Source organism: Xenopus laevis, chromosome 3S (genome assembly GCF_017654675.1).
Source record: "Xenopus laevis strain J_2021 chromosome 3S, Xenopus_laevis_v10.1, whole genome shotgun sequence".
Lineage (NCBI taxonomy): Eukaryota > Metazoa > Chordata > Amphibia > Anura > Pipidae > Xenopus > Xenopus laevis.
In genome coordinates, this window is record NC_054376.1 from 117,416,188 (window position 1) to 117,704,545 (window position 288,358).

Sequence of the window (288,358 nt, forward strand, 5' to 3'; positions counted from 1 at the left end):
CAAGTGTAGGACAGGAATTAGAGATAAGCAGAAATTAGAAATGCATTAGTGGAGGTTTCAAAGCAAGAGAAGGAAAGGATTCGAGGGCATATCAAAAACTGGCAATGCTTTTAGATAAGAAAGGAAGTGGAGATGATATGGGCGAGCGAATACTAGGCTGACCCCTGATTTGAATTGCCAGGGACACTTTGTAGTGGTTCTTTTATCTTTCCCAACAACAGATTTACCTATAGATGAGACTAGGGACATTGTAGAAGGCTGTAACAGCGCCAGCATGGTCACAACTTTCCTTGATAGAAGGTTAACAACTTTCTTTGCTTCACTGAGCCAGGTATGGTCAGTGTAATCTCTCGTTTATTGGTAGAATTGCTATCAAGTTACTCTTTTAGGACGAGGGCACACGAGGATCATTTGTGTCACGATAATACATCAGACTCGAAAGATGGTTGTTTCTTATATTTTACCATTACTTGCCCACATGTACACAGGAGTCTGGGTTATCCTATACACATCCCAATACTGCCATACTCTATTTGTGAAATTTCCCTGGATTTATGATTATATTTTATTTATATTGATCTGATTATGCAATGTTTTAAAATAATATTTCACCATTCACATCAAGCCCTAGCCAAGAGATGCTTACAATAATATCAGAATCTGGGGTGCATAAGTCTTTCATGATAATGTTGACTGTTGGCCAAATATGGTTGAATACAACTCCCAGCAATTCTCCAATATATTTTGAAGGGTTAAAGCATGACGTAAGCTATAGGGACAATTAGTATTATAGACAATTCTTATAGTCATAATATTCAGTAAAACTTTTCATCAACTGTACAGGGCCAGCATTCCACAAGCAAGATAAATGACCCTTCAATGAGAATTCTGCTTGCTCTGTGTTGTGCACCTGACTTTCTGTTATTCCTTCCTTTCTCCTTGACTTAACCCTCACCCCTTCAGGGGCAAACTCACTCACACATCCCACCACTTCGCCAGGTGCGAATAAGGATTGGCTGCAAAAGTCCTTAGTGTTTTTTGAACTTCAATGCATTTTCAGCACACAGGATATGATGTAAGTAAGATTGAGGATGATCTAGCTGCTTCATAGTATTTCACCTGGTCTGAGGTGGTGAAGGCCACTCTGGAGAAAGAGGTGATGTTCAGTAAAATCCGCATTTTAGTGAATTTGCAGAGTAATGTCTGTTTGCCAGAACGAAATGTCGTCTGGCGATAGAGTGTGAATGACCTCTAGCGACGGTCCTATTCGCTAGCGAATTGGCACCTGCGCCTGTTTGTGAATTGGTGATGTCCCTGCGGGTGACAACGTTGGGGAAAAGTCGATAACATTAGCCACTTCGCTCTTTAGTAAATCTGCCCTGGTCTTTCTGATTACTCTTCTTTTCTCTCTTTGCATTTGCCATTCTCTCCTTTCCATCTGTTCAAGTTCTTCTTTTCTTCTTTTTTCTTCCTTAGACATTGTCATAATGTTGACCCCTTGTTCATATGCCATTCTCACCTAGCTCCACTCACCATCTTCAATGCTACCATGCATGGAAATAAACCCAATACAGGTATGGGACCTGTTATCCAGAATGCTCGGGACCTGGGGCTTTCCGGATAATGGATCTTTCCGTAATTTGGGTCTTCATGCCTTAAATCTATTAGAAATTAATTTAAAGATTAAATAAACCCAATAGGCTGGTTTTGCTTCCAATAAGGATTAATTGTATCTTAATTGGGATCAAGTACAAGCTACTGTTTTATTATTACAGAGAAAAATTTTGATTATTTGGATAAAATGGAGTCTATGGGAGACAGCCATTCCGTAATTCAGAGATTTCTGGATATTGGGTTTCCGGATAAGGGATCCTATACCTGTACTTAAATCCCAAACTTAAATAAACCCAATACTTAGGGGCCGATTCACCAAGGGTCGAATATCGAGGGTTAATTAACCCTCGATATTCGAATGGGAATTAAAATTCTTCGACTTCGAATATCAAAGGATTTTAGCGCAAATAGTTCGATCGAACGATCTAAGGAATAATCCTTCGATCGAACGATTAAATCCTTTGAATCGAACGATTCGAAGGATTTTAATCCAACGATCGAAGGATTATCCTTCGACCAAAAAAACTTAGGAAAGCCTATGGGGACCTTCCCCATAGGCTAACATTGACTTCGGTAACTTTTAGATGGCGAACTAGGGGGTCGAAGATTTTTCTTAAAGATACAGTACTTTGACTATCCAATGGTCGAATAGTCGAACGATTTTTAGTTAGAATCCTTTGATTCCAAGTCGTAGTCCTAGTCGAAGGTCGAAGTAGCCCAAAAAACACTTCGAAATTCAGTTTTTTTACTTCGAATCCTTCACTCGAAGTTAGTGAATCGGCCCCTTAAATCCCAAACTTAAGTAAAACCAATAAAATTGTTTTGCTTCCAAAAAGGATTCCACATATATTAGTAATGATCAAGTAAAAGATACTATTTGCAAATATTGAAAAGGAAAAAGAAATAGATATAAAAATGTTAATTATTTGATTAAAATGTAGTCTGCGGGAGATGGCCTTCCCGTAATTCAGAGCTTCCTGCATTACAGATTACCAGATAACGGATCCTATAACTGTAGTAGTTGTTCATTGTTAATTAGGGGCAATTAGGCACTGGCTGTCTATACTAAATGTCTGTCCTCTTTATAAGCCTTTGTTCACTGGGTCCTGACCACCTCTTGTTTTTTATATCAGTATGTAGTTTTTTTCAGACAGCGCTCTGGAGTCTGCTGGAGCTTCACGGATACAATGGAATAATGTTAACAATAACAACTTCAGTGAGTTTAGTTCAAAGTCATAATGCATTGTGGGATTCATTTGGGGGTAATGCTTTCTATTCCATTTCTGCAGCTACATGTGTTATCTTTCATACATTTATCTCCTTCAGTAGAAAATATGCCTGTGTATTCTAAAGGCAGGGAATGACAACAGATCCATTGTAGGGAAGCAGAGAAAAGCAATTAGCATTCTGTGTACCAGGCTTTACTCTCTGCTAATGGATTCCTCACGCTCAGCATTTCCTCTGGTTTTCTGTAAAGCAATGTATCCCCCACCCTCTTTCCTTCCCCTGCAAAGTATTTAGGCAGATTTAAGTGGGGATATTAATGGCACTTCCCTATTTTGCCCTTTTATTTTCTTTGTACTTGACTTGTAGCAAATGTTGCCCTGACTACTGATATCCAGAATGCTTGTGAAACCAGGTTTTTCCATAGCATTAAATCTACTGAAAAACACTTAAAGGAGCTCTCCACAAAAACATAGCTTAAGCTTTTTGAAAAGTAAACATAATTTCAAGCAACTTTGCAATATACATCAATAAAAAAATTTGCAGACTTTTCATGATTTTTAACGGTTTCTGACAGTTCCCTAAGCCTAGCCCCCTGCTCTCCTGCTGATCTGTCTGACTACTTTGCTGAGCTGGCTGACTACTGTTACTTTGTATCAACAGCCGTCTGTCCTCAGCCTGCATCCTCCAAACCCCACAATTCCCTGCACATGTGTTTGAATAAGGAAAGGAACATCACAGTGCAATGCATTGTGGGTTATGTAGTTCCTGCATGCTGTCTGTAAGATGTGGAGTAGTTGTTACCATTTGTAACATCAGTGTTTAGTCCCTCCTTCCCTGCAAAGATTTCAAATGATGCAGAAAGAGAAGAACTGTTAAACAGCTGGATTTCAGCATAGAAAATTTAATTTATTCATACTTTTTTAACTGTGATGGATATATTAGTAGTGATGGGTGAATTTTCGCGAAATGGCATCTCGTTTTTGACAATTTTCGGCGGCGAATATACGCCGGAGTCCAAAAAACGGACGCTGGCGGAAAATCGAGCAAATTCGCTGCAAATTCGCACCTGCCGAATAAATTCGCCCATCACAATATAATAGGGGTTTCTGTGTTATGTGGGCCTCTTCATAAAATTTTGGTTTGGAAGCCGGAGTTCCCCTTTAAACATTAAAAATGTTTTTTCCATTAACCGGATTTTATTCTTGGCTATTTCTCACCATTTAAAATGTGTTGTGTTACTCCAGAGGATCAGCAGATCAGGCAAGAGTAAAGGTGGCCATACACGGGCAGATAAAGCTGCCGATATCGGTCGTTTGGACCGATTTGACAGCTTATCTGCCTGTGTATGGGGGCTTCCGACGGGTCATCCCGATCGATATCTGGCCACGATATCGATCGGGAAGGTTGGATTTTTACCCGACCGACCCGTCGGAGCCGCTTGGCGCATCGTATTTCGATCGTTCGGCCATACGGCCGAACGCTCGAATTACCCCCGATGAAGCCACGCAGTTTAGTGGCATATCGGGGAAAGATCCGCTCGTTTGGCGATGTCGCCAAACGAGCGGATCTTTAAGTCTATGGCCACCTTAAGGTATTCTTATAGAAGCAATACACTGGAGACAATGACATTGCTGAATCATTCTGGATAATGGGTTCTTGGATAAGAAACACCTAACATGTGTTACATCCCTCAGTTGATGAATTTTCTATTCATCTTGGGGGGTGGGGTGCAACTGAAGGAGTACCAACCATTGTTGAGGTGCTGGATTCCAATATGCATTTCTGTGCACCCCCAAAACATTACACTGGAGAATAGTGGGTTTCCATGTATGAACATGAATCCATTTGCATGTTGTATCCAGTCACCCAGAAACTCAATTACCTTATTACAAGCTAGCGCAGAGTGCTTTTGATATTCTTTTTCAAGAATCCAATTAAAACTATTCTATAAAACCATCATGACGAAGAATTGTTATCATTGTGTTATAAAGAGTATGGCTGGGCACAGAAAGTGCTGCCATGCGGCAAACTGAATTTTTACAGTTTTTTAACTTTCATCTACATTGAGTTCCCCTACAATTTTTATTGTTTGCTCTGTGCACTGCCATGTTTCTTGCTCGGTTCCTGGTTAATCGAAATGGGCCTCATTTATAAACACTGGGCAAATCTGCACCTGGGCAGTAACACATAGCAAACAGTGATTAGATGTGTTCATTCTTAAGGGCTCTTACTGACGAGTGTTTTTACCTGCACTCCCCTGCGTTCCGTTTTTCTGCGTTCAGCCGCAGGGGAGCGCAGGAATAGACGCATTACATTTTTTCCAATGGGGCTGTATTCACACAGGCGTGCATAGGCGCCTATTGGAAAAAATGTAATGCGTCTATTCCTGCGCTCCCCTGCGGCTGAACGCAGAAAAATGGAAAGCAGGGGAGCGCAGGTAAAAACGCTCGTCAGTAAGAGCCCTTATTCAGCTGCAGGTAGAACAATGAAAGCAAACGTTTGATTGGTTGACATAGGTTACTGCTTATTTCCCCAGTGTTTAGGGCAGAAACACACGCTGCTAATTCAGGAGATTAGTCGCCCAGTGACAAATCGCTTCTTCTTCGGGCAACTAATCCCGAACTGTCCTTCCACACTTGGAACGCTTCGTTTTACGAAGTCGCCCAAAGTTGCCTCACCCGCCGGTGATTTACAATCTAGCCGATGGGAAGACAATTCAGGGATATTAGTCGCCCGAAGAAGAAGCGTTTCAACGCTGGCGACTGATCTCCCAAAATAGCAGCGCGTGTCTCTGCCCCCACCTGTCGGCAGAAAGCTATGCTTATGACCAATTCCCATACCTACCTGAGGCAATGAATTAGTTACTGTTTTTGGTCTGTATTTGTTACAAAGTTTGGGATCTCCCCAGAGAGACTTGTGATTCTGAGGCTGAATGTTTCTAATACATATAATTTATTTTCATTATGCGCAGCCAGTTCTGTGCACAGAATGTCTCGTTATCCAAAGAGCAGAAGTTCCCAAACTGTGGGTGTGCCTCCCAGCTGGTGGGTGCTCAGCAGTGTTTGGGTGTGCCTAATTAGAGTAAGATGTGTAGGGAAAGCTTATGTACTGTTGTGGACACTCCTTGGGACACTTATGGGATTGATTTGCAGTGCAGTTACCCAAAGCAGTCAATCAGATCTTTGCTTTTCTTTTCAATTATAGGCCAGTAAGCTTGACATCTGTGGTGGGCAAATTATTTTGAATACTAGGGATGTAGCGAACGTCGGAAAAAAAGTTCGCGAACATATTCGCGAACTTGCGCAAAAACGCGAGCGGTTCGCGAACGGTTCGCGAACCCCATAGACTTCAATGGGAAGGCGAACTTTAACATCTAGAAAAGACATTTCTGGCCAGAAAAATGATTTTAAAGTTGTTTAAAGGGTGCAACGACCTGGACAGTGGCATGCCAGAGGGGGATCAAGGGCAAAAATGTATCTGAAAAATCTGCCTGTGTGTGCTTGGAAGAGATAGTGTAGGGGGAGAGCTGTTAGTGATTTCAGGGACAGATGATAGTAAGTTTGCTGGCTAGTAATCTGCTTGATACTGCTCTGTATTGGAGGGACAGAAGTCTGCAGGGATTTGAGGGACATTTTAGCTTAGGTAGCTTTGCTGGCTAGTAATCTACTGTTCTCTTTAAACAACTGCCATACGTTGACCTTGTAGGCATTGTTTGCCCAGTTTTTTTGGACGCAGCCACTGAAGCACAGTTGCCAGAAAAAATATGCCATATAAATGCTGAAAATAGTCATTTTTCGCCATACGTTGACCTTGTAGACATTGTTTGCCCAGTTTTTTTGGAAGCAGCCACTGAAGCACAGTTGCCAGAAAAATTATGCCATATAAATGCTGAAAATATAAATTTTTTTGGTTGCAGCCACTGAAGCACAGAGGCCAGAAAAATTATGCCATATAAATGCAGAAAATATGCATTTTTTTGGTCGCAGCCACTGAAGCACAGTTGACAGAAAAATTATGCCATATAAATGCTGAAAATATAAACTTTTTTGGTTGCAGCCACTGAAGCACAGAGGCCAGAAAAATTATGCCATATAAATGCAGAAAATATGCATTTTTTTGGTCGCAGCCACTGAAGCACAGTTGCCAGAAAAAATATGCCATATAAATGCTGAAAATAGTCATTTTTTGCCATATACGTTGAGTCAACGTATGGCAAAAAATGACTATTTTCAGCATTTATATGGCATATTTTTTCTGGCCTCTGTGCTTCAGTGGCTGCGGCCAAAAAAACTGGGCAAACAATGCCTACAAGGTCAACGTCGTTGACCTTGTAGGCATTGTTTGCCCAGTTTTTTTTGGCCGCAGCCACTGAAGCACAGAGGCCAGAAAAAATATGCCATATAAATGCTGAAAATAGTCATTTTTTTGGTCGCAGCCACTGAAGCACAGTTGCCAGAAAAATTATGCCATATAAATGCTGAAAATATAAATTTTTTTGGTTGCAGCCACTGAAGCACAGAGGCCAGAAAAATTATGCCATATAAATGCAGAAAATATGCATTTTTTTGGTTGCAGCCACTGAAGCACAGAGGCCAGAAAAATTATGCCATATAAATGCAGAAAATATGCATTTTTTTGGATGCAGCCACTGAAGCACAGTTGCCAGAAAAAATATGCCATATAAATGCTGAAAATAGTCATTTTTTGCCATACGTTGACCTTGTAGACATTGTTTGCCCAGTTTTTTTGGTTGCAGCCACTGAAGCACAGAGGCCAGAAAAAATTAAACCAGTAGGGTTTGCACCCTAGTTTGTAACGGTGGCGGAGGGAGGAGGAGGACGCTAAAGGACAGCTGTGTGTGGAGTCATGAGGCTTGAAGAGAAGGACAGCTGCATAGAAGTCAGAACAAGTCTTCCGGCGTGCAGTAACCCTCCGAGATCCACCCCTCATTCATTTTAATAAAGGTCAGGTAATCGACACTTTTGTGACCTAGGCGAGTTCTCTTCTCAGTTACAATCCCTCCTGCTGCACTGAAGGTCCTTTCTGAGAGCACACTTGAGGCTGGGCAAGACAAGAGGTTCATGGCAAATTGTGACAGCTCTGGCCACAGATCAAGCCTGCGCACCCAGTAGTCCAGGGGTTCATCGCTCCTCAGAGTGTCGATATCTGCAGTTAATGCCAGGTAGTCCGCTACCTGCCGGTCGAGGCGTTCTTTGAGGGTGGATCCAGAAGGGTTGTGGCGCTGCCTTGGACAGAAAAACATTTGCATGTCTGACGTTACAGACTGGCCAAAGGGCTTTGTCCTTGCAGGTGTGCTCGTGGCAGGATTACTGGCACCTCTGCCCCTGGAATGTTGATGAGTTCCTGAAGTGACATCACCCTTAAAAGCATTGTACAACATGTTTTGCAGGCTGGTTTGTAAATGCCGCATCTTTTCGGACTTGTGGTATGTTGGTAACATTTCTGACACTTTATGCTTGTACCGAGGGTCTAGTAGCGTTGCGACCCAGTACAGGTCCTTCTCCTTAAGCCTCTTGATACGGGGGTCCTTCAACAGGCATGACAGCATGAAAGACCCCATTCTCACAAGGTTGGATGCAGAGCTATCCATCTCCGCTTCCTCATTATCAAGGACTGCATCATCCACGGTCTCCTCCCCCAGCCACGTACAAGACCAGGGGTCCCCAAAAGGTCACCACTAGCCCCCTGGGAAGCCTGCTCCTGTTGGTCCTCCTCCTCCTCCTCCACAAAGCCACCTTCCTCCTCTGACTCCACTTCTGGCACCTCTCCCTGCGTTGCAGCAGGTGCCTGGGTTCGTTCTGGTGATTCCGACCAGAAATCGTGCGCTTCCAGCTCCTCGTCACGCTGGTCTACAGCCTCATCTGTCACTCGTCGCACGGCACGCTCCAGGAAGAAAGCGAAGGGTATTAGGTCGCTGATGGTGCCTTCGGTGCGACTGACCATATTTGTCACCTCTTCAAAAGGTCGCATGACCCTGCAGGCATCGCGCATAAGCACCCAGTAACGGGGGAAAAAAATCCCCAGCTGTGCAGATCCAGTCCTACCACCCAGTTCAAAAAGGTACTCGTTGACGGCCCTTTGTTGTTGCAGCAGACGTTCCAACATAAGGAGCGTTGAATTCCAGCGAGTCTGGCTGTCAGAAATCAAACGCCTGACTGGCATGTTGTAGCGCTGCTGAATGTCAGCAAGGCGTGCCATGGCTGTGTAGGAACGTCTGAAATGGGCCGACACCTTTCTGGACTGGGTGAGAACGTCCTGGAATCCTGGGTACTTGGAGACAAAACGTTGGACTATTAAATTTAACACATGTGCCATGCAGGGCACATGTGTTAAATTGCCTAGTCTCAACGCTGCCAACAGATTGCTTCCATTGTCACACACCACTTTTCCGATCTGCAGTTGGTGTGGGGTCAGCCACCGATCGGCCTGTGACTGCAGAGATGACAGGAGTACAGATCCGGTATGGTTTTTGCTTTCCAGGCACGTCATCCCCAAGACAGCGTGACAACGGCGTACCTGGCACGTCGAATAGCCTAGGGGGAGCTGGGGGTGCACAGGTGTGGAGGAGGAGAAGGAGGACCCAGCAGCAGAGTAAGAAGAAGAAGAAGACGAGGTAGAGAGCGATGGAGGAGTAGAGGTGGTGGCAGAACCGCGTGCAATCCGTGGCGGTGACACCAACTCCACTGTTGTTGTTGAGCTACCCATTCCCTGCTTCCCAGCCATTACCAAGTTCACCCAGTGGGCAGTGTAGGTGACATACCTGCCCTGACCATGCTTGGAGGACCATGCGTCAGTAGTCATATGGACCTTTGGCCCAACACTAAGTGACAGAGATGCGGTAACTTGGCTCTGCACATGTTGGTACAGGTGTGGTATTCCCTTTTTAGAAAAAAAATTGCGGCTGGGTACCTTCCACTGCGGTGTCCCAATTGCTACAAATTTGCGGAAGGCCTCAGAGTCCACCAGCTGGTATGGTAAAAGCTGGCGGGCTAAGAGTGCAGACAAGCCAGCTGTCAGACGCCGGGCAAGGGGGTGACAGTCAGACATTGGCTTCTTACGCTCAAACATGGCCTTCACAGAAACTTGGCTGGTGGCAGATGACTGGGAATGGGAACAGGTGGTCAAGGTGGAAGGCGGAGTGGAGGGTGGTTCAGACGGGTCAAGGAGAGCAGAGGTAGAGCAGTAAGATGCTGGACCAGAAGGAGTGTGGCTTTTAGTTTGCCTGTTGCCTTTGAGGTGTTGCTCCCAAAGTGCTTTGTGCTTGCCGCTCATGTGCCTTCGCATAGAAGTTGTACCTATGTGGCTGTTGGGCTTACCAAGGCTCAGTTTCTGACTGCACTCATTGCAAATTACAATGCTTTTGTCAGAGGCACACACATTAAAAAAATCCCACACTGCTGACTTTTTGGAAGTGTGCGATCTGGCGGTAACAGTAGAAGTTGGCGGAGTTGGCGGTATTGGCGGCAATGGCGGGTGCGTTGGCCGGCTGAACACAGGTGCCGATACATGTTGTTGCCCTGCTGATCCCTGCGGGCTGTCCTCCCTGCTTCTTCTAAGTCTTATTCTCCTACTGCCTCTCTGACTCTCCGTCTCTCCATCTGAACTACCCTCCTCTTGCTCTCTTCTACTAGGCACCCACAAAACATCAATCTCCTCATCATCATTCTCCTCAGATGCATCAATTTCTTCTGACACATCACAGAAGGAAGCAGCAGCGGGGACCTCCTCCTCATCACTCATTATGTCCATCTCTATCGTGTTCTCTGCCAGAATTAAATCTGGTGTAAGGTCCTCATCTCCTTCATCTTCTTCTGGCAATAATGGTTGCGCATTACTCAGTTCAAGAAACTCATTGGAAAATAACTCCTCTGACCCCAGTGAAGAAGGGGCACCGGTGGTGGAGGAAGTGTTACGTGGGGTGGCCATAGCAGTGGAGGATGAGGAGGATGTTGTGGTAAAGTTAGAAACGGTAGAGGATGGGGTGTGCTGTGTAAGCCAGTCAACTACCTCTTCAGCATTTTGGGAGTTCAGGGTCATTGGCTTTTTAAAACTGGGCAATTTGCTAGGGCCACAGGATTGCATAGCAGCACGGCCCCTAGCACGGCCTCTGCGTGGCGGCCTGCCTTTGCCTGGCATTATTTTTAAAAAAACAACAACAACAACAAAAACTCAGTTGGTTTTTCTGGAAACGATAATACACACAGCTAGATGGCGGGTTGAAGAAAACACTGTGCAAATAATGCCTACAAGGCCAACGTATACACTACTACAGCGGTGGATACGGATTACGTAAAATATATGAATGCTGCTTGAAAAAAGTGACTCCGGTGTTTTTTCTGGAGACGGTAATATTATGGATATTTAGACAGAATGGGAACAAGGTCACACAGCTCGATGGCGGGTTGAAGAAAACAGTGTGCAAATAATGCCTACAAGGCCAACGTATACACTACTACAGCGGTGGATACGGATTACGTAAAATATATGAATGCTGCTTGAAAAAAGTGACTCCGGTGTTTTTTCTGGAGACGGTAATATTATGGATATTTAGACAGAATGGGAACAAGGTCACACAGCTCGATGGCGGGTTGAAGAAAACAGTGTGCAAATAATGCCTACAAGGTCAACGTATACACTACTACAGCGGTGGATACGGATTACGTAAAATATATGAATGCTGCTTGAAAAAAAGTAACTCAAGTGGTTTTTCTAGAGACGATAATATTATCAATATTTAGACAAAATGTGAACAAGCTCACACAGCTCGATGGCGGGTTGAAGAAAACACTGTGCAAATAATGCCTACAAGGCCAACGTATACACTACTACAGCGGTGGATACGGATTACGTAAAATATATGAATGCTGCTTGAAAAAGTGACTCCGGTGTTTTTTCTGGAGACGGTAATATTATGGATATTTAGACAGAATGGGAACAAGGTCACACAGCTCGATGGCGGGTTGAAGAAAACAGTGTGCAAATAATGCCTACAAGGCCAACGTATACACTACTACAGCGGTGGATACGGATTACGTAAAATATATGAATGCTGCTTGAAAAAAGTGACTCCGGTGTTTTTTCTGGAGACGGTAATATTATGGATATTTAGACAGAATGGGAACAAGGTCACACAGCTCGATGGCGGGTTGAAGAAAACAGTGTGCAAATAATGCCTACAAGGTCAACGTATACACTACTACAGCGGTGGATACGGATTACGTAAAATATATGAATGCTGCTTGAAAAAAAGTAACTCAAGTGGTTTTTCTAGAGACGATAATATTATCAATATTTAGACAAAATGTGAACAAGGTCACACAGCTCGATGGCGGGTTGAAGAAAACAGTGTGCAAATAATGCCTACAAGGTCAACGTATACACTACTACAGCGGTGGATACGGATTACGTAAAATATATGAATGCTGCTTGAAAAAAAGTAACTCAAGTGGTTTTTCTAGAGACGATAATATTATCAATATTTAGACAAAATGTGAACAAGCTCACACAGCTCGATGGCGGGTTGAAGAAAACACTGTGCAAATAATGCCTACAAGGCCAACGTATACACTACTACAGCGGTGGATACGGATTACGTAAAATATATGAATGCTGCTTGAAAAAAGTGACTCCGGTGTTTTTTCTGGAGACGGTAATATTATGGATATTTAGACAGAATGGGAACAAGGTCACACAGCTCGATGGCGGGTTGAAGAAAACAGTGTGCAAATAATGCCTACAAGGCCAACGTATACACTACTACAGCGGTGGATACGGATTACGTAAAATATATTATGGCTGCTTGAAAAAAGTGACTCCGGTGTTTTTTCTGGAGACGGTAATATTATGGATATTTAGACAGAATGTGAACAAGGTCACACAGCTCGATGGCGGGTTGAAGAAAACAGTGTGCAAATAATGCCTACAGGGCAAATAATGCCTAAAAGGTCAACTTATACACTACTACAGCGGTAGTAAAATAAAAAAAGTAAAATAAAAAAAAAATGAATATTAAAAAAAAAAATTAAAGTTGGTGCTGCTGAACTACTAGGAGCAGCAGATTAGCACACCAGTCCCACTCCCCAACACTGCTAGACTAATAGCACTGGGCTCTTATAGTAGTAGTAGTAGTAGTAGTAGTAAAACAACAAAAAAATAAATAAAAGCAGTCCTTACAAGGACTACTGTTATTGCAGCAGTCAGCAGATGAGATCAGAAGCAGGACAGCTGCCCACTGCAGCTACATACAGAGCACTGCAGTAGAAGGTAGATTACTAGCCAGCAAAGCTACCTAAGCTTAAATGTCCCTCAAACCCCTGCAGACTTCTGTCCCTCCAATAACAGAGCAGTATCAAAACGATTACTAGCCAGCAAACTTTCAACTGTCCCTGAAATCACTAACAGGCAGCAGCTCTCTCCCTACACTATCTCTTCAGCACACACAGGCAGAGTGAAAGTTTTTATAGGGAAGGGGAGTGGTCCAGGGGAGAGCTTCCTGATTGGCTGCCATGTACCTGCTGGTCTGGGGTGAGAGGGCAAAAAAAGCGCCAACAATGGCGAACCCAAAATGGCGAACGTCGCGCGACGTTCGCGAACTTCCGGCGAGCGCGAACACCCGATGTTCGCGCGAACAAGTTCGCCGGCGAACAGTTCGCGACATCTCTATTGAAGACTTGTTATGGGATCACATTAAAAATTGTGTCCATGGCTTTATGAAGGATCGGTCATGTCAGACGAATTTGATTGCTTTTTATGATGAGGTAAGTAAGATGCTGGACAGTGGGGGGGGCAGTAGATGTGATCTATTTGGATTTTGCCAAAGCGTTTGATACTCTGCCCCACAAACGACTGCTTTCTAAACTAAGGTCTGTTGGGCTTAATGAAGTCGTTTGCACGTGGATAGGAAACTGGCTACAGGATCGGGTACAGAGGGTGGTTGTTAATGGGACATTCTCTACTTGGAGTAAGGTTCTTAGTGGGGTCCCTCAGGGCTCGGTATTGGGTCCACTTTTATTTAACTTGTTCATTAATAGCTTAGGGGAGGGTGTTGTAAGTAATGTATCAGTGTTTGCAGATAACACAAAATTATCCAGCCCAATTAATTCCATCCAGGATGTGGCACTTGCAACAGGATCTTGACAAACTGGCAATCTGGGCAGCTAAGTGGCAAATGAGATTCAATGTTGATAAATGTAAAGTCATGCACCTGGGATGTAAAAATATCCACTTATACCCTTAATGGGACTGCACTAGGCAAATCCATTATGGAAAAGGACCTTGGAGTCCTTGTAGATGATAAACTTGGCTGTAGCAGGCAATGCCAGTCGGCAGCATCAAGGGCAAATAAGGTCTTGAGCTGTATTAAAAGGGGCATAGAGTCACGGGAGGAGGGGGTCATTCTTCCACTGTATAGAGCACTGGTAAGGCCCCATCTAGAATATGCCGTACAGTTTTGGTCTCCATCACTCAAACAGGACATTATTGTATTAGAGAGGGTACAGAGAAGGGCAACTAAGCTTGTAAAGGAAAAATCTTCGCTTTGAGGAAAGACTGGCCAAATTGGGGATGTTCACGCTGGAGAAGAGGCGCTTAAGGGGTGATATGATGACTATGTATAAATATATAAGGGGGTCATATAATAATCTCTCTAATGCTTTATTTACCTGTAGGTCTTTCCAGCTGACACAAGGTCACCCATTCCGATTAGATGAAAAGAGTTTCCGCCTTAATATTGGGAAGGGGTTTTTTACAGTGAGAGCTGTGAAGATGTGGAATTCTCTCCCTGAATCAGTGGTACAGGCTGATACATTAGATAGCTTTAAGAAGGGGTTGGATGGTGTTTAGCAAGTGAGGGAATACAGGGTTATGGGAGATAGCTCATAGTACAAGTTGATCCAGGGACTGGTCCCATTGCCATTTTGGAGTCAGGAAGGAATTTCTTCCCCTCTGAGGCAAATTGGAGAGGCTTCAGATGGGTTTTTTTGCCTTCCTCTGGATCAACTGGCAGTTAGGCGAAACGGCGAAAAAGTCAATGGGCATCAAAATAACTTTGAGGAGTGTCAATTTTGACGCAAGCGTAGATTTTTTTTAAAACTGACTCTTTTGTCCAAATGCATTAAAGGCAATGGGTGTCCTAAAAATGTTGACGTGCAACAATTTTTATGCACCCTTCAATTTTGATGGGCGAATTTGTCCCGTTTTGTTGCCTCAATTTTGACACCAACGTTAAAATCAATGGGCATCTGAATAATGTTGACGCAAGTGAATTTTTCCGGCAGTTTTGCAAATCTATTCACTGGGGGCAAAACACGAAAATTCGCCGCGAATTTGCGCCTGGTGAATTTATTCGCCAATCACTATATGTCAATAGTTACACCACACTGCATGGTATATTAGCATGTTCTATTTGAGCCTTACATTCCCTTTGGCTGCTTAGTTTGTCTGGCTAATATAACTTTCTCTCTATTGTTTATCACAGTAGGATAGTAGCCTGATGGAGCCTATCGTTGATAGTCTGCCACTAACTGCTTAGTTCATCCGCTATATATTCTACCAATTACCATTTCTCCCCTGGGCAGAAGAACTATAAGTGCAAACATTTCTGCTCACTCACTGAGTCTGGAAGCTGCTTCTGGCAGATGTCGCTACATCCGCTCGCACTTATTTGTCTGTAAACAGAGTTTTAAGCTCAGTGCCGGTTTCCTATGCCCACCGATAATGTAAGAGAATAGTATGGTATAAAACAAATGTGTTTATGGACTGGGTGGTGGTCCTGTGTGGTCCAGACTGTGTCCCGTGGGAGAATAAAGACGAGTGCTGAATTCACAACATAGTTACCGAGAGCACAAGGAATATTGGGGGTTGGCTTATTAGTCACGGAGTTTGAGTTCTGAAAAGGAAATTAAAAATACGGACACATCTGTGTTATATGAAGGTCAGCTGTGCCCCCACCCAAAAACAAATATTTTGAAACCAATTTACACTAAGCGTCAGTTTAGACATTAATGTGTAGCAGGTGCAAAGTTCCAGAGTTAATGTAGAACAGGTGCAACATTTGCCTGCTTCTGCCTGACCCTAAGGACAGATAATGGCGCCGGTAATGTTACAACAGGTGCAAAGTTTGCTGCCATCTTGTTATCCATAGGAGACCATCAGAAGGAAGCATTTACCAGCCTTCTGTTTGGAAGCAAGCATGTCATGGGCTGCTGTAACTGATTCCTTTTCTATCACGCTACTGGCTATAATGTCATACATTTTTGTATTTTGAAAATTGGTGACTTAGGTTAGAAAAGTGCAAGACAATCTTTCACAGACTCAATTTTATCCAAATTTTAAATGATTTCCCTTTTGTCTGTAATAATAAAACAGTAGCTTGTACTTGATCCCAACTAAGATATAATTAATCCTTATTGGAAGCAACACCAGACCATTTGGGTTTATTTAATGGTTACATGATTTTCTAGTAGACTTAGGTCATGAAGATCCAAATTACAAAAGAGATCCATTATCTGGAAAACCCCAGGTACCAAGCATTCTGGATAACAGGTCCCATACCTGTGCACTGAAACCTTTCCAAATCTTTTCTGTTCGGCATATATATCGGCATATATAATAGAATTGCATAAATAAAAACAAAGATTTGCATTGCACAAGCCCGAAGGCCAAGATTGCATGAGCCCAAAGGCAAGTGTGAATGACGGCAGCATGCGACTAGAAAAAGGCAATCACCTGGTGAAAATCTGACTGTGCCTTGTGGCCTTGGAAACTTTGGGGGGTAGAAGGGGAATACAAATGAATTTGTGTGAACATGTTTTCCTTTTTTGTGTAATTACTATAAGGTTTGTGAACCCAGAGCACCTCCTCCAACAGAAGAAGAAAAGATTTTGTGCCCAGGGGATAATGTATGTCATTAAATATCTATTTGAAAAAGCGATTATTTTGGCTCCCAGCAGAAATAAATTTAAGGAGCTGTGATGCTTATGTAAAATTCTGCCCAATTCTGCAAATTTTATATTTTGGCAGGTGTTTCCATTTCTGACTAGTGATGGGCGAATAAACAATCCAGGCGTGAATTTTGGACGCACGTTGGAAAAGTCGTTGCGTCAAAACTGTTGCGTGTCAACATTATTCGGATGCCCATTTACTTGGAATTGACGGAAGCCTCAAAATTCGCGTTTTCCCAGGAAATTCTCAAATTTTGCGACGAATCGATTTGGGACAAATTTGTCCATCACTATTTCTGACCTTTGTCATCTTCCCACCAGCATGTCTTGGTATCCCAGCGTAGTAAACATCTCCAATGCAATTTTTTAATAGAATGAACCATATATTCTTCTATTTGGGTTCAATATACATGTTGATTGCTTTCATAGTGATGATGTTATAGAATACATTAAGATATGGGCAATTTTTACTGTGGAGGATCTCTTGATTGATTACCACCATAGCCCTTTCATCAAAAAATGAGACTTCTAGTTAGACTGAGAAATGAGAAAAAAAACAAGACAGATCTTCTTTGCTAGTCTAGCCAACTCTTTAAAAAGTTGACCAGGACACGGGTACTGTATATTTATTTTTCCCTGTTTAAAGGGCAGGGCCTTAGTCGCCGTTGACTAGTGATGGGCGAATTTGCGCCGTTTTGCTTCGCCGAAAAATTTGCGAAATCCGCAGAACGGCGAAAAAGTCTCGTTTTTGACGCCGGCGCCCGTTTTATTGACGCCGGTGCCCGTTTTTGACGCCGGAGCCCATTTTTAATGCCGGCGCCCGTTTTTTAGAAAAAAATGATGGCGAATTTTTTCCGCGAATTTTTGCGGGCGTTTCGCAAATTTGTTCGCTGGCGGCGAATCGCGCAAATTTGTCGCAAATTCGCGCAAATTTGTCACTGCCGTTGACAAATCTCCTCTTCTTTGGGAGGACCCAAACTGCCTCCTGCCAGCTAGAATGTAAATCGCTGGCGGGATGGCACTCGGAACGCTTCATTTTCCGAAATCGCCAAAGTTTCCTCGTGAGCCAACTTTGGGTGACTTCAGAAAATGAAGCGCTCCGAGTGCCATCCCCCCGGAGATTTACATTCTAGCCGGCGGGAGGCAGTTCAGGCAGATTAGTCACCCTGAAGAAGAAGGTATTTGTCTCTGGGCGACTAATCTACCCGAATCTGAGTGTGTGCCCTGACCCTAAAGGGAGTTGGGTTTGCCTAGGCAGCAGCCTACAGCAGTAAGGTTCTTATTATTTAAATTCTTCTGCCGGTGACTCAATCACATCTGATTCTGATTCTATGGTCTAGAGTCAAAACATTCTTCCCTGCCTACAGTTACTTCCCATGGAAATAAATGAACACGTATTGGAGATGATCTAGAGGGAGTGATGATGTTAGTTCTCAGTAGAAGTGCTGTAGATTTGCTGAACCCTTCCAGTTAAGCAGCTAACAAACTAACCAGTTGATGTCCACGTGTTAGCAACAGAACAATCAATAACGCAACAATGGCAGCAAATAAAGGTAAAGCATCTCTGAAATGGAATGAAAGGAAATATATGAAACCCTTTGATTGAATGACTCAGGCATTGCAGCTTTTCCAGTGTAATTTAAAGAAGAATAGTCTAAATATATGTTCTTCAGCAGCTGCTCTTCATGTTACATGGAAAAAAAATAGGACCAGAGCCTACAGGATTCAAAGTTTGCCTTTATCATTTAGACAAATTACACTTTTTGACCTAACATCAAAATGTCAACAGCTCCTGCCTTCTGGCTAGGAAAGGATTCTTTAAGGTCAATGGGTACAGACATAATCCCTTTGTCAGTCATCTAGAGCCCCTCTTGTAAGGCTGTCCTAGATTTAAAAGGGGATGTATTGCTAACAACTGATTATTATTCATGGAACTGTTGCTACTTCTCTCATCACTAGTGCTTACTTTGGAGTGCAGCTGTGCAAGCCAATCCATCTCCACCATGTTACAATAATGTGTACTATAGATATATGGGAAAGTTACATGGAGCAAAATATTATCCTGTTCACAAGAATTTTCCCTACATTTGGGAATAGCAAACCTGCCTGGACAGACGTGAGGATTGTGTCTGTAGTCCAGAAGACTGTATAAGGAACAGTGATGGACAGACAGCAACTGCTTTCAGTTGCAATTACAAATAACTTTAAAAAATCACCGAATTCATTTAAATGATGGTTTAAAGTTGCTTTTGCATGACAATTATTTTCTCCTGACAAAGTGTCAGTATCCCTTTGAAATAACCCAATTTCATTAAATCAATATCATAATCCAGTTTGTTTCATTCATTCCCTTGCAAAATGTAAAAATGGGGTTCTACTGTAAGTTTGAGTGTTACCTAGCTGGTCCGAAATCTGCGGGACCCACAGGTTTACCCGCGGGTCGGACGGGTTCGGGCTGACCCCGCAACCCCATTTGCGGGTGGACCGGCTCGAGCTCTTCTTCCTGCTCTCCCCGCCCACCTCCTTAGACTGCCGGCTTCCGCCTCCATTTTTATAGCTGCACGCCTGCTTGCCCCGCCCCTTTTGCGACATCATCGGCTGGGCGGGTCAGCGCAAGTCCATAAAAGGAACCCGGAAGTGCGGATGTAGGGATGCCGGGTTAGAGTCGGGTAAATACATCACCATTAGCTGAGCTATATTATGCCAAAGTTAATACAGTAGAACCCAGATTTTACAACCCCCAAATTTACATTTTCCCAGAACAATTCCCGGCAATTATTCATGTCCCCGCAGTCGTACACTATCCTTTAGTCTTTTTCCTTTTATCCCTTCCCCCTATTTTCTGGTGTAGACAGGGGCAGATTTATAAAAATGTGAGTTTACTAGACAACAACTCACCTACTTTCTATCTACGGGATTTTTAGAAGCATATTTATCAAATGGTAAAGATAACTTTCACCCATTGATAAATACACTTCCCTTAGGAATGAAAAGAGAGGGGGTGAATTTTTCTGTAGTGAGCTCTAATCTCATTTTTTTTTTTTTTCATTTTTATAATAGAATTTTTTTTTTTAAACAAAACATTACAAAATCTCATATTTTGAGAAATCTTTCCCTTTATGGGTAATTTTTCACTGTTGAGAAGTTATATAAACAGGAATAAGCCACTATGTTTTTTGATCTTGGCAACCTGCTGTCCTGTGTACAAGCCAAGGCCGGAACTAGGGGTAGGTAGAGTAGACACGCGCCTAGGGCATAAAGCTGGGGGGGTGCCAGGCACATACCTTCTCTATTGCCTACCCCATGCCCGGTCCCCTCTCTCCCGCGGTTTCCCTGTCGATTAGCTATTCCGCACATGCGCACGCATTGATTTGCGTATGTGCACACAAGCAGCATTGACTAGAGCGCCTCACCGGCCTCGCCTGGCTCTGGTACGAGCACTCACAGATGGTTGGATCCTTACACATCCCCTAACTAGTGTGTCATTTAAAGGAGTCTACTTACCGACTGCCACAGGGCTGTTTTGTACCTGCTAAGTCAAGGGTCCCCAAACTTTTTTACCCGTGAGCCACATTCAAATGTAAAAAGAGGTGGGGAGCAACACAAGTATGAAAAAGTTCCTTAGGGTGCCAACTAAGGGCTGTAATTGGCTATTTGGTAGCCCCTGGAATTCAAAAATAAGCAGCTGCTTTGAGGACACATGTTGCTACTGGTTGGGGATCACTGTGCTAAGTGCTACTCTTTGCAGCAGGACCCTGCAAACAAGTGCTTCTTGGATGCAATTTGGAACTTTTAGTGCTCTAACACTTGCATCTAACCAGTTTTTATATTTTCCTCTGGGTTGTGGATTTTAACATGGGGACCTGGTTTTCTCCATCTAAAGAGCTATACCACATACAGTTAAACATCATGTTACCAGACCGAGGAAATAAAACAGAAATAAAGTAAAACCATCACAAATGTATACTTGTGTCTATGTGACGAGAGCATTTTTATCTATTTGCATTACCTGCTAACCCAACATTTAGCTTATATCATTTATTCCTATACCAACGTATTTTATTTCTATTGAAGTTGGAAGTGCTCACATTTTTATTTGTGAACATTGAGACCCATAAGCTGGTATTTGCTACTATAAACCAAGTGTACTCTGAAGCTTGGGCCTGTTTTTCAATGCAAAAAAGAAGGTTTGTTTAAAGGTGTGGTTCACCTTTAGATCGATCAAAGGTCGAATTTCGTATTTAAGAAACTTTGAAATTCGAATTTAAAAAGACCAGCCGAGTATTTTTTGGCCGAATAGGTCCATTTTTGATCGAATGGGTCCATTTTTAATTGAATTTTAATCATACGAATTGAAGTAATAGTGTGTTCGATCTAATTAGATTCAAAGTTTTTCCAAAAAAACCTTTGATTTTTCAAAGTCCCCCAATTGACTCCATATAGGTTCTAGGAGGTCCCCCATAGGCTAAAACAGCAATTTAGCAGGTTAAAAGAGAAAGTACATGATACATTTCGAAGATCGAATTTTCAAATTATTTTCAAATTCGAATCAGAGACACACGCTCAGATTCGGGGACAAATCTCTTCCTCCCAGCGACAAATCTTCTCTTCTTCGGGGCGACTAATCTCCCAGAACTGCCTCCCGCCGGCAATTTACATTCTAGCCTGCAGGAGGCAGTTTGGGGAGATTAGTTGCCCGAAGAAGAGGAGATTTGTCGCTGGGAGGAGGAGATTTGTCCCCGAATCTGAGCATGTGTCTCTGCTGGCAATTGGTGGACTTAGTTTTCCAAAAGTCGCCCAAGTTGCCTCATGAGGAAACTTCGGAAAACAAAACACTCTGAGTGCCATCCTGCTAGTGATTTAGATTCTAGCCGGCGGGAGGGCAGTTCGGAGAGATTAGTCGCCCCGAAGAAGAGGCCATTTATCGTCGGACGACTAAATCTCCCTGAATCTGAGCTTGTGTCTTTGCCCTTAAGCTGCAAATCACAGTTTCCCCAAGAGAACTGTATCTTAAACTGTTACAAAAGCATCTAAGTATCTATTCTGGGTTCTCTGCCAAAAGCCAATTAAGTTGCCGTAACATTTCCCATGAGCCCACCTTCAAAAACAACACAGCAAGTGAAAAAGATAAAGATGCTAATTATGTTTACTGCATATTAACTAGTTTGTTTATCCCAAACAACAGAGGCAGAGAAGTGGAGGGCTGATCAAATCAATCTCCAGAATACTCAAGGTATCAACTCCCAGATTCCCTTGATGTATGTCAAGTTTATCTCAATCCGTTGCCTGCCTGTACTTTCTCCTGTCCAACAGTCATTTTGTATCTCACTCCTCATTATTTTTGTAATCTATCTATCCATCAGTCTGTCTGTATTTCTGACAATTTTTTTTGTATTTTCATATAGTTTAAAATAAAAAAAATGGGCATATAGTGTCACATATTCAACTCACGTTTCTGTTCGTAGTTGGCAAAAGAACAATCCCGCTTCCTTCCAGGGATAATAAGGTATTGAACAGATGATTCAGCCAATATCTATCCTTTTCTCTACTGCCAAAAACTGCTGCTTGGTGAGTTGTATTTGAGCTTTTCGATCGCAACATCCTCAAATATTGTCTCAACTAAGCCTCACGGGTTTGGCTGCACATCATTTGTGATTCTTGCAATATTGCTTTTTCTGCTGCTTCTATCTAAAAAGCTGCTCTAATCACTTTGCAGCTCTGCTTAAAAAATACATTGGCACAATGCTGGTGCAAATGTGTGAAGTGGCCACTTTTTAAAACAAATGTCCAATGAGCCATAATAAAGACAGAAGAGATTGTCTAATGCCCTAGACATGAGCCCATCCTACTATAAATGTGGCATGCCCCTTAAATTAGTTAGGACTTTTTAAGGCAATCCCACTTTAAAAAAAGAAAAGTCGCCAACTTTAAGAGGTAACGTTCAGTAAAATTCGCACAAATTCGTACAAATGCTAGTACCAAGTTGCTTACCATTTAAAGAACAGAAAAAAACGTTAGATCCTTTTAAAACTGGAATAACAAATGGATTCTTTCCTTGTAAAACATGCAAAGGATGCAAAACAAGCAAAGTTACTACTTTTAAATCCAATGTGACTAATGTAGAATTTGCCATCAAGGACATAATAACGTGCAATAGCAACAATGTTATATATATGTTGCAATGCCCCTGTAATTTGCAATATGTAGGAAGAACAAATAGAAAATTGAAAATACGAATAGGAGAACATATGAATAATATTAAAAAGGGGCTAATGACACACAGTGTATCGGCACATTTTAAAACACATCATAATTCCGATCCCTCCCTACTTCAATTCACTGGTATAATTTTGAAAAAAATACACTGGCGCGGGAGTAATATAGTTAATGTAATTTCAAGAGAAGAAACTCTCTGGATACATAAACTAAAAACACTAGCACCACATGGTCTTAATATAGACATTGATTTGAAATGTTTTTTAAAAGAGTCATTTTACTAATATTAATACTATGTATAATTTATTTTGAAACTTTTTAAATGTTAATCACCCTGTATAATGAATTATGTAAATGATGAAACGAATGAGCAATCAAGGCTATTTAAGTAATGGAAAAAAAACATGGCATCTGCCCCTGAGGAAGTATATGTTATACGAAACGCGTTGGGCTTTTACGAACCAAATAAATAAATTAATTTATAAATGAATCCCTAGTAGAGTTGATCTTTACACCCAAAAACTAAAAGGCCGGCACACCGAGTGGAAGATCGAATAGAGCCGTGGAGAGATCCGTCAGCAGCACACCGAAAGAAACTTCGCCGTCTCAGCGCACGCTGCAAGGCCTGGAGCGCACAATCTCGGGACTGTCAGCACAGGTCTGAGAAGCGGTTCTATCCAGAGCCCACTGAAATTGACGAGCACCATCCACAGGAGAAGAAGGCACTTTCCTTCCATATAAACGCTTTCCCTTACCTACCATTCGGTGAGTACAACCGCCTTAAGCATTTCCTGAGAATTCCGGCCGTATTACACTAGTGCAGCTATCTGTTACAGGCACTCTGAAGACTGATTACATTACCTGACCAGAATCAGAGAATTTTCAATTGCGATCCATACATCGAAATCCTGTGAGTAGATCCGATTAGCAGATACCTCTTAAAGCAAACTGTAACACCCTATATACATCCTTATTTTTATTTATATAAATTGGGACGTAATATCCACTCAGCGCACCAAACCCAACTACTTCAGTGGTACAACTGATTGAGTTTACATTAACACACAACTGCTTCTTTTTCGGCCAGGAAGTATATCTGCAAAGGATGGGAACCAGTATGGGTACACGCTTTGCACCCCAGTATGCCAACCTCTTCATGGCAAAACTAGAAGAGGACTATTCAAACCAACATATTTTGAAAGCCAATGGACAAACCATCATATCTAATGTATGACAGCTTTCACCCTGACCACACTAAACACTCAATAATCTATAGCCAGGCTTTACGATACAATCGTATGTGTTCGGACACTGCTGAAAAGAACCACCAGCTCAAAGCACTCAAAGCAGACTTCATCAACAGGGGCTACAACCCCATGATTGTAGATCAATACATTCATGCAGCCACCAGGATTCCCAGAAGTCACCTACAATATAAACAAAAACCTGAAATAAATCAGGTTCCCCTAGTGGTCACATATAATCCACAACTAAGGACCCTCAGAAAAATAGCCAGACATCTACAAGGTACACTTCATAAGGACGAGTGTGCTGTCCCTAATGCCAGTTATTATATTCGTACGTGTTTGGTATATTCCTCACCTCCCCTGCTGTTTAATGTTTGCTAGTTCAACCCACTAGCTGGGGCCCTCCCCTGCTGTTCCTTAGTTTCAGTTGCTTTCAGTCAGTTGGATAGAGCTGCAAAACTACCAGTTCTTACCTATAGAACCTGTTGATCGTTTGGTCTTTCTGAACTCCTGAATCTTTGTATTGTGCAATATCCCTGGATTAAAGAACCACCTGATTATCAAGCAGTGTTTTATCGAGTAAACTCTCTGCCATCAATATATCTCAGCAAATTTACGCCGTCCAAACGAGCGAGGGTCTCAGGAAGGGTATCTTCTGCTTACATCGTGTTGGTGACAGAATAACGAGAGACTCAAAATCATTTTCCCAGACCCACTACTCCTAGCATTCAGACAACCTCCCAACCTAAAGTCACTAATAACAATAAGTGCCTTATTGCTAGGGATGTCGCGGACTGTTCGCCGGCGAACTTGTTCGCGCGAACATCGGCTGTTCGCGTCCGCCGCAAGTTCGCGAACGTCGCGCGACGTTCGCCATTTTGGGTTCGCCTTACCTGGCGCTTTTTTTTGACCTCTCACCCCAGACCAGCAGATACATGGCAGCCAATCAGGAAGCTCTCCCTCCTGGACCACCCCCACACCCCCTGGACCACTCCCCTTCCATATATAAACTGAAGCCCTGCAGCGTTTTTTCATTCTGCCTGTGTGTGCTTGCAAGAGCTAGTGTAGGGAGAGAGCTGTTACTGATTTCACTGATTTCTTTGAGGGACAGTTGATAGTAAGTTTGCTGGCTAGTAATCTACTTGATACTGCTCTGTATTGGAGGGACAGAAGTCTGCAGGGATTTGAGGGACATTTTAGGGTAGCTTTGCTGGCTAGTAATCTACCGTCTACTGTAGTGCTCTGTATGTAGCTGCCTGCTGTGGGCACTGATCTCTTCTGATCTCATCTGCTGACTGCTGTAATAACCCAATAGTCCTTGTAAGGACTGCTTTTATTTTCTTTTTTGTTGTTTTACTTTGCTACTTTAACAGCCAAGTGCTATTAGTCTAGCAGTGTTGGGGAGTGGGACTGGTGTGCTACTGTGCTGCTCCTAGTAGTTCAGCAGCACCAACCCGAGAAAATTTTTTTAATATACATATAATTTTTTTTTATTTTACTTATCTTACTGTTCTTTAAGGTGTCCAGTGCTGTTTGCTGTTCTTCATAGTAGTGCACCAATAGTAGTGCACTTGCAGGCATTATTTGCCCAGTGGCCATCTAGCTGTGTGAGCTTGTTCACATTCTGTCTAAATATCAATAATAATACCGTCTCCAGAAACACCACCTGAGTGACGTTTTTCAAGCAGCAATAATATATTCCGTATCCACCACTGCTGTAGTGTATACGTTGACCTTGCAGGCATTATTTGCCCAGTGTGTTCTTCATTTTCAAACCACTGCCACTTAGCTGTGTGAGCTTTTTCACATTCTGTCTAAATATCAATAATAATACCGTCTCAAGAAACACCACCTGAGTGACGTTTTTCAAGCAGCAATAATATATTCCGTATCCACCACTGCTGTAGTGTATACGTTGACCTTGCAGGCATTATTTGCCCAGTGTGTTCTTCATTTTCAAACCACTGCCACTTAGCTGTGTGAGCTTTTTCACATTCTGTCTAAATATCAATAATAATACCGTCTCCAGAAACACCACCTGAGTGACGTTTTTCAAGCAGCAATAATATATTCCGTATCCACCACTGCTGTAGTGTATACGTTGACCTTGCAGGCATTATTTGCCCAGTGTGTTCTTCATTTTCAAACCACTGCCACTTAGCTGTGTGAGCTTTTTCACATTCTGTCTAAATATCAATAAGAATACCGTCTCCAGAAACACCACCTGAGTGACGTTTTTCAAGCAGCAATAATATATTCCGTATCCACCACTGCTGTAGTGTATACGTTGACCTTGTAGGCATTATTTGCCCAGTGTGTTCTTCATTTTCAAACCACTGCCACTTAGCTGTGTGAGCTTGTTCACATTCTGTCTAAATATCAATAATAATACCGTCTCCAGAAACACCACCTGAGTTGTTGTTGTTTTTGTTTTAAAAATAATGCCAGGCAAAGGCAGGCCGCCACGCAGAGGCACTAGGGGCCGTGCTGCTATGCTATCCTGTGGCCCTAGGAAATTGCCCAGTTTTAAAAAGGCAATGACCCTGAACTCCCAAAATGCTGAAGAGGTAGTTGACTGGCTTACACAGCACACCCCATCCTCTACCGTTTCTAACTTTACCACAACATCCTCATCCTCCACTGCTATGGCCACCCCACGTAACACTTCCTCCACCACCGGCGCCCCTTCTTCACTGGAGTCAGAGGAGTTATTTTCACATGAGTTTCTTGAACTGAGTGATGCGCAACCATTATTGGCAGAAGAAGATGAAGGAGATGAGGACGTTACACCAGATTTAATTCTGGCAGAGAACACAACAGAGATGGACATAATGAGTGATGACGAGGAGGTCCCCGCTGCTGCTTCCTTCTGTGAGCTGTTAGAAGAAATTGATGCATCTGAGGAGAATGATGATGAGGAGATTGATGTTTTGTGGGTGCCCAGTAGAAGAGAGCAAGAGGAGGATAGTTCAGATGGAGAGACGGAGAGTCAGAGAGGCAGGAGGAGAATAAGACTTAGAAGAAGCAGGGAGGACAGCTCGCAGGGAACAGTAGGGCAACAACATGTATCGGCACCTGTGGTCAGCCGGCCAACGCACCCGCCATTGCCGCCAACGCCGCCAACTTCTACTGTTACCGCCAGATTGCCAGCTTCAAAAAGGTCAGCAGTGTGGGATTTTTTTAATGTGTGTGCCTCTGACAAAAGCGTTGTAATTTGCAATGAGTGCAGTCAGAAACTGAGTCTTGGGAAGCCCAACAGCCACATAGGTACAACTTCTATGCGAAGGCACATGAGCGGCAAGCACAAAGCACTTTGGGAGCAACACCTCAAAGGCAACAGGCAAACTAAAAGCCACCCTCCTTCTGGTCCAGCATCTTACTGCTCTACCTCTGCTGTCCTTGACCCGTCTGAACCACCCTCCACTCCGCCTTCCACCTTGACCACCAGTTCCCATTCCCAGTCATCTGCCCCCAGCCAAGTTTCTGTGAGGGCCATGTTTGAGCGTAAGAAGCCAATGTCTGCGAGTCACCCCCTTGCCCGGCGTCTGACAGCTGGCTTGTCTGCACTCTTAGCCCGCCAGCTTTTACCATACCAGCTGGTGGACTCTGAGGCCTTCCGCAAATTTGTAGCAATTGGGACACCGCAGTGGAAGGTACCCAGCCGCAATTTTTTTTCAAAAAAGGGAATACCACACCTGTACCACCATATGCAGAGCCAAGTCACTGCATCTCTGTCACTTAGTGTTGGGCCAAAGGTCCATATGACTACTGACGCATGGTCCTCCAAGCATGGTCAGGGCAGGTATGTCACCTACACTGCCCACTGGGTGAACTTGGTCATGGCTGGGAAGCAGGAAATGTGTGGCTCAACAACGACAGTGGAGTTGGTGTCACCGCCACGGATTGCACGCGGTTCTGCCACCACCTCTACTCCTCCTTCGCTCTCCACCTCGTCTTCTTCCTCTTCTTTGTCCTCTGCTGCTGGGTCCTCCTCCTCCACACCTGTGCACCCCCAGCTCCCCCTAGGCTATTCGACGTGCCAGGTACGCCGTTGTCATGCTGTCTTGGGGATGACGTGCCTGGAAAGCAAAAACCATACCGGATCTGTACTCCTGTCATCTCTGCAGTCACAGGCCGATCGGTGGCTGACCCCACACCAACTGAAGATCGGAAAAGTGGTGTGTGACAATGGAAGCAATCTGTTGGCAGCACTGAGACTGGGCAATTTAACACATGTGCCCTGCATGGCACATGTTCTGAATTTAATAGTACAACGTTTTGTCTCAAAGTACCCAGGATTCCAGGACGTTCTCAGGCAGTCCAGGAAGGTGTCGGCCCATTTCAGACGTTCCTATACAGCCATGGCACGCCTTGCTGACATTCAGCAGCGGTACAACATGCCAGTCAGGCGTTTGATTTGCGACAGCCAGACTCGCTGGAATTCAACGCTCCTCATGTTGGAACGTCTGCTGCAACAACAAAGAGCCGTCAACGAATACCTATTTGAACTGGGTGGTAGGACTGGATCTGCAGAGCTGGGGATTTTTTTCCCCCGTTACTGGGTGCTTATGCGCGATGCCTGCAGGCTCATGCGCCCTTTTGAAGAGGTTACAAATATGGTCAGTCGCACCGAAGGCACCATCAGCGACCTAATACCCTTTGCTTTCTTCCTGGAGCGTGCCGTGCGACGAGTGACAGATGAGGCTGTAGACCAGCGTGACGAGGAGCAGGAAGCGCACGATTTCTGGTCGGAATCACCAGAACGAACCCAGGCACCTGCTGCAATGCAGGGAGAGGTGTCAGAAGTAGAGTCAGAGGAGGAAGGTGGCTTTGTGGAGGAGGAGGACCAACAGGAGCAGGCTTCCCAGGGGGCTAGTGGTGACCTTTTGGGGACCCCTGGTCTTGTACGTGGCTGGGGGGAGGAGACAGTGGATGATGCAGTCCTTGATAACGAGGAAGCAGAGATGGATACCTCTGCATCCAACCTTGTGAGAATGGGGTCTTTCATGCTGTCATGCCTGTTGAAGGACCCCCGTATCAAGAGGCTTAAGGAGAAGGACCTGTACTGGGTCGCGACTCTACTAGACCCTCGGTACAAGCATAAAGTGGCAGAAATGTTACCAACATACCACAAGTCTGAAAGGATGCTGCATTTACAAACCAGCCTGCAAAACATGTTGTACAATGCTTTTAAGGGTGATGTCACTTCAGGAACTCATCAACATTCCAGGGGCAGAGGTGCCAGTAATCCTGCCACGAGTGCACCTGCAAGGACAAAGCACTTTGGCCACTCTGTAACGTCAGACATGCAAATGTTTTTTTGTCCAAGGCAGCGGCAGAACCCTTCTGGATCCACCCTCAAAGAACGCCTCGACCGGCAGGTAGCGGACTACCTGGCATTAACTGCAGATATCGACACTCTGAGGAGCGATGAACCCCTGGACTACTGGGTGCGCAGGCTTGATCTGTGGCCAGAGCTGTCACAATTTGCCATGAACCTCTTGTCTTGCCCCGCCTCAAGTGTCCTCTCAGAAAGGACCTTCAGTGCAGCAGGAGGGATTGTAACTGAAAAGAGAACTCGCCTAGGTCACAAAAGTGTGGATTACCTGACCTTTATTAAAATGAATGAGGGGTGGATCTCGGAGGGTTACTGCACGCCGGAAGACTTGTTCTGAGTTTCTGATTCTGACTCCCCATGCAGCTGTCCTTCTCTGCACGCCTCATGACTCCACATACAGCTGTCCTTTAGCGTCCTCCTCCCTCCACCACCGTTACAAACTAGGGTGCAAACCCTACTGGTTTAATTTGAATCCATCCATATTTTCAGCATTTATATGGCATATTTTTTCTGGCCTCTGTGCTTCAGTGGCTGTGACAAAAAAATTAATATTTTCAGCATTCATATGGCATATTGTTTCGGCCTCTGTGCTTCAGTGGCTGCGACAAAAATAAATGAATATTTTCAGTATTTATATGGCATATTTTTTCTGTGCTTCAGTGGCTGCGACCAAAAAAAACAGAATATTTTCAGCATTTATATGGCATATTTTTTCTGGCCTCTGTGCTTCAGTGGCTGTGACAAAAAAATGAATATTTTCAGCATTTATATGGCATATTTTTTCTGGCCTCTGTGCTTCAGTGGCTGCGACCAAAAAAAACAGAATATTTTCAGCATTTATATGGCATATTTTTTCTGGCCTCTGTGCTTCAGTGGCTGCGACCAAAAAAAAACAGAATATTTTCAGCATTTATATGGCATATTTTTCTGGCCTCTGTGCTTCAGTGGCTGCGACCAAAAAAATTGAATATTTTCAGCATTTATATGGCATATTTTTTCTGGCCTCTGTGCTTCAGTGTCTGCGACAAAAAAAATTTATATTGTTAGCATTTATATGGCATATTTTTCCTGGCCTCTGTGCTGCAGTGGCTGCGACAAAAAAAAATTAATATTGTTTGCATTTACATGGCATATTTTTTCTGGCCTCTGTGCTGCAGTGGCTGCCACAAAAAAAAATTAATATTTTCAGCATTTATATGGCATATTGTTTCTGGACTTCTGGTTCAGTGGCTGCGACAAAAAAAACATAATTTTTCAGGAAAGTACACATGCCTAATTTTTCAGGGTTCTGCAACAGTGGCAAAATCGCATCTTTTATGGTCACCGCAGGTGATCAATAAAGTAGACCAAAACTGGGCCCACACTGCAGAATCAGTGTTTTTTGGTTCACTTCACTGTACATTGAATTACCTCTGCCTGACCGTGCACGTGCGCACAAGCACGGTGACTGCTAAACACACCACTACAGAAATATTGCCACCAACAGGACGAACATCCTGGAGGTGAGAAGCAACTAGTAATTAAAAACTATTATTTGCTCACTTGACGGTATCATTCATTAAAGCTCTTTGCGTCTTTTTGCGTTGCAGTAAGCACCGCGTTTCGTCTTTGCGTGTGAACAGGCTGTAACCTTTACACGACTTGATTGGCATGTAGACACCGGACGTTTTAAAGCATTTTATTACACAGGTTTAGAAATGTAGTGTGATTTCTGCCCTTTACAGCACAAAACGCAGCGCTGTGTCAACAATGGATTTTTTAGAAACATTTTTGCCCTTGATCCCCCTCTGGCATGCCACTGTCCAGGTCGTTGCACCCTTTAAACTACTTTAAAATCATTTTTCTGGCCAGAAATGTCTTTTCTAGCTTTTAAAATTCGCCTTCCCATTGAAGTCTATGGGGTTCGCGACGTTCGCGAACCGTTCGCATTTTTGACGCAAGTTCGCGAATATGTTCGCGAACTTTTTTTCCGACGTTCGCTACATCCCTACTTATTGCACCCCACCAAAAATGGAACATACTCCTGTGGCAAAAAACAATGCAAAACCTGCCCACACATCCAGACTTCAGACAAAATACAAATTCCGAACACATTAGAGGAATACAGCATCCATGGTCACTACAACTGTTCTTCTTCCAATGTGGTGTTTTTAATGCAATGCACTAAATGCACAACAGGGGGACTACATATAAGAGAGATTGGGTCTGAGAAAGATTCACTACAATCAATAAAAAACTGGACACACCAATAGAAAATCATTTCAATAGCCCTCGTCACTCTATAATGGATTTAAGAATTTTGGTTCTTAAGGGCAATTTTAAAACAGATAATGAAAGAAAAGTCTGGAAATACAAATTAATGGAAACCTTTAATTCCCTGAAGAATGGACTAAACATGGGCCTTGGATTTATGGCTAAGTAAGTGGACTAAGAAAGGACTGCACCAGGTCAGAAATACCAACATGTCCAGATATGGACTGAGAGATCATATGGAATTCCTTTGATTCTACACTCGCATAATTCAGCCCTAATTTATACTCAGCCTCTTTGACCCACACGCTTGAGTTCTGCATGGCTGGGAAGTAAGGCGGGGGCTCCCCCTGCTGTTCATAAGTATGATTGTTTCCCTGCTCAGCAGTTAGGGACCGTCTGACAATTCCTATTCATAGCAGTAAATGAAGGGAGAATTTCACTGCATACAGACCGGTTTCTTATAAAAACGGTACACATTTTTTAATTAAAGTATATTGGAGATAGGTTTCTTTTTCATTAAAGAAAGTAAAAATGGGATTTTATTTTTTTGCCTTTAAATGCCCTTTAAGTATATGGCCAAAAAAAGATGCTGATAAAAATATCCCTGTAGGTAGTTGAACTACCAAATGTTATAAGGTATAACGAATAGTTTGTCTAGCAATGGCATTATACTTCACAGTACAGGTATAGGATCTGTTATCCGGAAACCTGTTATCCAGAAAGCTCCACATTACGGAAAGGCCATCTCCCATAGACTCCATTATCCAAATTTTTAAAAATGATTTCCTTTTCTCTGTAATAATGAAACAGTAGCTTATACTGGATCATCTTCATTTTCTTAGGCACGAGAATTTCAGTTCTAAAGGTCCAACTATTGGGTTTAGGCACCAAGTTCCCACAGGAAAGGCTGTGCAAACGTATGAATACCTAACAAATGATCACTGATCTAAAATAAATATCTCAATTGCCTGTCAAATAGTCACATCCTTGTTCCTAATCCTCACTGTCTTCATCTCAATCAGTTTGGGATGTGACAGCTTCATTTATTGTGATAGATGGCAACACCAGGTACTGAACAAAGCTGGTTTGCAGCAGAGGAAAGGAGAAAGCTGAGCCTTTTCTTAACAAGTCTGCGCTGGAGTTTTGGGGTGAAAGGGTAATAATGCAATTTCCAAAAAAAAAGGCACATAAAGAAATAACGTCTAAATAACTTTGCTGGGCTCATTCCCAAGCTCGAATGTCTTAGCATCAAAGCAATATTTCAAAATACAATTTTACAGAGGGAAAGTATAGTAGTCAATAACACTTAGGTGGGGTATATGGTTGGTGTTAAGGGAACTATTAGGCAAGATTTTCACTAAGATTCAGTTCCAGTGAAGAGAGCTATAAGTCAAATTCTCCCATCCGCAGAGCTAATGTAGTATTAGTGCTTAACAACATTAAAGCCATAAAAGAAAAATATCACAGTGGCATTTTGCTTTGTTTACTGATTCACAAGAGAACTTTTCATAGAGTGAGATAAGTTAAAATGCTGAGAGATTTATTTTATTTATTTATTGTTCTTTATTTATATCGTGCCAACACATTTATTTTACAGAGATTGCTCTGCACACCCATTGGTCCCTTCCACAGTGGAGCTTATACTTAGAGTTCCCCAACACATTCTCATAACCCATACTAGGGTCAATTGCATCAGGAGCAAGTTAACCTGCCTCAGAGGATACTCACATAGACACAAGGGGAATATACATACTCCTTACTGGTAGTGCCAAGGTTGAAGACCTCAGTTCTGGGTAACGGAATCATATTTATGCATTTATCTTCAGCATTTCATTTTTATGGGTGGTTTGTTGGTAGAGAGATGCAAAAGCAAACCCAATTCATTGTTGGTTGCCATGTATAAGTCCATTGGCTACTGCTGGAGAGCATTTTCCTTAGGGTTCCACCAGGGCATTATCTACAATGAGTTTATATGTTCTGTCTGTGTGGGATTCCTTGGTTTATCCCAGTTTCCTTCAATAACATAGTGGCAGGTTAAATGATTCCTGATGAAATTGACTCTCATGTCTACCTAAATGGAGGACATTCCAGTAGTCATTTAACCTGCCAATATGTTATTAGAGGAAACTGGCTACTGGAATGTCCACCATTTTGATCAACATGATGGTCAGTTAGATCAGAGATCATTTAACCTGCCAATATGTTATTAGAGGAAACTGGCTACTGGAATGTCCACCATTTTGATCAACATGATGGTCAGTTGGATCAGAGACCATTTAACCTGCCAATATGTTATTAGAGGAAACTGGTTGCTGGAATATCCACCATTTTGATCAACATGATGGTCAGTTAGATCAGAGACCATTTAACCTGCCAATATGTTATTAGAGGAAACTGGCTACTGGAATTTCCACCATTTTGATCAACATGATGGTCAGTTGGATCAGATACCATTTAACCTGCCAATATGTTATTAGAGGAAACTGGTTACTGGAATCTCCACCATTTTGATCAAAATAATGGTCAGTTAGATCAGAGACCATTTAACCTGCCAATATGTTATTAGAGGAAACTAGCTACTGGAATGTCCACCATTTTGATCAACATGATGGTCAGTTAGATCAGAGACCATTTAACCTGCCAATATGTTATTAGAGGAAACTGGTTACTGGAATGTCCACCATTTTGATCAAAATAATGGTCAGTTAGCTCAGAGACCATTTAACCTGCCAATATGTTATTAGAGGAAACTGGCTACTGGAATGTCCACCATTTTGATCAACATGATGGTCAGTTAGATCAGAGACCATTTAACCTGCCAATATGTTATTAGAGGAAACTGGCTACTGGAATGTCCACCATTTTGATCAACATGATGGTCAGTTGGATCAGAGACCATTTAACCTACCAATATGTAATCAGAGGAAACTGGTTACTGGAATGTCCACCATTTTGATCAACATGATGGTCAGTTAGATCAGAGACCATTTACCTGCCAATATGTTATTAGAGGAAACTAGCTACTGGAATGTCCACCATTTTGATCAACATGATGGTCAGTTTGATCAGAGACCATTTAACCTGCCAATATGTTATAAGAGGAAACTGACCCTCATGTCAAAATGGTGGACATTTCATGGTAGCCAGTTTCCTCTAATAACATATTGGCTGTTTTAATAGTTTCTGATTAAACTGACCATAATGGCAATCAAAATGGTAGACAGTTAAGATCTTGAGCTATTATCTGAATTAATAATACAATAACTGGCAAAAAAATAGTTTGTGAAAAGTTTTAGCGGGATCTGTGCCTGCACGTTTCTTTAAACACATGAGCCTATCTAATTTCTTCCAGACGTGATTCTAGTAGGGGTCTGTAAGCCCTTTAGTATGGGCCCAGCTTATAGTGGTGGAATTAAAGCGTGAAATAAGAGCTGAAAAAATAATAAGCCCACAGAAAATCCAAATATTTTTTTTCACAGAAATAGGGATCACTTGCCTAACAGCTAACTGTGCATTTTGTCAACACAAGTTTAACATAATTTTTAAATTATGAATATGATTTTTTTCGGTTTTTGTGTCTCTTTAATAGATACTCCATAGTAACATAGTTTATCTGGGTTAAAGATAATAGTCCATTGCGTTTCACCCTCTGCAAATAATCCTCCTTAAAGGGATACTGTCATGGGAAAAAAAAATTCCAAAATGAATCAGTTAATAGTGCTGCTCCAGAAGAATTCTGCACTAAAATCCATTTCTCAAAAGAGCAAACAGGTTTTTTTATATTCAATTTTGAAATCTGACATGGGGCTAGACATATTGTCAATTTACCAGCTGCCCCAAGTCATTTGACTTGTGCTCTGATAAACTTCAATCACTCTTTACTGCTGTACTGCAAATTGGAGTGATATCACCCCCTCCCTTTCCCCCCCAGCAGCCAAAGAAAAGAACAATGGGAAGGTAACCAGATAATAGCTCCCTAACACAAGATAACAGCTGCCTGGTAGATCTAAGAACAACACTCAATAGTAAAATCCCATGTCCCTCTGAGACACATTCAGTTACATTGAGAAGGAAAAACAGCAGCCTGCCAGAAAGCATTTCTCTCCTAAAGTGCAGGCACAAGTCACATGACCAGGGGCAGCTGGGAAATTGACAAAATGTCTAGCCCCATGTCAGATTTCAAAATTGAATATAAAAAAATCTGTTTGCTCTTTTAAGAAATGGATTTCAGTGCAGAATTCTGCTGGAGCAGCACTATTAACTGATGCATTTTGGAAAAAAAATTTTTCCCATGACAGTATCCCTTTAATCCATAAATATAAAAAAAAATTGATACCCTCACATATATAAAAATATATACACACATACCTATACTCAACTAACTGTAGATCTGTTTAACTGTTTAGTCTTAGTTCTTTTGATCTTTCATTGGTACTCATATTTTTCAATGGCTGCTTTTGTAGATTAAGCCGTTTCCACCACAATATTTTTTTTTTAAAGGCTAGGCTACTTTTAGATGCAAGTGGAGTTTATTCTAGAATGACTCAAATCCTTGGTTTCTTCTGCTGGTTCATAGAGCCTCAGCTCAAAAAGAAATAGGTTTATTTTTCCTAATTCTGAGTTACTCAAGAGCTAAGGGTTTGAACAACTTCACTGTTATCTTCTTGATTTCGCTAAGTTAAAATGATTTAACCGTGAATATTGCTATCCTGCAGCAAAGAAACACAGATAACTTGTAAAAAAGGTAATATTAAGCCAGTTATATAGGACTGGAATGATCATGGATAATGCATTCCTTTTAACATAATATTGATATCAATGAATGAAGAAATTCTAGATTTCTCAAAATATAGCCCTCTAAAATTACATTTTAATCCAGTAATGTTTCTTCAGTGATATAATTTTACTGAACTGAGCTGTTTGCATATTCTCTTTAATAGGATGAAAAAGAGGACAGAAAGTCCCCTCTAGGCTGTGATTCGGCATTAACCATCCCAGCAACCAGGAGGCAGGTTACAACCTCAAACGTAGCTTGAGATTAACTACAAAAGGCGACACCTTCTACTTTTTTCAAGTTTCCTATTCTGCTTGAGATATCTTTTTATCTTTCGCACCGCTGGACTGGCAATCATCAAAAGCCTCCTGCAAAATCATGTGCATAATTAATACCTGCATACTCTGTCTCCAGCAAAATGAAATTACCCACTGACAGTCTGTGCATCTGTGCCCCTGATAACTCTGATAACAAGAAAAACCTTGCTGCGGTCCTGCAATGGGACCCAAGTAGGCACATGCTGCTTGAGAAATGCGTGAGGATTTTACAAAATGGTTTTTACTACATGAGATTACTTCAGAGCAAAACTGGGCCAAGAGATACAGTTGCTCAAGGCTGCCCAATGCCAACCAACCCTCTGCCTCCACTGCTAGGATTACCACCTGGCCAGTATTTCACCAACCTCACCAGTAAGATGCTAGCCAAGGTCAATTTGGGATTACAAATGTATTTATATACAATTAATTTGCTGCCAAATTTTTGACCTTGCCAACCCCCCCAATTCCTTCTTCCAGCGCAACTTCTTTTCTCTTACTATAACATTGCTGCCCAGTTAGATCCAATACCTCCTGTTCATGTCACAACTCTGCCCCTTTACTTCAAAACACCACCCCATTTACGTCACCGTTGCTTTGTGGTTCTGCCCCCTCCACTGTCAGGAGAGCAGGAATTTTCCAACCAACCAGCCTGGCTACTGCCAATTGCTTCTTGTTCAGTCTCAGATGGGCACTCACAGCCAGCCTCCATCTCCAACTCTATGCACAGATGGCTCGGCACGGCAGGAACAATAAGAATTTTGTTATTTTTTTCAGCATTGCACCCCTCTATTATTTTTTTTTTCATATTCACTCTAATGTGTTTGGAGTAGAGTGTAAAGGGCATTTATTAGAATTCAGAGTAGCAGTAAGAGAGTTTAAAAAGACTTTTATAAAAGATAATCATTGTGCTAATTTTGTCAGCTTTGAGCGCTACCATGTGCTGTTGGGTGTTAGAATGCAGCGCTAAGCTCTAACACCCCACCAAACTGTTAAACCCCAGGACGTCTCTGCTCTGCATTAATATTGTGGAAGCCTACAGTGAACTTAATAACTAGTGCAGACTCTTTTCTGCAAGGGGCTTGTGAAGTGTGAACTATTTTGTCTTTTTTTTTAACCAAACATTTACCATGTTTTCCATTCTGCAAAACTTATTGATGGTTCATAAATCTGACCCTTAATTCTTATAAAGAACATACTAACTTGAAGAAAGACAAAATGACTGCTGTAGGCAGCAAAGTTGGTAAACAAGGCAGCAAAGTTGGTAAACAAGAATGAATTTTGCTGCAAGCAACTTTCATACAGCTCATTTTCAGGAAAATCCCTAAATAACTTTATGAAAGATCTACTGGCAAAAAGGAGAAATAGAAACACTGGGGGTCATTTATAAACACTGGGCAAATTTGCCCATGGGCAGTAACCCAAATTGCTCCATTCATTGTTCTACTAGCAGCTGGTTTCAAAAAGCTCATCGCTGATTGGTTGCTATAGTTAACTGCCCATGGGCAAATTTGCCCAGTGTTGATAAATGAGCCCCAATGTTTTTTGAACGATCATTTCAGACACCTCAACTCCTATTTAAGGAATTATTTTTTGCAACTTTCCTGAAGGAAGTAATCATGGAAAAATAGCAGTGTACATTTGTGGGGCATTTGGTTTCAATAAATTGATCTTTTATCTATAAGCCTTACTGTAAGCTTTGGAACTTGTGAGCAGTTACTACCTGACTAGTCATGTGTGAGTCGGGTAAAACTTGCCCGCACCCGACCCGAACTTGCCCAAGCCCGACTTCTGGGTTCCTTTTATGAACCGCACTGCTCCGTCACAAAAGGGGTGGGATTACCAGGTGCGTGGCTATAAAAGCAGAAGCTGGAAGTTGAGAGCCCCACAAATGGGGGTGTGAGGTCGGCCTGAACCCGACCGACCCACGGGTATTGGGCCGGCTCACACCTCACTATACCTGACCTCTTGCCTTTCTTATTACTGATTGGGTGGTACTGACTTCAACACAGAGCATGGACTATTAAACTAGTATGGATATACAGTAAGCTTGTGCAATCATTGTTTACCAGATAGGTAGCAAAATTGGATGGTTCTTGTCCAATTAATTGAAATGAAGGTCAAGGGCGATCCTGGGGCTGCTGCCATCTGAGGCAGCATCCGCAAAGCTACCCGCGCTAAAAACATCAGCGTTAGAACAGATGAAAGGGGGGTGCATTGTCAGTGCAATGAGTTTTTTGCCGCCCTCTTGTAACTGGCCAATCAGCCAATTAAAGCAGGTCTGTCAATGACTCACTGGACAAGCGAATTGATTGCAACACAACTAAATAGGTAAATATATAAAGGTAAGAAAACATAAGAACTGTTTGTGAAGCAGATGTATTAACCATCCACTACAGCTCAGTAAAGCTTTATAATATTGCTGGTTCCACATTAAGTATTTGGAGTAAGTTTGTACAAGCTTTGCCCACACCTTAGGATTGGTTTTGGGCAATTTTTCTTCTTTTCTGTACCTCGAACATTGACATATTCTCAGTGCCTCCACAATTCACAATTATGTTGGTCTTACCTTTTGATTGGATTCTAAATCATGAGTTTTCACCCAAGCTTTCTATGTTAGTTTAGAACATTTCCTTGTATTTACACCAATGCTGCCTATTCTTCCTTATGTACAAAAACAGTATGTAATATTCAAAAACAGCCATGCTTAGTTGAGTCTACCATATGGGTGGTGACCAGCCAGCATTGTACACACTATTTGCTTTACTTGATTTAGTTGTGTGGGTGTAGAATGCAACCACAGCTTTATTGGTTGGCCACTGGCTTATTTAAAGGCCCCCATACATGGGCTGATAAAAGCTGCCAACAGACAGAGTCTGATGGGTGTCCCTGATCAATATCTGCCCGAAAGTTGGGCAGATGCCGATCGGTAGGGTAAAAAATCCTGTTGCATCTGTTTGTTGATCCCACGATCCGACTGCCAGTATTGCCTCCATTCTGATCCAATCGTTGGGCCCTAGGGCCCACGATCAAGACTGATATCTTCCACCTCAATGTGGGTATATTGGGGAGAGATACGCTCATTTGGCTACATCTGCGTATGGCCAGCTTAAGAAACAGAGTTCCCTCATTGCTTCATTGCTTAGAGTGCACTACACTTTGGACATGGCACATGAAGGGAGGGAGTTGTCTATGAAAACACTTTCTGCTTCTCAGCAGGGTTCCCCTAGGCTTGTCTGCTCATCCAGCAAGGTCACCAAATGAGTGATCTATACCCAGTGAGCTGGGACAAATCTACCTGGGACTTACAGACACCTGTTGGCAAAGACTAAATTTTTTGCAAAAGCAGTCCTCATCCACCAACTGGATGATCAAACCAGCATATTAAGTATTTGCCTAATTACTAACCAAATATCAGTGGGACAGGCAATAGGGAGGCCCCCATACAAAGGACAATAAGCTATCTACTCAGTTCAGTTACAACTGTCAGAAGCATAAACACAACTACCACTTTCATACATAACATTCAACAAACCCGTTCCGTTAGCAGTTTTGCTGGTCGTGCATATCCATCTTGAGCATTTATTTAAATGTTGGTGATATATAAGCAGGTAACAGCTTAATAGGATCCGTTGGAAAAAAAAAAATCACTCTAAAAACTAATTTGCATATCATTACCGGAGTTTCTCGATACAGAAAATGCACTGTATGCGCAATGATTTATGGAGGACCCAGCTGAGACATATGAATGTTCATAATCATTTTAGCTTTATTACTAAAAGAAAAAAAAAAGTCCATGTTAATAGATGCTTATTTTTTTAATAGAGATGCTAGCATCTGGGGACTCTGGCTCCGGGCTCCATTTTCAGATTTAGTACCGCTAGGTTGATGACAGCAAGCCTGCTGCACTCCTGCTGATTCCAAGGTCCCTTCACATTAAATTAATGAGACAGACGCTGTGTATTCACTCAAGGTAGTGTCATGAAGTTAACTGTATGAGGGGCACTCAGGTGAGACAATGCTATGCACTTCTTGCTCCAACTCAGTCTTTCTGCTTTCTAGTAAGGTGTATAGTAATGGGAGAATGGCTGCCCTATCCCCAGTGTATGTCTACATCCTCTTATCTTTACTTGGGGTCCCCCTCCCATCTGCTTTCCACTACCTGATTCATGATGCCTCTACGAGTCCTCTCTCCATGTTGCTTTCTTGTTTGATTCACATATTGAGCAGCTTTTTAATGTCTTCCTTATCTCTTCATCCACTTCATAATTGCTTATAGATCTCGCATTCTAACCTATATAAGGGGCAAATTTATAAGGATGCGTGAAAAAGCAAGGTAGATATACCTCATTATAGGTTATATATATTAAAGGTTGCTGGGGTCAGTGTCCCTGACAACCAGATAGCATTTTAAATTGCAGGCTAGAAAGAGACAGAAGGGGATTATAATTGAAAAAATTAATTGCTAAGAATAGGCCATTCTACAGCATACTAAGGGGCAGATTTACTATGGGGCCGATTCACTAAATTCGAGTGAAGGATTCGAAGTAAAAAAACTTCGAATTTCGAAGTATTTTTTGGGCTACTTCGACCATGGAATGGGCTACTTCGACCTACGACTACGAGTCGTTCGACTATTCGACCATTCGATAGTCGAAGTACTGTCTCTTTAAAAAAAACTTTGAACCCCTAGTTCGGCCGCTAAAAGCTACCGAAGTCAATGTTAGCCTATGGGGAAGGTCCCCATAGGCTTTCCTAAGTTTTTTTTGATCGAAGGATATTCCTTCGATTGTTGGATTAAAATCCTTCGAATCGTTCGATTCGAAGGATTTAATCGTTCGATCGAAGGAATAATCCTTCGATCGTACGATCGCAGTATTTGCGCTAAATCCTTCGACTTCGATATTCGAAGTCGAAGGATTTCAATTCCTAGTCGAATATCGAGGGTTAATTAACCCTCGATATTCGACCCTTAGTGAATCAGCCCCTAAGGGTCGAAGTGAATTCGAGGGAATTTTTGAAGTAATAATAAAATAAAAAAATTTGAAATTTCGAAGTCATTTTTTGGATACTTCGACCATCGAATAGGATACTACGACTTCGAATTTACTTCGACTTTGATGTAAAAAACTTTCAAATATTCAACCATTCGATAATCGAAGTACTGTCTCCTAAAAAAAACCTCGACTTCAATACTTCGCCAAGTTAAACCTGCCGATGTGCTATGTTAGCCTATGGGGACCTTCAACAACCATTTTCTAAGTCTTTACACATCGAATAAAAATCGATCGATCGCTGAAATCCTTCGATTCGAAGAATTTAATTGTTCGATCAAATGATTTTTATTCTACCGCAGGATTGCCAAATTTGCTGAAAAACTTTGAAAAAACTTTGAATTCAATATTCAAAGTTTTTAAATTCGATGGTCGAATTTCAAAGTTTTTGTACTTCGAAATTCGACCCTTGATAAATCTGCCCCTAAAAGTGAAACTGCCTCTGTAAAGGTAACTAGAACTGGTGCAAATTTATATTTATTAAACCTCAAATTTTTCTGGTCGAGCTTTTAAAGGGGAGGAACTTGAATTTTTAGAGGGAAAAAATTATCGAAATCATGAAGCCAATGGCAGATGGTCCCTTTAACAACTGGAATATGTTTGTTAACATACTTATGCTTATGTCAATTTAAATATGGCGGGTACATATAGGTCATATAGTGTATATGGCTTTATTAGTGAGTGTTGGTGAAATTGCTTGAAGTGGCCACTTATTATTAAAAATGTCCAAGGAAGCAAAATAAAGACAAAAAAAATCCTCTATTGTCCTAGACATGAGCCCACCTTAAAACAAATGTGGCATGAGCTTCAAATGGTTAAATAAATAAATAAAATATATATATATATATTTAACAGTTACAACTTTTAAACATAATCCCACTATATGAAAAAACGCCAGCGTTTTGTCTTTTTTCATGAGTTTCATACAGGATATGATGTCACTGACAAGATTGTTGAGGATTTAACCTGGTGAAACAGACTCTGGTGAAAAGTGTAACGTATTGTAAAGTTCACACTTTGATGAATTAGTGGAGTTACAATCATTCGCCTGAGCGAAAATTCGCCTGGCCAATGGGCGATGACCCTGCTGATTGTTGTTCTGGTGAATTTTCGCTAGTGACGGCCACTTCACCCTTTAGTATATCTGCCCTTATGTGAAGCACATGGGGGTATATTTATCAAAGAGTGAAGTTAATAGTGAAGTTCCGCCACTAGAGTGAAATTCCGCCATTCTCCATTCATTTCTATGGGATTTTTATAGGCGTATTTATCAAAGGGTGAACTTTCACTTTCACCCATTGATAAATACACCTTTCAAAATCCCATAGAAATGAATTGAGAGCTGCGGAATTTCACTCTAGTGGAGCAACTTCACTCTTTGATAAATTTACCCCATAGGCTGCTGTTGGCATGTTTCAGGAGAACAGAGGAGTTAGCAACTGGGATGGAGCTGACTCTTCTGGGGCAAAACTCTGATGGGTTGGAGACATTTTTTAATTTCATGCCTCTCATCAGAGCTTTCTGATGTCCATTCTCAAGCCCACTGTATAGAACTATAAGAAACAAGGGAAAGTTGTGCTCACCACTAATTTTTAAAACCATTAGGAAGGGGTGCAATGAGGCTGTGACCACAAAATACACATAGACAAATAGCTGGGAAGGGTGGGAGGTACAACATGGAGCTGTTCATTGCTCCTGTTTAAACTATAACAAACAAAGGGAAAGTTGTGCTCACCACTATAGTCAGGTGATCCCACTGGTGGCTGATAAAAGAGCAGCCAAGTTTGGGAGTTTTACTTTTGAAAGCAGCAAGTAAGTTGCAGGTAAAACTTAGGGGCAAATTCACTAACCTGTGGAGTTGCGCTAGCGCAGGCTTCGCCGCACTTCGCCAGGCGAAGTTTCGCCAGGGCGCCGCTAATTCACTAAAATCCAAAGTTGCGCTCAGGGAGGCGAAAGGTAGCGAAGTTGCGCTATTGTTAATTCATCAAGGAAACGTGGTTACGCTAGTGATGCCTAATTTGCATACGGCGCCAAGTTAAAGTACAATGGACGTATATGTAGCAGCAAATACATTACACTACACAAGCCTGGGAAACCTTCATAAAATAAAATAAAGTTGTTATATTGCCCTACACATGTGCCCACTGTATAGTTTAGGTGCCATATGTTAGGAAATGAAGGGGGTAAGGAGGGTACCCCAAAAAAATGTACGATCTTTTTCAGCCTATCACCCTTAAAAAAGGAAAAGACGCAAGCATTTTTTGAAGCAATCCCTATCTCCTCTATTGCACTTCGCCTGGTCTGAGGTGGCAAAGGCAAGTCTGGCGCAAGAGCTAACGTTCAGTAAAATGCACAAGTGAATTAGCGTAGTTACATCTCTTCACCATAGCGCAACTTCCCCTGGTGAAAGGGTGCGAAGTAGCGCTTGAGTAGGTCCACTTCGCTAGCGAATTCACGCTAGCACCCATTAGTAAATCGGCGAAGTAACGAAATGACGCCACGCTGGCGAATTTGCGCTTGCGCTAGCCGCTTCGCGCTTTAGTGAATTTGCCCCTTAGTCCCTTTGTAAAATGTATAATTAAGCAATAGAATTCTTAATGAATCAGATGAAAATTAAGCGTAGGACTGGCCACATATGGGATGACTTTGACGTAGTTGGCCAGCTTAAATATATTGCAATATATGGACAAACAATCCCTGTGTTGTTTAAAGGGTAAGGCATTTTTCAGTAGCAGTATGCACAAAATGTCTTTGTCTTAAATATATTGATAATGGGTTGAGCGCAGAGGACTCTTGTATTTGTCTATGCCCATTGTATAGAAAGAACTTACAGTATCAACAATGGGATTGTACAAAATTGGCATTAAAAAGCCTCATAAGGGAAGACAATATCAATAAGAAATAACTGAAACCCTAAAGATGCTATTTCTGCTTATGTAGGAACATGTCAATGTAAGTACAAATGTGAATTGAAGCAAAGGCAACATAACAATGGTGAGTCCAGGGATTATCAAGACAGGAGGAGCCATTGGACAATTCAACATCACTTGAGTAGCCTAAAGCAACCAATTAGCAATTTATTTAACGTGCAACAGAATGAACAAAACTCATTGCTGATTGGTTGCTATGGGTTAATACACTGGAACAATTGTAAAGGCATTGTGAATAGTTTAGCTATGCTTTTTAAAAAGATAATTTGAACAAATCATTTACTAGTATAAATATGTCTTGAAAATGGAAGAATTTCAATATTGCATTGTACACACATTTTCAATTATGAATACATTATTTTCTAGTGTTTATTTCTCAGCATGATAACTGGCATACAGTAGTTGGCAGCTGTGGATTATATTTATCACCTAAGCAAATGTAGGTAGTAGCACGGCAAGGCTAGGCTGGGCAAACATAGGCAGCATCTCCCAGGGAATTTGTGTTGCCGGTGGGAGCCATTATCTAAAATGGAGCATTTTGAGCTTTTCATGCAATTTTTTTACATTGCGCAGAGTGCACAGGAGATCAAGGAGCAAACAAAAGAGAAGAAATATAAAAGGAGAATGGAGAGGGGTTGTGTGATTGGTTTGCATGAATACATATTACATATTTCAGAGGGGGGAAATGGATTTCATGCCTTGAACTTTACATTTCAAAACTGAGCACGGTATTTCATGTTTCTTTTGAACCACCCAGGTTACATTTACTCAAGACTAGCCGGTGCAACATAAACAAAGTTATAGTGATGAGAATATTACTGTGGTCTGGTTTGGAGCCCTCCATCATTTGCCTCCGATAATTCCTTACATGTATTAGCAATTGCTGTGCAGGGGGTGTTGTGATCTCTACAACCCTTAATCCATGTAATATGTTGATATTGTAGCATATCAGGGGCATACCAAGAGGTTGCTGGGCTCCATAGCAAAACAAATTCTAGCACAGAACTCTGTGAATCCATAGGGACTTGGATTGGAACATATATTCTTGTGGGCTCCTCAGCATCTTATGTGTCTGCTGTGTCTTTTATTACACACCTTGTCCATGGTCTTCCATCTTTTGTTATAAGTTAAGGAGTACTGGTGAGTGCTGACCAAAATGGAGCCCCATACTTAGCGTCTGTCTCTCCTGTCCTAGGTGCAGAGATCAGCCAGACCCTGGATGTAAGTGCTTTTGAATTGAGCTTTTTTGCCCCTTAGTACACTAGGGGGAAGATTCACAATTTTTTGCCAGCGTCAGCTTCACACACCTCACACCACTTCACCAGGTGCAAATGTGCTACGACTACGCCAATTCACTAATATGCAAAGTTTCGTCCTGGGCACCGAACACTGGCGACTTTTCTCTAGTGATCTTGCGCTTAGGTCAATCTGCATACAATTACGGGGCAGACAATTACTTTCACTTTCCGTTCAGCACTTCCTAGATGCAGGGCCGCCATTAGAAATCACGGGGCCCCGTACAACAAAATTTTTGGGGCCCCCCGTCCAACAAACTTTTTGGGGCCCCCTGGGCCCCGCCCACATTGACGACCAAGCTCCACCCCATATCCTGCCCACTCCACATCGCAGTTAAAAGACCCACAGACATCAGCACTAAAAAAGCACCTCCCCACACAAGTTATAAAAAGCTATTGATGGTCAGGGCCCCCTTATAAAAAATTGGGGCCCCCAAAAAAAATTTTTTTTTTTTAAATGTTTTTTTTTTAAAAAAGAAAACATTGGTGGCAGAGGCCCCCTTATAAGTTAAATTATAAATTGGGGCACCAAAAAAAATTTGAAAAAAAAAAAAAATTTAAAAAAAACTGGTGCCAGAGGCCCCCTTACAAGTTATAAAAAAAATTGGGGCCCCCAAAAAAAATGTTTTAAAAAAAGAATGGTGGCAGGGCCTATAGAATATTAAAATAATACATTGGTGGCCAGGGGATTAAAAAAAAACACACAAACTATTGTTCAGTAGAATTGAACTCATGGCTTCAGGACTTCAACTTCGCCTCTTTTCATGACTTCGGGTCTTTTCACCGCTTCAGCACTTCAATTTCGGCTGTTTTCGTGACTTCGGGTCTTTACGGCGCTTCGTGACATCGGGTCTTTTCGGCGCTTCAGGACTTCGGCTTTTTTCGTGACTTCGGGTCTTTTCCGCATTCGGCAACGCAGAGGCAAGGAGTACGGCTCGGGCGCTTGTAAGGGCGGCCCGGATCTTCAAAAAATGGACATCAGGTCCCCCATTCTGGTGCACAAACAAGATTCTGAGATGATACAAGGCTTGTCTTAATAACAGTGTCCACAAAATGGCTGCTGCCTGCTTGTTATAATTATGAATTCCCAGACTGAAGGAAACAAGATTCAAATAATTGATATAGTGTATTTAAAGTTAATTTTGCTTGACTTATGTGATAAAATAGGATCTTGAATAATTTTTTTGGGTGACGGGTCCCCTTTAACACCCTGACTTAGGGATTTAAAAGTGCAAAACTGCAGGGGGGGAGGTGCAATGCTGTCACCATACTTTCTCCTTCCTGCCCTACTTTGCACCCTGCCCATCACTTGGTAAATAAACCCATTATCACTACCAAAGAGCAAAATATGAAAAAAAACCCCCACAACATTCCAATACTTACATCTGCAAAGGCATGGAGAATATAAAATGTAGTTATACATACAATATAGATGGGAAAATAGGTTTTGTTATCAAACTGCGTTAGGTCCGTTTAAGGCAGATTTATGACAGTAAACATGGCCAGGAAGCCTTTCTTTCTAACTTAACCTTTTTCAGCTTCTGTCATGTGACAAGGAAGACGTTGGCATAATTATGATGACATTATCATGGCTCAAGGGAAGAGGAAAGCGTTGATTGAAAATCAGGCAGAATTTCAGGGTCCCTGGTGGAAAGTAAAATATACTTGATTTTCAAAGATCCAAAAAGGGATATGTTTGCTTTGAATATGATTACATTTGTTCAAAGACGCTAATTACATTGATAGATGGTTTTTAAATATCTCTGTTTCACAGGAGGATGGGTTGAAAGGGACTGTCCCTTTAAGGCTTTTTAAATAAATGTAAGAATTCTTTCCTGTTTAGGAGCCTTTCAGTTGTCCTGACAAGCCGCTCTAGTCAAATCCGGACTTGTCCTAATTTAACAGTCTTTAATCAGAGCCTATCTGAGTATCTTCTCCTCTGAGATAACCTTCTGATGATTGAATACTATTTCCTTGCATTCTAGGTTAACCTCTCTGCTACCGAAGAGACTACAGCTGACTATAATACTTCTCTCTTTCTTTCCGCCTGGCAGCTGCAAGGCAACTTTGGTGCATTTTATGCTATTTAAGTCAGCATTATAAATTCAAGCTAATTTAGGCTATTTTATTACTGGACTGTGATTTTGTACCAGTAAAGAGAAGATGTTCACGTCTCTTGGATATTAATTGATCAAACTGGGCTGGAAATCAAATTGGAAGTCAGTGAGCAACAGCAAATGGCAAGGACTTAGTGATGTGTGATTTAGAAAAAGCTCAACCCACATAACCTTAACCTGCATCCAACTCTAACCTACAACATGTTGCCATTGTAGTACCCACACCTAACCCATACTAGTATTTTTTCACTCCCAATGTAACTATTGTGTACTCCTCTGGTTCCAAGACAAGTAATCTTCAGGAAAAGTGAAGAAGTGTACTTCCCTAGTCTGACTCACACCTAATAAATGATGATGATGATGATGATGATGATGATGATGAACATAGACTTTTTGAGTGGAAATAAAATTAGCACCAGCCAAAATCTTTGTAGTTGACCTGGGTAGTACAATTGGACCTCTCGTCCCGTCAATAATTGAGTAGAAGCAAAATTGCCGACTTTATGACCTGCAGAAATAAAAGTAAAGAAAGGTTTAGACAATATGGCTTCCATTTAACTGATGAAATGTTATCCTAAACAGATTTATGATGTTAGCAGTTCTTTTTATCTATCACAGACACATCAAAGGGGGCAGAGCTTTGATCTGGGACTTCTTCCATATTTAGAAGATACACAGAGTTGATCAAGAGAAGATGCACAGCAGCTCCATGGAACTGGTACAACAAAGTATATACAGTAGATATCAAAGGTCACGTGTACATTTGCATTTGTAGTCATTTTTCTGCACTGCTTTCCCTGCAGTCACTTGAATGAAACACCCCTTTTGTTAAAGGTGCACTTCTTTATAGTTGCCTGCAGCAGCGGATCCATGGAGCTACTGTCATATCTAAACCAGATGGTAGCTCCTGGGTTTCCTCAACATCCTGCATCTATCACTGCCTGGATATTCTGAATAATTTTCGTCGCAGTTTCACGAATTTATTCACTGGTGGCAAATGCTGAAATTTACCATGAATTCGCGCCTGACGAATTTATTAGTGTAAAGAAGAATTACCTTCCGCATCCACGCCGACACTGTTCTGCTATTCAAGATGACGGCGCCCAGTCCTTCCACGAGGTTCTTCCCGGGCGCGGCACTGTGACGCCAGCGCGTTTTGCCAGCGTCAGAATGGACGCCAGTGCCTGAATGGACGCCAGTGTCAGAACCATCTTTTGGCGCCAAGGGAGGCCAACATCGCCCAAATATAGGTCCTACTTCGTGTGTTCCTGGGTGTGTATTGATTCCTGTTCTTGATCTTGACCCATTGCCTGTTTATCGTTATTGAACTCTTGCCGCCTGAACTGACCTATTGCCTGGACCTTGACCATTCTTTTGCCTAATCCTATTGTACCGAGAACTGTGCTGGACTTCAGCTTCCTCTTTGGTCCACTACTCCAGATTGAGCCTTCGGGCCCTTACATTTAGCCCATCGATACTTGTATCTCAGGCCAGCAAGTTTTCAGCAAAGAGAAGTTTCGTCCCAGGGTCTAAGGTTAGCATTTAACATCACTGTGGGATAGCTAACAACTTGTCACTACCCAGTGTTTAAGCCTTTCCTACTCCTTAAATGATGTTGGTTCTAGCTGTAATCTTAATAAATTCAAGCCTACAAAGGCTCTGTTATCCAGAAACCCGTCGTCTTGAGACAGTACCATGTATTTAATTACAAATAAGCCTCTTCTCTTTGTAGATATAAATATATATATATATATACTGTATGTGTATATGTATGTATGTATATATATATATATATATATATATATATATATATATATATATTTTTTTTTTTTTTTTTTTAAAGTTTTGCTACATTTTGGCACCACTGAAAAGAATAGTTATTACAAACACTTTATTTCTCCCTCCCAAAAGAATGTCCATCTTTGAATACTATCTGTGATTGTTAGTTGGGGATCTAAAAACCAAAAACCAAAACAACAAACAGAAATAAAATGAATGAAATCATAAAAGGAGCTTTTATTGTTCAGCTGCTGAAATGAGAGTATATGATCTTGGAAGTTTGATCTTGGAAGTTTGATGAAAACAACTGCGGCTTAAAAACAAGACTAGAATCAAGGAATACTACATCAAAGATCTTGCCTGGCGCTGTCAATTCAATGCCTTGAATAACAGACAGAGCATTAGAAGATTCCCAAATGCTAAAATTCTAGCCAATGGCTTTATAGCTATTAGCGGTCTCAGTAGTCATCATGCCTGCTGAGTTTAAATATCTATTAAATTGTGCCCCACATATCTACTGATACTTTTCTGATTAATCAAGGGGTGATGGGTGCTGCAACTCATTATAAATTGCGTAGGTTTTATACGCCATTAATCAAAGGTAATAGACGTCATCTTCACAGATGTGCTCACCTGTTGGCTTGCAGGCACATCAGAAGGTCTTGTGGATGATGGAGATCGATCGATGTGCCACTTTATAGTGCAGCGTCTAAATATATATATATATATATATATATATATATATATATATATATATATATATATATATATATATATATGGACAAACAATCCCTGTTTTGTTTAAAGGGTAAGGCATTTTTCAGTAGCAGTATCCACAAAATGTCTCAATGTCTTAAATATATTGATAATGGTTGAGTGTAGAGGTCTATTGTATTTGTCTGTATGTATTTTGTGGTCACAGCTTCATTGCACCCCTACCTAACGGTTTTAAAAATTAGTGGTGAGCACAACTTTCCCTTGTTTTAATCACTTGTCTGGTCGGGCTGTCTCCCATCAACATAGTGCATAGTATTAAGCTAATCATCAAAACTCCTTAAAAAAATCGAAGAAAATAAAGGGTTATAGGATACAGTTTAAGGTCTAGGGCAAATTACTGTATGCATGTAATTGACTCATTAATTAAAGGTGGTACTGTGTGCAAACCCTCTGCACTGTTGCAACTCCTTGAAAAATAGGCTGTCTGGTTACCAAAAAGTAATGCCCAATCAGTCAAATCTTGACAATTTGCCTGCAAAACAGCACCTTGGGGAATCTTGTCATTACCTGATGAAGCAGCGGATTCCTAGCATCTTACAGATGTGGTTCTGGACTTTGTGCCTCTGCCCCAGCTCCTTGATCACTGGTTACTAGAGTTGAATGGGGGGGAAGGGCGTAGGCACCTTTGGTTTATGCTGGTTAAAATGCCCAGGATACTGGTAAATATTCTGTGTAGTCCAAGGGCTTATAAAATGTAATGAATTATATTACAAGTATAAATTATACTAAATGTACAACTTGTACAACATTTGTTTAGAGAGGCTAGTAACAATTTTTTTTTTTTTGCCTTCCTCTGGATCAACTAGCAATTCAGCAGGTTAAAATAGAATTAGAAGGTTGTCTTTTTTCAAACTAACTTACTATGTCACTTTAAGAATTACTTGAGTTATTTTCCATGATCTTTTCTTTTCTTTCCTTTCCTTTTTATGTATAGTTTTTCCCCTAAAAGCCAACATTTTCTTCCTATCATGTTCTCACTTACTAATATATGCTATGGTATGCATAGTCTGTCCAACTGAATACATTTGGAGTAAAAGAAAAATATTATTATACAATCTTAACATCCTGTTTATCATTGAAAACAGCCTTAAGTTCTACTGAGTTATTTTCTGTTTTATGGGATTGTCAGATTACATAAAATGCTACTCTTTGACTGTGGTATGCTTTTAATCAAATTCTTCATCTTGCGATTCTTGATTTTTCTCTGTTCCCTAAGCTCTGTATTGTTATATTTACCTAATACTGCTTTGCTATAAAAGAATAAACTATCTATAGTGCTAAGGGAAAAAAAGAGACTTTCAAAGTCACTGGATGAATTGAAATCCGGGGGAAATTAAATACCTAAGCCCCTGCTGAGTCCATTGTTCTTGAATGCAACTGTTGAGGAGATCTTGGATGCATTGCTGGAGATTGTCCTGAGGTTGATAAGCCTTAAATTTGCTTCATGTACACTTTGTTGCAGAAGAGGGTGATTAAGAAAAAATATTTCTAACATGTAGACACAACTATGAGTAATACATCTAAAAATACTGCAGCTTCTGGTAGATGGGTGGTAAACGTGGTCTCTGACAACCCATAGGCATGAGAGGGTATACAACTCAAAGTAGTTGTAGTAGGAGAGCCTCAAATAGTCCAAGCAAATAATCGAGGGGGTTTGATCCTTAGTCTGTATCTTGCCATTGTCCCCACCCCCAACAAGATGTCAATATGATGTCTTTAATTCACCTCTTGTTATGTGTGAACATTGGGCATTTCACATCATGTAAAAGTTACAGCTTTTACTGCAAAACTGTACCAGGTGAACTGGTTTGCTCATCCATAATCACCTCCAGAGGAACCTCATCAGGAAAGAAAATACAGGTATGGGACCTGTTATCCAGAATGCTCGGGCACCTGGGGTTTTCCGGATAACAGATATTTCGTATTGTATTTCTGGTCTTCATACATTAAGTCTATTAGAAAATCATGTAAACATTAAAGGGATACTGTCATGGGAAAAAGATATTTTTTCAAAATGAATCAGTTAATAGTGCTGCTCCAGCAGAATTCTGCACTGAAATCCATTTCTCAAAAGAACAAACAGATTTTTTTTATATTCAATTTTGAAATCTGACATGGGGCTAGACATATTGTCAGTTTCCCAGCTGCCCCAAGTCATGTGACTTGTGCTCTGATAAACTTCAATCACTCTTTACTGCTGTACTGCAAGTTGGAGTGATATCACCCCTCCCCCCCCCGGCAGCTAAACAAAAGAACAATGGGAAGGTAACCAGATAACAGCTCCATAACACAAGATAACAGCTGCCTGGTAGATCTAAGAACAACACTCAATAGTAAAAACCCATGTCCCACTGAGACACATTCAGTTACATTGAGAAGGAAAAACAGCAGCCTGCCAGAAAGCATTTCTCTCCTAAAGTGCAGGCACAAGTCACATGACCAGGGGCACCTGGGAAATTGACAAAATGTCTAGCCCCATGTCAGATTTCAAAATTGAATATAAAAAAATCTGTTTGCTCTTTTGAGAAATGGATTTCAGTGGATAATTCTACTGGAGTAGCACTATTAACTGATGTGTTTTGAGAAAAACATGTTTTCCCATGACAGTATCCCTTTAAATAAACCCAATAGGTTGGGTTTTCTTCCAATTAGGATTAATTATATATTTGTTTGGCTCAAGTGCAAGGCACTGTTTTATTAATACACAGAAAAAGGAAATTATTTAAAAAAAATTGGATTATTTGGATAAAATGGAGTCTATGGGAGACAGCTTTTCTGTAATTGGGAGCTTTCTGGATAATTAATTCCATACCTGTACATAGTTACATAGTTAAATCAGGTTGAAAAAAGACAAAGTCCATCAAGTTCAACCCCTCCAAATGAAAACCCAGCATCCATACTTGCTATCTACAAAAACCCCAAGATCCTTCTCATTTAATGAAACTCCCAACACACTGCCATTTAGTATATAACTAGCATTTATATTATTTTTGCCAAAGTGCATAACCTGCATTTATCAACATTGAACCTCATTTTCCATTTTGCTGCCCAGTTTCCAACTTAGACAAATCACTGTGCAAAGTGGCAGCATCCTGCATGGAACCTATAGTTCTGCACAATTTAGTATCATCTGCAAAAATAGAAACAGGACTTTCAATGCCCACCTCCAGGTCATTAATAAACAAGTAGAAAAAGAAGTATGAATGTAGTATGAATCCCAAGACTAGGTGAAATTTCGACATCATTCCCTAAAGCCCCTTTACCCCAAATACACACATCCACAACTTCTCTGGGTCGAAGCTTTGATATCCAAAAATTTGCACAGTAGCACAGATCAACATGCTGTATATGTGGAACCAGTAGCTGCTAACGGCTGCATTATACAGTAGGTATTCAAAAATACATTTTCATTAACCATTTAAACAAAATTCATATAAATCCTGTAACCAAACCTTCTCCTAACTTCTAGTTCTCTGCCTACTGTGCCCATTGGCTTCCTCAGCCTAGCCCCAAGCCTGCCTGTGCCACAAACACCTGCACCTCCATCTGTTTTGAACCCCTCCCCCATTTTGGATCCTCAATAGGACAGTCTTACACCACCAGGAGCTGCAACATTTTGGAAACTTCACCCCCTCTGCCAACCCAACCAAAATTCCTCAGTTGCTTGACTGACTTCTCACAATTTAATGAAATTAAAAACTGTGCTCAAATGGAAACTACGTACAGTATATATACAGTATAATCCCACCTAAGTTTCCATTCAAGCACAGTTTTTAATTTTATGAGCACAAACCTATAGTACAGTTACAGTACAGTATATTTAAAGTCAAAGCATTTTCACAATAAGCAAATAATTCAGGGAAGTGGATACATTATTTAACCAACCTTTCTTTAGTGAAGAGACTGCTATGCTTAAGTCTACAGATAAATAGATTTTCTTGCATAGAATGACATTTTAAGATGAGTTCCTGCATATCATACAGTATATATTTAATACAATTGGTTTGTTTTTGCTTCTGGAAGACTGAAGGCTTCAAAACAAGATTTTTTTTTGTGCTATAATTGTGTTAGGAAACCTCTTAATTGTACCTTTGTCAATGAGACCACATTACCTTAAAAAAAATAGAGGAGGAGTACTACAAATGGCATATTCTGAACTAAGATCAGAAGAACTGGATATGAGTTTCTGGGATTTTGCAGCTGCTGGGGCCTAGAGTATAAATTTGGTGAAGACCATCAATGGTGATATTTTAGTATACTCTTTAAATGTTAAATTGGTCATCTTTCCAAAGGACTGAGGGATTTTACTGTGTTGTTGTAATGATTAATAAATACTGTTTAGGGTGTCCTTTTTCCTGTTGCCCACAATATTTTCAGTATGTTGTCAAACAAATTTGATTTTGAATTTGCTTTTTTTGATGAGGTAAGTAAGATGCTGGACAGTGGGGGGGGGGGGGCAGTAGATGTGATCTATTTGGATTTTGCCAAAGTGTTTGATACTGTGCCCCACAAACGACTGCTTTCTAAACTAAGGTCTGTTGGACTTAATGAAGTCGTTTGTACATGGATAGGAAACTGGCTACAGGATCGGGTACAGAGGGTGGTTGTTAATGGGACATTCTCTGTTTGGAGTAAGGTTCTTAGTGGGGTCCCTCAGGGCTCGGTATTGGGTCCACTTTTATTTAATTTGTTGATTAATGACTTAGGGGAGGGTATTGTAAGTAATGTATCAGTGTTTGCAGATGACACAAAACTATCCAGCCCAATTAATTCCATCCAGGATGTGGCACTTGCAACACGATCTTGACAAACTGGCAATCTGGGCAGCTAAGTGGCAAATGAGATTCTATGTTGATAAATGTAAAGTCATGCACCTGGGATGTAAAAATATCCAAGCCACTTATACCCTTAATTGGACTGCACTAGGCAAATCCATTATGGAAAAGGACCTTGGAGTCCTTGTAGATGATAAACTTGGCTGTAGCAAGCAATGCCAGTCCGCAGCATCAAGGGCAAATAAGGTCTTGAGCTGTATTAAAAGGGGCATAGAGTCACGGGAGGAGGGGGTCATTCTTCCACTGTATAGAGCACTTGTAAGGCCCCATCTAGAATATGCCGTACAGTTTTGGTCTCCATCACTCAAACAGGACATTATTGTATTAGAGAGGGTACAGAGAAGGGCAACTAAGCTGGTAAAAGGTATTGAAAATCTTAGCTATGAGGAAAGACTGGCCAAATTGGGGATGTTCACACTAGAGAAGAGGCGCTTAAGGGGTGATATGATAACTATGTATAAATATATAAGGGGATCATATAATAATCTCTCTAATGCTTTATTTACCAGTAGGTCTTTCCAGCTGACACAAGGTCACCCATTCTGATTAGAAGAAAAGCGGTTCCGCCTAAATATTGGGAAGGGGTTTTTTACAGTGAGAGCTGTGAAGAAGATGTGGAATTCTCTCCCTGAATCAGTTGTACAGGCTGATACATTAGATAGCTTTAAGAAGGGGTTGGATGGTGTTTAGCAAGTGAGGGAATACAGGGTTATGGGAGATAGCTCATAGTACAAGTTGATCCAGGGACTAGTCCGATTGCCATTTTGGAGTCAGGAAGGAATTTTTCCCCTCTGAGGCAAATTGGAGAGACTTCAGATGGGTTTTTTTCCTTCCTCTGGATCAACTGGCAGTTAGGCAGATAAAAAAAAAACGAAGAGGTTGAACTTGATGGACGTGTGTCCTTTTTCAACCTAACTTACTATGTTATTAAGAAGGCATCAGTGAAGTAGCAAGGTTTATGTTTAAATGACTGCCTTTATATCTATACAAACAAACTCATTAGTTAGAGAGTACATGCCTCCAAGAGTAAATGCAATACAGGTATGGGATCTGTTATGCAGGCCCTGGGGTATTCTGGATAATGGATCTTTCCCTCATTTTTTTTAAAATGTGAATTATTTAGATAAAATGGAGTTTACGGGAGACGGCCTTTCAATAATTCTGAGCTTTCTGAATAATGTGTTCCTGGATAATGGATCCAATACCAGTATAACCATACATGCTGGATAAATCTTTGCTGTGTGAAAGAGTGTCAGCCCTGGTTTGTAGCCCCCCAGCAGTCCACTTAATAACTGGAAATAGAGCCCAACAGATCATAGGCTAAGCTATACTAATCATTACAACCTATTATACAATTAACCAATGGGAGATTTATTTTGACACATTTTCAAGAAATATTTGTTTTTTTACAGTGACCAAGGTGAGATCTAAAGCAACATTTGAAAAATGCCCATAAAGGGCATGTAAAGGCAAAAAAATAAAATCTCATTTATACTTTCTTTAATGAAAAAGAAACATATCTCCAATATACTTTAATTAAAAAATGTGTACCGTTTTTATAAGAAACCTGACTGTGTGCAGTGAAATTCTCCCTTCATTTACTGCTGTGGATAGGAATTGTCAGACGGTCCCTAACTGCTAAGCAGGGAAACAATTATACTTATGAACAGCAGGGGGAGCCCCCGCCTTAATTCCCAGCCATGCAGAACTCAAGCAGCTTTGTTTATGACGATCCCTAAGCAGCCCAGACCACACTGAGCATGTGCACAGTCTTAGTCTTGCAAAGATGTTTAACAAAGTTACAAGATGGTGACCCCCTGTGGCCAACTTTGAAAGCATAAAATATTTGTTTGATTAGGCTTGTGGTGCAGTAAGTTCAGGTTTATATTTAGTATACAAAATGCAGCATTTCTAACCTTATTCTATTTTAGACTTTACATGTCCTTTAAAAGTTAAAAGATGTTTAGAGCTTGTCTAAACTTCTGTGCTTGACACTGGTGCTCTAAAAAAATGTCCTCATTAATTCTGTCTCCAGGAAAGTTGTTTAGGAAGATGAAAAACAGGAGTTTATATTTTGGAAGATATAGCTGCAACCCTTTTCTCAAACCCCTTTGCAGGCCACTAGTGGGCCAATACTTGAACTGAATGACTGTTTTTCAGGAAGAAATTTAGTGAGATTCTGAGATTAATGTGGCTGAATTGCAAGAAGAGTTCTGGACCTCCGGTGTCTTGCACATTAGCAAACTTGGCAGCTAGTCTAGAACAACCAACATAAAAGAGGTTTCTCATTCATGTTTCATGAAAACCTTACCCTTGTCCTCTGCAAGTCTGTGTAAGGTCTGCAACTCACAAGACTGAATTGTTATTTAAAAAAAAAAAAACACAAAAACAAATTGTCTAAAAATAGTCTATAAACTGTCAATTGCAAAAGTGCTGGTGTGCCATATTAATAAATCTATAGAACATTGTGATAGTGTCAATGAAGGAGATCATTCAAATCTCTGGCTGTACAGCCCTGAATTAGATTAGTCAAATTTAACGTTTATAATAAATGAATACATTTATAAAAAATGGAACTCAGAATTAATCATGCATTTAATATTGAGCGATTAAGACTCTCCAGACTGAGCCGTTAGCTTATCGGACCTGGCTAACCAATATCTGGCTGAAAATGATGTCGATGTCTATATCAGGGAGGTTGCTCATCTGCCGACCAAGTCTAAAATATGTACCTCCACATGTATGGCCAGCTTGAATTAAACAAAACTTTAGAGCTTTAACTTTCTAGCACTAAAACGAAAAGCATTTCATTTGGGTTTGGAAATTATACTTATTTACACAGTTTGTATGAAACACACCACCTTCATCAAAGTTTATGGAACTTTACTGGGAAGCCCAGTAAATTCTCAGTTATGAAGCCCCCAGCTGTGAAGCCCAGTAACTTACTTATACATTTTATATCAATGTCCTATTTTGCTCATTATTTACAAAGACTATAACATAGTTTAAATAACAGGGTTGGTCTTTAACTGTGCAGCTAAAGAGTTGAAAAAGAAGCCTTGAATAGACAGAGAAGCATCGCAAGAAATAACATTTAGGGACACATTTACTATTGGTTGAATATGGAGAGTTAATTAACCCTCGATAGTCGACTGTCGAATGCGGTAAATCCTTCGACTTCGATATTCGAAGTCGAAGGATTTACCGCATTTCCATGCGTTCGATCGAACGATTCGAAGGATTTTAATCCATCGATCGAATGATTTTCCTTCGATCCCAAATTGGCCAGAAAGCCTATGGGGACCTTCCCCATAGGCTAACATTGATGTTCAGTAGGTTTTAGGTGGCGAAGTAGGTGGTCGAAGTTTTTTTTTAAAGAGACAGTACTTTGACTATCGAATGGTCGAATAGCGAACGATTTTTAGTTTGAATCGTTCGTTTCGAAGTCGTAGTCGAAGGTCGAAGTAGCCAATTCGATGGTTGAAATTTGAAGTATTTTTTATTCTTTTCCTTAAATGTGCCCCTAAATATCACAAGAAAGTTCCAAAGCTCAAATCAAAAGAATGGAGTTGATGGGACAGATAGGGGTTTATCTGAGTTCTAAGCTTCTAACTGCCTATCCAGCAAGATCTCTCATATCCTTAGCATGAAATTACAGTCTTTCTCTCCTCCTTCCATTAGTGTTTTCCCTTCTCCCTTTCTAACCTCATACGAGTCTATGCCAGCTGATTGCTTCCAGCCTCTGGATGTCATTAATGCATCCGGGAGGGGATAGAAATTATGAGCAGAGTGTGACAAACATGTCTAGCTCCTAAAATAGCCCTTGCACCTGTGGGGTATCAGAGCAGGTCCCTCTGCATCTCCCTCCAAGGTTTATCACGCTGAGATAATTATTGATCTGGTGTTTGCAGCTGGTAAAAGCTTTAACCTTTACATGAAAAGGACACTGTTGGCTACAATTGGCCGTTTTTAAGGCTGCTTGAGAAGCAGACCTAGATTCTAGTGGGAGTGCAGATTGTCTTGATATTAAACTTATTTGAAAATGATATACAGACAACACAAGTGCCTGCATAGTGCTTCAGCTGCACTGACTCCAACGAGTTAAAGCATTTGCCTTACATCAGATTATATTTGCATATGGCCTGCAGTTGTAATCAAGAGCTTTTTAGAAAGTGTTGCTATAATAAACTAGAAAGATATTAATTCCAAGACATGCTCGGAAGACAAGCAGGATCCCAGGATACTTTAAATTAATGTGTACTCCTGATCTGTGAAAGGGTGCGTTTCAAGTATCCCCTTCACAGGCAATGATACCTTTAAAGGTTAGATACATAACTACCTGGCAAAACTCCAGAGCAATGATTCTATGTCTGAAAGTATAATTTCATTGCTTTTTTACAGTGTTGTAATATTCTACAAATGTTTCTTTCAAAAGAATTCTGCATTTTCTTATAAGCAAACTGTGGGCTCTCATTAAAACTCCTTTGCTTGTGCACACAAATTTATAACACTGTCCCTAATAACTCATGCTGCAACCACTGTCCCCATGACTGTAAACATATCTTATCAAGACTATACCATGGTATTGATGGTAAAAAAGCTGGCAAAAGAAGCAAATATTCACATCCAATGACTGATAGCCACCATTTATTATCTACAGTATACAGTATCATGGTTTTCATTGTTTTACCTTTTCTAAGACTTAGCTTGTTTTCTTGCTTCCATTCCTGTTGTCTAATTAATGCATTCTACTACCTTGACTATAATGACTACTAACTTCTTTGGGCTACCCAAAATAAATCATATACACGGATAGACCTGGCTAAATATTTTGCTCATCACTACAATAACATCAAACTTCACAACAGATGCAATAAAGTGCTGAATCATGCATTAAGAGGGTTATTTATTAAAGTCCGAATGCCAAAAACTTGAAAACATTTTTTTACTATAAAATCCGAATTTTTAGTGGAAAAAAAAAACATTTTTCAGGATTTGCTATACCCCAAGGATGCAAAAAGTCAGAATCTAAAAATCCAGCATCACATGGGAAAGGTCCCTATCCTACTGTATTTGAAGTTTGTGTGGTCTGCGCTGAAAATACCCTGAAAATCCAACTATTTTGGACTTTTTAGATCAAAAACACAAAAAATCCAGCGATTCAAGAAAAAACTCAGAATGCACAATTCAGGTTTTTGCTCAATTTTATCAAGTTTGTCCCCGATCCGATTATATTGTGCTATTTTAATCATAAATAAGGTCCAATCTTGGATTCTAGTTTGGTCAGAATTTTTTTTTAAAATACTTAGAAAAATTCAGATTTTGATAAATAAGGCCCTAAATGTATCAGGTGAACTGCTGGGCCCATCCTGTTTGCTGTTTTAAGAAATTGTAAAAAAAAAAAAAAAAACTCAAGTTTTCAGTTTGGACATCTCTTTGAGCATATGGAAATCTTCAGACAAGAATGCCCAACAGTTCTGGCAGTTCAGATAGCTCTAGGGTTGAGTCTTGTAATGCAAGCATTCTAGTGGAGGTTCACAATGAAAGCAAAGTGAAACTGTTTTATGTTGAAAGCCATCTATTGGTCTGTGGCAATAAGTAACTGTGCTGTATTCCGACCATCTTGGTAACCACCTCTGACACACAGCTACTGTTGAAATGGCCCACAAATTTCTCATCTACTTATACTTCAAATGTAGTGGTTTGTGCCACCATTATCAGAGGAACATTTTAAAAAACTCTCATCTTTGTTCCCTGGGGAATTCAGAACATCATGGGACAGATTTTTATTTTTGATTTTTTTTTATGATCAAAACTGTCAAATTTGACTAGGAAATTATCCAAACTTGATTCGAGTTTTGAAAAAAATTAAAATTAAATTTTTGAGATTTATCAAAGTCTGGCCCTTTAAGAATTCAAATTAGACTATTTGCCACCTTAAACCTGCCGAATTCAGTCAATGGGAGAGGTCCAGTGACCAATTTGAACATGTTTGCAGTCTTCCTGCCATTCGAGTTTTTTTCGGTCATATTTCAGTCGAATTGGATTCGAGTTTTTGGGTTGGTAAAATTCGTCCGATATTCAATTTGTTTTAATAAATAACCAAATAAGCGAATTTTGAGCAAAAATCTAATTTATGTTAAAAAAAATTCTCATGAAATAGAAATTCGACCCTTGATAAATGTGCCTCCACGTGTCTGGGTAAAGGTGTCCATAGACGTAAGAATTTCGATCTTTCTTGGAAAAGATGTTTCCAAGAAAGATCGTTCATTTCTATACACATGTTTAGAGCTGAATCGTCAGATATACAGGTAGATATACAGAGAGAAACAATAGAATTCTACCTGTATTTGACAAATCAGCACTAACAAAGGCCGATGTTTGGAAGCCTTCAAAGGCACTCGATCAAAATTTTACGTCCAGCCCGATCGATGAGCCGACCGATATCCAAGTCTTCTGCTGATATCGGTCGGCTCTTTTCCCACCATACACGCACCGAATATCAGACGAAAATTTGTTTTGTACGATATTATCTATGCGTCTATGGCCACCTTAAATCTAGAGCTTATTTTATCACAGTAACAGACAATGACTAGCTTGAATTACCCAGCAGGAGATGTTTTCCCACAGGCTGTTAAGTATGTGTAGCCTCCTGGCTCCACCACTTTAAATATCAATTACAAAATCTGTTATTAAAAATAAGGACAGTTATTTACCAATTATTCAAGCTTAATCCATCCTTGATCATGAATAATGATAAACCAGACAGCGGGAAGAAAGTTGTAAGTCTCGGCAAACATTTACTATAAGTAAGAGACACATCCTTGCAGATGTATGCACAATATATATTCCACATTATGCTAAGTACGGATAAGGTATAAATAAATGCAATTAAAATGTAATTTGTAATGCTTATTAATACATGTAAATATAGAATCTTTCAGTAAATAAAGTATAATTGATTTACCTTTTCTCCTGGGCATTGAGAACATTTTAATTAATCCTGATTAAAGCCTTTCCCAACCGTATATAGAATCACAGATTTTCCGGGGGAAAAAAAAATGTGTTTAATGGTTGAGAAAAACTTAAGCTTTAATCAGTGATCAAAGAATTCACGACATAAAATAACCCACTTTACTATGACACTCAGTAGTCAAATTAACCCATTGGGCTCTGTGCAGATCATTAATACTCTAAAGATCAAGGGATTGAAATAGTTTTGCCAGAAGCAGATATATTGGTGGCTTTGGAGTAAGGAAAATGCTATCACAAAAGACAAGAAAGAGAGTCGATTTACTTAAAGAGATTCAGCAGACTCGCAATCCAATTAGCCTTTTTTTTTCATTCCATTTTCACAGAAATCATTTGTCAGGGAAACTGAACAGATGGGCTTTTAATATATTATTTGTCAATGGTTTTTAGAATTCTTATCATGGAAGGGGTGCTGTTCTGCTAAACGATGGTTACAGTTATAAGGAGCAATATCCGTCATATTACTTTATGTATAGCTGATGGCCCAAGGGTAGGGTTGCCACCTTTTCTGAGAAAAAAATACCGGCCTTCCTATATATTTATCTTTTTTCCCTATTAATAACATTGACATCAGCCATCATTTTTACCGGCCACTCCGGTAAAATACCGACCAGGTGGCAACCCTACCCAAGGGGTGAGTGTTAGCTTAAAGGACAAGGAAAGTCTAAAATAGAATGAGGCTAGAAATGCTGTATTTTGTATACTAAACATAAGCATGAACTTACGGCACCACAAAGCCTAATCAAACAAATAATTTATGCTTTCAAAGATGGCTACAGGGGGGCTGTCATCTTGTAACTTTGTTATACATCTTTGCAAGACTAAGACTGTGCACATGCTCAGTGTGGTCTGGGCTGCTTAGGGATCGTCATAAACAAAGCTGCGTGAATTCTGCATGGCTGGGAAGTAAGGCGGGGGCTCCCCCTGCTGTTCATAAGTATGATTGTTTCCCTGCTCAGCAGTTAGGGACCATCTGACAATTCCTATCCACAGCAGTAAATGAAGGGAGAATTTCACTGCCTACAGTCAGGTTTCTTATAAAAACGATACACATTTTTTAATTAAAGTATATTGGAGATAGATTTCTTTTTCATTAAAGAAAGTAAAAATGGGATTTTATTTTTTTGCCTTTACATGCCCTTTAAGGTCCTTTACCTATCTCTTCATATAGATTACTCACTTGCTATATTGGGACTGGGGACAGAGCTCATTCTTTAATCCAGGTGTCCTCAACCTTTTTTTTTACCCATGAGCCTTTAAATGTAAACAAAAAGTTGGAGGGTATCATAATCTTGCAGTTCCTATTGGTGTAACATATGGAATGTGATTGACAACTTGTAGCCCCCATGTGAACTGTCAGCCTACAGGAGGCTGTGTTTGGCAGTATATATGGTTTAATGCAAATAAAGCTTGCCTTCAAGTCAGGAATTAAAAAATAAGCACCTGCTTTGAGGCCACTGGTTGGGGATCACTGCTTTAACCCCAATGAAACTATATGATTGCATCTTAGAATTTGATCTGGATTAAGCAGTTTCCAGCTGTCCCTTTAACTACAGTTAAAGTGGAGGTTTTAGGGGGTTATGATTAAAGTACCCCTTTGTGTTCTACAAGTTGACCCCCCTTGATTCCACTCACCTTGCCATAGTTTCACGTTTCCAAGTTTGCACACTCAAAATGAGTGTTTACCAATAATTTCACCGAAACTGTCTCGAATTTTTCTGATTAAAAAAAGTCCGACCAAACTAGAATCCAAGATTGGCCTTTTTTATCAATAAAAAAACTACAAAAATCAAAAATCAAATTAGTAAATTGGTGATTTTTTTGGATTGTTGCCCAAAACCCCCTAATTTTTGGAATTTGAAGCCCAAAAACCACAAAAAATGCGAGTTTTCACAGAAAAACCCCAATAATATTTTGGGAGGGTTAAAGCATCTTCAAATGGTTAAGGGGACATCTGCCATTAACTTTTACATGAATTCGGCAGGTTTTAGATGGAATATTTTTGGATTTGGAACAGAACAGATTCAGGGCATAATAAATCAGAAAAAATCACGTATTATTTACTGTGAATTTTTTGGGTTTTCAGCGTTGAATCGGACCCCGCAAAAAAATTGTACCTTAATAAATAACTCCCTAAGTCTACACCCTTTCATAAATTGCTTTAGGCCTCCCATTGGGGCCTCCCAATAGTGTGGGAACCAGTAAATTATGGGGCCAAGTTATAGTCATGATTTCACCATACTCATATGCTCAGAATGGTGAGGAAACACTGACTAGTACACTTAGAATAAACATTATAACAATAAATAGGATTATTATAATGCAACAAGGACATGTCCACAGGTATCTCCTGTAAACTGTAGGTCCAAAATGACAAATCTTTATACAGTGGTGCTACTGCTTAATAATTTCTTTTAGTTCATTGCACAAGTTTAAACCACATGATTTTCTGAACCTAAAAATCATCTTTATCACACAGAAACCTTTTGTGAGATGTATTGATTTAAGTTCAATGCCAGATTTGCACAAAACACCAGCATTATATACCAGCAGCCTTCCACTCTGAAAAAGGCTTTCATAATGCTCATGTCTCTGATGCTTAATGGACAGGACATTCGCAAGTGCAACTTCGCCCATTTAAAGGTGTTCAGACTGTGCATTTAGCACTTAGGTAATAGCTTCTTACTCCATTTGTAAGGTTCAATATGTGAGACCATACTGTACTCAGACATAAATGAATGGGGTACCTTCATCCTTTTTCTATTCACTATAGCAATAAACAAAGAGTCCAAAACAAAAACAGCTAAAATGCACTGAATACATTTCCAAATGTTGAGCTTTTGAGGATGGATAATAGTAAATTATATAGAAGTAATGTTTTACAGTATAAAACAAATTGTTTCTGTGACTTGTTGTGGATTATTATTATCAATCTCTATTTATATGCAGTAGCACTGGCACATTTTACACTGCACTTTACAAAGATTATAAAAGACCATTCATATCAGGCCCAATGGACTGTACAATTTTATTTCCATATCATGGAACACACACACACACAGCAGGTGCAAATAACATACATGTATGTCTTTGGAGTGTGGGAGAAAACCCATCCAGACATGGAGAGCACCTACAACTCATAGTTAGGGATGTAGCGAACTGTTCGCCGGCGAACTAGTTCGCGCGAACTTCGACTGTTCGCGTCCGCCGAATGTTCGCGAACGTCGCGCGACGTTCGCCAATTGGAGTTCGCGTTCGATTCGAATAAAAATCGCTCGACCATTCGACCATTCGATTCCCTCGACCGCTAAAATCGAATGATTTCCATTCGTTAGAGCGATTGTAAGCATTCGATCGAATGAAAAGCATTCGATCGAATGGCTTCGATCGTTCGATTCGAACGAAAATCCTTCGATCGAACGATTAAAATCCTTCGATCGTTCGAAACGAACAATTTTGCGGGTGTTCGAAGTTCGCGAACTGTTCGCGAACTGTTCGCGAACTGTTCGCATTTTTGCCGGTGTTCGCGAACGGCGTTCGCAAACACCAAAACGGCAGTTCGCTACATCCCTACTCATAGTAGACATGCCATACCCCTGAAAAAGTTGTGTGTTTGCTAAGCTAGAGTCTGTGAGGGTTATTGAAGTAATCTGTGCTGGAGAAGCATTTATTTTATAGGAGAACATCTGAATATGCCCCAGTAGGGTAGCCAGTTAGAGCATTAGATAAAGTGTGTATAGTTTAAGGAAAAATCTATTGCCATTTATGTTGAGAAATCAACTTAAATAAAGGGTCAACAACAGCGACAATTTAAAGGGGACCTGTCACTCTAAGAAATAATTCCAAATCCTATTTTATTATGTTAGTCAAGCAAAATAAACTTGACTCATACTATAAAAATTATTTGAATCTTTCATTCATGGAATTCACAATCACAGAAAGCAGGCAGCAGCCATTTTTTTGGATGCTGTTATTGATGAAAGCTCTAGATCATGCCAAAATCTTGTTTATGCACCAGAATTGGGCACCTGATGGCCATGCCCATAGATGTTTTTAAAACAAGGGAATTTGAGTTTCGTGTTTAATTTTAAGAGAACTTTTATTATACAGCTTTTTATGTTTGGGTGACAGGTCCCCTTTAAGGTCTCTGCTAACTGATGTGCTATGAACCACTATGGGAAATGGGGACACCACAATAAAACACATCTGCACTAAAGAGACCAGTTTATTAGAGAGACCAAATCAGGAACATGTGTAAAGGCCGGGTCATGGATGTCTCCAAGCATCATATTACTTCATGTTATTCTTGTAAGAAGAATGGTAACTGTTTGGTTAACCCTTAGATACTGTGTGATAATTGTTTGTATAAGTGTCCTATATAGTAAATTGAAAGAGCCTGTAAATGCACCACATATTTTCTATCAGCACAATATTTTTTGCATTTGCCTTATCAATAAATAATAGAGATCAGCTTCTTAACAACCCAACATAAACTGCATCTTTAGTATTTCTGCATTAACACTAGGGGGCACATTTACTTAGGGTCGAATATCGAGGGTTAATTAACCGTCGAAGTAAAATCCTTTGACTTAGAATATCGAAGTCAAAGGATTTACTGCTATTTGTTAGTTCGAATGATCGTAGGAAAAATCGTTCGATCGAATGATAAAATCCTTCGATTCGAATTCATCGATCGAACGATTTTCCTTCGATAAAGCCTATGGGGACCTTCCCCATATGCTAACATTGTACCTCGGTAGGTTTTAGGTGGCAAAGTAGGTGGTCGAAGTTTTTTTTAAAGAGACAGTACTTCGAATGGTCGAATAGTCGATTCGAAGTCAAAGTCGTAGTCGAAGGTCGAAGTAGCCAATTCGATGGTCAAAGTAGCCCAAAAAATACTTTGAAATTCGAAGTATTTTTTATTCCAATCCTTCACTCGAGCTAAGTAAATGTGCCCCTAGCAGTGGATACTCTACCTTCCTGGCCACTGGGGATATTGCTGGATACCAATATTGTTGAGAATGAATGATGTGCTTATGTAGGGGACTGAAGTCATCCTTAAAGTTTAAATATGTTTTAATAGGCGTCCCCTAGAGTTTATAGACAGCTAAGTTTAGGTCCTAAAACATAATTGTGAAGGAAAATGATCCTGTGTCAGAGTATGCTCCTGGCAGTTCCATAAGTGACCAGGAGGAGCCATTGTTCTTTGCATAAAAGGGAAAAGCTTTCTGAGCTTGCTCAGTCTTTTTGGATTCCCCTTCACCAGGCAGGTGGGAGAATATTTGAGCTTGGGTGGAGGAAGGCCCAGTAAGGAAAGATTGTATGAGTATATATTATTTTATAACTCACTCTAGGAGCAAAAGGATTCAATTCCAAGGTGTCCAACCCCAAAGTATGGATCCAAGGGCACAGACTTAGGTGTAGATGCTGTCCTGCCGAAGTTCCACTTTGAGAGACAGAAACCTGTGTTTGGGCATTTTCAAGATGACTCTCCACAGACTGATTTACAATTCTGGCAATAAAAAGTTATTGTTTATTTTTAAGAACCACTTTATTACATCTATCTCGCAATAATAATTCTACAACACCCTTCATCCCACATTACACAAGGGTCCTAGACCTAGGGATTGAGAGTAACATACATGATTTATTAATTAAGCTGGAACAATCATACTCCAAGTTACTTATAGGCTTACACTTATGTGGGCAAGATGCCTGGGAGTTTTGGGAGCTACTACTGTGCAATTATAAGCAGTTAGGGCAACATGTCCCTAAAGAAGTCCTAAAATAGGTGTCTTTTCTGTGCCATGTGTAACCAGGGTTACAATGGTTTCTTTGAAATTTCTCCAAAAATCCAATCAAAACAACATCCATATGTTTCACATTCTTTATTGATCTTCTTTAGGCTGATCAAATAGAGATGTATTTATACAGGAAGTATCTAATGCAGGACGTGAATGAGTTTAAAATAATACATTTTAATCACATATATCCATCAGGGACCAAGAACAGATGTGCTAAATTGCAGTGTACATTCTAAATATTTGCTGAAAATCACAATTAAACATCATGTGACTTTAAGTGATATATGAGCACAAGCATAACCATGCTCATTGCATGGGCAACACACTGTAGGCTTCATCATTTATTTTTTTTTTTGCATTTCTTGTGCCACATGTCAAGGATACATTTTCAGTTTGTTGTGCCAAGAATTGATTTATAAATCAGTAGATGTGTAACATCATTGTAAAGAGAAATGCGCTCATCTCTGCATTGTACTTGGCACAGAAAGATTGTACTGTTCCCATTTGTAAATAAGTATTGAGCCATGTATAATGCTGACTGGAATTATGGGGTTTCAATCACAAAGAGGGCACTTCATTTGCTGAAGAAAATACATCCCTTCTGTTTAGTCCAAGGAGAGCCCCAATACAAGATTATGTTTATACCCCTCCCCTTTCTATAGTTAGTCAATAAACTGTAACTACCACCATCCTAAAACCAAGAGGATATCCTGAAGCTTCCAGGCTTCTAGGCCTTTGCATAGCACAGTCATTGTTGCAATACTTAGTTCCACCCTTGGATGAGCCCTATCATGTCATTCTGGTCTAGACTGAGATGGTTGGACTGAGTATGGTTGGGGGCATAATATTATATTTCCTTTGGTGTCATTAACCCTACACTTTTCTGCACCTCAACACATCTCTTCAAGTGTGTCTCCATGTCTTTCTGCTCATCTCCTCTGCTCCTATTAGCGTTGTTTTCCCAATCCTACTGCTGTCTATAATCTTAAAGCAAAAGTAATGGGTAACAAAACCAAATGTGTTATAACAGCCCAGAAGTTGAGCAGCCCTCTAAGAGTAATAATAGTCTATAGGTTTCAGTTGTACAGCTCAGAAATCAACAAACTCTTGCGTATTCGGCGCCGATCCAGGACAGCAGCGTTGGTGCAAAATTTCAGGCTTTATTTTAACATACACACAAGTGAGGGTTTTAGCGGTGGGCGTGCATGGCTCTCCATCTTTTGATGTTGACCATTTTTTGTGTCATAAAGACTTTGTAGATATTTTCACAGATGATGGTAGAAATGTCCTGAACCTGAGGTAAGACCCAGTGTAGAGTAAGCTCTGCAGTAAGAGATGGTCTTAGTGGAGGTCAGGGAGAATGAAGATTAGATGAAGGAAGGATAGATCCTATCTGTATTCACTGTAAAATGTGATATAGAGATGATTATTTTGTTATCAAATATATAATCAGAGGACATATTTCAAGAATAGACCAAGGTGGGGGCTTCTCCAGAACAGCAAAGTCAATGAGAAGCACCTTCTCCCTATATATTGAATATTACAGTAACCAAAGAGAAACAAATTGTGGACATTATGGTCACCCTACAGGTGTGCCTGCAGTTAATCTCCATATTTGACAGCAGTACCTTAAAAAATGTCCATTTTTACTACACTGAGCATGTCAGTTAGGAGTAAATATCTCTACTTATCAATACTCTCTGTTGCATTTCCATCTTCTCACTCTTGTAGCAACAAGCAAGTATCAATACTGTATTTATATGCAAAGTCTATATTAACAGTTCAGATAGTGATAGGTAAAATGGTGTAGTAGTATGGCACAAAAAAATACAATTTCAACATTCACTTACTACTTACTACCTTTTTGCCTTTTTTATTTATCTGTCAGCAAATGTATCCAAATGTGGATTTAAAAGGTTGCACAGCTTCCCTTTACTCTCATACCCCAGACATGCTTGCTACCATGCCTTGTTACAGTTATATACTGGTATATTTACTATTGTTTACTGATCCACTATTTATCTAGCAATTCCAGGACTTGGATTTCACATCCAGGTTATCTGGGCATAAAGTGATCTCCCAGATCTAAACATCTGATTTCAGCAAGATGGTAAATTGTCAAGCAGCAAGGTTGACTTGAACATTGTGTGAAACCGATATATTAAACATCTACAATCTGAAGCAAGACAGAGTAGTGTAGAAGGTTAGTGTCCTTGTTGGGTTTCAGTAACTTATCCACTTAAGTGCGTAGAGCTAGGTTAGTAGAGAATGTATTTGTAAGGTCCATCTTGGAGGACTCTCATACACTCTGGCTTAAACCTAAGTATGAGTAATACAGAACTAAATGCTCTATTAATTTGATATTAAGGTTATTGAGTCTTGTGAGACATATTTATTGCCCATGTTTTTGTTACTGAATTGTTAAAAGTTTGTGCCTAATACTGTGGTAATCTGGGCATGGGGAAGCCCTATGACACCTACTATAGGACCTAGATCAGGTGGAAGAAGTCAAGTCATGGTCTAGCGAATTGAGCCAAATTCAGATTAGTGTTACACTTTTGTGTTGTTACTACAGCATATGAGATGGGCTGGCAAATGTAGTTTTGTTTCCATCATTTATTTCCAATATTTGACAAGTAGGATGCAAAAAGCCTCAGGGTAGTCTGGCAAGGCTCAGAGGTATTCATCACTTTTTACAAGAGATTTCCCCTATGAGAGTTTAGTAAGCACTTCAGCATGGCACTGCCAACAGCTTGTGCTGATAAATGATGACCATTAGCTGAATCTAGTTAGGTTGTTAATTATCATTTCAGCTTATACTTTCCAGTCATACAGAAGTTACGACTTGAGAATTTCTGCTAAAATCCCATCTTGCCCAACAAAATGTATTTTTTCTCTAGTAGGGCACTGTTTTAAGGATTGAAAAACAGGTCACACAAATATTTTACATTACATTTTACCTAAAACCAGCAAAGTAGAGTCAGCAGACCCAGTGGCAGAGGGGTCCGCCAAGCAATAGAAAAGGTCCAGTAAAGGTCTTAACTGAGGAACAGCTTTGATGTATAGTATATGCTAATCAGATTATCCTTCAAAATATTTCAGGGCCAAAAAAACAATGTTGACCTGGGACTCAATAATTTCTAGTTATACCACTACAAAAGTGAAAACGTCTCAATGTCAATGCCCCTGGGAAAAAAAAGATGACAAATACTAATTATTCTGATATTCTTTAGTAATGTGAGTGATTACAAGCAGTGCATGGGTTGACTCAGCACATTTATCTCAGGTTCAGGGTTTTGTGAGCAGTCTTTGCAGACATGAGCGAATACTCTGAAGATTAAGGGAGTATGAAGGGAGAAGGGCATGAGGCTGCCATCACACTCTAATGGCCTAGAAGGAGGCGAATCCTGTGAGCTAAATTCATATATATATATTTTCCTGACAATATTAACATTAGCAAATTTAGTGAAACAAAAATACAATTTTTCTTACCTGTACAGTGGATGTCTTAAAATCACCTGCGAAAAAAAAATGTCATTGTATTTCATTGTAAATCCTGCAAATTTACAAGTACAAGTATGGGATCCTTTTATCCAGAATGTTTGGGACCTGGACTTTTCCAGATAAGGGGTCTTTCCAAAATTTGGATCTCCATATCTTAAAAAAAAATCTACTAAATCTACTAAACTACTTAAAAATCATTTAAACATTCGGGGGATTATTTCTCAAAATTCTAAAGTTTCTGATAATCCGACCAAATACACATGGATTTCCCCCTTTATTTATCAATGCATTTTTCTGAAAATTTCCTGTTCGGGAAACAACTCGATAAAATCGTACGATTTTTTTAAGATTTGACACTCAAAAACTCAGATTTTTTTGTATTTTTGCCCGAAACCACAAAATCTTCGGATTATTACACAAAACCTAGTGCAGATCTTCGGGACTTCTCCTATTGTCTTCTACATGAACTCAGCAGGTCTGAGTTGGAGTACTTTTTTATTTGGACTTTTAACACCCTCAAGATTTAATAAATTCCTAAAAATCTGAGGGTTTTTTTCCACTAAAAATTCGGATTTTATAGTAAAAATAATAATATTTTTTTTGAGTTTTTGGCAGTTTTTTTTTTAGTTTTTCGGAACTTTAATAAATAATCCCCTAACTAAATCCAATAGGAATGTTTTGGCTCCAATAAGGGTTAACTACCTGTATATCTTAATTAAAATCAAGTACCATGTATTGTTTTATTATTATAGAGAAAAAAATAATGATTGTTTTTTAAATTTTAATTATTTGATTAAAATGGAGTCTAGGGGAGATGGACATTCCATAGTTCAGAGCTTTCTGGATAACAGGTTTCTGAATAACAGAACCTTTACCTGCTTAGGAAATGACTGTGCAACGTACCCTTATCTCTGTCATATGTGATTTCTTTATGGTCATAACTGTCACGATCCTCACCCTAAATCCAGAACAAGTGCTAGGCTCCCTGGTCTCGGCTCTGCTTCCGCCTGTAGCAGCCGCCTTTCACTTCAGGAGCAGCCCTCCGCTAATCGGATGCTGCCAGGTCTTAATAATAGAGGAGCAAAACAAGAGTTCTGGACGAGCAAAGGGGCACAATTGGTTTACCAAGGATTTAGGATGGAAGGCCACACAACTCAGGAGGAACCAACGGAATAACGTGGTCAGACAGGCTGGGTCAGTACAGACAGAGTTCAAGCAAGGCCAGACAGGCAAGGATCAGGACTGGAGAGTTTGGAATAGTCAGACAGGCCGGGTCAGGATTGCAGAGTTCAGAATAGTCAGGTAGGCAAGGGTCAAAATCAGGATACGCAATGGAATTCACATAGAATAAGCACCCAGGAACTAAACAAGTTAGACCTAACAACGGGCAACTAATTCAATTCCGAAGTCCCTTTAAATACCTTTAAATTTTGCGCCAAAGCAGGATGATGTCATCACGCTGGCACGTAAAAACCCGGAAGTGAGGTGAGCGGTGGGCATCCCCTCCAGCCAACAGACCACCAGGGTAAGCTTTAATTAATATTATTTAAAAAGTGGAATATATTAAGAATAAAATATCTACCAAAAGATCTTTACAAATAATAAAGTTCTTACAAAAAATAATTCCAAAATGTGGTTTATTTCAGGAGAACTTTGGTATGTGTCCTTCTACTAGTTACAGTATATCCATGAGGCTGAAGTGTTCGAGATTGGCGATAGTTACAAAGTGGTTTTAGTGGTCACAGAAACTACTTTCCGATGCATACTTACCAGTAATATCATCCCTTTGGGCCTTGTACTGTTAAGATGCTGCTGTGAACTCACTCAGTAATGTATAAAGGAGAACATCCTGAATGAAAACTGTAAATCATGCCAACATATGATTAATTATTAAATATTAGGCTGCTTTTTTCAAGTTTGGCTTGAGAATTATTTTCCAGAAGGAATAATCACAGTCAGAAAGACCCATTCATTTTAAACTGCTTTCATTGGGAAAGGAGATAGGAACTACAGTTGCTGGCATTATGCCGCAATAAATTAAAGCCATAAAGCAGCCTGGTGAAAATTCACAATGGAGGCCATCTTTAATGAGCCCTAGAAAAATCATTTTTCATCAAATTTCCCCCATGATAGAAAACTACTGGAGAGTTTAACAGCGAAGTTTGTGACCAGGATATTAACAGCGAAATAAAGGTGATTTGTACAGAAAGAGAAGTCATTTTTGGAGTGAGCGAGCAGACATTTTGGCAATGCAATTAAAAAGAGGCGTATTAGATATTGCTAAAGCATAATCCAAAGTATATTTATCTTTGGTACACGGTAGGACTAAAAACGCAGTTAATGCACTTTTGTCAAATAATTCCAGGTCACTTGTATTGTAATGACAATGGCCTTCGTGAAATATATTTTTTTCTCTTAGCAGTTTAGCAGTCAACAGAATCAATAAATCCCTTATTTTGGAAACAGCAAGAGAGAGAGACGGAATGGTACGCATGTTAAAAAAATAAATTTATTTTCATAATTTCATTGTTTCATAATCATATAAATGAGGGTACAGTTTTGAAGAGGAAATATGACAAATTGGGAATACATTTATTTTCATTACATTACATCAGAATAAAGTATGAATGTGCAGCGAATTCTTTAAATGGATACTGTCATGGGAAAAAATGTTTTCCCCAAAATGAATCAGTTAATAGTGCTGCTCCAGCAGAATTCTGCACTGAAATCCATTTCTCAAAAGAGCAAACAGATTTTTTTATATTCAATTTTGAAATCTGACATGGGGCTAGACATATTGTCAATTTCCCAGCTGCCCCAAGTCATGTGACTTGTGTTCTGATAAACTTCAATCACTCTTCACTGCTGTACTGCAAGTTGGAGTGATATCACCCCCTCCCTTTTTCCCCCCAGCAGCCAAACAAAAGAACAATGGGAAGGTAACCAGATAGCAGCTCCCTAACACAAGATAACAGCTGCCTGGTAGATCAACACTCAATAGTAAAAACCCATGTCTCACTGAGACACATTCAGTTACATCGAGAAGGAAAAACAGCAGCCTGCCAGAAAGCATTTCTCTCCTAAAGTGCAGGCACAAGTCACATGACCAGGGGCAGCTGGGAAATTGACAAAATGTCTAGTCCCATGTCAGATTTCAAAATTGAATATAAAAAAATCTGTTTGCTCTTTTGAGAAATGGATTTCAGTGCAGAATTCCGCTGGAGTAACACTATTAACTGATGCGTTTTGAAAAAAACATGTTTTACGATGACAGGATCCCTTTAAAAATACCCCTATCTACTGACACTAATAATTTGGAGAGGGAGATATATTATTGCATGTTAGGGCAGTGGTAAACTTGAAGATTCTCTTCCTAACAATGAGAAATATTTTCCGAGGTGGCATAAAAAGCGGAGCTCCCTTTAAACATATATGTATTAAGTCTCTTAATGGGGTGGCTCAACTTTTAGTTAACTTTAGAATGGTCAGTTCTAAGCAACTTTTCAGTTGGTCTTCATTATTTATTTTTTATAGCTTTTTTAAATTATTTATATAATATATTTATATTTATTTAATTATTAGAGTTTATCTGACTCTTTCCAGCTTTCAAATGGGGGTCACTGATCCCATCTAAAAATCAAATGCTCTGTAAAGCTACATATTTACTGTTATTGCTGCTTTTTATTGCTCATTCAGGCCCTCTCCTATTTATATTCCAGTCTCAAATTAATAAAATTGAAAACTGGAGAGCTGCCGGAAAAAAGCGAAATAACTCAAAAGCTACAAGTAATTAAAAAAATGCAAATTGTCTGAAAATATCACTCTCTACATCATACTATGGGGCAAATTCACTAACCTCCGAAAATTCGGCAGTGACGGCTTCGCTCACAGCACAACACTTCGCCAGGCGTAGATTCACCAGGACAACGCTAATTCACTAAAAGCCAAAGTTGCGTCCAGGGCGCAGAATGCTGACAAAGTTGCACTAGCGTTACTGCACCAAGCGAAGTTGCGATATCGTTGCCTAATTAGCATATGACGGGAAGTTAAAGTTGAATGGACGTATTTGTTGCAGTAACTACATTACATTACACAAGCCCAGGGAACCTTAATAAAATAAAATAAAGTTGTTATATTGCCCTATACATGAGCCCAGTGTATAGTTTATGTTCCATATGTTAGGAAATGTAGGGGAAGCCGGTTACCCCCCCAAAAACATTACGCTCTTCTGCACCATGTACAATGCCAGGCATCAGTTACCATCCTGTAAAAGACACTGCCATGGGACTCTTGACAGTGAAAACACATTCTCTAGAGCAGGTCCACATTAGGATTCAAAATAGGCTCTGGTATTTCAAGTACAGAGAGGCCCAAACAGCCTCCCCACAGGCCCACTTAACAGTGATTGTCAGTATCTTTCATTTGCTAGATTCCATACAATGCCAGTCCAGGCCTGCTCTGGAGTGATAAGTGTCACTAAACCCAGACCTCAAATGCTCAATGCTCTGGGACTGTTTGCCATGACTTGGACTAGGACTCTGTTCTTTTAGGCTACAGTGTATAGTTGTGTGCTTCCTACATTGTGGCAACAGTTTGGGGAAGGCCCTTACATGTTTCAGCACAATAATGCCCCCATGCACAAAGCAAGGCCGATACAAGAGGGTTTTGCTGGGATGGGAATGAACTAGACTGGTTTACACAGAGCTCTCTCTTCAACGCAACGAAATTGGGATGAACAACAATTGCCAGGCCTGATACCCAACTTCACTAATGCTCATATGAGTAAGCAAATCCCACCACAAATTTATAAAGGAAAGGAAGAACATTTTAGCTCCACTAAATTTGATGAGTAATCTAGCAGAAATTTGTTTTGGATTCATCAACTGTGATGAAAAAATAACCCAATTTATGACTTTTCCCCTCTACATTCTCTCTTGAATGGACAGTTATTGCTACCATAGTCTTTCATTTAGTCTGGGTGGTTTTCTATTTTCTGTTTATGACACTAGACACCTCCCTCTCATAAATAGAAATGAAACGATGGAGGATAGATGATCTGCACGCAAAAAATGCACATTTCCATGCTTCACTATTAACTTTAGTCAAAATAAATTCACTGAACCTGCTTTTAAACAGGGTATATCTTGCCTTAAAGGAATGAATAAGCAATGGATGCTATTCCAGCTATGATTTGAAGTTCTGCACCAGCTGAAATGTCACATGTAGTCATAATTTTTTGGTTAAAAGTCAAATGATTTCCAGCAGCATCAATGCATCAACTTTTACCATACTGAATATTGTACTATAGCTTTTCCTGCTCAGTAAATTGTCCTCTGCTCAGTTCTTTGCAGCCCCTGCACAGTTCGGCATAATACCATCATTTCAGGATTAGATGGATTTATGGCTCAAATGTTTCAAGCAACATCAGATTTGCCATTGTTTTTGTGCAAAAGCTTTATCTGTACATATGGCCACTAAATAATTATATCTGCTTGTGGAAGATTCATTATCCATCTGAATTTTGTGAAGTCAATTGTTCAAATGCATTACCAGAAACAGATGTACTGTAGCTCAGTCCAGATTTAAGTGTAGATCCCTGTTTGTTAATGGAGTAGGAACAGTTAAATCGGGATTTTGTCATATGAATGGATGAGTGTTAAGTCTCAGTTTTATATTTTATAAAAGCTTTTACTCTGCAATCCTAAACTCTTTTTAATGAAAGTGAAAACTGTTATAAGACTAGACCTATAACCATAAAGTTATCTGTGGAGTATTATCCTAATTCATGTTAACCACACAGTGGCTCAGTGGTAAGCACTTCTGCCCTGCAGTGATCAGGTCCTGTGTATGATTCCAATGAGGGAATTATCTGACAGCTAGTGCAAGTATTATCTACAAGGGTCTGACTGTCAGTTTCCTCTGCATATTTTGGTTCATTCTACAATCCCCTTTCCAGTAACTAATTCAACCATGCCCTCATTCCCCTAGGTATAACACCTTTTATATATATATATATATATATATATATATATATATATATATATATATATATATATATATATATATATATATATTGAAGATTTAGTTTACTTTGCATTCAGGTAGTGCTCAATTTAGTAGTCTTAAATTAGGGTTGTCACTTGTATGGTTTTGACTCAGACAACCTGGTTTTAAGAAGGGCTGCCTGGGGCAAAACTGCCTTCCTGGTTTTCCAGACTAGAAAACTGGAAAACCATCAGCACTAGATTTATGCAGGGATCGACCAATCACAAATCATCATAGCCCCGCCCCATGAAATCCTCACCCTGGCTCAGCTACGTCTCAATCATGCCCCCGTGATGTCACCCCCTGTCCAGCTTTCTGAATGGGGAAAGGAGGCAACCCTATCCTAAATATAGATGGGGACCTTTTTCCTTATCCTGTGTTAAAGTATTTTTCTGTCAGTTCAGTAACAGGCAAGTTATTGTTCTATTTTATATAAAGGGAAGCACACAAGCTCTGCCTCTTTTGGTTCTCCCACTTATTGGTAGAGATGTGTTGTGCTCCATAAGGATTTGTTTGAGTTAGATATTCGATTTTATTCTCAAATAACTTCCCAATCGAAATTCGAGTCTAATCAAATTTATTAGAGTTAAACAAAAATCACATGAATTCAAAATTCGACCTTTGATAAATGGGCCTCTAGGTGTGAAAGACAGGATCAGGATAGTTAGTAGAGCAGTCAGAAGCTCCAACGAGGAGGCTAGTAAGGGTTAGTACCCTGCAGTGTCAATGCTGCTATTGAAGAGACCCAAGCGGTTAGGCTAAGGAATAGAGCTATCTGGCGCTCAAGTTTATCTCAAAGATCAAGCTTTGTGTGTGGAATCAGTGTGGTTAATCCTTTCTCCAACATTAAGCAAGGGCTAAGCTGAAAAGGAAGAGTCACATGTATAATACGCCTTATACGGGAGTTGTGCCTAACCAAACTGGACTAATTTGGCGTTACTGTGATTTTATGGTACGCCCTCTATGCTATATCTATATACTGTGGTATGGTGACAAAAAGGTCCCCAGTTTCCTGGGGAAAAGTGATTGATGGAATGTATGTTGGGCCACGGATTCTCAGATATTGTTACTGAGGTGAGACCAGTAGTGTTCTTAGCAGAGAAACACTCTGTCTCTCTGCAAGGTTTTTGTAATTGCTGATCGGGGACTGGGAACCCACAAGAATAGGGTGGGGCGGATTCCCAAATCCGTAGGCCAGGTTTTCAAGAGGCCCTAGGCCTATTTAGTACACCTGATGCTGAGCAGCAGTGCTGAATAGTGATGGGCGAATTTATTCGCCAGGCGCGAATTCGCGGTGAATTTGCGCGATTCGCGTCCAGCGAATAAATTCGCGAAACGCCCGCGAAAATTCGTCGAAAAAACGGGCGCCGGCGTCAAAAACGAGACGCCGGCGCCGTTTCGCGAATTTTTCGCCGTTTCGCGAATTTCGCGCGAAATTCGCAAATTTTTCGGCGAAGCGAAACGGCGCAAATTCGCCCGTCACTAGTGCTGAATGTGTGTGAGACAAACTGCTGGTGTTCTCAGCTTCAGAAGAGAAAGAAAAGCATTTGTTTTGTGTTAACCAGAAGGTTGGATTTTCTGTTGAACTGCTATGTTTCGGTTATCTTCTGCAGCCGCTGGAAAATAAACAGGGGCAGGAAGCCCTTAAACCGATCCTGGTGTGTGAAGTCGCCTCTTTTGCAGCCTACCAGCGAGTGAACCCCCACAATACACACACACATGTATTCAATCTCATCTCAATCTAAGAAGCACCTGAAGCTAGCTTTCAAGAAGTAACTCAAAGTAAAATAAGCGTCTAACTAGAAGCTCCAACAGATGCTCATCCTTTTCAAAGAGCAGCTTTAATTTGTTGGAATTCAAACAGAACCTTTTGTTCGGGATAACTAAATGGAATGTATACTAATGTTACTAATGTTTATCGATTTCCGCCCGATAACCTGTAAAAGGGAAAGTAGGCTTCCTAACAATCCTCCTTAACAAAAATGAGAAAAGGTCTATATGTAGAATTGAAAGTCATATTTTTACCTATAGCTCCTTTTATTAGCAGAACAGAGACCAACAGGGAACAGAAACATGAAACACAAACTATTCATTATGTGAAGCTTGAGGCTCAGTCACATGAAAGTGAGGTCAAATGTGACCAACGTTCTCTCATTAAAGTTTTCTGTACATGCTTTAGTGACGACTTGGGATAAAGTATAATGTGTAACTTTCGTCCCTCGCTATAATAAACATGTTAACACTGGCCCAAACTCTAAGGTCATACAGTATAAGCAATAAGACCCAACCTTCTGACTTAAATCTTCACTAAAATAAACATTATTTTATATGATATATGTTAGTAATAGTGTTTTCAGTAAAATAATGTTACTGCATATACAGTCCCTAACTATATCGGGCTTTTTAATTTTATCTTAAAAATCAATGGACTCTCCAGAGAGCAAAACACCAGCATTCATTAATTTTTAATGCTGGAGATCACATGGTAAATCTTGCGTTGTCTCCAACTGACTTGAACAGGTGCAAAGCTGCAGTGTTTTTAAAAAAAGTAATGCAAAGGGAAACTCAAACCTATTTGAAGTTCCCATTATTATTTAGAGCAGACACAGCACTTAACCAAAGTTGAACAAAATCGATATTAATTTATTGCCTTGCCTGCCACTTAACAAATCTCCTCTCTAAAACTCTTACAATTTCTGCACTCCTCTTGACAGATTGGAGAATTCAGCTTCACACAGACTGTGTTCAAGGATAGGAATATTTTAAGCAACAATTAAAAGGAAAGAGATTAAAGTTAGGAGTGTGTTTATTTGTCTTGGCAGCCAATAACCTTATAACCTGATAAATAGTTAATATGGTTTAAGTATGGGGTCCATGGACCAAATATTTGGTTTCCATAGAAAACATCCTGTTCTTAACATTTATTATTGCTACAGTATGTCTGAAACATAACCAGATTTGGTTAAAGACAGAGGTTGCTATAATTTTACAATATACAATAGATTTTTTTGTTACATTAGAGTCTTAGGTTCTTCATGGCTCTTTTATACACATGAACTAAATATTTTGCCATGAATAAACGCGCCTATCTATCTATCTATCATCTATCTATCTATCTATTAATCTATCTATCTATCTATCTATCTATCTATCTATCTATCTATCTATCTATCTATCATCTATCTATCTATCTATCATCTATCATCTATCATCTATCATCTATCTATCTATCTATCTATCTATCTATCTATCTATCTATATCTATCTATCTATCTATCTATCTATCTATCTATCTATCTATCTATCTATCTATCTATCTATCTATCTATCTATCTATCATCTATATTAAGTGGGAAATGCTTTTCACAGGGTTAAACACAGAACAAAAATGGAAAGTCTTTAAAATGCTGTTTAATAAATATACTTGTCAGTATATTACCCTTGTAAGCAAGGAACGTCGTTGCAAAGCAAAACGTTTTTAGTTCAATAGAAGTGTTGGTGTTTAGAGATGTCGCGAACTGGTCGCCGGCGAACTTGTTCGCGCGAACATCGGGTGTTCGCGCTCGCCGGAAGTTCGCGAACGTCGCGCGACGTTCGCCATTTTGGGTTCGCCATTGTTGGCGCTTTTTTTTGCCCTCTCACCCCAGACCAGCAGGTACATGGCAGCCAATCAGGAAGCTCTCCCCTGGACCACTCCCCTTCCCTATAAAAACCGAAGCCCTGCAGCGTTTTTTCACTCTGCCTGTGTGTGCTGAAGAGATAGTGTAGGGAGAGAGCTGCTGCCTGTTAGTGATTTCAGGGACAGTTGAAAGTTTGCTGGCTAGTAATCGTTTTGATACTGCTCTGTTATTGGAGGGACAGAAGTCTGCAGGGGTTTGAGGGACATTTAAGCTTAGGTAGCTTTGCTGGCTAGTAATCTACCTTCTACTGCAGTGCTCTGTATGTAGCTGCAGTGGGCAGCTGTCCTGCTTCTGATCTCATCTGCTGACTGCTGCAATAACAGTAGTCCTTGTAAGGACTGCTTTTATTTATTTTTTTGTTGTTTTACTACTACTACTACTACTACTATAAGAGCCCAGTGCTATTAGTCTAGCAGTGTTGGGGAGTGGGACTGGTGTGCTAATCTGCTGCTCCTAGTAGTTCAGCAGCACCAACTTTAATTTTTTTTTTTTAATATTCATTTTTTTTTATTTTACTTTTTTTTATTTTACTACCGCTGTAGTAGTGTATAAGTTGACCTTTTAGGCATTATTTGCCCTGTAGGCATTTTTTGCCCAGTGTGTTATTCAACCAACTGCCATCTAGCTGTGTGACCTTGTTCACATTCTGTCTAAATATCCATAATATTACCGTCTCCAGAAAAAACACCGGAGTGACTTTTTTCAAGCAGCCATAATATATTTTACGTAATCCGTATCCATCGCTGTAGTAGTGTATAAGTTGACCTTTTAGGCATTATTTGCCCTGTAGGCATTTTTTGCCCAGTGTGTTATTCAACCAACTGCCATCTAGCTGTGTGACCTTGTTCACATTCTGTCTAAATATCCATAATATTACCGTCTCCAGAAAAAACACCGGAGTGACTTTTTTCAAGCAGCCATAATAAATTTTACGAGATCCGTATCCACCGCTGTAGTAGTGTATAGGTTGATCTTGTGGGCAGTATTTGCACAGTGTTTTCTTCAACCCGCCATCTAGCTGTGTGAGCTTGTTCACATTTTGTCTAAATATTGATAATATTATCGTCTCTAGAAAAACCACTTGAGTTACTTTTTTTCAAGCAGCATTCATATATTTTACGTAATCCGTATCCACCGCTGTAGTAGTGTATACGTTGACCTTGTAGGCATTGTTTGCCCAGTTTTTTTGGCCGCAGCCACTGAAGCACAGAGGCCAGAAAAAATATGCCATATAAATGCTGAAAATAGTCATTTTTTGCCATACGTTGACTCAACGTATATGGCAAAAAATGACTATTTTCAGCATTTATATGGCATATTTTTTCTGGCAACTGTGCTTCAGTGGCTGCGACCAAAAAAACTGGGCAAACAATGCCTACAAGGTCAACGTATGGCAAAAAATGACTATTTTCAGCATTTATATGGCATATTTTTTCTGGCAACTGTGCTTCAGTGGCTGCAACCAAAAAAACTGGGCAAACAATGTCTACAAGGTCAACGTATGGCGAAAAATTACTATTTTCAGCATTTATATGGCATATTTTTTCTGGCAACTGTGCTTCAGTGGCTGCGTCCAAAAAAACTGGGCAAACAATGCCTACAAGGTCAACGTATGGCAGTTGTTTAAAGAGAACAGTAGATTACTAGCCAGCAAAGCTACCTAAGCTAAAATGTCCCTCAAATCCCTGCAGACTTCTGTCCCTCCAATACAGAGCAGTATCAAGCAGATTACTAGCCAGCAAACTTACTATCATCTGTCCCTGAAATCACTAACAGCTCTCCCCCTACACTATCTCTTCCAAGCACACACAGGCAGATTTTTCAGATACATTTTTGCCCTTGATCCCCCTCTGGCATGCCACTGTCCAGGTCGTTGCACCCTTTAAACAACTTTAAAATCATTTTTCTGGCCAGAAATGTCTTTTTTAGATGTTAAAGTTCGCCTTCCCATTGAAGTCTATGGGGTTCGCGAACCGTTCGCGAACCGCTCGCGTTTTTGCGCAAGTTCGCGAATATGTTCGCAAACTTTTTTTCCGACGTTCGCTACATCCCTATTGGTGTTGAGGTGGGTAAGAAAAGGCGCACTTTTAAGGCTTTCAAGTTAGACAGCCGAATCATTTATAAGGTACAAGGAGGCCAATAAAAAATGCAAAAAAGCTATAAGGCAAGCTAAAATTGATATGGAAAAGGATATTGCAGCAAACAGTAAAAAGAATCCAAAATTATTTTTTAAATATGTTAAAAGTAAAAAAATTAAACAGGAAGGGGTGGGACCCTTAAAATCAGAGGGGGGGCAGCTGGTTGATGAAAACAAAAAAAAGCGCAGATTATGAACACATATTGTTTGTCTGTCTACACAAATGAGGAACCCATTAATGAAGGTTTCCTTCTTGATAGTCCCAATTCTAGTAATACAACTAATGATGCATGGTTCACACATGAGGAAATTCAAAAGAGACTAGAACATGTTAAGATAAACAAAGGTCTGGGGCCAGATGGCATTCATCCCAGGGTACTTAGTGAGCTTAGCTCTGTGATTGCCAAACCTTTTTACTTCATTTTTCAGGATTCTTAAATGGTCTGGCATAGTGCCGAGAGACTGGCGAATTGCTAATGTGAAGCCATTATTCAAAAAGGGATCCTGTTCTCAGCCTCAAAACTATCGGCCAGTAAGTCTGACGTCAATGGTAGGAAAGTTTTTCGAAGGGTTAATAAAGGATAAGAAACTGTACTTCATAGCAAATCATAATACTATGAGTTTGTGCCAGCATGGCTTTATAGATCTTAACAGACTAACTTAATTTCTTTTAATGACAAGGTAAGTAGAGACCTCAATTCTGGGATGGCAGTGGATCTGATTTACTTAGACTTTGCTAAAGCATTTGATACAGTGCCACACAAAAGGTAACTGGTTAAATTAAGGAATGTTGGCCTGGAACATAGTATTTGTACCTGGATAGAGAATTGGCTAAAAGATAGTCCACAAAGAGTGGTGGTAAATGGAACATTTTCTAATTGGACCAATGTTGTTAGTGGAGTACCGCAGGGCTCTGTACTAGGTCCCTTGCTTTTCAACTTGTTTATTAATGACATGGAGGTGGGCATTGAAAGTACTGTTTCTATTTTTGCAGATGATACTAAATTGTGCAGAACTATAGGTTCCATGCAGGATGCTGCCACTTTGCAGAGTGATTTGTCTAAGCTGGGAAACTGGGCAGCAAACTGGAAAATGAGGTTCAATGTTGATAAATGCAAGGTTATGCGCTTTGGTAAAAATAATATAAATGCAAGTTATACACTAAATGGCAGTGTGTTGGGAGTTTCCATAAATGAGAAGGATCTAGGGGTTTTTGTTGTCTAATTCTCTGCAGTGTCATTCTGTGGCTACTAAAGCAAATAAAGTTCTGTCTTGCAAATAAAGTTCTGTCCGATTCGTACGATTTCTACGATCAATCGAAAACAGCTAAATTTAAACAAAAAAAACTTTGACTATCAGTTTTAGCATTTCGAAATTCGACGCTTGATAAATTTGCCCCTAAGAGGGGCTTGGATGATTTCTTGGATAGACATAATATCAAAGGCTATTGTGATACTAAGCTCTTTAGTTAGTATAGATATGGGTTTATAGAATTTATGTGAAAATATGGAGGGGTGTGTGTATGGATGCTGGGTTTTCATTTGAAGGGGTTGAACTTGATGGACCTTGTCTTTTTTCAACCCGATTTAGCTATGTAACTATGCAACTATCTATCTAACATCTGCAGTATCTATCTATCTATCTATCTATCTATCTATCTATCTATCATCTATCTATCTATCTATCTATCTATCTATCTATCTATCTATCTATCATCTATCTATCTATCTATCATCTATCAACTATCTAGTGAAAAGTAGTGTTAGAAGTGTTTTTGAGGGGTCTGCAAAGTATTAACTTTATTAATTATTGGCTAAATATTTAAACTTGGGCCAAGCATTATTGAGTTATAGGGCAGGACCACCATATTTGGAGAAGTAAAACAACTTGGTCACAGTAACTCCAGCATAGATTAGTAAAGTTGGGGTATTCTGAACCCCAGTCTGATACCAATGATGTAGGAGGATGGACGTACATTACATTTTCCCACCCAGTTTCTTTAGTTTCTGATTAGTGTGTAGCCATAGTAATCAAATTATTGTTTTTACACGAACAATACATTCTACAGGATAAACCAATTACCTGTGACCAATGGAGTGAAGTAGATCTATCATGACTTTACTCCATTTGGCATAGGAACCACCACACCACACTCTGTAGAGTTGAAATTACTTATATTAAGCACACCTTCTAGTCACCTTTCCTCCAAGCCCTGGAAATCTGGAATAGGAAGGCTATAACACTTGCTTAGCAGAGTCCAAAGATTATAATGTCAAAAATCTCAAGATTTCCAAAACTGGATATTTTTCCACTTCCAACGTAGAGTTTGGTGCATCTAGGAAACTTCCTTTCCAATGTACATTTTTAGCTGCACTGCGATGTTCAGTTTGTAATCTTCTTTCAGAGACAAACAAAACAGCTTCCAACAACACCTGAAGCAAGTTCCTAGATTTCAACAGAGCTCAATCATTCTGCGCTGAGAAAAGCAGAGCTGATAAAATGTGAAGAGCTCAGCAATGTATGCACAGCCAATGGATATTACTCTTTCTTCCTGCCCTCAGCCCAATAGTCTTTTATTCAGAAACCAAATGTGTGGACTGTGGACTCTTATAGGTCTACTCGCAGCTCTGCTGTTTGCAGTGGATTTAAAATGTTAATGAAGGCACTTCAAGTTTGTAGTAAAAACTAATTAAAATTATTATTGTTAGCTCAATTTTATTGCAGATTGCCCAGGTGTGACTCATTATCCTAATTAAAACAATCAGTGTGACAGAACGGTGACAGCAGAACAGCTGTGGCTTAAAAAAAGGAAGTAAAAGAAGAGAGAATGGGCTCCTCAAGAATCCCTTTTTTTTATCTCCTCAACAGCAGGTTGGTTTTACCTTTTTCGGCACTTTTGAATTTTTTGAAGGACTACTTCTTCAAGAGAAATCAAAGCCTAAGAATGTGTTTTTATTTAGAATTACATTTTGAATGTTAAAGACTTCCTATGGTTTCTGCTACCAAGGTTTCCAAATTCTTCATTTTGAGCCAATTGCTTAATTCCATGAAACTTTGCCTAAACCAACACAAAAAGGTAAAAACTGCCTGTACACCAGGAATGTAACAATAAAGAAAGAGTCTATACCTAGTAAACCATTTGTTGAATATAAGCATAAAATATTAAAAATATCCCCTTGTATTCCAATATTTGTTAATGCCACTCTTACTTCAACAGTATTTGACAATTTTATAAGTAAAAATCTCGATAGTAATCTCAGTTTGAAGCAATAAACGAATCTCTACAAGTGTTCCTCTGGAATTGACTGTACCATTATACAGTAGATAAATGAATGGTTTGTGGGAATAACTAACATCGAACATTGTGTGAGAGTTCACAGTAGGTGGGGTGCTTTAAACCTCACATGCTCACCTACATAGTAAAGCCAATGTTCAGCGAATTCCATACCTGCTCTTTATACTTTTGATTTACTAAAACATTCTACTACCTTCTCATATTGATATATTCCTTTCTCTCCTAAATATATATTTTTGCATCTCCAATTAGAACCATATGCTGATTGTATGGTTGGTATTTTAGGATTTTTTTCACTTGCAGGTATTATTGCTGTAAAGTATGCTTCAATAGATTGAAGAAAGCCTAATAAACTCTACTTCTTCTTGTGCCCATCCTATCAGGGTATGCACCTTCACTAACTAGAATACTGAGTGATGAACATTGGCTGCCTAATGGCAATATAGCAACATCCTGCACCCCACAGCAGCTGGGAAGGAATGCAGAAATATTTTCCAATTAAGTTATGGATATAGTGATAAAAATGTATTCAACTAAAATATGTTATAAAAAAATATTTAACTTGGATCATCTTTGACCCCTCAACCCACTTTCTATTACAAAGTAGGAAATTAGCGGTAGTGAGACAAACCATTTTTATTATTATTTTTTTTTTTACATAAAGAATCCTCCTGTCCATTACTAAATACAGAACAATCCACCTAGTATGGGACATGGGGATCTAATTATATTGTAGTATTTGCAACCTAGTGGCATTGGGTTTGACACTCTAAACATTAGACTACAGTTTTGGGGCTAATACTGTCCTTTGCTGCTCTGTTTTCCCATCACAACAGGAAAGCAAAGTGGTTGTTGTCTATGAGATTCCATCCAACATTATACCTCAATGTCCTTTGAAGAATGAAAGAAAGAGTATAAACAGACACCGGTCTTCAGCTATGGCCTGCCCATTGGACCTCTCTATTTAACCTTCATTGGCTTTTTAAGGTTTTTCAGAATTAAATAACGCAACATTTCCAACATTGTTTAAATACTGTATAACTGTTTCAACAAATATGATGGGTCAACAATAGTATTTTTGGGTGTCATATATGATATCCCTTCCACAATGATGACCCTCAAAATGTTGTTTACCTTAAAGCAGGGGTCCCCAACCTTTTTTACCCGTGAGCCACATTCAAATGTAAAAAGAGGTGGGGAGCAACACAAGTATGAAAAAGTTCCTTAGGGTGCCAACTAAGGGCTGTAATTGGCTATTTGGTAGCCCCTGAAATTCAAAAATAAGCAGCTGCTTTGAGGACACTGAGAGCAATATCCAAGGGGTTGGAGAGCAACATGTTGCTCCCGAGCTACTGGTCGGGGATCACTGCCTTACAGATATCTGTGTAATGGTGTCTATAATCAGAGCAAAGCTGGAGTTATGCAATAGAAATATGGGCATGGAAAACCTGGACTTTTGATTAGGAATTGATTTAATAAATAGTAGCATGACTTTGCAAAAATAAGTTTTTATGCAACACCAAGGAAAAAAAAAACCCTTGAAGCCAGTTATTTTGTTAATTGGAAAGGGTTTGTGTGGATAGGTTTCAATTCCCAAGCAGTAGTATTTATAATACTGAATAGAGAATAGTGTCTTGGCTGTAAATTGGACATGTAAGTGCTTACTTGCTAATTGTGCTGCTAAAAATCAGTGACTAATACTTTTAACAAGAAAGGTGATATATATGTATCTTGTCATAGATTTGCTTAGCTCAGCCAAAGGCAAGAAATGCACATGGCAGAGATGATAAAATATGCCATAATTATTTGTATGCTGATTTTGAGGCATTTTTGCTGTAGCTATTCCTCCCATACACCTGCTCCATAGAAAATGCTTAGCTCGTACAAATGCAGCTTGTAGTAAACCTATGAACTTGGAAGTGACCTCTAGAGACAGACAAAAATCTGCAGTCAGCAATATTGCATATCATACATAAAAGCTTTTTTTAGCAACATACCAACAAGAAGACATAAACAATGTACCTGCATTAGTCCTGCTAGAATTGCAAATATTTCATTTATAACAGCTCAAGTGATACCAACTTCTTCAAAATTTGTTCACCAAAAAAGAGAAGCCCACAGTTGTGACAGATACACAGTGATTAGGTTTCCCAGACTGAATTAGTGTTATTCCTTAACTTTTTTTAGGATATATGATGCTTTATTGATATTCCTCTGTCCTATTTGCTCCATGGTGAGACCAAAGACTGTTTGTTGTAGAGGATTGTCGAGGAGCCATTTGTGCAGCAAAATGATTGTTGAAAGAGCTAAAGTGTGAGAGACAATGTCACTTCCTTTGGAGGTCATGATGCAACTTGGGGGTGAAAATGTATTTGCCATCTTAAATATTTTTGGAACTATGGCTGATTGGAAATACAATGACATTGTTCTACATCTGTAACCTTGTTGTATGCTAAGGAGGAGTTGACTTAAGGGTGGACCTCCAAGATACATGAATAAAAAGAAGAAGAAAAAAAGGTTACCTGGCATAGTCTGTGGTTCAGTAGCAAAATTCACATGTAGCATGCATACATGGATCCAGAGAGTGCTGTTAATTAAATATTGAATGTAAAAATATTGAAAAAATGTTGGTGTCATAAATGTTGCTTTTCTCATGGACAAATTAACAATTTCATTAATAATATTTTTATCCTTTATTAATATGTATATCACCATCTTTTACAGCCCATCCACAATTCAGTTTCCCAAGCACTGGCATACTATAGGTATTGAGATATACATGGATTATTGGTGTGCTTTCTCAACTCAAGTCTTTCCACCTGCAAACAACTCCTTTGTTGTTTGTCAGAGGGCAAAATGGTTAGGTTGATGAACTCTATATCAACAACTGTAAGGAAACTGATTTGGTATTGCAGAGCAGCAGTGCAACCCACAATGTCGCCAACCTGACCATGACCTTCAACCTGCCGTAGACCTTCAACTTTCAAATGTGCTGTTTCTCTTAGTATCACCACTGGGTGTAAGGCAGTTGACGGTGGTCCAGTACATTCTAGTGCAGATATCCTCACTTACCTCATTTAAAAATATATATATATATAAACTCTTAAAACAGAATGAGATTATTGTTTTCTGGAGCTGAAAACATTGTATTTATTGTACACATTAAAGAAGAATGGGTGGAGAAGTACAAACATTGGCGCTCGGCCAATGAGGCAAAAAGCCGCTCCTGTACCCTTAAGAGCTGAATTTACGGTTTTGAAACCGGAAATTTGGTTTTACTAGTGAGACAGAGCGCAGTTGCACTCTCCGCACAAGTGTTCCTGCCTCATATGCCTGATTACCGATGGGTAAGCCGGCAAGGGGGGGGGCGGCATTTTGAGGAGCCACCTCAGATGGCTTCTTCACCAGAATCGCTGTTGAGTACAAACATCCATCATTAGCTTTTGTTGATCTATTGCAGTTGAAAATATCTCAGGGGCCCATTTACTTAGCTCGAGTGAAGGAATAGAAGAAAAAAAACGTTGAATTTCGAATGATTTTTTTGGCTACTTCGACCATCGAATTGGCTACTTCGACCTTCGGCTACGACTTCGAATCGAACGTTTCGAACTAAAAACTGTTCGATAATCGAAGTACTGTCTCTTTAGAAAAAACTTCGACCCCCTACTTCGCCACCTAAAACCTACCGAGGTGCAATGGTAGCCTATGGGGAAGGTCCCCATAGGCTTTCTAACAATTTTTTGGTCGAAGAAAAATCGTTCGATGGATGGATTAAAATCATTCAAATCGAACAATTCGAAGGATTTTTCGTTCGATCAAACTATTTGCGGTAAATCCTTCGTCTTTGATATTCGAAGTCGAAGGATTTACATATGGCAGGCGGATATCGAGGGTTAATTAACCCTCGATATTCGACCCTATGTAAACCTGCCCCTTATTGTTTGCAATGAGCAACTCAAACAAAGTAAATATTGCCCCTGTTACTGCATAACCATCTATATTAGAGAGAGGCCAAACAAACTGTAAAGTTTAAAACAGGCTGAATTAATAAAAAAAATAAGAATTTTGAACACCTACATTTCCAGTTGTTTTTGCCAATGAAATCTTGAGCAGACACTTTCTACAGATAGCTCCACCGTGACTGATGCACCTGGAGTACGCTTTATGTGATTTTGGGTTGCAGACGCTCCCATTCTATCGGGGGAATGTAACATTGGTTGCTAACATAAAAATTGTATTTAGATAGTGATTGCAAATTTTATAGTTTGCGATAGTGTGCAGTGTATGTAATTAAAAAAAAGTTATTACGTTTGCTCCTTACGTTTACACTACCTTCAAGCAGGTGTTAAAGGTTCGCAATGCTAAATTAAGATTCTTTATTAAATAGAAGTTTAATGAAGAATACAGGTATGGCATCTGTTATCCAGAAACTCATTATCCAGAAGGCTCCAAATTACGGAATGGCAGTATAGTATTCATTATAATCAAATAATCCAAATTTGTATAAAGGATGCCTTTTTCTCTGTAATAATAAAACAGTAACTTGTACTTGATCCCAACTAAGATATTAATCCTTATTGGAAGCAAAAACAGCTTATTGGGTTTAATTTCCCCTATATAAAACTTAAGGTGCAATTTAAGCTATTTAGCAGGAATGTTTTGAAGATACATTATTTCATATCTACAAACTTTAAATGTAATGGAGACCTTATATCGATGCAATTAATTCAAGTACTTGCATCAGAACAAGCCACATGGTTGCCAGTGTGACCATCCTTCCCCCTATAATAAAGAGTGTCAACACCCATTGACACTCAGAGAATTTTTTTATTAAAGTCAGATTTTTTCTGGTCGGACTTTAAAAGGGGAAAAACACTATGGGGCACATTTACAAAGCTCGAGTGAAGGATTCGAATTAAAAAAACTTCGAATTTCGAAGTGTTTTTTGGGCTACTTCGACCATCGAATGGGCTACTTCGACCTTCGACTACGACTACTAATTGAGCGATTCGAACTAAAAATCGTTCGACTATTCGACCATTCGATAATCGAAGTACTGTCTCTTTAAGAAAAACTTCGACCCCCTACTTCGGCAGCTAAAAGCTACCGAAGTCAATGTTAGCCTATGGGGAAGGTCCCCATAGGCTTGCCTGCGTTTTTTTGATCGAAGGATATTCCTTCGATCGTTGTATTAAAATCCTTCGAATCGTTCGATCGTAGGATTAGCGCTAAATCGTTCGACTTCGATATTCGAAGTGAAACGATTTTAGTTCCTAGTCGAATATCGAGGGTTAATTAACCCTCGATATTCGACCCTTAGTAAATCTGCCCCTATGTTTTCGTAGCAAAAAAAAAATATATATAATTTTTCATGACTTATTAAACCCCAATAGTGTTAAAAGTCCAAATAAAAAGGAACTCCAACTCAGATCTGCCAAGTTCATGTAGAAGTCAATGGCAGATCTCCCATTGACATCCTGATCTGCTCTGAGTTTCGTTCAATAATCCGAAGATTTTGGGGTTTTTGGGCGTCAAATCCCAAAATGTTTCAGGTTTCGAACGTCAAATCTGAAAAATTCTCAACAATTTGGATTTGAGTGTTTTGGAAAAAAATATTGATAAATAGGGAGAAAAATTGTGTGAGAATTTGGTTGGAGCCGTTTTCAGAAAATTGTGAGAACTTTTCAGATTTTGATAAATAACCCCCTGAAGGTTGTCTAATACGTATACCAATGAATAGGATGCAAATGCAATTTTGAACACACACTATAGTGATGCAACCCTCACTCTGACAAATTCTAGACACAACTTGCTCAAAGTGCAATTGTGTTGTTTTGACTTTGACTTGTTTTGAATTAGACACAACTTCAGTAGCTAGTACTTGAATCATATACTGTATCATAGATAAAAAAACATGATAATTAGCATATGAAATTACACAAATGATCAATAATAATGAGAACAAATTTAGCTGCAACTTTAGTGAAGAATATATCTTAGTGAAGATATTCGAAGTCAAAGTATTTCAATTTAATGGTCGAATTTCGAAAGTATTTTTAACTTTGAAATTCAACCCTTGATAAATCTGCCCCTAACTGAGTTTAGTATCACAATAGCCTTTGATATTATGTCTGTCCAAGAAATCATCCAAGCCATTCTTATAGTCATTAACTGAATCAGCCATCACAACATCACCCGGCAGTGCATTCCACAACCTCACTGTCCTGACTGTGAAGAACCAACTATGTTGCTTCAAATGAAAGTTCTTTTCTTCTAGTCTAAAGGGGAGGCCTCTGGTACGGTGATCCACTTTATGGGTAAAAAGGGCCCCTGCTATTTGTTCAGAATGTCCTCTAATGTACAATTGGATGTTACTTTTCTTCTGCATTGATTGCATGGATCACAAACTTTAGTTTCAAGTTTATACGTGCATAAGCAAATTGGGCAAAGTCATTTTTTTTACAAAATGAAGGGTACAGAGTCTCTGAATCTTTAGATTTCCACAATGTATTCATATCTTCTATGATGATTTTTTTTTTGTCATAATAGAATTTCATTGAATTAATCTGCATAATTTAGCTTTTAGCAGCAGTACAAATTGAAATGCTAAAGCAAAAAAAATATCTACATTACTGTATGATAAAGAATTTAGGCAAAGGACAGGCTGTTCTACAAAGAATGCAACAGGGAATTTCAAGCAGTGCTTCATACAATAGTCTCTGATGCTGTTAACAATAGTAGCCTGATTTTACTGTGCATCAGGTGTTAGTTGTGGAATAATGTAAGGGACAAAAGACCTCTCTTGATGATGCATTTTGTGGTCATAGTTCAATGTTTTCCAACACTGAGCACCGTAAACACAATCTAGACTGGAAACACTTTCTTTGATTAGAGTACATGGAGGATGTCCTGTGGGACAACTTGACTTAGTATTTTGTACAATGTTGACCCAAGCTCTGGTGGGCTTCCCTGTAGTTTTCCTTTTTGTTCTCTTTTTATGTGCTTTCCTTTCCTACCTTAGAGATGCCAGGAATAAAATGAGCTTAATAATCTTAAAGGGTTCTGTTTTGGAAAGCCTAAACAAGAGATATAAATTAGGTATCATTTTCTCTCCCTTGGTATTTACTTATGAATTCTACTGTTTGGGTAATACAGTATTCACGCCTCCTTAGTTGCGCTTACAATTTCCTAAATCTTGTTTCTTACTCTAGTTACTAGTCACAAAATGTTCCTAATAGTCAGTTTTTTACATTTGAATTTTTATACTCCATGCATTATAAGAAAGGTTTTTGGGTGGAGAACCCTGAATATTCATTAATAGTATATCCAGGTTTACCTGCCACAAATGTGCCCTTCAACATTTTGGGGGTTATAAAGTAAAATCTGAAAATTTATCACTATAATCTTAAAAACACTTTGACCAAACTTATCATTAAATTATCTAAAAAAATCTGGTGCAGGAAAAGACTTTGACGATGAAAACTCCTATTTTTCTGGATTATCTCCCAAAAACACAAATTTATTGGATTATTGAATAAAACCCACATCAGATCATGATATCTTCTGATTGTAAACAGGACATCTGCCATTGACTTCTACATGACATCTGCAGTTTGAGATGGAGTTCTTTTTTATTTGGACTTTTAGCAGCACTGGGGTTTAATAAATCACAAAAAAATTATGTTTTTGTTTTTCCAAAAAAATTTATGTTTTTGTTTTTCCAAAAAATTATGTTTATGTTTTTGTTTCCCCTTTAAAGCTCCAACCACAAAAAATTGGACTTTAATAATAACCCCCTTAATGTCAACTAATGACCATGTGTTACCTCATTTATGTTTTGGTGAAGATCATACCTCAGAAGGCTAGAATAACTCCACAAATGGCAGTTTACAGCAGGAGGGAGAAGACACCATTAACAAATTATTTATAACAAGTTATATATAACAGAGCTAAGGCATACAGACATATCACTATCGCCTGTTCCATCTCTACGATGTGCAAAAGGTCTTCTTCCACCAGCATGGCTAAGAATGGCCAATGAAGGGCTAAATACATTGTTATTGCCAGATGGCTGATATTACTACCTGAGGATAAGGTCAAAAAGAAAGTTTTACACATAAATCTGTTGATGCTTCTGCATTCCTGTTGTTATATTTAGATCTATGGAATATTACTTATCAAGGTCGAATATCCCCGCAGTGCTGCTCACAATCTCCTAGAGTAAATATAACAACAGCGTGACAGTAAGCTTTGCTAATGTTTCTCTAATAATTGTCAGTTAATAAAAGGCAATTATTATTTAATTATTGCACCTGTTATGCAGAATGCTGGGGACCTGGGGTTTTCCTGATAAGGTATGGAGAACCAAGAATTATGGACAAGCCCCTTAAGTTTAGCAAAAAATATTTAAACATGAAATAAAGCCAATACCATTATTTTGCCATCTATATGGATTCATGCAGCTTAGTTTGGATAAATTACATAGCGCTGTTTTATTATTACAGATCAAAAGGAAATCAGTATTAAAAATTAGAATTATTTGCTCAAAATAGAATCTATGGGAGATGGCCTTAATTCTGAGCTTTCTTGATAATAAGTTTCCAAATAACTGATCTCATACTTGTACAAGTGGTTTCCAAACTGTAGAGTTTGTCCCACTAGGGGAAATCCCAGAGCAGTGACTGGGGAAGATCAGCCTGAAGGTCATTTAGGCTGAGATTAAGGGGGTTATTTATCATTATTATTATTATCAAATCCGAATTTATCTCAGTATTTTCTGAAAAAAACTCCGACCAAATCGGCACAGGTTTTTTGGGCTTATTTATTAATACACTTTCCCAAAAATGTTTTTGCAGGAAAAAATCTGAAAAAATCATGAAAAATCATTCATGATACAAAATTTTCATGATTTTTTCAGTTTTTATCCAATTTTCTAGATTTTTCATCCGAAAACTCAGAATTTTGTCCGAAAACACTAAAAACTTCGGGGTATTGCCAAAAATCCAGGTCACATCAAAAAATCATTGGGACTTCTCCCGTTGACTTATATGCAACCTCGACAGGTCTAAGATGCCAGATTTTCAGATTCTGACTTTTCCATCCTCGGGTTTTAATACATTCCGAAAAATTCATGATTTTTTAAAAGTCCGATTTTATAAAAAAAAATCACAAATTTTTCGTGATTTTTGCATTCGGAGTTTAGTAAATAAGCCCCTAAGAGTGAGTTTAAGGATTTAGCTTGTAGAGCATTAGAGATTTTTTTTTTTGCCCTAGATATTCTTGGGACTGAATGCATTTCACAGTAATGTTTTTATATGATTTATATGAAACTCTTTTTTAGCTAATTGGGGCCCTGGCCAAATGTTGCCAACTTTTGCTGCATGTAATAATCATAATCATTAACCAAGCCAGGACATATGTCCTGCAAAAGTGTTTCTTTAGTACATATAAATGGGATTTAGTCAAGTGTTTTAACGCTAAAGACACACATTCCATAACTGATACTTGATTTGAAGGGGGGTTGTTTATCAAAGGTCAAATTTTAGAGTAATGTGATTAACTCTAATAAATTAGATTTTATTTACAATTCGAATGGTATGTTATTTATGAAAAATCGATTAATCCCAACCTGAAAGCTCGATTCAAATTTGAATTGAGTTTTCCTCAAAACTCGTCTTTTGCATGTCAATTTGTTTTGACGTGGAGTCTTATGGGGCATCATGCTTGCTGCGAAATTTGGCAAAAATTTGGCTCATCACTACTATTAACATCTTGAAATAGTTCAAGAGACCTCTGCCATTGACTTCTTCTACATGAACTCAGCAGGTTTAAGGTGGCAAATATTCAAATTAGAACTGATTCCAAGGTCGAGTGTGATAAATTTCACATTCAAATTCGAGTTGGTGCTTTTAAATTTGAAATTGTGAGTTTTTACCATTCGAACCTTAGTAAATCTGCCCCCAAAAATTGTGAGCACACTTTTTTGTTAGGCTCTTAGAAGCATTTGATGGACTACTGTGCAAACGGTTTTCTTAATCTAATAGACTGTATGTTATATATACTGTTATCACTAAGCAGAACAAAGCAATAGACTTTCAGAATGACTCTACTTATTATGAGGGAGGGGCTGCATCAGTTTTTTCATGAAAAGAAAATATTATAGAACTCTTTTACTGAATTAAAACAAAGGCGGGTGCATTTACAAAGCAATTGCTCTTTACAAGGTGCAAGAAAGCCGCCATGTTTTTACTCACAATCCAATGTTTTTGCCCAGAATGCCAACTGAATTCCAAGTGCCAGCAAGGTGTTTGTTACATTGTGAGAAAATGTTATATCTTACTGTAGATTGGGCGTGAATTGTGTCAGTTAAACCATGTTAGTATGCATGTCATCTTACATGCTAATGTATGTGGGACAATTAAAGGAGTGGTGGAATTATTTCCTGCTCAAAGCAAGTGGTAATTCTATGGTTCCTTGGATTTGCTGCAACCTGCATTTAGAATATAAAACATTTGATGCAACCTTCATTTAGAATATAAAAGTATCAAAGACCATGTATACAGTACATGCAAAAATTCTTGTGAATAGTATTGAGATAGAGATGCTTCAAAGGTTATTTCAGAGGAAATTGTATAAAAGGATTCATGTTTATATAGCAATTTTCACCTGCCTGCTTTACAGCAAGCAATTATATTATAGGAGCCCATATTATGTCTTAAGCAACACAAGGGGGCAAATTCACTAACGGGCAAATATTTGCCAGCGTCAGCTTCGCACCCATCGCACTACTTAGCCAGGCACAAATACGCTATGAATACGCTAATTCACTATAATGCAAAGTTTCATCCCGGGCGTCCAAAGCTGGCGATTTTTCGCTAGTGATACTTCAGCTATGCGAGCATTTCATAGCGAAGATGCGCTAGCGTTCGTTTGTGCCTACTGAAAATTTGCTTAGGTCAATTTGCATACGGCGGAAAATTTAAAGTTTTATGGAGGTCTTTATTATAAATGTCGGTGCAAATGCTTGAAGTTACCACTTTTTATTACAGATGTCCAGGGAACCTTAATAAAGACAAGAGAGTTAATATAATGCCCTACACATTGGCCCACTGTAAATGGAATGTTCCATAAAAATGTGTGGAGAAAACCGGTTACCCAAAAAAAATCCAAGTCAGGACCTTTGCAGCCAATCCATCTTAAAAAAAGGAAAAGTCGCAAAAAAAGGTTCTTTGAACTTTGATTCATTTTCGGCACACAAGATATGATGTAAGTGACTGAAGAGTGAAGAAGATCTAGCTTCTTTTTAGCACTTTGCCTGGTCTGAGGTGGTGAAGTCAATTCAGAGCAAAAAGTCCCCTGGCGATAGAGTGCAAATGAATGCTAGCGACGGTCTCTTTCGCTAGTGAATTGGCTGGGGGGCCCTAGTTGACTTTTGTGCCCATGTGTCATAAACGTATTATTTATTGCTTACCCTATTATTTCGGCCAAGAGTATTCATCTTCTATCCTGACTTTGAAACTTCTCCCTGATTGATAGTCTATTAACCATCTAGTTTACATTCCAAGCTTGTTAAACTATCCTTTTATTATGCTCCCTTGCTTTTCCTGCTTATGTCAATGATGTACTGTATCTATTTAGTATAGTCAAGCATTTCTTCTTGCTGAGATATGGGAAATGTTGAATTTGTTGGAAGCATCTGCAAAAAGTCTTCATCTCCCAGTGGATCTAGAGGTCTCGTGAGGACAAGTCTGGCAGTGCAGATGGAAGAATCACATCCTCTCTGTCCCCTTCAGAGGATATGCACAAACATCAGACAACAAGTAACACTTAGGTAATCTGATTCATTTAAGATCCTCAGCTCCCACCAGACTGCAGTAAAGCCCGAGAGGTATCATTGGTTGCTTGGCACAGCCTTAAGTGACAGGTATGTTTCTTATCACTCTTCTGATGTCTAAAGGAGAGCTATCATCAAATTTTAATAATGAGATGGGCAAGGTGCCAGCTGATGGACTGACATAAAATGATAATTAACTCAATTTCTGTAGAGTGGTGAGAGAATATACTTGGCTGCACATAATAATAGCTCTTTCCCCATGGCACAGGGAGGTAAAGAAGATTAATATCAACCAGTAAAGGGCTGTTGTTTTTGGATGTAGAACAGAAATAGACAAGCGTAGTATTCCTAAAGGAGGTAAAATGCTTGAATAATGCTGGTTATTGTCATTCTGCGTTGTCTGCATTTGGAGTAGTAACCAATGTTCTTAATAGAGCCGTTATGGACTTTGTTCAGGTTCATGTTATATATACAGTATGATTGAAGTGATATCCATATTTCACATTCAGGGTACAATGATGCACACCACCAAGACAGTGAGCAATATGTTTGTTAAATGGAAAATATTAACCACAGTTGTCCACTGCCTAAAAAAAGGTCAAGGTGAGAGTTCCATACAGAATGGATAAACACAGATTTTCACCATCCAAACAGAGAGCAATTTGGTAGGTGCCAAAAGAATAAATAATCACGTATACTGTATGTACTGTCCAGATAAGTACATTAAGTACATACCAAATAAATTACCCCAGATATATACCCCATATATATATATATATATATATATATATATATATATATATATATATATATATATCAAAAAAGGGCATGGTGAGTAGTTCAGAATGTGTAACCTCAGATATACAATACTTAGAATCAAAAGGAAATGACAAATGCATGCTACATAGAATCAAAGTAAATGGTACATATACAATAAGTAAGCAGAGATGTAACCTTCTTAGAAAGAGGTCAACCAACAAGATGACTCGCACATAAGAAGTTCTTTCAAATGATTCAAGCAAGATGCCTGCTGTTTCTGGGAGACACACCGTTCATAATAAATGTAGATGAGTTATTGTACTGATAGATTTGTCACTAAAAACAACGGAAAACGCTATCTAGTTCAATGTTTACTTGATGTCTTGATATGTATTCTAGGAGGTACTTTAAGGCCATTGTAGTATATGTTATGCTAAATAAATTATATCACATAGCATTACTCATTATTTTCAAAGACAATAAACACTAATTTCTTTCATTAGAGCTGTAAAGGGGTAGGGTTGCATTTACAGTGACTAGTGATGAGCAACATTTTTCACCAGGTTTCGCCATGAAAAAAAACTTTATGCTTGACAAAGGGGTATAACCCCGAAACGTTGCACTTTCTGCTAATAATCATGCAAGGGCTTGTCTCTGCTTGCACCAGTCTTCGAGTGCCAGTGATTCCTGTTTCTTCGCCATGAAAAAGACACACATGGACTCCAATGGGTGAAAAAATTTGTTTCACATGGAAAAACTTGTTGCTCAACACAAAAAAATTGTCCCCATAGACTTTAATGCATTTGGCAAATCTTTCGCAGTTTTAGTGTATTTTCGGCAAAGCGAAACAGACCAGATTCGCCCATTACTATGGCTGACCATCAGACTGGGGCATGGGTTTAGTCAAGAAAATGAAATACTTGGAACAGTCAGTGTAGGACTGGAACACCAGGGGCCCACCCAAAAAAACCTTAGACCAGGGGCCCACCAAAAAACTTTAGACCAGGGGTCCACTCTCAGTACTGTTATTTTTCCTATCCTCACTCTACCTCTATTCTCCTAGTCTCTTTTCTTTACATAATATTATACTATTATTATCTATTATTCCGTCTATTTAGTCTTTTCGTTCTCATAGAAATAAGTAATGACCATGAAATAGGCCAAATGTTTAGCAGCATGAGGGCCCACCGACACCTGTGCCCACCGGGACTTTTCCTGTTATCCCTGTGGGCCAGTCCGACACTGGGAACAGCCCAATTCTAATTGTTCAAGCGAAATGTGAATGGCGGCCTATCCAACCTGACATGCAGAAAAGCATAAGAGAGTACTCAAGGGAGTAGGAGGACAAAATGTGATCTATGAAAAGTTGAAAAAGTTAAACTCTTATAGGATTACACCTTGCGTTGGCTCATTTGCAATTTCATTCCCCAAAGTCTTAAATATTTTAGCTGGGGGGGAGGGGCAGTAACACTACTGACTGAAACTGTGAGTTAAGCCACATATGGAGGCCCATATGTTAAGGGTCAAATCTTAGTGATTTTAATAATTTTAGAGGTTTTTGAAACCATAATTAAACTCGATTGGGTTAGGTAATTAAAGGCACTAAGTTTGGCCAGGAGCAGTAACCCATAGTAACCAATCAGCAGGAATTATTTACTGGTCACCTTTTTAAAAATAAACATCTCATCGGTTGCTATGGGTTACTGCTCCTGGGCAAACTTAGTGCCTTTTATTACATATGAGTGTATTTCTCTAAAACCACAAATGCCATGAAAGCTATAAGAATCGAAAAAGTACAAACAAAAAAAAAGCTGGACGATGCGCTAAATAATACGAAAACCTTGAAGGTTATGCAGATAATTACTAGCAAAAAATCAAAAAACCTCTAAAAGTCCGAATTGGTTAAAAATGGTCCAATTAGATCAGCGCATCGAACATTGCCTTCTATAGGACCTCGACAGCTTTGAACTGGTGAATTTTTGTAGGTTTCACTAAATAAATCTTTAATTTTTCAAGTTTGAAAGACATACAGAAAAAACACAAATTTGTGAGATTGGTGGGGGGAAAAATGAAATTTGAATGTCTGTACATAGGGACCCCATAGTATGTAGTTAGCTGAATTGCACCAATTCACATATAGAGCACAGGAAAGTGAGGGAGAGTTATAGCCACATCAATAATGTTCTTCTGCATGTGCCAGTTGTTATGTTTTGGGTAGCCTAGGATGAGGAGAGTATAACAGTGCTTTATTAGCAGGCTCATGCAGGCATTACACAACAGTAACTTTTACTTTCACTTTTAAGCTGTCCAGGAATTATGCACAGTATAAGTCTGAGCATAGCGACATCTACAGGCCATTTGTATAAACACCACACCAGTTACCCTAATGGATCACATAATGGTTTAACTTTACAGTCACACAGGCTATTTGCAACTTTAACAAAACTCTGCAGGCAGCAGTTCCATTGATAGTTATAGGTTGTGTGAGTACACCAATAGGAATATGAAGAGAACATACAAACTCAACACAGATATTGCTGTAGATAGAATCTAACCTAGGCCCTCATCTCTGTAAAGATCATTTATAAATAGGCTGTATTCTCCCTTTCTATCAGTTTTGTTTGCCTTATTTAGTTAACACAGCCCAGTGCAACCCACATAGGAATCTATAAATAAAGTGATTTCTTGGATATTTCATAAAAGATGAGAAAATAGTCAGCAGCGGCCTAAACACAATATTTTCTACGGTGGTCTTTCTTTTGATGGTATATAAAAACTCAGAATCGAGGGCAGAGCTTGCTCTCTAATTGATTTCAATGGCTAAAGTAGCTTTCTGCAAGCAGTAACAATCAATAGTGTTTGATGAGTCCATTAGACAGACAGAGTAATACTGCTCAGAAAATCTCTGACTGAGAATTTCGTCCAAGGGATGAGACTTTAATCAAGGCTGCACTTAGGCTACCCTTTCAGCAGTCTGAACCCTGCTCTTGCTTCCCGATACAGCACAGCAGATCAGCAGACGATACACAGGTAATGGTTCACTTCAAAGAATTCTAGGCCCCCCCTCCAACCGATGATATTTAACAGGAAAAGTAAACTGCAGCTTTCAGTAAAGATATGTCAGGAGCCCAAGTCTGGTATCTGAACCTTGCCATACTTTCAAGATCCAAATATCTGATCTCTATCACAGGGTTTAGGTCACTCAGAACATTGCTATACTTATTTTCCCTAAATCCAAATTTACAAGTAACTTAGTGGAGAAGTTCAAGGGATACTGTCATGGGAAAAAATTTTTTTCAAAATGAATCAGTTAAAAGTGCTGCTCCAGCAGAATTCTGCGCTGAAATCCATTTCTCAAAAGAGCAAACAGATTTTTTTATATTCAATTTTGAAATCTGACATGGGATAGACATATTGTTAATTTCCCAGCCGCCCCCAGTTATGTGACTTGTGCTCTGATAAACTTCAATCACTCTTTACTGCTGTACTGAAAGTTGGAGTGATATCACCCCCTCCCTTTTCCCCCCCAGCAGCCAAACAAAAGAATAATGGGAAGGTAACCAGATAACAGCTCCCTAACACAAAATAACAGCTGCCTGGTAGATCACTCGATATTAAAAACCCATGTCTCACTGAGACACATTCAGTTACATTGAGAAGGAAAAACAGCAGCCTGCCAGAAAGCATTCCTCTCCTAAAGTGCAGCCACAAGTCACATCACCAGGGGCAGCTGGGAAATTGACAAAATGTCTAGCCCCATGTCAGATTTCAAAATTAAATATAAAAAAATCTGTTTGCTCTTTTGAGAAATGGATTTCAGAGCAGCATTCCGCTGGAGTAGCACTATTAACTGATTAATTTTGAAAAAAACATGTTTTCCCATGACAGTATCCCTTTCACTATGAAGCAAGTAAATTGTGTTCAGCATTGCTTAACATTAGTAGTAGTAGTAATTATTTAAGTTTCTGTTAACAGAAATATGAAATTGTTAAATATGAACATATAATTATTTTCAGCAGCTGGTCAACTCCAGAATGTGTGTTAGACCGAGCACTGGCACATAACAGTTGGTTAATGCCACATTGTGGGTTAGAACGAGTGCTGGCAATTTCTTTCTGTGTTTCGTGTACAAATTGTAGCCAAAAATTGGCTTTAGTTGCCATTCAACCTTTAAAACAGGGAATGATTTCTCACTAGAGCCTCTGAGTTAAGGGTAAGTGTATTGTGGTCTTACTAATCAGTCATACTGTTTGCTGGGGGACTTTATTTTAAATGCACTACATTCTAAGAATTCTAATAGATAGTGTAGGACTCACATACAATGAGGGGCCTTTACGTAGCATGTGAGCTTACATATTTTGGCCAAAGTGTGGTAATAACACCTCACTATTTGGAATAATTATTTTTAAAGGACAAGATAAGTCTAAAATAGAAGAAGGCTAGAAATGCTGTATTTTGTATACTAAACATAAGCATGAACTTACTGCCTAATCAAACAAATAATTTATTCTTTCAAAGTTGGCTACAGGGGGCTGTCATCTTGTAACTTTGTTAAACATCTTTTCGTGACCCTGCACATGCTCAGTGTGGTCTGGGCTGCTTAGGGATCATCATAAACAAAGCTGCTTCAATTCTGCATGGCTGGGAAGTAAGGCAGGAGCTCTCGCTGCTGTTCATAAGTATGATTGTTTCCCTGCTCAGCAGTTAGGGACCATCTGACAATTCCTATCCACAGCAGTAAATGAAGGGAGAATTTCACTGCATACAGTCAGGTTTCTTATAAAAACGGTACACATTTTTTAATTAAAGTATATTGGAGATAGGTTTCTTTTTCATTATAAAGTAAAAATGGGATTTTATAGTTTTGCCTTTCCTGGTCCGTTTAAGGCAAACCATGCACTGGCAATTTTTCTCTTCCCCTTTGTGTACAAATATTGGCTTTTTATCATTTATAGCAGCTGGTCAACTCCAGAATGTGGGTTAGAACGAGCGCTGGCAATTTCTTTCTGTGTTTCGTGTAAAAATTGCCTATAGCTGCTATTTCAGCCTTTAAAACAGGGAATGATTTACAGGTGTATTTTAATAGGCTGGGGCTTAAAAGCTCCCTACTTTCTCACTGGAGCCTCTGAGTTAAGGGTAAGTGCATTGTGGTCTTACTACTCAGTCACACTGTTTGCTGGGGGACTTGATTTAAAAATGCACTACAAACTTAGAATGCTAATGGAGAGTGTAGCTTAGACCAAGTGCTGGCGATTTCTTTCTTTGGGTTGTAATTATTTTCCTCTTGTTTTATATTGATAAGCTTCTGTGAAGGCATTGCTGTCTCAGCTTGCGGTTTTACTTGTGCCTAAGCTGCCATTGGCTCAGACTGGCCTTTCCTATATCCCCTCTATAGTCTTTGTTCAGTTGTATTTCCAGTGTAGTAACATCTGCACTGGTAAATACCTAAAAAGATGCTATTCACGCACAACACACAAAGAAGCCCTGGTAGTAATGCCTACTCAATGACATATATATATATAAGACATTGCACTATGTTGTACATTAAGCTACTACAAATGCCCTCCCTTAAAAAAACAGGGCTTGTTTGTCCATATATTGAAATATATTCAAGTTGGCCAACTATGTCAAAGTCATCCCTGATCTGGCCAGTCCTACACTCAATCCCCCCTGATCTGGCCAGTCCTACACTCAACTTTCATCTGATTCATTAAGAATTCTACTGTGCATTTTTAGTAGCTTAATGCACAAAATGTCTCAATGTTCCTTATATGTCTATAAGTCTGTGCAACTTAAGGGCCCCCTAACATCATCAATATACTTCTCATTGTATAATAGCATTTCCTGTTGTGTTCATATAAATAATATCCAGCTTGATTATGGTCACTTTCCATACTTAATAAGCTAAATATCTTGCTAAATAGAGTCTTATGGCCAATTTGCGAGTTTCCACATAAAGCATTTAAATGATGATTATTTGGGAATTACGGACTTTAGTTTTATTTAATTTCTTCCTCAACAAGCATATTACATTTAAATACAATACCCCGAAGGACTAGCTTGTGAAAGCAGAATAAAATACAAAAACAAACTGGCAGTAAAATTGCATATAGAAAAGACATTTGTAATATGTGAAACAGCACGCTCCCTCCGAGGGCTCCAGCAGGAGCGAGGCTCTGTTGGATCGACCATATTTCTACAGAAATGGAAATTAAAGCTGTAGAAATATCATCTTACAGTAGAAGAAAACAAAAAGACACTTTATTTAAGAAAGGGTTTAATAGTCGTTGGGGGGGGTTGTAGAGTAACATGGGCAACGTCTACCCCAGTTCAGAGCCCAGTAACCCATAGTAGCTAAATGATTACTTGAATAATTCTGGATGCAGTGGATTCCATTCACCTTCAGGTACTCTGCAGTTGAACACGAGTCAAATCATTTATCACCAGTCAAAGGGAAGATAAGAAATGATGAATATTGTTGGAGTAGAGTTTGGTTGAAATGGTGGAACTAAACTAGGAAGTAGAAAGAATGGCATTGTGTAGTAGAGACAGTGAAAGGTCAGACAATGATTAAATGAGAAGGGTATATAGTAGGAAGAATTTTACTTTTTTGCAAGCCAGGAAATTAAAAATGGTGCTATTCATCTGCCCCTCTCTAGCTCTGACTTTTGAGACAAAGTAGTACAGTTATGAGATCCGATCTCCGGAAAACCGTACAGATCCGAATAGTCTCCCATTGACTGCATTTTATCCAACTAATCCAAATTTTGAGAAAATATTTCCTTTTTCTCTATAATATTAAAACAGTACCTTGTACTTGATCCAAACTAGGATATAATGAATCAATATTGGAATCAAAACCAGCCTCTTGGGTTTATTTAATGTTTACATGATTTTCTAGTAGATTTAAGATATGAAGATTCAAATTACAGAAACATCCCTTATCCGGAAAACCCCAGGTCCCAAGCAAACTGGATAACAGGTCTCATATCTGTATAAGTAATTTTTATTCCAGTTTACTTCTCCTTCTTCATAGGTCTGTTCATTTTCTGGCTTTTATTTTTAGATTTACAGCCCATTTTTTAGCACAAGCATCAGCATATGTTAGTGTGAAAGCTTCCCTGGTGTGTCCATTAAATTCTCCATACAGCAGCATTTATTGAATATTAGTTAATTTGTTAAGGTAATTTTGTCGATATTTTGAGAGCAGGTGAGGAACCAAGCTGCTCCAACAATCTGCCAAGAACTGAAGGCCTATATGGAGATGATCAGCAGGTAATAATAGCTAAGCTCCTACCGATGTGTTTGCTGTTATGTAAAGAAAATCTCACCTGTAAACATGAAAGGCAGAATGCGGAGTAATGTTTTTTTTAATATTTACTGAATTCTTTGAGATTTTAATATTGCTTGCAATAGTGCAAACACAATTTTAGACACAAAATCTATTTGTGCCCAGTGTATTGATAGTATAGGCTCATGGCACCGTGCACCCCAGCAGCTTTGGTATGCTTTAGGCTCATGGCATTGTACAACCCAAAAAAATTTTGCTTTAGGCTCATGGCACCATGCACCCCAACAGTTTTGACATGCTTTAGGTTCATGGCATTGTACAACCCAGCAGTTTTGATATGCTTTAGGTTCATGGCATCGTGCACCACAGAAAGTTTTGCTTTAGGCTCATGGCACCATGCACCCCAGCAGTGTTGGTATCCTTTAGGCTCATGTTATTGTGCACCCCAGCAAGTTTTGGGCTCATAACACCATGCTGAATTCTTTGAGAAACTCAGATTTTAACATTGCTTGCAATAGTGCAAACACAATTTTCAGACACAAAATCTATTTGTGACCAGTGTATTGATAGTATAGGCTCATGGCATCGTGCACCCCAGCAGCTTTGGTATGCTTTAGGCTCATGGCATTGTACAACCCAGCAGTTTTGACATGCTTTAGGCTTATGGCATTGTGCACCCCAAAAATGTTTGTTTTAGGCTCATGGCACCATGCACCCCAACAGTTTTAGTATCCTTTAGGCTCATGGCATTGTGCACCCCAGCAAGATTTGCTTTGGGCTCATGACATCATGCACCCCAACAGTTTTGATATGCTTTAAGTTCATGGCATTGTACAACCCAGCAGTTTTGATATGCTTTAGGCTCATCGTGCACCCCAGAAAGTTTTGCTTAAGGCTCATGGCACCATGCACCCCAGCAGTTTTGGTATCCTTCCTTTAGGTATTGTGCACCCCAGCAAGTTTTGGGCTCATAACACCTTGCACCCCACTAGTTTTGATATGAGTTAGGCTCATGGCATTGTGCACCCCAGCAGTTTTGACATGTTTTACACTCAAAGCACCATGTTTTGCTTTCGGCTCATGGCACCGTGCACCCCAGCAGTTTTGGTATACTTTAGGCTCATGGCATTGTGCATCCCAGAAAGTTTTGCTTTAGGCTCATGGCACCATGCACCCCAACAGTTTTGAGATGTGTTAGGCTCATGGCATTGTGCACCCCAGCAGTTTTGAGCCTAAAGCTTTGATTTAGGCTCATTGCACCATGTACCCCACTAGTCTTAACATGCTTTAGGCTCCTGGCACAGCACACCCAGCACCATTTGCATGTTTTAAGTTCATGGTACGGCCGTGCACCCAGCTGTGAATCCTATTACTTATTATTATAGAAATCTGCATGACAGAGCTGGTACAGGCTGGTACATATTGGTACAGTCCAAATTTTAAGTACCAACTTTAAGGGGCAGATTTATAAAGGGTCAAATTGAAAATTAAAATTTCTAATTCAAATTTAAAAATTCGAATTTTAGAGTTTATTTTAGTGTAATTCGACTATAGAATAGTCCAAATTTGATTCGAGTTTTTAAAAAAAAACGAAATTCTAATTTTATCATGTACTTTCCCTTTAAGAATTCGAATTCGACTTTTCTATCCATCTGAAAGCTGCCGAATTGGTGTTGTAGCCTATGGGGGACATCATACAATCAATTTGGTGTCATTTGGTGGACTTTTGAAAATCACATTTGTTTCTTGAAGGAAAAACTAGAATCAAATTCGATCTAATTTGATTCGAGTTTGCAAGACTATACTATAGAAAAAATTCTATTTTTAAATAAATTTCAATTGGTAGGTTTTTTTTGCGGAATTTCAAGTTTATTTGCGTTTATAAACTTGAAATTTGACACTTGATAAATCTGCCCCCAAGTATTTTTGAGATTTAGGGCATGATAATATATCTGGACGTGATAAGAAAACTTATACTGAGCATGAAATAGAGAGGCTGCTGAGCAAAGTAAAATAGCAACCTAATCCAGTAATTTATTCATAGGATTTAGGGGTTAAGAAAGAACAGATAACAATAAAGATAAGGGAAAATAATAACTATCCCTTCATATTTCTATTATTCAAAACCAAAAAGAAAAGGAAATACTGTATATAGGCATAGCAGCTCTTTTACAATTTACATGCCAGGAATCTAATCAGCAAAGCCGACACTGAAAAGGTTAATGAATGCATTCCTTCTGATCCTTCTGATATTAATATAAGAAGATGAAATATAAATATATACACACATATTCTTATATCCTGTCAGTTTTGCCTACAATCTAAAATTCTGCCTGAAGATCTAACATATCAAAAACTGGAGAGACTCATAAAACTTTTAGAAAAACTCCAGGACCAGAAATTCAGAAGTGCTGCCACGTTTAATCTAAATCTGCCATTCTCTTTGTCTTGTAAGAGAAGCCGAGAAAAGGTTTTAACACTGAATGCTCTGATAAACTCTCGAAATTCTGCAGCAGCAAAAGCCGGATTAACCTTTGGTTTTCACTGGTTAATACTTGAGAATTCCGAAGAACTCTACTGATGTGTATTCATTTTATACACCATGTTCATGGATATTCTAATGCTGCTGGTTACTTGTTAAAAGGGGATCAAGGGCATTTTGAAAAAGGCAATTATAAAGAATATATGGCACTTGTTTTAGGGTAAAATGGGGTAAAATATCATTTGGGCAGGGCCCACTTCATCTCTTGTATTAGTAATTGGTTATTGCATTTTGTTTGTAAATTGTAATCTGTATGTTCAATGTATACAGTCACTTTATCAATGGTTGAGTTTCAAGTTTATGGGAGTTTCTAAAAACTGCCATCAACTCCCATAAACTTGAAATTCTGAAAAAAAAGATAACATCAAAATTTATCCAAAAAAAAAAAAGTTTTTTTTTTTGTGTTTGGGTGAATAGGATCCCTGCAAATTCGAATAGAATTTGAATAAAATTAGATCAAATTCGATTTTTTTTAATAAAATAATTGATTTTCAAAAGCCCACCAAATGACACCTAATTGGATGTAGGAGGTCCCCCATAGGCTAAAACACAGCAAGTTTTAGATGGCGAATAATTGAATTCTCATAGAGACAGTGAATTCGAATTTTGAATTTTTTGTAAACTCGAAACAAATTTGAACTATTCCCTACTAAAATAAACTCGAAATTCAAATTTAAAAATGGAAATTTTCAATTCGACCCTTGATAAATCTGCCCCTTAATGTACTGCGCTGTGAAATTCGTTATGGTCGATAATAAAGATAATTTTTAAAAATTAATTTTAATAAGGATCATTTAAAAAAACATTTTTTTTGAAGCTCTCTATATATCCGTTCTGGACTGTTTCAAATCTTAAAGAAAGCTATTAGGTAAAAGTAGCTGCCTGGTGGGCGGGAGGATAGAGATTGGAGTGTGCCGAGCCCCTTTAAAAAATGTTTTGCAGCGGTGCCCGGTGCACTCTAGTTTTGCCACTGATTCTTGACATTATAAGGATTGTGTAATAAGACGGGAGGAAATTAGAAAGGGGTTTAGAATGTTATCATGTTACTATAGCACAGTTCTCTCTCTGATATTACTAATAATTCATGTATTACAGCTGTTACCCCTAATAGTGACATTAGTAAGTAAGTTAAGACAAACCAGATCTTATATATGAAAAACGGATTTTATTAAAGGGGATGCACCTGTCATTGTCAACACTCACATATCTCTTTTTATGTTTGTCTCGTTAAATCTCAGTGGGGAAAGCACTTATGATCAGCTTTATTAGCACTGGATATGAAAGGAAACATTGGCTGGTGAACATAACTGCAGGTCTCTTAGAGAAACAGTAGAAATAAATCTACCAATAGTAAAATAACCATTTCCAAATGAGTAAATGTAAAAATCGAGTGACACATGACCTAAAATGTTTCTTTTTGTTTTTAGGTGGCTGATGGAAATAGATTAGATACCTAATTTCAGAATCAAGGAAAGCCCTGGAATATAAATTAATCTAATTGTTAGATATTATTAGTCTACCAGCTGTTCCGTTCCTTGTTGTCATAATCCAAGCAGTCTTGTTGCCATAAAACCAAACGGGAGGGCCGTGGTTGAATTTGTAGAACATTCCATTCTCCCAAGAAAGCTTGATGATCATCCTTCAGCCTCCTTTTAACAAAACAATGTTAAAGAGCAAGTTCACCTTTCAATAAACTTGTTATATGTTATAGACCAATTCTAAGCAACATTTCATTTGATCTTTATCTTCTCTTTATCTTTTTTATGGGATGTATTACTAGCCTTGTATTATGTGGCCTGTAAATAAAAAAATTACACTCGGTTGCAAGATGGAGGGTTGACATCAGCTGGAGTAGGAGGAGTATTTTTTCAATGTTGAAATGCCTAATCCATAGACCAAGCATGCTGAGTTTGTCCTCTACAGTGGTTTTGGCTCAGATTACTTGGGTTCACTACCCCCTTTGTGACTCTTAGTTCATAGCAATATGATGAATCCTTGTATATGAAAGTTATAATAGTCATCCTCTACTGAGTTAGGGACAACAAGTAGTGATGGGCGAAATTATTCGTGAAATTTGTGAAACCGCCGCAAAAATTCGATGGTGAAAATTTGCCATTTCGCAAATTTTTCACCATTTCGCGAATTTTGCAGGAAATTCGCAAATTTTTCGGCAAAGCGAAACGGCGCAAATTCACCCATCACTAACACCAACTACTACATTAAGCCTAGATATCCCTCTAACTGGCATCTAGACTGGGCCTCCTATTCACCATTCTGGGGACAACTTGAGGTGAGTGATTTTGGTCACACAATTTAGAAATCTGTGCTTTATAGGTAAAAAAAACTTATCTTCAGATTTAATGTTTCTGAAAGGGGCTGGGCTCCCTAGGATTGGATGTTCCATGACACTTTGAGTGTAAGCTCTATGGAACAGAGACCTTCTTCTTCCTGTATCTCTTAACACATGACACTTAGGGGGTTATTTACTAAGCAAAATTATATCTTATTTTTTTAAAAAGACAACATGACCAAACTCCCATGCCCGATTATTTATTAATAAAAAAACCGAATTAATCGGTTATAATAATATTGAGCAAAAACCTGAATCCTCGTTTTTTCCTAAATCTTTCAATTTTTTCGTACTTTCGGGCTAAACTCAGCTCAAACCACAATATTGTCAAATTGAGATTGGTGCCTCTCCCATTGACTTATACAGGACCTCTACAGGTCTGAGAAGACTGATTTTCAGATTCTGGCTTTTTGTAACATCTCGAAAAATGTTAGGTTTTTTTCTCCATGAAAAATTCCAGTTTTTGCTCCTAAAAGTCCAACCAGATAAATTAGAGGTTTTATAAATAACCTACATAATGTTTATATAGACATATCAAACTGCAGTCCAATGTATGAGTCTTTACACTCGTCACTTCGGCTAGTCTATCTTTTTCTTTAACGACTTTTAATCAGATGTTTATTTTTCATCCTGTTAATGAACTCCATTTCAAAGGTCTTTCTGGCGCTGAGCAATATTATAATGATTAAAAATGTCAGTCCTGCCAATTTCCTTTCTCTGTGATTGATATCCACATGCTAATGATGATACTTTGGAGTTGTCTATTTGTTTCTGCATGTTTTTTTAGAATTATGGAGATGACAACAACTCTGAAATTATATTGCGCTCTCTCCTTCTTCAGACAACTTAAAAAGAACAGGAGTTTATCAGAGAGCGCTCAGGGAAGAGGAGAATGCAGAATGACTTGATACTTATTCTCTTGTGTTAGCTGTCCATCTTTCTCTAGGAACATTACTTTTTGTTTTTGCAAACTTCCCCCCTTTTCTGTTGTGTAATGTTTTTTTTCTGGCAGGAAACAACGTAAAACCTCTGTGACAACACAAAATGACACATGCGGAACATAGCATGTCTGCCTGAGGAAAACAAAGGATTAGCAGAGAAGGAAAACTTTTTTTATCTGTCCAAACTTCCATCTACTGGGATTCTTGGATAAATGCTACATATATTGTATTTTAAATTACTAATAATCAAGGTATTGAAAAAAAAAATTGACATTGAAAGAATAAGTGAATGCTCCAGAGAGTAGGAAGGTATGATCTAGAGCTAGATCTAGATTTCTAATTGTATGGGGCAATCAAGGATACAACACCAGTCAATAATTATCTTGGGAGTTTACACCATAAATCATGACACTGTTGCATTGATATTTGATGAAGGAGAAATAAACTCAGGCATCATTATTAATGTATACAGCACCAGCAAGTTATGCAGTCCATTAGAAAAAAAATGAGGGGGTAAAGTGATTTCAAAGGCAGAGACTCTGTATGAAAGTTACTGGCCCTTTAATAAATAAGTGTTGCAGAAGAAGGAGCCTTATTTTATGTCATGGTCCTTTCAGAAAGAATCACAGTGGTCCGGGTGCTCTTGCCTAACCTACAGCCCCTGTGCTTTCATCCCAATGGCTGCCTATAGAAGAAGCTAAAGCTACCTACAAGTGGGCATGAGTGTTGTAGTTGCTCATCCTAATCGGTGGAAATCGAAATATTCCATCTGACATTGGTCTACAAAGCAGGAAAGCTTGCAGTTCATTGCATCACAACACAATATCTGGCATTAGAGAGGAATAAACACTTGGGCTTTTCCATCTAAGGGATCACCATACTTTAGGTCTACGAAAACATCATTGAAACATTAAATAAACCCAATAGGGTTGTTTTACCTCCAATAAGGAATTATTATATCTTAATTGGGATCAAATGCAATGTTGTGTTTTCATATTATAGAGATTTTTTTTTTAATTTTGAATTATTTTATTAAAGTAAACTATATGGGAGATGGCCTTCCCCTATTAGAGAACTTTCGGGATAATGGGTTTCAGGTAATGGATCCTACACATGTATATGAAATTGGTTGTAAATGAAGGAACTGCTATCCATATCAGTTACTGGATCTGTAGACCAACTCTAATATAAAGGAGTGTCTATACAATCCCTATGATCATAGACCTGGAAAGTTTGGCTAGATAAAAAGGTCCAGGCACTCAAATGGATCCACAGGACCAATAAAGATTAGTTAAAAAATATATTTTATTTTTACAAAAAATATATTTTATTTGTACAAAGTTAAAAATGTATATTTGCATCTCCATCCACCCTGTGCGGGAGCCCATGACTAAGCGCCCTGGGTGGGTGCGAAACACGTAGGGCGGATGGAGATGCAAATATACATTTTTAACTTTGTACAAATAAAATATATTTTTAACTAATCTTTATTGGTCCTGTGGATCCATTTGAGTGCCGGTCGGCCCTGCTTCTTCTTCAGATCCTTTGCCGTACCACTCCCTAAGCTGGGGGTCTGGGGCTGATGCACCCGGACCACATTTACTATTTGGTGAGTCATTTATAATATATTCTGGGCACCTTTTTTTTCTAAATCTTCTGCAATAGAAAAAATAGACTTTCAGATTTCTATTATGAGCCATTTACTTAAAATGATAAAATACAAAGTTACATTATATCATACCTGTTATATGTATCTCCCCTTGCACCCCCTATTTAGCCACAGATTCACACCAAACAGCACTAGCAGTGTCATTTAAAATATCCACAAACGCTAAGGGGCAAGTTTATTATGTGGTGTAAAAACTCATGTAAAAATTTTGTAGTAATTTTCCTATGCACTTTTTTATTTGAGCAACTTCCTTAGAAAGGTCTGAAGCAGTGGAAAATCTGGCATTCCTATGGCATAAGCATAAAATAAAGGTTTGGACTGGGAGACCCAGGGCCCACCAGGGTCGCTACTTTGGGGCCCCTACACACCACCCAGGCCCCTGGCACAGTGGCGAAGACACAGATACCTAATGCCACCCCACGCCTACCTTTTTATCTGATCGCGGCTGAGACTGGGGACCGGGAGGGAGGGAAGTTGGGAGGCGGCACCAACAACGAGTTTGGGCAGGCAGGGCCCAACGGGTTTTTTCCCAGTGCCCCGTCGTCCCAGTCCGATCATGGTAAAATATGAAACACCTTGATAAGTTTGCCATTTATTTTACACAGCTTTTTACACCACTTTTTTTTGTCAATTTTCATTTTACACACATCATAATACATTGTCCCCTTTGCAAACCATTTTCTCTTTTATATACAGTACTGCCCAGGAATACAAGGAAAACCAGAAACAGATTTATAATGTACAATAATGTCAATAGGTTGTTTGTAGGATTGAGCAAATTTATTTGCCTTATCCAGATTTGCAGCAAGTTGCAAAAATGATTTTTTTGATCGGGAATACACTGCTGCAGATATACACTTCCTATAGACTTCTATGGCATCTCAACAGGTTTTAAGTTGCTGCAGTTACATTTTTTATGTTTTACATATCACGATTCACACTCACTTAGCTTCAGTTTGGGCTGCATGATAAATTTGCAAATGCTTTAATCAGTGGGTCAGGGAAAAGTGTGAAGTTTGTATTTCTCACACCAACAAATCCCATATCTGGCCAGTCCTACACTCAACTTACATCAAACAAACTTGGTTGCCCTTTTATTGGTCAGTTTTATTGGTCAGTTTTTCCTCTTCACTGAAAATCTCACATGAAATCTAATAATGTCACTTGCAGCTGCAGATCAAATCAGGACCAATTATAAGCTTCCATGCCCCGCAACAAATTTTAAAGTGCAGCAAATTCCTTTTGAATGCTGCTCTCAATCCCAACTCAGTCTGGAGCATCAACAAAGTTCAGCAGTCCAGGAAGCAATTACATTCCATCCATAAAATATGGCATTGTGGTCTCCTCTCCAGCAATTAATGAGCAAATTGGTGTCTGGAAGGAACTTTTGATTGTTTTTGTTGTCTTCTAAAAGGCATTTACAGCAAAAGGGATTAGGAAATTTTTTCATTTCAGAGTAAGAGACATTTCCTACTATCCGTTTTAATTCTGTCTTATAAATCCTAAATCTGCTAAGACTTTGAACCCACAGTTCTGGCTGGGCATTTCAACACGCTGGTCAATAAAGTTTGAATTGCGATTTCCTTTTATCATGGTTTTGAAAGAGAGAAGGGAAAAAAATATCAGATGCGTCTTGTGTGAATCCAAAATACTTGATGGTTTCAGTCATATCTTGGAATCTCTTAACTACTTCACCTCTAGCTATGTGCCAATATAATGCCACTTGTTTGAGCTGGCTTAAAGTTGTGTTTTCATGGAGACTGTTGGCATATAATGTAGGCCCCTTAATAAAGTTTTTTCATAAACTTTCATAATATATTATAATACTTGAGTTGCGATAAGACAAAAATCCATCAAGTTCACCCTTCTGCGTTATCCCCTAGCATCACAGAAACTTAAGGATTACTAAAGCCCTTGATATTTTGTCTGGCCAAGAAAAAAACCAAGCACCTCTTAAAGACATCAGTAGAACATTACCAACCTCCCAGTAAAGAAATATTTGCACTGCTTCAAGGGATAATAGTCTCAAGGTTGAGGAGGTGGCCTCCTGATGAGCAAGGACTAGATTAGAGCCTCAGATCAGGGTGTTGCCCTATACATTGTCCAATAAGCAGCAAAGTCAAGAATAACTAATTCAGCAGGCAATATTGAACTGTCCATGGCTGGGCATAATTGATAAGGAGCAAGACCTTGTCTGTCCCATCCTGCAATATAATTATCACATGATATAATAGTAATCATGATCAGCTGCATGTTTGGAATTTGAGAGACAGTGTCAACAGTGTGGAAGCATTAGCACTTAGCTTCTAAAACTGATGTCTTCATTGATAAAAGCAGAGCCTACAATGTTAACAGTAATATTTTAAAATACTATAAAATCCCAAAATTCAGATTAGAAATAAATGTAAAGGCAGGGGTGCCGGGTTCTTCCATTACCTTCACTTTGTCAGAGACACCGGTTAAAGGCACTAGAAATTATAGCTTGTGACTGTTACAATAATGCGCTTATCATTTAGAACCTCGGGCACCTACGTTAAAGAATCAGCTCTAAAATGCAGGTTAAATATTTAGGGGTAAGAAAGAAACGAGAATGGATGGTGACAGGTTCCAAAGCTAAGCTTTTAGTTTAGAACATAAAGATACAAAAGATGCCAGCGTTTGTATTACCTAAGGTTGAAGGCAACATTAAATATGAATATCAGAAGGAGAAAGCCAAGAAATCCATTTGCAAAGTGTCAAGCTCTTTAATGCAACAATTTGTTTTATTTTTTTTTATTTTTTTTTATTTTACAGGTTTCTTTTATTGTTAAATAAAGACGGAGTATGATGTGCTAGAAAATAACTTCAGTCCAGCAACTCCATGAAGACATATGGACAGCCATTGTGCAAATCTTGGTGTGCTGGTCTACAGGGAAGCTTGTAATGCTAATAATGAGATAGGTCATGGAGATTACTGGTGACATAGAACAGTGTACAAATCTAACTGCATTCTGTCTCTAATCAAGATGACAAATATACCCCCTTTGCTCTGTTTTTATGCTATGAATGGGACATTGATACCTCATGGTGTTCTAAAGGCTCTATTGTACATCAGATTCCCAGGCTTGGCTCGTCGTTTCATTACAAAAGACAGGCTCCCATTTTTGGTCACTGCCACACGCTGATTTCAAAGGGAAGGAATTATTCTTGAATTGGCTCGCTCCTTTGGGGAGAAGTAACAAAAATGTCACAGTGTTCTCTCTCCCAGCCTTATCTTGGCAATTTTCATAAGAATGCAATATAAATGTAGCCCTTTGTATGACGTAGAAGCCACAAATCTATTTTGAGGTTTCGCTTAACACAAGCCTGTTTGTAGTTTCTAGATCTCATTTTCGTAATCTCTGGCTCTTTGGTCAAAAAGGCATTCCAAAATATTTCAGGGAAAATGTGTCATGTGCTATTTCTATGAGAATTACTGCTCTCTCTCTGTGACACATAATAAGTTTCCAAGCACAGAGTTCATTTGTCAAAAAGAGAATATTATATATATATATATTTTTTTTTTTATCAAAATCTGATTGAATCTGATTTTTGAAAATAAAAAAGTTAGACCAAAGTAGAATCCCGGATTTGACCCGATTTATTATTGAAAAAGCACAATTTAATTGGTTTGAGGGATAACTGAAAATCAAGCAAAAACCCGAATTGTACACTTTTCTGAGTTTTTTTGGATTTTTGCCCAAAAAGTCCGAAATAGTCAGATTTTTTTAGCTTATTCCAGCGCAGACCACAGAAACTTCCAGAGACCTCTCCCATTGACTTTTATACAGCCTCAGCAGGTCCGAGATGCCAGATTTTGGGATTCAGACTTTTTCCATCCTTGGGGTATAATTAGGAATGCACCGAATCGGTTCGGGATTCAGTCAGACTTTTTTAGCAGGATTCGCCAAATCCTTCTGCCTTGTTGAACTGAATCTGAATCCTAATTTGCACATGCAAATTAACGACGGGGAGAAAAATTGCGTGACTTTTTGTCACAAAATAAGGAAGTAAAAAATGTTTTCCCCTTCCCACCCCTAATTTGCCTATTCAAATTAGGATTTAGATTCGGTATTCTGCCGAATCTTTCACGAAGGATTCAGGGGTTCGCCCGAATCCAAAATAGTGGATTCAGTGCATCCCTAGGTATAATAAATGTTGAAAACATTTTCCACTAAAAGTTCAGATTTTATAGAAAAAAAAAATTATTTAGGCATTCAGACTGTAATAAATAACCCCCTTTATCTTCATTTTAAGTACTTTTCTATCCATTGCCAACACAGAGCTCCTGAGTCTTGAGGCTATGAATGAATCAACTGCGGCCAGCATGAGCTCTGGGGTATAGTAGTGGCTCCAAACATGCATTTCCAAGAAACAGCAATATAACTGCTTTTACAACCTTCATTGCAACTTTGCATCAGTCCCGTCGACTAGAGCAATCAATAAACATTTAGCTTTTTTCTGACATGGTTACAATGATAGCAAACATGCCATTGATATATATATATATATATATATACACATCAAACAAAAAAAAAGTCCAGACACTTGTGTTTGGGTAACAAAAAAGATTTTACCACATTTTCTTCCAACATTTTTAGGCTCCTGCCTCTTTTTAAGCATCAGAATGCCTACTGACTAGTGATGGGCAAATTTCTCCTGAACTTTGCGAAACTTTGAAAAATTTGCTGAAAAATCATGAAATCAGATACTGTAGTTTCCCAAACAAATCTTGAAAATCCGACATTTTCACGGAAAATCTTGAAAATAGGAAATTGACGCCTGCGTCCAAGCTGATGTTGGCATTAAAATCAATAGGCATTTGAATAGTGTTGAGACGCGGCGATTTTGATGCAAGCAACTTTTTTGATGCAGGCGAAATTTCGCTGGCAAATTTTTAAGGGAGATTCTCGAATTTGTTCACCGGCGGCGAAACACTGAAATCTGCCGCAAATTCATTCCAGGCAAATTTATTGGCCCATCACTACTACTTACACCATATCCTATATAAAGACAATCTATTAACATAAACACACCTCTCCCTTTACTCACTACTATACATGAACTCAAGTTACAGTAAGTTACTAAATACATTAATTCAAATGATAGCATTCAGATCATACTCCCGATTAAGTCCCCTAGGCTGTAATGTCTGCCATGTGTGTATCCAAAAGTTCTCCCTCCTTTGAAGTTGCAAGAGTCTGTTGCCCCCCCCCCATCGTGGGGGGCAACAGCGTCTATAACAAGAAACCTGAGTGAAGGTGGCGTATTTCGTGCAGAATGGAAATGGGCAGGAACAAGCAACGTCAGTACAGGTATGGGACCTGTTCTCCAGAATGCTCAGGACCTGGGGTTTTCCAAATAACGGATCTTTCCGTAATTTGGGTCTTCATGCCTTAAGTCTACTAGAAATTCATTTAAATATTAAATAAATCCAATAGGCTGGTTTTGCCTCCAATAAGGATTAATTATATCTTAGTTAGGATCAAGTACAAGCTACTGTTTTATTATTACAAAGGAAAAGGAAATCATTTTTAAAAATTTGGATTATTTGGATAAAATGGAGTCTATGGGAATCAGCCATTCCATAATTCTGAGCTTTCAGGATATCGGGTTTCCGGATAAAGGATCCTATACCTGTACCTCTTTTCTTAAGGTCGACTTATGTTGGCTGATCCTATCACAAATCGGTTGTTTGGTCTCACCTCTATAGGCAAGGCCACACGGGCATTTCAGCATATATATATAACATACTCGGAATCACATGTAAAGTGACCTTGTATGTCTAATTTTTTACCTGAGTTTGGATGTGTGAAAGCATTAGTGCATATTGCACTCGAACACTGATTACACCTCCCGCATGGGTACATGCCATCCTTCAGTGGTGCCAACACTCTCTGCAGACTACTGCATGTAGTTCCCAGTTCAGCCTGCACTAATCTGTCCATCAGGTTACGTGGACGTTTGTAGGACAAACACCACTGAAGGATGGCATGTCTTCCCCCTCTTGAATACAGTGTGCTCTATTTTGGAGCACCAATTTCTTTTTGGCCTGTTTTTGGCACTTAGGGGGTTATTTATCAAGGTCTGAATTTTTCTTAGTAATTCTAAGTTAGAAAACTAAGCAACTCCGGCTGCAAGAATGGACCTTATAAAAGTCCAAAAAAATTGGTTCGGACAAAATCATGGTCTTGATAAAGGTCTTAGGAGTAGACCGAAACGTTGGCCGAATTTTAATGTAAATTAATAAACATGGAATTTTAATTTTTTGTACACAAATCCTGGTGTGCATCTTTTTTTTTTTTGCTATTTATATATTTATATATATACAGTATATATATATAGCTTGTAGGTAGTGATGGGCGAATTTGGCCAGTTTCTCTTTGTGGAAAAATTTGTGAAACTCAAATTTTGATACCCGCGTCAATTTTTACGCTGTTGTTAAAGTCAATGGGAACCCGAATAATGTTGACACCTCGATGGTTTTGACGGGAGCGACTTTTGTGATGCACATCCACAATTTTTTGACGACGGCAAATTTTTGCTGCAATTTCGTGAATTTATTTTCCAGCAACAAAACAACGGAATTTGCCGTGAATTTGTGCCTGGCGAATATATTTGCCCATCACTTGTTACAGGCAGAGCTTTCTAGATGCTTCCGACTCATTGTGAGCCCTGTTAAAAAGTGTTGGAATACAATACAATACCAGCCTTAACAAGGCAAAACATAGAAGTGTTTTGAAAGAAGAGAAAGAGGAAAATTCACTGCAATGAAACATGCACCTTGCTTGCAACCATATATCTATAATAGATAACCTTGGCCCAGTATAGGTGCTTTTGTTCCTAGACTGAGTTTGTGCAAGTATTGTTGTCTTTTCCTAACACTGATTTGAAGGCAGAGTGCTCAGCATACACAATGGAGTTTCTCTATCAAAGAGCATAACTCAGGTCGGATATATTCTTGGCTGGTATGAGGAATAAGATTAGGGAATCTTTCTATAGATTTTTTAGAGGCAAGTAAGGGATGGGTTAACTGTCTCTCCTTATTGTGGTTTCAGTTTTTTTTTTATGAAAGGGACTTTTAATAAATCTCTCTCTTCTATTTTTTTTATTTTGCAATACAAAAAGCCTGCGGGTACAATTTTCGAAGGCACAATGAGATTTGCTAAAGTTGAAAAGGAGCAGATAACTGTGTTTGAAACAAATTCACATGTTTTCTTGGCAACAGTTTTACCCAGAGACAACATTACGTCCTGTGTAATTTCTGCATTGTCCGTCAGTTTCTAGTTCTATTCACGCGCCGACTCCATCTCTTTTGTGTTCTTGTCATCCCTACTCGGCACATTGGAATGATATTTGTGTGTGTGTGTGTTCCATGAATCCAGGCCTATTGCAACTGGAAATACACTTCCATCCATAGGAATAGAGCTTAGAAAGCAATTCAGGCAATGCATTTTAATCTTTGCATATCAAGTCAAGAGATCAGTTATTTTGTTAAACACGGATACCCATAAATACCTAGCATTGTTGAGTAATTGCTCTGATACCTCATTACATTTATTCCAGATATCTATAATTCTGCATGCTGCATGGCTAGTTAGTAATCAGCACAGGTATACTGTATGCTATAGGGTGAAGCCTTCAACAGTTTAGGGGTTATTTACAGTAATGGGTGAATTTGTCCCGTTTTGCTTTGCCAAACATTTTTGCTAATTTCCCATCAATTCGCGTTAATTTTGACGCCAGCATTAAAGTCAATGGGGCAAATTTACCAACCTCCGAAAATTTGGCAGCGACAGCTTCGCTCACATGGCAATACTTTGCCAGGCGTAGATTCACCAGGACAACGCTAATTCACTAAAATCCAAAGTTGCGTCCCGGGCGCCGAACGCTGACGAAGTTGCGCTAGCATTACTGCAGCAAGCGAAGCGAATTTGCGATAGCATTGCCTAATTTGCATACAGCGAGAAGTTAAAGTTGAATGGACGTATATGTTGCAGCAAATACATTACACTACACAAGCCCAGGGAACCTTAATAAAATAAAATAAAGTTGTTATATTGCCCTACACATGAGCCCAGTGTATAGTTTATGTGCCATATGTTAGGAAATGTAGGGGGGAAGGAGGGTACCCCAGAAAAAATTTACAATCTTTTGCAGCCTATCACCCTGAAAAATGAAAAGTCGGCAGCATTTTTTGGGACTTAGAAAAATGTTCAACTATTTTTTTAGGAAGCCCTATCTACTCTATTGCACTTCGCCTGGTCTGAGGTGGCGAAGGCAAGTCTGGCGCAAGAGGTAACGTTTAGTAAAATCTGTATCTTAGTGAATTTGCGTAGTTACGTCCATTCTACAGAGCGCAACTTCGCCAGGCGTAAGGGAGTGAAGTACCGCTAGAGTCTATCTCTTTCGCTAGTGAAGTTACGCCAGCGACTGTTAGTAAATCGTCAAAGTAACGAAATGACGTCACGCTGGCGAATTCGCTAGCATTAGTCACTTCGCCCTTTAGTAAACCTGCCCAATAGGGCGTCCAAAAAATGTTGACTCGAGACAGTTTTAATACAAGTGACTATTCCGATGGGCGTCCAATTTTTTTTTTTTACAGTTTTGTGAATTTATTCACACCAGTGAAACGTGGAAATTGGCGTCAAATTCGCGTCTGGCGAATTTATTTGCCCATCTTGTCTTTTTTAAATGGAAAAAACACAATTTCTTCGTAGAAAAAAAAACGAAAAACCCTGATGGTGTTAAAAGTCTGAGTAAAAAAGTACTCCAGCTTAGACCTGCCGAGTTCATGTAGAAGTCAATGGCATATGTCCAATTTATTTCGTGATCTGCGCTGGGTTTCGTTCAATAATAATCTCTGTAATAATAAAGCATTACTTTGTACTTGATCCCAACTAAGATATAATTAATCCTTATTGGAAGTAAAACCAGCTTATTGGGTTTATTTAATATTTACATGATTTTCTAGTAGACTTAAGGTATAAAGATCCAAATTATGGAAAGATTCATTATCCGGATAGCCCCAAGTTCTGAGCATTTTGGATAACAGGTCCCATACCTGTAACAGGGAGGGGCAAATTTATTAAGGGTTGAATTGAAAATTCCATTTCAAATTAGAATCTTTGAATTCTTTATGGTCAAAACTGTCAAATTCGACTAGGGAATTATCTAAAAATTTTTAAAAAAAATGTAAATGCAATTTTCAAGATTTATCATACTCTGGCCCTTCGAGTTTTAGTAAAATGCGTTTAAGATATTCCATTTTTATAATAAATAATTTAATATTCGAATTTAGAGTAAAATGGAATTCATGTGAGTAAATAAAACTCATGTGAATTCGAAATTCGAATATTGATAAATGTGCCTCCCAATGTCAAGAAAGAGCAATTATAATCAATAACAAGTCCAACAAGTGCAGTTGCGCTAAAATGCAGGAAATTATGCCAAACAGACTTAGAACATTTTCAGCAATGTTAACATATCAGTTGGAACTGCACCAGACGATAATTCCCATGGTGACCTAAATAACATGGTAATTCTGGAAAATTCTGGAAAAAAATGCTGCATTGAGGGGGAAAAAACATGCAGGTGGCACTAGAAATTTCACGTGTGGTTGTGTTTGCACTTCTTGTGTCTAAATATGCTCCATGCACTTCCATGTAGCAGTGGTAAGTGCAATTGTATCTGTCCTGTTGATACTGGGAAACACTAAAAGCTACCACTACGTAGTGCTAATTCCCGCAACTGGTTTCTTATAGCACATGCACCAAAAGAATCAGTTGCTAATATCTTCACTCTGAACATGGGTACTGCGCCTTGCGCAAGATTTGAACATTAGTGCATATGCTGGAATTTCTAAGGGAAAAATGCTACATTGGGCATAAAAACAATGATATTTGTGTCCATAAATTGCACTTTGCACACTGCATTAGTGATGGGAGAATAAATTTGCCTAGCACGAATTCACATTGAATTTCGGCGTTTCTCGCCAGCCAATAAATGCGTAAATCTCCAGTGAAAAGTCGCTCGCATCAAAATCGGCAGGCGTCAACACTATTCGGACACCCAATGACTGTAAAGCCTGCGTCAGCTTGGACGCGGGCGTCAGTTTCCGATTTTCATGATTTTTTGTGAACATGTCCGATTTTTTTTTTAGTGAAACTTTACGATTTCACTCTTTTTCCGCGAATTTTTCAACATTTCGAGAATTTCGCAGTAGTTTTGCAGGAAACTCGCAAATTTCGCAAATTTTGCGGGAAAGTCGCAAATTTTTCAGTGAAGCAAAACGAGAGAAATTTGCCCATCACTACACGGCATTCTTTGGTAATGGGACTTATTGAGTTTACTTACACCTAAGTGCAAATAAATAATAAAATGCCAGACTATCGGCACTGCATCCTCTGCGCCTATTGCTATTACTAATGAGCAAGATGCAGTGTGCAGGGGCACCCATAATACCATTCTGTATATGCAACATCGGCAACTTATAAAACCAACTCACATTTTGTGCCAATTTTAACTGCTTGTAATATGTTCATTTAATATTTTGGCTATACCTGTAAGGCAAATAATTACTGTACCCCCAGAATGAATATTTAACCAGCAGATAAGTTGATTCCAAACTGGAATATATCAAATACTGCCCTTTCAAGAGATACTGTCATAAGAATTTTTTTTCCCAAAACACATCAGTTAATAGTGCTGCTCCAGCAGAATTCTGCACTGAAATCCATTTCTCAAAAGAGCAAACAGATTTTTTTATATTTAATTTTGAAATCTGACATGGGGCTAGACATATTGTCAGTTTCCCAGCTACCCCCAGTCATGTGACTTGTGCTCTGATAAACTGCAGTCACTCTTTACTGCTGAACTGCAAGTTGAAGTGACATCACCCCCTCCTCTTCCCCCCTCCCCCTAACAACAGAACAATGGGAAGGTAACCAGATAGCAGCTCCATAACACAAGATAACAGCTGCCTGTTCTAAGAACAGCACTCAATAGTAAAATCCAGGCCCCACTGCGACACATTCAGTTACATTGAGTAGGAGAAATAACAGACTGCCAGAAAGCAGTTCTGGCTCTTTCTGAAAGCACATGACCAGGCTAAATGACGTGAAATATTATAAATTAAAAAAAATACACTTGCTGGTTCAGGAATTATATTTTATATTGTAGAGTGAATTAATTGCAGTGTAAACAGTGTCATTTAGAAAAAAAAAACTACACCATAAAAATCATTACAGACTCCCTTTAACATCTTTTCCTTTGAACCACCATTTCATGATGGCCTGTGCGCTGCCTCAAAGATCACCTGACCAGAAATACTGCAGCTCTAACTGTATCAGTGTGAAAGCAAAGGACAGAACTTTGTCCATTAATTGGCTTACGTGACCTAACATGTATGTGTGCCCTTAGTTGTTTGTGTGCACCGTGAATCATATGATCCCAGGGGGCGGCATTCATATAATGGAAATGTTCTATTAAGGATTATGTAATGGCACATACTATTAAAAAATATATTATTGTGAAAACGGTTTATTTACATGAAGCAGGGTTTTACACATGAGCTGTTTATACAATATCTTTTATAGAGACCTCCATTGTTCTGGGGTATAGTTTTTCCTTTAAACTGAATGTAAAGTCACACAGCTCCTGTGATAAAGAATCAAAGGCAGGAATGTTGTAGAATGTTATTCTTATTCTTAGTACTCCCACAGAAGGGACACTAGTGGTGACCTTGAGAAGAAGATCAATGGATTAGAGAGAGAGAGAGAGGTGTTAGAGTGTTTGCAACTTGGTAAAAGGCCAAGGTCAATGAGATATTATCTTTTTTGGCCTCACTTATTGCTGTCAAAAACTGTGTTGCTATGGAGACTTACTGTATGTGGTTGGTCTTGTAAGGGGAAAAAGTGTGAAGTGGAACCATCAGATCAAGGTTCCAATATGTCTGAGCTCCCAGGGATGTGACATTATACTGAGCTTTTAAAGTCCTCTCACCTTTTCTCTCCATTTCTCTCTGTGCTTTTAAATCCGCTCCACAGTCAGATTAAAGGGAATTCTTTATTGAAAAAGACATTAAAAGTGCAATACCTTCAAGCGCTGAAGCAAGCTGATATGACTATGACATGTCTGAAGGGTTAAACAGCGATTTGGGCTTCTCCTCTCTTTAGGGGAGAAAATAAAACATGACTAGTACTGTTTGTTTATAGGATAGCCTGTACCTGAAGAATAAAAGCCTTTTCTTTCATTCAACTCAACATCTTTTTATGATCTGTTGTTTTTATCCTCGTAGAAAAACTCACTAATGCATTGCAGGCTCATGGCAAGATTTGATTTATGAAATAGTTTAAGAATTTTTTTAAGACCATAAAAAATATACAATAGAAATACACAGAATGTGAATATAAAATATCTATTTTATGTACATTATATATAGACATATATATATATATATATATATATATATATATATATATATATATATATATATATATATATACCAGAAGGAGGCTCGAACTCACAGATCTTACAAAGAAATAACAGTGTGTATTAGTCAAAAATAAGAACTAACGTTTCGGCTAGCCTTTCTTTGAGTGCGAGCCTCCTTCTGGTATATAATTATCTTTTTGGGCTTTATTTGCACCCAGGCAACTTACACATCTACACGAGTTGTGCCGGCATCCAGACAGCCATATATATATATATATATATATATATATATATATATATATATATATATATATATATATATATATATAAAATATCCATCTTATATACCTATACTATACTTATTAGCAGATAACACTCATGGAGCCATTGGGCAAAACAGAAACCCATGATGGTCAATATAATGTGAGAAATACAAAGCTATTGCAGTCCAAGGAATGGCCTATCACATACTGTAGGCTAAGAATTTGATGTGTTCATTCCCTCCTCTCAAGAAGCCATGTAAGCCTATGTAGGGACCCATAGGGTTAATGTGCCCCTATGGATTTATTTCCCTATCCCTTCCCTAGTTACAGGGCAGAAGCTCATGTATCTAGTTTAAGTATTTGCATATTTAAGTTATTTTCCAGGAGGCTCTGTGACCACAACCTGTCACACTTTGGTATGGTGAGAAGGGGTGGATCTTCCTCTTTGGCTGCTGGTGTCCTGATAGACTGTTTGTTCCCATTGAGCCTGGGTATAACAAGGCCCAGTAAAATGTTAGCCCTAGAGGGACTGGTCTTACTAGGGACGGTTTATTTACATGAAGCAGGTTTTTACATATGAGCTGTTTTATATCGTGCACACACCCAAATCAGCACTGGTTAGAACCAAGGCTCTGCACACACAATTTTTATAAAGGCCACAAAAATGTATATATTCTTTAATTTTAAATTGTATTATTTTGTGCATACGGCTTACTGGAAGTTAAAGGGCATGTAAAGGCAAAAGAATAAAATCCAATTTTTACTTTCTTTAATGAAAAAAAAACCTATCTCCAATAAACTTTAATTAAAAAATGTGTACCGTTTTTATAAGAAACCTGACTGTATGCAGTGAAATTCTCCCTTCATTTACTGCTGTGGATAGGAATTGTCAGACGGTCCCTAACTGCTGAGCAGGGAAACAATCATACTTATGAACAGCAGAGGGAGCCCCCGCCTTACTTCCCAGCCATGCAGAACTCAAGCAGCTTTGTTTATGATGATCCCTAAGCAGCCCAGACCACACTGAGCATGTGCACAGTCTTAGTCTTGCACAGATTTACTATTTTATTACTGTTAGGGAAAATAGACTGGCCAGATTGCCTGATCAATGTTTTCAGTGTTATGAATGGCTTCCTATCAGTGATTCTAACTCAGGATCGGAGGAGGCATGTAGGTGTCCTCTCCTGTCACCTGCTTACCCCTTAACTTGCTTAATATTCAGACCTATCAGTTAGGGTTAGTTAATGGAGACACAGGTTGCAATGGGGTCAGGGACTATTGGGCTAATCTGTGCCCACAGATCTGCACCTTGCAGCCCTTTCCTTGCTCCCCCAGATCAGAGTTATTTAAAACCACAGTGTTAACAATGCAGGGGGGGTACCTCATACAGCATCTTGTGCTCACAAAGTGCAGAACACAAGACCCTTTGAATCCCAAAATGGTATTTGCTGGTGCTGATCTCCTGGGTGTTTTCATTTTATAGCAACTGTTGAGCAGCCTGGTTCTTACAGGGCTAAATTGTAGACGTTTGCAGAAGATGATTTGGATCAGTGATAGTAAAATAATCGAGGTAAGGGCCCCTTAATTCCTGACCCAGGTTTAGACAGTAGATCTTTGCACATGGAAGAGCTACTGTAAATGGCTAATGTCTTTCATTAACATTTTAAAAGGAGAATAAACAGAAAATATGCAAAGTAAATTACAGTAATTATAAGCGAGTCTCACTTGATATGTATGCCTGACAAATAACCTCGGGATGTTTGGCAGGTGTCTATGAAATGATAGGAACCTTGATTTTAAAAGAGGCTTCAGCAATCCTTTATTCATTTTGTCGACCAAATTAACAAATACTCGATTTCATTTGCGCAAAATAAACCAATCTCACACATTTACATGATAATGAAAACTATTTGATTTCAAAGATACAAGCTGACTGACTGACAGTTGCAAAATCAGAGCCATCCTAGAGAAATGTAGCAATAATTCTGATATACTAATTAAACTGCCGAAGTGCCGAATGACGGGAAAGTGTGTGGGGGGGGGCTTGTTTACTAAGAAGAATATAGATATGTGGCACTCAAAATGCTCTAGATTGTCTGCCACTAATGATGGGCGAATACATTTGCCTAGCATAAATTTGCGGTGAATTTCCACGATTCGCCGGCACAAATAAATTTGAGAAACTCCTACGAAAATTTGCCAGCGTCAAAAAATGTTTGACTTTTTGAGCGAGCATCAAAAATTGACGCGGGCGTTAATTTTCCAGTTTCATGAATTTTTTGTGAATTTTTCTGCGATCTCACCTGCAATATAGTTGCCGCTGCTGCCCTTTATCCTCTGAACACAGTGAAGTATAATATGCATGTGTGGAGGGGGCTGGCGATGGGTGAGCAAGCGGGCGTCAGGGTCTCCTTGGGTAGTAGCCCCGGTGGGCCTCACATACCCCAGTCCGATGATTGGGGGCAGACTGGTACCACTGAGGCATGTCAAAGCAGGAAATAGTTCAAATTAGTTCCAATTCAATTTGAATTTTTAAAAAAATTCTAATTCGATTTTTGAAATGTATCATGTACTGTCCCTTTTTTTGAAGTTGACTAACCGCGACCTTAAACCTGCCGAATTGCTGTTTTAGCCTATGGGGGACTTCCTGGGATCAATTTGGAGCTTTTTACAGCCTTCCTGAATATTGAGTTTTTTCGGAAAAAAATTTGATTCAAATTTGATTGGGGTTTGTGGGTTGATCCCATTCACCCGAGTTCGAAAAATGTTAAAAATTTTTGAAAATTTTTTTTATTGGTAGGTTTTTTTTTTGAATTTCGAGTTCATGGGAGTTTATGGGAGTTTTTACAAACACCCATGAACTTGAAATTCGATCCTTGATAAACCTGCCCCTTAGAGTACAGGTCTTGAATAACAGGATATGAAGCACACCATCCTCAGGCTTTGCCTTTAAAACATTCATTTCAGCGGAATTCACACACAAGCTTTCGGGGGAAAACCCCTTCCTCAGGTGCAGTGTGCTGAAGAAAAAATAGTTTTTTGACCTTAGAGTACAGGTACGGGATCTGTTACCCAGAATGCTTGGGACCTGGTGTTTTCTGGATAAGGGATCTTTCCTTAATTTGAATATCCCAACTTTAAGGGGCAGATTTATCAAAGGTCGAGGTGAATTTTCAAATGAAAAAAATTCAAATTTCGAGCTATTTTTTGTGTAATTCGACTAGGGAATATTCGATTTGAATTAAAAAAAAAATAGAAAATTTGAATATCCAAATTAATCATGTACTGTCTCTTTAAAAATTTGACTTTGACCATTCGCCGTCTAAAACCTGACAAATTGCTGTTCAAGCCTATGGGGGACCTCCTAGAATCTATTTGGAGTCAATAGGTGGACTTTGAAAAATCAAAGTTTTTTGGGGGGAAAAACTTTGAATCAAATTCGATCTAATGCGTTATTATTCCTTCAATTCGACCAATTCGAATTCGGCCGAATACGGACCTATTCGACCAGAAAAACTTTGACTTCGTTTCGGTTGGTCTTTTTGAATGCCCCTAAATCTGTTAAAACTCTTTTAATCATGAACTAAACCCAATAGGATTATTTTGCAACCAATATGGATTCATGCAGCTTAGTTACTATCACGTACTATTTTATTAGTACAGGGGGGAAAACATCATTATTTAAAATGATTTGATAGAGTAAGGAATCCCATTTCTGTATTTTTCTCAATCACCCTATCTTAGCTGTAGTTTTTTTTGTCAGTTTTACAGCATTTTCCTTCTGTGAACACCTTGAGCTCTCTTCTTATTACTTCACATTTTTCTCAGCCTAAGGCTGTCTTTTTCACCCAATTTCCACTTCCATTCTCAAGAATGTAATAAACAGGTGCAAAAAGTAACATCTATATGGAAATAATAATGCTAAACTTGCCTGAATTAAAAATGTTTAATTATGTGGAACCTAATTATCATATGCTATTTAGATGATACTGTACCTTCAGGGGAATTCATTCAACCATCCTGCTATATTCACACATTTATAAGAAGAGACAAAGGGAATGATTTCTTTTTTAAGATTTCAGCAAAATTGTTCTGTTTCTGATCATAATCATTTTGTGGCTCCATAATTTAGAATAGGGGGAATGAACGAAGCACCATGGAAGCATCATGCCAATAAGAAGTGATGTAGCACCTCCAGCCCTGAGAAGCAATTATCTTGGCAGTTTCATATGCAAAAAATAAAGGACCTGTAAATTAAGGCAACAGTTTTAAGGAAGCCCTAGATTCCCAGATGCCAGGATTAAATTAAAATAATCGGTAATGGATGTAATAGCCAGGGCCCGGTTTACTTTAAGATGTATCTTATTATAACCAACCAAAAAGTAACATTTTATGGCCTGCATGTCATGGGCAGTAGCGAATTTACAAAACTTCTGTCCAGTAGTTGTGATGAGCGAATCTCTCCCATTTAGCTTTGCCGAAAAATTTGCAAATTTCCCGCAAAATTCGCTAAACGGCAGAAAATTTTCAAAAAAACGTGGAAACAGAAAGTTCACGAACAACTAGTGAAATTTGGGCGTTCTCGTGAAAAATTTGTGAAATTCAGACGTTTTCACGAAACATTCGTGTAATTCGGAGAAAATCGAACATTTCAAAGTTTTCACGTGAAAATAGGAAATTGCCGCAGGCGAATTTTCACTGGGGAATTTTCGCAAGAGATTCGTAAATTTTTCTCTGGCGGTGAAAAGTGGGAATTTGCCGCAAATTGCGCCTGGCGAATTTATTCGCCCATCACTATCCAGTAGTGAATTTACAAAGCCTCTTATTTCCTCAATTTATTTTTTTGATCACTAGCATATTTACAAGAAAAAAAAAAAAGAATAAAATTTTAGTACCAAAATAACCTTGGATATTATATTATTACTAGGGATGCAAACATTTTTTACTTCCTTGTTTTGTGACAAAAAGTCAAGCAATTTCCCTCCCCACCCCTAATTTGGATATGCAAATTAGGATTTGGATTCAGATTGACGGGGCAGAAGCTAGCACCCACACGACAATCTTTTGCAGGGACAGAATGATATGTTGTCACTTAATAGCAATACACTTCATACTGTATACTAGTGATGGACGAATAAATTCGTCAGACACAAATTTGCAGTGAATTTCCACGTTTCGCAGCAAATGAAATAATTTGCGAAACTGCAATGACAATTCGCCATCGAAAAATTTGCCTGGTCAAAAAAAATAGTTTTGCGTCAAAATTGTCACGCATAAAAATTATTAGGACGCCCATTGACTTCAATGCATTTGCCCATCACTACCGTATACTACTTCCAATTTTGCCAACTAGATATTCTGTAAGGTTAACATGCTGAGCTTTAAGTTAAAGGTGCCCTTGACAAGCAGTCAGCAATATAATTCATGTTAGCCGCAAAGAAAAATGTCCACTTCCTTTTGTTATAGGCCTTTCATATACAGCAAGGCCTTCCAGACTGCTGGCTACTACCTTATCTGCTTCTGAGAGAAGTGGATCACGTGAAGCTGATACTGATAAAATCAGTGAATAAGGACAAAACAGGCAGATAAAGAAGTGGCTACTTATTACTGACAGGAGGTGGTGTTTGTAACAGTAACATTTGCTTTGGGTGCTAAACAGGGGTGTAACTATAGAGAGAGCAGACCCTGTGGCTGCAGGGGGGCCCAGGAGTATAGGGGCCACATGAGGCCCTAATTTATATACAATTTCAATACATATTGATACAACAGGTCAACTTCTAGACATTTTGGGGGCCTACAAAATAATTTGCAGTGGGGCCCATAATATCTAGTTATGCCACTGCTAAAGCCTTGTCCCAAACACTACTACTGTGTTTATAGAATTGCTTAAATTCGGACCTCTGCTTGGAGAAGAGATTGCAAAACCTGCAGAATGTGTTGATATTAAAAAAAAAAAAAACTTTACACTCGCCCACTGGCTTTTTGTTATAGAGATGATGATAATAGTCATAGAGTGTATCATTGAGCTGTTCATACAAACTTATTGAGGGACATACATGGAGCAAGGCTGACAAAAACCGAAAAAGCGAGAGGAGGTTTGCTGTGAAGTTAGTAGTGATAATGATAAACTAGTGATGGGTGAATCTGACCTGTTTTGATTTGTCAAACGGCAAAATTCGCCAAAATGTGACGTCTATGGGTATCAAATTTTTTTGTCGCGCAACAATTTTTTTCACCCGTTGGGCGTAATTTTTTAGGCGAAACATGGCGAAAGTTTTTCTTTATCACTAAGCTAATTTCCATAGCCAACAGTAACAGTGGACATATACACTAAGCTAAACTGGTGGTTCACAGGGAACACTTTATTAATATTAAAAGCTTTATTTTTTCATTTCCCAGATCCTCTACCCATTCAGTGTTCAGTAGAACAGTATAGTGTAACAATGAAAGTGCCTCCCTGTAGCTAACCCGGCTGGTTTTATACTTCTGACCAGGGCTCCCCAACCTTTTTTTAACCGTGAGCTGTGTAAAAAAAAAATGGAGAACAACACAATCATGCAACAAATTCCTGGGTGTGCTAAATATTGATTAACAATACAATATTTGATTTACAATTGTAGCCCCTATGTGGACTACAGGAGCCTACTAGAGGCCCTGTTTGTCAGTACACCTGGTGTTTATGCAACCAAAGCTTGCCCCCAAACCAGAAATTGAAAAATAAGAACCTGCTTTGAGATCACTGGGATCAACATCCAAGGGGTTTGTGAACAACATGTAGCTCATAAGCCACTGTTTGGGGACAACTGTTTGAGGCAATGTTGACCTCTATGGTGTCCAGGTCAAGTTGTGACACATAAATGGATCTTACTAAACTTGCTTCTGTCAGTGTAGTCCTGTACTGGTGGAGAGGCCACTAATCTTCTCAATGGAGCTCGATCAACCCAGATAGCAGATTATCCATATCTATAAACAAAGTGAGTTCCATTAAAGAAGTAAATTCCATAGAAAGACTTTACTATTGATGCAGTACTTCTGACTAGTGATGGGCAAATTTATTCGGCAGGCGTGAATTTGCGGCAAATTTTCCGCGTTTCGCCACTGGCGAGTAAATTTGTGAATTTTCAGCAAAAATTTGAAAAGTAAACAGATGGCCATTGACTTTAATGCATGTCAAATGTAGCCAGCGTCGGAATTGTCGCCGTTGCCAATTATGATGAATTGACGCTGGCGTCAAAATTCACATTTTGCTAATTTTTCGCCTGTTTACCAAATTTCGCTGGAAATTCACAAATGTTGAGGCGAAGCGAAACGGGACAAATTCGCCCATCACTACTTAAGTTATCCCTGTCAATAACCAATCCAATAGTCGTGTTATGTTGGATGCAATATGTTTGTAGTTGCGACATTTGTATTACTTACATTAGAATCAGCGCATCTGACGTGATGCCTGCACTTTCTCTCATCGCGTCTGATTGGAAGGACGCGCACCACCTAATGCAGTATTGCTGTTAGAATCCATTTCTGTGGGTGCTGGGCTACAGCTCTCGTCAAACTTTACCCTTTGATAAAATGCTTCAAAATTCTAGGATCTGTAGTCCAGCAACATCTAGACGTGCAATATCCACTTCCCCTTATTAACTGCAAGTGGAGGCGGGGTACAGTCATTTTTAACATTCTGAAGTAATTCTAACAATGTTTTAGTTAGCACAATACAGAAATTGTAAGTGCAGACCTTTGTTATCTCCTATACAAGAAGAATCTTTGAGCCTTCTCATAAAGAACTGTAAATGGAATTTCACTGCTCTAAAATACAAATTAATGTGAAGGACCTGCTTAATGGATCATATAATCAAAAAAAAATATGCAGCTCATAATGAGAGTATTGATAGCAAAAATCACGAATTCTTTCTTTATTATCATTTATTTTTTAATAAAACTAGGACCATGCTAGTGATGTATGCCAAGCTTTGCAGAATATAATGCAAACATTGTTATTACAAGGATGCCGAATATATATATATATATATGTAGGATGCCCCCTGACGACGGGTCAAGGAGAACCGATACACGTTGATGTGGGGGAGTTTGTAAAACGTTAATAAATCTATCCTTTATCCTGTTTTTATTTATATATATATATATATATATATATATATATATATATATATATATATATATATATATATATATATATATATATATATATATATATATATATATATATATAAAGCATCTCAGTGGAAGGTAGTCATTTTGGTTATAAAGAAAAATACAGAATGTAGGCTTTGAAGAGCTTTCTATTTGAGCATGCCACTGCGAGTCAGACAGTGCAAAGAGCTTTAAGATTATCAGTGTCAATAGCAATGAAGTAGTAGATAGGATGGTAATGTGAAGTGTGCTGTAAATGCGCTGCTAATCAGCAGAAAAATGTAAATGTTGAATCAGGGGCAGACATGGATAGGAGAAATGTGATAGTGAGCCTCCAAAGACAAAAATAATGCATGGCTCTTAGAGAGACAGATAAGAAGAGAGGACATTAGGAATCCTCATGGGAACCCAATTGCCCAATTTAGGAAGTCTTGGAGGAAACACATAATACGCTGGCTGATATAGTCACATACTCGTTCATAGTTAGAGCATCTACTTGAACAGCAATATTCAGTTGTTGATTTGTTGGAAAGTAAATTCGTTTGGGGTATACATTAATATACATTAAAAAATACCATATGTAATAGTAGAGACAATATACATCCTCTGGTCCAATTACCCTTAACCACTAATAAGCACTTCAATTTCTCCTAAACCCTAATCTAAAAATACCAGGGGAAAGTGTGTTAAGGGTCTAGCCACACAGGCAGATTCGGGGAGATTAGTCGCCAGGTGACAAATCTCCTCTTTTTCGCGGCAACTAATCCCCCCGATCTGCCTTCCCCTGCCTTCCCACCATCTAAAATGCCCCTGGGGGCAGGCACACGGAGAGCTTCGTTTTCTGAAGTCGCCTGAAGTTTCCTTGTGAGGCAATTACGGGTCACTTCGGAAAACTTAGCACTCCGTGTGCCTGCCCCCAGTGGAAGGCAGGGGAAGGCAAATTCGAGTCTCTGCAAAGTAGAGGCGATTTGTCGCCTGGCGACTAATCTCCCCGAATCTGCCCGTGTGGCCAGACCCTAAAGGGTTTTTATTGTACCTTCTCTGCATTTATTGCATGGGGATTAGATTGATAGTATTAGGTAAATGCCTAATATATGGTCTGCGGCAAAAAAAAAAAATATTGGAATAATTACTGGCTGCGCTGCTATCATTTCACCTATTGAAATAAATTTTTTTTTCATTATTACCTCTTTGTCTATAAAAATGAAATAATATCTTGTACGTAATGGAAACTAAGCTAAATGTATCCATACTTGGTCAAAACATTCCCATTGGGTATGGTGATCCAAATTACAGCAAAACCCCTTGGGGAAAATTCACTAAAGGTCACATTTGAAGGACCTACCACACTTCGCTCCACTTAGCCAGGTATAAATTCATTGCCACTACACTAATTCACTAAAATGTGAAGTTGCATCTCTGTAGCCCAACGCTGCTGAAGTTTCGCTAGAGTAAGGGCAAATAAGGTCTTGAGCTGTATTAAAAGGGGCATAGAGTCAAGGGAGGAGGGGGGGCATTCTTCCACTGTATAGAGCACTTGTAAGGCCCCATCTAGAATATGCCGTACAGTTTTGGTCTCCATCACTCAAACAGGAGATAATTGAATTAGAGAGGGTACAGAGAAGGGCAACTAAGCTGGTGAAAGGTATGGAAAATCTTAGCTATGAGGAAAGACTGGCCAAATTAGGGATGTTCACACTGGAGAAGAGGCACTTAAGGGGTGATGTGATAAATATGTATAAATATATAAGGGGGTCATATAATAATCTCTCTAATGCTTTATTTACCAGTAGGTCTTTCCAGCTGACACGAGGTCACCCATTCCGATTAGAAGAAAAGAGGTTCCGCCTAAATATTGGGAAGGGGTTTTTTTACAGTGAGAGCTGTGAAGATGTGGAATTCTCTCCCTGAATCACTGGTACAGGCTGATACATTAGATAGCTTTAAGAAGGGGTTGGATGGTGTTTAGCAAGTGAGGGAATACAGGGTTATGGGAAATAGCTCATAGTACAAGTTGATCCAGGGACTAGTCCGATTGCCATTTTGGAGTCAGAAAGGAATTTTCCCCCTCTGAGGCAAATTGGAGAGGCTTCAGATGGGTTTTTGCCTTCCTCTGGATCAACTGGCCGTTAGGCAGATAAAAAAAAAAAATTAAAAGGTTTAACTTGATGGACGTGTGTCTTTTTTCACCCTTACTTATTATGTTACTATGTTACTGGACAATAGATACAATACTGTATCACTCACTGCAACCATAATATAACAGAGTATGGCAAATTTTGAACACATGAGAACTGATAAAAAATTTTATTTTTCTGTCAAAGTTTTGCATGTGCTCCCAAGATTAAAAGGTTTAAATCTGCTGGCTGATGCGTTTTCTGAGGACCACAGCCTGTACCCATGTGACAAACAGCTTGTGTGTGAGGCTGGCAGTCATCCATTAGCTTTCTGGTTGGCACAGGTGCTTGGATGAGCCAAGTTTCAGGTAAGCCGACAAGGGACCTTTTTAAGGCAGATGTAAAGCTGAGGATATAGCAGCAATTCTGCCTCATTACAGGATCCTGCTATTTACTGCTGGAGTCAATCCAAGTAATCTGAACTTTCTTATTTTCCATTAATTTAATTTTTCTTCTCCACTGACTTGCAGATAAACACGCTGTTGTTTGACACTTTTGAGGTAAATGAATGCTTAAAGAACAGAAAGCCTGGCTTTCACCATTTTTCTAAACAATATTTTGCTTTCTCCATAACCTGAGATTTAGGGAGAAGCACATGCATAGATGCATTAGTCAAAGCCAGTGACTTGGGTGCCAGGGGTAATGCACTGAGTGGGCACCTCAAACTTCACTGAACAAAAAACCCAAAACAAAATACAATGTAAATGATTTATTTTCCATGTCTATTTACCAACATTCAAATTGTATTTTTTCATGATTCAAGTTTTTTTATTTCTCTAAAACTCAAAAAAATGTGAGATTTATGAAGTGTCAAAACCACAAGAGACCTGAATGCATAAATACGCCAAGTAAAAGCATAGAAGTCAATGGGAGCTTTGCTGATCCTTTTGGACTTTTTTTAACCATTCAATTGTCCAAAAAACTTGAATCTTTATAGGTTTTAGAGACACAAGTATGGCATACGTTATCCAGAAACCCGTTATCCAGAAAGTTCTGAATTACAGAAAAGCCGTCTCCCATAGACTCCATTTTAGCCAAATAATCCAAATTTTTAAAAATGATTTCCTTTTTCTCTGTAATAATAAAACAGTCGCTTGTACTTGATCCCAACTAAGATATAATTAATCCTTATTGGAAGCAAAACCAGCCTATTGGGATTATTTAATGTTTATATGATTTTCTAGTACACTTAGGGGCAGATTTATCAAGGGTCGAAGTGAATTTGAGGGAATTTTCGAAGTAAAAAAATTCAAAATTCAAAGTAATGTTTTGGATACTTCGACCATTGAATAGGATACTATGACTTTGACTTTGACTTCAAATTCGATTAGAAGTAAAATAGTTTGAATATTCGACCATTCGATAATTGAAGTACTGTCTCTTTAAAAAAACTTTGACTTCAATACTTTCCCAAATTATACCTGCCGAAGTGCTATGTTAGCCTATGGGGACCTTCTAGAGCAGTTTTCTATGTTTTTTGAAGTCGAAGAAAAATCGCTCGTTCGTTCGATCGCTGAAATCCTTTGAATCGTTCGATTCGAAGGATTTAATCGTTCGATCGAACCATTTTACTTCGACCGCAAATGGCCAAATTCGAGGAAAAAAACTTCGACTTCGATATTCCAAGTCAAAGTAATTCAATTAGATGGTCGAATTTCTAAGTATTTTCAACTTCGGAATTCAACCCTTGATAAATCTGCCCCTTAAGGTATGAAGATCCAAATTACGGCAATATCCATTATCCAGAAAACCCCAGGTCCCAAATATTCTGGATAACGGGTCGTATACCTGTATTCATACTTTTTTCCTTTAGTACTTTTTAATTTTTGGATCTATTAATAATTTTTATGGCATTCGTGGTTTTTACAGAAATAGAGGTGAATTTAATAAAAGTGGCAAACAGAAAAACAATTTGCACAAATAAGAAAAAAAATGTGCATTTCAAAATGTAATGTTGCATTGTCAATTTTAATTCGCATTGCAAAATTTAGAAAAATGCTTGATGGTGTTGTAACTTTTTGGAGCAAACATACATTTTTCAGTCGGAAATTTTATTAAACTGTGCACTGGAAGAAACGATAAAATTTGCATGCTTTCTTCCACTCGGAAGTCGTCACTAAACTGTTTACCAGTTCGCAAAAGCTGTATTGAATTCGCATAAAGGTAAATTTGGACGAGCAAAGGCATAGATTTTCGCATTGTGAATAGTTTTTCTGTTACCAACTTTTATTACATTACCCCAAAAAAATGGAATAATGGTTTCAAAACACCAATATTCAGCCTTGAAAAAATGACCCTCAATATTTCCAGCATATTAGCCTTTATCTTCATGAATTGAAGTCAAGAAAAGGTAGAAAGTCTATGTTGGACGTCCTTGAATCATATAGTGTCACGATCGGCGATCGTCGCTCCCAAAATGTCGGCGCCCATGGCCACCCATGGCGCCGGCGCAATGATATCAGCGCGGGCAGGAGCGCCTGCGCATCGACGTCGGCGTAAAGACGCGAATTACGTCACTATGGCGCCAAATTTGAACATAAAAGAGCAGCCAAGACGCCAGAATAGCGCCCAAGTATAGTATACCTTCCTGGTGTGTATCCTGGGTTTCCTGTGAACTATTTAAGACTGGTTCTCATTCCTGATTGTTTCCTGACCCCTTGCCTGGATTTTGGATTTTGCTTATTATTCTGCCAGCCCTTGAACCCTTGCCTCGACTCTGACTATCCTTTTGATTAACCCTTTGGACACCACGACTTTTGATCCCTCTGAGGCAGTGGTCCCCAACCAGTAGCTCGTGAGCAACATGTTGCTCTCCAACTCCTTGAATGTTGCTCTCCATGTCCTCAAAGCAGGTGATTATTTTCAAATTCCAGGCTTGGAGGCAAGTTTTGGTTGTAGAAAAACTAGTTGTACTGCCAAACAGAGCCTCAGTGTTGGTTGACAATCCATATAGGGGCTACTATAAGGCCAATCACAGCCCTTATTTGGCACCCAAAGAACATTTTTCATGCTAGTGTTGCTCCCCAACTCCTTTTACTTCTGAATGTTGCTCACGGGTTCTAAAGGTTGGGGATCCCTGCTCTGAGGGCTTCCTCCTAGATCCTGACCTCCTCCCTGGTGGGAGCATCCCAGCTCCCTGACATATAGTCAAGAAAATCATAAAAATGATTAAACAAAAGGGAATTAATCTGTTATCTTGCCAAGGACATTTCTGGCCAAGAAAACACTTATAAAGCAGATGTCCTCCATGGCCTCCACATCTAGTCCTGGTAAGGATCTGTCATCCCCACATAGAAAAAGCAAGCCACAAACCTTTGTTCCCCCATGTATTATATACACAGAACTCTACAGTTCTCTCTGACTTTTAATCTAAATGTTTCCTCTTCTTTGCTGTAGGGTTTCTTGTTTACCTGACTTACTGACTGACTGTCACAAGAGGTCATTTTACTGCCTCAAGGCAGCCAAGGCCGGAGAGAGAAATGTAGTTGCATTCACAGATAGCGTGGGTTATTGTCTATAAAAAATGTTGATTAAACTGTAGTTTATGGTCTTTTATTGTTCCAGTTACTTTGTGTTGCCCAGTTATTGGTACAATGACTGGGAATTAATTACAGCTTAGTCACACAATGACCATCGTAAACCTTGAAAAAAATATTGTACATACTGTATACATAGATACAAAAAATATTCCAGCAGGGTCATGTGTTTGTACATCAAATAAATGATCAAACTTGATAAAAGAATGATTCCTATGGAGTATAATTAATTACCTTTGAAAATTTTATTACGGCATTTTATCACCTGAATAATCATGGTTGTCTGTGGGGACATTTGTAGGTAAAATCAGTGCTAAATATATCACGTATGACAGGATCCAGCTGTGATGTATAATCTAATGGAGATAAACCCCATTGGATTGCATCATTGTTCACAACTGTGATCTGTTTAAGAAGAAAAAAAATATGCATTCCTTCAACCTAAAGAATACTGATATATATATATGCGACCAAGGTCCTATCTCTCCCAAACATCTGCTCCCCCGGTGGTTGCTAACAGGGCATCACTAGTAATTTGGGTTTGAATCACTACTCTAGACTCATCTACAGTTCTTTTCTAATCAGTTGCAATGGAAATCTATAACATAATCATCTGTCTGCTTTTGGAAAACGAGACACTCCCTAGTACAAATCTCACCTACTTGGAGATAGTGGTGACTTATTTGTAAATCACAATTATAAATAATTTCTCCAATATTTCCTGTTGGGGTAAATAGCAGCTAGGTAGTCCCCCCCCCAATCTCCAACAGAAGTCTATACATGGCGTCTTTTGATGTGTGAGTTATAGTTCTCCAAATATCCAATGTTCTGAAGAGTATAAAGGATATTTGTGTGAATTATATTTCCCTAAGGGGCAGATTTATCAAGGGTCAAAGTGAATTCGAGGGAATTCTCGAAGTAAAAAAATTTGAAATTCAAAGTAATTTTTTGGATACTTCAAATAGGATACTACGACTTTGACTTTGAATTTGATTCGAAGTAAAATCATTTGAATATTCGACCATTCGATAATTGAAGTACTGTCTATTTAAAAAAACTTCGATTTCAATACTAAGCCAAATTAAACCTGCCGAAGTGCTATGTTAGCCTATGGGGACCTTCTAGAGCATTTTTTTGGAAGTCAAAGTAAAATCATTCGATCGATCGCAGAAATCCTTCGAAGTATTTCAATTCGATGGTCGAATTTCGAAGTATTTTTAACTTTGAAATTCGACCCTTGATAAATCTGCCCCTAAATGTTCAATATCTTTGAGAGTATAAATTGAAAGCATGAGGTACTTTTGCCAGAGGGGATCCCAGAATATTAATATATGTACTTATTTGGCAGACAAAAGGGGTGCAATGGGGCGTCCCCCACCACCCTTTATTTTCAACACAAGTGTGCCCCTGGATAATGGACTAATCTCACCAGATCCTGCGATCCGGTTTTCTTGGGGCTATATATAGCGCCTTCCCTCTGTGCCGGTTCACTTCGCGGCAGTCCTAGAGGCTAAACAGAGCGCCTTCCCTCTGTGCCGATTCAATTCACACCAGTCCGGCTATGTGCACAGTAGTAATTCCGCTTTGGGAAGCCTCTCTTCCCAATTCAAAATGGCGCCAGCTGTTACTTCAGACTCGTTGCACTGCGGAACGCAACTCTCCACACCTTCTCACACCAAGTCCCAGCAAGTTGCCAAATTAGCGGTTTAGGGGGTAAATTCACCACCAATGCTGATTTTGAAGTGATACACCAAGGGGCAGATTTACCTAGGGTCGAATATCGAGGCTTAATTAACCCTCGATATTCGACCGTCAAAGTAAAATCCTTCGACTTCAAATATTGAAGTCAAAGGATTTTGCGCTATTCCTATGATCGAACGATCGAAGGAATAATCGATTTTAATCCATCGATCTAAGGCTATTCCTTCGATCAGAAAATTGTTAGGAAGCCTATGGGGACCTTTCCCAGAGGCTAACATTGGCCTCGGTAGGTTTTAGGTGGCAAACTAGGGGATCGAAGAATTTTTTAAAGAGGCAGTACTTCGACTATGGAATGGTTGAATAGTCGAACGATTTTTAGTTCAAATCATTCGATTCAAAGTCGAAAGTAGCCCATTCGATGGTCGAAGTAGCCAAAAAACCATTCGAAATTCGGACTATTTTTCCTCTATTCCTTCGATCGAACTAAGTAAATGGGCCCCCAAATCTACACTGCGACACGTTTCGCCTCTATAGGTCTTTATCAAGCAGTTACAAACAGGAAATTGGCTTACTGCATAACTATATATACCCAACTCTTTTGAACTGACCTAGAAAAATGGGTAAAAGTATTTTTTAGCACTAATAAAATGACTATATTTTGAAATCAACTTGGTTTTATTTGCACCTTTTTTTAAATTTTTATTCAAGCAGTTACAAACAGGAAATGGGCTTACTGCATCACTATATATACCCGACTCTTTTGAACTGACCTAGAAAAAATGGGTAAAAGTATTTTTTTAGTACTAATAAAATGTATTTTGATATCAACTTTTTTAAAAAAATGTTATCCTCAATATATATAATGCAGTTTATCACAATTCCTTTTACATCTATTAGAGCAAGAAATATGACCCCTTTGATTTTTTTGTTCTGTAAATTGTATAAATGTGTGAAAAAGTAGATCTCAGCAGATGCCAAACTTAGGAAAGCACTACTGAATGTTTCAATGGTTAAAGATGCTTCTGTTGACGCAAGTGAGGTATTGTTTTCATTCTTTTCATATTGTTGCTAGCAAACACACATAAGGCAGAAGAGAAAGTATAATATATGACACTGAGAATGGCTTTAGGCCCAAATATGAAAATCTCATAAATTCTTCACAATATAAAATGTTTCAATTGAGACAACAGGCTTCTGCTGCTAACATTTTTTTAATTGGGGATATTATTGCAAAACTGAGGCAAAGGGTTAGTAGATATTGTGGCTTTGTCTCTGCAGACAGTGTAAACGAGGAACAAGGAATGATCTTTTCAAGGGCATCCTGAAAATCTCTGGGAATTATTTAGGAGGAAGGTAACAAATGGCTTGCCCTTCTTGTTGCACTATTGCTGCCCTGGTCATAAATTAGTATTTGGGTGTGTGTGCCAGTGCTTTGACCTCTTTTTGCATTAAACATTCTGGTCAGTCTTCATCTGACAATTTGTATTAGTGAGGGTACCTTGTGGTCCAGTGGGCCAGCGGGGATGCCCACAGTGCTGATTCTTCTTATTCTTGTGCATCACTTATGGGTTTGAACACGTGCATGTATGAGCGTGCCTCCTTTTGTGTGTCCTTTTACTTCGGTGTGCCTTGTGACATCATTATGGTTTGGCACAAAATTTAAATATTTAAAGGGGCCTTGACCAAACAGTCACAGCCAACATAGGTTTATTTTCATAGTTCATTGGTTCTATTTATAGTTCTCTTGTCTGGTCCTGATCTTGCCTGTCCCTGACCATTCCTAGATAGCTTCCTGTCCTTACCCTTGCCTGTTACTTGACAACTCTCTTGGATCCCGTTTCTGTACTGTGATATTGGTGTGTTTGACCCGGCCTGTAACCTTGACTACTCTCTCTTCTCCTGAATTTGTACTGCTTCTCCTGATCAACCTGGCCTGCCCCTTGACCACGTTCCTTGTTCTCCTTTCCCTTGCCTGCAAGAACTCTCTCCTTCGTCCTCTCATAATAAGACCTGGCCACACCCGTGTGGCGGTGGGCTCCTCCCAAAGCAAAAGGCGGCTGTTATAGGCAGAAGTGTGAGCTGTGTCCGGGACCTTGGTGTTAGTTCTGGGTTAGGGATTCCGTTCGTAACATTAGTGAAGCAACGAATCTTAAAATTGAATGTGCTAATTTTACACTTTTGAATATCACTAGTAAGCTTTTTAGAAGACTTTCTACAATTTTGCAACAAGATATTATGGTTCATACCACTTCAAGACAAAGAAATTCGGTTAGTTTCCCCTAATTCGCCATGCTACCCCATTATCATTACATGGGTACATGGACTTCTAGTTATGGGCAATGTCAGATGGGCAATGTCAGATGGGCACTTTAAGTGCTGCTTTTATTTTGCCTGAAAACATCATAGAAAAATTCTTGAAACAACCTCCCATTCAAAAATAAATGACAACCTTTTAATGCCTACTTGTACCATTGATGGACAGGTGACTTAACAATCCCAAAGCCAGACAGGCTGTATAAGGTATATCAAATTGATTAAACTCTCTTTTCAATAATTCATTCTATACAGTGTCGGCTGGGATGTTCAGGCCCACTAGGGCAGCCATGCGACTATTCTGATGCGCGGCCAAATTTTTTTGACGCAGTGGATTTTTTGCCGGTGAATTTTAGCAGCAGTTTCACTAAATTATTCGATGACGGCGAAACGTGTAAATTTGCCTCCATCACTATCCATAAGATATAAACACAGAGAAGGTAAAGGATCGTCCCACACTATCAGTCCCTGCTAGATAGCCTTTTAGGTTGTCATGTCATTTTTTCTATATTGTTTCTTCCATAAAATGCACCTGGTATGAAGTGGAGAGTGTAAAAAGGCAAACATTTGATAAACTTCTTATGCATTAAATATAATGCAAAAACACAGTAACATTTATCAGCTCTGCCAAGAACACCCACATTAATTCATCTCCTTTGTAGGTCTCCAATGAACTTTTATAATCTATGAGAGGTAGCACAAAGCAGAGCTCTAGAGGTTTAGCAGAGGTCAATGGAACAAGTGACTTTTAAATTATTAATAAGAAGATCATCAACCACATTTTATTTATGGCATAGAGCTATATCAAGGAGACTTTTCTTTTAACTTGTCTGAAGTATGTTGGTCAGCATACATTTTCAGTCCTACATTCACAAGGGGAAAATAAAAAGTTTCACTCAAACAAATAAACATTTATAAAATCATCATGGGCACTGTAATGTATTGCTCCTAGTCATTAAAATAATAGGATAACTGGATATACATACACATTTAACTTATAAATATAGTTAAGTGAAATATAGCATTGCTAAACACACAAACTCTCTGCAGTTGAAGTGTTTCCCTAGTGGCCAAACTATGAACTACTGTATATAGTGAAAAAGTACTCCCTATTGTAAACTATGAGGATATTATAAGTTACCTAGGAGTTTCATGACCATATAAAAGCACGAGGCAGAGTGTTTTTATAGAGGTCATGGAACTCCGAGGAAACATAATATCCTCATTTTTTTTTCAACTGGAAGAGGAAAGTCTTCTTCCACTGCCATGTGTATTGACTTACCTGAAACCAAGGGGTAGGCAGAGATGGCACACGCCTAGGGCGCAGTCATTGTGGGGTGCACTTCTCAGGGGAATTTTTTTTTTAATTCCATTTTTACCCATGAGTAATGCTTGGCCTTTAATAATATGATTAAGGGATTTGATCCTGAAACACATTAGGTCTTTGTCCAGCAACCTGCTACATTAAATCCTGTCCAGAAGTGCCGTCTATAATAATATGATTATCCCGAAAAAAACGCCTGCCCCAACTCCTTCTCAATACCGTTTTGTGGCTGTTTATGTTCTGAAGTGTCAGGACTGCCAGAAGCACCCAACCGCGCTGCTTACCTTCCCTGCGGTCGCAATGAAAATCCAAGATGGTGGCACCCATGCTGAACACATGATGACGTCATCGCTGGTGCCGTGCTTTTGTAATAAAAGGGCGCCCTGGACACTGAAACCCTGCCCAATTATAGGTCTTCAATCCTGTGAGTACCTGGGTGTATTATTGTCTGTCTGATTCCTGGTTTTGATTCCTGCTGTGATCCTGACTCTGATCCTTATCTGCCTGCCTGTTTGAACTCTTGCCTGGACTTTAACTAACGATTGTGCCTGATTCCTAATTGTACTGCATACTCGGACTTTAACCCTTGTTGGGCTTCCTCCTCTGTCCTGACTAATACCGCTGGGAGCCAATAGGCCCCCTGACATGAAGGCGCTCCCCAACCCTGGCATGTACATTGGAGTCTTCCATTCTGATGCAGAGTCACAGACGCTCATTGATCACACACTAGCACTACCACGCATGCGCTGTAGACTGCGGCGCATCCGTGCATTAGACACCATTACAAAGACTGGCCAGTAGAGAGAACCTGTGCACTAGAGTATTTGCGGCTCACGCTGAAGAGACACAGAAGACCTGCTGCTGCTGAGGCTGAGCTTTTTCATTACTGATTGCGCTTCCTTGCTGCTGGCACAGGTACAGATGGGGGCTTAGCCTTAGGCCCATTGGGGGCCAGGAGGCAATTATTGATGGCTAATTAATATGGGCAATGGTGGCACTTGGCCCTGGCAGAGGTACAGATGGGGAGCTTAGGCCAGTTGGGGCGGGGCAATGGTGCTTGGCATAGGTGGGGGCAATAAATTGATGACTAATATGGGCAATGGTGCTTGCCACAGGTACAGATGGGGGGGTTTAGGCCTGTGTCGGGGGCAATTATTGATGGCTAAAATGGGCAATGGTGCTTTCTCATAGGAGTTGTGTTAAATGTAAAAACATTCCAGTATTGGAGTTAAGTGAACCCTTCATTTGTACTTTGTTTGTTTTTTAGGTTAAAACTTTTTATTTTCTGGCGTACCTTATTTTTGTTTGTAAACTTTATATATTCAATAATGCATTTTCTTTTATTAAAAAAATGTAATGGTATGGAAGGAAATGCTAATATAGGACAGGGGGAGGCGCTGATTGGAACCCTTGCCTAGGGTGCCAAACTACCTTGGCCCGGCCCTGTGTTATCCGGAAAGCCATTATCCAGAAAGTTCCGAATTTACGGAAAGGCCGTCTCCCATTGTATCCAAATAATCCACATTTTTAAAAAATAATTTCATTTTTCTCTGTAATAATAAAACAGTAGCTTGTACCTGATCCAAACTAAGATTTCATTCATTCTTAGTGGCAGCAAAACCAGCCTATTGGATTTATATAATGTTTACATAATTTACGCTATATAGATCCAAATTACAGAAAGATCCATTATCCAGAAAACCCCAGGCCCCGAGCATTCTGGAAAACAGGCCCCCTACCTGTATATGGTTTTTTTTTTTCCCTAGTCCTGTGAGTATATTGTATTTTATTCATATATGTATATATGTATGTATGCTGTAGCTCTATCTCATATAGAATCAGATGTCCAAAGAGTTTTCCTTTTCATTTTCAGGGCTTATGTTCCATGTGTTTGTTCTAAAAATAGTGTTTTATGGTTCTGATGTGCTCATTATGCTGTGTTGATCTCTAGCACATTATGGTACTTCTGAAGACCCGAGGCTTTATTTTAGTGGACTGTTAAAAACACTTCACAGTCAGTTGGGCAATCAGGCTTAGCTCTCATGGCTCTCACCCACCCAAGGTGTTGGATCAACAAAACATACAGAGAAATGTGCCAAGCACTGTTGCAAACCCAGTAGCTGCCTACATGGCTGAACAAGAAATTATGAGGAACATTTTGGGGACATTGTGTTCAGCCTCCGTGATATTATTAGGGCACGTACATGTGTCCTGGGCAAGCAACCTATAATGGTGAAGCATATAAAATGAAACTACTGTTGGCTGTGCTATACCATGCTTTCAAATATTTGCTTTTGTTGCATAATTGGTTCATTTTACCACTTGGCAATGGGCACATGGATATAGTCATCTGATTTTGACTTATAGAAAATAGAATATGTAGCATTTTTAGCTAGAAATTTGCAGTTAAACAGCCAATGCAATGTTCTCATTTGGCCAGAGTTTTTTTTAGGAAGTGTAAAAAATAAATATATGATAATAAGTACATGTGTGCCAGATATTTTTCCAGATAATAATTAACAGATTCCATACTTGTATAAAATGCTATGAAAGTCTCCTCTTCTCTTGTGTATAATAATGACTGTGCTGGATTTATGGGAAAAAATGCGACATTGCAGCCAAAATATTATTATTGCTTCTTTCTTCACATTCTCCATCACCACCAGTTTAGGTAACTAAGGCTGGAAATGTTATTTGCAGAGTGATGTTCCCTATATTTAAGGTTTAAGCCAGTTAGCAAGCCCTACCTACAATATTAGAAAATTGTAGAAGTAATGTTTTGACCTTAAAAAGTTTAACGTTTACACCTTCATTTCTCAAGGGATTATTTTACAAATATCTTGAATATGATAATCATTCCCAGAGTTTTCCTTAGTAGAAAACAATGCTGAACAAACATGCAGAACGCCATTACGGGTAGGCAGACATGACTTCCGGTTGTCGAAGAAAAAAGCCGGTCTGAAGCGGCAATGAGCGACTCTCACAGGGTGCTAGCAAGCGGGTGGCAACCGGGAAACAGTTCATTCAAGGTGGAACCAAAATGTAAATTAAAACTTCATCTTTATTGATCCAAGTAAAACCAATTATACACGAGGGCAGGGAGAGTAGCTTGACGCATTTCGTGACCAATACGTCACTTCATCAGAAGCTCTGATGAAGTGACGTATTGGTCACGAAACGCGTCAAGCTACTCTCCCTGCCCTCGTGTATAATTGGTTTTACTTGGATCAATAAAGATGAAGTTTTAAATTACATTTTGGTTCCACCTTGAATGAACTGTTTCCCGGTTGCCACCCGCTTGCTAGCACCCTGTGAGAGTAGAAAACAATGCTAGCTAGGTAGGTCTGCTCATTTGACAATATCCCCGAGTGACTTGCATGACTTCTTGGACAAGCTTAATATCCAAAGCTACAATCATCTCAGTATGTGTATACATTTTATTTACATAGTAACATAGTTAGGTTGAAAAAAGACACACGTCCATCAAGTTCAAACTTTTAAAGGGGTTGTTCACGTTTGAGTTAACTTTTAGTATCATGTAGAGCAGTGGTCCCCAACCCGTAGCTCTTTAGCAACTCGTTGCTCTACAACCCTTGGATGTTGCTCTCCGTCTCCTCAAAGCAGGGGCTTATTTTTGAATTCCAGGCTTGCAGGCATGTTTTAATTGCATAAAAACTAAGTACAGTGCCAAGTAGAGCCCACTGTAGGCTGCCAGTCCACATAGGGGCTACCAATTGCACCCCAATTGTCTTTTTCATGCTTGTGTTGCTCCCCAACTCTTTTTTACATTTGAATGTGGCTCACGGGTAAAAAAGGTTGGGGACCCCTGATGTAGAGAGTAATGTTATGAAACAATTTGCAATTTATTATTTAAGGTTTTTGAGTTATTTAGCAGCTCTTCAATTTGCATTATAAACAATCTAGTTACTTGGGTCAAAATTACCCTAGTAACCATGCATTGATTTGAACATGAGACTGGAATATGAATAGGGAAGGACTTTACTAGAAAGATGAGAAATAAAAATTAGTAATAACAATACATTTGTAGCCTAAAGCTGGCGTTAGAATCGTGGATTCGTAACGATTTTCGGACCGTGTGTGGAGAGTCCCTACATTTTTCGTCCGGCGAAGATCGGTCGATTGGTCAATCAGACAGGTTAAAAGATTTCTGTAGCCTGCCGATAATATCTCTGCATGTATTACCAATCGTACGATTTTCAGTGGGAGACTGTCACTAGCTTTGTCAGACATAACTATCGTATGATTGCTGTCAGGGGCAGAACATCGGCTGATCTGTTCTTTGACTACTTTATTTGATCGGAATGGTAAGACTTTGATCTGAATGGTTAGTGGAGGGTCGGGAAATGGGAAGTCTGATCGTACGTTGAGCTATTGCCAGCTTTAGGGTTAGTCTTAGCCTCTGCTTCAATATGCTCCCCATTTTATATCTTTGCCTCCCAGATAGCTGTTTTACAACATTTATTATAGTTTTTATATTCATTAAATGCAGCTTCTGTCCCCACATACAGTACTTGTAGTTTTTAAATGCCTTTCTCTTTCTTCATATTAACTTCTTTACCTCTATAATAAGCCACATAAGGTGTTTTTTGGTCGCTATTACCCAGGAGTTCAATTACTTGCACATTTGCTATAAATTCTCAGCAGTGATGAGAAAATGTTTTCACCAAGTTTTGCTGCAAAGATAATGCCCATAGACTTCAATAGGTGAAAAAAAATTGTTGTCTCCCATAGACTTCAGTGCATTTTGTTGAATTTTCACTGTTTCTCGAATTTTGGCAAGGCAAAATGGGTCAGATTTGCCCATCACTAGTTCAGGGTCATTAGAGATCACTAGATCCAGTATAGCATTTTTTCTGGTAGGCTCCTCAACAAATTGTGCCATAAAATTGTCATGCAACAAGTTTTATAAACTTGCTCCCATTAACTGTACTGGTAGTACTGTTGCTCTAGTCAACTAGTCAATATCTTGTAAAATACATCCTTATAAACGGTGAGTTCTGATGTCATCAGTTATAAATGGTGAGTTCTGATGTCATTTCTGTCACATGACTCGCTGAAATTTGTGTATTATAATAAATAAAGTACCCCCAGTTGCAAAATATGAGGATATTATAAGTTACCTCAGAGTTTCATGACCTTTATAAAAACACTTGGCCTTCGGCCTCGTGTTTTTATATGGTCATGAAACTCTGAGGTAACTTATAATATCTTTATAATTTACAAGAGGGGGTACTTTATTCACTATATAAACTTGGATGGACAGCACCACTTTCTCAAAATAAAGCTACTTAATAGCTGCCCCTGTGCACGGTATGAAATATGTATATAAAATGAACTGTACATATATAAATGCACTAGGGGTCATTTGTAGGGGGGTTACACTTTAACTTGTCTTTTTCAAACTAAATTAGCTGTGTAAATAAATGGATCATCACCAGTTGGGCTGATCCAATTGTTTGGTCCTTGAGCCAACGATCAGATCATACACTGTTCTAATATGGTGGTCACATATCTGACCATATATAGTGGCTGCCTTGTGGTCTTTCACTATTTACTTTTTAGAAAATGCAAGGTAAATGCTCTGAAGATCAGTTTTAGAGAATCATGAAGTGCTTAAACAAAGGAAGCAGGGAGCAGCTGGAATATTCAGAGCTTCATTTACTTGGTCACATTTCACTGGATAGGATCTGCATAATCCTTCAAATACACAAATAAAGATTTCTGTTCCTTTCATTTATCTTTTTTTTTTTACGTTAAATTCTATTTCTCTATAACTGATGGATGAAGCATTCCATTAAAACTGTGCATTTCTTCTCATAAAATGAGAAGATTTTAGAGAAATATACAGTACTTTCATTTTTAAAGAACAGTCATAGACAATATCTCTTTTGGTTGATGAAACCCAGTAAAACCTGGACCCAGTGAAAGTCATAGATACTGTGTTCATTATTAGTGATGGGCAAATAAATTGGCCTGGCAGAAATTTGCGGCGAATCTCCATGTTTCTCCGCCGGCAAATCAATTTGCAAATCTCGCGCGTAAATTCGGCAGCAAAATTTTTTTGGGACATGCGTCCTAAAAGTCGATCACGTCAAAATTGGCACCTATCAACACTATTCAGATGCCCATTGACTTTAATACAGCGTCAGCTTGTACGAGGGTGTCAATTTCCGATTTTCAAGATTTTTCGTGAAAATGTCAGATTTTTCGTGAAAATGTCAGATTTTTCGTGAAAATGTCAGATTTTTCGTGAAAATGTCAGATTTTTCGTGAAAATGTCAGATTTTTCGTGAAAATGTCAGATTTTTCGTGAAAATGTCCAATTTTCACATTTTTTTGTGAAAATGTCCAAATTTCAAGATTTAACGCAAATTTTTCGCAGTTTCGAAAATCCGCTAATTTGGTGGTAAAGAGAAATGGGAGAAATTCGTCCATTACTATTCTATTATAATTAGCTTATTTATTTGTGAGCACCCTCCTGACAATTCTTTTTAATACAGGGACCAATATAAGCAGCGATGAGCAAAGAACAAGAAACATGTAGTATTATTCAGACTATTATTATAACCAGGTAGGTGTGAAAGGTGTGAATATGAAACTTTACAGGACAACTGCATAAGGTTTATGACACATGGGACGTTTTGTTGCCGTGATAAATCGTGGCTAACGCAGGTGACAAAACCCTTTCTACCGGCTAAAATGCAAATAGCCAATGGGATACAAGACACAGCTACTTTTTGGGCAACTTCTTGCCACATCTGTCTCCCAACTCATGATTTGCATTCAAGCAGTGGGAAAGAAATGTTTTGATGCCCGTGGCCACGAACCCCATATGGACCCCCAGCCCCAACCTCCTCCACCATCCCATACCAACCACAACCCCTCTCTGCCCCATCACATCTGCAACCCCCCTCTGCCCCCATCTCAGCCACAACCCTCCTCTGCCCCCCCCATCCCAGCCATAACCCCTCCCCAGTTGTCCCACTCGTCATTGACGGGGCAAGGGGGGAGGTTAAGGCAGTAGCAATGCTTCAAGCAGGGACAGACTCTGAGCCAGCGGGACCCACGAGGGGCCTTTCTGTTTTGCTATAAAGAAAACAAATGCAATAATATTATCCTGGCGACACACGCAGGGTTTCTGACTCTCCCTCACAGAGAAGCCTGATTATTCCAAGCCCTGGGTTAGAGATAGACATACTGTATGTGCGGGGATGACATTTACGTTATACATGATGCCATTAAAATAGGATAAGAATGCTATTAACATTAATAATCCTTTTCACTGTTGTATCATTTAGAGAGCAAAACAAGCCATTAAACATTACAGAATCATTCCTCTCTGATTGCTGAGAAGAAGGAAACATTTAGTTGATATTATGTATATGGTTTTTTTTTTTATAAATGAAACCCTCCCAATGCTAAAAAAAAGTTTTTGATTAAATGTTTTCATGTTCTTTCTTTGAAATGGACTTCTCTGAGTGTAATAACCAGAGAACGTGTTGGATTGATGTAACTGATTCAACTTAATATTGCCTATTATGCAGACAATGACAGATATATGCAGGGGTCCTCAAACTACGGCCCACGGGCCAGATACGACCCTAATCAGTCATTTACCTGCCCCCCTGCTGCTGCTGTTGCAGGGAGGGGGGGTTGAGTCCAGTGTCATTATCGTAAGCCGAGGGGACGCAGAGACGTGACTCCCTGGGGCTGAGGAGATACCGAGCCACCATCACTATGCTGAGGCAGACAGGTAGTAGCCAGGCCCAGAGCAGGACTCCCTACTCTCCCTCAGTTACTAGCTGCCTACACAACAGCTAGACAGCAATGCCGCCAGTCAGGCCTTGAGCAAAGGCCAGTCCAGCAGGTCAAAATCGGTCAGTTGCCCACACCCTGGTCCCTGGTCCTGACCGGCGCCCCACAGCGCCAACAAAAAGTTTGTGGATTCCCTACCACCTGCCACCCAGTACTCAGAAGCACAGGTCAGCAGAAGACGTGATAGCTTTGCTCGCCCATTCCAAATAAGTAGTGATGGGCGAATAAAATCGGGCTGGCGCGAATTCGTGGAGAATTCCAGTGTTTAGCCGCAGGCGAATAAATATCCAAAACTACTGCAAAATTTTTTCCGAATTTCACTCATTTTTGGCCGTTTCATGAAATTTGAAGGAGAAATTCGTTCATCACTACTTGTCTGTAATTCTCATTTGTCCAGTTAAAACAGGGGGCATTGGATGGTAATGGTTTATCTGACCGATTGGTAGAGGGAAGCTTTCTTCTGGAAATGAATATAGTAGAGCTCTCCAATCTATTACATGTAGTGGCCTGACAATTTCTTATGCACAAGTATCCACCCTTCTCACTTGTAGTACATTGTGTGTAACTGTGTTAACATCCAGTTCACATTCAACATATATTTTATGTACAGGTATAGAACCTGTTCTCTGGAATGCTCTGATTTTCAAGATAAGGGGTCTTTCTTATTTTGGACCTCCATACCTTAAGTCTGCTAAAAAAAATAATTTGAACATTTGGGCGCAGATTTATCAAGGATCGAAGTGAATTTTCAAAGTAAAAAAATTCAAAATTCAAAGTCATTTTTTGGATACTTCTACCATCGAATAGGATACTACGACTTCGAATTTACTTCAAATTCGATTCGAAGTAAAAATAATTTGAATATTCGACCATTCGATAATCGAAGTACTGTCTTTAAAAAAACTTTGACTTTAAAACTTCGCCAAATTAAACCTGCTGAAGTGCTATGTTAGCCAACCATTTTCTAAGTCTTTACATATCGAATCATTCGATTCCAACGATTTAATCGCTCGATCGAACGATTTTACTTTGATCGTTCAATGGCCAAATTCGGTGAAAAATACTTCGACTTCGATATTCGAATTCAAAGTATTTTAATTCGATGGTCAAATTTCGAAGTATATTACACTTCGAAATTCGACCCTTGATAAATCTGCCCCTAAATAAATCCAATAGGTTGTTTTTTTCTCCAATAGAGATTAATTATATTTTCGATGGGATCAATTGCAAGGTACTTTTTTATTACAGAGAAAAAGGAAATAGGCTTTTGCAAAACTCTGGGGAAAATTCTGCAGCGTAAAACATTTATGGACGCGCGTCCAAAAAGTTGCTCGTGTCAAAATCGGCTTGCATCAAAACTTTTTGGACGCCCTTTGACTTTAACGCTGGCATCAAAATTGACCAAGCAGCTTTTTAGACGCAAATATGATTGGTTGGACAAGGGAGAACAGACAAAAAATGAAAACTGAAAAATGGTTTGACAACAAAATGCCATTGGTAAAGGGAGAATTTGTTAAAGAATGCCTTATTTCTGTTGCCAAAGAGATGTGTCCAGAGAAGGCTGATTTATTTAGTACAGTGAGTCTTCCAGGACCTACAGTACAATTACATGAAGGGTTAAAGAAATGAGCGACAATTTGCATCATCATTTGCAAAAATGCTCAGAAAAACGTTGCTATTTTTCATTGGCTCTCGAGGAAAGAAAGGAACTAGTAATTTTCTGAAAATTAGATTTTTTTTTTTTTTTAGAGGTTTTCGAATTTTTGTATTTTTTTCGGATGGCTCATTTTTTCATTCTTGCTTTTAAAATTACATTTTTGAAATAAATTCCATTACATTTGTGGTTTTAGAGAAGGTGAGTTTAGTCGTGGTTTGAAGTACCTTTAAAACCACTAAAATTAGACTTTTGATAAATAGGCAAATTTACCAATTTTCAAGGCCCAGGGAGAAAAAAAAACTGCAAAAAAACCTGCCCAACTTCTGATGTTCTGCAATTGCATTTTTCCCTAAAGCACTAGCTTATTTAAGAAAACACCATGACAGAATATGTGTGGTCATCTTTTTTTTTCTAGGGGGAAAAAGTTGTACGCAAGCAAAAAGTATTATGTATGTAAAAAAAGTTGCAAAAAGCAAAACAATTTGCACAAATAATAAAAATTCTAATTTCGCAATGTAATATTCTTAAATTGTTATTGCATTGCAAATTTTAATTGCGCATTGCCTACTTTTAAGAAGGTGTCAGAATCTTTTGGAGCAAACATAGCAGTTTCAGTAAGGAGTTTTATTACATACATTGTGCAAACTATTAAGTTCCCAAAGCTTCTTCCACTGCTGGAAATGGTCGCTAAACAGTTTCCGGGTTCACAAAAGCTATATTAGATTTGGGCAGAGGAAATTTTTTTGCACAAAGGCATAACTTTTTGCATTGCGAAACTTTTTCCATTACTGACTAGAGTACGAAGGGCCTCAAAATAGAGGACCGTAGTGGTCATCTACATCACTTGCTTGCAGCAGGTGATTTGTGTGCAGCCTGTACCTTGCACCTTGTGTTAAATTTAGTGCAAAGTGTGCTGGTGCAGGTGCAATATAGCCCTATACTTAAAAAAATTTTTTCAAAATGAATTAGTTAATAGTGCTGCTCCAGCAGAATTCTGCACTGAAATCCATTTCTCAAAAGAGCAAACAGATTATTTTATATCCAATTTTGAAATCTGACATGGGGCTAGACATATTGTCAATTTCCCAGCTGCCCCAAGTCATGTGACTTGTGCTCTGATAAACTTCAATCACTCTTTACTGCTGTACTGCAAGTTGGAGTGATATCACCCCCTCCCTTTTCCCTCCCAGCAGCCAAACAAAAGAACAATGGGAAGGTAACCAGATAACAGCTCCCTAACACAAGATAACAGCTGCCTGGTAGATCTAAGAACAACACTCAATAGTAAAAACCCATGTCCCACTGAGACACATTCAGTTACATTGAGAAGGAAAAACAGCAGCCTGCCAGAAAGCATTTCTCTCCTCAAGTGCAGGCACAAGTCACATGACCAGGGGCAGCTGGGAAATTGACAAAATGTCTAGACCCATGTCAGATTTCAAAATTGAATATAAAAAAATCTGTTTGCTCTTTTAAGAAATGGATTTCAGTGCAGAATTCTGCTGGAGCAGCACTATTAACTGATTCATTTTGAAAACATTTTTTTTCCCATGACAGTATCCCTTTAACGTATTCCATAGGTACAAAGCAACCCTTTAAGGACCACTTTCCATAGGCTATTTGTGCTTCTTAACTTGTTGCTCTGTAGTCATCATGGAGGTGAAGGCCTTTGTTGTACTTTACGTCTTGTGCCTACAGTTGATAAGTTTGGTGCAAGGTACAAAGTGCAGTTTGCATTTCACACTGTGTAAAAGAGCTCTTAGGTCTCCTAAATGCAAAAATGTATTTAAAAAAACAATGAAATTCATGACTTAAGAAGCAATTATTTAGAACTGCAATTCATTTGAATCCAATGCTATCATCAGTTTAGAATATTTTAAATATAGTATGAAGTCACTCTTCCAAAGATGAAATCTGAATGAATATCTCATGGGGCAGAAAGTATTGCACTCACTTATCAGTGTGTCATGTTTTTTCTTCATCTAAATAAACATGCAAATAACCTTATATCATACATAATATTGACATATTTCATGTCAACTCTCCTAAATCTCTCTTAAAGGAGAAGAAACGGCGAAAAATTTGCAAAATGACGCTTTCTTGGCAAAAATGCGTCGGCGTCCAAAAACGGAAATTTTTCGCGGACTTTTCGCGAATTTATTTGCCAGCAGCGAATCTCGCAAATTCGCAGCGAATTCGCGCATGCCAAATAAATTCGCCCATCACTATAAGTAAGCCTTATCAGAAAGGTCTATATAAATACACCAGTAAACCCACAAAGTAATGCTGCTCTGAGTCCTCTGTCAAAAGAAACACAGCATTTCTTTCCTTCTATTGTGTACTCATGGGCTTCTGTATCAGACTTCCTGTTTTCAGCTTAAACCTCCAGGGTTAGGGCTTGAGCATGCTCAGTTTGTTCCTCTCCCCTCTCTCCCTCCTTCCTTTTCCCCATCCCTCCTCTACTCCCTGCTGTAATCTGAGCCCAGAGCTATAAGTGAGCAGGGAGAGACTCAGGCAGGAAGTAATGTCACACCAAGCTAATATGGCAGCTGCTATCTATTGGCAATAAACAAATCTATTGGCAATAAACTGCTTTGGTAGCTTTCCTTCTCCTTTAAGAATGAATTACAAAACTCATTCTTGATGATGGAACATTGTCTTAGGATTTTCACTCACCCTGACGTATTGCAATGCTATTGACCTTTGCCGCTGCAGAAGAAATGAGTAAGAAATCCTTCAGCCAACAGCATTCACTTTTTCTTTATTGGTGAATGTTACATTTGTCATGCATCTAAGATCAGAATTAATGGCAAATTTGCTGGAAACAGGTCAAAGTAGTAGGCATACAAGGAACAAATTCATTTTGAATCATAGGAAATCAGTTTCCTTGTTTTACTCTGTTTTTTGTTTCTATTGTTAAGTAGGAAACACTACAGGCTGAAGATGAAATATCAACATGATTATATTTGAGATGACTCTACGGGTGCCAACAATATTGCCGCAAAAGTAAACGTGTTGATAGCAACAAATCCACCCACAAACTTTACAAGTGGATCATATAAGAGGCTTCATATACTTAGGAATGTTTCATACAGTCACCTTGAATCAATGCAGCTTCATTGATCTGGGCTTGTATAATTACTCATCCTGAGATGGACATGATGGGAAATAAAACTGGACAATCCAACTGAAAGAAGGTCTAAAAAAAGACATCTGCATGAACATGAGTCTATTTGTGATAAGCATACAGCATTCCACAGTCATTGGGGCTCATTTATAAACTTTGCGCAGGGCAGATTGTGGATCTATTTGCCCTGTGCATGGTTACATTTATAAAGCTGAATAAGTATGTGCAAACAGAATTTCGATTTTTTTTTTTTGCGCAATGTGAATGTCTATAGGAGCTTTGTAAATATGTCAAAAATCAAAAATGGCGTTTGAATTACGCCACAACTTTGCAAAACAAAATCGCAAATTGCAAATTTTAATTACTGTCAACACTATTTTCGCACACAACAACCTCGCACAGTGGAAGCACTCACGCAAACGCCCATCTCATTGGCGAAAAATGTATTCACAATGCGAATACGCAAAAACCGGAAAGACGGGCAGAGCAGTGCAATATATTAGCATTCAGGAAAAAGCATGTGCAGTACAACCATTTTCGAATAAATATGCACTGCGCAAACTTTATAAATGACCTCCATTGTGTACGAGAAGTTCAACAACAATGTGCTCCATTTTTATAAAGGTACAGGTATGGGACCTATTATCCAGACTGCTTGGGACCTAGGGCTTTCCAGATAAGGGATGGTGATCCAGATAACTGAAAGACCCCTTAAGTCTACTAAAATATAATGTAAACCCAAGAGGATTGTTTTGTCTCCAATAAGGGTTAATTAAATCTTACAAGGCATTGTTTTAATATAAATATAAAGCAAATAACTTTTTAACATTTGGGGGCAGATTTATCAAGGGTCGAATTTCGAAGTAAAAAATACTTTGAAATTCGGCCATCAAATTAAAATATTTTGAATTTGATTATCGAATTCAAACTTTTTTCATCAAATTTGTGTATTCTGCAGTCGAAGTAAAATTGTTCGAATGATTCGAACTTTTTTATCGTACGATCAAACGATTTTACTTCGACTTCAAAAAACTTAGAAACATGCTGTAGAAGGTCCCCATAGGCTAACATAGCACTTCGGCAGGTTTAATTTGGCGAAGTATTGAAGTCAAGTTTTTTTTTAAAGAGCAGTAGTTTAAACAGTACTTAGATTATTGAATGGTCGGATATTCAAACTATTTTACTTTGAATCGAATTTGAAGTAAATTCAAAGTCGCAGTATCCTATTCGATGGTCGAAGTATCCAAAAAATTACTTCGAATTTCGAATTTTTTTACTTCGAAAATTCCCTCGAATTCACTTCGACCCTTGATAAATCTGCCCCTTGAATTATTTGACTAAAATGGAGTCTATGGGACATGGCCTTCTTGTAATTCACAGCTCTCTGGATAATGGTTTTCTGGATAATGGATCCCATAGCTCTATATGGAATGCAGCCTTGTGTGTTTAGACTTATACTTTAGCTCTATATCTTAAGTACTTATGTGTATGAGAAAGGATCACAATGGGGGGTGAAAATAACAAGAGGAGAAAAAAATCATAATCAGCCAGTTTGAAATAATTTAATGGACATTTGTAATATTGGTCGCTAATGCCAAAATCGTTCACAATTTGTTCATGTTGTGAACTGTGCTAACACTTTGCCCCTCACACAACAGTAGGATAGCGGTTGTGAATTTTATAGTTTGCGATAGTGTGCTGTGTATCTTAATGAAAAAGTTGTTGCATTTGCTCCTTCAAGCAGTTAAAGTGGACCTGTCACCCAGACAAAAAAATCTGTATAATAAAAGTCCTTTTCAAATTAAACATGAAATCCAATTTCTATTTTTTATTAAAGCATTCATAGCTGTTGTAAACTCATTTAAAAATCTCAGCTGTCAATCAAATATTGTCTGCCCCTCCTCTATGCCAGTGGCATAGAGGCGGGGCAGACAATTACTTTCACTTTCCATTCAGCACTTCCTAGATGTCACTGCTCTCCTCACATTCCCCCGTTCTCTTAACCATTTAATTGTGTAGCCAGGGCATGGAAATGGACATCGGGTTCCCTATTCTGGTGCACAAACAAGATTCTGATATGATACAAGACTTGTCTTAATAACAGTGTCCACAAAATGGCTCCTGCCTGCTTGCTATAATTTTGAAATCCTAGACTGAAGGAAGCAAGATTCAAATAATTTATATAGTGTAATTAAAGTTCATTTTGCGTGACTAATGTGATAAAATAGGAATTTGAATAATTTTTTTGGGTGACGGGTCCCCTTTAAGATTCACAATGCAATAAAAGCTTAATCAGGAATATCACATTGTGACCTGCAAATTTTTTTTTCGCAAACTTGTTCTCTTTGCGAATTTTATTACATTCCGTCATAGGGGGAAATTCACTAAGGTGCGAAGTGGTGAACGCTGGCGAAAATTCGCCAGCGTTAAGTAAGTTCGATACTTTGCCTATTTACTAATGGGCGCTGGTAAAAATACATTAGCGAAGGAGATAGACTCTAATGCAACTTCACACTCTAACGCCAGCCAAATTTTCTCCAGGGCTGAAGATCGTTACTATGCAAATTCACTAAGAAGTTAATTCTGAACGTTACCTCTTACGCCAGACTTGCCTTCACCAGCTTAGACCTTGCAAAGTGCAATAGAGTAGATAGGACTTAAAAAAAAAAAAGTCCCAAAAAACAGCAGCGTCTTTTCCATTTTCATGGGTGATAGGCTGCAAAAGGACGAAAATTTTATTTTTGGGTACCCTGCTTCCCCCTTACTTTTCATAACAAATGGCACATAAACTATACTCTGGGCACATGTGTAGGGCAATAAAACATCTCTATTTGCATTTATTAAGGTTACCTGGGCGTGTGTCGTTTTATGTATTTACTGTAACATATACGTCCATTCAAACTTTAAGTTCCCACCGTATGCAAATTCCCCTTCACTAGCGCATTATGGTTGAGTCTCACTGATAACTATGTTTTCACTTTTTGCAGAAGCATTTTTCGGAAAACTATACCCCCAAAATGAACACTTAAGCAACAGATAGTTCATATCATATTAAGTGGCATATTAAAGGAAAACTATACCCCCCAAACAATGTAGGTCTCTATTTAAAGATACTGAGTAAAACAGCTCATGTGTAAAACCCTGCTTCATGTAAATGAACCATTATCATAATAATATACTTTTTTAGTAGTATGTGCCATTGGGTAATCATAAATAGAAAAGTGCCATTTTAAAAAATAAGGGCTGCCCCCTGAGATCGTAAGATTCACTGTGCACACATACAAACCACATGTAAGGTCACATGAGCCAATTAACAGACAGAGTTGTGTCTTTTGCTTCCTCACTTCTTCCTGTTACAGTTAGTGTTGTAGTATTTCTGGTCAGGCGATCTCTGAGGCAGCACAGATAGAGTCACGAAATGGTGGTTCAAGGCAAGAGATGTAAAAGGGCAATATTTATGTAAATATATATTCCAGTTTGGTAAGATACTTTAATATGTCATTCCATTTGATATAAACTCTGTTGCTTAAGTATTCATTTTGGGGGTATAGTTTTCCTTTAAAGAATCTTACCAAACTGGAATATATATTTAAGTAAATATTGCCCTTTTACATCTCTTGCCTTGAGCCACCATTTTGTGATGGTCTGTGTGCTGTCTGAGAGATCACCTGACCAGAAATACTTCAACTCTAACTGTAACAGGAAGAAGTGTGGAAGCAAAAGACACAACTCTGTCTGTTAATTGGCTCATGTGACCGAAAATGTATGGTTTGTTGGTATGTTTGTGAGTACAGTGAATCCTACGATCCCAGGGGGCGGCCCTTATTTTTTAAAATGGCAATTTTCTATTTATGATTACCCAATGGCACATACTACTAGAAAAGTATATTATTCTGAAAATGGTTTATTTACATGAAGCAGGATTTTACATATGAGCTGTTTTATGCAATATCTTTTTATAGAGACCTACATTGTTTGGGGGGTATAGTTTTCCTTTAATGACCAAATGCCCCCACCAATGTCAATTTAAATCTCCATCTAACAGATTGGACACCCTTTTCAATTCACTCTGGTCATGGTATATTACAATGGTGGCTTTGGCCTGATTTTGCTGTAGTTTCTTTAACAGCAATTCTTCCCTGTGAAATTTAATCAATCAATCAATCATAGATTTCCTTTCCCATTCCTAAATTTAATTCCTTTAGAATTATGGGGCTTTGGTACTTGAAATCTGCAGTAAAATTTGTTATTATTGGGATATTGTAACTCCATGTAGGAGTGTGGATTTCAGTAATGTTACCTAATGTACACCATGCACCTCTAGTCACTTGGTGAGACATTTGTATAAGTATGAGCAAAAAAAAAAACTCTGTTTTGTCCCAAATAATACACTGGTGGTCTGCCCCCTGATATATTTTCCCCATCAAGAACACATATGAAAGATTCTTTCAACACTTGTCATCAATTTCCCTGTACTGCCCTAGTGAGCATAGCGCATCTTGATTTCTTTGAGGGTAGAGGGAAATGTCAACTTGCTTCCATACTTCTTGTTCCCTAATTGCATGGGGGTAATCTAAACTTGGGTGTAATAGAGTATTCTCATCAGGTAAAATACCAATAGAAATGGATCTACACACAGAAGCAAACTGTTGGTCTGTGAAAGATATTAGGGATGAGGCATAACACAGGGGCTGCATGACAAGGGATCCAAATGATCAGCAGTAGAATTATTTGGGCAGCTGCTTGTAAGTGTCTTGCTATTTATTTGCTGTTAATCTCACTGAAGTCACTCAGGCAGCATGGAAGTCAACCTGGGCCATAAAGACAACCTCTTTATTATATAGAAATCCAGCCCGTGACACTGAGCTGTTGCTACTTTAACTCATGAGCGTATACAGAGAGCTATAGTTGCAGTTTACAGAGAGGGTAGTGGGTCTCAGTTGGGAGTAGGGCAAAGCCTAAGTACAGTAACTTTCTTGGGATTTGCTTTATCGCATATTGCACTATATTTCCATAGATATACAGTAGTTACTTGATACAGCAGCCTGTCTTCAGTGTGACCTCTAATTTTACTGGGCTTCCTTGAGTCCCAGTTATCTATATATACATGATTAACCCATGCAGAGCCTGCAGGTTAGCCATATATTTGTTTGGACAAAATTCCAGCTGCCCTGTCATCATACCCTATAGAGGCTGCACACTATCATCCAGGCTGTATGCATAGGGCAGAAGTAGTTCTAATGTGTTTAGGCATATGGTGTTTGATTTTTGGCAAGCATTCTCTCTAGGTAAACAATGGGTCATTTGAGGAGTCCCCTTGTCATGGTATAAGCAAGGTGGACAGTGTAGGTGCCACAAAAGGAATAACTAGAATTATATTCCTCTATAGTCTTTAATCTTTCCTTGATTTTAAAAATCCAGTACAACCCTCCCCAACCAGAATGGGCAATTTCTTTGGTGCAAATGAAAATGAAACTCAGTATATGGAAGATGTAGATAAACTTAAGCGGAATTGTAATTGCTAAGGAAAGTGTTGTATTATGGCATGAGGTATATGTAATATCTTCCAGGAATTTTGATGCCGCAACCATTCATTGCTTTGTTACTAACATTCGAGGGCCTACTTGCAGATCTCGTTGAAACGAGTGCCTTATTTTTGTTATGTGTTGATTTGTGCCAACACAAATATGTATGAATTGAAGATACAGCTGTGCCATTAAATCTGCCTTTTGCATATAAATATAAATACAGGAAATCAAGCAATTTGCTGCATTGTACCTCCAGATGGTCTGGAAAATTGTTTGCTGTTGAAATTGGCATTTGTTTGGGCAACAGCATGTCTTTCCCAGTTGCAAAGGAGAGGAAGCAATAGACTCGGTTTAGCCCCAATCACTGCATAAGTGCACTTATAGACTTAAAGCATGCAGTATGCTCCGTTACAGTTTATAGACTTTTACAAAAAAAAGAGACTTGTCCCTAGTGCAGCTGCATTAGTTGTGACATATCAACTATTGTAGTTAGTATTTATTGTATGTAATATAGAAACACAATGTACATAGTGCTTAAACAATTGTAAATTTTCATGTTTTTACTCACAATGAAGAATTATTACCCAGCATTCCAGAAACCACATTGGTAAATTGTGCAGAAGATCTGTTTACATTTTGCTTGGGTTGTAGATTGTGTCATTTCCTGTGTAGTGATACTTCTCCTGCCAGAAAAAACTTTGGAAGTAATGCCCTTTCAAGTCTGGGGTAAATTTCATGACATCTCTGTTTCTTTTTGTCCAGTACTTTGCAAATCACTCTATGCAGCGAAGCTAGTGCAACTGTGAATAGTCATTGTCGGACTGGCCCACCGGAATACCAGGAAAAGTCCCAGTGGGCAAGGTGTCAGTGGGCCCTTATGCTGCTAAACATTTGGCATATTTCATGGCCATTCCCAAATTCTTTGAGAACAAAGAGGCTAAATAGATGGAATAATAGATTATAGTATGTAAAAGAAAGAGACTAGGAGAATAGATGTTGAATGAGAAGAAGAAGAATAATAGTACCGGAAGTGCGTGCCACGTGCACCATAGGGAGGCCTGCACAGAAGGAATAAAGCAGCATGCGGCAGGCGCCCCCGCCGGAGACATAGTGGGACCACTAGGGTAAGTCCTTACATATTCTGTGGCTTGCCCATTTTGAAGGAGTGTAATTTCTGAATGCTGATTAAATGCTTTGATTCAACTGAGCTCCTTAGTAGAATGCTTTTTCAGCTCCACATCCACAAATGAGGTTTTAGAACCCACTCTCCCAAACAGTGACATAACAGGAAGTGCAATCACATTCACTGATCCCCCTTTTGTACCTGTATTTTTAGACATTTTCCTCTATGATTTTTTTTCTGAATCTAAAATAATAAAATTAACTCTACTAAGGCACTGCTGCTATATCAATATGGACACCATATTCAGGTTAAGACTTCTGCAATGGATTGCATATGTTAGCATTGTTAAACCTCTTTTTATCAGATTTCATGTAAAGTGTATTTACAAACTATCTGCTGGTTTATAAAGGCATTTTATTTTTAAGTGTAGCCTATCTGGAGTATTGATCTGGTCTTGCTTTTCAGTACAGCTGAAACTGTTGATTTGCTGGCTACTGTCTCCAAGGCATTTTAAGTCAGCGGGGTGTTAATGTGTAGCATGTGGAATCATCAGCTCATCATTTTGTCCTTGTTTGTTGCAGATTAACCGCCCATTGCTCCCAAGAGTCCCATCTGGCAAGAACCAGATCACAAAAGGTTGGATGGCAAACAGACAAATGTACTTTTTCCTGGAGGCAAAAATGATCTTGGCACTGCGGCATTGACACCCTAAAATGAATAAGATTAGAATCTGTTTTATAGGGTTCAGTGTGTGCATAAGCAATAACGCTGTATTATCAGGGAAAAAGAAACACTTTATTTAAATCAAAAATGGAATTTCTTGCTAGGAACTGTACAGAAGTTCAATTGCCTACAATATTCTCAGTATACAGACTGCTCTACCTCTTTGAGATCAGGGATAGTTAAATTGGTCTTATGCAATGTGTATGTGTTCAAGTTATTGTCGATACACTGTGATATAAATCTTTATATTGTAAATAGATATTCTGAAGCCCAAGTACAGCTTTGAGATGTTTTTCGGTAACACATCTATATTAATGGGATAGAAGACAATAATAAGTAATATTTCAGTGCTTTTCTTTTCAAATCTATAATTATAGAGTGTGCCAGTCTCATGAAATTACTAACAAACTTCAGAATGATAGGCAGATCCGATTGGAAACAGATACTGATATTAAAATTAATAATAGGTCTAATATGATGTTCTGCTATTTGTGTTTTAAACAAGCAAAGAGTTGTTTTTTTATAGTTAGTTAATTTGGGTTATAAAAAAAGAAAATAGTCTATACACAATAACTATAGCCTTGGATACTAAGCTTGTCCAAGAACTCACCCAAGGCACTTTTGAAGGCATTAATAGAATCTGCCATCACAACATCACCAGGTAGGGCATTTCACAACCTCACTGCCCTCACCATGAAGAACCATTTTCAGTGATTCAAATGAAAGTTCAGATCATTAAGTTTTAAGGGGTGGCCTCTGGATTTTTGCTCTTTTTTATGTGAAAAGGTCCCTGCTATCTGTCTATAATGTCCTCTAATGAACATGTATAGAGTAATTATTCCCCCTGCAAGCACCTTTTCTCCACAAGAAAAAAACCCAACCTTGGTAGACTTGTCTCAAAGTTATATCTTTAATTGCTTTTACCAGTGTAGCTGTAAGTCTCTGCACATGCTTCAGCTCATTACAGACTGGAATCTAAAACTGAACTCAATACAGGGTCTTACCAGGAATCTATAAATAAATAACATTATTGTTTCATCCCTCAAGTTAATGCCCTTTTTATGCAACCCTATTTGGTTTAGTTTAGTTTGGTTTTGTCAGTTAGGAGCTTCTATGGCAGCTGGAGCTCTTTCATGCACAACGGAACCCCTGCGGTTACTGGTGTTCACCAATGCCCTTTTGGGGCCCCAGGCTTGCTGCTGCAGAACCGCCAAGGAACTTGTGCAATCCAGAGAGAGAGTATATCTAAAGGAAGGATCAGGCAAAACGTAGTCAAAAAACAGGCAAAAGAAACAGGCAGGAATCGTAGTCAGACAGGCAAGGATCAAAATACTAGGGAATCAATCAATATAAAGCGCTTCAGCAAGGTCTGTAAACAGAAGCCAGCTTGGGCACTGTTACAAAGCAGGAAAGGTCTTTTAAAGAAAAATTGGCACCAAAATTCAAACTTCCTGCCAAAAAATGACGTCATGATGATCCGCAACATACACAAACATCACAACACACGTGTCAAGCCCAAGCGTCAGACGCCCGTGATGAACCGACCGCGCGTCGCCAACACATTTGCACCACAAGGCGAGGACGGATGCACCGGGAGGTAAAAGAGTGAGTCGATCTCCCGGCTCATCTTACAGTTACACAGTTTGTTATCCACAGAAATGCCCAATTTTTTTCTCAGTTACTGTAACTAAACCTCATTGAATTGAGTTTTGGCATGTATTTATATATTTTCAAGCTTGGGCAGCCTTTAATTTACAGTTTAATTTGTTGGTGGACTGTTACCATTTCTGAGCACTACACCTTACAATCTATCAATGAGTATCCTAATGTACGAGAAACCCTGTATTTATCTTGTAATGGGCCTTTCACCTGGAGGCATATGGAACAACTAAAAGTAGTGTTATAAATGACACATCATTTGTACAGCTCTATTTACCCATAGCAACCAATCAGATGTTTGTTTTTAAACTACTGGCCAGTTTATGCTAGTTGCTATGGGTAACAAGACCAGTAGAAAACATTGCACTTTCTATTGTATAATCTTCTTCTGTGTTATATTCATAGGGTGTCACCAGACATGCTTGCAACACTGAACTCTTGCCTACCGACAGGGATCACCAAGTGCAGTTGATTTAATTCCCACCCATTAGTAATGTCAGCCATCTTCTCCTAAGGAGCTCTAACACTCTAATTTGGAGCTATATGTTGTAATGGTGGCTAAATAGTTTTATACAATCAAACTTCTATCTACTTTCTCACTGGTGCTTCTGGACCACAGGTTGCTCCTGGCCAATGCCCACCACAATTACAGGAAGACAGCACCCACAAATCTTGGTGGGTTATTTTCCTTTAGTGTTTATTTCAAAGCAGAAGGCAGGATTGGACTGGAAATCCAGGTCTGCCGCCATGATGCAACCCAACCCCTCCCGCATACCTATGCTGTGTTGCAGCCATCAGAGGGGAAGTCAGGTTCCAGGAAGGTCTGGGTCAGTGGAGCTTGCCCAGTCCAACACTGACTAAAGGAACAAGCTTTTGAGGCACAACCCTCTTCTTTTGCACCTGAGTTTGAATGTAGAAAACTTGCTAATTAATACTCCACTAAAATAATAAAATAATAACAGAAATAAAATCTAGCCTTAGAATGTATCTGCTTTCTGGATGCCAGACATCACTGAACCCATAAATCAGATAGTGTTTTGTATTTTAAGAGGCAAATACATAAAAAAAAAACAAGACAAAATAATCAAACTGAATATTCCACAAATGTCAAAGTCTATGTTAGACTAAAAGTTGATTCTAACATAATCCCCCCTTTAATAGTTTTAGTAGAGCAGCCCAGTCAGCTTTGAAAGCAATGCAAGATGGACTGCTCCAGGCTGCCAGATGGAAGGGAAGCGAGTTACAGCTCTGACAGATGTGCTTTTCTGATATCGGGCATTATAAATGCTGAACAGGAGCACATGGAATTCAAAGCACAGTCGAGTATCATAGTTAGACGGGATAGTGCACAATACCTGTTACACATTTTTATACTCAGGGAAAGCTGAGACATTAATTTAAAAAATAACCTTTAAAAAAAAGTGCCTGCCTATTGTTTGCGAGAATCAAAAAGAAGTGTGTGAAAGCAATCCTCACGCATTTCTGCAAAGAACAAAGCATACATATTTATTAACCAAGCAGCTTACAAATATTTGGAAATGATTGCCCAAAAATGACGCTGAGATGGAATGCACCTGCCATTAATGATACTGAAATAGGATGAAAAGGAAAGCCACCTTCTCCAACTTTCTGTAATGTAATGTAAGAACCATGGAGGCCTATTTGAGGGTGTGGGGTACTGACAAAATCAAGGATGTCCAACCTGCTCCCTACAGGATCAGTAACTCTCAAGGTGTCATTTACTAATGTGGGGCAGGGTACAAAGTCCAAAAAAAAACAAGTGCAAGGACCTGCACTCCCCCTATGAATACAGTGCTGTGTTTGTTTAGTCCCATGCCTGTCTCCTAACTCATTAAGTGCTGGCAGGGACAGGGTGCAAGCAAGCAATGGTTTTACAATCTGCTGATGGCAAGTGTTAAAGACAGGTCTGCTGTGTGCTCTCTACCCCTGCCCTATGCACCTTGCAATTTTGCGCCCATTAGTGTCCATGGACATTTTAAATGAACCCTTCAGAGTTTTTATCATTTCTACCTAAGAACTATGGGGTTTTTTTTTTTTGGTTTAAAAAAACAGCAAAACAAAAGTCCATCATACTGTAAATGGTAAACTGTAAATCAGGTAGAGCAACGTGTTTGACCCGAAATGTACCTTGTTCCATGAGGCAGATTAAGTTTCTACTTTCAAAGTAACTCATAGCAACTAGTGATGTGTGGGTTGGGTAAAACCTGCACCCAACTGTAACCCGGCCTCCCTCAACTTCCGCCCGACCGAGCCTGACTTCCGGCTTCCATTTATAGACATGCGCAGCCCTGCTGATGACATCACAAGAGGGGCTGATCGATCAGGCGCTCGTCTATAAAAAAAGGAAGCTGGAACTCGGAAGCTGGCAGTGCAAGTTGGTGGCCTGGGAGAGCAGGAAGAAGAGCTCAACCCGCACCTGCCTGCCACCTGCAAAAGGTAGTGCAAGGTTTGCCCAAACCCGCCCGACACGTGGGTCCCACAGGGATCAGGCCGGCCCATACATCACTAATAGCAGACAATCAGCAGGTAGTATACAGTATATTGGTCTGCAAGCAGGATCGAACTTGGGGCCCAGGGCCCACCGGGGCTGCTGTTTAAGAGGCCCCATCCGGGCCCCCTGTTTACTCCACCAGCCCCCAACCCCATATCGCTCCTCTCGTGTTTTTGCCGGCAGGTCCGGCAGGAGGTCGGCAGCAGGAAGATAACTTGAGCAGGGAGCAGGCCCAGTCTGACCCTGTCTGGCATCTTGGTTACTAGTATGGGTGGCTATTTTGGGGCACACACATGCCCATAATGAATGCTCAAATCTCACATGTGCACGTGTGTAATGTAAGATTTCCGAGGCGTCTACCGCTCCTCTGTGCATAATGAGCAAACAGGGAGACTCACTTATTATATGCATGCAAATCAGCAAACATGGCGCCTACACTGGGGCCTCTCGATGCTGGCAGATAGTAACAGTGAGGAACATTTTGTTTTTGTATTGTTTTCTCAGCTGGAGTGCAGACTGCATCACCCTTAAAGTCAGTGTAAATTCCAAGCTTTGCAGCATTTTTTTATAGCAATAACTGACAGGGAATGGGGTTAATCCTTACAGCAAATGCATGATAAATTCTCCATTTTGCATGTGATTGGCATATGAATTAATTTATGGAATTTCAAATCCAGCTGAAGAGTAAATCACAACCTTATGCTTTTCCAGTTCTTCAACAGTAATTGGTAAGAATCAGATTCCGTATTCCCACTGAACCTTTACCAGCTTATACTTAGCAGAAACCAAGCAAAGAAAGAAAGAAAGCAAGGCTGAATGTGACAGGGCTGAAGTCTCCGAGGCTTTCAGTCCTATGTTTATAAGATGCACAGTTTACTTAAACCCCTATGTATGAGCAGAAATCCAGATAATTCTTGTTTTCAATTCTGCCCCTCGCTGTTCGCCATGGAACTGATATTCCTCATGATTATTATGTTTATTTGAAACCATTAGCACAATTTCCCACTGTGAGGAAATGTAATTTTATCCTTTTACATGATTAGCTGAAAATTAGATATTTTCCCCCCCAGTTTTTATTATTTTTTTGAGCGAGACTGGCTGGTAATTAAGTAAATTACAGAGCACAGCATTGCGCTGTTGATTTGAGCTGGAAAAAAAGTTCAGTGTAAACAAAACTAGCCAGGATCTATTATTCTTATCAGAAATGACCAGTGAATTCCTATCCGGCTTCATAATAATTCTGTCTTGAGATGGAAAGAGGATTTTCTAAAAATGTATAAATTCAGCTGGAAGAAATAAAACCTTTAGAACTTCTGCTATTTCATTTCCCAGTCTACTATAATATACTTACATATACAACATTTAAACGTCCATTTATAAAAAGAGTTAAGTTTCTAGAAAATGTACAGGTATGGGATCTTTTATCCAGAAACACATTATCCAGAAAGCTCCAAATTACAGGAAGGCCATCTCCCATAGAGTCCATTTTAAGTATATAATTCAAACTTTAAAGCTTATTTCATTTTTTCTGTAATAAAACAGTACCTTGCAATTGATTCCTTCTAAAATAGAATTAATCTCTATTGGAGAAAAAAACATCCTATTGGGTTTATTTAATGTTTAAATTCTTTTTTGAGCAGACTTAAGGTATGGAGGTCCAAAATAAGAAAGACCCCTTATCTTGAAAACCAGAGAATTCCAGAGAACTGTTCTATACCTGTACATAAAATATATAGTGATGGGCGAATTTATTTGCCAAGTACGAATTTGCATCAAATTTGCCCATTTCGCCGCTGGCGAATAAATTTGCCGCAAAAATTCACTGGAGAAAATTTTTGACATCAGCGATTTGTCGCGGGCGGCAAAATCTCCATTGCACAAATTTTTCACCACTTTCACCACTGCGACAATTCGCTGGCATTAAAAATTTGTGGCGAAGCAAAACGGGACAAATTCGCCCATCACAAAAAATATATGTTGAATGTGAACTGGGTGTTAACACAGTTACACACCATGTACTGCAAGTGAGAAGGTGGATAAAGGTGCATACGAAATTGTCAGGCCACTACATGTAATAGGTTGGAGTGGAGAGTTCTACCAGGCATTTCCAGAAGAAAGCTTCCCTCTACCAATCGGTCAGATAAACCAATACCATCCAATGGCCCCTATTTTAAGTGAACAAATCAGAATTACAGACAGTAGTGTTTGGCGAAATTTCTCCTGTTTCGCCAAAAATTTATGAAACTTTGACTGTGATGCCGGCGTTAAAGTCAATGGGCGTCCAGAATTTTTTGACACAGGCGAATTTTCAGTGGTGAATTTTCACAGAAAAATTTATTCACCGCCGGTGAAATGTGGACGTTCACCGAAAAAAATTTGCACCAGGCAAATGCCAACCCAGATCCCTTGAGAGCCAGGTGCCACACCTGTTCTGTCCTTGCTCAAGCAATAATCAATCTCTGTTGTTCCCAGGCCAAGTCCCCCCAACAGTGATCTGACTGCTTCTGATTCACATGAATTTTCCATGCAATTCAATGGTGGGCTAAATTGAGATTCTGGTGAAAATTTACCAGTGGATTACTGGTTTGTTACTGTGTGTGTGATTGGGCAAAGGGGGAATTAAATCATGGTGACTCCAGAAAAATACAGGTTAGTTGACACATCTGGTCTTGGGAAAATAGGGAAGTGACTGGGCATAGTCTAAAAGGGTTCTTTTTTTAAAAAAAATGTTGAACTTTATGTAATACCCCATTGCTGTGCATATGTGAAAACACACCTGCTAGTTCAGGACTTATTAAGAAGCAGGTTTTAGTGATGGGCGAATTTCTCCCGTTTCGCTTCGCCAGAAAACGGTCGAAAAATTAGCGAAACTCATTTTTTGACACTGTCGTCAAATTTTTTTTGGACGCCAGCGACAATTCTGATGCCAGCGACAATTCCAATGTACATTAAAGTCAATGGGTGTCTATTAATTGTTGCTGCCATCGAAACTTTCAGTGGTGTCAGAATTGTCACCAGCAGAAAAAATAAATTGCATCGATTTTGCAAATTTATTAGCTGGAGGCGAAACACAGAAATTCACTGCAAATTATCGCCTGGTGAATAAATTTGCCCATCATTAGCAGGTAGGAAACCAAACAGCAGCAAAACAAAAGAAACGTCTGCTTCATCTTTAAATTTAATACAAAATTGTACCTATAGGTAAATTGCACTTTGCTGCCCGCAAATAAATTCACGAAACTGTGGCAAAAATTAACTGTTGAAAAATCCACCGCGACAAAAAAAAATTGGTACATGCATAAAAATTGCCTTGCATCAAAATTATTTGGAAGAATAAGGGATAGACACACTCAAACAGTAGCTGTATCTAGAATAGAATGGAGTACTCTGGTACATCTTGTACTGGTAAAAAATCCAATTTTATTAAATATACTTTAAAAACATTGTTGTTATGTGGAGTGGATGTACAGAGCAGGGGAGTGCATGGTTCTACGCGTTTCGTGACTGCATGGTCACTTCATCAGAAGCCACATCCATCAAAATTATTCGGACGCCCATTGACTTTAATGCATTTGGACAAAATAGTCGAACGTATAAAAATTGTCGCTTGCGTAAATGCCCATTGTCTTCAATGCGTTTTGTAAATGTTTCGCCGTTTCCGGAAATTTTTCCACTGTTTAGCGAATTTTCCTGCAAAACGGGACAGATTTACCCATCACTATCCCTGACTTAAAAATGGGGGCATTTTAGGAAAAAACCACTACTAGCCCAGATTAAGACCAGTCAATATCCAGTCTACCCGATTTCCATCCAGGTCCATCATTTAGCACTGTCTCACCAGAAGAAGAGGAACAGCTGTGAGTTATGCAGTTGAAATCATATATTGTAGAAAAGAAAGTGTGGGACTCATTTCCTAATGGCCATAGTTACACCTGTATAGTAACCATGGCAACCAATCACATTTTGCTTTAATTGTTCTTCCTGCAGTTGTTTGAACATTATTATTATTATAATTCACATACTCTTTGCTATGGAATTCTGCACAGGTGTAAATGTACCCAAGGTTACTAAATGAGTGTGACTGTATGTGTGGGCCAAAATTCAAGGCCTTCTTCATAGATTGCAATGGGAACAGCACTGTTGTCACATATAGGGGGTTATTTACTAAAATCCGAATTTTTCTCATTATTTTATTAATACAACTTTAACCAAACTCCCATCCACAATTTTACCAAAAATTTGGCTCTGGAAAAGGCTCTATAAACTCGATAAAATTGTGAAAAATTTCCAAATATACAATTTTTTCAGATTTGATGCCCAAATACTCTGACTTTTTTCGATTATTGCTCGAAAAACCACAAATTATCGTCCAGATTATTGTACTAAACCCAGTGCAGATCAGGATATCTTCTAATTGTAAAATGGAAATCTTTCATTGACTTCTACATGACCTTGGCAGCTTTGAGATGGAGTAGCTCCATTTTTCATATCTCAAAAAAATTTTGTTTTCCCCAAAAATTTTTTGTTTTCCCACGACCAGAAAAATAACCCTCATAATGTTGTTTTTATTTACAAATCTCCATTTTTATTAAAGGGGTGGTTCATCATTTAATTCGCTTTTAGTATAATATAGAATGACTCATTCTAAGCAATTTTTCAACTGGTCTTCAATATTTTTTTTTTTTTATCGTTTTTGAATTATTGGCCTTCTTCTACTGACACTTTCCAGCTTTCAATTGGGGGTCACTGACCCCATCTAACAACAAATGCTCTGTAAGGCTGCAAATGTATTGTTATTGCTGCTTTTTATTACTCATTTTTCTATTCAGGCCTCTCCTATTCATAGTCCAGTCTCTGAATCAGTGTATGAAGATCCAAATTATGGAAAGATCCAGAAAACCCCAGATCCCGCACATTCTGTTATCCAGAATGCTCGGGACCTGGGGTTTTCCGGATAATGGATCTTTCCGTAATTTCTTCATGCCTTAAGTCTACTAGAAATTCATTTAAACATTAAATAAACCCAATAGACTGATTTTGCTGCCAATAAGGATTAATTATATCTTATTTGAGATTGAAAGGAAATAATTTTTAAAAATTTGGATTATTTGGATAAAATGGAGTCTATGGGAGACGGCCTTTCCGTAATTCGAACCTTTCTGGATAGCATCAATGTGCGCTTAGCAATGTTCACTTGCATACAAAAATTAGTCTTTACTTGTACAGGTATAGGATCAAAAAAATTTTTGACGCGCGTCTTTTTTTTTGGACGCATGATTCCATACGAGTCTATGGGCATCATTTTTGTGGCGAAACAAGCCGAAAAAATTCGCCCATCCCTACCCTTGAGGGGTACCATCAATACTGGCATACAACCTACAAAGAAATGCATTAATTTTCTAATATTGGTAGGATTCCGCTGTTGATGGTAGACAATGCAAACAAGAAAGAGCTGAACTCTTTCCCCAAGAAGCAAATAGTTGATTTGAATAAATCTGCTTAATTAACTCCCTGTGCTGCTAATGAGTGCTGGCAGAGGGTTAACAAATGACATTTTGATGCAGCAGGAGAGCAATCACTTGAATGTGTAACACGGGAGAAGAATGAGGCGCTGCATCAGCCTGTGTATAATTGCCTAAATAACGGATTCTTTGTGTAATCTGACCCTTCATACTCGCAGTAGAAAGTGGCAGTGAAATGTTTTATGTGCGATAATAAGGGCAACGGCAGCCTGGAACTGAGCAATATCTTCACAGCTGAATCTATTTTACAAATACATTGTGAACGTTGCTGTGATGCTTTGACTTCCTTGGAACTGCAGAGCAGCAATTTATTTTCACTTGTAATTGAGATTCAGCTCACATATACAGTATATACAGTACGTATATATACAATGCTAATTAAAAGAATAATTAAAAGAATATTAAACTCTACGATTTTGTCACCGTTTTCTTTAAATGCGTAAACAATAACTTTTGGTTAAGAGTAGCGATGGGCAAATTTGTCCCGTGTCGATTCGTCAAATTTCGCGTCAAAATGGGCGCTGTCCTCAACTTTGATGCCGGCGTCCATTAAAGTTAATGGACGTCCGTTAATCGTCGCTGGCGTATAAATAGATTCCGGAGTTGATTCCATATCCGGCGTCAAAAAAAATGTATCAGCCGGTGGCGAAACATGGAAATTCGCCTTGAATTCAACCATCACTAGTTAAGAGAATACAAGTTTATCGCTGCATTTTACCCAGTATGTTAAGTCATTTATCTGTGCATTGCCATACAGTTCTTTACTGCTTTTGGGTTGGACTTAGGGGCAACTTTATCAAAGGTCAAGGTGAATTTTTCAATTGAAAAAAAAATCGAATTTTGAGATATTTTTTGTGAACTTCAACTAGGGAATAGTCCAAATTTGATTCGAATTTGAAAAAAAATTACATTGAAATTTATCATGTACCGTCTCTTTAAAAATTCGACCATGCCCATTCGCCATCTTAAACCTGCCGAATTGCCATTTTAGCCTATGGGGGACCTCCTAGAACCTACTTGGAGTCAATTGGAGGACTTTGAGAAATCAAAGTTTTTTTTGGGTAAAAACTTCTAATCGAATTCGATCGAATGTACTATTCCTTTGATTCGTACAATTCGAATTTAGCCGAATATGTACCTATTTTAATCGAAAACCTATTCAACCAAAAAAAAAAAAATCTTTGACTTAATTTCGGTTGGTCTTTTTGAATTCGAATTTCGAAGTTTTTTCAATTCAAAATATGACCCTTGATAAATATGCCTCTTAGTGTTCATTCCAAAATGCTGTGTTCCTGACAGCAGGCATAATGGAGATAAGCAAGTCCCCCTTCTGAAAAAACAGAAAACTGCAGTTAAAAATGCCTTCACCTTAATTTACGAACCAGCAATGTAAGTATTGGATTATGCAAAGGAAAAAAAACTTCTAAGGGCTGATGAATTCAGAGTAAGTGCACATTTTGCCATGTTTTTTATCTCAAAAATGCAGCACCCCGCCATATTTCTGGAGTGATTGTTGGCCCCTCGGGCAGTTGCTGCCTCCACAGTTGCGTGCCCTATACTTTCGGCGCAACTGAAATGCAGCAATTGATGCAGGGTGCTGAGCCTGAGATACTGCCTGCTCTGGAGTGGCAGTAGTTCTAGGGTTCCCCTGCATCAATAGGTGCAGGAGTGCTACTGATGCAGGAAGGACTGAGCATCATCAAGTGCAACATACAAAAGTGCAAGAGAATGCATTTTTAAGTATATTTAATGATTTACGTGCAACTGAAAGCATGGAGAGTGCAGGGACCACAACTGCACTTGCAGATGTACATGAGCCTGTATTTTTTCATTAATACTAGCAGAATAAATTATTTTCTATGGGAATACTAGAAAACACTCATACTTTGTATAAAGTATGGCAAAGCCATGTGCATGTGCCTATATCTATTCTAATTCCTCTAATAACTACACTAGAATTGAGCTTTGAGATTGAAATTCTACTTATAGATAGACCTCCGACAGATTGGAACCTGCATGCAAGTTATAGTTTTACATATTTTAGAATTCTCCTTATACCACATATTTATACATACCTAAGATATTAACTTTTTTCTTGTAGGCCATTAACACAAGATTTTTCTTTTTTTGCAGAAAAATCCCAGTGCCCTTCTCGATATCTGGTTTAAGCAAGTACAAACTGATGCATCATGATTCCTCGGTGGCACTTTGTGAGACATTCATTTCATGTTTTGAATTAACTTCATCTGTGCAAACCAAATTTGTTCCACAATTTGTTTGTGTGTGGTCACAACTTTATTATCAATTCTCTGAATCCAAATGAGGGACAAAATATATACAGTACATAATATATGCACAATAAAAATTGGTAACACATAATATTGTATTAATGTCTGAAAATAATGTTATACCTTTGCCTTTAGTCATTTTTTGGCATGCATAGGCAAGTCATATCAAAAGATTGTCTCCTTCTTGACTCCCCTTCACCCTCAATACAGTACCTTATCCATGCCATGTCAGACACCTTGCCTAATGACATTGGTTGGTCAGGTGAGAGCGCAACTATAACCTTCACACCTCTGAGACCATTGTTCGAAGTTCAGTTGGAGCTCACTACCCACCAATGGCACACGTGGAGAAAGCCTGGAGCCTAGCCCATACCCTGGGTGAGTATTCCTCCATGAACTGTGACTGGATAAGAACAAACCCTTAAAACCATCCACAAACCTGCTCTCATGCCAATGTCTATGCTAGTGATGTGCGGGACGGCCCGATACCCGCAGGACCCGCGGGTGGTTTGGGTTCAGCCTGACCTCACACCCCCATTTGCCACCTTACACTGCTGGCTTCCAACCTCCGGCTTCCGGTTTTATAGCCGCATGCCTGCATGCCCCAGCCCTTTTGTGACGTCATGGGTGGGGCAGGTCTATAAAAGGAACCTGGAAGTTGGGCTTGGATGGGCGTGGGTGGAGGGAGGGTGGGTTCGGGTCACATTTCACGCGACCCGCACAACACTAGTTGTCAGGAGCACCCGATGGAACTTTCATCTCCGTCTGCGTAGCTCCCAAAATGCCACATGAGTAACGATGACGTCACCGTCCAGTGTGAAGATTTGAAATAAAAAGACACAGAGGTCACGGGTTCAATGCCCGATAATAGGATTTTGTTTCTGCCTTCGTGGGTGTTCTATATTTTTCTTGTATTGATTCCTGGACTTTGACCTTTGCCGAACCTTGACCCAGCTTGTAATCTGCCTGCCTCTGAACTTCTGCCTGGAAATTGACGACGTTTACTCCTGATCCCTATTGGTACCACAAACTCAGACTTTAAAACCTAAGCTTCCTCCTTGGTCCTGACTACTCCTTGCTGGGAGCCGATAGGCCCAATTTATCCTACACCCACAATCCTGTCTGCCATTCCCTAATACCCCAATAATGTATCTCTGTGCTATATAAGTCTTTTGCTATAAGAGTGGGCATTAATGCAGAAAATATTTAGCCAATATAAATGAGTTGGGTGGAGACAGACCAGGAAAACGCAGTGCTTTTCTATCAAGTGACACTTGATAAAGGGCAATTTAGCTTGAAACATGTAGTAGTGTCGAATAATGGATATTTTGCAGTAAAGCATTGTGCTTTCTTGGTCTGTCTCCACCCAACTCGTTTATATTGACCATAATATGTACTTACCTTGGACGGGGTACGAGAACAGACACCTAAGATTAAAGTCGAATTGGGAATTGATACCACAACCGGTGGGAATAAAGGAAATATACTGAGAAAACATTTGGCATTCATGCCCAGAACTATAGGGCAGACAGAGATCCCTTATTATTTGAGCTGTCTTTCCGAAGAATTCACAAATATCTGGCAGACATCGAATGCATCTAAATATGCTTGTGTGTCTGAAGCCTGATCATTGCAAAAGAAGTCATTGCCCGACACCTTTTGAAATATGTACTTGGGGATTAAACTGAAATTTGGGGATTATAATTTTCCCGGAATACAAAAAAGAAAAGATGTCAAAATTCTTTTGTTAGGTCATTGTTTTGTAGTTACTGCCTCAAACCTCTTCTGAATGTTATAGAGATGGATGTCTCTTGTGTTCTGCCTGTAGCTCGCTGAATAAAAGCAACTTATTTGGTCACCGTTTGCTTTCAGAACCCACAGGGAATGCAATATTTTCACCTCAAACAATATAAAACCCCTATTAAAGGAGTGAGGCAACTGATCATAAAACAAGTCATGAGCAAGTCATCGCTGTGTCTACTTTCATCCTTTGACATAGCACCTGTGGATTTACCGTGAACACAGAAAAGAAACAGGAGTTATGGAACTCAGTGTAAAACATCAGGTTTAATAGCTCACAGAGGTCCATAAACAGACCCCCAAATGCAGTAAATTTCTTTCGCTTTAAACTGGCTCCAAAGCAATTGCTTTGTCCTTTACACACCAAGTCCCCTATGAGTTTGAATCCAAATTTACAATGGCCCATTTCATGATTATGAAGTGTTTCTACTCTGAAGCATATATTCGTTTTTAGCATATACTGTATTTAGTTTACATACCCATAGACAGGATGAAATCAAAGACATTCTGTAACATAAACGTATGGGGGGACAAGATAAGCCACTGATTTATAACACTGGCACAGTGAAGTGACCTAAATAACCAAATTCAGCAATTTGCTTTAATCACAGAATAATAAAGGCAAGTGTTTGATTGCTTTCAAGCGGCAAAATTGCTCAGTGTAAACATTTTTCTTAAGCTTTTTTTTCCCCTTTATTAGTTGTGGGGTATCAGTCTTCTTTAGCAGCAAGAAATTGATGATGGAGCTGCTAGAACTACTCTTGGTCTATATTGGGGTTTCTCTTTAGAAGATCTTATTTCTCACTAGTAATGAGTGAACCTGTCCTGTTTAGCCGGAAAACTTGTGAAACAGATCAAAGTGAATAGGCGACAACATTTTTTTACGAACGTCAATTTTTTAGGAGTGCGACTTTTTTTTCTCATTAAAAGTCAATAGGGGGCAGATTTACATAGGGTCGAATATCGAGGGTTAATTAACCCTCGATATTCGACTGTTGAAGTTAAATCCTTCGACTTCGAATATCGAAGTCGAAGGATTTACCACAATTCGTTCTGTCGAACGATTAAATCCTTCGAATCAAACGATTCGAAGGATTTTAATCCATCGATCAAACGATTTTAAAAGAGAGACAGTACTTCGGCTATCGAATGGTTGTTTAGTCGAACGATTTTTAGTTCGAATTGTTCAATTCAAAGTCAAAGTCGTAGTCAAAGGTCAAAGTAGCCAATTCGATGGTCGAAGTAGCCAAAAAAAACCATTCAAAATTCGAATTTTTTTTATTCTATTCCTTCACTCGAGCTAAGTAAATGTGCCCCTAGGTGTTTTTTCTTTTGTCTCTGTGTCTCTGTGTCTTGGTGACAAATTTTTTTGCTGCAATTTTCTCAACAGTTTCACAAAAAAAAAAAATTGCAGATGGAGAAACGAGGAATTTCTCACTAATTTTCCACATTACGATTCACCAAAAATGCTCAATGTTGTTCAAACTGCAAGACATTTTTTTAACTATACATTAAAGTCTATGGGGCTCATTTACTAACCGGTGAAAATTCCCAGCGTACACTTTGTGCACATCACAACACTTCGCCAGGCAAAAATTCACTCTGACAACGCTAATTCACTAACAAATGGAGTTTCGAAGTGGAAAGCAGACTCTGGGGAATTTCGCTAGCTTATTTCGGCAAAGCGAGCTATTCAAACTGAATATGTGCTAGCGTTCATTTCTGCCTGGCGCAAATTCGCTAGTGGTCTTGCATACGGTGGAAAATTTTAAGTTGAACGGACGTCTTTATGTTATATGTTGCATCAAACACATTACATTTACACTGTTAAGTAGACATGTCAAGGGAACCTTAATAAAGTCAATAGAGTTGTTATAATGCCCTACACATGAGCCCACTGTAAAATAATGTTCCATATGTTAGAAAATGTATGGGGGAAACCAGTTACCCAAACTTTTGCAGCCTATCACCCTGAAAAAAGGAAAATACGCCAGCGTTTTTGGAACTTTCCAATCACAAAATATGATGTAAATAACTAAAGATTGAGGAAGCTCTATGCACTCCATTGCACGTTGTATGGTCTGAGCTGGCGAAAGAGGTAACGTTCAGTAAAATCCGCATTTTAGTGAATTTGGGGAGTAACGTCCATTCACCGGAGTGAAAAGTCTCCTGGCGATAGAGTGCGAATCACTGCTGCTTCGCTAGTGACGCCTACACCCGTATATCAGTGAAGTCCCTGCAGGTGGTAACAGTGTCACATGCAAAAAAAAAAAGTGACAACAGAATAGGGATTCCCAGACAAGCACAAGTGGAGGGAGGGAAGCATTGACTGGGTTAGACAGGTCATAGGTAGCAAGGGGTAAGGAGTGGACAGGAACAGAGAGGCTTACTAGGCAGGGAGGATAAGCTTGGACTGGTATTCCTCCAATTTGCGTGATGTGGAAACAGCATCCTGCCCTCCTGCCCTTCAGTTGTGGATTTACCAATGTTTGGTAAGTTGCTCTGGCAGCTGGGTGAGCGGGGAATGCTTCCCCTCGGGAGGTAAGGTTGAGTGAAGCCATTTGCTACTACTTGTCCATCCAGCTGCAGCGCATTGGGATGGCCAGCATTGTGGTGACCCGTTCACTCAGTAGAGTTATTGGTTAGGCAAGCATTCTCATTGGGTTGATGTTAAACTACAGTTACACGTTGTTCATATTAATATGGTTAATAAAGCTGCAACCTTTAAACTCCATCCTGGACTCCAAGTGTTGTTAATTTTCGCGGGCATTTCGCGAATTTATTCGCTGGCGGCGAATCACGCAAATTCGCCGCGAATTCGCGCCTGGCGAATAAATTCGCCCATCGCTAGATAGGAGTTCCTCTCCTTTTTTTTTAGGGTAACCGTCTTCCCCCCTACATTTCCTAACATATGGCACATAAACTATACACTGGGCTCATGTGTAGGGCAATATAACAACTATATTCTATTTTACTAAGGTTCCCTGGGCTTGTGTAGTGTAATGTATTTGCTGCAACATATAAGTCCATTGAAATTTAACTTCCCGCGTCTGCAAATTAGCCAACGCTAGCGCAACTTCGCTTTGCTTGCCGAATTAACTCTAGCGAAACTTCGCCATTGTTCAGCGCCCTGGACGCAACTTCGCATTTTAGTGAATTAGCGTTGTCCTGGTGAATTTTCGCCTGGCGAAGTGTGGTTTTGTGAGCTGGCACTGATGAATTTCCGGAGGTTAGTGAATTTGCCCCAGAGTTCACAGTATTGATATTGAAATTAGATAAGAAAGAGAATGCAATAAATGTATAATTTTTATTATCAAGGAAGTGTAATACGACTTTAACAAAGCATTACAATTTATGTTAATGGTTAAAATCAGTGTGGGGTTGATGATTTAGAGATCTTCTTCACTACGCCATAGCCCCAACATATCTAAATTATAAGAATTTTCTCAGGAATAGTCACTATATTTCATTTTTTTCCTTCCACTTTCTGTAATGAACACATTAATAGGTAGCTGTATAATTATTTTTCTTTCGCTTTGGTTTTTCCTGCTTCTGCTTGCGGCCTCAGCTGCCATTATTTTCAATGTGTCCGAGTACAACCGGCGCTCAGTTGAAGCTAATAACAAGACATACAGTACAATTCATTTCAGCACAGCTGACAGTGGAAAGCAGTGATTATTAAAGAAAAGGTTAGATTTTTTAAAAATAATAAAAAAGAACTTTGGAACAGACACTTTGCCTCTTTCACTGTAATCACTCCAGTGAGAATTGTTTTGGAAAGTATTGTGGCAGATATTGTCCCTCTAGTAGAGAAACACAAATGAGTAAATTGTGCAGCAAGACTTAATCAAGTCAAACAAATATATGAAACAGATCTTGCATTGAACGCTCTAGAGGGGAATGCAAGAGAAGCAATATTCTTGACTCTAGAGGAGAAGAAAGGAATATTAACGGCAATTAAACATTGAGGAAGCCTCTGTGGACGCCCTTCAGTATCGGCTCCAATTAGAGATCCTTTACCGATGGTGATATTTCAGATCTTTTCCCCACAAAAATGAATGAATGAAAAGATACAAACTTTTAATGCTGCCGTAATGCTGAGGTCTGGGGATACACATTTAAGGGTTGATAGAATGTGCCACCTTATTGACTTAGAATGGTTCTCCAATTACATCAGGCTTTCATGAAAAGATTCTAAAAGAGAATGCATTCACCAAGCCACTGTTGAAAAATAAAAAGCTGATGTCACTTACCACACCACATGGTAGATTTATTAAAGACCAAAGTGGCTAACGCTAGCGACTTTTCACCAGCGTTGCCACCTGCAGGGACATCGCCAATTTGTTAACAGGCGCAGGTGCCGATTCACTAGCAAAACAGACCGTTACTAGTGGTAATTCACACTCTATGGGCAGGCGACTTTTCGCTCTGATGAACGGACGCTGCTCCGCAAATTCAATAAAATGCGGATTTTACTGAACGTTACCTCTCTCTTTTGAGTTGACTTCACCACCTCAGACCAGACGAAGTGCTATAAAGCAACTAGATCTTCCTCAATCTTCTGTCACTTACATCATATCCTGTGATAAAAAATGCATCGAAGTTCAAAAACGCTGGTGGTTTTTTCCTTTGTTCAGCGTGATTGCCTGCAACATTTTTTTAGGGAACCGTTTTTTCCCCAGAAATGTCCTAACATATGGAACATTCATTTTACAGTGGGCTTATGTTAGGGCATTAGAATAACTCTCTTGTCTTTACTAAGGTTCCCTGGACATGTGTTATATAAACCGGTAACTTTAACCATTTGCAACAACATTTAAAATAAAGACGTCCATACAACTTTAAATTACCCGCTGTATGCAAATTGACCTGAGCGCAAGATCACTAGCAAATTTTCGATAGGCAGAAATGAACGCTATCGCATCTTCACTTTGAAATGCTCGCACTGGCGAAGTAACGCTAGCGAAAAGTCGCCAGCGTTTGGCACCCAGGACGACTCTTTGCATACTAATGAATCGGCATAGTCTGAGCGAATTTGCGCCTGCTGTAGTGTTGCAATGGGTGTAAAACGGACGCTGGTGAAAATTTGCCGGTTAGTGAGTCTGCCCCTATGCATCATGGCACTTTGCTGTTTCAGGCTACTCATTCCACTGAGAACCAAGAACATGGAAAGACAGACACCACTACTGGACCTGGAAGGTTCAAGACAGAAACCAAAGGATGAGATTTTTTATTTCTATTTTATTTAGTTGCCCATAAAGTTTAAAAACCAAATCAACTGACATGTACTGTAGTTTGTACAACATCATATTATGAGCATAGGTACCAATGGTAAAACATGTTGTTCACTAGTGATGGGCTCCACGAGCGAATTCGCGGCAAATCCATTTTTTTGGACGCCGGCATCCAAAAAACAGAAAACCGGCATCAAAAATGGACACCGGTGTCAAAAACTAGACGCTGGCACCATTTCACAAATTTTTTGCAGTTTCAAGTTTTTCAATGAAGTGAAACGTCCCAAATTCGCCCATCACTATTGTTCATCTAAATACTGTAGATCTTGTGAACCAACATGAAAGATAGTGGTGAAAAGTAAAACAACCATTTACAACACAAAAGTGGGCTTAACTATTCATATTATTCTGAACAAAGAACTTGGTAAACTGGAACTAAATATAACAACTTTTGAAAAAACAAAACTTGAATCTTAAAGGAGAACTAAAGCTTAACTAAAGAAGCAGCTAGAAATGTCGTTCATGATGTTTTGTGCTTCTGTACCAGCCCAAGGCAACCACAGCCCTTTAGCAGTAAAGATCTGTGTTTCCAAAGATGCCCCAGTAGCTCCCATCTTCTTTTCTGCTGATTCACTGCACATGCTCTGTGCTGCTGTCACTTACTGAGCTTAGGGACCCACTCACAATATACAGTACACATAGAATAGAAATGTCACAATATAAGGCTGATTAGTAATTAATACAGATAATTACTACATGACAGCACAGAAACCAGTGCAATTAGCATCATAATTTAATAATCAGCCCTGTAGCATCAGCTTCTATTACAGGGGAAGCTCATTTTCTGCTGGATAATTAGTGACGACCCCTAAGCTTAGCTTCTCAACAGCTGCTCAGAGCCCACTGAGCATGTGAGTGTCAGACACTTTCCAAGATGGTGCAAATTAATTGCACCATCTTGGAAATTAATTGGCCCAAGAGGCCAACCAAGACTGTTATCTGGCAGGACCATGCAGTGAGCTTTGTTAATTGCCATTGTAGGGATGTGAAAATTTAGACACCCTTACCCTTTATTGACAGGCACATCCTTAGTGATATGGACGCCTAAGTGGGTCCTTATGGGGGCTTTGTGCTTATGTAATCCTTGCAGTTCTCATAGTGGATGCTAGATGGCACTGTGGCATAGTATAAAAAGCTTGCAAACCATGAGGTCAATGTCCATTGCTGCTGAACCTTTCCTTTGTTGTGCAGCAGAGGTTAGGGGTGGTGGAACTCAGTCTGAATCTAGTGAAGTGATAATTATACCCTTTAATAGATCACTCTAGGAGTGATAGATAGGGTATGTAGTTGAGCAGCTCAAAGCTCCGACAAGGATATTAGAGGGATTAATATCCCGGGTATTACTGAACCCACAGTAGGGCCTAAGTGTTAAACTCAGGGGAGTAAGTAGTCTTCTGAGTTCCACCTAAGGTAATCCTGAAGATTGGGGAAATACCTTCCCACAAGCTGCCTAACTCTCTACCGTGTACTCTCTACTTTGCAGAGAGTCATTCTATGTTTGGTACAGTGAGTATGTCTTGTTATATTGGTTGATCTATGTGTTACTCTATGTTCCATACTCCATTGTGAACTCTGGTTTTGGTTAATAAACTCAGTTTATGGTTTAAGCAAAATAAAACTACTGGTGCCCAATCTCTTGTACATTGCACACTATTACAGTTGCACTATACCCTGCCTTACCCCTGAGAAAAGTGTCTTATGGGTGGTATTAACCCACATGGAAAGTAGCTAAAACAGACTTCTATAAAGTCAGTTTATTATAGCGCTACACCATTATAATATAATGTACAGCTAAAAGTGACTTCAAGAGACCACCTTGTACAACACAGCGATTGGAGCATTTTTGCAATGTATTTGGCAGTAGGGGCCATTGGAAGATGATTCTCTTTTTAAATATATATATTTGGAAACAACTTGATCTTTTTTCCAAGAACAAAATCGTTTTGCTGATTGTCAGTAAGTGCATTTACAAATACTCATGAATGCATTTATATTCTCCTTCATTCCACTGGTTTACTTGCATGGGTTTATAAAGCATTGTGTTTCAAGTAAAGCAGGATTTGGAGAGATTTACTTTCTGCTTGGAATATGCAAAGACCATTTAAGCCTTTTTTTGTCAGCTTATATTATGTTCTCTCGAAAAGATGATCAATAAACTGTTATGATTATCCTGCATTTACATTATACCAGACGCAAAGTTAATGTAAATGGTAAATACATCGATGTTGTTAATTGTAGAAGTCAAGAGGCATTGAATGGCTAATGTGCTGATCATTTCCTACTCAGTGTCAAAGATGATGCAAAAAGAAAGCTTGAGCTATTGAATTTATCCACGAATATTATTGGGCTAAGGATGTACACTTGAATGCCATGTCATGAAGATTTATGCCGTTCACTTCTAGTTAATGTAAGTGTAAGTAGAGACAAACCCTGAATGCAAAATGTACTATTACCCATAGGTTTGTCCCTCCTCCTACAGACCCACAGTCAAATGTTGGAGATCAGACTACTGTGAACATACAGATACTCATTCTACTCCCAATTAAAACTATATATATATATATGTACATGAACCAAACATAAACACAGTACGCCTGGGTGCATGTAAAATGTGTACAAAATAACAAAAAAGTACCAAAGTCAACGGGCTCAGTTATAGTAACAGATTTTAATAAGCAAGTAAAGTTTTGATCACGTGAACTTCCTCAGGGGAGCCTGTCAAGTGCAGTACCTTTTTGTTATATATATATTACACAAAAGCCATGAATATCTTATTATATCCTTATAAACGGTGAGTTCTGATGTCATCATTTATAAACGGTGAGTTCTTATGTCATTTCTGTCACATGACTCACTGAAACTTGTGTATTATAATAAATAAAGTACCCCCAGTTGCAAAATATGAAGATATTAGAAGTTACCTCTGAGTTTTTATATGGTCATGAAACTCCTCGGTAACTTATAATATCCTTATATTTTACAAGAGGGGGTACTTTATATATATATATATATATATATATATATATATATATATATATATATATATATATATATATATATATATATATATATATATATACCTGTCACTAATTCACGGCAAATTTCCGCATTTCACCGCCAGGGAATAAATTCGCGAATCTCCTGCGAAAATTCGACTGTGGCAAAAATATTTTGCCACAGTCAAAATCACTGCGCTTCAACACTATTTGGACGCCCATTGGCTTTAATGCCAGTGTCAAAATTGACGCAAGCAACTTTTTGGACGTGTGTCCAAAATTGGATGCACCGCCAATTTGATTTTTTATGATTTTTTTCATTAATTTTTACGGGAGAAATTCACCCATATATATACATAGGGTCGAATATCGAGGGTTAATTAACCCTCGATATTCGACTGCGAAATGTAAATCCTTCGACTTTGAATATCAAAGTTGAAGGATTTACCGCAAATAGTTTGATCGAACGAAAAATCGTTCTTTCGAACGATTAAATCCTTCGAATCATCCAATTTTATATAGTATACATATATATATATATATATATATATATATATATATATATATATATATATATATATATATATATATATATATATATACTGGGGGCAGATTTACATAGGGTCGAATATCGAGGGTTAATTAACCCTCGATATTCGACTGCGAAATGTAAATCCTTCGACTTTGAATATCAAAGTTGAAGGATTTACCGCAAATAGCTTGATCGAACGAAAAATCGTTCTTTCGAACGATTAAATCCTTCGAATCATCCAATTTTATATAGTATACATATATATATATATATATATATATATATATATATATATACTGGGGGCAGATTTACATAGGGTCGAATATCGAGGGTTAATTAACCCTCGATATTCGACTGCGAAATGTAAATCCTTCGACTTTGAATATCAAAGTCGAAGGATTTACCGCAAATAGCTTGATCGAACGAAAAATCGTTCTTACGAACGATTAAATCCTTCGAATCATCCAATTTTATATAGTATACATATATATATATATATATATATATATATATATATATATATACTGGGGGCAGATTTACATAGAGTCGAATATCGAGGGTTAATTAACCCTCGATATTCGACTGCGAAATGTAAATCCTTCGACTTTGAATATCAAAGTTGAAGGATTTCCCGCAAATAGCTTGATCGAACGAAAAATCGTTCTTTCGAACGATTAAATCCTTCAAATCATTCAATTTTAATCCATCGATCGAGCGATTTTTCTTCGACCTAAAAATTTATAGAAAGCCTATGGGGACCTTCCCCATAGGCTAACATGTCACCTCGGTAGGTTTTAGGTGGTGAAGTAGGGGGTCGAAGTTTTTTTTAAAGAGACAGTACTTCGACTATCGAATGGTCAAATAGTCGAACGATTTTTAGTTCGAATCGTTCGATTCGAAGTTGTAGTCGAAGGTCGAAGTAGCCAATTCGATGGTCAGAGTAGCCAAAAAAATCATTCGAAATTCGAAGTTTTTTTTTATTCTATTCCTTCACTCGAGCTAAGTAAATGGGCCCCTGTATATAGTGTTATAAGAGGCCTACGTGTTTAATTTCAATTGGGGCAGTCATAGCCTATGAGTCAGTGCCCCATTTGGCACAAAACATGTTGGGCCTCTTCTTTATGTCCTAATAAATTATTTTGTACTTTTAGTTTATTTTTGTTTTGACTTTTTGGGGGAGCATCTCACTAAACTTTTGAATTTTCAGTTGTCAGTACACACCCTCAGACTGGGGTGGACAGTGAGATTTCCCCTCCAAGTCTACTTTATGTGTACATTTTATATTCAATGTGCTGCCATTACTCTATTTTTCAATGTGAGCTTCCGGCATTGCTTACTTCTTAAAGGAAAAAAGGCATCACATTGGGGAAAAAGTGCTGGACACATTCTTGGTTTATGCATTGACTTGGTTAATGAACATCAAGTTAACAGGCTTTTTTGGTCAACTCCGAGAGAGCAGGCCAGCTAACGCTTGCTATTTCCTACTGATTTTAATTGGCAATACAATGCCTTAGACAAGATGGGTGAGCTGCACATACAATTTTAAACTTTAATTCAAGACGAGAACTGCAAATGGTTCCTGCTGTGCCCAAAAGCACTATATTGTAACATATCTCCTGAACTGGGCTCAATTTTCATTACGTTCCATGAGCACAGAAATAGCTCTTCTTTTTATATTTAATATTTTTTTCATATAACAAAAGCTACACATTATTACTTACTGAATGAGAAGCAAGTATCCAGCTCTTGGGAGTTAAGTGGTGCTCAGGACGTGTGGTCATGCTAAAATGCCAACTCTCGCTACAGAGATAGTAGCAATTAGTGTCATTGGTGATTGTTATTTTATTCTACCTGTCCCTGGGGATCTGCACAGCTCCTTACATGACTAACTATTAGATGTGGAAGGTTGGAGAGCCTCCTCTTCTATCCTTTAATAAAAAACTTGCCTGTAATTTATACTGAGAACCATTCAGTAAATCATAACTAAGCTTATTTCTGAAAAGAGCTGATAGACAAGGTTTTCAAGTATTTATTTATGGCAATGGTAAAGAATATATGGAGGAAAGGCAGGAGGAGTCTGATCCCTTTGAAATAAATGTACCTACCTTTGGTTTGTTCTCACGTATTCACTTAGACAATAGTAATTCATAAATACGGTAGCCAATAAAAATTAGATTTCCAGCTAAAGTGAATTGAAAATGAAAAAATGCTTTGCGTGTAGCTTACTTGTTAAAAAAGTCTGCTCAATTTTTACTTTTAAGGTCAAAATTCTGAAAAACATGTCAAGACTAGGGGCTGATTTAAGACTACTTGAACTTTTTCTTATTTAACAAAGCCAGTTCAGGGAAAAATATTCAAACAAACATGTTTCCCCCCCCCCCCAAAACTTCACATGACTTTCTGAAGCAAACCCTATCTACTGCCCAAGACTAGAGCAGTGTTAAACCGGCTTATCAAAGGTCTAGGTGAATTTTCGAATGAAAAAAAAAATCTAATTTCAAGCTATTTTTTGTGTACTTTGATTAGTCCAGATTCGATTCTAATTTGAAAAAAATTAAATATCGAAATGTATCATTTACTGTGTCTTTAAAAATTCAACTATGACCATTTGCCATCCAAAACCTACCGAATTGCTGCTTTAGCCTATGGGGGACCTCCCAGAACCTATTTGGAGTCAATTTTTTTTTTGGGGAAAACTGTGAAGCAAATTCGCTATTCGTTCGATTCGTACAATTTCAATTCCGGTGAATATGGACCTATTCAATCAAAAATGGAACTATTTGACCAAAGAAAAATTCGACTTATTTTCGGTTGGTCTTTTTGAATTCAAATTTTGAAGTTTTTTTAATTCGAAATTCGACCCTTGATAAATATGCCCCTTGATGTCAGAATTTAACATTTTAGAATTCAAGTATTTCAAATTTTGAGATTAGTAGGGGCAGCAAAAAAAGAGCAAACCTGAATATAAAAAATCAGGGATCAAAATCCCCCAGATAAAACATTTTTTTTTTTAGTACAAATAAAACTTTTGTTAATGAAAATGTGTTTTTATTATTATTTATTTAAAGTTTTTCTGTTCCAAAATACTCACAGTCTTCATAAAATGATATATTAAAAAATGGTACAGTTTCACAAGTTTTTTTCATTTCAGTCTCTGTCTAGGGCATTGCTGTCCAACTGGGGCCCATGGGTCTACCTTGTGTGGCCCCTGCATTAAAGTCTGTCTGCTGTTAAATGTTTACTTTGTGTAAGTAAGCAATCACATGTGAAAACAAAATAAAATATTACATAACAGTAACATTTGTAGCCCTTAATAAATCTAAATTGTGCTGCAGTTTTGCACATTTTCAGGGGAAATTGAAACTGTAAAAAGACAGAAACATAACATTGGGCACAGCTGGACTTCTCTCCCAAAAGGAAAATTAACAATCTAAAAACTTAGAATAGTCAGTATTCCAGAAAAAATGTTTTTAATGCTATACATTTAAAGATATAAAAATGATTCAGAGCACAAACGCCATTGCTTATTTTTCATTTTCATGTGTTGGAGGAGGTTAAGTGAGGATATTGAGGATAACTGATGTATTGAGAGCTGATATTCTTGGAGTGTCTATCCATGTATTGTATCATAAAACCTTGAAGTCTGAGTGTAATGTGGACAGACTTTCTCTCAAAATTACAGATAGAACCATTTTCATTACACAGCTGAAGTGAACAAATCAATAGCATCAGGGTTGTCCAGTCTTAAAACTGTGCAACTTCCTGGCTGTAGGTGTAATATTTCCATAATTGCTCAAAAACTTGCTTTATCATTTTACCCACTGTTGCCTACCCTGGTCCTTTCCCAAATAAAGCTTTGGGGATGATGAAGAAATGATTATAGCCCATTGTTCCTTATTACATAAAGTCCAAGGAAATATAACCCTTCTGATCTTTTATCCACACAGACTTATAGGGGGGAATTCACAAAAGTGGTGATATTATACTGAAGCACCATCCATTACGTTGGTAAAACAAAAACTACACCACATCTTCCATATGGACTGGCTGGAAGCATTAACCCGAAAAGAACAGAACACCACAAAATTCTTCAACGTATGGACAAGGTACATAAAATCTCTCCCTCAACAAATCAGACACCTTAAGGTTCATACATTTAGGGGCCCAGAAGAAAAAAAACTTTGAATTTCGAATGTTTTTTTTTTTGGCTACTTCGACCATCGAATGGGCTACTTCGACCTTCGACTACGACTACAACTTCGAATCGAACGATTCTAACTAAAAATCGTTCAACTATTTGACCATTCGATAGTCGAAGTACTGTCTCTTTAAAAAAAACTTCGACCCCCTAGTTCGCCACCTAAAACCTACCGAAGTCAATGTTAGCCTTTGGTCACCTTTGGTCGAAGAAAAATAGTTTGATTGATGGATTAAAATCCTTCAAATTGAAAGATTCGAAGGATTTAATCGTTCGATTTTTCGTTCGACTGAACGAATTGCGGTAAATCCTTCGACTTCGATATTCAAAGTCAAAGGATTTCAATTCGGCAGTCGAATATCGAGGGTTAATTAACCCTCAATATTCGACCTTAAGTAAATTTACCCCTTAGATACACAACATGGTACAACCTAGAAACATTAAGGGGCATATTTATTAAGGGTCGAATTTGGAATTGAAAAAACTTCAAAATTTGATTTCAAAAAGACCAACAGAAATGAAGTCCTTTTTCTATCAAATAGGTCTGTATTCAGCCGAATTTAAAGTGTTCAAATAAAATCCCAGAGGTAGTCTTTGAGTTTCGAAAAAAAAGTAATTTTTTTGCACCATTTTTATGTTGTTTGATAGATAAATTCAGAAGTGTCTGTAAAACTGTCATTCTTTCACTAAAATATGAAAAGTAGCAGTTGAGTCGGAATTTAGGTGGATTTCTTTTTGTGAATATGGAGAAAGTATTTTACTACAGTTTACCAACACTTTTATTCCAAAAATGGGCTCTCTCCACTTTTGTGAATTCCCCCCATTGTCTCTACCTTTTCCCCGTCATAATAGCTCAGTAAATTTTAGACCAGTTTTGTAAGGAAATTCTGTAGAAGGACCAATGTGAACAATGTTGCCTTAATACCACGGCAGAGGCCTTGCTGAGATCAGTTGACCCTCTAACTGTAGAGAACTCCCAGAAAGTGGACACAAGTGTGAAATAAATGATGCCACTTTTTTTCGTTTTAATGAACATTTTAAACATACAGTATTAACACAAACATAACACATAAGAAACAACATTTCATGCTGTTTATTGTGCTTGTATTGTTATTGAAATCTGCATATTTTTTAAAACCAAAATGGTAAACTATTATATTTACTGGACAAGACCTGCAAGGCAATATCTTCTTTGAGCAAAACCTAGGAAACAGTAATCAATACATTCACCTCTATAAAGCAGTGATCGACCCCTTTAACATGCAACCATAAGAACACCTACAATAAAAATTTCCCCCATCATACACACACTTTTCAAACCCTTAAACATGCTGATTTTTCATCAACTCTTCTATGCTAAAGCCTTGAAGAGTTGCGACTAACCCATTTCCCTGTGAGATAACAGCAACAATTATCCTTTTCTCTTCTAGACTAGTGCAACATTGATTAAATCCTCTCCCTCAGAACGAGAATTACAAAGAATTGATTAACCCCGACCACGATACAGGCTAAGATATGATACTGTAGTTCCAGAAAGACACCACATTAATTGCGCTCAGTTTTAGTTAGGCAGACATACTTGTAGTCAAGCTCCAATGCTCTATTCATACACCTTAATACTTTGTGGCAGATTCACTAAAGGGCAAATTTTCATCAGTGGCCACTTCACCAGGCACAAATTCGTTACCATTACGCTAGTTTATTATGTTAGTTTAATAGAGATGTTGGTGCAAATGCTTGAAGTGTCAACTTTTTATTACAAATGTCCAAGGAACCATAAAACCATAATAAAGACATAAAAGATCCTCAAATGTCCTAGACATGAGCCCACCATAAAGCAAATGTGGCATTCCCCTCAAACTTTTGAAGGCCTTTAAACATGCTGATTTTTCATTAACTCTTCTATGTTAAAGCCTAAAGTGCTTTAAAAAAATAAAAGTCGCCAGCATTTTTTACAACTTTTAGGAATTTTCAGCATTCAAAGTATGATGTCACTCACATACTGTAAGACTGAAGAAGATGTAGCTTTATTTTATGAGTTTGCCTGGTCTAAGGTAGTGAAGGAAACTCTGGCAAAGGAGGTAACATTCAGTCAATTTCACACTTTAGTGAATTTGTGGAGTAACGACCGTTCACCAGAGCGAAAAGTCGCCTGGCGATAGGTTTCAAATGTATGCTAGCGACGGTCTCTTTCTCTAGCATGAGACAACACCAAATTACCCCTGTTAGTAAATTGGCGTGGCCCTTGCGGAAGGGATTTCTGGTGAATTGTCGCTATCAACGGTCACTTCGCCCTTTAGTAAATATGACCCTTTGGCTTAAGAATTTGTGCTGACTAGACAATTACTTCAATGCAGATGCATCAAAGGGGCAATTAAGGGTAGAATCTCCAATAACACAAATAATTTACACTCTGTTTACACCCATGATTGATTGCATTACTTGCATCTATGTAGTAGGCATTTGCAATCCCAATACCAGTGTCATATGCTAGTATTAATTGCTATCAGCTGCTGTCTTGATGCCATCAATCTCTCGTTGCTCAACAGATGGACAGATGGCAGGAAACTGGAAAAAGAACTGAATCGAAGTTAAGTTGGGTTGAAAAATGACCAAAGTCCATTAAGTTCAACGCACTATAGCCTTGGATAGTATGCTTGTCCAAGAACTCATCCAAGCCATTCTTAAAAGCATTAACAGAATCAGCAATCACAACAACATCCAGCAGGACATTCCACAACCACCTGCGTTGCTTCAAATGAAAGTTCTTTCCTATAGTCTGAAGGTGTGGCCTCAGGTGTGATGATTACTTTATGGAAAAAAGGATCCCTCTCTATAATGCCCTCTAGTGTTCTTGTAAAGAGTAATCATGTTCCCTCGCAAGCATCTTTTCTCCGGAGACAGCCCCTCTAAACAATTTAGCTGCGCATCTACCAAAGTAAGGTCCCTTCACATCCATAGCAATTTAGGACCACAAAACATTATGAAATATACATTTTCTAACAATATATATTAAAAATATTCATTAATTAGGGCCTTACTGGGCCCACCACACCCTGAGCCCCAGGTTCTGCTTCTTCTGTAGTTACGCCCCTCTTAGAATTACATTTTGTTTCATTATGCAAAAAAAAGTTTTTGAGTAGATATAACCAAGACTTTGGTATGGTTGAATGTTTTACCATTTATAGATTTTAACTAGAAACCATCCATGCAGTTTAGTTCTTGTACACTGATGTCACTGGGGATTGGGGATCATTTATGAATGAACTCAGGGTTTTGCACTTGCTCTAGTCTACCGAAGGCTGCTTCTTCGCTCATACGGCAATTTTACCATCCTAAAACAAGATGGAGCATTGCAGTGCATCATCTTTACGTACAGTATGAGCAAATCTGTCCCACTTCGCTTCACCTAAAACTTCAAGAAACTGCAAAAATTTGCAAAAAAAAAAGTCAATCTGTGTTTTATCTCTCAACTTTTTCTAAGATGAGAAACTTTTTTTTTTACAATACATTGCAGTGTATGGGGCTTTTTTTGCCCATCACTGTTATAATAATAAAGAAACTATTTTTTTATGATTTAGTTTGGCATTTAGATCTATATTGATAAAGAGGTCATAGAAATAGTCTAAATTTTAGAGTTGAAATTAATGTTATAAAAAGAATTCCAGAGGGGCCCAGCATGCACTTCAAACTACCAACTCATCCACCTCGCCCACTCACACATGCATGAACACACTCCAACCTGCTGGCAGCCAAATTTTCATGCATCGAGGCAGTTAGAGAAGAAGCTGACCATACAGAACTCACCACAACCACCTTTAGAATTGAGAATACTCCAGTGCTGTGATTGAAGCTTATTATAAACAAATAATTTTAGTAGGTGTGCACCAACCAGTAAAAAACCACCCTTAAAAAAACTTATGAAAGACACTGCACAATTGCAAAGTTGCTTTTGACTTCCTCCATAAAAGAAAATATTAAAATGAAAGGATTAAGTGAGTGCATGCAAACTTCTTATTAGTTTATATCGCAGCAAAAGCATGTTTAAAGTGTTGTCTCTAAGGTTTAATTTATAACAGGCGCCTCTAATTTGATGCACAGATTCCTTCAGCATCTGTTATAAAGTTTAACGCGCCCTTAATGACTATGGTAAAAATAAAACATTCTCTAATATTTTATTTTGTAAGTGCAGGTAAGAGCGATTTTTCTTTTTCATTCCTCTCCTGTTTAGAGCAAAGGCCCCCATATTAATGTTCAAGTAATTACATGGTGTAGGTTTGTGGTTTGTTTATGCTTTGTCCCAGATTCCCCTATCAGAATAATGAAATATCTGAGCTCAGCTGATAAGACTAGCAGACTCCTTTCATGACACAGAAAAAATACACATGCTCTCCAATCTTTGCCAGCTTATTTATGTTATTTATTTATTTTTGTAACTTTTTTGCACCACCGAGACTTTCCACTGGCTGCGCAGAATGATGTATTTGTGAAATTAATTAAGACAGCAGAGGCCTAGCAAAAGAAAAAAGTTAATTAGACGCGGCAATCGTTTACATGTGATCCAAGGGAAAGAAACAAAGGATTAGAAGCATGTCAAAGGGAGGACGACTTCTCTGGAAAAGGGGATTACTCAAAGATTTCAACCAAACGGATAGCTCTGTGTATTTGCTCCTTTTGTAATTGGGGATTTACAACAAACACAGAGGCTCATTACCATGAATTTTTTTTTGTGAAAGGGAAAGAGGGAAAAAAAAGAGGATCCAAGTGGCAAAGGAAATGAGCAGCAGAGCGAGAGAAGTCAAGAGATGTGGCCTGTGTCATTGCCTGTAGATGTGAGCAAAGGCTCTGGAGATCGTCTAGATGTGTAATTATAGGGGAAGATCTGAATGTGGTCATAGGGCTCATTAATGACCATGCAGTGCAGTTGCTGCCCGCTATCGTTGCACTATGTAAGGAGATCTTACCTGGCTTCTTACAAGATGGCGGTGTCTCCCATGTGGTTCCTCCTGGTTGCAGTTCTGTGACATCACACCAGCGTCAGAAGATTCGCCGGCATCGGATTGGTCGCCTGCCGAAGCGTCAGAATGGACGCCAGCATCAAAACGCCTGCGTGAGGACGCCAGCGTCATAACGTCACTGAGTCCGTTTTTGGCGCCAAAGGAGGCCTATAAAAGACGCTGAAGCACTGCAGACTGTGCCCTATTATAGGTTCTTCCTTGTGAGTTCCTGGGTGCACTTCTTGTGATTATTATTCTTGATCCTGTGTATTGACCCTTGCCTGTTTCCGTGTACTGAACCTTTGCTGCCTGAACCGACCATATTGCCTGAACTTTGACTACTCTTCTTCTAAACCCTTGCCTGGACTTCAAACTATTGGACTGGTGCTTCCTCCTAGGTCTGCTACTCCTGGCTGAGCCCTCGGGCCCCTTACACACAAATATATGCCATTCATTAGAAGTACTTGTATTGCATTTAGAGCACTAGTGCTTAGTTCCACTGCCTCTTTTCCAGAGTTTTGCTCACAGGGGCGTAACTATAGAGGAAGCAGACCCTGCGGTTGCAGGGGGGCCCAGGAGTGTAGGGGTCCCAGTCAGACCCTAATTAATTAGCAATTTTAATATATCTTGGTAAAATAGGCCAACTTATAAATATTTTGGGGCCCTTAATTGAATTTGCTATGGGGCCCAGTAACAACTAGTTACGCCACTGTTTGCTCAGTTTTTGACACTAAGGAATCCTGGAGTAACTCCCATCTCAAAGGTGATGGTAGCTGTCAGGATTTCAATACACTGCCGGGGAAGTTGATAGATTTGCAAAAAAAATTGTGCAAAGTCCTCGTTCGAGTGCTGAAAATGGCAACACACCAACACCACAATGGTTTTTTTCTCAACTGTATTTCATTTGCATTGAAATTTTAGCACAGATGCGAGTGCCAAAGGGCAAGGGCACACGGAGTGTTGGCTTCACTGCTCTCAGACTGTGTTTTAATAAAAAAGAACAGCTTCTTGCCGATTATGATAAACAGATTATGCTGATTTGAGCAACATTCCAGGGTATTTATTCCAGAAAGATCTTAATTACAACGGATTCTGAATTGAGAAAGCCAGTTGGATGACTGTAGAAACATCTTCAAGAAAAAAACAGCCCGGTTGATTTGACTTATTTCAACAGATATACCATGACCGGGATGAATAAGAATCTTCACATATACAGCAGTTTATATACAGCAAACTATAGTAGAGATTCTGAAACAAACACAGATGTTTTACCAGTGCAGCACAACTGTATATTATATATTCTTTGCTTTAAGACATTTACATTTTTTGGTGTTACTGTTCTGTTAATTCAACCTCTACTTCTAATGCCTTTACATCTTCTTTACTTTAAGGGGCAGATGCATCAAGGGTCGAATATCGATTAATTAATTAATTAACCCTCGATATTCGACTGGGGAATGAAAATCATTCGACTTTGAATATCGAAGTCGAAGGATTTTGCGCAAATACTTCGATCGAACGATCGAAGGAATAATCCTTCGATCGAACGATTAAATCCTTCGAATTGAACGATTCGAAGGATTTTAATCCAACGATCGAAGAATTATCCTTCGACCAAAAAAACTTAGCCAAGCCTATGGGGACCTTCCCCATAGGCTAACATTGAGTTCGGTAGCTTTTAGGTGGCGAACTAGGGGGTCAAAGTTTTTTCTTAAAGAGACAGTACTTCGACTATTGAATGGTCGAATAGTCGAACGATTTTTAGTTCGAATCGAAGTCGTAGTCGAAGGTCGAAGTAGCCCATTCGATGGTCGAAGTAGCCAAAAAAACACTTCGAAATTCGAAGTTTTTTTTTTTTCTTCTATTCCTTCACTCGAACTTAATGAATGGGCCCCTTAGTATATTTTAAAATGACCAATTCTTAGCAACTCTTATATCAGTCTAATTTTCTTGTAGAGTTTTATTGTAGAATTGTTTCCCTTCTTTTTCTGCCTCTTTCCAGCTTTCAAATGGGGGTCACTGGGGGTCTGATATTACAGGCATATGCCCAATCCATGTGTTGCTTGGCTAATTAGCACTAAGCGAAGCCAAAGGTATGCATGAGTAGCCATGCAGTATGCACCCATATTCATTGCCAATAGCCTTAGCATGTGGATTTTATATGGATTTTTCCATCTTTTGCATTCGGAATATTAAAAAAAAATGTAGGAGACGCTTTGCTGCTCATCATTGTGGCAATGAAAAAGACAAAAGAATAACATGAAATGGAAACAATAACTGGGCAGTAGTGATGGGCGAATACATTCACTGCGAATTTCCGCATTTCATCGCCGGCAAATAAATTCACGAAACTCCCACAAAAATTGGCAACCAAAAATTTGGCGCCGTCAAAAAAATTTTGGACCCGTGTCCGAAAAGTCACTTCGAAAAGTCAAAATCGATGTGTGTTAACACTATTTGGATGCCCATTGAGTTTCATTTTCAATTTTTGCAAATTTAGTGGGAAATTCGCTAATTTTTCAGCCAAGCAAAACGGGAGAAAATCGACCATCACTACTGTTCTGTTACTGAATAAATGTTCAAATACCCGATGAGCACAGAGAAACTAAGAAACTTTGGTTTGGATCAGTAACAGCAATGTTCCCACCCCCAGTGCACAGGTTACAGTAGCATGTAAAACTGACAGAATATAAAGGAGGAAATGGAGAATAATTTTTAGTTTGTATTATGTAATCTCTAATGGTATGATCAGGCACTAAGCTGTTACCATCCCACACACACAAGTATTTTTTTCCCATTGTTCATGTGATAAAAGGCAGAACCATCAAAAAGTATTCTTCCCATTGTGAAAAATAAGTTCCATAGAGTTATTTTATATGGCTGAATCATCACACAGCCAAGTTATTTAGATACTTTGATGAATCAGTCACACTGAATAACTCAGTAGGGTATTCAGATTTTTCTTATAATGGGAAAATATTCCATTTTTGGAGAATATTTAGCGAATATGCCTGTGTAACAATGACACTGAGGGTCAGATTTATCAAGGGTCAAATTTTGAGTTCATGGGAGTTATTTAAAACTCCCATGAACTCGAAATTCGACCAATTGCAATTTATTGTTAATCAGATTTTTGAAACTTGGGTGAATTCAAATCTAATTCGATTCAAGCTTTTTCTCAGAGAAAAACGTGAATGTCAGGAAGGCTGCAAACAACTCTAAATTTATCCCACGACATCTTCCATAGGCTAAAACAGCAATTCGGCAGGTTTAAGGTTGCAAATAGTCAAATTTGAGTTCTGAAAGGGACAGTATATGATAAATATCAAAAATCTAATTCGAATTTTTAAAAAAAACTCGAATTGAATTTTAACAATTCCCTATTTGAATTTCACAGTTTTGGCCATATAAAAACTCAAAAATTTAAATTTGAAATTTGAAAATTTAAATTTTCAATTCGACCCTTGATAAATCTGCCCCTGAGTATCCACATAGCTTGAACCCATTGCGTTAAAGGTACTTCCTACTACTCTATTGTCTTTATTAAGGTTCCCTGGACATGTGATTAACAGTGGAAATGTAATGTATTTGCTGCAATATATAACATAAAAACGTCCAATCAACTTTAAATTTCTCGCCGTATGCAAATTAACCTGAGCACAAGATCTCTGGTGAATTTGCACTAGGCAGAAATGAACTCTAGAACATCTTCGCTTGGAATTGCTCGCATTGCCAAAGTAACACTAGCGAAAAGTCGCCAGCGTTCAGCTCCCATGACAGAATTTTCGCCTGGTGAAGCATAGAGATGGGTGCAAAGTGGTTGCTGGTGACTTTTCGCCGGTTAGTGAATCTGCCCCTTAAAGGGGAGTGCAATTTTGAATGCAATTTTGAATGCAACAAATCCTCTTTTTTTATCCAAAATGCATTTTTCCCCCATTTCAAGCATCATGGCAGCCAAGCACAGTGTTGTGTTTCTGCAAATGCTTTGCTTTGAATTATTATTATTACCACCCTTTATTTATGTATAAAGGGTGTCAGTCTTATACCATTAAAGAATAATGCATAATGTCTCTTTCTTTTATTGTTGTGTTTTATCTGACTAATAACGTTTCATGCAGGAAAGGAAGAAGATGAGAACAAGTCTTTTATATTTAGGCTCCTAAAAAGTGTCTACTCTAGTGAAGCTTTATGGTCCCTATCATATTCACACACAGAATGATCAACCTTATCAGGAGACAATTAAACTGCTTGTATGTTTTTGGAGTCTGGGAGTCCTTGCAGATAGTGCCCAGGCTTAAATTATTTTGTAAATATAGAGACACAATTTATTTAAAGGATCAATTTTTTTCCAAACAAACAGCAACCTAAATAGAGCAGATTCCACAGTTTTTGTAGCCCTTTTTCATGTGCACCAACTTTACAGGACTCATGCTATTCTGACACCCACCTATCTCTCCTAGTCAATACTTCTGTCCACCTGGTGTGTATGTATGTATGTATGTATGTATGTATGTATGTATGTATAACTTTATTTGTAAAGCGCTGTTAAGGAGCCGCAGCGCTGTACAGTGCATACAAGTTCAATATATATAAAAGTATATAAGGGGGAGACAAATAACATAATAAATATATACAGAATCATAGGACAAAGAGATTAAGTGTTTTGTGGTAAGAGACATAGGGGCAAATTCACTAAGATTTATAGTTGCGCAAGCGTCCGCTTCACACTTCGCCAGGCGTATTTTCGACAGCGCTATGCAAATTCACTAAAATCCGAAGTTGCGCTCTGGGGAAGCGTAAGGTTGCGAAGTTGCGCTAGCGTTAATTCGCCAAGCAAAGCAAGGTTACGCTAGCGATGCTTAATTTGCATACGGCGCCAAATTGAATTTACAATGGAGGTATATGTAGCATCACTACACAAGCCTGGGAAACCTTCAAAACAGCAAATAAGGTGCCATGAGTTAGTAAATGTAGGGGGGAAGGAGGGTAGCCCCAAAAAAAATTTCAATCTTTTTCAGCCCATCACCCATAAAAAAAAAAAAACGCCAGCGTTTTTTGGGACTTAGAAAGATTTTTAACTTTTTCTAATGCACTTTGCCTGGTCTGAGGTGGCGAAGGAAGTTTGGCGTAAAAGGTAGCGTTCAAAATAATTTGCATGTCAGTGAATTTGCGTAGTTACGTCCGTTGCGCAAATTCGCCAGGCGTAAGGGTGCATAGCAACACTAGCGAATTACGACAGCGTCCATTAGTGAATCTGCGAATTAATGAAAATGCGCTACGCTAGCGCATTCACGCTAGAGTTAGGCGCTTCGTCGTTTAGTGAATTTGCCCCATTGTGGGAAGGAGGTCCCTGTCCCGTAGAGCTTACAGTCTAAGTGGATGGGAGGGTAACATACAGTTACAAATTGGAGATGAAAAAGTGCACAAGGTAAGTCATAGTCAGTAGGGACAGGACTAGGCTAATGTTCTAGTTGTACAAAAAGTAGACTCTTTTTTCTTGAAGCGATTAAGAGAGGATTCCTTACGGAGGAATTCAGGGATGGAATTCCAGAGGTAAGGAGCAGCAAGATAGAAGGGTTTGAGACGAGAGGTGGCAGTGGATGTGGATGTGGTGTGAAGAGAAGGCGGCTCTGTGAAGAGTGGAAAAGACGACCAGGAACGTATAGTGAGACAGGAGAAGAAATGTAGTGAAGAGAAGAGGAATGAAGGGCTTTGAATGTTAGTAGAAGGGTTTTATATACTATCCTTTACTTAACAGGCAGCCACGCTAAGGATTTTAGTTGGGGTTGAGCAGGTTCCCTTTTAGGAGAGAGCAGAAGGATCCTGGTAGCAGAGTTAAGATTGATTGGAGGGGAGAGAGATGGGAGTCAGGAAGACCAGTTAGGAGGAGATTGCAATAGTCTGAACGGGATAAGATAAGGGGATGGATTAGTGTTTTGGATGTTGTTTGTGAAAGAAATGGGCATATCTTGGCTATATTGCGGAGGAAGAAATTACAGGTTTTGGCAGTAGTATTAATATGATTAGATCCTAACTGTTACATCCATGTCTGAATTGGTATCTGTACATTCACTATGGAGGTCTGAAACCAAAGAAACCATATTACTGGATGCAAAGAGGAAGCAAAGCAAGAAAAATAGTCATAGATGCATAGGGCTACTGTAGAGGGAACCTTATGTGTTAATTCAAATGATTTGGTGTCCAAAAACTAAAGACGCCAATTAACAGGAACTAGGGATGTAGCGAACTGCCGATTTGGTGTTCGCGAATGCCGTTCGCGAACACCGGCAAAAAATGCGAACGTTCGCGAACAGTTCGTGAACTTCGAACACCCGCTAAAATCGTTCGATTCGAACAATCGAAGAATTTTAATCGTTCGATCGAACGATTTTCATTCGAATCGAACGATCGAAGCATTCGAATGGAATGGAAATCGTTCGATTTTTAGCGGTCGAAGGAATTCGAATGGTCGAATGGTCGAACGATTTGTATTCGAATCGAACGCGAACTCAAAATGCGAACGTCGCGCGACGTTCGCGAACATTCGGCGGACGCGAACGGTCGAAGTTCGCGCGAACAAGTTCGCCGGCGAACAGTTCGCTACATCCCTAACAGGAACTGGTCAATGAGGTATCCAAAGATACCTTGGTGTAAACGGTAAACATTTTCTTCCCATTTAGTTGACAGGAAAGGTTGTTATAAATAAAGATTTGCATTTGCTTTTACTGCAGTCCCTTTTCTGACAGTTGCTTAGAAGGAGGGAGGGAAGATGTTAGTGAGAGAAGTTGGGGGGGGGAGCAGAGTAGCTAATTCTTCGTTTTCTGGTTGAGCTGCCACCTAAAGCTTCTCCTCCTTATCTCCTCCTTCTGTTTCACAGTTTACAACTTTTAATTATTTTGTGCGTTTCCGAGGCTCCATTTCCCTGTGAACAGTGTGAACCGCTGTCTGCTCTGGATTAAAAAGCCTAAGATTATATCAGTAGCAGTCAATAAAAGCTAGGAGTGAGTGAGGCTCTCTCTGGGATTACACTTGCCTGAGAGGGGAGGTAGAAAGACCTAAAACAGAGACATAAGTGGATTTGGCATTACGCGGTGTTAGCAACGAAACATTTAAATCATTTTATTTATGGTTACGGCATTGGAGGAAAAAAAATCTATTTCAGACTGCAGGCAAGTCTATTTAGTCAGGCTACTACAAAGTGTTGTGAAAGACATTTTTATAGTATTATTTAATGCTGATAAATGAATTTGTATGGGATTTAAATGCAGCATAGAATAGACACCACTTTGGCCTTGGCCAGCACTTAGGGTCCATAGTAATTCTGCATTTGGGGTATATAGGTTATACATGGCATCCATGCCTAGTCCCCTAGGAATTAATTGATTTTATCTACTTTAGTTTGAGCAAAGAATTAGGATAATGTCTGGGCAGAGCCAAAAATATATGTTTATCCAAAGGATATTTAAAACATCCCACTCCTATTATTATAACATACCTGGTAGGGAATGGGGGGAAAAAGGGAATGAGCAAAGTACTTCACTGCATTTTGCTGTGAAAAAAGTCACATAGAATTAATCGCCGTTTCACCAATTTTCATCAAAGCAAAAAGAGTCAGATTCTCCAGTCACTAGTACTGGAAAATAATATCCCATATAGGATACAGATACCTGTTATCCATAATTCTCAGGACTTGGGGTTTATCAAATAAGGGATCTCCATAGCTAAAAAAAATATTTATATATTAAATAAACCCAATGGGATTGTTTTTAGGGATGCACCGAATTCAGGATTCGGTTCGGGATTCGGCCAGAATTCGGCCTTTTTCAGCAGGATTCGGATTCGGCCGAATCCTTCTGCCTGGCCGAACCGAATCTGTATCCTAATTTGCATATGCAAATTAGGGGCAGGGAGGGAAATTGCGTGACTTATTGTCACAAAACAAGGAAGTAAAAAATGTTTTCCCCTTCCCACCCCTAATTTGCATATGCAAATTAGGGTTTGGATTCGGTTCGGTATTCGGCCGAATCTTTCGCGAAGATTCCGGGTTCGGCCCGAATCCAAAATAGTGGATTCGGTGCATCCCTAATTGTTTTGCCTCTAATAAGGATTAATTATATCTTAGTTGTGATCAAGTACAAAGTACTTTTTATTATTACAGAAAAAAAGGAAATATTTAAACTTGAATTAGAATGGGTCTATGGGAGACGGCCTTCCCATTAATTTGACAGACCTTTACAGAATTATTTGAACTGCAGCATAATGCATAATCGTACCATTTCTATAACCTTTGCTTATATAATTGAATCAAAATCAAACAGCTGCTTTATTCGCAAATGTAGAATAATTCCAAGAAAAAAGAAAAGAATGAATTTAAAAGTATTTATCACTCATTTATGGCGGATGCAAAGACATTTAACAAGACCCCATCCCCTTATTAGGTTGGTGAAACATAATAAAATTCTCTCTGTGTTCCAACAAAAATGTTTAAAACATCACGCTAGAGCTCTTATCTGGTATTTTAGCCAATATTCTAATAACCTCAATGAGCTCAGCCCCAGCTGAGCTTTTTAACATTTACTCTATGGGCTGGAGCCAACTCATTTGGCTTAGCATTATAGTGCTTGAAAAAAAAAAACAGTTTGAAAATATATTGGCTTACTGCTACTATCTGTCATGCCTTCTGTGGTTCAACTGCTCCCCTTTAGTAGAAAAGAATCCCCCCAGCCCCCTCTCCCGAAACATTGCTCTTCCAAACCTTCCATGCCTCCTAATTCACACACCCAAGACTTAAATGCAAAGGACCCTTGTAAGTGGTGGACAAAATATTCTTGTAAGCATATGTTCTGCCAACCCTTTGGATACTCGGAGAACAAATTAATGATTTAAATAGAAAGAAAAACATAACTGCAGACTTGTTTAGAATACATTATAATAAACCCCTCATTAAGACACAGTACAAAGAATATACAGCCAACTGCCTCATGCGATACATTGTTTTATTATAGTCTTCAACATTCATCCTCCTTTAGTTTTATTCACAGACCAGTGGGCTGGGGTAAATGTTGGCAAGAGGTGTGACCTACAGTAGAGCAGTTGGATGTGCCAAGGCTTTTATAAAAGGAAAGCACACAAGTGAAATTCTTGAAACTACTATTCCCTGAAATTCAAGTGCAGGGTATTTGCTGGTATCTAAGCTGTATAGTTTTTTTTTTTTTCATTTATAGTTTAAGAATCTAAACTTAAAGGGCAGATCTACTTTAGTAGATAGGACAAGCCTGAAAGGATATCTACAGTTTATTTTGACTGTTCACCCAGGGCACTGTGCTACACCATTGCACAACATGTCCATCATTTCAATGGACAAAAGTCGATTCAAATGAAATGCCATGCTGGGGCATGGTGAGACACCTGATCTATGTGCCTAAATAATTGCTCCATCTCCATCCGAACCCGTTATACAGAAACCTCTGATTTACAAAATGGCCATCTCCCATAGACTCAATTTTATCGAAATAATCCAATTTTTTTATTTTTTTTCCTTTTTCTCTGTAAATAATTAGGGATGCACCAAATCCACTATTTTGGGTTCAGCCAAACACCTGAATCCTTTGCTAAAGATTCGAACCCTAATCCGAACCCTAATTTGCATACACAAATTAGGGGTGGGAAGGGGAAACCATTTTTTACTTCCTTGTTTTCTGACAAAAAGTCACGCACCCCTAATTTGCATATGCAAATTAATTTCGGATTCAATTCGGCTGGACAGAAGAATTCGGCCAAATCCTACTGAAAAAAAAAACGAATCCTGAACTGAATCCTGGATTTGGTGCATCCCTACCAGTAATAATACTGTACCTTGTCCTAGATCTAAACTAAGATATAATTGATCCTTATTGGAAGCAAAAGCAGCCTATTGGGTTAATTTCCTGTTTTTATTATTTCTAGTAGATTTCAGGTACAGAATTACAAAAAGATCCATTATCCGGAAAACCCCAGGTCCCGAGCATTCTTTATAACAGGTCCCATACCATATAAGCAATCACTTATGAACCGTCCTTTGCAAATGAATGGAATTATTTTGTGTGGCTTGACAGATCTTTTGAGATATTTTATTTTCATACATGTTTCTCCTCTAGCTGAAGGCTGAAGTCAGAGCACCTGGGCATTCTTGACATTTTTGCTTTTTATCGTTTTACTTCGATCGATCGTAGGATTTGCGCTAAATCCTTCGAGTTCAAAGGATTTCAATTCGAGGGTCAAATTTGAGGGTTTATTAACCCTCGATATTCGACCCTTGGTAAATGTGCCCCTAACTGTCTTCAAATCTTGAAGGTTCCAGGGGCCTCTTCTATAAACTCTGATCTTCAGTTCTTTCCATATATTTTCAATTGGATACAAGTCGGGTGATTGACTAGGCCATTCCAGCAACTTTATTTTCATTCTCTGAAACCAACTGAGAGTTTCCTTGGCTGTGTTTGGGATTATTGTCTTGCTGAAATGTCCACCCTCTTTTTTATCTTCAGCATCCTCCATCTTCAGCATCAACATTTCTCCATTCTTTCTTCCTTCATTTATATGAAGTCTGCCAGTACCATATGCTGTAAAACAGCCCCACACCACCTCCAAACTGTTGGTATAATGTTTTTGGAGTGATGTGCAGTGCCATTTTTCCTCCATACATGGTGTGTGCAATGACGTCCAAAGAGTTAAATTTTGGTCTCGTCTGCCCAGATTATATTTTCCAAGATTTTCATTGGCTTGTCCAAATGTTGTGCAGCAAGTTTCAAATGAGTTTCAACATGCTTTTTCTTTAGCAGTGAAGTCTTGTGGGGTGAGGGTACATAAAGGCCATGCCGGTTGAGTGCATTACTGTTTTCTTTGAAACAACTGTAGATGCTAATTCAAGGTCTTTCTAAAGCTCCCCATGATTGATCCATGGCTCTTGGACAACTCTTCTAATTACTCTTTTGACTCCCTAGGGTGAAATGAGGTTCTTTGCACTACCGGATTGTGGCCCCAACGATGCTCACTGGAATATTCAGAAGCTTAGAAATACCAATGTCATCAGTATGTTTTGCAACAAAAAGGTTGGGAAGGTCTTGAGAGAGCTCTTTGCTTTTACCCATCATGTCATGCTTCTTGTGTGATACCTTGGTAATGAGACACCTTTTTATAGGCCATCAATTAGGACTAAACCAAGTGATATTAATTTACACTGATAGGGAGCACCATTGCTTTCTAAATACTGACAGCTTTCAGCAGGTTTCTTGACTTGCCATGCCTTTTTGAACCACCTTTTCTTCATGTGTTTAATACTTGTTCCCTGTGTCATTCCACTTTACTACACAACTTAATTTATGGATTTATATGTTTTAAGTTCTATGTATGTGTGGATTACTTGGGTTGTTATCGACATCTAGCGTAAATATCATGTCAATAGCCCCATTGGTGTGTTTATTTTGCCCACTGTACATGAGCTTACATTCTAGTATAAGTACTTGTGTCATAAAATGGCAATAGCCAACTAAAGTGTCTTTAAAAATTGAAACAGTAGTGAAAGTAATTTAAAAGTTTAAAAGTTATTTATTAGGGCAAAAACAGTCTAATGCATTTTGTGCCTAACGGGAGTACTTACTCATAGGCCTATTTAGCAAACTGTTAAATTAGAGCTCATCATAGTAAAATCCACAACTCTTTATTCATTCCTATGGATTTTTTTTATCAATGGGTCAAAGTAAAAGTTCACCATTCCATAAATATGCCTCATAGTAACCTGTCTAACCATTGATTCTACAGGCTTTTTTTTTTACATGTCATAATTGTAAGGATATCTAGCATGATATTCGTATTGGACCATTACACATAAAATGTTGACAAGTTACAAAAAACTATTTGTAACAATTATTTTTAAAGGCAAACTGTGTGCTGGAAATGTTTCTCCTTTTTCGTGGCTTTCTATTATCTCTAGCAACTCCAGATGTTGGTATCTTGATGAAGCCATGATCACCAATATCAGAAAAGATGGTGGAACCAGTACATTCCTGTGAATCATTTGATTTTATGAATTCTGAATGCAGACAAGTTCTCCCTAGGTCGAATGGTAATTTAAACTATACAAACAAAGCTTTAAATCTGAAAAACATAACAGACATAGCTAAAACCACCCAAAATAGCAAAGAATGTCATGTTCTACTCTTTGTTGTAGCTTTTTTTTGAAGATTTTCTTCCATACAGAAGCATTTGTACATTTACAATAAAATCCGCTAATCCGTGGCTGGCGAATAAATTTGCCTTGATGGACTTTGTCTTTTTTCAACCCAATTTAACTTTTTTATTTAACTATGTAACTACTTATGGATATCAACAGTACCAAAGATGGATGGAGATTGAAGGACATTGGTGGGGCTCTTTGTAGTAGCTTCATCATCATCATCATCATCATTTATTTATATAGCGCTGTCAAGTTACGCAGTGCTTTACTGCAGTTATAGCAAACAGGGAATAAATGGTGGATAACAGACAAGGATTACAGAGTACAATAGGGTTTACAAACTAAGAGGTTAGGGTACAATTGAGACAAAAGGATCATTTAAACACTTTGTCATTTTTGATACAGCAATGATTAATTAAGGTACAACGAATAGGCCTCTTTAAACAGATGGGTCTTTAAGGAGCGCTTGAAAGTTTGGAAGGAAGGAGAAAGTCTGACAGCTTGTGGCAGAGAGTTCCAGAGAAAAGCAGAAGCCCGAGAGAAGTCTTGTAGACGAGAATGGGCAGAAGTGACCAGAGGAGAAGTGAGGCGAAGATCAGAAGCAGAGCATAGGTTTCGTGAAGGAGTGTATTTGGAGATTAGAGATGAAATATAGGGAGGGGTTTCATTATTAAGGGCCTTGAATGTGAGTGTAAGTAATTTGAATTTGATTCTAGAAGAGATTGGGAGCCAGTGAAGGGACATACATATGGGAGCAGCTGATGTTGAGCGGCGAGATAGATGAATGAGTCTAGCGGCCGCGTTTAGAACAGATTGGAGTTGTGAAAGGTGACTTGTTGGAATACCTGTGAGGAGTAAGTTGCAGTAATCAAGGCGGGAGATGATGAGAGACTGAATCAGTGTTTTAGTTGATTCTGAACTGAGATAGGGTCGTATTCGAGCAATGTTGCGCAGTTGAATACGGCAAGATTTTGCAAGTGTTTGAATGTGTGGTGAAAAAGACAGATGAGAGTCTAAGATAACTCCTAGGCAGCGTGCCTGTGTGGTGGAATGAAAGGTGGTGTTGTTTACGGTGAGTGATATCTGAGGGACAGGGGAAGATCTTGGAGGAAATATGATGAGTTCTGTTTTAGAAAGGTTCAGTTTCAGGTGGCGCTGTGACATCCAGGAGGAGACAGCAGAGAGACAGTCTGTGACTTGGGAAAGGACAGAATTAGAAAGATCAGGAGTAGACAAGTAGAGTTGGGTGTCATCAGCATAAAGGTGATACTGAAGTCCAAATGACTGAATGAGTTTTCCTAGTGAAGTTGTATAGAGCGAGAACAGCAGGGGGCCAAGAACAGAGCCTTGAGGAACTCCAACAGAGAGTGGGAAAGTAGTAGAAGTAGAGTTAGAGAAGGAAACTTAACACAAACTGCTATGGTAAATATTTTACAACAAAAGCCCTCTGCCCAAATCCAGCCTCTGTCCTCCTGTCTTCCCACATGGTTCTTAAATAACTGAAAATACATCTCAAGATGAAGCTGCTAATAAAATAGTAATGAATCCCTTCTAAAGCATGTTCTTGAGGACTATCCATTCAGTTTTGCCTTAATTAACTTCAGCACGCACCCATGCAAGGCTCTCAACAGAGGCTCTTTTAAATATATATGCCTTGCTTTATCTGTCAAACAATATTTTCATGCTGAAAAAGACTCAGAACAAGATATGTACAAGGGCATCTTACTTTTTGACCTTGGTACCTTGTTTTTATTCTGTTGCAAAACCAAAAAGTCAGAAACTTGAATGTTTTGTTTCAAAGAACAGAAATGCTTGCAAAGTGTCTGTCTAAAGTGCCCTACAAATCACCAGTTTCTAAGGAACTGATTTATTGAAATCTGAAAAGCTTTGTTTTATTTTTGATCCATAACACATGAGAACCTGAGATCCTTTTTCTTAACATCGCTTAACAGCTGATATGTCGCTGTTTGCTCATGGTCATGATGAAATAATAAAGGCTTTTTAATTCTTAATTCACTAACAAAGTGAGTTTGCTTGGTGGTTAGTGGCACAGAGGAATGTGCACCCGGCCAGACCTCTGGACAGCACAGAGTTACCTTCCAATTGACCTGGTGCATAATCAGCAAAACTGCTGTATTAGGTGACATGTGTGCAACTGCTGTTTCCGTCCCTATTTGAAATATACAGTATCTCTCTCTCTATTATATATATATATATATATATATATATATATATATATATATATATATATATATATATATACAAAAAACGGCAGCACTCCAAGGATTTTAAACAAAGTTCAAAGGGTGAAGAAAGAGCAGGTTTATTAGAATCCAATGTTTCAGTTCCTATCTGGAACTTTCATCAGGGAATACAAACCACCAACAAGTAGTGAACCTACTTGTTGGTGGTTTGTATTCCCTGATAAAAGTTCCAGATAGGAACTGAAACGCTGGATTCTGCTCTTTCTTCACCTTTGAACTTTGTTTAAAATCCTTGGTGTGCTGCAGTTTTTTGCCTATATATCCTCATTTTGGTTCGAGCACCCAGGTTTTGTTTCCGGCTCATGGTGTGCCTTCCATTTGTATTTCGTATATATATATACAGGTATGGGACCTGTTATCCAGAATGCTCGGGACCTGGGGTTTTCCGGATAAGGGATCTTTCCATAATTTGGATCTTCGTGTCTTAAGTCTACTAGAAATTAATTTAAACATTAAATAAACCCAATAGGCTGGTTTTACTACCAATAAGGATTAATTTATCTTAGTTGGGATCAAGTACAAGCTACTGTTTTATTATTACAGAGAAAAAGGAAATCATTTTTAAAAATTTGGATTATTTGGATAAAATGGAATCTATGGGAGACAGCCATTCCATAATTTGGAGCTTTCTGGATATCGGGTTTCCGGATAAGGGATCCTATACCTGTGTGCATATATATATATATATATATATATATATATATATATATATATATATATATATATATATATATATATATATATATATATATGTATATATATGACGGCTTCAGTGAATAGCCGAAACGTTGAAATAAACACCAATTTTTTTTTGTTCTATATATACACACACACACAAACAAGCACACAATTCCAGGAGACTACTTAGCTACTACTTACTCTGTCATACCATCTACAATAACATTGTGCACTACAAACGTCAGCTCATGGAAATATCTATTAACTGACGTGAGATGCTGGATAATTATAAATCTGCAGTCACAAACAATTAAAAATTAATTGCTAATTGTTCGATCATTATCATTAAGATGATTCAAAAATTGAGCTCTCATTTGTATGTTTTTCTCACTTGACATTTTTTCACCATGATTTCTAATGAAGTGTATGCAAATTGTTTGCGTCCAACAGCAGACGTATCAAGACGCATCATACTGCTTGAATGACTGTTCAATCAAGGCTGGGATTGTGCAGTTCTCAACAGGTCCTGGAGGAAAATGATGTACCATTGAGAAGTTCAGTTGTTAATGCATACAGCATACAAACAAGAAGATCTTTAAATTATCTATTTACTGGCAGTGATGTGTAATGCCTGTTGTATTTTCAGCAATGTGTGACTGTAATATAAACATCGGATGACCATGTTGCATCTGGTTCACATCCTAATGTATTACTTTTCTTCATGTATTATTTTGCTGTAATTGAAGTAATTATCCCATTTTCTGTTCCTTCTGTACTATTTAACATGTTGTTACTTATCTTCTCCATTAACTCCATTATTCCTGCCATACAGTTAGTTGGAAAAGAAAACAAGACAAATGTGACTGTGGCATATGTAGTAGACTAGCATGGGCACAAGGTTACATGACCAACATATCTGCAAATAAAGGAACAGTAACCATTACTTTTCAAACTTGCTGAGACCGTACCTCTATGTAGATACGTGGAGGGAACAACACCCCTTCAAGAGAGATTATACTTATTACACCCCCCAAATTGTCATTCAAGAATTGATATATTCCTTATAAGCAAACAGCTCTCCCCCAACATCCTTTGCTCTTGCTCCTGGTCAGATCATTCCATAGTCACCCTAACACTTTATAGTCAATAAGCCCATTTCCTTTAGATGGTGAGTAGATGACACTCTTGTCAAACCCACAACAAAAAAAACACATAGAAAAAGACATTGAGTCATACTTCTCAACTAATAAGTCTCCAGATATTCGCAGTCTGATATTATGGGCAGCTCATAAAGCCTATGTCCGGGGAATAATAATACAATTACGCACTAGAATCAAACATGCCAAAACTGATAAAATGCAGAAGTCTATGACAACATAAAAAGGTTAGAAGACCAACACAAAGCAGACTGGAATAATCTTAAACAGGATATTGATAAATTAAGAACAGAAATCAATCTCAAACTCACACTTACTTACAGGAAGTAAAGTAAGTAAATTACAATGGACTAAGCAATAATATTTCCGGAAGGCCAATAAAGCTGATACAATGAAAGATGGCTCAGTGACTGCAAACCCTAAACATATATTAAAAGAGTTTGCTTCCTATTACCAGACACTATATAGGAAAAGCCCAGACCCCAGTCCCATGTTCCACTGAAACTACCAACCTTAACACTACAACAAATAATTACAATGTCTAATTCTACCTTGAAGTCAAGGAAGCAATCAAACAAATTAAGACAAAAAAAATTCCCAGACCCTGATGGATTCTCAGGGAAATATTTTAAAACATATGCCCCTAAACTAACTCCCAGGCTCACAACACTGTTTAATGATATAACATAAGGCAAGTGCAAATTTGGACAAAATAATTTGTTAGCACAGATGGCAGTTATACACCACCTGTTGTAAGAATTTCGACCCCATTTTCATCCTAAATATAGGTATAAAACTATTCATAAGTATGGCCACAAGATTACACACCTTTATTGTAAGTCTTATCCATAAGAACCAGGTTGGTTTCATCCAAAAAAGAAAGGCAACAGATAATATTCAAAAGATCCTTAACTTGATCCATGTAGCCAAAAAAAGGTGGAATCCCATCAAAGCTTTTATTCCTTGACCTGGAAAAAGCATTTGACACTATCGTGTGTTACTTTTTAGCAGCCCATCTGACCCAAATAATACCTTGGCAGCCGACTATGGACACCTCACTTTGGGTCAAAGTAGAACAACGATACCCTATCACAGACTAACATAAGAAATCTGTTTTGGACCACAGATCCAGTTCCCAAAACACAAAACAAACCAATAGTAGCACATTTGCACAAGAAATGCACCAATTATCCTCTTCACACAAATCAACTACCCACCTACTCAATAATGAAGACTTTCCTCCCCGGTAAGGTGGCTCGAGCTTTTTCCATTTAGTCGCCAGCCATTCACTCATCTGTACAAACAAAATATTTTTGTTTTCACTACTACAGGACACCTATAAGGCTCCCCAAGTTGAATGGTCCCCCTATCAACAAATCACACATTACAGTATATTAAATCAATATTTAAAGATGAGAACTTTCCCTCTCCAACTGCCTCCCCTAACAAGGGAGTGATATCCTATCTGTAAGATAATCTTATACATTTAACTCCAGTCAAAGCACTGAAATTTGTATGTATTGAGTGTATTACGGCTATGTTTCGATGATGACACTTGGTCTGATATTTTTAGAGACTCTGTGAAGTGCACTGTTAATGTGTTAATACAAGAAACTTCCCAAAATCAATGGTACCTGGTTCCAGAGAGACTGTCCCAATGGTATTCAACATCCTCTATATGTTTCAGAGCATGTAACCAAAAAGGCTCATTTATTCATATCTGATGGGTCTGTCCAATGGTGGTTTGCTCCTGGATCAGAGTATATTCTTTAATAACTAGTGATGGGCAATTTATTCGGCAGGCGCGAATTTGCGCGATTCACCACCAGTGAATAAATTCCCGAAACGCCCGCGAAAATTCTCACGAAAAAAAGCGAGACACTGGTGCTGTTTCGCGAATTTTTCCGTTTCGCGAAATTCGCAAATTTTCCTGCGAAGCGAAACGGTGCAAATTCGCCCATCACTATTAATAACCAGTGTAACAGGTCTCTCACTCAAGAAGAACCTTGCTGAAGCACTCTTAATTAAACACATTTCAGAAGGAAACAAATACCTCAGATGCCTGATTACCTGAAACCTGGAGCTTCTGATTAAGCTACAGGTTTATCTCTCTGTGCTTGCTCACCTAAGGCCCTATTAACACCTCAGCCATAAGGATGTGACATGTACTCTCGAAAACACCCATGCAATGTACTTTTCCTTTCTATTTTTATTTTTGTTGGTTCCCCTTTCTTTTTAATCTTTTTCGTTATTTGTTTTAGAAAGGTTTTCTTGTTTCTTTTGTGTAGTAGCAATTTGCTACAAAAGTGGCAGCACGTATCCTGGGAAACCCCAGCATATACAACTAAACATTGTTATTTGCTTAAAATACAAAATAAAAAGATATTATAAAAAAAAGGAACAATAACACCAAAAAATCAACGTGGATTAAAGTAATGAAAATATAATGTACTGATTGCACTGCACTGGAAAAACTGGTGTGTTTGCTTCAGAAACTCTGCTATAATTTAAATAAACAACTACTATGGAGCCATGGGGGCAGCCATTCAAAGCTGATAAAGGAGAAAAGGCACAGGATACACAGCAGATAACAGATAAGCTCCATAGTATTGATGGATTCTTTAGAACGTATCCGTTATATAATGTAGAATCTTGACTCACACACACACACACACACAGAAGGATTTGATTGTAGTCTATTCAACAGACTGCAGGACTGCATAACTGGCTCCACATGGAAAGTGTCATAACCATAGAATCCTAGAATACTCTAGGATTCTCTCTGGACTGCTGTAGAGGGTGCCCTCTAGTGTCAGCAGTGCTGCATAGCAAAAAAACATAAACAAAGCATAATAAACATGTCCTTAGAAGGGCTGTTGCTAAACACTACATCTACTATGTATCCTGTGCCTGAATGGCTGCCCCCATGGTGCATAGTAGCTTGTTTATATAAACTATAGCAGAGATTCTGAAGCAAACACACCAGTTGTTCCAGTGCTGGGCAAGACTCCATTATAATGTCATATGTTTAAAACACTTACATTTTTTGGTGTTACTGTTTCTTTAACAGTATCATTATACGTTAAAAAAATCCTGGTAACTATTAATATTCAATGGTTATAATGTATGTTACATTTGCATTGCCTATGAGCAAAACCAGTGATTCATTACAACTGCAGATATGCAAATATCTGTATATAATTCCTTTACTGGCTATTAACAGCTGGTAATGACCCGAAAGCTGACCAAACTGCCCCTCCCCCATATTTACCATCTGGTAAATGTCAGTATAGCTCTAATTTGGTTACTGTCTCTTTAAATAGCAATTAACCCTTGGCAATCCAGGGCCCTGAGTCCCTTTTGCATATGAAAACTCCTGGGAACTGGTGTTTACAGCACAGTGCCTCCACCTAGGGAACACTGATGAGAACATCTCAATGGATTTCCACTAGGAAAAATAAAAAACACACAGTTTGCAATAAAACAAATATCACTTTATTCTGGGAAACCTGTATGGACTATCAACACCTGTCACAGTCTCTCAATGCCACAGTCCCACACTGGGTGGATAAATGCAGAATCACTCCAGTCAGTTCAATGTCCCTTCCCCAAGAACTCTTATGTCCCCAGGTAGCGCTACCTGCCTCAAGATACCTTTCCCTTTAAAAGTAATAGCCGCTCCCACATGGCAGGTACATGAGAAAGACTTGTCCTCACCCTGGGGAACACACAGTAGCCAAAGTATTCACAGGCAAGAGATAGAAACAGGTTCTCTCTGATGCTCAAACACTTTATCCAGCAGAGCAAAATACAGCCTTTTACTTCTTCCTGGAACTAATTTTTAAGCAGCACTGTCACACACTACAGATCTGAATCTCGCTGGCTGCTGTGGCATAGAACCCCTGATAAGCTCTGTTGGAGACCCTGTACATTTGGCTCCAAAGTCAGGCACACCCTCGCTCCCAAGGATGCACCAGGGAGCCCAGCCAATCGGACGTCTCTCCAGCCTGTAACTGGGCTGGATGATGTCACAGACAAAAAAACAAGGGAAGGATTTGTTTGATCCCCCTACATCAGTTAATGCTTTTCAGGTGCTTTTACATCTCTGACTGCTGAATAAATGTCCAAGGCCAAAGTGCTAGAGGGGGGCACTGTATCTGCCGGCCCAGATTTGTGGAAAGGCCACCAAGGCCGGGCCTAGGATGGCAGGATATTAGGGGGCAGCATGCTGCTCAACCAAACCAACATTGGTTCAGAAACACTGGGGATGCACAGGAGATAAAACAGTTTAAATTTCCAGTGTGCCAATCCCCATTGCTCTGGTCCCAATGATGACAATGTGCGCAAATAAAAGGAAGGGGACGGGGCGACGAACATTAGGGGGCCTAAGGAGGATGCCCACTATGTAAATCCAGCCCTGTGTATCTGGTTTCCATGATAAGCAACCTTCAATATCATGGAACACTTCAGCAGAAACAAGTAAACATCCCTTCTCCAAGGACATAAGACTATTTCAAGTGTTTGCACAAAATTGGTGCAAAGCAGAATGGCATCTGTAGCTGGGTGGTTCTAGGACTGCAATAGAAGGTAATGCAGACATCTACACTATCAGTGAGATTCATTTAATCTAACTCAGTGTGCAACAAGAGATTTAGCTTTCTCCTTGCAGTTGCTGACAGCGTGTGAGAGCTGAGAGTGCCTATGTTCCGCGGAGACTTGATTAACGTACTGGGGAGTAATTTGATTGTCTGGCTTTCAGAGAGTGCAGGGTTCAGTAATTGTCCCTTGTAATCAAGCTGTTCGGGTAATAATAAAACATAATCTTTTTTATCTCAATCCGCAATATAAGGCACTTCAAAAGGCTTCTGGGAGCAAAGTGCTCAGCACGAGAAACACCTTTTTGTCATCTTGATTTAAAATATATTTTTATAATCTTGGCACTACCATGGCTGATGCAGTATTAGCTGGCATACCTTTTCCTTCTATTTCATATTTCTTTGGTGAAAGCAAAAGAAAATGTTTTTTAACACATTGGCTACTCAATGATAAAGTATTTTTTTAATCACTTCCTGGTGGATTTATTTCACTTACCCTGTAGAAAGACAGCCAGTGCTTGGGAACCTGGTGAAAACAGACTCCTTTGTGTGTTGCTGAGACCTCTTCTGGGGATTTGTCTCACCTAACACTGAGCCACTACATATCATTTGCATTAACAGGTCTAACATGAGGGGCACATTTACTTAGCTCGATTGAAGGAATAGAATAAAAAAAACTTCGAATTTCGAAGAATTTTTTTGGCTACTTCGACCATCAAATTGGCTACTTCGACCTTTGACTACGACTTCGACTTCGAATTGAACGTTTAAAACTAAAAATCGTTCGACTATTCGACCATTCGATAGTCGAAGCACTGTCTCTTTAAAAAAAACTTTGACCCCCTACTTCGCCAAGTAAAACCTACCGAGGTGCAATGTTAGCCTATGGGGAAGGTCCCCATAGGCTTCCTAACAATTTTCTGATTGAAGGAAAATCGTTCGAACGATTTTTCCTTCGATCGTTCGATCGTAGGAAATGTGGTAAATCCTTTGACTTCGAAATTTACCCTCAATATTCGACCCTAAGTAAATGTGCCCGAGGTCTCTATAAATTGCAATGAAAGGGTTTACATGTTACATTTCCAAGGTTTGCTCCATGTCTATTAGTACAGGAAGCATAGTTTACTGACATGAGTTCCAGCAGGTTCTACCATCCCGTAACCTCACCATAATTTGAATTTAGCTGCAAACCTCCACATTTATCACCAATATTGGTGCTACTTTTAGATGGGCTTGAATGTGAAATAAATAAATTGCAAAAACTCAGCACATTCAAACAACCATACAACCCTAGCCTCATATTTCAGAGTTCTCCAGCTCTATGGAATACTATGGAATGGTGCAATCGGATTTATCAGATGAACCGGCATGTCATTCTGTATGACAAATGGCAAAACTGAAAATCAGGCCCTTTGAAAACCTCTAGGTAATTTTTTTATCCTTTGGCACAGTGGCCAGTTGGCTGCTCAGTAGTTATTGATGCAATATTATGCATCATGCAAATGCAATATTATGGAAAGGTGCAATTTGATTGGTCAGACATGTGCATTTGGGGTAAATGGACAAAATTAAGCTCATGCCTTTTAAATCCCATAAACAAATGTTTCGTTACATTTATATTTACCCTATGGAATGCTGAAATCTGGAATGTTGGGTAGCGAGGTGATTTTATTAGATGACCCTCTTCAAGATGTGAGGTTGGTGCCTGAATAGTTTAGTTGCAATCTGGGTCCTTATAAAATATATGTGACTATGTGAAATAGCATGTCATAAATGGCCCAGGATATGCAGAGTACTTGGGGATCAATGTTTTTTTTTTTAACCAAAGAACTTATTGATGTTCTCATGGATGAGAGGATGGTACCTGAGAAGCAGAATCTGGTTATGTCAAAGCACACAGAGAACACAGGACCAAATAAACTTTCTTCTTTGTATATAAGATGAAATAATGGACAATAGTCAGAACCTTGGAGAGCACATATAGCTCACGATCATGCATGTCTCCTGTATGATCATTTTGTGGCATACTGTAATTCTCACTCCAAATGCATTGTCAAGGGGTGTTTTTTTTTTTTCTCAATCCAAATTCATTGAATTCAGTAGGGTTTTTTTCAGGATTTTTTTACAGCCTTAATGCATTGAAGTGAATGGGCATCTTTTCTTAAAGGTTTTCCTGAAAAAATTTCCAGATTGCTAAATGCGTAATTTCGCCGCAAATCCATGCATGGTGAAAACATTTGATTGTCACCAATTTAGACATATGATAATCATAATGTAGCTCGAAAATTTTCTAATTAACAAATGACAAGATACAGATATAGGTAAATTCAATAAAATGTTTATGTAAAAAAAGTACACTTTTTTAAGTGAAGTGAAATGCCAATTTGTGCCACATGCAGATGAAGATGGGTATAAATTCACATAACATCTTCCCTAAAATAATGGATGGAATTGTTGATGAATCACTGATGCTCCCAATGCCAAACATGGTCATTTTTGCCCTCTACCTCCGTATTATGAAAATGCACCTTGCTAAATATTTCAATAATAATAAAAAAAAGGATGCTTTTTTTTTATATTACACAATGTTCATACATAGTGATGGGCGAATTTATTCGCCAGGCGTGAATTCGCAGCGAATTTGCGCGATTCGCCGCCATCTAATAAATTCGCTAATGATGGTATTTTTTGTAGTACCATTTTGACCTCGTGTAAGACAAAACTCAGTAAAGGAAAACCTTTAGAAATAGTCAGGCAATTTATTCTTACATAATACAACATAACAGTTTTGTCTGGGTAAGCTGTTGGAGTAACACACAGAATGTCAGCCAAGGATTTACCAAAGACACACCTCTTGGTCCAGGCATTATATAGCTTTCAGAAGGCTTTTACAATAAGTGTGACAAGGGTTTCACGGAAATACCATACATAGTCTGTCTCCTCCTTGTACAATTAATGTCTAAATGATTTACTTAGTCTTACATGTTATCAAAGGAATGTGGTAACATACTGTGCCTAGCTCCAACAGTCCACAGCCTCGCAATCAGCTATCGGCTAACCAAGGCCATTGTGGGATTTCCAGTAATCTGAGCAGCACTTTAGCAGTAAGGGGCCCCAATCAGACAGACTGGCGTTATGCTAACACTCTGAAATTTAAGTAACAGAGTGATGATCTTTTATTTGTATGGCCTAGTATAAACTATATGATTGACCATTGTCCACAGTAGACCATTCGCCATAATAGTCCATCCTGCCTTGGGCCATATAGCGTTATGGCGTCATAGAGGGTGGGGGTGACAACTATCAACCCTCTGACACTAGCCATTCGTCCGTCTTAGGAATTGGACCGTTCCAGATATTTTTATATTATATAAACACTAAACGCCCACGAAAATTTGGCGTCAAAAATTCGCGGGCGTCAAAAAAAAAATTTTCGCCGGCGTCGGAAAAAACGGACGCCAACGTCAAAAAAACAGGCGCTGATGTCAAAAACGGGCGCTGGCGTCAAAAACGAGATGCCGGCGCCATTTCGCAAATTCGCCCATCACTATTCATACACAATTTTCATAGAGAACTTTAAGCTTTATCAAAAATTGAAAACTGGAAAGGTGTAAATGGACGGGGACTGGGTGATGCACTAAACCAAAATTAGTTAAAGAGGCCACAATTCCTGCTCAAGTAGAGGCTGAGAGTTTGGCAATGGACGAAGAAACTACCAGTGACTCAAACTATTTTTGGACAACACCAGACACACCATGGCATGTTTGGAACTGCTACAGGTATACATGAAGCATTGTTTTTAGATTTTATATAAAGCTATTAATTGCAAAAAGGGCTATACCCAGAGGTGCACAGAACATGATCTTTGTCAAGTTTTAAATCCTTTTAAAAATAGCAGCTCCATCATAGCCCCAACCAGCTGCCCAACTGAGCAGCATATTTTAGTTTATATGCAAGTAGAGTTGGTTACTTCTCTAGCACCTGAAAAGTTGGAAATTATGTGTTAATCTACTACAAGCATTATTAAAGCATATAATGAATGCCTTTGGGCACTTTAAGGTCTTTAGATCTTTCCAGTACAGATCCAGGGTTGTACTGGGGGGCCCAGGGACCACAAGGGATGTTACTTTGGGGCCCCCACACACACACCCCCGGGCTCCCACCACAGTGGTGAAGACACAGATACCTGAGGCTGCAGAGATGAGTTCAAGATTTATGGTGGTTTTAGCTCAAGTATATATTTATCTGTATAAACAAAAATATTGTTGTAAACTTCCTTAGCATTTAACCAATATATGACTTTATGAAATTTAATTGTCCCGCTTCAAGTGTTTCAGGTGGTAAAGAACTATTCATCAGTCGGGTCAGAAACGGTTTGGATGTATTTTACCCAAGGGAATAATAAAAATACTATCTATATTACAAAAACTAGGAATGAGCAGTGATGACAGCAAGACATGGGCAGTATACCGTATAATGCTCTTTATCATGATAAAAGTTACAATAGCTCTAGTTTTTAATATGGAGTATCAGGTATAAAATCTGTTCCTGTTATTGTAACCCATATGATGCTTCAAATGGAAGGCTAGTAAATGGTACCTGCGTGTTACTTGAACTGAAATAAAATGACACCTATTCTTGCATAGCATGAAAAAAACATGACTGAATACAATCATGACAAAAACTTAAATATCTTGAATTTTTCGAGTTTATAAGCTTTAAAACTTTAAGTTTACAAACTCAAAAATTGAAATTTAAAGAATTGCTTGAATTTTGCCTAGGAAAATTCTCATTGACTTCCACATGAGCTCGTCAGCTTTTAGATGCCATTTGTTTACATTTGATTTTTCAAGTTTTTTTTTTTTTTGCTTAATAAATACCAAACATTTGAGTTCTTATAAATATAATTAGAATTTGTGAGTTTTTGTGCAACAAAAATTTGAATTGTGGCAAAAATTCTAATTCAAACCTTGATAAACCACCCCCATGTGTAAAAAGCACAAAAAACTTTAATACAAAAATTTGCCAGACAAAAGTTGTCGAGGTCCTATAGAAGTCAATGGGAGCTTATCTTATTAGACCATCTTTAATCAATTCAGACTTTTAGAGGTTTTCAGATTTTTTTCGCTAATAATTGTCTGAAAAATGTGAAACCATTGCCAAGTCAATGGGTAACAATTTTTTTTGACAAATTTATTCACTCATTGGACTATGGGCATCTTTTTTGTGGTGAAACCTGGTGAAAACATTCACTCATCACTAAACAGAACCATTAAACACTATGGGGCTGATTTATCAATAGTCAAATTTTAGGGGCTTCTGTATTTCTATTTACATTCAAATTTCTTTTATTCACAAATCTCTAAAAATATGTTTTTGCTGTATTTCTTTGAAACTCTAAAAATCCAAGATTTATTAAGTGTAAAAACCCACAAAAAACTCTAATACAAAAATTCACTGTTGAGGTCCTACAGAAGCTGTACTGATCTTACTGAGCCATTTGTAATCAAGTGTCCTAGTAATTATAAAAAAAAATAATTAAAATAATTTAATTTAAATTTAATGGTTTTCATATCTTTTAGCTCATCATTAACCCTTTTTTTGTTTGTACTTTTTATATTATCACCTTTTAATAACATATATGGCTTTTGTGATATTAGAGGAATATAGTTTAATTGTGGTTTCAAAAACCTCTAAAACCACAAAAATGTGACCATTGATAAATGGGCCCCCCCATTTACAATTTGAGAAAGTTAGAATGTGAATATATTCAAGAATATTTTTTGGAACCTTGAAAAGTTGGGATTTATTAGAGAGTAAAACATGCAAAGTGGCGAGAAAATGAATGGAATGATGCACCACTTTTTTTCTGAGAAAAAACATGCATCGGAATATACATTTCTTAAATTAGCTTCAGAGTTTTTTTATTAGCATCTCAAACTTGAAATAGGTGAATATAGTGAAAAGGCCTCTTTGTCATACCAGCCACATATTCTTGCAGATAAAGCAGGTCAATGTGTGCTTCTGCTGACGGAAGGACATGTATTGGGAGTCTAAACAATAAGGAGGACATTTACTCAAACTCGACCTATTCTCACTTTATTTTAAAAAAAAAAACATACTGTAATAATAAGCTCTGCTGTGGTTGAACACTGTAATGGTTAATAGACTCGACAGACAGACGGCACTTCTGGAATAGGTTTATTGGGGTTGCTGCTGTAAAACCTAACGCGTTTCGGGAGTAAATTCCTTAATCATATGATATATCATATGATATATCATATATATCATATCTTATCATATAAATCATCATGATTAAGGGATTTACTCCCGAAACGCGCAGCAACCCCAATAAACCTATTCCAGAAGTGCCGTCTGTCTGTCTGTCGAGTCTATTAAACGTTTGCAGTGGGGACACTGCTTGACTGAGCACCTGGTTTTAGGAGTATGCGGTGAGCAGTTGCGGTCCTTTTTTGTTCTCTTTCTACTGTAATGGTTAAGCTGTAGGGATGGGCGAATTTGACCCATTTAGATTTGCCAAAACAAAATGTCACCGACGCCCATTAAAGTCTATGGGCATCAAAAACTTTTTTGATGTGCGTCCTTTTTTTGACGCACTACGCCATACAAGTCTATGGCCCGAAACAAGGACAAGGAAAGGCAAATAATAAAATCCAATTTTTACTTTCTTTAATGAAAAAGAAACCTATCTCCAATTTACTTTAATTAAAAAATGTGTACCGTTTTTATAAGAAACCTGACTGTATGCAGTGAGATTCTCCCTTCATTTACTGCTGTGGATAGGAATTGTCAGACGGTCCCTAACTGCTCTGGGAAACAATCATACTTTTGAAAAGCAGGGGGAGCCCCCACCTTACTTACCAGCCATGCAGAATTCAAGCAGCTTTGTTTATGATGATCCCTAAGCAGCCCAGACCACACTGAGCATGTGCAGGGTCAGGATCAGGCAAAGATGTTTAACAAAGTTACAAGATGACAGCCCCCTGTGGCCAACTTTGAAAGCATAAATCATTTGTTTGATTAGGCTTGTGGTGCAGTAAGTTCATGCTTATGTTTAGTATACGAAATACAGCATTTCTAGCCTTATTCTATTTTAGACTTTCCTTGTCCTTTAAGCTGAGTTCAAGAGAGGAGATCAGTAGACAGCTAGAGCAGAGTTTCTATGGGAACCAGCAATGCTATCTCTTCATTGGCTGCTAGACTGGAGGGTGTTTTTATTGATCTGAGCTGAGAAGAACTGAGCATGCTCATAAGTCAACAGCCAAAGCAAATTCCTGAGGAAGGGGGCAAAGTGGGTTAGAGAAGGAGAAGGATTTCTAATTGATTAAGGGGATGCTGCAGCCTTACTGTTAACCTTTTAACACCAGAGTGGTAGTTATCTAAAGATTTCAAATTTTTAAGAAAGGATGTTTTACATTTCCTTTAAAGAGACCATCTGCCAGTGTTTTCAAATTGGAATTTTTAGCAGCTTCAAAGCATAATAAATCTAGAGTTTTTTCCCCCTCTAAAAACTAGACTAAAAACATTTAGGGGAGTTATTTATCAAGGTCCAAATATCCGAACCTCATAATTCATGGTTTTTGGAGGGGAAAAAACTATGAATTTTTCGAGATTTATTAAAGTCCGATGGTCTAAAAACTCCGAATCTGAAAACCCAGCATCTGAAAGCTCTTTTTTTTCGAAAAACGGACGCCGGCGTCAAAAACGGGCGCCGGCGCCGGAAAAACAGGCGCCGGCGTCAAAAACGAGATGCCGGCGCAGTTTCGCAAATTTTTCGCCGTTTCGCGAAATTCGCCCATCACTAGATAGAACAAATATTCCTCAGATTTAGTCCTCCTAAAAAACAGTTTTAACCATCTTACAGAATGTCTAGCAGCTGCTGAAAACAGGTTGAATACTTTGTACAAAGAGTCACATTTGATCGATTTGTTACTTCTGTTCCTAATGTAGGAAGCCTATTTAATACAGGTATGGGACCTGGGGTTTTCCGGATAACGGATCTTTCTGTAATTTGGGTCTCCATGCTTTAAGTCTGCTAGTAATTCATTTAAACATTAAATAAACCCAATAGGCTGGTTTTGCTTCCAATAAGGATTAATTATATCTTAGTTTGGATCAAGTACAAGGTACTGTTTTACTATTACAGAGAAAAAGGAAATCATTTTTAAAAATTTGGATTATTTGGATAAAATTGAGTCTATGGGAGACAGCCATTCCGTAATTCGGAGCTTTCTGGATATCGGGTTTCCGGATAAGGGATCCTATACCTGTAATACATATCCAACTGTGCATAGACAGTCATCAATGACATATGGGCTTCTGGAGAAAGCAGGGCAAAGCCTTCCCCAGTGCAGCCACTTCCATCAGTCAAACTCCAGAGATATTGTATTGATCTGTACAATATGGGATCTGTTATCCGGAAACTTCCAGAAAACTCAGGATTATGGAAACGCCATCTCCCATGAACCCCATCATAAGCAAATAATTATAGTTTTTAAAATGGGTTTTCTCTGTATTAATAAAACAGCACCTTGTAATTGATCCTGCCTAACATATAATTGATCCCTATTAAAGACAAAACAATCCTATTGGGTTAATTTTATGTTTAGATGAATTTTTAGTAGACTTAAGGCATGGAGATCTAAATTACGGAAAGATCCCTCATCCACAAAACCCCACATCGTGAGCATTCTGGATAACAGGTCCCATACCTGTAGTTACATGTATATGTGGCCCCACAAAAGAAAATTACTTTTTTGATGGTTGCATTAGTATGAGGATGACTGATGGGCAAATTTGTCCCGTTTCGCTTCACCAAAAAATTTGTGAATTTACTTTGAAATTTGTGAAATGTCAAAAAATTAGCAAAACGCATTGAAGTCAATAGGCGTCAAAATAATTTTGACGCCCGCAACAATTTTTATATGTGCGCCTATTTTGTCCAAATGCATTAAAGTCAATGGGCGTCCAATTAATTTTGACGTGAGACAATTTTTATGCGCGTGAGTATTCTGACGTGCGACAACATTTTTTTATGCGGCGGATTCACGAAACTGCATTGAAAATTCGCGAATTTTCAAAGCAGTTTCGTGAATTCGCACCTGCCAAATTTATTCGCCCATCACTAATGACTGATTCATCAAGTGAATATATATATATATATATATATATATATATATATATATATATATATATATATATATATATATATATATATATATATAAAACTATTACCATGAGTTTTTTTGTTGTAATGGAACTTACCTATGCACATAGAATATATGTATGCTTTGCCATTATTTTTAATACTTTTTTCCTGTTTAAGGAATATTAAACAGAATTTAAATCCCAGTTTTATAAAGATGTTGTATACAGTAATTCTTTTTAAAACGTTGAATTCATCATATTGCTGACTTCAATTTAGTTAGCATTCACAGACCCTGTGGCAGAGAATACTTTAAAAGAAACTTTGTATTAAAATATGTATTATAAAGAGTCTGGAATATTTTTTTTCTCCACTTTCTTATATCTGCTTTGAGCTCAGTGCAGATTCATTTAGTCTGTTAACGCTGCAGAGATCAAACACTCTAGTCACATGCAACAACAAAAAAGTCCCTTTGCTTATTTTCTGTTGCTACATTTACATTTTATTTAAAGCAAAAAAAAAAGAACCCAAACCATCTGTTCGATTTGAGGACCCCTGGAAAACAATGTCTGTTGTCTAATTAATTGCCTGACAAATAAAAATTAAAAAAAAATGCATATTTAACATAGTGTTTATTTGACAATATCTGTGAAATAAGCTCAGTATATAATTAGTTAGCAATTAAATCATGCAGTCATATATAATGATCTCGATTTCAGAGCAATTATTAATATTTTAGTGATGTAAATATTGAAACAAAGAGGGCATATGAATGCGTTATCCGGTGCCTTTTTGGCATTGTAGTTCTAAAAACAGAAATTAAAAGAAGGAGAGAGCTGGTATAACTATTAAGTATGTTAAGAAGGATAATTCGCCATTTCTGAAGATGTCAATTTAGATCAGAATATGGGAGACTTTCCAAATGACACAGAGAAAATCTATCTCTTGTTTATAGAAAGGTGTTGTCCCATTATCTGTTCCTATAAATGTTCATTAAAACAGAATAAACAAAATCATTCTAGACTAGAAACCATGTCACTTTAAAAAGATTTTGTCATGTGGCACTTAGGAGCAGATTTATCAAAGGTCAAAGTGAAAAATTCTATTTTAGAAAAATCATATTTCGAGCAAATTTTTGTGTACCCTGACTAGGGAATAGTCCAAATTCGATTCAAATTGGAAAAAAAACTGAAAATGAGAGTTTTGAAACTTATCATGTACTGTCTCTTTAAAAATTTGACTTTGATTATTCGCCATCTAAAACCTGCTTTAGCCTATGGGGGACCTCCTAGAACCTATTTGGAGTCAATTGGTGGACTTTGAAATATCGAAGGTTTCTTTTGGAAAAACTTTGAATCAAATTCTATCGAATGCGCTATTACTTCGGTTCGTACAATTCGAATTCGCTTGAAAACCAACCTATTTGGCCAACAAAAAAACGTTGATTTTTTGTTAATAAATTTCGGTTGGTCTTTTTGAATTAGAATTTCGAAGATTTTCAAATTCAAAATTCGACCCTTGACCCTTAGAGGCCCATTTACTAAGGGTCGAATATCGAGGGTTAATCAACCCTCAATATTCTACCACCGAAGTAAAATCCTTCGAATATCGAAGTCGAAGGATTTACCGCAAATACTTCGACCGAACGATTAAATCCTTCAAAACGAACGATTAGAAGGATTTTAATCCATCGATCGAACGGTTTTCCTTTGATCATGAAGGTCCCCATAGGTTAACATTGGTGCTCAGTAGGTTTTAAGTGGCGAAGTAGGTAGTCAAAGTTTTTTTTAAAGAGACGGTACTTCGACTATTGAATGGTTGAATAGTCGAACGATTTTTAGTTTGAATAGTTCAATTTGAAGTCGAAGTTGTAGTCGAAGGTCGAAGTAGCGTATTCGATGGTCGAAATTAGAAGTTTTTTTACTTTGAATTCTTCACTCAAGCTTAGTAAATGTGCCCCTTAGTTTACAAATGTCATATTAGGTGACTCCACTGTTCTCCATTAGTGATGGGTGAATACATTCGCCTAGTGCGAATTTGCGGCAAATTTTATGGACACGCGCTCACGTCAAAACTGCTGCGCGTCAACACTATTCAAAGCAAAGGGATTTAGGGCAACAATAACAGATATACATTATAGCTTATATAAACATATTGTTCTCGTTTAAAACATTTTTTTTTTTATTGATTTAATAATTTTTACAAAGTAGTACGTATATTGATAGAAGAAATAAAAGGTAAAGAGTTAAAAAGTGGATTGAGAGTATCACAAAAGTAGATTAAGAATAGACTAAGAATGTATAGGACAAGTGCTATCGAGTAGCAAAACACTTCTAATAAACCATATTGCCACGTGACAAAGCTCTTTAACATGCATAACTGCATAATACAACTACAATTATGTCGTTCTAGCAATTTAGCTGACTGTACCCACAGATAGTTCATGATTATAATCAGAAAGATCCTCCATTTGATCCTATTTCGGCCTGTCCACCCATTTAAATCATTTATTTAGAAACCTAACCCAAGGTTCCCATGTTTTCCAGTATTTTTTACTTTTATTTTGAATAATGTGTGTTATTTCTTCCATCTTCCTAGTATCTTCCACTACCTGCTGCCACTCCTTGTAACTAGGAGGGTCCGACTCCTTGGGATCACTGACCTGGCCGCACTCAATAGATGTAAGGTAAGTGGGTCCTTTAATAATCCATTTTTAACCGTATCTAGGCTTAACAGGATTAATGGAGCATCTTCTACCAACATTTTAATTTTCGTTATTTCTGTAATTGTTTTCAAAATATTACCCCAAAAAACTTTCAGATCCATACACTTGCCCCAAATATGAGCATGTTTGGGGACATTTAAAACATTTTAAACTTGTGTGCTCAGTTTTTAAAAATGGTGTGTTCGGGTCCAAGTTTATACAAGATTTTATGTTTTCACACAATATTCCTAGTGAGCACCTCAATTTGTTGTGTGCATTGGCCATAAAATGTGTGTGCACAAGCGCTCGCCTTAGAGGAAACATTGTGGGCACGCTGTTTTTCTGTAGTTTGGGGCAGCAATTTTTGCTTGCAGTATCCTTGTCGTGAATCAGATTTTGTTAAGGCAAACTGAATGAGTGACAACATAAAATGGTGATAACGGAGCAACTCAATTAGCCTTTCTCTTTATATAGAAAAGTTTGAGTGGTTTTTAATTACCTCTACAGCCATTACAGAAGTGCTACTTTGTAAACAGTTGAAGTTTGAATAAGCATGATGTTTTCTACTTTTACACAAAAACATGACAAAATTACAGAATGCATGAGAATTAAAAACCCTCTCAAAGTGAAGCATTTTCCTAAATATTGGTTAAAGAAAGGAAGCGTATTTGTCCATTTAAACTCCTGTTCTGTAACAACGTGTGATTGGGCTCACATGAGAGATTGGTCTGTAAACTTGTTGGGGCTAGTGATGGGCGAATTTATTCGCCAGGCGCGAATTCGCGAAAAATTGTGCGGTTCGCCGCCAGCGAATAAATTCACGAAACGCCCGCGAAAATTCGCGGCAAAAATTCGCCGGCGTCAAAAAAAAATATCTGAAAAATGGACGCCAGCGTCAAAAACGGGCCCCGGCGTCAAAAACGGGCGCCGGCGTCAAGAAAACGGGCGCCGGCATCAAAAACGAGACGCCGGCACCGTTTCACGAATTTTTCGCCATTTCGCAAATTTTTCGGCGAAGCGAAATGGTGCAAATTCGCCCATCACTAGTTGGGGCTTATTTATCAAAATACAAATTACTCTGATTATTTCATTAAATCATTTGACCTTATTTTTTATTAAAAAATCACAATTTATTTGAATTTGGGATAACTCAAAAAAATCAATGAAAATTCGAATCGTAAATCACTCGAAATAGTTGATTTTTCAGGCTAATTCCAGTGAAGACCACAGAAACAGATTTTCGGATTTGGACTTTTTGCAGCCTCGGGATAAATCTTTTTATTTCACTAAAAATTCAGGTTTTTGTAGTTTAAAAAAAAAAAAAAAAATTTCAAGTTTTTGCCAATCAGACTTTAATAAATAACCCCATTGAGTCTCTAAAACCGAGATTGTAAGCTCTCAGGACCCACTGAATCCATGCAACATTTGCTACAGATGTCATATGTAGCAACCAATCATCAGTTAGTATTTATTGGTCATCGGTTTAAAGGCAAACATCTTATTGGCTGCTATGTGTTACGGCACCTGGGCAAATTGTGTGTCTTATTACATGTGGGGGGTTCTTTGCTCCTAATATAAGAAGTTGTAGTATGTAGCTAATGTAATTTCAATAGTTATAAATGTTTCAACCTGGCAATTATAGTTCTGTAAGTTTGAACCTGTAGTGTGTAAGGCATTTAAAGGTTTGAGATCTCATTCATTATCAATATTTTGTTCAGGAGAAATGTATTATAAGCAGTAATCAGCATGCCATGCTGGACATTTTCTAAGGATCTAAATGATGTGTGCAGAGTTTTATATTGGGCAAATTGCATTTAATCTGTTTATTAATGACTTGGAGCAGGTCAAAGAAAGCAATGTAAATGTGTTTGCCAATGACAATCTGGGTAGCTAAGTGACAGATGAAATCTAGTGTAATGTAATATAAGGTTATGTTCTTTGGATTTAAACATATGTAGACTATTTATACCTTTAATGGGGACTAATTTAGAAAAATCATTGATGGAAATACTCCTGGGCATTGTGAGTAGCTGAAACAGAAAGGAATTTAAAAGGGAGAAGTGGGTAATGTGTCTCCTTTAAAGTGCAGTGGTAAAGCACTGTCTAGATTCTGCAGTGCAATTTTGGTGTTCAGAATTTAGTAGTCCAACTAAAGTGATAAAAGCTGACGAGTTTGGGATTGTTTACATTGATAAGATGATGAACTAGCCATATAAGGAAATTTTGTGCTACTCACTAGTGATGGGCGAATTTATTCGCCATGCGCGAATTCACAGCGAATTGCAGTGATTCGCCGCCGGTGAATAAATTTGCAAAACCCTTGCGAAAATTCGCCAGCAAAAATTTGCCGGCGTCAAAAAAAATGGCGTAAAAAAAAACAGACACCATCGTAAAAAAAAAGGGTGCCAGCATTAAAAACGAGACGCCGGAGCCGTTTTGCGAATTTTTCGCAGTTTTGCGAATTTAGCAGGAAATTCACAAATTTTTCGGCGAAGCAAAATGCCCCAAATTCGCCCATCACTACTACACACTTTTAAATCCTTTTCTCTTCAGACAGCTGTGGGACAGGGACTGAGGGTATAGCATCCACCACCAGGAGGCTGGACACTGAAGAAGCAGAAGACTCCTCCCCTGGGGCTATACCCCTCTACCTTGTGCTACTGACTTCAGTTTTGTTCAACAGAGAATCAATAATATAACTATTAACTAGAAACTACAGTATATACAGTAGCAGACTATAATACCTTGAATACAGGCAACAGAGGGTTCACTTCTAGGGAAGGGAGGTCCTGTGTCCCACAGACGTCTGAAGAGAAAAGGATTTAATGGTGAGCAGCACAACATTTCCTTTTTTCTTACAGAGATCTGTGGGACACAGGGACCGTGGGGACATACCAAAGCTGTCTCCGAATCTACGGGGGAAGTGATGACCAACAAAGCTGGATGCACATCACAGGTGAATACGGGAAGTGACATCATCGTGATGAAGGTACGCATAGGAAGTTACTCGCCGAAGTTCCACCCTGCGCAGATTCCGGGAAAAAACTCTGAGTAAAAAATGCTGAGTAAAAAATAATCGGATTGCCACTCACCAATGAATACAGGGGCCACTGAGGAGCACGTCGCAGAGCTTAACACTGTGCATACTCACCAGTAGTTGGGCCCTTACGCTATGATAAGCCGGGGTCCTTCCCAGTTCCTTATCCTTCACTAGTGCGGGTGATAACTAACTCTCCATGTGAAAGGAGGATAGAATGGCTGAACGGTGTGCTCCGGGGGAGACTAACTCACCTGGCACTGCTAATCCCACATAGGGGGAAGCCACTTTAGAGTTATTCTGCTGTGGAAGCTCTGGGTGAACCCCTAGTGCCAGACACCTGCCTGTTAGAAATCCTTTGAGAATGGAAAAGGTCCTGTCTCCTTGAGGACACTGAAAAAACTGAAGTCAGAAGCACAAAGAAGTATAGCCCCAGGGGAGGAGTGTTCTGCTTCTTCAGTGTCCTGCCTCCTGGTGGTGGATGCTATACCCATGGTCCCTGTGTCCCACAGATCTCTGTATAAATTGAAAAAGGTCCCCAGGTGGAACTGAAACATTGGATTAAGATGTGCTTCACCAAGATCGAATAAATCTTGAATTTGTCACATGTAAGAGAGTGCAGATCAATCCATGCAATACATAGCTTCTTTGATCTTGCGCATCGCATAAATCATTTTGGATTTTGTGCTGGCATACAGAACAATACCTCATTCACCAGTAGATCCTTCAAGAGGAGATAAGAGCACATCTTTAAACTAAAATGGAATTCCATTTTATTTGCTGTGTAGGGCTGTGAATTTTTTGAATACTTTCACAGCTACCTATCTTACAGATACATGAGGTAGTTTTCCGAAAGTTTACAAAAGTAAATGCAATGTCTTCAGACACTAGCCTTAGTACAAAGTTGATTCAGGTACTAATTCAATTGTCTTTTTGTAATCAGGAAGCCCCAATCCTTCTCCTATTTTGCAAATTCCATTTAGCTTCATTTAGGGAGGGGGCCACATTCCTCTGGATTAACTAGATGTTTGGCAGGTTCCACTTGAAGAAAAGGTTGGACATGATGGATGTATATGTCTTCAGCTTTACCTTCTATGTAGTATGCAACTGTGTATCTGTGTCCCAGTCTCAAGTTTCGCACAGATAATAAATGAATCCTAGTATGAATTAAAGAGCAGTAAGCTTTTACTTCCTTATGAGCTCTATGAACATAGACAGCATCATAGCATAATAGTTCTTTACTACAAAGTGAAACCATGCTAAAAAATTCCTGTATAACACCTAAATGTAAAATTACACAAAGACCTACGACAAAATTTAAGATTTGTTATGGGGTTCATGTTTGTAATAAAGCCTCATATTTACAACATTAAAATTAATTTTGTGTCCCAGATTATTCCTAAAAACAAAGTCAGTCCTGGAAGAGCCTTTAATTTGCACCTGTATGTGAAAATCAGAAAATGACTTAGCCCAAATGGGCAATTATGTTGCAATTATCTTTTATATATAATAAAAGCATAGCGCTGCTCACATTTTTATATTGCTTTCCCCAAATAAATTTATTTTGCCTCGCTTTGGGATTTCCTTAAAATAGTTCCCTTGAAGTGGAACTCAAATTACCTTCATGGGAATTTTGGGTATGGTCAATCTAGAGAAAAATGAGTTTTCATGACATTTCATTCAATGATAAAATTATTCATTTAGACTGAAAAAATCTGTTTAAAAAACTCATTCACCCATTGAATTAAGGTCATTTTAGAGATGTAATCATAAAGTAGACGTGGGGGTGCAAGGGCTTTCAATTATGGTTCACAGGAGCAGTTAATTAACAGTCAGGTACTTTCAATTTAATATTATGTCACAGACTAAAATGTGCAGCCACTCCATCCCTTGCCTAAATGCAGCAATAACAGTAAAAGAAAAAAAAAGATACATAACCTAAAAAGTACAGCCATACTGCATATTATTTCAGATTATGCCCCTCATCTTTCAAACAATAGATTCTATGCTTATATGCTAAAAGAACTGAAACAAGTGAAAAACTGACTCATTGACAAAGTCCAATAGTCTACAAAATGTAAATGAAAAGTGTTAAGTATAAGGAACATTAGAACTAGAATCCAGAACTCACATTTCATTATAACATATTATCATAATATCATTATCATAACCTGTTTATCAAAATTCAGATTTGGGTAATTTTAGAGGCTTTTCCAACCTCAACTAAACTCACATTTTTAAAAAGCTCAAACGTTTCATTCTTTATTGAAAAAAAAAAACTTAAACAAATAAAAACATGAAATGAAAAATGCAAAAACAAATAAAAACATAGATGAAAAATATAAAACTTCAAAATCCTCATTGTCTTAAAAATATTTTGTGCGATTACAAGTGGAAAAGAGAATCAGAAAACCTCTAAAACCTTGAAATAAAGGACAGCTCCCATTGACTTCTACATGAACTTGGCAGCTTTTAGATGGGAAAGTTTTGTATTGAGAAAAATTTTTAAAATTTTTTGGGCATGTTTCCCAAGGGTCATATTTAGAGTTTATGGGAGTTTATAAAAACTCCCATAAAATTTAAATTCGAAAAAAAAAATTTTTAACAATTTTAAATTCTGGTGAATAGGATCGACCCCTGTAAATAAACGCGAATCAAATTCGAATCAAATTAGATTTGAGTTTTTTCACCAAAAAAAAATGTTTTGTGAAAAAAGATGTTTTTAAAAATAATTTTTACATTTTTGTTTAAAAAGACCACCAAATGAGCTCAAATAATTGTAGGAGGTCCCCCATAGGCTTAAACACCAATTCAGTAGGTTTCAGATAGTAAACAGTACAGTACATAATACATTTTGAATCAAATCGAATTTGGACTATTCCCTAGTCGAATTACACTAAAATAAACTCGAAATTCGAATTTGAAAATTAAAATTTTGAATTTGACCCTTGCGGGCAGATTTATCAAGGGTCAAAGTAAAAATTCGAAGTTCGAGCTATTTTTGTGTACTTCGACTATTGAATAGGCCAAAATTTGATTCGAATTTGAAAATAATTTGACTATTCAAATATTGAAATTTATCATGTACTGTCTCTTTAAAATTTCAACTTAGACAATTCGCCATCTAAAACCTGCCAAATTGCTGTTTTAGCCTATGGGGGACCTCCTAGAACCTATTTGGAGTCATTTAGTGGACTCAAAGTTTGAAATCAAAGTATTTTTTTTGAAAAACGTTGAATCGAAGTAGATCAAGTACAATCTTACTTTGATTCGATTGATTAGAATACAGCCTATTCGTATACAACAAAAACCTCGATTTTGTTAATAAATTTCAGTTGGTCTTTTTTTCTTCAAATTTCAAAGTTATGGGAGTTCAAAAAAATTTCCATTAATTCAAAATTCAACCCTTGATAAATCTGCCCCTTACTGTAAGAGGAATGATATAGTTAGTACAAGAATTGTTGCTGTTTTGCTGCAGGCTCCCATTAAACTGGTATTTATTTCTTGCAAGTAATTTAACTCTCCCTCGGCCAATCCTATTTTAGACCAGACATTAATATTATTATGATTTTTCAGTACTTATATAGAATTGCACTATCACCTTCACACACAATGGTCAGATTTATCAGAAGACAATTCATCTGCCTGTATGCTTTTTGAATGTAAATTCCAGAGGAAACCCATTCAAGGATGGGAAGAACATACAAACTCGTTGCACACAGCACAGGCATAGATCCATTATCCTGAAACCCGCTATACAGAAAGCTCCGAAATACGAAAAGGTTGTCTCCTATAGACTCTATTATAATCAAATAATCCAAATTTTGAAAAATTATTTCCCTTTTCTCTCTAATAAAACACTAATTTATACTTGATCCAAACTGAGATATAATTAATTCATTCTGTTGGGTTTATGTAATGTTTACATGATTTTCTGGTAGACTTACGGTATGAAGATTCAAATTATGGAAAGATCCATTATCCTGAAAACCCTGGTCCTGAGCATTCTGGATAGCAGGTCCCGTATCTGTACCCTGCCTGCAAATAAAGTTTGCCAAGTGCTACAAGGCCACGGTCCAAAGAAATTGGTATAAAAAGCATTCTGTTTTTATCAGAAAGTTTATACCAGATCATTGTAAAAGGATAAACTATTCATTTTGCCTAATGTGGGGCCTCTGCATTTTCAACATCCTTTGAAAGTTCAACTCCTTTTTCAATACAGGGGAAGGCTACAATTTATGCTTAATTTAAGGTGGTCAGACCATCTATTTAAAACCACAATCATACTATACATGTGCCTTGCACCCAGTTGTTGGTAGCACCATTTTACAGGAGTAAGAAAGAATTATAGGGTGGACATGCACATGAAGACCCTGGAATTAGCACCTGCTTTGACGAGGTGATGCTTTTAAAGGGATACTGTCATGGGAAAAAAAAATTTTTTCAAAATGAATCAGTTAATAGTGCTGCTCCAGCAGAATTCTGCACTGCAATCCATTTCTCAAAAGAGCAAACAGATTTTTTTATATTCAATTTGGAAATCTGACATGGGGCTAGACATATTGTCAATTTCCCAGCTGCCCCAAGTCATGTGACTTGTGCTCTGATAAACTTCAATCACTCTTTACTGCTGTACTGCAAGTTGGAGTGATATCACCCCCTCCCTTCCCCCCCCCAGCAGCCAAACAAAAGAACAATGGGAAGGTAACCAGATAACAGCTCCCTAACACAAGATAACAGCTGACTGGTAGATCTAAGAACAGCACTCAATAGTAAAAACCCATGTATATTGAGAAGGAAAAACAGCAGCCTGCCAGAAAGCATTTCTCTCCTAAAGTGCAGGCACAAGTCACATGACCAGGGGCAGCTGGGAAATTGACAAAATGTCTAGCCCCATGTCAGATTTCAAAATTCAATATAAAAAAATCTGTTTGCTCTTTTGAGAAATGGATTTCAGTGCAGAATTCTGCTGGAGTAGCACTATTAACTGATGCATTTTGAAAAAAAACATGTTTTCCGATGACAGGGTCCCTTTAAGACTCCCTTGCTGCATTAAACCTAGTGATGGGTGAATTTATTTGGCAGGCGCGAATAAATTCGTGAAACTGCCTCAAAAATTCGCAGGCGTAAAAAAAACATGGACGCGGGCATCCGTTTTTTTGGATTCTGGCACATTTTCACCAGCAAATGTGCACTGGCATTCAAAAACGGATGCCGGCGTCAGAAATGAGACGCTAATGGGGGTGCGCAAATTTTTTGCCATTTTGCAAACTTCAGGGGAAATTCGCAAAATTTTCAGCGAAGCGGGACAAATTTGCCTATCGCTAATTAAACCTACCTAATGGATTACTGGAATTAATGCTTACACTGGTGCTATGATCATTAGCACACAAGAAATTAAACAACTGTCATGTGAATGCAACTTGTGCATAATTTACCAAGGCAGATTTAAATTTCACCCTGTAAATCCATTCTTCAGACCTGATCTTATTGTTTAAGAAGGAAACCCTGAGACACTATGTAGGAGTTTCTAATTCTGAACGTGTTCAAGTAGGGAGTCTACATCTAAGCTATTGTGCAGACTGGAAAATCTGCAAGGAGAGAAAGAGTTCATTCTTTAGACAATTAAGCATTACAAACACAAATTATTATATCTACTATTTGGTAGACTCGGTAGCTACTGATGTTTCTTCAGCTTTATATGTTTCAAATGAATATTTATGAAACTTTTCAATTTCTGATGTTAAAAGACATGCAAGTAAAGCATCTTGTGCCTACACTTTGAATGATGTGCTTAGAGATCCTGTCTTCTTGCTTCTGCTTAAAGATTTAACATTTGCTTGATAAGCATTAGTGAAACACATGATTTATTTCCCTTCTTCCTTAAATTAACAGTGATAAAAATCCAGGGATTTGACACTGCTTTATATATTCAACACATTTTGCTTATAGCATTTAAGAAACATTGTGATATTTTGCAAGAATCTTGTTTGCAGAAATTTATTTACAGTTGAATTTAATTTACAGGGAAAGCGTAGTTTATTTTTTCCTGTAGCCACCACACTACAATGAAACATATCCTGGACTATGTACCTGTGTAGTCTGTTTAGTTCATAGGACCACAGATTCCATGTGTGCAATATTTAAAGATGGGTTCAGCTATTATGGTCTTTTTATCATGATTGCACACTGCCTTTGCCTGGAGGCAAAACATTTTTGTGGCAACCCTCTGCATTGTAGAAACAATTTTTTTTTTTTTTGCCAATTGTGCTTATTTCTCATTAATAAAGGAGCTCTGTTTATTTATTAGTGCAGGTGTTATGCAGAATGCTCGGGACTTGGGATTTTCCAGATAAGAGATATTTCTAGTAGACCTTCAGTCTACTAGAAAATCATGTAAAATTAAATAAATCCAATAAGGATTCATTTAATCTTAGTTTGGATCAGGTACAAGGTACGGTATTATTACTACAGAGAAAAAGGAAATCATTTTTAAAAATGTGGATTATTCGGATAAAATGGAATCGGCCTTTCTGTAATTTGGAGCTTTCTGGATTACGGGTTTCTTGATAACCCATCCCATACCTGTACCCCAAACGGAAATGTAACCAAAGCCATTCCCACAAAGAAACATTGAGGTTTGTTAATATCAGTAACCAGCAACTAGTTTGAGCATTGTATTGCAAGTTAATTTTGTTGGGTCAACTTTTATGGTTTCCATAAGCACACCCCCCCATACCCCCTGATGGGCCAGGGAGATTGACAAACAGGGGGGGAGGGACAGGCTTTTCCACCTCCCCATCCACTCCTACAGACTTTCTTTCCCTCACACCTAGGAACTGGAATAGGGCAAAAGAGGTATGTGCCCAGTGCTCCCAACTGTTGCGTCCTAGGCACGCACCTCTTCGGCCTACCCCTAGTTCCAACTTTGTCAGTCAGAAAATGAAAGCAAGGTCTACTTGACTGCTAAGATCAGCTCTATTAAGAGCCTACTAGGAACCAGTCACTTTTGGATCTTGTAATGATTAGATTATATTCCTGAAAGTGTTGTGTGTTTTTTTTTTCATTAGAAGCAGCACAAATAAAACACTAATTAAGATGTACATTTATATCCACTGTCACTAATGCATCTTGATCACATGCTGAGCCTTCCTGGTTTAGAATGTTTGTACGAGGCAATTAAATAGCAGTTGTGCATAAATAGCAGCATATGATGATTTGTTTGCTTCTCCTCAGGAGATGTATTTGTGTTCACTGACCTTGTTAATAAGGAGCTTCTGCACAACAGATAACCATATGACACATAACCATAATTATCTACTTGAGAAAACCTCTAAATACATCTTTTCACTATTCACCTACAGCAGTGTTTCTCAAAACCATGGGAAGGTGCAGAGACTTTGGTGGGGAAAGCCTAAAGTGGGACTTGGGAAAAAAAAATCTGTTGTAGTGGAAACCGAAACTGAAAGTCATTTAGAACAAACTTTGGAATGAACAATGATTAGCTGTAGTAGATGGTATAGTTTTCAAAACTGCTATGAGCTAAAGAGGACATTGGACACATTTGGTGCAAAGTCCAGTAACTGCAGCATACTGTCAGATGAAATGGCTTGCCATGTTTTGTCTACTTGATATTTTAAACTAATAAAATCACATTGCTGAAAAGCCATTTTATCTGACTATGCTGCAGTTACTGGACTTTACATAGTAGAGTCCTGCAGCGGGTCATGTACCCGCAAAAACCTGCGGTACCCTGCGGGTTGTGTTTAGAAGTTCCAGGTTCGGGTTCTGCGCGTTTGCAGGTTGCGAGTCGGGCCGCGGGTCTTTTCAATATCGATATTCACTCCTTTCTTCTGGTCACGTCTACTTCCGATGACGTCACTTTTGGTTTACAATGACAGCACTTCCTGTTTCACTCATTTTTTTTCTGATCACGTCTGCTTCCGATGATGTCACTTCCGGTTTACAATGACATCGCTTCCTGATTCTCAATGGTCAGCGGGTCACGGGTTCGAGTTGCGGGTAAGGTACTTGCGGGTAGGGTCGGGTAGCGGGTCCAAGCGGGTAAGAATGCGAGTTGCGGGTCCGGGTTGCGGATTGCGGGTACGGTTCAGGTTCGGGTCCCAAAAAATGGACCTGCGCAGGACTCTATTACATAGGATTCTCCTGACCAGTGGCAGGTTGGGTTAATTACTGCTAAGTAAATGATCCTAAAGGATTTGAGTGCTCCATTATTGTGAAATTAATTGAACAAATGTGGAAATTAAATTGAGGAAAACCAATACAAAAAAACCACAATGGTGTAGCCAAACAGCCTTGATGCAGCTTTTGTGGTGTCTTTACATTCCAGGCCACTTTGCAATTTATTTCAATATAAAATCAATAAACTAGCTAGAAATTGAAGATAAACCTTAAGACGTACTATAATCTATTGCCACTCGCCTCTTCCTTTACATCCTTCATCCTTCACATTGCCCTCTCTCATGTGGGATACCTTGAGGCTCTGTTCTTGGACCCTTCTATTTTTAATAAACAATACCAATCTTGGTGAATGTATCAGCTCCTTTGGGCTTCAGTATTATTTAAATGCAGATCATACTCAACCCCACCCTCATGTACAGACCTGCTATTACTTCTAGCTTATACCACCAATTATCTATCAGCAATCTCTTAGTATACATCCTCTTGTTGGCTCTAACTAAACATAGAATAAATCTCAACTGGAAAACTCTCCACCTTCTACATTGAATCTCCATAAAAAAAATTACTATTAGCATTGAGAACAACCACATAGCTCCATTTCCCCAAGTAATCTTGGGAATAACTGACCTCTTGTTTGCCCCTTATATTGAGATGCTAATCTATTGTGCCCCCTTCAGTTTAGGAATATGTCCCATATTTAACACTTAAATGAAACAAATAAAATATTAATTAATTTATTCTATCATCTTATCCTTATATGCTCTATTAACACTCATGGCAACCCTACGCGTGAAATACTTGACCCATTTTCTTTCATCTTTGTTCATGATGTCATCTTTGTTCATGATGTCATCTTTGTTCATGATGTGGAATCCTCCACATTGCTGTGTCCAGATATCAGTTTCCCCTGTCAGTTCCTTAGCAGTGACTATAGTCAGTGTACAAGTTTTTCATTCATTAAAATGTATTTAATTGCATTACCAGTCAACACTACACTCAACTCCATGAAGGCGCTAGTGTTCATGGGAGAAAATAAAATATTTGTTTTCGTATAAAATATCCAATTGTCAATGATCAGATGGAAGCGAGAAACGCAACAAAGCACACAGTCAATTAAACTGAACTAATCGTTGTTGGAGAGGGATAAAAGGCTAAGGAGGGACTGCAAGGCATTTACAGGGTTACCATAAAGTCTGCTGCTTAATGCTGGAGAGGATTAGACACTCTGGCATTTGCATGGTTGGCATAAGGCCCATTTGGCTTACGCAGACGGGGACTGGAAGACCAATCATTCGCATAGCTGGCATTAAAGCGTGTTGATTAATGGAGAAAATCAAGAGGTACACTTGCATAATCAAAGGGTTGAGAATTAGATAGCCAAGCACCTGCAGTATTGGCAGCTCCGCTCGATAGCTGATGCATAAGAGGTTATAATGACCAAGTTTTCTGTGACTACCAATAATGTTTCTGGATTGCAGGAAAGCATGGTTCAATTCATTATTTAAATGGCAATAGTCTCCTTTTTTCAATATAATATTAGTCATATGCTTGGCATTATGTACTATTGATTATAAAAGTGAGATTGATTACACTATTAGGAAGTGCTTGTAGCACTTCTCCCTTAGTCCCCTTATTGGGTGAAAGATTTCAGAATTCTATGCCAGGTCTCACTTCACCTGCATTGTACACGCATTAGACGAGAATAATTTACGCTAGTTATTCAGGAAAGAAGAAGGGAAAATGACCAATTTAATGTGACAGCTTTGTAATAATTTGTACATTAGCACAAATGTTGTTAATTAAATTTGTTTCACTTTGTGACAAATCAAAATTCTCGATACCGTAGAGAAAGTAGCAAGAGATTGTTGACTTTGGATTAACCCAGTTACCTATAAAGGTAGACCTGCATCATTCTGGTTACTAAGACAATATTATTATCCTTTATTTATGTAAAAACTGACATATGAATTCCATAGGCTGATTTCAGCCCCTACAGCTGGCAGCAGACTCCTTCTTCTTTCAAATCAGGAACCATTGTATTTGCCCCAGCGGATCTCAGCATGAAATGCATAGTCTTGCATTTTAAGGCTAGGGCCAGAGGGGGCAGAAATCAGCCTGGCTGATCCACAGGTAAATCCGCAGACTGGTTTCAGCTCCTGACCTCTAGCTGAATCTTCTTGTCTGTTTCCATCCGGAAGCCTTGTGTGACGAACAGACTCAGCGGATTTCAGAGAAGAAATGAGAGACTTTGGACTTGGAGTGATCCCCACCCTACACCAGTGAAGCTTATAATATAAGTCCCCTATTATATTGCAATAGAACACTAGGGCCAGATGACCGAAACAGGTGATAAACTTTGTACCTCAAATTATAGTAAAGGATTCGCACAGATGCACCAATGTGCTAACAAATCAAAAAAGACTACAATAAATATAATTATGATTGTGCAATCAGTAACTTTATTGTCAAGTATAAGAAATTCCATTAAGGCATTAAAGAATCATTTCACTTTGCAATAATTAGCACATTATTCATTTAATTTGTTTGTATCTGTGCATAATGCTATGTTGCACAACGCTGAGTACCTGCATTTTAATATGTACTGTGCAACATTATATAGTATTGTTTTGAACAATTGATTGTCTCAGTATGGAAATCCTGATATAATATATAATGGCCAGAGAGCAGTTGGGTCTACTGATGATTTAGTGGCAATGGGAATTATACCTTCTGCATCAGACTCCATCCTGATGCGCATACAGAGATTTTACAATTCCAAAAGCACTCTGTATCATAACAGGCATTAAAGGGCAATGTTATCAAATGACTAACATTCATAGAAGCTTCAGTATAGCTTTCCTGAAACCATGCTTGTTGCTCACTTAGAAATAATTGCTTAGTTGCTTCCACAAGGACTGTTGCAATTATAGATATTTTATACAAATGCAGTAAAATTCATTAACTGGCCATATCCTGCGTTATGGACAAAACGCAATGCAGATCATCGTCCTAGAGTAATAATAATACAAATATGAAAACTCAGATAACAAAAGAATAAATTAAAGAATGCAGCAATGGCACTCATGAAGTGGAAAATGGAATGACCAAAGCCTCTTTATTATCACAGATTTTTTTAAAAATTGTCATTTACAGGATCTTGAGGATTCTATTATTGAAAGCAATATAGATAATGGATATTAAAGCTTATTAGTGGATTGTTTTTCCTGTAAACAACCCTTTACATTTTCTCCAGTGAACTTTTGTAGTAAGAGTTTATATTTGTCTTACCATTAGAAGATGAAGATACTTTTGGCTAAGATCGTTCTGTATAGGAAAAAAAAGCAAATCCAAAATCATGGCTACATACAGAAAGCATAACCAATTTCTAAGAAGAGAGATAAGTAGAGATGTCGCGAACTGTTCGCCGGCGAACTTGTTCGCGCGAACATCGGGTGTTCGCACTCGCCGGAAGTTCGCGAACGTCCCGCGACGTTCGCCATTTTGGGTTCGCCATTGTTGGCGCTTTTTTTTGCCCTCTCACCCCAGACCAGCAGGTACATGGCAGCCAATCAGGAAGCTCTCCCCTGGACCACTCCCCTTCCCTATAAAAACCGAAGCCCTGCAGCGTTTTTTCACTCTGCCTGTGTGTGCTGAAGAGATAGTGTAGGGAGAGAGCTGCTGCCTGTTAGTGATTTCAGGGACAGTTGAAAGTTTGCTGGCTAGTAATCGTTTTGATACTGCTCTGTTATTGGAGGGACAGAAGTCTGCAGGGGTTTGAGGGACATTTTAGCTTAGGTAGCTTTGCTGGCTAGTAATCTACCTTCTACTGCAGTGCTCTGTATGTAGCTGCAGTGGGCAGCTGTCCTGCTTCTGATCTCATCTGCTGACTGCTGCAATAACAGTAGTCCTTGTAAGGACTGCTTTTATTTATTTTTTTGTTGTTTTACTACTACTACTACTACTACTACTATAAGAGCCCAGTGCTATTAGTCTAGCAGTGTTGGGGAGTGGGACTGGTGTGCTAATCTGCTGCTCCTAGTAGTTCAGCAGCACCAACTTTAATTTTTTTTTTTAATATTCATTTTTTTTTTATTTTACTTTTTTTATTTTACTACCGCTGTAGTAGTGTATAAGTTGACCTTTTAGGCATTATTTGCCCTGTAGGCATTATTTGCACACTGTTTTCTTCAACCCGCCATCGAGCTGTGTGACCTTGTTCCCATTCTGTCTAAATATCCATAATATTACCGTCTCCAGAAAAAACACCGGAGTCACTTTTTTCAAGCAGCATTCATATATTTTACGTAATCCGTATCCACCGCTGTAGTAGTGTATACGTTGGCCTTGTAGGCATTATTTGCACACTGTTTTCTTCAACCCGCCATCGAGCTGTGTGACCTTGTTCCCATTCTGTCTAAATATCCATAATATTACCGTCTCCAGAAAAAACACCGGAGTCACTTTTTTCAAGCAGCCATAATATATTTTACGTAATCCGTATCCACCGCTGTAGTAGTGTATACGTTGGCCTTGTAGGCATTATTTGCACACTGTTTTCTTCAACCCGCCATCGAGCTGTGTGACCTTGTTCCCATTCTGTCTAAATATCCATAATATTACCGTCTCCAGAAAAAACACCGGAGTCACTTTTTTCAAGCAGCCATAATATATTTACGTAATCCGTATCCACCGCTGTAGTAGTGTATACGTTGGCCTTGTAGGCATTATTTGCACACTGTTTTCTTCAACCCGCCATCGAGCTGTGTGACCTTGTTCCCATTCTGTCTAAATATCCATAATATTACCGTCTCCAGAAAAAACACCGGAGTCACTTTTTTCAAGCAGCCATAATATATTTTACGTAATCCGTATCCACCGCTGTAGTAGTGTATACGTTGGCCTTGTAGGCATTATTTGCACACTGTTTTCTTCAACCCGCCATCGAGCTGTGTGACCTTGTTCCCATTCTGTCTAAATATCCATAATATTACCGTCTCCAGAAAAAACACCGGAGTCACTTTTTTCAAGCAGCCATAATATATTTTACGTAATCCGTATCCACCGCTGTAGTAGTGTATACGTTGGCCTTGTAGGCATTATTTGCACACTGTTTTCTTCAACCCGCCATCGAGCTGTGTGACCTTGTTCCCATTCTGTCTAAATATCCATAATATTACCGTCTCCAGAAAAAACACCGGAGTCACTTTTTTCAAGCAGCCATAATATATTTTACGTAATCCGTATCCACCGCTGTAGTAGTGTATACGTTGGCCTTGTAGGCATTATTTGCACACTGTTTTCTTCAACCCGCCATCGAGCTGTGTGACCTTGTTCCCATTCTGTCTAAATATCCATAATATTACCGTCTCCAGAAAAAACACCGGAGTCACTTTTTTCAAGCAGCCATAATATATTTTACGTAATCCGTATCCACCGCTGTAGTAGTGTATACGTTGGCCTTGTAGGCATTATTTGCACACTGTTTTCTTCAACCCGCCATCGAGCTGTGTGACCTTGTTCCCATTCTGTCTAAATATCCATAATATTACCGTCTCCAGAAAAAACACCGGAGTCACTTTTTTCAAGCAGCCATAATATATTTTACGTAATCCGTATCCACCGCTGTAGTAGTGTATACGTTGGCCTTGTAGGCATTATTTGCACACTGTTTTCTTCAACCCGCCATCGAGCTGTGTGACCTTGTTCCCATTCTGTCTAAATATCCATAATATTACCGTCTCCAGAAAAAACACCGGAGTCACTTTTTTCAAGCAGCCATAATATATTTTACGTAATCCGTATCCACCGCTGTAGTAGTGTATACGTTGGCCTTGTAGGCATTATTTGCACACTGTTTTCTTCAACCCGCCATCGAGCTGTGTGACCTTGTTCCCATTCTGTCTAAATATCCATAATATTACCGTCTCCAGAAAAAACACCGGAGTCACTTTTTTCAAGCAGCCATAATATATTTTACGTAATCCGTATCCACCGCTGTAGTAGTGTATACGTTGGCCTTGTAGGCATTATTTGCACACTGTTTTCTTCAACCCGCCATCGAGCTGTGTGACCTTGTTCCCATTCTGTCTAAATATCCATAATATTACCGTCTCCAGAAAAAACACCGGAGTCACTTTTTTCAAGCAGCCATAATATATTTACGTAATCCGTATCCACCGCTGTAGTAGTGTATACGTTGGCCTTGTAGGCATTATTTGCACACTGTTTTCTTCAACCCGCCATCGAGCTGTGTGACCTTGTTCCCATTCTGTCTAAATATCCATAATATTACCGTCTCCAGAAAAAACACCGGAGTCACTTTTTTCAAGCAGCCCATAATATATTTTACGTAATCCGTATCCACCGCTGTAGTAGTGTATACGTTGGCCTTGTAGGCATTATTTGCACACTGTTTTCTTCAACCCGCCATCGAGCTGTGTGAGCTTGTTCACATTTTGTCTAAATATTGATAATATTATCGTCTCTAGAAAAACCACTTGAGTTACTTTTTTTCAAGCAGCATTCATATATTTTACGTAATCCGTATCCACCGCTGTAGTAGTGTATACGTTGACCTTGTAGGCATTATTTGCACACTGTTTTCTTCAACCCGCCATCGAGCTGTGTGACCTTGTTCACATTTTGTCTAAATATTGATAATATTATCGTCTCTAGAAAAACCACTTGAGTTACTTTTTTTCAAGCAGCATTCATATATTTTACGTAATCCGTATCCACCGCTGTAGTAGTGTATACGTTGACCTTGTAGGCATTATTTGCACAGTGTTTTCTTCAACCCGCCATCGAGCTGTGTGACCTTGTTCACATTTTGTCTAAATATTGATAATATTATCGTCTCTAGAAAAACCACTTGAGTTACTTTTTTTCAAGCAGCATTCATATATTTTACGTAATCCGTATCCACCGCTGTAGTAGTGTATACGTTGACTTTGTAGGCATTATTTGCACAGTGTTTTCTTCAACCCGCCATCTAGCTGTGTGTATTATCGTTTCCAGAAAAACCAACTGAGTTTTTGTTGTTGTTGTTGTTTTTTTAAAAATAATGCCAGGAAAAGGCAGGCCGCCACGCAGAGGCCGTGCTAGGGGCCGTGCTGCTATGCAATCCTGTGGCCCTAGCAAATTGCCCAGTTTTAAAAAGCCAATGACCCTGAACTCCCAAAATGCTGAAGAGGTAGTTGACTGGCTTACACAGCACACCCCATCCTCTACCGTTTCTAACTTTACCACAACATCCTCCTCATCCTCCACTGCTATGGCCACCCCACGTAACACTTCCTCCACCACCGGTGCCCCTTCTTCACTGGGGTCAGAGGAGTTATTTTCCAATGAGTTTCTTGAACTGAGTAATGCGCAACCATTATTGCCAGAAGAAGATGAAGGAGATGAGGACCTTACACCAGATTTAATTCTGGCAGAGAACACGATAGAGATGGACATAATGAGTGATGAGGAGGAGGTCCCCGCTGCTGCTTCCTTCTGTGATGTGTCAGAAGAAATTGATGCATCTGAGGAGAATGATGATGAGGAGATTGATGTTTTGTGGGTGCCTAGTAGAAGAGAGCAAGAGGAGGGTAGTTCAGATGGAGAGACGGAGAGTCAGAGAGGCAGTAGGAGAATAAGACTTAGAAGAAGCAGGGAGGACAGCCCGCAGGGATCAGTAGGGCAACAACATGTATCGGCACCTGTGTTCAGCCGGCCAACGCACCCGCCATTGCCGCCAATACCGCAAACTCCGCCAACTTCTACTGTTACCGCCAGATCGCACACTTCCAAAAAGTCAGCAGTGTGGGATTTTTTTAATGTGTGTGCCTCTGACAAAAGCATTGTAATTTGCAATGAGTGCAGTCAGAAACTGAGCCTTGGTAAGCCCAACAGCCACATAGGTACAACTTCTATGCGAAGGCACATGAGCGGCAAGCACAAAGCACTTTGGGAGCAACACCTCAAAGGCAACAGGCAAACTAAAAGCCACACTCCTTCTGGTCCAGCATCTTACTGCTCTACCTCTGCTCTCCTTGACCCGTCTGAACCACCCTCCACTCCGCCTTCCACCTTGACCACCTGTTCCCATTCCCAGTCATCTGCCACCAGCCAAGTTTCTGTGAAGGCCATGTTTGAGCGTAAGAAGCCAATGTCTGACTGTCACCCCCTTGCCCGGCGTCTGACAGCTGGCTTGTCTGCACTCTTAGCCCGCCAGCTTTTACCATACCAGCTGGTGGACTCTGAGGCCTTCAGCAAATTTGTAGCAATTGGGACACCGCAGTGGAAGGTACCCAGCCGCAATTTTTTTTCTAAAAAGGGAATACCACACCTGTACCAACATGTGCAGAGCCAAGTTACCGCATCTCTGTCACTTAGTGTTGGGCCAAAGGTCCATATGACTACTGACGCATGGTCCTCCAAGCATGGTCAGGGCAGGTATGTCACCTACACTGCCCACTGGGTGAACTTGGTAATGGCTGGGAAGCAGGGAATGGGTAGCTCAACAACAACAGTGGAGTTGGTGTCACCGCCACGGATTGCACGCGGTTCTGCCACCACCTCTACTCCTCCATCGCTCTCTACCTCGTCTTCTTCTTCTTCTTACTCTGCTGCTGGGTCCTCCTTCTCCTCCTCCACACCTGTGCACCCCCAGCTCCCCCTAGGCTATTCGACGTGCCAGGTACGCCGTTGTCACGCTGTCTTGGGGATGACGTGCCTGGAAAGCAAAAACCATACCGGATCTGTACTCCTGTCATCTCTGCAGTCACAGGCCGATCGGTGGCTGACCCCACACCAACTGCAGATCGGAAAAGTGGTGTGTGACAATGGAAGCAATCTGTTGGCAGCGTTGAGACTAGGCAATTTAACACATGTGCCCTGCATGGCACATGTGTTAAATTTAATAGTCCAACGTTTTGTCTCCAAGTACCCAGGATTCCAGGACGTTCTCACCCAGTCCAGAAAGGTGTCGGCCCATTTCAGACGTTCCTACACAGCCATGGCACGCCTTGCTGACATTCAGCAGCGCTACAACATGCCAGTCAGGCGTTTGATTTCTGACAGCCAGACTCGCTGGAATTCAACGCTCCTTATGTTGGAACGTCTGCTGCAACAACAAAGGGCCGTCAACGAGTACCTTTTTGAACTGGGTGGTAGGACTGGATCTGCACAGCTGGGGATTTTTTTCCCCCGTTACTGGGTGCTTATGCGCGATGCCTGCAGGCTCATGCGACCTTTTGAAGAGGTGACAAATATGGTCAGTCGCACCGAAGGCACCATCAGCGACCTAATACCCTTCGCTTTCTTCCTGGAGCGTGCCGTGCGACGAGTGACAGATGAGGCTGTAGACCAGCGTGACGAGGAGCTGGAAGCGCGCGATTTCTGGTCGGAATCACCAGAACGAACCCAGGCACCTGCTGCAACGCAGGGAGAGGTGCCAGAAGTGGAGTCAGAGGAGGAAGGTGGCTTTGTGGAGGAGGAGGAGGAGGACCAACAGGAGCAGGCTTCCCAGGGGGCTAGTGGTGACCTTTTGGGGACCCCTGGTCTTGTACGTGGCTGGGGGGAGGAGACCGTGGATGATGCAGTCCTTGATAATGAGGAAGCGGAGATGGATAGCTCTGCATCCAACCTTGTGAGAATGGGGTCTTTCATGCTGTCATGCCTGTTGAAGGACCCCCGTATCAAGAGGCTTAAGGAGAAGGACCTGTACTGGGTCGCAACGCTACTAGACCCTCGGTACAAGCATAAAGTGTCAGAAATGTTACCAACATACCACAAGTCCGAAAAGATGCGGCATTTACAAACCAGCCTGCAAAACATGTTGTACAATGCTTTTAAGGGTGATGTCACTTCAGGAACTCATCAACATTCCAGGGGCAGAGGTGCCAGTAATCCTGCCACGAGCACACCTGCAAGGACAAAGGCCTTTGGCCAGTCTGTAACATCAGACATGCAAATGTTTTTCTGTCCAAGGCAGCGCCACAACCCTTCTGGATCCACCCTCAAAGAACGCCTCGACCGGCAGGTAGCGGACTACCTGGCATTAACTGCAGATATCGACACTCTGAGGAGCGATGAACCCCTGGACTACTGGGTGCGCAGGCTTGATCTGTGGCCAGAGCTGTCACAATTTGCCATGAACCTCTTGTCTTGCCCAGCCTCAAGTGTGCTCTCAGAAAGGACCTTCAGTGCAGCAGGAGGGATTGTAACTGAGAAGAGAACTCGCCTAGGTCACAAAAGTGTCGATTACCTGACCTTTATTAAAATGAATGAGGGGTGGATCTCGGAGGGTTACTGCACGCCGGAAGACTTGTTCTGACTTCTATGCAGCTGTCCTTCTCTTCAAGCCTCATGACTCCACACACAGCTGTCCTTTAGCGTCCTCCTCCTCCCTCCGCCACCGTTACAAACTAGGGTGCAAACCCTACTGGTTTAATTTTTTCTGGCCTCTGTGCTTCAGTGGCTGCGACCAAAAAAATGCCTATTTTCTGCATTTATATGACATAATTTTTCTGGCCTCTGTGCTTCAGTGGCTGCAACCAAAAAAATTTATATTTTCAGCATTTATATGGCATAATTTTTCTGTCAACTGTGCTTCAGTGGCTGCGACCAAACAAATGCATATTTTCTGCATTTATATGGCATAATTTTTCTGGCCTCTGTGCTTCAGTGGCTGCAACCAAAAAAATTACTATTTTCAGCATTTATATGGCATAATTTTTCTGGCAACTGTGCTTCAGTGGCTGCGACCAAAAAAATGCATATTTTCTGCATTTATATGGCATAATTTTTCTGGCCTCTGTGCTTCAGTGGCTGCAACCAAAAAAATTTATATTTTCAGCATTTATATGGCATAATTTTTCTGTCAACTGTGCTTCAGTGGCTGCGACCAAAAAAATGCATATTTTCTGCATTTATATGGCATAATTTTTCTGGCCTCTGTGCTTCAGTGGCTGCAACCAAAAAAATTTATATTTTCAGCATTTATATGGCATAATTTTTCTCGCAACTGTGCTTCAGTGGCTGCGACCAAAAAAATGACTATTTTCAGCATTTATATGGCATATTTTTTCTGGCCTCTGTGCTTCAGTGGCTGTGGCCAAAAAAACTGGGCAAACAATGCCTACAAGGTCAACGACGTTGACCTTGTAGGCATTGTTTGCCCAGTTTTTTTGGCCACAGCCACTGAAGCACAGAGGCCAGAAAAAATATGCCATATAAATGCTGAAAATAGTCATTTTTTGCCATACGTTGACTCAACGTATATGGCAAAAAATGACTATTTTCAGCATTTATGTGGCATATTTTTTCTGGCAACTGTGCTTCAGTGGCTGCAACCAAAAAAACTGGGCAAACAATGTCTACAAGGTCAACGTATGGCGAAAAATGACTATTTTCAGCATTTATATGGCATATTTTTTCTGGCAACTGTGCTTCAGTGGCTGCGTCCAAAAAAACTGGGCAAACAATGTCTACAAGGTCAACGTATGGCGAAAAATGACTATTTTCAGCATTTATATGGCATATTTTTTCTGGCAACTGTGCTTCAGTGGCTGCGTCCAAAAAAACTGGGCAAACAATGCCTACAAGGTCAACGTATGGCAGTTGTTTAAAGAGAACAGTAGATTACTAGCCAGCAAAGCTACCTAAGCTAAAATGTCCCTCAAATCCCTGCAGACTTCTGTCCCTCCAATACAGAGCAGTATCAAGCAGATTACTAGCCAGCAAACTTACTATCATCTGTCCCTGAAATCACTAACAGCTCTCCCCCTACACTATCTCTTCCAAGCACACACAGGCAGATTTTTCAGATACATTTTTGCCCTTGATCCCCCTCTGGCATGCCACTGTCCAGGTCGTTGCACCCTTTAAACAACTTTAAAATCATTTTTCTGGCCAGAAATGTCTTTTCTAGATGTTAAAGTTCGCCTTCCCATTGAAGTCTATGGGGTTCGCGAACCGTTCGCGAACCGCTCGCATTTTTGCGCAAGTTCGCGAATATGTTCGCGAACTTTTTTTCCGACGTTCGCTACATCCCTAGAGATAAGGTTATAAGACAGTATATTGTACCTACTGCAAGTCAAAGTTGTGGTAGGCTTGTACCTAACCTGAGTGTGTGGCATCATAGGACATTTGATTCATCAGAACTGTTGGAGAATATGGGGAATTTAGCTGCAACAGTTCTTGTAAATATCATGATGCAAGCTTGCCTCACAAAGCAACTGCAATTTATATCCATTTCTGTGTCTTTAAGCTTCAAAGGAGTTAATGAATGTGCCCAAGATTTGGAACTGGGTAGGGATCTATTGGAATCTTGGAAAAGTAATCAGCACAACGATTATCTCTCCTGTAGAAACTTGGTGCACGTTCCTCAGTGGCCACTTTCCACTGATATCACAACGACCTTCAGATGCTGGTGCTGTTCGGCATACAAAGGTCGTAGGGATCTATTGGAGACTGTTTTGAAACCTTTTTGTTGCTGTACCTGTTTCCATACAGTTTTAAAATATCTCTTCTTGATTTTCAATCATGCTCATCCTTTCTCACTGAAGGAGCATCTTGTTTGTTGTTTTTTGGACCTCTCAAAATAGCTGATTTTGTTATTGTTTTCAGTCTGAATTTCTCCTCAAAGGAACAGGCTTTCATAGCTACTTACACAGACAATGACTTACTTTGGATTTATTTTGTTGACTCTTTCTTGATTTTCTTCCAATCTATGGTAAATCCCATCTCCCACCATCCATACTTAAAACCTTCTACAGAGGGACTATCGAGACTTTCTTGAGCAGCTGTATCACTGTCTGGGCTGGGAACTGTACTGTCATGGGAAGACCCTACAGAGGAGAGTGAAGACAGCAGAGAAGATCAGAGGTGTCTCTCTTCCTTCCATCAAGAACATTTACATAACTTGCTGCATCCGTAAAGCCACCAGCATTGTGGCTGATCCAACAAACCCCTCACACTCACTGTTCACACTCCTGCCATCTGGAAAAAGGTACCGAAGCATTAGGGCCCTCACTACCAGACTGTGTAACAGTTTCTTCTCCAAAGCCATAAGGCTCCTGAATACTCAGGGACCGGACAGATCTCTTACACACTATATACCACAAAGTTACACAGCCACTGTACGCCATTGTGTAAATAAATAGCCATTGGATACAATTGTTGTGCTCTATGAGCACATCTATATGTTCTTACTACTATCATATCACAATACACCCATCATGTCTGACGTTTAGCATTATTTACTCAACATATTACATCTGCTGAGTGTGCACTGTATTGTCCTGTCCCTGCACTATGCTGACCTGTCTTGCAGGAGTTGCATATTTTTGCACTTGCACTTTTTGCACTAAGCTGTCCTGTCTTGCAGGAGTTGCATATTTTTGCACTTGCACTTTTTGCACTAAGCTGTCCTGTCTTGCAGGTGTTGCATATTTTTGCACTTGCACTTTTTGCACTAAGCTGTCCTGTCTTGCAGGAGTTGCATATTTTTGCACTTGAACTTTTTGTCTGTTGTCTGGTACATCTATGTTGTGTTGTGTAACACCATGGTCCTAGAGGAACGTTGTTTCGTTTCACTGTGTACTGCACAAAAGTATATGGATGAAATGACAATAAACTCACTCTTGACTCTCTCTTGACTCTTGGTACCTCGCTACTCCTTTACAGATTACTCCATTTAACCAACCTGCAGTCTATTTCCTTTCTTCACTTATGTGACCATACTGCTTACAGTACTAGGATGTATGCACTCTCTATTTTTTAACTTTTCTATAACAATAGTTAATTATCTCTTCTTCCACTAGTTGTCTGTTCAAGCATTTCACGTACTGAAATAAAATATATTTTTGTTGCTTTTCATTCTCCTTTACCATTAATGGATGAAATGTTTCAATTTATTTTATACACCTTCAGTAATCTTTTTAGCATTGTCATTGCCTCAGGGCCCCCCACACCATCCCGCAGGCTCCCCAGCCACAAAGCCCACTCTATGCCACCACACGCTGGTGTGGAAATGCTCTTTCTGTAAGAATGTAAAGAAAAAGCACAAAGTTTCTGCATTTAATTGAACAGGAACATATTCCATCCTGCTGTTTCTGTTTGTCTTGCAACTGCTTAATTATGGAAGGCCCACAGTTAGACTTCGACCCAGGTGACAACCTGTAGAGCTCCGTGAATGCAACAAGTTATATTTCTGTGAGCTTTAATACATTAATTTCACCATGTTTGTTTTGTAATTATATATTTCTATGTAGAAATGTCTTTTGATTGTAGCAGCCAACCTAGTCTGGCAACATGCTTGCATGCCAATTACCATGTTTCTATTTCTTACAAAATGTCAGTGGACATTATAGTGCAGTATACGAGTGACACAATGTTAATTCTTAATGAAACAATACCTTACATTAAAACAATAATAAATGATGAGTCTCTCACATAATCATACTCTGTAACTGTGAAATGCTGCGAATTATACATGTTTAATTATAGCTTTCGCTCAGCACATTCTAGATATATGCCTGGACTATATGTGACAAAATAATTCATTATATTTCAAGTTTGCTATTAAAATAACAAACAAAGAAAAAAACGAACTAAGAAAACACTCCAAATGCATTAAAGTCGATGGGCATTTTTCTTATGGTGACTTTTTTGTCTCTGGGATAATCCGCACCTGTTTCCATTGGAAGATTCTCCCAGAGTACCATAATTTATATAAAGCCCTCATCATTTCTGATAAATAAACTTGGGGTGTTTTGCTTTGCCCAAAAATTTTGCTGAAATGCATTAGAATCAATTGGAAGGTGAAATGACATTGCAATAAAGGAGTTTTTAGCTCAGCAATAGCATAAACGTTGCCCTTCTTGTTAAAGAAGTGACTTACCACTATGCCATCTAGACAACCTTTTTCCTAGAATCTCAGGCCAGAAACTCTCCAAATCAGGTTCTAGTCTCATTGGTTGATGTGGAAGTCAAGGGGCAAATTAATGATATTCACTAGGAGCACTTTTTTCCCAAAAAAAAAAAAAAAAAACAGATAATAGGATTCCATGCATGAAAACACCTTAAGAATGAAAAACCTACCCATTCTTTATCACTGAGCTAAAATAAAAAATATCAGACAACCATAACATAAGGACATGTTGCCACTTCACTTTCATTTACAGCTAATCAATGCAATGTTTACATCAGTATCAAAATAATGTATATTCTGTCTAGAATCTCACCATAAGGGATATCTGCAGCAGTGGACCACCTGCTAAACATGTTTGCTATCAAATAAGTGTTTTTCATCAAATTAGTATTGCCTAGTCAAGCCCTTGAATTCTGGGCATCTGTACACTTTGGGGACAAGACAGTTTGTTGTACATCTTGCTTTTGCTTCTAGCAAGCTGCAAGTGTGTTACATATAGACAGACTGGCACTGATTTGTAGGGCACATTTGGCTTCCTATACATATGTCACTATAAGTGTTTGTTATGAATTTGTTTCAGCTTATGCGTATACAGTCTATAGACTGTGAGAGAAGATAATGCTTTCATCTTCTGCACTTATTTTCATCAGCATGTGGAAGGGGGTGCCTCCCACTGTGTGAGTGGAACAAAAATAAAAAAATTAAAACCCTTTACTCTTCGTAAGTTTATACTGAATTTTTCTGCTAAGTATCTATTTTGCATTTCAATCTCTGATGTCTACCACAATTGAACCCTGCTTGTCCTGAGCTCTCTAATAGTGATGATTGAATTTGCGCCATTTCGTTTCGCCGGAAAATGTGCAAATTTCGCGTGAAATTCGTGAAACAGCGAAAAATTTGCGAAACTGCGCCAATGTCTTCGTTTTTGGCAGATTTTTTCGGGCGAATTTTCGCTGGAGTTTCGCGAATTTATGCAAATCGCGCAAATTCGCCACAAATTCACGCCTGCCAAATAAATTCGCCCATCACTACTCTCTAACTCTTTGTCTGGACTCCAAAAATAACTTGTTTAGCCCTTGGTACTTTTGGACTTTTGCTTGCCTTACCTGTCTGCCCGTGTCTACCTTGCTATGTCTTTCTGCACATGTCTAGGGCTGCCAATGCTTGTCCTGCCTATGGCTCCAGTTATTTTAAATCTGAAGAGTGAAGACATCTTGATTGGAGCTCATTGTTTTGCAAAATTCAATCATCATTAAATACAAAGTCAGTAATTTCAAAGCAAGTTCATTTATAAACGTACTAAATAGCAATGGATCAAGGACCGATCCCTGAGGTACGCCACTAACAAAATTGGTTGAACTAGAAAATGTTCCATTTATCACCACTATATTTATGTGTAGATCTGTCTCTGTGTCAGTTTGGGTTCTTCCTGGTGTATTGGTTTTCCTCTGCAAAAACATGCAAGCAGGTTGGCTTCTGATGACATTGACTCTACTGTCTGTATGATACAGAACTTAGACTCAATTTGGGCTGCAAATGATCAGTCTCTGTAAGGAGCTTCATAAAGATATGAGTGCTACATTAAGGGGCACATTTACTTAGCTCGAGTGAAGGAATAGAAGAAAAAATACTTCGAATTTCGAATGTTTTTTTTGGCTACTTCGACCATCGAATTGGCTACTTCGACCTGCGACTACGACTTTGAATCGAACGATTCAAACTAAAAATTGTTCGACCATTCGATAGTCGAAGTAAAGTCTCTTTAAAAAAAACTTCGACCCCCTACTTCGCCAACTAAAACCTACCGAACATCAATGTTAGCCTACGGGGAAGGTCCCCAAAGGCTTCCTAACAAATTTCTGATTGAAGGAAAATCGTTCGATTGATGGATTAATATCCTTCGAATCATTCGATTCGAAGGATTTAATCGTTAGATCGAATGATTTTTCCTTCGATCATTCGATCGAAGTATTTGCAGTAAATCCTTTGACTTCGATATTCGAAGTTGAAGGATTTTATTTAGACGGTCGAATATCGAGGGTTAATTAACCCTTGATATTCGACCACTAGTAAATGTGCCCCTAAGGGTCATAAGAAATATAATGACAGAAGTATAAGAGAGACATGGTCAGGAAACAAGCAAGGATCCATATCAATCCAGCAAGGTAAAACCTGCTCAGGGTTTAGGCAACATGTCCAACAATTGTCCAAGAATAAGACATAGGTCATACAGTAGCATGCTAGCATAGAACCATTTTTTCAGTATCATCTGAGAACACAGAAACCAGAGTGGTTTAAATAATTTGGTGCAAAATTCCTGGAATAGGGGCTTATGCTCCTGATCAGAAACTATGCAGTAGAACAAAATGAAGTACAATTTGTAATTATCATTCCCTTATATTATATTCAGCTCTGCCACATTTATGTATGTGAACATTATGTTGACTGTATTTTGTTCCATTTTCATTTCTCAGGGATTCTTTGTTAAAAAAAAGATATTTGTAGACAGAGAATCTGCAGGGCACAAATCTAAAATATTACTTGGAACTGATTAGATTTGATTACCTTCCTTGTCTACAAGACTTTGACTTCAGTTCCGACAGCTTTGTATTCACACCTTTCTCCTTTAGGACATATTATTTTGAGGAAGCTGCCAGTATATGTTTGCATCTACTTACTTATTAGCCCTTGATGCATCACACTCGCGGCATTAGAATTGATGAGCCAAAAGCACTGGGAATTGATTTTCATCAAAGAATGCTGCATTTTACAGAACTATATCAAGTTAATAGTTCTCACAGAAGAATAAGGGAGTCGGAATATGCATAAATGATCACAGTACAATTTTAATCACACAAAGATGGCTGTGGTCCCAGAATCAAAAGAAAAAGTTTCAGGGTCCTCTAGATATCTTGGACCATGGTCTGCTTTATATAGTCTGATCTGTTTGGAGTCAAGGCTCCTTGAGATCTCTAATTTCCGCACTCCCTTCCACATCAGTCACAGGTTTTGCTTTGCTTTTTGTAGCCTCCTGGATAGAAAGTGTGGAAATACCAGCCAACAGATCTACTATGTACTGTATCTTGAGTTCTTTAGGGGGAAAATAATGTCTACTGAATTTTGCAAAGTTAAGTGACCTTATCACAAAGAAATTTAGCAGACACTAAGTTAATTATATCCTTCTAAAATATTTTATCCTCTAAGGCCTTTTTAGAAAGAAGGCAAGTGGGAGTAGGCATGTATTAGTTAGATCAGGGAAATTAGAAATAAATGTGCCCATCACCAAATAAAACTTTATTAAGCGGCAGGTAATTCTAGTTAAGCAGACTGGCAGCAGCCCAAGTAGAGTAATACTTAAACCCTATATGAACACAAATGAATGAACACAAAAAAATGGATAAAATATAAAAGAGTGATTAAGAATGCACACAGATATGTTTTTGCTTACATTAATTTGTAGAATATTCAAGAAGCATATGTTCTTGTATGTCTCATCTTTTATATGTTATATGATGAGCAATTTTTTTCACCAGGCATGGATTCAATTTGCAAAACTGTAGCAAAAAGTCACCGCAACAATAAAGTCGACAAGACAAAAATGTCGCTGAGACAAAAAAACTCGCCATAAGAAAAAACACCCATTGACTTTAATGCATTTGGAGGGAGAATATAAACACCAACGGACTTGGACCAAAAAGTTGCAGAAACAAAAAAGTCAACACAAAAAAAATGCCGATTGATTTTAATGCATTTGGAGTGAGGAAAAAAAAGTTGAGTGCGTAAAAAATTGTTGCCTATTGACTTCAATGCATTTTGCAACATTTCAACATTAAGGGGCCAATTCATTAACTTCGAGTGAAGGATTCGAAGTAAAAAAACTTTGAATTTCGAAGTGTTTTTTTCTCTACTTCGACCATCGAATGGGCTACTTCGACCTTCGACTACGACTTCGACTCGAATGATTCGAACTAAAAATCTTTGACTATTCGACCATTCGATAGTCGAAGTACTGTCTCTTTAAGAAAAAACTTCGACCCCCTAGTTTGCTACCTAAAAGCTACCGAACTCAATGTTAGCCTATGGGGAAGGCTTTCATTGGATTGAAATCCTTCGAATCATTCGATTCGAACGATTATTCCTTCGATCGTACGATCACAGTATTTGCGCAAAATCCTTCGATATTCGAAGTCGAAGGATTTTCATTCCCAGTCGAATATCGAGGGTTAATTAACCCTCGATATTCGACCCTTGATGAATTTGCCCCTAAGTAGTTTTGAAAATTTTACGTTGAAGTGAAATGATTTGCTAGTCACTAATCCCCATCTTTCACTGGGAGGTTGGATAATTTTTAGCAAGCCGGTATCAGGGAGCAGTTATCTTGTTACTTTCCTATTGTTCTGTTTATGGGCTGCTGGGGGGGGGAGGTAGCGGATGATATCACTCCAACTTGCAGTGTAGCAGTAAAGAGTGACTGAAGTTCATCAAAGTACAAGTCACATGGGAAACAAAAAACATGTCTGATTTCAAAATTAAATTTAAAAAAAATGTTTGCTGTTTTGAATGAATTTCAGCTAATGATTCTTGTGGAACAGCACTATTAACTGATCTGTTTTGAAAAAAATATATATTTTCCAGTGACAGAATCCCATTAATCTAACCTCAAAAAACTCTATATGTTTATTGGATCCTAAATAGTTAATATATAGGTTAAATGTATCAATGTATTTTTCTTTAAGATTGTCACGGAAGTTTAAGAATGACAAAAAAGGCTTTAGGAGGGATGAGACAATATTTTAGAAATTACTTCTATAGATAAAACATGTTAATTTAGAATTGTCAGCAATTCCATTTTGAATTTCTCTTTTAGGGCGTTATTTATAAAAATTTAAATTTGATTCAACTGGAAAAGGACAGTGTCATGATACAGGCCTGTAATAGTTAATAAAACAGGCCAAGGTATCATGAGAAATATTTCTGCCAACATCTAAATCAGACACATAACAGGCCTCTTTTCACTATGGTCAGAGGGGTCAGAGCTGTAATGCCCTTCTCTAAGCCCTGGCTGATAAGAGCCATTCCATGGGGAGGGGGAAGCCCAATGAGTGAGAACTTAAAGTTCCCAGCAAGACCCTCAAAGGTGAAGTGAAGGTCACATATAATGTATCCTTAAATATATTTATCCTTACAGAACCCATACCTGTTGTAACAACAGTATAAAAACTTGATGATGGGTTTGAGGCAATTTCATCTTTCCAATGAGTCCAAACCTGACTAGGTTTGGTACTCTGTGTATTAGATGTGAATATCTGGGCAGGGGCAGGTCACACAGTATTGATGTTTAGTATCTATGGAATCCCTGAGAGAATTAATAACCAATGAATATAATATCATCTCTCTCCTATGTTCCAATAAGGAGTTATGGTCATTATATTCTTGGTCCAGTTCCTACTCACAGGAGGTCATAAAAAACTCAATCTGTGTCCTGCTAGGCCACGCCCCTTGCCTTCCTGAGGGAGGGGGGAGTGTGCAGTTACCTGATGCCCTGAAATCACTGATAAATAGTCAGCTCTTCTGACTAAACTTTGGATTTACTTTGGAGGACCAATTGCGATTGGAAGTTATCCCGTTTGTTTCCCCTTGCCTCCAGGACCAGGAATTCTATATCTTTGGAGTTAAGTATAGGTTTTCCATGTTTTCCCTTTTATTTTACAACTGTTTGTAATTGTATTATTGAATGTATGTCTCTTTTGTAACATCTTTTTATATTTTGCACTGTTATACCTTTTATAATATTAAAGAGAATTTAATAAGATTGTCTTTGATGCTCTAAACGAACCTAGCCTGAAAGAGTGTAACTGTGAGCCTTAACCCTCTGCATGCTGAAGTACTTGTTGAGTCAGTAGGAACTAACTGGCTATACTGAGAGAGTGTTAATGAATTGGTGTATCGTGAATTATTACCTGTTAGAGAGAACAGGGGAATAGTCACAATAGGTTTCTATCGCTTGTGAATGATAGATGGTGGCAGCGAATGAGTTTTGTGGGTGTTGGTTGGTGTTTGGGGTGCTTTTGTGTTAGTCTAACCTGTGTGCAAGGTGGGAGCAGTTATCTTGTTACTTTCCTATTGTTCTGTTTATGGGCTGCTGGGGGGGGGAGGTAGCGGATGATATCACTCCAACTTGCAGTGTAGCAGTAAAGAGTGACTGAAGTTCATCAAAGTACAAGTCACATGGGAAACAAAAAACATGTCTGATTTCAAAATTAAATTTAAAAAAAATGTTTGCTGTTTTGAATGAATTTCAGCTAATGATTCTTGTGGAACAGCACTATTAACTGATCTGTTTTGAAAAAAATATATATTTTCCAGTGACAGAATCCCATTAATCTAACCTCAAAAAACTCTATATGTTTATTGGATCCTAAATAGTTAATATATAGGTTAAATGTATCAATGTATTTTTCTTTAAGATTGTCACGGAAGTTTAAGAATGACAAAAAAGGCTTTAGGAGGGATGAGACAATATTTTAGAAATTACTTCTATAGATAAAACATGTTAATTTAGAATTGTCAGCAATTCCATTTTGAATTTCTCTTTTAGGGCGTTATTTATAAAAATTTAAATTTGATTCAACTGGAAAAGGACAGTGTCATGATACAGGCCTGTAATAGTTAATAAAACAGGCCAAGGTATCATGAGAAATATTTCTGCCAACATCTAAATCAGACACATAACAGGCCTCTTTTCACTATGGTCAGAGGGGTCAGAGCTGTAATGCCCTTCTCTAAGCCCTGGCTGATAAGAGCCATTCCATGGGGAGGGGGAAGCCCAATGAGTGAGAACTTAAAGTTCCCAGCAAGACCCTCAAAGGTGAAGTGAAGGTCACATATAATGTATCCTTAAATATATTTATCCTTACAGAACCCATACCTGTTGTAACAACAGTATAAAAACTTGATGATGGGTTTGAGGCAATTTCATCTTTCCAATGAGTCCAAACCTGACTAGGTTTGGTACTCTGTGTATTAGATGTGAATATCTGGGCAGGGGCAGGTCACACAGTATTGATGTTTAGTATCTATGGAATCCCTGAGAGAATTAATAACCAATGAATATAATATCATCTCTCTCCTATGTTCCAATAAGGAGTTATGGTCATTATATTCTTGGTCCAGTTCCTACTCACAGGAGGTCATAAAAAACTCAATCTGTGTCCTGCTAGGCCACGCCCCTTGCCTTCCTGAGGGAGGGGGGAGTGTGCAGTTACCTGATGCCCTGAAATCACTGATAAATAGTCAGCTCTTCTGACTAAACTTTGGATTTACTTTGGAGGACCAATTGCGATTGGAAGTTATCCCGTTTGTTTCCCCTTGCCTCCAGGACCAGGAATTCTATATCTTTGGAGTTAAGTATAGGTTTTCCATGTTTTCCCTTTTATTTTACAACTGTTTGTAATTGTATTATTGAATGTATGTCTCTTTTGTAACATCTTTTTATATTTTGCACTGTTATACCTTTTATAATATTAAAGAGAATTTAATAAGATTGTCTTTGATGCTCTAAACGAACCTAGCCTGAAAGAGTGTAACTGTGAGCCTTAACCCTCTGCATGCTGAAGTACTTGTTGAGTCAGTAGGAACTAACTGGCTATACTGAGAGAGTGTTAATGAATTGGTGTATCGTGAATTATTACCTGTTAGAGAGAACAGGGGAATAGTCACAATAGGTTTCTATCGCTTGTGAATGATAGATGGTGGCAGCGAATGAGTTTTGTGGGTGTTGGTTGGTGTTTGGGGTGCTTTTGTGTTAGTCTAACCTGTGTGCAAGGTGGGTGAGAGACTGAGTGAGTGATCCCTGATAGCCACACCTAAAGTCACGTGCGGTTGGAAGTACTGTGTTCGTGACAGACAGCTCCTATTAGCTTATACATGATCTCACCCGATTTTAGATAGCGGAGTTTGGTATTAGTGTTTTTACACATGGAGGCTTATTTTTTGAAGGTCGGATTCTAGTGATTTTAGTGGTTTGTGAAACCTCGTCAAAATTCACACATTCGAATTTTAATTTCCCTAGTCAAATGTAAATTTGAATGTGAGCATTATCACACCTGGACCATGGAAACAATCCTAATTTGAATATTCGCCACCTAAAACCTGCCGAGTTCATGTACAAGTCAATGGGGTATATTTATCAAAGAGTGAAGTTAGCGATCACCACAGTCCTCTAGAGTGAAATTCCACCACTCTCAATTAATCTCTATGGGATTTTTAAAAGAGTATTTATCAATGGGTGAAAGTGAAAGTTTATCCTTTGATAAATACACCTTTCAAAATCCCATAGAAATTAATGTAGAGTGGCAGAATTTCACTCTAGAGGACTGTGGTGATCTCTAACTTCACTCTTTGATAAAAAACCCCAATGGCAGAGGTCCCTTGAGCCATTTGGAGATGTTAATAGCCTTCCTGACTGGAGAAAAATTTGATTCATGTGAAACTAATATGATTCGATTCAGAATCTAGATTCAGAGTCAGAATCGATCGAATATTAACCATTCTAATTTTTTCTTAAATAACCTCCCTGTCGAATTGTTAGTATATTCGAATTAAAAAAATCAAACTTTGACTTCAATAGTTCGCCAAATTAAACCTGCCGAAATGCTATGTCAGCCTATGGGGACCTTCCAATGCATTTTTCTAAGTTTTTTGTAGTCAAAGTAAAATCGTTCGCTCGGTTGCTGAAATCGTTCGAATTGGTTGATTTAATCGTTCGATCGAACGATTTTACTTCGACCGCAAAACAGTCAAATTCGGTAGAAAAAACTTTGACTTCAACATTCGAAGTCGAAGTATAGTCATTCGATGGTCGAATTTCGAAGTATATTTCACTTCGAAATTTGACCTTTGATAAATCTGCCCCTAAATGTCCCCTTAATCTATAAATACAATAGAAAAAAGGACTACTCTGACAATATAAGGGATACATTCTACAAAACATCAAATTTGCCTCATCCTGTAGTCTAACGTTGATTTGGGGTATTGGGCAATCCACTTTATTTTAGGACTGAGCACAACTTCTGTTTCCTATACTTCTATTTTGCATGCATTAAAATGACAATGACATTTGTGTTTTAGAAACAAAAAGAAAGGGTTTGAATTCCTCATTGTTTTACATTTTGACCAAAGTCTCTATTGTTGGAACCTTGACACACAATAATGACAGATTGCGCTATGAGACATGGCACAACAGGCCATACTCTTGTTTATAATGAGCCATTATTATTACAAAATATCCCTTGGTTAATACTTCAAGTTGCTTCCTGGGAAGACACCCAAGTTTCCCAGCTCTTAAGACAAAATATTGACCTCTGACATTTTTGAAGCCTTATTTTTGCTACTATATTAGGGATGTTTTCCAGCTGAATCATCCAGCCTGTCCATCCAATCTAATACTGGAAAAATGCCTTGATTTCAATTTAATTTTAAAGTGTGACTGGCTGCATAAACACAAAATCTTTCATTGTCCCAGACAAACAAGCAGCATTCAGCTTCACAGTTAGAAACATTACAGTGTCTGTAGGATGCAAAGAAGATACAGGGGGGACTTGTGGGAAATGCCAAGATCAGAGAGATTTTTATTTATATTGTGGATTGCAATGCCCTCTGGTGAAATGAAATCTAGATAGTTTATTCTTTAAATTCATATGCTGCTATATAAATTGATGGGGAATAACTCAATGAAAGAGAAAGAAAACAAATATAGAAGGAGAAGAGTATAAATGCTCCATCAGTAAAAACCTGTGAAATATAGATATGTATTCTGCTCCACTCCTTTTGTTCTTCCAATTTTTCTGAATTTCTCATGCTTTTCTTTTTTTTTGTACCTTTTTTTCTTTTACCTCATTCAAATAAAACCATTATACTGTATCTTGACTGCCGATCTCCTCTCCCTACTGCTCTCCCATTGTCAATTCACGTCTCACTACACCACTTCTTTCTTTCCCACCCATTCCTAGTTTGTTTCTTCTTATATTTTCCTCTTCCCCTTTCACTTTGCTTTCTGCTTTACTCTCTTTCATTATTTCCATATTTTCTCCATTAATTATCTTTTCTAACGTTGTACTTCTCTATTATTTATTTCTGTAATGCCATTCGACTCCGCCCTTGTTTCTTTTCTTTTGCTATCTTTTATACTTCCCCAAACAAGTTCTGATTTGCTCTCTCGCACCTTCCCCTTTTCTGTTTTCTCTTTTCTATTATTTAAATCTATAATGTTATTTGACTTCACCATTGTTTTTAAATTAAGAATGTGTTTTTCTAATATGTTCCCCCTTCTCTGCAACACCTCTTTTTGCTTTCACATGTTGCCCTTCTCCCCTACTCTCTCACCACTATTTTTCTACTGTGTGCTACTTTTTATGCCCTTCTTTGTTTTTTTCCCCTCACTTCTGCCACCCTCTACCCCTGGTGTATATTTAAAGCATCACTCGTTCTACGCTGCCTAGCAGTCACAGTGTCTGAGTTCCCTAATTTTATGTCCCTACCTTGAATTCCATACTTGTGGAAGCCTTTAAAGACTGATTCAATATGGAGATGCTAGCATCAACCTGGAAATAACAGAAGTTTCCTCATAGGACTCTGCCAGTTGCAGAATCATGTTGGCTTTTTTGATAGACATTTTTTTACCTAGTTTTCACAAACTGATTCTGGTGTCACATTGCTGATATTGCTATCCCTTCACATCCCTTGACACACACTTGGACTGACATGTTTTTCATGGTTAATACGGACATCCTTTAAATGGATTTCTTGGCTGACACTGGCTTCTCCAGGGAGACATTTTTAAGCATATGGAAGGAAGCATCATTTAACTGATTCCCAAGACTAGCACTGACATCTGTATCTTGACACCGGCTTTTCCTACCCTTCTTCTTAACTGCCACTTGCATCCCCAGACCCACACTGGATTTACTTAATTAACACTTGGTTTCTTTGACTGATACTGTCTTCCTTGGACTAGCATTGTCTTCCATAGGGAGACACTGGATGTTTTTGATTGATACAGGCTTTGTCAATCTAGCACAGTAACTTGTATAACGTTCCCTTGGCCTTCCTTGGTCACCTAGTTTATTTGACTGTTATTGCCTTCCCTTGAATGAGCAGGAGTTTACAGACTGACTGGTTTCTATAGGAAGCTACTATATAAGGAAGTCATAGTGCACAAAATCAACAAGGACAAAAAGATTGGCCAATCAAAGGTGCAACATACCAAGTACAGTTTACATTTCACCGTTGCAATGAAAGCCCAATGATGCCCAGTTTTTCTTTGAATTATTTTAAATAAGGCAGAGGAAATACACATCAGTTTAAGAGAATATTAAAATATTTGAAAGAAGAAATGTAGCGTGAAGCACTGAAGCAAACTGAATGTTTCATTAATTGTAAGTAATGTATTAGTGTTTGCACACAACATAACACTAAAATATGCTGCCAAATTAATTCCATCCAGGATGAGGCATCCTTGCAGCAGGATCAGGACAAACTGACAATCTGGGGGCTAAGAGACAGTTGAGATTCAATGTTGATAAATGTAAGGTTATGAAATATAAAAATATGCAAGCTACTTATACCCTTAATGTGACTATTAGGCAAATCTATAATGAAGAAGAACCTAAGGGTCTTTGCAGATAATAAACTTGACTGAATCAAGCAATTCCAGCTGCAAGTACTAAAAAGGTTCTGAGCTGTATTAAAATGGGTATAGATTTGCAAGAGTCTTCCCCTTTATAAAGCTCTGATAAAGCCCATCTAGAATATTCAGAGCCTCCATTTATCAAACAGGATATTAATGACTTAGAAAAGGGCCAAAGGTGGACAACTATCTGTATCAAATACCATTTGCCATAGGTTGTCATGCAGAGAGAATTCAAGAATTTTGCTGCTAGTGCAATTTCTGGCACAGTAAAATCCTCAACTTTGCTTCCTTCTTTCTGGACTTTCATAGTAAAAGCTCTGACCTTGCCATAGGAACCAGGGGTAGGTCATTTACTTGACCTTGGAGGTCAGATTTGGAAATCAAGCAGGCAGTAACACATTCAAACTTGCTCCATGTGCTATAGCCCTACATTTGTGCTGCAAGCACTGGAAAGCTAAGGTGAGAGTAGGGGAGTTCTATGTAGGGTTTATGTCTTAATATCATGTGGAGGAGAATAATATGAAAGATATGCTCTGTGTATACATAGGCAGCTGTTATTTTGTTTCTAGAGTAATGCACAATGATGGTCATGTCATTTAGGCGATGAACACTGTTATTTGTTGCATTTACACAGGAGCAAGTGAACAGTGAACCCACCAGAAACATTTCTGTTGTGTTGTTAGAATGGATTGGGACTCATTGCTTTCTTTTCTATAATTTGCCTCAGAAACTCTGTTTATTTACATCTGTGTCTACTGTAATCGTCTCTGTGCTCTTGTCAATGTAACCATCAGTGAGCATGATTTTATCTCCAGATCCAATCTCATTGTAGAAGTTGATGATGTGTGAAATTTCCTGCTTTCATGCTTATTCCCCTACAACTCTAATGTTGCTCAGAAGAACAAAGCGCAGTAAGTACTGCAAGCAATCAAACTAAGCTACAAGTTACTAAGCCATTCCTGTGCATGCTGAGAGGTTATACAATCTGGTCTGCCTGTTCCACACTTTCAAATGTACGTTATATTTCTTCCTTTTTGGTCTCTCAGACGAACAGTATTTTTAGTTGATTTCAAGAGACAGAATTTAGAAATGGAAGCTTAGGGTTTAAAGGTATATTGCTGACATAGTACAGTATGTGTTAATAAAGCACCAGCTTTAATGGGAACAGTATTCCTTTAGGGTGCTACAGCTTTTATAGATGTAATGTTTCAGTGAGAATACTGTTACCTGTACCTGTACTTGTTATCTAACATAGGGAGATTGCTATACAGATTACTCCAATGCTAATCATGCTAGTTCATAGTAGGGAACTGTTCTACACAAAATATCTTTGTGTAGATATTGTTTTGCATTATGTAGGTTTATGGGAAACAAGTTTGTGTTGTTTGTACAATCTATTCCTGCTGTTGCTGGATTATAGCTCCAAGCATGATTTAAGGCTTGCTAACATTTCAGTGCACACTGAGAATTGTAGCACAACAACATTAGGGTAATATGGTAAGCAACAGTATTTACTGCCAACAAAGATGCAAAGCATATTTGCTTACATGTCTAGGAAAATGTAGGTGTTACAACAATAAAATAACATAATAGCTTACATGTCGGTATATTTCCCTTCTAAGCAAGGAATGTTTCGAAGCAAAACCTTTTTGGTTCAATATAAGGGGCATATTTATCATTTCGAATTGAAAAAACTTCAAAATTCGAATTCAAAAAGACCAACCGAAATTACATAAAAGGTTTTTTTTGGGTCAAATAGGTCAGTTTTTGATCGAATAGGTCCATATTCGGCTGAATTCGAATAGTTTGAATTGAAGGAATAGCACATTTGATCGAATTTGATTCAAAGTTTTTCCCCAAAAAACCTTTGATTTTTCAAAGTCCACCAATGAACTCCAAATAGGTTCTAGGAGGTCCCACATAGGCTAAAACAGCAAATCAGCAGGTTTTAGATGGCGAATGGTTGAAGTTGAATTTTTAAAGAGACAGTACATTTTGATATTCGAATTTTCTAATTTCTTGCAAATTCAAATCAAATTTGGACTATACCCTAGTCAAAGTACACAAAAATAGCTCGAAATTTGAATTTTTTCAATTCGATTTCTATTACTTCGATTCAAATGATTCTAATTCAGCCAAATACGGACTTATTTGATCAAAAACTGACCTATTCAACCCAAAAAAGACCTTTTTCTTAATAGACAGTTTTTTTGGGTAAAAACTGTGAATCTAATTTGATCAAATGCGCTATTCCTTTGATTCGAACAATTCGAATTGTAAATTGCTTATGTGGTGCCACTATTTAAAAGGGATTTTGTTCGCAGCCTCAGAATTAAAGACCAGTTAGTCTGACGTCAGTATTAGGAAAGCCTTTTGAAGGTTTAATAATAGTGATGGGCAAATCTGGGCCGTTTTTCTTCGCCAAGGAATTTGCAAAACTGTGAAAAAATTAGCAAAATGACAAAAATTAGCTAAACGCATTGAAGTCAATGAGCATCAAAATTATTTTGATGCGCAAAATTTTGGACGTGAATGACAATTTTTATACGGGCAACTATTTTGTCCTAATGCATTAAAGAAAATGGCCAACCAAATAATTTTGGCACGGATCTTTCACTGGTGAATTTTCAACGCAGTTTTATGAAAACATTCGCTAGCGGCAAAACATGATATTTCTCCACAAATCAATGCCTGGTGATTTTATTTGCTAATTACTAGTTAATAAAGGATAAAATGGACTTCATAGCAAATCATAATACTATGAGTTTGTGCCGGCATGGTTCTAGTGGAGTACCGCAGAGCTCTGTACTAGGTTCTTTTGCTTTTCAACTTGTTTATTAGTGACCTGGAGGTGGGCATTGAAAGTACTGAGTCTAAGTTCCCAGGCTCACTTCACAGCTGCACTGATGGCTTGGCTCAATCTAGTCAGTAGCTGACTAGTGATGGGCGAATTTATTCGCCAGGGGCGAGTTCACGGCGAATTTGTGCGATTCGCCACCAGCGAACAAATTCGCGAAACGCCTGCGAAAATTCGCTGCAAAAAAAAAAACGGACGCCGGCGTAAAAAACGGGCACCGGCGTCAAAAACGGGCGCCGGCGCCGTTTCGCAAATTTTTTGCCGTTTCGCGAATTTCGTGTGAAATTCGCAATTTTTTTGGCGAAGCGAAACAGCGCAAATTCGCCCATCACTATAGCTGACTCTTAAATATTTAATAAAAATTTATGTAACCAATGAACCAGGGCTAGATGGCATACACCCCCCTGGTTCTAAGAGAGCTAAGTTCAGTTTTAGACTGATCCCTATTTCTGATTTTTTCAGATTCACTTTCATCTGGTATAGTACTTATGGATTGGAGAAAAGATGATGTCATTCCAATATTTAAAAAGGGATTTCGATCTCAGCCTGGCAATTATAGGCCAGTAAGCTTGACATCTGTGGTGGGCAAATTATTTGAAGGCTTGTTAAGGAATCACATTCAAAATGTTGTCCTAGTGAATGGCATTATGAGCAGCAATCAGCATGTCTTTATGAAGGATAGGTCGTGTCAGACAAATTTGATTGCTTTTTATGATGAGGTAAGTAAGATGCTGTACAGTGGGGGGGGGCAGTAGATGTGATCTATTTGGATTTTGACAAAGCGTTTGAGCCCCACAAACGACTGCTTTCTAAACTTGGGATTAATGAAGTCGTTTGCACATGGATAGGAAACTGGCTACAGGATCGGGTACAGAGGGTGGTTGTTAATGGTACATTGTCTGCTTGGAGTAAGGGTCTTAGTGGGGTCCCTCAGGCTCGGTATTGGGTTCACTTTTATTTAACTTGTTAATTAACTTTCACATTTCCAGCGAAATTCAAAAAAACGGCGAAAAATTTTCGAAACTCGAATTATGACTTCCGCGTCAATTCTGATGCTCTCATCATTTTGATGCCAGCGTTAAAGTCAATGGACGCCCGAATAATGTTGACATGTGACAGTTTTGACGCAATCTACGTTTTCCGACTTGCATCCAAAATGTATTCACCCACGTCAAAACATGGAAATTGTCTGCGAATTCGTGCCTGCCAAATTTATTCGCCAATCAGTATATGTTATAATAAAACAGTACCTTGTTGTACTTGGTCCAAACTTCATTATTGGAAGCAAAACCTACTATTTAATGTTTACATGCTTTTCAAGTACACTTAAGGTATAAAGATTCAAATTATGGAAAGATCCATTATCCGGAAAGCCCCAGGTCCTGAACATTCTGGATTGCAGGTCCCATACCTGTAAAAATATTAAAATATGAAAACTAATTACATATATCTGGGAAATCAGCTGAAATTAGCAATCAACCACCCATTACATAGAAAGCATGATGAAGCAGGCTGGGAAAAATACTGTGGCATAGCACTGCATTCTAGAAGATTTTAGACAAAATGAGGAGACTTGTACCACTCTAGGAATATATCTTTCAGGCATTATCAATGTGGCTTTGGCTTCAGAACTAATAGATCTTCTACAGACCAGATTTACATGACGAGTAAGATCACAGTAGAGCAAAGAAAGGTACAAAAAACACCCTTACCTTCCACCAAATGAAGAGGAAGATCACAGAAAAGTATTTATAAATATTCATAATAGTATACATCAACTTTCATTAACTTTACAGAAGCCAATGACAGCATAAATAAAGAAAAGCTATCAGACCATGAAAGCTTATAAGACTAGTCTTAATGACCCTTTGTAAGGAAATATGTAAAGTAAAGATCGAAGGGGATTTATCAAAGGGTTTTTAAAGTCAACCAAGAATTTAGAGAGGGTTATTTTATCCTTTTTTACCCTTGGAAAAGTAATAAAAAGTAGCTGACAATAACCTTAGCATGCGGCATGCTACTTAGTTGGATAACATAGAGCCCTGCATATGCTGATGATTGATATGCTAAGGGATGCAATGCAAGACCTAGAGGAAGGGCTCATGAGAATAAGAAAGGGCTCATGAGAATAGAGAAAGGTGAAGCAGAGATGGGATCAAAAGTGAGGTGAGCAAATCCAAACATAGGTTTTCATTTATAAAAAATACAATATGGCAAAGGTGGAACTCTACAGTTCTATGGAGTCTGAAGATAACATGTAAACAGATTCTTGTATTTATTGCCTATCAATGTACTTAAAAGGTAAAGGGCTTCCTTTGCTTCCGATAAACCTTGCATATAATAGCTGCCCCAGTGCACGGAAAACCAGTGCATATGTAGAGAAAGAAAACACCAGAAATAGGGGTCAGGTGTTTTCACATATATATACAGTTCAGGCTGTTTGTGGTGCACTCCAATCCAGCAGAGTTTTACTGCCTGGGTGCTGTCATATATAGTGCAGATAGTCATGTTCCAAGGAATGACACACTCCAGGACTTCATAATGAGATCAAGCAAAGTTTATTTGTCAACGTTTCGGTCCAGTCTGGACCTTTCTTAAGACATAACAATATATATATATATATATATATATATATATATATATATATATATATATATATATATATATATATATATATATATATATATGTATATATATGTATATATATATATATATATATTGTATATATATATATATGTATATATATATGTGTATATATATATGTATATGTATATATTATATAGTTTATTATATATATCTATATATATATATATATATATATATATATATATATATATATATATATATATATATATATAATACAAAAACAAAAAAAACAAAAAAGTGTCTCTTTTTGCCAAATTCAGATAAGTTCTCTTTAATCCAATTGTTCCTTAAAGTTGTATACTGATAGTGCTGGGTTAATTTGTTTAGCTCAGTATATGATATAAGCCACACACCCATGCACCAGACTGATTTTAATTGCAACACATGGATGAGCTGCATTTTTTGTTTTTGTATATTCTATAAAGGAAAGTGGCTTTCCCTTTAATGCTTGCTCTCCCAACCCCCGCCCCTCTAAACACAGTCCTACAGATTACTTAAAAGCCCATAATGCTGAATGTTTCTTTGGAAGAGGTCATGCCAAATAAAGAGAGAAGCAGGTATGGTCTTTCTCCTCCCAAAGAAAATACCCTTTTTCACTTAGGTAGGACTGATGCATGGACACTGCCTTGGCGGGGCGCATCAGCTTATGCATACTTTGTACAAACCATGTAACCAAAAGTGTCTCTTTTTGCCAAATTCAGATAAGTTCTCTTTAATCCAATTGTTCCTTAAAGTTGTATCATGATAGTGCTGGGTTAATTTGTTTAGTTCAGTATATATATATATATATATATATATATATATATATATATATATATATATATATATAAATTTTTTATTTTTTTTCTTTATGTATATGTAATTTTATTGGTTAAAATCTACTACCACTGACAACAAGGTATGTGTAAAGAGTAGGTACTGTTTTAAAATATCATTTATAATCACAATAGTTCAATACCACAATGCCACCCCCTTGTCTGCAGGGTGGATAACAATACTGTTGTCATTCATGAGGGTTTTTATTGCTGAACGTTCAGCTTTCGTTAAATTATCCCTGTGCACGTGTGGTGCAGATTTGATTATTCCATCATTCTCAACGGATTGTTTCAACAGTTTTATAGTAGGCTTCTGCACCATAGAGTCTTGTTGGTGTGTTTAAAGTAATCCTTTCGATTTAAGAGACGACCAAATTTAAAGCAATCAATTTCCCAGTCTAATGGGTTGAAGCGACCAGATGGAACAAATGAAAGGCCCTTGTTTAATAAACTTGTCTCAGATGCGGTTATAGTACTTGCACCAACTAGTATTCTGCTTTTTAGACTGGTCTGTATGCCTACTTTTTTTTAATTCTATGTTAAATAAGAGCTAATTTTTTAACTTTATTATAGAGTTTTCTTGGATATTTTTCATGTTTGATATATGTGCCCTGTGAATTGGGGGCTATATGCCAATAACTATGGCCCTTTAGACAGGCCTCTAGACTGCAGCAGACAAGTTCTACAGGTATGGGACCTGTTATCTAGAATGCTCGGGACCTGGGGTTTTACGGATAACGGATCTTTCCGTAATTTGGGTTTATGCCTTAAGTCTACTAGAAATCCATTTAAACATTAAATAAACCCAATAGGCTGGTTTTGCTTCCAATAAGGATTAATTATATCTTAGTTGGGATCAAGTACAAGCTACTGTTTTATTATTACAGAGAAAAAGGAAATAATTTTTAAAAATTTGGATTATTTGGATAAAATTGAGTCTATGGGAGACAGCCATTCCGTAATTCAGAGCTTTCTGGTTTTCGGGTTTCCAGATAAGGGATCCTATACCTGTATATAAATTTTTTAGTATTAGGCTATGCCTACTATAAGAAAAATATCACATGGTGTGAAAAGTAAAGTTTCAAGAGAAGTATAGATCCTGAGAAGCAAGAAATAAATATATTGATAATTAAGTACAGTAGTTTACTTTACAATATTATTTATTATGAATGTGCAATATTAATATTAATACAATATTAATTATGAATGTGTAAAACATATTAAAATAAAATACTGTACAACCAGATACATAATTTTTATAGTGTTTTGCAATTATGTTTTAGTACATTTAGTGCGTTTAGTGCTTTCACATGTTTTCCTTCTAATAACATTCTTATGATATTGCATTTGAATTGCTTATGAAAGTGTTGATTGCATATGAAATGCAAATGGTAGAAAGCAGAAAGAGTTCAGATAGCACTATCTTTATCATGCCTTCATTTTCATTCTTTACTTGATTTAGGAAAATCTTTTCTAACCACTTGTCCTTGTTTTATGGGTCAGAGTCAGGCTTTCTTGGATGAAACCAGTTCTGTGGGGTGATTTACACATCTGTAAGTTAGTTCGTGTAAACAATGGGACCAGCCCAATATTGCCAACCTTAAAGGACAAGGAAAGGCAAAAAAATAAAATCCCATTTTTACTTTCTTTAATGAAAAATAAACCTTTCTCCAATATACTTTAATTAAAAAATGTGCACAGTTTTTATAAGAAACCTTACTGTATGCAGTGAAATTCTCCCTTCATTTACTGCTGTAGATAGGAATTGTCAGATGGTCCCTAACTGCTGAGCAGGGAAACAATCATACTTATGAACAGCAGGGGGAGCCCCCGCCTTACTTACCAGCAATGCAGAATTCAAGCAGCTTTGTTTATGATGATCCCTAAGCAGCCCAGACCACACTGAGCATGTGCAGGGTCAGGGTCAGGCCAAGATGTTTAACAAAGTTACAAGATGGTGACCCTCTGTGGCCAATTTTGAAAGCATAAATCATTTGTTTGATTAGGCTTGTGGTGCAATAAGTTCATGTTTATGTTTAGTATACAAAATACAGCATTTCTAGCCTTATTCTATTTTAGACTTTCCTTGTCCTTTAAGGCAACAAGTGGATTTTTCCATGTACGGCAACTTTTATTTTACCTCTAGAACCTCCAGACCTATTCTATCTGGGCAACCTATGGCAGGCCTACCTATGTGATGCTTCAGTTTCCCACTGACAGGTCCATCACCCTCCTTAATTTCCTATTCTAACAGTGGATTTGAAAACAATCAATAAAGATCATACCCATAATGCAAAACATCACTTTTTACGACACATGCCTGTAGTTGCATTGGGTTATCACAAGCCCCTATTGTTCTCTAAATCTAACATTGTTTCTAAACTGTAGTTTCCCGTCCCCAAAGATGCCTCCATTCTTTTGGCAGAATTGACCATTACACACAGCATCTCTGCTTAAATGTTTAGTGTTTTAAAGTAATTAAGAGACATTATAAAAACTGAACATTACATTGGAAGCAGTTTCTATTCTAAGCTATCATGATCACCTATGAACCATTTTGAAGAGAAACAAGCACATTCCATGTTTTTGTTTGGCAACTTTTGTCATCTAATGGCAAACTCCAACAGAATATGGGATAAAGAGAACTTTTTTCTCGTCTTTATATTTTAGATGGGTTCTCAATGTATTTAGCAGGAAGGGATTTCTACATCTTTCCAAGGTTACCTAAACTGGCCTGAATTCAGATTAAAAAGTAGTTGACCCAAAAACTCTATACAAAACCGTCATTAAATATGTTTCTAATAAAAGTAGCCACCCTGCCCGGCAAGAAACCTGCATCACCCCAGAAGTGTCACTAAAAGCTGTATGTGAAGTCATACCTGGGGCAGCTCAACTGAAAAAGAGAACAATTCTACATACTTTTTAATTTCATTCTACAGAACTAACCAGCCCACAGCCCACCTTCCCGACCAGACCCAACTTTCCATACAAGGTGCTTGCAGATTACCTGCATAAATGGGAGATAGGGGTTTCCATGTGGTATTTCACCTGCAGGTACCCAACCCAGTGCAAGACTACTCTAGACTCCAAAGGATCTCCAGTACCCTTACGTTTACTCACTTTTTTTAGTGTTGTTGTTTCTAGTGCTATTAAGTCAACATCTGAAACTGAAAGTTCTTTCACTGTAGAAGAGAGGTTTGTTTTTCTACAGCTAATTATGTCTATTTAAACAAATACTCCTGATGATAAAGGGAGTAAGAGGGAGGGAGCAACATTAAAAACAAAGAATAGATCTGTGCTTAATAGTAGAAAACAATTTGGAAAATATAGATTTTTTAATTAAAAGAACATTTTCAGCATAGGTCCAAATTGAGTCCCTATCCCCATGGAACTCCATCAAAACAAAGCAATCTGCAGTGGCATTTATACAACATGCATTCTTCAAGGAAAACATGTCACAACCAATCAGCTTTGTGCTAATGGCAATCCATACCCTAGGAACCAGCAGTGATTTGCAAGAATGCAATAGGGTTGGGTGTCAATAGAATGGTATATAATAACAAGTAAGAATAACTACACAATTTTACCCTCAAAAAGCAATAGATTTTTTTTTTTGGGGGGGGGGGTTATTCAGTGACCACCATTCGGAGGGCAGAACGAAACAAAATGATTTAAAATTAAAAATAAAGACTAACTGAAAGGTTGTTAAGAATATGACATTCTAGAACTAAAATGATATAATTGTTTGCTAAAAGGTAAATTAAAGGTAAACTAATAGTAAATAAGTTTTACAGTCTGAATCATGTTGCTGTTTGTCTAGGGGTCAAGGAAATAAATGTCAATTAGGCTAGTGCCAGATGGAGCTAAGGTTTGGCCTGTATATATATATATATATATATATATATATATATATATAATATATATATATACTGGCCTGAGTGCAGACACAAAGGGGCCGATTCACTAAATTCGAGTGAAGGATTCGAAGTAAAAAAACTTCGAATTTCAAAGTATTTTTTGGGCTACTTCGACCATCGAATGGGCTACTTCGACCTTCGACTACGACTTTGAATCGAAGGATTCAAACTAAAAATCGTTTGACTATTCGACCATTCGATAGTCGAAGTACTGTCTCTTTTAAAAAAAACTTCGACCCCCTACTTCGGCAGCTAAAAGCTACCGAAGTCAATGTCAGCCTATGGGGAAGGTCCCCATAGGCTTTCCTAAGTTTTTTTGATATTCCTTCGATCGTTGGATTAAAATCCTTCAAATCGTTCGATTCTAAGGATTTTATCGTTCGATCGAAGGAATAATCCTTCGATCGTACGATCGCAGTATTTGCGCTAAATCCTTCGACTTCGATATTCAAAGTCGAAGGATTTTAATTCCTAGTCGAATATCGAGGGTTAATTAACCCTCAATATTCGACCCTTAGTGAATCAGCCCCAAAGAGTGGATTTGGGCAGGGAAACACATTAATCTGGTCCTTGCATCTGCAGATTGGCCAACACAGTGCCTCTCAGTGCAGACACAAGAGCCAGAAGAGGCTAGTGGATTGACATTTATTGAATGGCTGAGAATCAGCCCCATCTGGCAACAGCTTTGGTCACACTAGGAGTTTCCTCACAATACATGCATAGATTGCCACAGGAGCAGACTATAACCAATTTGTAGACACATTGGGAAGAACCACATTCACTTCTGGAGAAGTCCTCATTTCCCAAATATCCAGTCAATATGTGAATAAGATCTGATCAGGTATTGATCAGGGAGGTTATCAATATTGTCCCATCTACAGTATGGCTTCCTTATGTGATTTAAATCAAGATCTCTTGTGTTTTTCCCATAGCTCATAAACCAAATTAAATTGCCTTCAAATTTATTTTGACTCCTATGAGAACAATATGGGTTAAATCAGAATATTCTTCTTCATGTGCCTTAAAGGGCATGTAAAGTCTAAAATAGAATAAGGCTAGAAATGCTGTATTTTGTATACTAAATATAAACATGAACTTACTGCACCACAAGCCTAATCAAACAAATAATTTATGCTTTCAAAGTTGGCTACAGGGGGTCACCATCTTGTAACTTTGTAAAACATCTTTGCAAGACCAAGACTGTGCAGATGCTCAGTGTGGTCTGGGCTGCTTAGGGATAAGCATAAACAAAGCTGCTTGAATTCTGCATGGCTGGAAAGTAAGGCGGGGGCTCCCCCTGCTGTTCATAAGTATGATTGTTTCCCTGCAGAGCAGTTAGGGACCATCTGACAATTCCTTTCCACAGCAGTAAATGAAGGGAGAATTTCACTACATACAGTCATGTTTCTTATAAAAATGGTACACATTTTTTTAATTAAAGTATATAGGAGATAAGTTTCTTTTTCATTAAAGAAAGTAAAAATGGGATTTTATTTTTTTGCCTTTACATGCCCTTTAACCTATAGGGGTGAATTATTCATATTTGGAATGACAATATTCAGCAGCTTAATTGCTGCAAACAAGCAATTCTTGTAATATTATAATGTCTGTTATTTGTTTTTAGGAGCTCCTGTGGGTATTCAAAAGTTTGTACGTATCAATTTGCTTAAAAATATTCAATGCACAGGCATGAATTCAGAACAGAATACAAGTAACAGTGCAATGCATGTTTTAAATGAGAAATGAAAATCAAGGCACTCTGAACAAAATAATCATTGGACCTAAGTGCTATGATAGGCCCACATCATAAACAGATGGCCTTGTAGTTTCTGGTTCCTTGACGTTTTGTCCTCCTATTTTAAAATGAATGTTCAACAGGCCCCGAATTCACCGTTTATTTTATTCCCCTGTGTATAGAGGAGATGGGGAAAAATAAGAGAATATGTGATTGTGCTATAGTTTGTCCCTGGCACTTTGTAACTTGATAGCATTCCTATTATTGTATGTAATGCTGTTTTCCATTGTGCATCGGAAACACTCAATGACAAAGCCATCTTTCTGTGTTTTATGATTTGCAATAGAAAAATGGCAAATCTAGAGATGTGTTATAATGGATTCTATCTCTTTTGCTAATGAAATTGTTTGTGTTCAATTCTTAGTTTGATTGAAAGATGCAGCTTGTGAAAATGTCAGATTTTTCCTTTTTTGAACAATTTAATCATGAAAGGACGGGTTACCGTCGGGTGATGGCATACGAATGTGCGTAGCTTGATAATAAATAGAAAATATAATAAAACCTAAGAGGTGACCTGAGCTTTTACATTACATAAACCAGGGCAAACATCTGAAGGAAATAACACAGTTTTGCTGAACGTTGATATGAACAGTTACTGTCTTCTATAGGTAGCTACTGAAAAATTACCATGTATAATAAGCTGAATTACAAAGGGTAAATGAAATTCAACCTTTTGGTATTTGTTTGTATACAGGGCCATATTAACCATATAGGCACTCAAGAGTCTGTGCTTAAGGCTGAGGCCTCAGCTTTAAGGAGACGGCCTTTGAATACCTATAGGGTAAATATATTTTTTCCAAAAAAAAAAACTCCCTTGAGCAGTATGTCATGTCTTTACTTCCACCATGCCAGTGGGCACAAAGAGGAATACAGCCCTATTGTATGAATGGTACCCCAGGGGTACTTCTAGCTAATAATCTCGTTAAAACAATGGCATCACAGCTGTTGTCAAACTGATTTTCTCATTCTGCACATGCAAAAAGAGAAAGCAGCATCCACCTTATCACTCACCCTGATAACAATAATTTTTAGTGGGACAGGGACTAATGTGAATGACGAAAAATCTCTGTAAAAAGCTGTGTAAAAAGCGGAGTTCTATATAAATAATGAAGAATAGTGCGTTGTGATAAATGGGTTGACTCAGAACATATCTTACGTTTCAAACTAAAGGATGAAAACTATTTCTCCATATGAGATTGTAGCTGCTGCCCTAACACATTGACTTCTACATCAAGTTACTTCACCGTGTGGGGTCCCTCTTCCACGGTACTATTAATTGCAATGTGTATGCCAATACAATACTTTATAATTAAACAGATTCTTCAGCAAGGTTTTTAGATTTTTACGCCAAAATTTTGCTCCCTAAAGCAATACCAACTGCTCATAACTGTTAGACCCAGGATATTGGGACACAGATTTTTCTAAATACAAAAATGGGGATTGTGGGTGCACTCCAAGGCTGAAATACAATGGAAGTGCTACTGAAAGCAGAAGGTAGGAGTATAACAGGTACAACAGGAATTTAGAACAACACAACACTAAAGACCTCAAGTGACACAACAGGTTAATGTACAAGTAAATTTGAGTCCAGAGTTTGAAACCCAATACGTTTGGATAATACATTTATGTGTCAGTGCTTGTGTAGGGATGTGTAAAATAGCCCCCCCTAGTATTTTGTGCAGGCAGTCCCTCAATGTTATGGACACCTAACTGGGTCCTAAAATACAGTTGGGAGGGGTACTGTTTGCTCTTTCTGCTCTAAGCTATGCCCCCTGCTACTTCTCACAGTGACCAGCAGATGGCACTGTGCTAGGATATCAAAGGCTCTGAAGCCATGCTTTCAGTGTCCATTTTGTGCTGGCTCTGACCTGAACAGGCAGGCAGAGCTCTGTGGAACCTAGACAGGTCAGGTCTAGTAAGAATAGGCTACTCACCATTATAGGTCACTCTAGGAGTGACAGATAGACAGGTTATTTAGCTGAGCAGCTCAAGGCTCCGACGAGGAGAGTCAGAGGGATTAAGATCCCGGGTACTAATAGCCCAGAAGTAGGGACTAAAGTGTATAGGAACAGGGTAGATAGATTCCCCTCAGGTTCCACTTAGGGTAAAGGCTGAAAGCTGGGTGTACCTTTATTGCTGCTGAGCACGTCCTCTTGCCTGTGGGGACTAATACTGACCATATGGTGCTGTGAGTATTGCCTATTCAATGTGATGCTAAATCCTGTCATGCTTTATTGTATACTCCACTGAGTATTGTGTATGTTCAATAAATCAGTTCATGTTTAAGTTATAAGAACCACTGGCGCCTAATTATTATACCCTGAATCCAGTTACAGATGCACTACACCCTGCCTCCACACCGTTGCGAGGGCTCAATCCCTAAGATTACAGGTCTCATCCGGGGCACATTTCTTGGGAGTGGAGCTCAATAGTGGTGTAAATAACACACAATTTACTATAGCGCTACACTTGCATGCACTCTTTAAGTGCCACACTAAGCAATTGCATCTAACTGGTGCAGGGCAAGAATACATCAAAGGGAGTTCTGTTTTTAATGCCTTGAGCCAGCTGTCAAATGACTGGAGAGGCTCCGGACAATGCAGCGCAACACAAATGTGTGGGTGAATTGTATACCAGTTAATTACACTTTGCAGTTTGTTCTCCATAGTCCCTTTTGTCTTTTAAGTCCAAAAGTAGAATTTCAGTCCATGCCGAACATATCAGCCATAGCTTAAAATTCGAGCTGCATGTGCTTTTGCTAATAAAACTGCTTTATTAGTGCTGTAATTCTGTCTTGCGCTTCCCTTCATTTATTTAATAGATTTTGCTGGCCAATAATTTAAATACACATTATTAAATGACTACATCTCCATACATTGCAGTTTATTGTGAGCACTTTATATGTTATTTACTATATAAAAGTTACGGTTTTCCCATTATGTGCTTAGGCGGGTTACTGCCTTGTTCTGATGCCTGAACTGTTCTCAAGTTCAAAACCCTATAATGAGCAAAGGGATGTAACTGTACAGTCACAAGAATTACAATTAAAGCTAAGAACTAAATTTGATTTTGTAAGTGCCTGGGCTTATTTGCTAAAGCATCAAGTTTGGCTTATCGTTCTAGCACAATTCAGCAGGCAGTATCATGCCACATTGGTATGCATTAACTTTCCAAAGACTGGCTTACGAGCTTAACCATTACAAAGTATAGATGTGCTCTCTGTTATCTTAGAAGGAAGTAATCATGGACCATTGTAGTTATATAAAACCCTGGACTGTAGCTTAGCAAATGCCTGACCCAATAATTTCTAATATGGCCCAAGTTATAACATAAATAAAACTATGGGTATATAAATGCAACAGAAGAGCTGCAAAATACGGATCTGCACAGAGCAACAATTATTTCATAGCCACAGTTTCTAATGGAAATTTACAATATAATACAAATTGCTTGGGGGAAAATATTAAGTAGGAAATAATCAAAGTGCTCACAATGAAATGAGCTATTATGAATGACCAAAGAAAGTACACATAAGACCTTCCTTTTAACATTTGTGGCTCAATGGGGGAAATGTAATAAAATTAGCAAGGAGAACAAATTTGTGAATAAAAAGCTGCATGTCGCACAATGTAATATTCTTCACTAGGCCTTTATTGCATTGCGAACCTTTAACACCTGCTTGAAGGTCACATAATTTTTGGAGCAAACATAACTTTTTCAATAAGAAGTTTTATTTCATGCACTGTGCACTATCGCACATGATAACATTTGCAGTCGCTACTCAACTGTCTCATGGGGGCAAAGTGTTCGAAAAGGCAACATGTTTCACTTTGCGAACATTTATTTGCATTATGAACGAATTGCAAATGATTTTTTGCATTAGCAACCACTATTACATTCCCCCAAATGAGATCTGGTTAGAAAATAATGTTAATTAATGGACCCATTTTCATATATAGTATTTATACAGCTAAACCCCAAGGACACACTGGACATTTAAAACCATATTGCCTTTATTAGCTCATTAAATGAATCAACCATCTGTTGTAGGCTACTATATATAAATTGTGCATTCCATAAATAGTGGTTAGGAGTCCTTTGATTTGTTTTACACGTCACTTTCTGCAACGTGTTGCTGAGCCCAGTAACTGCAGTAATTGGAAGACAATCTAGTGCTTTGCCTTCCCCTGTTCATTGCATTTGTCCATAAATCAACTGCACAGTTTAGATCAGTGACCAGAGAAATCAGAAACCAGTTGAAGTGCCAGAGAAATGCAGAAGAAATAACACAGCTCATGTAAAAATACAGGTATGGGATCCGTTATCTGGAAAGCTCCGCATTACAGAAAGGTCTCATTTTATCCAAAAAATATTTCCTTTTTCTCTGTAATAATAAAGAAGTACCTTGTACTTGATCGAAACTAAGATATAATTCATCATTATAAAGCAGAATAGTTATGGGCGAATCTTTTCCAAATGCTTTGAAGTCTATGCTGCAAATTCACAAAAGGACGAAGCTAGCGTTAATTCGCCGATTCACTAACGGACGCTGGCTAGTGTTATTTCGCACCGTTACGCCTGGCGAATTTGCGCAACGGACGTAACTACGCAAATTCGCTGACATGCAAATTTTTCTGAATACTACCTTTTACGCCAGACTTCCTTCGCCACCTCAGACCAGGCGAAGTGCAATAGAGTAGATAGGGATTTCTTCAAAAAAAGTTAAAAAATTTTCTAAGTCCCAAAAAACTCGGGCGTTTTTTCTTTTTTATGGGTGATAGGCTGAAAAAGATCGAAAAAATTTTGGGGGCTACCCTCCTTCCCCCCTACATTTCCTAACTCATGGCACCTTAACTATACAGTGGGCACATGTGTAGGGCAAAATAAAAATTTTATTTGATGTTTTGAAGGTTTCCCAGGCTTGTGTAGTGATGCTACATATACCTCCATTGTAACTTCAATTTGGCGCAGTATGCAAATTAAGCATAGCTAGCGTAACTTTGCTTTGCTTGGCGAATCAACACTAGCGCAACTTCGCAACCTTACGCTTCCCCTGAGCGCAAGTTCGGATTTTAGTGAATTTGCGTAGCGCTGGCGAAAATACGCCTGGCGAAGTGCAGCGAAGCGGATGCTGGCACAAATACGAATCTTAGTGAATTTGCCCCTATGGCTGACATTGATTTTGATGAGCGCCAATTTTTTTTTTCACCCATTGGAGTCTATGGGCATTTTTTTTTTTATAACTTCTTTATTGATATCAGTCAAAGATGTTGACAACAACACAGAATGTAATATTATACAGACATTGTACCTTTCACACCATAAACAAGGTCACCATAAGCATTCTGTTAAACAGCAGTAACAGGAATAAACATGTGCAATTACACATATCCGAAATACAGCCAAACTGTAAGTATGAGAAAGAAACAGAAAAAAACAAACAAACATACGGAAGGTTTCCCAAAAAAAAAAAAAAAAAAAAGGGGGGGGAAAGGGAAAAGGATCAGTCACACCATGTAGTGGGACCTGTTTCAATTCTAAGTAAGAGTCTCGTTTTGATGCAAGTTAGTAGATGAGAGAGAGGGCCATAAAAAAGCAAGTAGAAAAGTGTCCAGATTGTGAATCCTCCAGGCCTATCGAGTATTTTTTCCTCTGTAAGTCATCCACGGCTGCCAAATGGCATCATAAGTGGGGAGTCGGTTCTCATTATGCGCTGCCATTAGTTCCATATCCGCTCGTTAATCCATTGCTGATAAAATGTGGTCAATTGAAATTGGTCCTCCAGGTTTCCAAAATTTGGCAATCAAGCTAGTGGTAGTGTTAAAGAGGTGAAAAAGTAGCTTTTTCGTATACTTAGGCGCGTAGTCCGGGAACATCAATAGCAATGCCACTTGTGGGTCGTAGGGGATGGTCTATGGGCATTTTTTTCATGGTGAAACCTGGCAAAAGTGCGTGTGCTTTAGCGCAGGCGACTTTTCATTATAGCCTATGGGAAGACACGATGAGGCAGTTCGGGGAGATTGTCGCCCAGAAAAAGAGGCGATTAGTCGCCAGGCGACAAAATCTCCCCGAATCTCCTTGTGTGAACTAACCCTTAAGTTTCAAATTATGGAAGGATATGTTATCGGGAAAGCCACAGGTCCTGAGCATTCTGGATAACAGGTCCCATACCTGTGCAAAAAAGGATAAAAAATAAAGACCTATTTGAAAACAGCTTTAAAACTTAATTTGAAGATTCCATTCATCTTTAACTGATTTTTACCGCATGTTTTACATTTTATATGTTTTGCTGTTTTTTATAACACATTGCTGATAAGACCAAGAGGAATGAGTTGGGGTTCCATCTGTAATCCAAATATGTAAAGACATGGACTTGGCTGCTCAGATCAAAGCATTAAAATGCATTTCCCACTCATTACAATGAATCGTGAATGAACCTGTTCTGCTCCAGTGTCTGATGGCCCGTTGCTTCTGCTTTAAGTTTCCATTTAGAAAAGGTTAGATGTCAAGAACGAGTCTTTGCCTGTTCTCCAGGTGTATAAACACTGTTAAAATGTTAATGGTATTCATGGATTGTAAAGCTCAGAGGTTCCCTCTTAAAGTAGACGCTAATGGAATGGAAATTCATCCGTGTCTTCTTCTGGCTTCCCATGCTGGCTGAGGCAGTCAGGCAAAAAGAAATGGTTTTAACAACAGCTCCTGGCAGGCACCGTGGAAACGAAATATAACAGAAAAGGAAAAAAATCATAGGAAGAGAAACATTTAAAAAATGATTATTTTACTTCTACATTTCATATATAGGTTTAAACAAAACATGCCTCATCCAACTTTATTAATGCAGCAACTATTTGTAAAATGCCATTGGTTCAATGACAGTCTGGAGAATGACTTTTTTATTTTTGTACCAAGAACCTCAGTTCAGGTCATGAAGCCCAGGTGAATTATCCCCTCCTTCTTCTCCTATTTAGTGATTGGCTGGGAATGATCCCTAGTAAGGGGCTTGAGGACAGTCCCAGAAGGTACCTGGCAGTTGGTTTTGAGCAGGTAAAAAGCAAAATCAACAGCAGCAGCCCCCTCCCTTCCTATTGATGGTTCCAAAAGTTGGTTTTGTTGCAGGTGCCCTTGACTCTAAGCCCCAGGGGTGAATGGAGGGTACAGTGAGCAAGGTGAGTTTGTAATTGTGTAGGCCTGGAGGTCCTGGCAGGAGGTGGACAGCCTTGGTTAGAGACTTTGAGAGGAGGCAGAAACCAGGCTTCAGCCCCAGACTCAGTCGGTCCTATGGGGGGGGGGATAAGGGAATTGTTTATTTATAGCCTCCCCAAACAAAAAAAATCCACCCCTGAATGTGGGTACCTGTTTAGCTCAAGTAGTCAGGTAGCTTGATA